The sequence below is a fragment of the Chiloscyllium plagiosum genome, unplaced genomic scaffold (assembly GCF_037043375.1).
Source record: "Chiloscyllium plagiosum isolate Xiang-an unplaced genomic scaffold, Cpla_swu_hap1 HiC_scaffold_7, whole genome shotgun sequence".
NCBI lineage: Eukaryota > Metazoa > Chordata > Chondrichthyes > Orectolobiformes > Hemiscylliidae > Chiloscyllium > Chiloscyllium plagiosum.
The window spans coordinates 20,490,159-20,738,770 of NW_028270145.1; the positions used below are offsets into that span (position 1 = coordinate 20,490,159).

At 42.3% G+C, this 248,612-nt stretch overlaps 3 protein-coding genes across 11 annotated transcripts; 2 read left to right on the forward strand and 1 right to left on the reverse strand.

Annotated features, from left to right (window-relative positions):
- The first annotated feature begins 29,327 nt into the window (after window positions 1-29,327).
- LOC122551365 (uncharacterized) lies at window positions 29,328-54,772 on the forward strand. Its single transcript, XM_043693123.2, has 5 exons — window positions 29,328-29,456; window positions 30,946-31,484; window positions 50,236-50,314; window positions 52,811-52,909; window positions 54,038-54,772. The coding sequence occupies exons 1-5, from the start codon at window positions 29,356-29,358 to the stop codon at window positions 54,633-54,635; spliced, it is 1,416 nt and encodes a 471-aa protein (XP_043549058.2). The 5' UTR covers window positions 29,328-29,355; the 3' UTR covers window positions 54,636-54,772.
- A 3,347-nt stretch (window positions 54,773-58,119) lies between these two features.
- LOC122551366 (eIF5-mimic protein 2) lies at window positions 58,120-88,622 on the reverse strand. 2 transcript variants are annotated; one of them, XM_043693126.2, is made up of 12 exons: window positions 88,485-88,622; window positions 80,096-80,169; window positions 79,357-79,533; window positions 78,181-78,275; window positions 75,902-75,967; window positions 75,538-75,673; window positions 75,092-75,201; window positions 73,242-73,412; window positions 68,364-68,510; window positions 66,677-66,815; window positions 61,495-61,617; window positions 58,120-59,317 (listed from the first exon to the last, which is right to left on the reverse strand). In XM_043693126.2, the coding sequence occupies exons 2-12, from the start codon at window positions 80,157-80,159 to the stop codon at window positions 59,289-59,291; spliced, it is 1,257 nt and encodes a 418-aa protein (XP_043549061.1). In that variant the 5' UTR covers window positions 80,160-80,169; window positions 88,485-88,622; the 3' UTR covers window positions 58,120-59,288. The 2 variants fall into 2 exon arrangements, with proteins under 2 accessions (XP_043549061.1, XP_043549060.1); XM_043693125.2 differs by lacking the exon at window positions 88,485-88,622 and adding an exon at window positions 88,213-88,232.
- Window positions 88,260-239,030, forward strand: als2b (alsin Rho guanine nucleotide exchange factor ALS2 b). 8 transcript variants are annotated; one of them, XM_087988788.1, is made up of 36 exons: window positions 88,260-88,392; window positions 92,578-92,768; window positions 128,851-128,936; window positions 131,352-131,518; window positions 133,597-134,907; window positions 140,519-140,687; window positions 149,006-149,102; window positions 155,103-155,180; window positions 168,504-168,689; window positions 180,732-180,903; window positions 181,996-182,185; window positions 186,833-186,898; window positions 187,214-187,376; window positions 189,860-189,991; window positions 194,233-194,259; window positions 202,216-202,344; window positions 204,277-204,347; window positions 206,192-206,258; window positions 207,680-207,879; window positions 208,793-208,858; window positions 210,130-210,228; window positions 211,844-212,008; window positions 215,206-215,319; window positions 220,717-220,828; window positions 222,313-222,390; window positions 225,327-225,460; window positions 226,737-226,901; window positions 229,621-229,738; window positions 230,478-230,635; window positions 230,751-230,849; window positions 231,446-231,625; window positions 233,169-233,214; window positions 235,257-235,318; window positions 236,442-236,591; window positions 238,262-238,358; window positions 238,745-239,030. In XM_087988788.1, the coding sequence occupies exons 3-36, from the start codon at window positions 128,917-128,919 to the stop codon at window positions 238,781-238,783; spliced, it is 5,127 nt and encodes a 1,708-aa protein (XP_087844914.1). In that variant the 5' UTR covers window positions 88,260-88,392; window positions 92,578-92,768; window positions 128,851-128,916; the 3' UTR covers window positions 238,784-239,030. The 8 variants fall into 8 exon arrangements, with proteins under 8 accessions (XP_087844914.1, XP_087844913.1, XP_087844916.1 ...); XM_087988787.1 differs by lacking the exon at window positions 88,260-88,392 and adding an exon at window positions 88,482-89,034; XM_087988790.1 differs by lacking the exon at window positions 88,260-88,392 and adding an exon at window positions 89,493-91,181.
- Window positions 239,031-248,612: the final 9,582 nt, after the last annotated feature.

The window sequence follows — 248,612 nt, forward strand, 5'->3', positions numbered from 1 at the left end:
CTGACTTCATCTGCCTTCCCTGTTAGGCCTCTTGCATTGAAATAAATGCAGTTTAATTTATTAGTCCTATCTTGTCCCTGACTGTTTGACTCACTTCTGTTCTCAGCTGTACCCATCTCAGATCGATCTCTTTCCTCATCATCTCCCTGGGTCCCACCCCCCCACCTTACTAGTTTAAATCATCTCAAGCAGTTCTAGCAAATTTCCCTGCCAATTTAGGTGCAATCCGTCCTTCTTGTACAGGTCACTTCTACCCCAAAAGAGATTCACCCTAAAAATGTGAATCCTTCTCCCATACACCAGCTCCTCAGCCATGCATTCATCTGCTCTATCCTCCTATTCCTGCCCTCACTAGCTTGTAGCACTGGGAGTAATGCAGATATTACTACCCTTGAGGACCTCCTTTTTAAATTTCTGCCTAACTCTCTGTAATCTCCCTTCAGAATCTCAACCTTTTCCTTTCCAATGTCGTTGGTTCCAATGTGGACAATGACCTCCTGCTGGCCCCTCTCCCCCATGAGAACATTCTGCACCCTCTCTGAGACATCCTTGATCCTGGCTCCAGGGAAACAACACACCATTCTGCTTTTTCTCTGCTGGCCACAGAAATGTCTGTCTGTACCTCGGACTACAGAATCCCCTAACACAATTGATCTCTTGGAAGCCGACGTACCCCTCGTTGCATTAGAGCCAGTCTCAATACCAGAAACTTGGCTGTTTGTGCTACGTTCCCCTGAGAATCCATCACCCCCTACATTTTCCAAAACAGCATACCTGTTTGAAATGGGTATATCCACAAAAGGCTCCTGCCCTAGGTGCCGACCTCTCTCACCCTTCCTGGAGTTAACCCATCTATGTGACTGTACCTGAGACTTTCCCCCCTTTCTATAGCTGCCATCCATCACATACTGTAGCTGTTGCAAATTCCTCATCGCTTCTATCTGTCTCTCCAACCGATCCACTTGATCCAATAAGATTCGCATCCAACAGCATTTATGGCAGATATAATCCGCAGTAACCCTTAAACTCTCTTTAAACTCCCATATCTGACAAGAAGTACACATCACTGCAAAGGCCATTTTTGCTCCTTCACAATCTACAGACCCAGAAAATAACACAGTCTTATTCCTCTACAAACACTGCCCCAGGTTAAATTAATAGCTATGGCTTATATTTTAAGTTTAATCAAGAGACTTATCTCCAAAAACATATAATCAAGAAAGAATCCATTATACTCACTACTGCAGCCTTTCTCTTGGACAGACTTAAAACAACAATTAACTTATCTGATTCTGTGCTGTGAACTTCGCCCAACAGTTCCTCCAAGATTAGTTGTGAATTTCACTGTTTGTTTATTTTCCCAGATGCACTCCGATGTCCAGCGATACACAAATTCAAACAGCAAAGGCGGTAACTGTGCAGGTTCTTTCTCTCTCTTCTGGTAATAAAATCTGAAAACAAGTATTAGGTCAATAGAAACAACATGTAGATTGAGATAAGAAATTATACTACCTGGCCATTTAGCTTGGGATCAATTGAAAGAATGATGGAATGAGCAATCAGACCATTAGCAGGCAATCATTTGACCAGATAAACTTCAGAGAAAGAAAACTCATAAACCCATCAAAATAAATGTTGACTAAACTTTATTACACTAAATAAAACACACAATAAATGGGCACTGGAAAAATTCAAAGGCTGTATCATGAATAACATTAACATGACAGGAACTGAATCACCAATTGGTATTTTAGAACTTTGTGCATTCTGCACTTTTGCCCTGTATGAAACATTTTCAAGGACCTTTATCTATTGTGGCAGAGCAATCCTCTCAAGTGTTATTAAACATTTAAATTATGTGTAAATACATTTCACAAAAAGGTTGTTTTAACTTTCTTCACTTTATAGGCTGTGTTGAAAAAATGTATGGCAATTGCAATAGTATAAATTAGTGCAAGAGAAATTAAATAACCAGAAAGGATGTTGATGTAAGGGAAAAGGAAATATCAACAAGACAAGTAAAGAAACAACAGATGGGTGTAGAGAAGGTGTAAATGGAAATAACAGATCTTTTTACTGTTCTTATAATTAATTGAATTTTACCATTTTGCAGTTGGTTTTCATTGTGTAGAGAGATTAGATGGTGAGGGTTGGGATAAGAAACATTGCACATGGGATTTAAATTTTATGTTAATGTAGTGAGTGGGAAGCAGTTATTGTTATGTTAAGCAACAGGTCGGAAGCAGCTAACAGTAACCAAGAATAGCAGATCACATCCAGGAGCAATGAGAAATAACGAGAAGCAACATGGTCAGAAGTGGCTGAAATTGCCTGAAGAGAAGAAACACACACAGTTGCAGAGAATCTGAACCATACAAATACAGGAATAAGTGAACCTGAAAAGCCTTCAGGGATATTCAGAAAGAAGCATAAATGCACACAAGAATTAGGCGCATGGTAACAACTGTAGATGTTGTTATGCCCAGTAAAGACATACCATATAACTCATCTTCATGGTACAAAATTTATTCAGTGCAAACTCTTTAATATTGGTCATTTTAAAAAAAGAAATGGTGTATACGTCCTGATCTCAGGTGTTAGGGCCCCACCAGTAAAAAAGGGCTGTCATGATCCATTGTGCAGACGCACTTGTAACACAGCTGCAACACAAAGGAACCCATACAGAAACAGATTTCCTCTTTGTTGAAACCTTTAGTTTGTTTTACTGTCATGATGGCCAACTGACATTTAAGATGAAAACAAACTTCCCTATGCTGGATAATGATGTCTTGAGTTCTTTCACGAATTACGTCAGATGATAAGAACATGGAATTAAGAGGAATTAAGTTTAACTTCAAAGAAATGTCACCAATCTTCAAGACCAGGGAATGTGAAAAGTCTTGGAGATGATTTTGTGATTTCACTACCTTACAACAAATTCCCAGTACTTACTATTCCTGTATATGGTGCTAGGCCTTTCGTTATTGTGTACAGTTCTTTTTAGTTTGAAACGAGAACAAATGAAATCAATTGACAGACATCACACTGCAAAAAAACATTTCTCTACGTTCATTTTTATTGCTCCACTGAATGGTGATGGCCATTAATGTACCCAAAAAAAAGCCAATGTGCTGCATAAATACCCAGGTAAGATGAATTGACTTTTGTATTCAAAAACGATGTCATTGTCCAATATGAATCAAAGGCACATCCCAGATGAAGAGGTGCTAGCTACTTGAATAGGAAGGTTCACACAACTAATTCCTGGGAGACAGAGTGTGGTTCTCTTATGAGGAAAGGTTGGACAGGCGAGGTCTGTCTCCACTGGAGTTTGGGAGAAACATACACAATCCTGAAAGTACTTCACAGGATGGATACTGAAAGGATGTTTCTCCCTTGTGGAGAAACTATAACTAGGGGATACTGTTCAAAAATAAGAGGTCTCCAATTTAACACAGAGATTGGAGAGTTTTATTTCTCTCAGATGGCTGTGACTCTTTGGAACTCTCTTCCCTGCAGAGTGATTGATGTAGGATCATTGAATTCTTTTAAGGCAGAGTTTGATATATTCTTGACCAACATGGGAGTCAAATGTTCTTGCAGGAAGTTAAAAATCACGCAACACCAGTTTATTGTCCAACACGTTTATTTGGAAACACTAGCTTTCGGAGCATTGCTCCTTCATCATGTGGTTGTGGAGTATAAGATTGTAAGACACAGAATTTATAGCAAACATTTACAATGTGGTGTAATTGAAATTATATATTGAAAAAGATGTGGATTGTTTGTTCAGTCTCTCATCTTTTAGAATGATCGTGTTGGTTTCAGTTCTTTCATATGTAAATCCTAAAACTTTGTGAACTTTAACAATTGATGTCATGTTGGTCCAGATAACACATTGAAGGTGTGAGCTGCCCTGTGTGAGACTGTCTGTGTCACAATGGTCAGACTGATTCTAATCTAAAGAACGGATTTACATAATCTTACATGGATTCATACAGTTTTTGAGCAAAGTAAAATGTAAGTCTGCAAGTACACATTAACCCCACAAACTTATATGTATATGTGTCATGTGGGTGTGTGTGGGAGGTGGGTGTGTGTTATGAGTGTCTGTGAGAGAGTGTGTGAGTGTGAGTGTAAAGGAGTATAAGTCTATGAGAGGATGCGTGTGTGAGTGTGGGACTGTATGTGTGAGTGTATGAGAGGATAGTCACCCGAAGGTCTGAGGTTGAATGTTCCGAACCGCTGAAGTGTTCTCCGACTGGGAGGGAACACTCCTGTCTGTTGATTGTTCTGTGGTGTCCATTCATCTATTACTGTAGCCTCTGCTTGGTCTCACCAATGTACCAAACCTCAGGGCTTACTTGCCTGCAGCGTATGAGATAGACAACGTCGCTGAGTCAGTTGGGTACCTGCCAAGTACATGGTGGGAGGTGTCCCCATGTGTAATGGTGGTATCCGTGTCCACACTCTGACACGCCTTGCAGTGTCTACCATGGCAAGATTGTATGGTGTTGTCCTGAAAGCCAGACAGTTTGCTATGAACAATGATCTGTTTGAGGTTTGGTGATTGTTTTAAGGCAAGAAGTGGAGGAAGGTCTTGGCGATGTGCTCATCCTCATTGATAATGTGTTGCAGGCTGCGAAGAACATGACATAGTTTTTCAGATCCTGGGAAGTACTGGACAACAAAGGGTACCCTGTCGTTTGCAGCTCATATCTGTCTCCTGAGGAAGGCATTACAAAACTCCACCATTGTAGCTTGTGGATTTTAAACTCAACTGATATATATGAAACTGAAAAAAGTTAATCTTAGTAATAGTGACCATTGTCAATTGTAGTAAAAACCATTGAACAGGAATAGTTTTCCAGCATTTGTTATGATTTTAAGTTTATCATCATGCTGTCTGCAATTAAGAAATCAAGTTGCATATGTCCAATGTATGTTCACAACAGTGTACAAAAAATACACCTTGTACGTCAACACAGTCAAGCATGAATCACAAGGAATGATTTAAATAGTCTACAGGGAGCGGTCAGACAATGGAGCAGCAGCAGCAGCACAGAGTGAGTATATACTCACTGAGCTTGGGGAGCATGGCCTAGTCTGTAGGGAGCCCTCAGAGGGAGGAGGAGTAGTAGTAATATGGGATGAATATAAACTCACTGAGCTCGGGGAGTGTGGCCTAGTTTACGGGGAGCGGTTGGAGGGAGGAGGAGCAGCAGTAACACAGAGTGAGTACAAACTCACTGAGCTTGGGGAGTGTGGCCTAGTCTGCGGGGAGTGGTTGGAGGGAGGAGGAGCTGCATTCCTGATGAAGGGCTTTTGCCCGAAACGCCAATTTTCCTGCTTCTCAGATGCTGCCTGACCCGCTGTGCTTTTTCAGCACCACTCTAATCTTGACCATGGTGCAGAATGCCATTCAAGAGGGGAGAGCAAAAAGATAAGTGGTAGTTATAGGGGATTCTATAATTAGGGGGTCAGATAGTATCATTTGCAAGCCGGATCGAGAGTCCCACATGGTGTGCTGCCTGCCCGGTGCCAGGGTGCAGGACATCTCTGACTGGCTATTAGAATGGGAAGGGGAGGACCCAGTTGTTGTGGTCCACACTGGGACAAACAGCATAGGCAAGGCTAGGAACGAAGACCTGTTTGGGGATCATCAAGCACTAGGAATGAAATTAAGGAACTCATCCTCGAGGATTATAATCTCTGGATTATTGCCTGAGCCACATGCAAATTGGTTTAGGGATAGGAAAATTAAAGAAGTAAACAGGTGGCTAAGGGGGTGGTGTGGGAAAGAGTTGTTCTATTTCATGGGGCATTGGCATAAGTTATAGAACAGGAGGGATCTGTACCAATAGGATGGTCTCCACCTGAACCGATCTGGAACCAGTGTTCTAACAAAAAGGATAAATAGGGAAAGGGAAAACGACAGGAAGTATGATGGTAAATGAAAAGATAAGCAGCAGGTTAGCATGTGTGCAGGAGGGTTTAAGTATAAGGCAGACTATGAAAGAAGTAAAAAAGACAGGATAATTCAGGAGATATTATTAGAGATGTTGGAAATCATGAGGGTATGAAAACTAGCATAAGGGCACTTTACCTGAATGCTCATAGCATTCATAACAAGCTCAATGAGTTAACAGCACCTATCATAATGAATAAGTAAGATTTAGTAGCCATTATGGAGACATGGTTACTGGATGGTCACAACTGGGAGTTAAATATCAAGGGATACCAGACTATTCAGAAGGACAGTCAGGAAAGTAAGGGAGGTAGTGTAGCTCTGATATTCGAGAACAACATCAGGGTAGTGCTGAGAGATTATATAGGTTCTATGGAAAATAAGGTTGAATCCATTTGGGTGGAAATTAGAAATTCTAAGAAAAAAATCACTGATCGGCGTAGTCTATAGGCCACCAAATAATAACATCACATTGAGGTAGGCAATAAACAAAGAAATGACTAATGCCTGTAAAAGTAGTATGGCAATTATCGTGGGGGATTTTAATCCACATGTTGATTGGTCGGACCAGCTCGGTCAAGGTAGCCTTGAGAAGGAGTTCGTTGAGTTAACCCGCAATAATTTTCTGGAACAGTACGTAATGGAACCGATGAGGGAGCAAGCTATCCTTAATCTGGTCCTGTGTAATGAGACAGGAAAAATTAATGACCTCATAGTTAGGGATCCTCTTGGAAGGTGCAATAACAGTATGGCTGAGTTTAGAATGCAGGTAGAGAGTGTGAAGCTAAAATCAAATAGCCAGAGTCCTGTTGATGAAGGTTGTGAATCCCGAAAAGTATAATGTTCTGTTTCACCGGCTTATCCTAGTACTTAGAGACAGTGGGAATTCAAGGGTTAAAGGTCCCCTATTGGAATGATTCTGTATGTATTTGACTATATGCCTGTCCAATGGCAGGCAGAGACCAGAGATCACAGCAGGGGACTGGCTGCCCCTGAACCACCAAAGCTGTCTGGAGCCATATGTATGTATTTCGCTCCCAGCCCTGCGCAAATATACTTGCTTTTTGAATATGATTGTCAGCCCTGATCAGACATCCCATTAATTACTTCCTGTTTCCATTCATATACTTCCTTGCTAGTTAACAAGAGTATGTGAAGACGAACCATACTAGAGTCATAGAGATGTACAGCATGGAAACAGACCCTTCAGTCCAACTCATCCATGCCGACCAAATATCCTAAACTAATTTGCCAGCACTTGGCCCATATCCCTCCAAATACTTTGTGCAATCACATACCTTTTAAGTGCTGCAATTGTACCAGCCTCCACCACTTCCTCTGGCAGCTTATTCCGTACACACACCACCCTCTGTATGAAGAAGTTGCCCCTTAGATCCCTTTTATATTTTTCCCCTCTCACCCTGAACCTATGCCCTTTAGTTCTGGACTCCCCCACCCCAGAGAAAAGACCTTGCCTATTTATCCTATCCATGCCCCTCATGATTTTATAAACCTCTATAAGGTCACCCCTTAGCCTCTAATACTCCACTAAAACCTATTATTTGTCCCTTTATCAGTTAGCATGAGATTGAGAACAGTACAGTCATAGGTTTCTGTGAACGGTTTAATATTATCACAGGAAGGCAGTGATCTCCAGTTATTGTGAGAGCGAAAAACATATTGTTAACAAGATTTGTATGTCAGAATTCTTTGTATCAATTATACTCGAACACAGCATAAAAAATGTTATTTACTTGTAATTCATCGGGGAGTGCCTCCACAAGAAGAGTGTTAGACTCCTTTGGTGGCACTCTGGATCTCTCCCGTGGTTTCGGGAATGAAGTGTCCAGGATCTGAAGCTGGTATCGTTTGAAATTTACTTTAACATTTGGTGCCGTGACTCATCCCTCAACATAGGGAACGTCTCACTGGGCTGGGTAAATGGCTTGAAAGTCTGCATTAGACAGACCAGCGTGAAAAGGGTGCCCCGGGGTATTTTATCCCAGGCCACTCCTTGTGTTCCGCCAGACGATCCGCCCCTCACCCAGTGGAACTGGTACCTTGAAGAGGCTCAAAGGACCACCCGGACCCAACGTGTAAGATAGGAACAGTTTGTCCCATTGCTGCGGGGTGACATTGTCTACCCTGTATTGTTCCTGAGGAAAAGGTCAGGACTGACGACCCCAATCAGGGAAGTGGTCGCCACTACCTGACGGATTCGGAAACAGGAGCTGCCTGTTGTGAATAGGTCACGGTGTAAATTAAAACAGGGAAAGGCAAGTGGTTAGGCTTGCTGGAAGTTCTCACCACCTCCATGTCACCCCTAAAACTATGCTCCCCATAAGACAGCTACTGAATTCTAAGGCACATGAGATGGATGAGCCACTAACTATTGGGGTCTATGTCCATTGGAAACCCCAAGAGATGATTATGATCATGAATCAGGCCCCAGATCGCAAAGATAAACCCACCCAATTCGCTCAGTACATTCAGCGCATGATTCAGATGTATAATGCGACACCCTCGGGATCTGTTTGCCCCTTGTTGTATGATCTTGTCACCCCACTAAGTGGGAGGAGCAGATGGGTGCGGGCAACGGCAAGGGGGTCTGTCCTCACATATGATGACTTGAGAAAGAGATTTAAGGAAGATACCCAAACAAACCAAATTGTTAGAGCGCGCCCTGAAATAGCCTACCAATATCAGTAAGGTCCTGGATTGCAGACCTAAGCCAGGTGAGTCCGGAGGAGACTTTTGGGACAGTTTGTGGCCTGTTACGGGACAAAATTTGTGAGAAGATTTGTAGCTCGGGTGCTCGTTGTTGTGGTTCTGTTCGCCGAGCTGGGAATTTGTTTTGCAGACGTTTCATCCCCTGTCTAGGTGACATCCTCAGTGCTTGGGAGCCTCCTGTGAAGCGCTTCTGTGATCTTTCCTCCGGCATTTGTAGTGGTTTGAATCTGCCGCTTCCGGTTGTCAGTTCCAGCTGTCCGTTGCAGTGGCCGGTATATTGGGTCCAGGTCGATGTGCTTATTGATTGAATCTGTGGATGAGTGCCATGCCTCTAGGAATTCCCTGGCTGCTCTCTGTTTGACTTGTCCTATAATAGTAGTGTTGTCCGAATCGAACTCATGTTGCTTGTCATCTGAGTGTGTGGCTACTAAGGATGGCTGGTCATGTCGTTTCGTGGCTAGTTGGTGTTCATGGAAGCGGCAGATACAAACCACTATAAATGCCAGAGGAAACATCACAGAAGCGCTTCACAGGAGGCTCCCAAGCACTGAGGATGGCACCTAGACAGGGGACGAATGTTACGGGACCTTTGCTGGGGACCATGTTTTTAATGACAGGAATTTAATTCCATGTTTTTGCAATGCGCCCCCTCGATTATTGCGGACTTGATTCGTACTAACAGCTTGATTCTGACAACACCAGGGCGCAGCTGAGAAGGGCTCTTCTTGACTAGCCAAAGCCACCCCAAGCCACGCTCTAGAACTCAGCCACATATGGAGTTTCTCCAGCCACCAATGGGGCAGCATGGTGGCTCAGTAGCTGGCACTGCTGCCTCACAGCGCTAGGGACCCGGGTTGGATTCTGTCTCGGGCAACTGTCTGTGTGGAGTTTGCACGTTCTCCCTGTGCTCCGGTTTCCTCCCACAGTCCCAAAATGTGCAGGTCAGGTGAATTGGCCATGCTAAATTGCCCATAGTGTTAGGTGGATTAGTCATGGATAAATGTAGGGGAATGGGTGGGAGGGTTGGTGTGGACTTGTTGGGCCGAAGGGCCTGTTCCCACACTGTAGGGAATCTAATCTAATCTAAAAATGGTCACAACACGTCTTCTGTAAGTACTGCTAATTCTCAGTGGGACCAGGACAAAATCTCCCACAGATGTTCACTCAGCGGCCCCCAAGGAGATCCTGGAGAGGTGAAACTGGGGGAGGAGGGGGTGGCAGGGCCAAAACATGAACCCGTTTAGACAGACAGGCCCGTGCTTCAACTGTGGCAAGACCGGTCACTGGAGCCGAATGTCCCTTTCGCACCGACTCTGACAACCTGCACCCAGGACCCCTTTCACCTTCAACAACCCCTTTGCCTGACCTTCTGGGCCAGAATTTCCCAGTGGTCAGTACATCTCCTGCAGGTGGCTGGAATCCTTATGATCGATACGGGGGCAACCAATTCCACCCTCAATCAGGAAACTGTGAGGGACAGGGCATTCCAGTTATTGGGTGAGACTGTAGTCCTTGCTAGTTTTGAGGGAACAAGCGGGATATATCAGAAGACCGTGCCACTGACGGCCGGGTTCTGCGGACGAGCCCGTGCTGTACCGTTCACGATAATAAGCAAAATTGGTTGGGATTTGGTAGGGAGGGATCTGCTCCGTCCCCTAGGAGTCGAGATTGTCTGTTCGATGGCATAACCTTGGGACTCCACAGCCTACCACAGTGCCACCAATTTCCGGTTCCCCGGTGGTGGGTTGTCAGCATTGATTGGTCCACCTTTACATCGCCGTTACCAAAATTGAACTCCCACGATGGTTTGCTACGACCCCACCGGCAAAACACAGCCAGTAGTATGCACCATTCGAAAGCATGGAATCCCCCATCTCAGTCGTCGGCACGGGGTGAAGGTAAGGAGGGGGCCGCGTACCTCGTTCGGGTCCCAGACTAACTTTGGCGACAAATGGGACTGTTGGTCCCCCATCTCGTCAGAGCTGTCAGCCCCGGGCACAAACCTAAGGATCTGGGTCACTTTACCTACACCCTGACCATACTCCCTGTGGACACAAAGGGACTGTGGCAGCAGCTTACAGGGGGCCGTCTAAAGCATTGGGAATTTCCACAGCAGAAATTTGGCATCCTGACCCACCACACATCCTCCGGAGACCCAACCAGAGAGATCAAGCCCCGGTTATGGGCAGCCTCTATGCATGAGGTCGGCTGTACCCCTTGTGCTCTGGTACAAATAAAGACAGGAGAAAGTGAGGTCTACAGATGCTGGAGATCAGAGCTGAAAATGTGTTGCTGGAAAAGCGCAGCAGGTCAGGCAGCATCCAAGGCACAGGAGAATCGACGTTTCGGGCATAAGCCCTCTTCAGAAAGGGCTTATGCTCGAAACATCGATTCTCCTGTTCCCTGGATGCTGCCTGACCTGCTGCGCTTTTTCAGCAACACATTTTCAGCTACAAATAAAGACAATCAGACTCTACCCTCAATCCCACAGTATTCCATCAAGCCAGAAATGGAGCAAGGAATCCAGACCTTTATTAACTCTTTCCTGGAACAAGGCATCCTGGTCCCATGTAGGTCGCCCTGCAATACCCTGATCTCCCCAGTCCCCAAACCAGGTTGGAAGGACTGGTGGTTAATACAAGACCTGAGAAGGGTTAACAACATTGTGGCGCCTTTACACCCCCTTGTCCCGAACCCGGCGACTATCTTAAGCTGTATACCGACTGATGCCTGCATTTTCACCAACATCGATTTATTGCATGCATTTTTCTCCGTTCCACTGGACCCTGATTCTCAGTATCGGTTCACTTTCACCGGCCTGGGCCAGCAGTACATGTGGACCCGCCTGTCCCAGGGATTTGTCCGCTTTCCCACTTTATTTTCGCAGCCCCTCCATGATCAGCTGCGGACCCTGGACCTCCCGCAGGGATCGACAGTTGGCCAGTACGTGGATGTCCTCTGCCTGTCTGATTGCGAGACCGACACCACGGTACTACTGAACTTCCTGCACCCTCTCGGGTACGTGCTTCCACCCCATAAGGTAAAGCGCTGCCGGAAAGAAGTTCTTGGGAGTTCTCCTCTCAGCTGGGGAACGAAAATTGACTGGGGACCGCGTACGCCCCATTGCTGGGATGCAGCCGCCTACAACCCTCAAGCAGTCCTTGGACTTCTGAATTCTTGCAGGCAATGGGTACCTACTAACCCCACTGGCATCAACCAATGGCCCTCCCACCTTTACACTTGCAACAGATCAGCTGACAGCGTTTATGGAGCTAAGAAACAGCCTTCTGCAAGCTCCGACCCTTGGTGGACTCCGGTACGACCGACCATTCCAGCTGTGTCGGCAGCCCCAAACATAACCGTACATCAGCCGGTGACCGTTTTCACCCCGCATTCCGTAGTCGACCTCCTCACCTCCCAACAGACGCAATATCTGACACAGGCAGCGCCAGAACAAGACAGCCCTAATTAAACAACCCACTACTGACTTTCTCCCATTGCACCACCCTGAACTTTGCTACATTTTTAACTGAACCCCCGCAGCAGCACCTCGCCTCTCCTGACCACGACTGCCTGTTACGGTACCACCATTTTAGCTCTGCCTGCACTGATCTAACAGACCGGCCACTCAACATTGCGGATTTCACCTTCTATGTGCACGGCGGGCTCCTTTGTTTCACCCGCAGGCCAGCGGTGTTCTGGTTATGTGACTGGCACGGACTCCGAGGTAGTTGAGCACGCAGGGTTTGAGACACCTCTCTCAGCACACAAGGCTGAGTTGTTTGCTCCAACCCGAGCTTGCATTTTGGCAGCCGGGAAATCGGCCAACATTTACACAGACTCTTGTTATGCATTTGGGGCCGCTCATGACTCCGGCGCTTTATGGGAGCTCAGGGGATTTTTAACTTCCACGGGACAACCCATCAGTAATGCTGTATTCGTACATAATCTCTTGCAGGCTTTGCAGCAACCGTCCAACCTCGCGGTAATCAAATGTTCAGCTCACACTGGTGCCGCTGACAGGGTCTCCAAGGGCAACGCGCAGGTAGACGCCGCCGCCAAGCAGGCAGCCTGACACCCTGCTTTCCTGGTCCCTTTGGGTTCACGGCAACACTTAGTTACAAAAAATATGCGAACGAGTATGGCAGACCTGGGTATAATATGTGATTTAAATGGGGCGCCCTTGCGGAGGAGCACAGACTATGATCGTAAATGGGGTGCTCCCTTAACGCTCATTCCAAACTGTGGATGACCCCTGCGGGAGAGGTCTATGTTCCTCCCTTACTTTTACCAATCCTGGTAGACTATGTACATAACTGTATACACCTAGGCAAGGAGGGAATGATGAATATTTTGCAACAGACCTGGTGGCACCCTGATTTCTGGAAAACAGCTGAGAAACGGACAAAAGCATGCCTAATCTGTGAAGAAACTAATGCTGGGAAGGGGATGCTTTGCAGGTCTGGAACTACCCCCTTGCCTGGTGAGCCTTTCAATTGTTTACGATTAGATTTCATAGAGCTACCTAAGGTACAGTGCTACAAGTATTGTTTGGTGACAATAGATGTCTTCAGCAGGTGGGTTGAGGCAATCCGGACGACAGACAATACAGCTACAACAGTAGTGAAAATATTACTGAAGGAAATAATACCTCGCTATGGACTCACCAAGAAAATAAGTTCCTTGGTTCGGAGGTTGAGAATGGAAGGATAACAATTGAAAAGAGCCCACTGGATCACGGCACGAAAACCAGGTGTGGATCACCGTCCATGCCCTGTCCTGGTAAGGTTCCATCATTATAAAAACAAGCAGAGGGTCATAGAAGCCTCTAGAAGCCAGGGAAGAGACCTGACTGTGTTAGTATGCGGCGGCTCTAGGGTCATGTTTTCTCAAGACTTCTCAGTGGCAGTGGTCCGGAAATGGAAGGCCTAAGAGGAGATTGAGGGAGCTTGGGATCCAGTATTCTTTAAGGAATCCAGCGGTGCTTCGGATCAATCATAATGGATCCATACATTTGTTCGACTCGCCAGAGAAAATGAAGAACCTTGTGGACACGCTGACTTAAGTTGAACAGCCAAATAGGCGTAGAGGACAGAGCTGTTTGGGTTTGCTTTTCTTTAAAAAGGATTTGGTGGAATCTCCTTTCTGGTAATAAGTTCCGTGAAATGATGTCTGGGATGGATAGAGTATTTACTTGTAATTTCTAAATTATGTTAAGGGATGGGTGACATATTTACCGAGTGGTCAGTGTATGTGGTGTGACCCTAGCTCATCAGTGTTGAGAGGGTGTTTGGGATGGTTAGTCAGGTTGTTGGATGTATAGGTATCCCCTTTGAATGGGGTGCAGGGTAAATTCCTCCAATCAATTTTTTTGTTTTTCTGTTTTTGCCGTAGATTGTTTTTATAAGTTTTGTAGATCTGTTGGGTATAATTATTTTAGTCTGTGTAATTTTGGGGTTTTCTTTTGCATTAAAGCTCAGTGATCTGTATTTTGGGTTCCTCCTCTCTGGAGTCTAGATGGTGCTATAGGAGGTTATGGCTAAGGATGTATTTAAGTGGTGCACCCGGAATATCACTCACCTGTCAAGAGGAAGAAGGTACTTTCCAGCCTGAAAAGGGAGAGGGTGGATGTTGCCTTATTACAAGAAACACACTTGGATGATGTAGGGCATTTGAAGCTGCAACAGAATGGGAATGACCAGGTTTATTTTTGACCTTTCAATACGAGGAGTAGAGGGGTGTACATTTCAGTGAGAAAGAATCTCTCATTTAAGTTGTTAGAGTGCATTAAAGACACACATGGGAGATTTGTAATCCTTAAAGCTTTGATACATGGGGAAGAATACTGGATCTTAAATGTTTACTGTCCCCAGGCCCACCCCCCTTAAATTCTTGACAGATGCACTTTCTAGACTGGTTAACCTTGCATCTCAACATATCATTATAGAAGGGGATTTCAATTGTCTCATAGACCCTATAGTAGACAGATTGCCCAAAGGCCCACCGATATCTTCTTTGCAATACGAACAATTAAGGGATCTGTGCTGAATTGGGGTTGATAGATGTTTGGAGGCACCTTCTCCCAACTGGCAGGGACTTCATGTTCTTCTCGAACCCACATAAATGCTATACCAGGATTGATCTTTTTCTACCCCCACAGCACATCTGAGCTCAGTGGCATCATGTACAATTAGCAATATCACTATTTCTGATCACGCCCCAGTGTATTTAATGCTTAAGAGTAAAGATATGGTGGTAGGCTCAAGGCACTGGCGACTGGACCCCTTCATCCTCAAGGATAGCAAGTTTATTGAATTCTTTTCTACTGAGTTCAGAGCTTTCTTAGATATTAATTCAGGCTCAGCCAGCAGCCCATCGATTCTTTGGGAAACAGCTAAAGCCTCTGCTAGGGGGTTGATTATCTCTTATTTAGCCAATAAGAAGCACTGAGCAGCAATGCTTGCTCGAGACGCATCTGAAAGTAGCTGAAAAGGCATACTTTTACAGGCCTTTGCTGGTTAAACTGCAGAGGATCACGGAGCTCCAGTCTACGCTGAACTCCTTCCTCACACAGACAGCAAAGAGGGAGCTTACATTTGCAAGTCAAAGGATGTTTGAGCACGGGGATAAACCAGGCAAGTACCTAGCGTACTTAGCTAGGAAAATGAATGTCCTCCAAGTCATTACCTCGATCAGAGGGGACACTGGAAGTTTGACCTACAATTCTAAAAGGATTAACGCAGCATTCCAGAAATTTTACTCTGAATTATACCATTCTGAAAGCTGTGAGAGTGGGCAGGTTAGGATGGAGTCCTTTAAGAATTTGGGCCTTCTGGCAGTGACCCCTGAACAAGAGTCTCTCCTCAATGCCCATTGTCAGAGTAAGAGGTGCAAGAGGCTGTGAGGCAGCTCCTGAACGGGAAGACGCTGGGTCCGGACAGGTTCCCCAGTGAGTCCTATAAGGAATTTGTAAGTATATTGTCAGAGGCGATGCTTAGCATGTTTAATGACTCACATAGTCGTGGCCTTCTCCCACCATCTCTAAGAGAGGCAAACATCTCTCTCATTCTTAAAAAAGGGAAGGCCCTGGAGGATTGTGTTTCCTGTAGACCTATTTTACTCCTGAATATTAGCTTCAAAATTCTATCCATGACTCTGGTATTATGGCTAGAAACTGTACTGACCTCCATCATTAAGGAGGACCAGACGGGGTTCATAAAAGGTTGCAGATCGATGGATAAGGTCAGGAGATAACTTAACATGATCCAGGTATGTCAGCAGCAATGATTACAGGGAATTGTGTGGAAAAGGCATTTGACACAGTTGAGTGGCTATATCGTTTTCATACTTTGAAGCGGTTTGGCCTGGAAACTTTCTTAAGGTGGATGGAGGTTTTGTACAGTGATCCTCTTGCCACAGTCCTCACCAATGGTGTATGGTCAAGCAATTTTAATATTTGTAGGGGCAGTCAACAGGCTGTCTCTTGTCACCATGCTTTTCACATTGGTGATCGACCTGCTGGCGGAGGCAATACACAGGGATCCCAGTATAACTGCTCCAGAAGTGGGGACGAAGTTACATAAGATCGCATTGTATGTGGGTGACGTTCTCGTTGTCTTATCAAACCCAACAGTCTTAGTGCCACACCTGATACAATACATCTATCTATTTGGTGATTTCTCGGGTTATAAGATCAATTTTGCAACGTCAGAGGCCATGCCCATGGGTGGTCTCCCGAGAGTGCTTGATCCTGAGGGCGGATATCAGTGCCCTTTTAGATGGTCCCATGAGGTCTTTCTCTACTTAGGTATATTTATTACTCCCATTTTTGATCAGCTATTTAAAGCCAATTTTGTCCATTTGACAGAATCAAGCAGGACCTTTGTAGATGGGAGGCGCTTACGACCTCTTGGTTCAGTCAGATAGCCCTCATTAAAATGAACATTCTGCCCCGCCCATTGTATCCTATGTGAATGCTACCTCTGCTTTTTACTAAGCAAATATTTAGAACGCTGAGCGGCTGGTTTAGTTCTTTTATCTGGTATCACAAGCGGCCCCTAATTAAATTGACTAAACTGCAGTTACCTTACAGACTGGGTGGAGTAGGCCTCCCAGATATCCAAAACTATCAGCTCAGCTCATTGCTATCTTATGTGAATGATTGGGCCCAGGGGACCCCTACTCACTTTGGTTGGACATCGAAGCATCTTAGGTCAGATGCCCCCTTATTAGCCTGCTGTTCTTAGACAAAATGAGAACAGTTAAGGAATATTGCCATGGTCCAGTAGACATCAATACTGTCAAGGCGTGGAGGGCAATGCATCAGGGTGAGGGAAATATTGCCAAAACATCATTTTTGATACCCGTAGTTGGTATGCTGGGCTTTCCAGGGATAATGGAATCTGAGTTTAAACTATGGGCAGCTAAGGCCATGTCTTGTCTGGGTGATTTATTCGAAGGGGTCATATTGATGTCCTTTTGCCAGATGGCTCGGAAATATGAATTGCCCAGTTGGGACCTCTTTCGTTTCTTTTAAATTAGAAATTTCATACAAACAAAGACCACACTTCTAACTGATCCTTATAGGTTTGACATGGAGAAGAGGGTGTTGAGTGCTGAGGATACATTATCTCTCAGCAACGCTTTTCATCTATTGGGAGAGGCTCCCTCGGACGAGACCGAATGACTTTGTAGGATATGGGAGAGGGAGTTGGACATTGAGCTCTCTTCTGAAATATGGGAGGATGTCTGGGAAAATGCAAGAAGGATCTCAATTTGCAACAGGACCCACGTCTTGCAATTGAGGATTCTCTACAGCGTCAATCTGACTTCAGATTGCCTCGCTAAATTTAAAACGGGTCTATCTCCAATGTGTCCTAAAGGTAAAGTGAGCGTGGACATGCTTACTCATTGTCTTTGGTCCTGCCACAGACTATGGGCATATTGGGGTGCTGTGGTAGGCGAAATAAAGAAGGCCTTGGGGATGGAGGTGGAGATGGATCCGATATCTCTTCTTCTCGGCTTTCTTAAATTCACTTTCATTAGATGCACACAAAAAAAGGCTTTTCAGTATCCTCACTTTTTGTGCTGGAAAGAACATTCTATTAGGGTGGGTGTCAGACCACCCCCGGGGTTGGTGTAAGCTAGTCATAGATGTATGGATGTAGTCATAGTGATACATGGAATGAGCTGCCAGAGGAAGTGGTGGAGACTGGTACAATTGCAACATTTAAGAGGCATTTGGATGGGTATATGAATAGGAAGGGTTTAGAGGGATATGGGCCGGGTGCTGGCAGGTGGGACTAGATTGGGTTGGGATATCTGGTCAGCATGGACGGGTTGGACCGAAAGGTCTGTTTCCATGCTGTACATCTCTATGACTCTATCTGAGGCTCTATGAGAGATTATTTTGCTGGAGGAGTTTAAAAACTCACTTCCAGAGATAGTAAGAATTCACATGGAGGAACAGAAAGTTCAGGAAGTGAGAAGGGCAGCAGAATTAGCAGATGAATACATGTTGGTGCACAAGGTGAAATGTAGCTTCTGGCAAGAATTTCATCCTATGAGGGATAGAAATTGGGACAAGGGGAGATCCTACACTACAAAACCAAGAGTAGAGAACACTGGTAAGAATTTACCATAGGATAAAAAAGAAGCTCAAGAGAGTGGAAAGGAGGTGAAAGGCCTCAGGTGTTTCCACTGTGGTAAAGTGGGACACATAAACTCACAGTGCTGGCCGTTAAAGAAAGGCGGGTGGGAAAAGATGTGGTTAAAAGAAGCTAAGCCAGTGGCATTAGTAAAGATAGTAAAGGAGGCCCCAAGAAGAGCTGAGGAGCTGCAAGAGAGTGCACAGCCTAGGCAGGGGCTGGGTATGGAGTTAGTACCTGATCTCTACAAAGAATTCGCCTTTGTGGTAAAGTTTACTCAGAAAGAATAGGGGGAGAAGGACAAGAAGTTATAATTTTGAGAGATACAAGATCTAACCAGTTGCTAATAGTAAGAGATGAGCGAATATTCACTCTTCTTGATCTGTCATCTGAGCAAGTGGTAATTTGTGGGATAGATGGACAGAAATTTAGTGTTCCCCTATGTAAGATCAGGCTGGAATGCCAACTGAAGACTGGGGAAGTTACAGTGGGAGTGATTGACAGAGTGTCAGTTCCAGGAATTCAGTTTGTTCTTGGGAATGATTTGGCAGGATCCAAGGTGGGAGTGACACTCCTTGTTGTGGAGAAGTCCAAGGAAGACCAAGAAACTGAGGAGTTATAACAGAAATATCCTGGTACTTTTCCAGACCGTGTGGTAACCAGATCCCACTATCATATGTCACAGCACAAAGTGAAAAATAAAGAGAAAGGTTCAGTTAGCAGATACCTTGTTTGACGTAATGGTGCAGGCTCCCCTTTGGGAGCTCCTGGGAAAAATTGGGGGCACATTGCTACACATTAACAGTCGACTTCATTGTAATTGCCTGCCTTTTGGGACTCCATTGCTTATGGCCACTACTGTCTGACTGCTGCTGGTATAGACTTTGGGAGGAGCGAAGACCTGATCAAGAGGACGGAATAATAAAGGTTGTGGACTCCGAAAAGTAAAATGTTCTGTTTTACTGGCTTAGGTAAAAACAATGACTGCAGATGCTGGAAACCAGATTCTGGATCAGTGGTGCTGAAAGAGCACAGCAGTTCAGGCAGCATCCAACGAGCAGCAAAATCGACGTTTCGGGCAAAAGCCCTTCATCAGGAATAAAGGCAGTGAGCCTGAGCGTGGAGAGATAAGCTAGGGGAGGGATGGGGGTGGGGAGAGAGTACCATAAAGTACAATGGGTGAGTGGGGGAGGAGATGAAGGTGATAGGTCAAGGAGGAGAGGGTGGAGTGGATAGGTGGAAAAGGAGCTAGGCAGGTCGGACAAGTCCAGACAAGTCATGGGGACAGTGCTGAGCTGGAAGTTTGAAACTAGGATGAGGTGGGGGAAGGGGAAATGAGGAAACTGTTGAAGTCTACATTGATGCCCTGGGGTTGAAGTGTTCCGAGGCGGAAGATGAGGCGTTCTTCCTCCAGGCGCCTGGTGGTGAGGGAGCGGCGGTGAAGGAGGCCTAGGACCTCCATGTCCTCGGCAGAGTGGGAGGGGGAGGTGAAATGTTGGGCCACGGGGCGGTGTAGTTGATTGGTGTGGGTGTCTCGGAGATGTTCCCTAAAGCGCTCCCCAATGTAGAGGAGACCGCATCGGGAGCAACGGATACAATAAATGATATTAGTGGATGTGCAGGTAAAACTTTGATGGATGTGGATGGCTCCTTTAGGGCCTTGGATAGAGGTGAGGGAGGAGGTGTGGGTACAGGTTTTACAGTTCCTGCGTTGGCAGGGGAAAGAGCCAGGATGGGAGGGTGGGTCGTAGGGGGGCGTGGACCTGACCAGGTAGTCACGGAGGAAACGGTCTTTGCGGAAGGCGGAAAGGGGTGGGGAGGGAAATATATCCCTGATGGTGGGGTCTTTTTGGAGGTGGCGGAAATGTCGGCGAATGATTTGGTTTATGCGAAGGTTGTTAGGGTGGAAGGTGAGCACCAGGGGCGTTCTGTCCTTGTTACGATTGGAGGGGTTGGGTCTGAGGGCGGAGGTGCGGGATGTGGACGAGATGCGTTGGAGGGCATCTTTAACCACGTGGGAAGGGAAATTGCGGTCTCTAAAGAAGGAGGCCATCTGGTGTGTTCTATGGTGGAACTGGTCCTCCTGGGAGCAGATACGGTGGAGGCGGAGGAATTGGGAATACGGGATGGCATTTTTGCAAGAGATAGGGTGGGAAGAGGTGTAATCCAGGTAGCTGTGGGAGTCGGTGGGTTTGTAAAAAATGTCAGTGTCAAGTCGGTCGTCACTAATGGAGATGGAGAGGTCCAGGAGGGGGAGAGAGGTGTCAGAGATGGTCCAGGTAAATTTAAGGTCAGTGTGGAATATGTTGGTGAAGTTGATGAATTTCTCAACCTCCTTGCGGGAGCACGAGGTGGCGCCAATGCAGTCATCAATGTAGCGGAGGAAGAGGTGGGGAGTGGTGCCGGTGTAATTACGGAAGATCAACTGTTCTACGTAGAACACTTCAACCCCAGGGCATCAATGTGGACTTCAACAGTTTCTTCATTTCCCCTTCCCCTACCTCACCCTAGTTTCAAACTTCCAGCATGTCTTCCAGCAAACTGTCCCCATGACTTGTCCTTCATCTCCTCCCCCACGCACCCATTGTACTCTATGCTACTCTCACCCCACCACCACCCTCCCCTAGCTTATCTCTCCACGCTTCAGGCTCACTGCCTTTATTCCTGATGAAGGGCTTTTGCCCGAAATGTCGATTTCGCTGCTCGTTGGATGCTGTTTTACTGGCTTATCCCAGTGCTTAGAGGCTGTGGGAATTCAAGGGTTAAAGGTCCCCTATTGGAATGATTCTTTATGTACTCGACTGTATGCCTGTCCAGTGGCAAGCAGAGACCAGAGATCACAGCAGGGGACTGGCTGCCCCTGAACCACCAAAGCTGTCTGGAGCCACACATGTGTATTTTACTCCCAGCCCTGCACGAAGATACTTGCTTTTTGAATAGGACTGTCAGCCCTGATCAGACATCCCATTAACTACCTCCCATTTCCAATCATATACTTCCTTGCTAGTTAACAAGAGTATGTGAAGACTAATCACACTACTAATACTAAAACTTATTATTTACCACTTTATCAATTAACATGAGATTGAGAACAGTACAGTCACAGGTTTCTGTGAACGGTTTAATATTTTCACAGGAAGGCAGCGATCTCCAGCTATTGTGAGAGTGAAAAACACATATTGTTAACAAGATTTGTATTCCACCCTGTGATGTCAGAATACTTTGTATCAATTATACTCGAACACGATATAAAAATATTATTTACTTGTAATTCAATGGGGTGTGCCTCCACAAGAAGACTGCCAGACTCCTTTGGTGGCACTCTGGATCCCTCCCGCGGTTCTCAGAAATAAAGTGTCCAGGATCTGAAGCTGGTGTCATCTGAAATTTACTTTAACACTTTGCTTCAACAAGGGAGACTACAATCAGATGAGGGAAGACTTGGCTAAAGTAGACTGGAAACAAAGATTTTATGGTGGGACAGTTGATGAGCAGTGGAGGACTTTCAAAGCAATTTTTCAGAGTTCTCAGCAAAAGTATATTCCAGTGAAAAGGAAGGACTGTAAGAAAAGGAGTAATCTGCCATGGATGTCCAAGGAAATAAGGGAAGCTGTCAAATTTAAAGAGAAGGCATACAAAATAGCCAAGATCAGCGGGAAATGGGAAGATTGGGAAAACTTTAATGGTCAACAGAAAGCCGCAAAAAGAGTTATAAAGAAAAGTAAGATAGAACTTGAGAAAGAAAACTAGCACAGAATATAAAGACAGATAGCAAAAGTTTCCATAAATATATAAAATGAAAAAGAGTGATTAAAGTAAACATTGGTCCTTTAGAGCATGAGAAGTTATGGGATATAGTGAAATAACTGAGGCATTGATTAAGTGTTTTGTGTCAGTCTTCACAGTGGAGGACACTAATAACATGCCGGTAGTTGACAAAGAGACGAAGGTAGGTGAGGAAACAATCATTATTACGGAAGAGGTGGTGTTGGGCATGCTAATGGAGCTAAGGATAGACAAGTCTCCTGACTCTGATGGAATGGATCCCAGGGTACTAAAAGAGATAGCGGGAGAAATAGCAAGTGCACTTGTGGTAATTTTCCAAAATTTGCTGGACTCTGGGGCAGATCCAGCAGATTGGAAAACATCAAAGGTGATGCCATTGTTTAAAAAGGGAGGTAGACATAAGATGGGGAATTATAGATCGGTTAGCTTAACTTCTGTAGTGGGGAAGATATTTAAATATATTATCAAGGAAGAAATAACTAGGCATCTATGTAGAAATTGTCACATTGGGCAGATACAGCATGGGTTTCATGAAAGGCAGGTCATGCTTAACTAATATTTTGGAACTAATAAAATGTAGGTGAGACAATTTGTTTAATTTTGGTTACTTGTGGTTGGTGAAATTAAAAGTAAGAGAAATGGCTCTTAAGATTGCTAAAGAGGTTCTGAGATTTGAAGATGCTTCCCAAATTTGCCAAGAAAGTTTAGGAAGAGAGAAGAAAGACATACTTGTGGAATTAGCAAATAGGTTAGAATTGGGTCTAACCAGGGTCAAAAGGAAAGCCGGAATTGTAAGGGAATTAATCAAGCACTTAGGTGTGTCAGAGAAACAGACAAGTGCAGTAGAGTTAGAAAAATTTAAATTACGATTGAGGCAAATGGAATTGGAAGATAAAGAAAGGGAGAGAAGGTTCTTAGCTGAGAGAGAGAAGAAAGAGACAGAGAAAGAGACAAGAAAGAGAAAGAGAGAAAAAATTTGAACTTCAGAAGTTGTGAATTAGTCAAGAAAGTCAAGTTAACAGGATGGAAATGAAGAGAGAAGGTAGCGATCTGTACAAATATGTTAAAACATTGCCACATTTTGATGAGAAAGATGTCAAAGCCTTCTTTATTTCATTTGAAAAATTGGCTAGGCAGATAGAGTGGTCCGAATATTTGTGTGTAAGGCTAGTTCAATCCAAGCTGTTGGGAAAGCTAGTGAGGTATTTGCCACGCTGTTAGGTAAGGGGTCAAGAGATTATGCAGATGTCAAACAGGCTATTTTAAGTGCTTATGAATTGGTACCAGAAGCATATAGACAGCAGTTCAGAAACATAAAGAAAGAACCAGGTCAGATTTATGTTGAGTTTGAAAGAATTAAACATAGTCATTTTGATAGATGGGTGCGGATCTTGAAAAATAGATAAGACCTATGAGGCTCTAAGAGAGATTATTCTGCTGGAGGAATTGAAAAACTCACTTCCAGAGAAGATAAGAATTCATGTGTACTGAACAAAAAAATCAAGAAGTGAAAAGAGCAGCAGAGATGGCAGATGAATATACACTGGTGCATAAGGTGAAATTTAGCTTCATCTTCATGCCCCTTATTGAGTTCTTTGAGGAGATGACGAGATAGGTTGATGAAGGTTGAGCAGTGGATGTGGTGTATATGGACTTCAGCAAGGCATTTGATAAGGTTCCCCATGGTAGGCTCATTCATAAAGTCAGGAGGTATGGAATACAGAGAGATTTGGCTATCTGGATTTAGAATTGGCTGGCTGACAGAAGGCAGAGAGTGGTTGTAGATGGAAAGTACCTGCCTGGAGGTCAGTGGTTAGTGGTGTCCCGCAGAGCTCTGTTCTTGGGCCTCTGCTCTTTATAGTTTTTATAAATGACTTGGATGAGGAGATTAAGGGGTAGGTTAGTAAATTTGCAGATGACACAAAGGTTGGAGGTGCCGTTGATATAGACAGCGTGACATATACAGGATGCAGAGCTGGGCTGAGAAATGGCAGATGGAGTTCAACCTGGATAAATACAAAGTGATGCATTTTGGAAGGTTGAACTTGAATGCTGAATATACGATTAAGACAGGATTCTTGGCAGTGTGGAAGAGCAGCAGGATCTTGGTGTTCAAGTACATAGATCCCTCAAAGTTGCCACCCAAGTGGATAGCATATGGTATTTTGGCTTTCATTAATAGGGGGATCGAGTTTAAGAGCCGTGAGGTTTTGACGCAGCTCTACAAGACCCTGGTGAGACGACACTTGGAATACTGTGTCCAGTTTTGGTCCCCTATTATAGGAAAGATACGGAGGCTTTGGAGAGGGTGCAAAGAAGGTTTACCAGGATTCTGCCTGGACTGGAGGACTTGTCTTATGAAGAGAGGTTGATTAAACTCTGGAGAGAAGGAGGAAGAGAGGTGACCTGATCGAGGTATACAAGGTAATGGGAGGCATGGATAGAGTCAACAGCCAGAGACATTTCCCCAGGGTAGGATTGACTGGCATGAGAGGTCATAGTTTTAAGATATTGAGGAGATGTCAGAGGTAAGTTCTTTACGCAGAGCATTATGAATGCATGGAATGCGTTATTGGCGGTGGTGGTGGAAGCAGAGTCATTAGGGACATTTAAACGACTGCTTAAATGAGGGGTGCATAGGTTAAGTTATTTTATTTTAGATTAGGAATAATCCTCGGCACACCATTGTGGGCCGAAGGGCCTGTTTTGTGCTGTACGTCTCTATGTTCTATGTTCTGATAAAACAATACCCCTTCAAACTTAATCCTTTCAAAGCCACACAGGTCCAGAAGGAAGTGGAGGCAATGTTCAACAAAGATATCATTGAACTGAGTGAGTGGAGTTCACTGACCGTGTTAGTTCCCAAACCTGACGGGACTATTGGAAGGTCAATGCCGTAACAAAATCGGGCTCACACCCAATACCAAGATTGAAGGACTATATGGAGAAATTATGTTGGGGAGCCCGGTGTTGGACTGGGGTGGACAAAGTTAAAAATCACACAACACCAGCTTATAGTTCAACAGGTTTATTTGGAAGCTCTAGCTTTCAGAGCACTCCTCCTAACCTGGTGATATGTGATTTTTAACTGTATAGAGAAAGTTGGACAAGCCTGTTACATCACAAAGTTGGACTTATTGCTTGGGTATTGGCAGGTACCTTTATCAGAGAAAGTGAAAGAAGTCTCCTTCCTATCAGAAGGATGTTGTGAAACTTGAAAGGGCTCAGGAAAGATTTACAAGGATGTTGCTAGGGTTGAAGGATTTGAGCTATGGAGAGAGGTTGAATAGGCTAAGGCTGTTTTCCCTGGAGCATCGGAGGCTGAGGGGTGACCTTATACAAGTTTATAAAATCATGAGGGGCATGGATAGGGTAAGTAGACAAGGTCTTTTCCCTGGAGTAGGGGAGTCCAGAACTAGAGGGCATAGGTTTAGGGTGAGAGGGGCAAGATATAAAAGAGACCTAAAGGGCAACTTTTTCACGTAGAGGGTGATGCATGTGTAGAATGGGCTGCCAGAGGAAGTGATGAAGGATAGTATAATTGCAGCACTTAAAAGGTATGTGGATGGGTGTAGAATATGCGATATGCTGGGTGCTGGCACATGGACAAGATTGGGTTGGCATGGACGAGTTGGACCGAAGGGTCTGTTTCCGTGATATACATCTCTATGACTCTATCTTACAGTGTTTGTAACCCCAAATGGGATGTATCAATTCAAAGTGATGCCTTTTGGAATGAAGAATGCACTCGAAACATTCCAAAGTCTCATGAACAGAATTGTGGCTGGATTAACGAACTGTGCAGTTTAACTCGATGATATAGTGATCTTTAGCAAGTCATTGAATGAACACATGGTACAGTTGGCAGGGCTGTTTGAATAATTATAAGAAGCAAAACTGATAATAAACTTAAAGAAAACAGAATTCGCAAAGGCAGAGGTCACATTCTTGGGACATAACATCGTTCATGACCTCAAGGAACGCCAAGACGAAAGCCATTGACCTCGAAGAAAGAGGTTCTTCAATTTTTGGGACTAAACGGATTCTACTGGAAGTTTGTTCCAAACTTCAGCAGTGTGGTGGCACTGCTAACATTTTTTACTAAAGAAAAACACAAAATTTCAGTGGACAGAACAATGCCAGGAGGCATTTGAGAATTTAAAAGCATATTAACCATTGCACCAATTTTAGCTACACCAAGTTTTTCGAAACCCTTTAAAGTTGCTAGTGATATAGGAGTTGGAGCCGTACTGCTACAGCAAGATGATGATGGAAGCGAATGGCCAATTGGCTACTTTTCAAAGAAACTCAACACCCAACAGACAAAATACACTCCCATCAAAATGGGATTATTTAGTTTGGTACTGGCCTTACAACATTTTAATGTTTATGTGATGAACAATGTGTTGGAGACAGTTATGTACACGTTTCACAGTCCTCTTACATTCTTGGAACAATTTAAAGACAAGAATATGAGACAATTTCATTGGAGTCTTACGTTACAGACTTTTAATTTACAAATTGTACATGTTGCAGGTCATATAAATGTGATAGCAGATGCATTATCAAGGATTAACAGGATATAGATAAGATTGTATAGATAGCATTTTATATATATATTATATGTGTGCAAAAATTAATATGAACTAAGATTAATGTTCTATGTATTTCATTGTAATGGGATTAAGAATTAGAAGAGAAAGAGGCACCTTTTCAGTATGATGGTTCATTTTTTCTTAAGGGAGGAGGTGTTATGAAGTTGAAGGCATGCACTGTAATTTTAAGAGAAATTGAATGCTGCTTTGCACTGAGAGCTTACAAGCATCTGATATATGACTAGCTAGCAATCTCAGAGTATACTGAAAATTGAAAATATAGAACATTTGATTTTGAAATGAATACCTGAGTTGGTTGCTATTTTGACAATAATTTGAATTTAACCAATCAGTTTAAATTATGCCTCAGGATACTAAAACCCAATCAAGTTTGCCAACATTGAACCAATCAGAAAGAGAGAGAGAGAGAGACCCAAAAGTTTGAAACACTCTATCAAAGGTACCTTTTCATATGAAACATCTTCATAATAAAAAGAAAGAAGATGAGCCAGGGAGATCTTCAGCTGAAAGAAGAAAGACACTGATGATAACAACTGCTGTATGATTTTGAAATTAAATTGATGCAATTTTAATAAGTGTTTTATTGGAACAGTATATTGTTGGAGTCAGGTAATAAGCAGTTAAGAGAAAGGGAGGCTTAGAGTTGTGAATAGTTGTCATTTAATGTTCACGTTAAGAGTTAAAGAATAAATTGATACTATTTTATTAAATAGTGGAATTTGGGAGTTCTCTGTCACTCATATATTTTAACAGATTATGAGGCCAGATAAGCTTTTCTGGGTGTGTAGCTTAATTAACAGAGGAATTCACTGCTGTGTTATAACAGCAGGTACAACAAGTAATTAAGAAGGCAAATGGAATTTTGTCCTTCATTGCTAAAGGGATTGAGGTTAAAAGCAGTGAGGTTATGTTGCAGCTGTACAGGGTGCTGGTGAGGCCACACCTGGAGTACTGTGTGCAGTTTTGATCTCCTTACTTGAGAAAGAAGGTACTGGCACTAGAAGGCGAGCAGAGGAGGATCACTAGATTGATTCTGGAGTTGAGCGTATTAGCTTATGAGGAGGGACTGAGTAGACTGGGATTATATTCATTGAAATTTAGAAGAATGGGGGGGATCTTTTCGAAACATATAAAATTATGAAGGGAAATAATAAGGTAGAAGTAGAGAGAATGTTTCCACTGACAGGTGAAACTTGGACAATAGCCTCAAAATTAGGTGGAGCAAATTTAGGACTGAATTGAGAAGGAGCTTCTTCACCCAGAGAGTTGTAAATCCATGGAATTCCCTGCCCAGTGAAGTAGTTGACACTACTTCAGTGAACATTTTAAAGCTAAGATTGATTTTTTTTTAACAATAAAGGAATTAAGGGATACAGTGAGAGGGTGGATAAATGGAGCTGAGTTCATGAAAAGATCAGCCATGATCTTATTGAATGGCAGAGCAGCCTCAAAGGGCCAGATGGCCTACTCCTGCTCCTAGTTCTTAGGTAACTGTACTCAAAATATTTCTTAACATCCAACACGAAATCAAATGCAACAGTACTGAAGAGAAATCAATGATTATTGGAGGAGGAGGAAAGTATGGATAATTATCTGATCTGTCATGATTTCTTTCAATGTCGACAAGCAGGAGGCTGGAAGCCAGGCAGAATCAGGAGGTGGAGAAGTCCATCAGTTGGGTGTAACCCTCCTGTTCTGAAGAAGGGCTACATCTGAAACGTTGTTCTTTCATCCTCCTGCTTGTCTACCTTGGATTGCAGCATCTGCAGTTATTTTTGTCTCTAACATGATTCATTTCAATGGTCGAGTAAACAAGATAGATTGAATCGCCTATTTCTGTTCTTTCCTCTCATGGTGTTGTGGAAATTTGCACAGGTGCCAGCAGACATAATTGCAGCAGCAAAACCATTGGGTTCCAGAAATCAAATGACTGCACTCACAACAGCAGCAGGCATATAGCTTTCAATATTTGAAAAGGACATAATTATTTCCTTCATGCCAGAGTTCCCTCTTTATTGAGGTTCCCACTGTTGAGAGGTTATATTGCCACTGACTTTCATATTTAAAAAAAGATTCTCATCTTCGCTGTTACCGGTAAGTTGTTATTGTATTAGCATCAACCCACTCTGACGGCTGAACCAGCCGCCCTCGATTCAAACCAATTACCCGCCCCCTTCTTCACCTCAATTGGATAGATGTGTGTGTGATTGACGGTGGTCTGGCCCAAACAGATTACCTATCGTGGGTGGGCTTTCAAAACGCGGTGCCGATGCTTCCTGTTTGATGTTTGTACATTATTGACAGAAAGCTAGCCCAACCAGAAGAGAGGACATGCCGGGACGTGTAATGGAACGAGCTGGGCGGGAACAAAGCCCGGCCCCGCTGTTATTGGACGGTTTTGCGAGGGACGGCTCATTAATCTGATTGAAAGTGCGACTTGGAAGGGGCTGGAACTGGGCGGTGCGCCGCTTGACGTCACCGTTATTGGACGGATGAAGGTGATCGACACCGGAGTGGACCAATCGTACGCGTCAGGGTGGGGCCGCCGTTCCGGGCGCGCTCGTTTGGTTTGAGGTCGGGTGCTGCTTCGCGCCGAGCGGTGCGGATAATGTGGACATCACGCGGGCGGTGCGCTGGCCGAACCGATTGCACTTCGCGGCAAAACAACTCTCTTAGTCAAGTGGAGGTGGAGAGCGCCTTCCGGCAATTGTAAGGGTTTCTTCGTACAATGCATTCGCTGGCTTCTCCGTTTTATCATATTGCATTTCGTTGAGCAGGTGAACTGCACAGACAGCAATCTGTGCTGACTGTGCGGCAAAACAAGGCGGCGAAACAAAAGTAGGCCATTCGGTCCATTGAGCCTTCTCTGCAATTCACTGACATCATGGCTGATCTGATTATCTTCAACTCTACTTTCAGCCTTTTCCCCTTTGTTCCCTTAATGATTAAAAACATGACTCTCTCAGCCTTGAATATACTCCAGTAAAATTTTCGCTGCTCCTCGGATGCTGCCTGAACTGCTGTGCTCTTCCAGCACCACTAATCCAGAATCTGCAGTCATTGTTTTTACCCCTTTTTATACTCCAGTAATTCAGCCTCTGTGGTAAAGAATTCAGTAACCTCTCAGAGTGGAATTTCCTTATCTCTGACTTGGGTATGTGACCCTTGTTTTGAGATTATGCCCTCTGATTCAATACTCTTCTACAAGGAGAAACCTACCCTGGCAAGTACCCAAAGATGTTTTCATAAGGTTGCCTCTCATTCTTAAGCTCTAATGAGTACAGGCCCAAACTCTTGTCATAAGATAGCCCCTCTGTGCCTTGTATCAGCTGAGTGAACCTTCTCTGGGTGGTCTCCAATGCCAATATATCTTTATAAAGATAAGGACTATAAAACTGTTCAGTATTTTATCTGAGGCCTTGTATGGTCTTAACTAAATTTTCAAATTTTATCTACTCCATCCCCTTAGAAATAAAGGCCAAAGTTCCATTGTTTTCCCCTAATATCTAATGAATTGTATGCTAACTTTTTGAGGTCTTGGAGAAGATTTGTAGTTCAGGTTCTGAATCAGGTTGTTGGTTTGTTCGCTGAGCTGGTACAATTGCAGCACTTAAAAAGTATGTGGATGGGTATATGATTAAGAATGGTTTAGGGGGATATGGGCCAAGTGCTGGCAAATGGGACTAGATGAGATCAGGATATCTGGTTGGCATGGATGAGTTGGACCGAAGTGTCTGTTTCCATGTTGTACATCTGACTCTATACAGAATTTCAGATTATCTGAAGATTTCAAATTTCCACAAAAATGTTACACAAGAGGTAAGCGTATTTGACTTTTACTGAAGAAATATGTGAAAATGCTGGCAAAAACCAAGAAACACAAGCTGCTTAAGCATCAGTGACTGGATATTTAAGTTAAGGGTTGTGAGTTCCTTCTTGAGGAAATGTACTGTGTTTGACAGTAGGTTCACAGTAAATCTTGGCTTTGTCTTGCTTTGGAAGTTGAATTTAATCTTTGCAAGTAGTTTCAAATTTCTAAACTAGAACCAAGCCAGCAAGAAAGATTTTAATTGTAAATGGTAACAGGACAATAATTGAGTTAAAACGTTTTAGTCCCTTTTTTCCTTTGTGTCCTATCCTGGGGGGGGGGAGGGGGTAACAAAGTTTCATTTACTGTTTTCTATTATATTTGCTACAGGTATAGTTCTTTGTGTGGCACCAAAGAAAAAGTTGAGAAAACAGCACTGGAGGATGACTGTTTTGCTCCTACCACGATAAGTGAAGATTTGGACAAACCCCTAGGATTAGAGAATTTAACAGCGTGTTCCATCCTATCTGAGCAAGTGGTGCTGAGGAATAGTGACCGTGGCAGAGCCACCACTAGTATTTGCAACAGTGAATCTCAAACTGCAAGACACTTTGCTAAAGAATCCAATCTAAAATTGAACACATTTCTGACAAAGGCAAAAGAGAACCAGATGTCAAATGGTGACACTCTGGTCTTTACTGTAAAGCAACCAGTTTCCCAAATAGAAGGTTCAACTCTTCAAAACCATGATGGGAATGAGGAAGAAAATTTTGAATTATCCAGGGAAGATTATGATTGCATCTCAACAAATTCTGGAGAGGATTACAGAGAAACGGTCACCTGTGAAGCTTGCTCAAATGTGTATTGGAAAGTGATGAATAGAAAGGGAACTAAGAAGAAACGTGCATCACACAAGAAACCACCATATGGTAGGATGGTGCATTTAACCTATTGTAACTTATGCAGACACTATACAGTGTATACAATTAGCAATATGTCCTTTTAAAGGCAACATATGTGCCACTGAATTTTACCCATGATGGATAGTTCATCCATTGTTTCAATTCTGTGAACCTGATGTCCCCTTGACTGTAAACAGTGCACAGAACTTTCTTAAATCGTACTTGAGGAATCTCTAGTCCTGAAGTTACTACTGACCCAGTCCATGTCATTATAGTCGCAGGGAACTAACATTTTAGGAACATAACTTAGGAGTAGTATATTCAGACAGTCTGATCTGCCATTCGATATGAACAGTGGTCTCCGTTCTGCCCTCTCATCTGTTGCCTATAACACTTGTCACTCATCTATCAAAACTCTTACTCCACTGGAAATAAATTCCAAGACTTGGAAACACTGCTTTCTCAAAGAGAATTCTGGAGAGACTCTTTAGTCCCGTGCATAACTCATTCCACATTCTTGAAATGGTGTGCAACTTGGTTTAGATTTAAATAAAATTCAATGTTTTACTCAAGATTTTAGAGTTGTTCCCATAGGGTGGGAAAATTTGCAGGATGATGGTTAGGTGAATTGTTTCTTTGGGGCTAACGCAAACATAACTGAACGAATGGCCACTTCCTATGCTGTAACCATTCTGATTATACTAATTCAGTTTGCTCGTTCGTGAGATTCAAGTAGGTGGTGGTGATGAAATAAGTGTGAAGGGTTGGGGGGGTAGCTGAGAAAGCAATAGGTAGATGAAGGTGATCAGTCAGGAGGGTAGAGTGGATGGGAAAGATGATGGACAGGTCAAGAGGGCGGTGCTGTGTTGGGGGCTTGGGACTGGGATAAGGTGGGAGGAGGGATAGGAGGAGATGAGCAATTTCCCCTCCCTCCAGTTTATCTTAGTCCCAACCTAGCACCGCCCTCTTGACCTGTCCATCGTCATTCCCATCCACTCTACCCTCCTCTCCGAATGATCACCTTCATTTACCTATTCCATTCTCAGCTACCCCCAGGCCTTCTCAGCTCCCCGGCCCACAAGCCTCCTTCCTAATGAAGGGCTTATGTCCTAAACGTCGATTCTCCTGTTCCTTAGATGCTGCCTGACCTTCTGTGCTTTTCCAGCACCACACTCTTGACATCTCCCTTAACTGCCAGCATTAATTTAATATGGTATCTATAGGTCATTCTCCAGCATAGCATTGAAGTGCCAGTATAGTTCATGTGCAGGTGTGCCAAAGTAGATCTTAAACCTACAACTTTCTGCTTCAGAATTAGAAATGGCACTTACTAAGACAAACAGACATTCAGATAACTTGGTGTAACAACATCAAGTCTTGCTGCAGTGGGAGGGTTGTTAATTAAATGTATCTTGAACATTAGAATGAAATATCAAACTAACATTGGTGCAAAGCATTCTCCAGTCCCTCAGAGCGAGTTGTGATTATAACATTTTTAATTGGATGAAAACTGCTTTAATGCAATTTATTACATGTAATTATGAGTAGGAAACTGGAAATGCTCAAATTTACTAGCTTTGCATCTTGCCATGAAAATAAAACAATTATTTGATCTATTGATATAGTGAAATATTGATGTCCATTTCTAATGCTTTTGAAAATGTGCTATTGATACATTTTTTCAATGTGATTTTGCAATAGCTGTCTTTAAAGGTGGCAACATATTTGCGTGACATACTAAATGTTAGAAATGCTAAGCAGATCTGGCAGCATCTGTGGAGAGTTGATGTCTGTTTTGATGGCCTTTTGTCAGAAAATCTCCAAAACAACATTAACTTGTGTTTCTCTCCCCAAATTGCTGAGTACTACTACATTTGCTACTTCAAATTTATGGCATCTACATTATTCTGCTATCATATTTACATGTGTTGAAGAATAATTCCAGTGCTATAAAAATCCCTGAACAATATCATAATGCATACTAGCATTAGAAGAAAGCTAAAGTCACTGGACTTTCGAAAATCAAGCATTTGAGGTATAAACTAAGGATTGCATTTGCAAAACATGCATTTATGACCAGATTATTTGAATGGTAAAACATTACAGCATGCTGCTGTGCATAGGGACCTGGGGTGTCCTTGTGCATGAATTGCACAAAGTCGTTTTGCAAGTGCAACAGTTAATTAGGGTGGCAAATAAAATTTTGTCTTTCATTGCAGAGGGACTGAGTTTAAAAGCCAAGAGGTTATGTTGCAGCTGTATGGAGTGTTGGTAAGGCCACACCTGGAGTACTGTGGGCAGTTTTGATCTCCTTACTTGAGAAAGGATGTACTGGCACAGGGGGTACAGAGGAGATTCACTAGGTTGATTCTGGAGTTGAAGGGGTTGGCTTACCATGGGAGACTGATTTAGATTGGGATTTAGAAAATTGTTAGGGGATTTTTATAGAAACATAAAATTTAGAAGCAGGGAGGCTTCCACTGGCAGGTGAAACTGCAACAAGAGGGCATAGTCTCAATATTGGGAGGAGCAGATTTAAGATTGAATTGAGGAGGAACTTCTTCACCTGAATCTGTGGAATTTCCAGCCCAGTGAAGTAGTTGAGGCTTCCTCGTTTAATAATTTTTAAAGCTGAGTTTCTTTCAATAAAGGAATTTTTAGGGTTATGGTGAGAGGATGGATAAGTGGAACTGAGGCCACAAAAAAATTCAGCCATGATCTTATCGAATGGTAGAGTGGGCTCAAAGGGCCAGATGGCCTACTGCTCCTGGTTCTTATGTTCTAGATTACTCAACTGAAGCTGAAATATTCTGGTGGCATTCATTGAAATAACTTACACCTCTTCCTAATGTAGAATGTATTTTCCTTAGACATGGGGAGAAAACCTAAAACGGTAAAATACTATGCAAGAATTTGAGACCGTTGTGTAACATATGGTGGGCTGAAGGGCCTATTTCTGTCAGTGCCAACTGACAAACACCAAAATATACATTCCTGATGAAGTGCTTATGCCCAAAGCAGCTCCTTGGATGCTGTCTGAACTGTGCTTTTCCAGCGCCACGCTGTTCAACACCAAACTATACTGGTCCCATTTCCCCCCCATCTTTGTTCATGGCTTACTTTTCCCTGCCAATTTAAGTGCTCGTTTATGTGCTGCTTAAATGTTGAGAATTCCAACATCCTTTCAGGCACTGCATTCTATACTTATGCTATCCTTTGTGTGGGGGAAAATAATTCTTCAGATCCCTACTAAACCATTTAGACACATTTGAAAAGCTTCCCTTGATCCACCCTTTCTGTGCCCCTCATAATTTCATATACCTCAATCAGATTCCCTCTCCTCAGCCACCTCTGCTCCAGGAAAAACAAATCCCAATTGATTTAGTCTCTCCTCATAACTGAGACTTGCCATTCTGGACGACATCTTGGTGAATCTCCCTGCACCCTTTCCTGTGCAATCATATCCTTCTCATAATGCAATGACTGATTTCCGCACAATATTCCATCTGTGGCTTAACCAATGCTCTATAAAGTTGCAATAAAACTTCTTCAGAAAGCTACTTTTATGTATGTTTACTAATGGCACCACCTCAATTAATTAAAACTTTGAATCAGGTTAGATTTGCTTCGCTTCCACCAGCTGCAAGCTAATTAAGGTTAGTAATCTGATAAAGTCAGTTTAAGAATATTCCCCAATACATGTAAATGTTGTGCAATGTCACTTTCCTTCTAACATCCAGATACTAGTACATTGATGAAAATTTTTATGTGCATGCAGAATCCACAGTGAGAATGGAGGGCTGGCACCCTGACAATGAGATGTTAGGAAAAGGTGAGAACTGTAGATGCTGGAGAGTCACAGATGAAAGTGTGGCGCTTGAAAAGTATAGCAGGTCAGGCAGCATCCGAGGAGCAGGAGAGTTGATGTTTCAGGCATATTCCCTTCATCAGCAATGTAGAATGAGATGTTAAATTTGATAAGTACAAGTTAGAATGTGGCTTAAAAGTTTAATCGTTCATGGGCCTTGGGCATCACCTGGTTTGGTCACTTATTGCATGTTCCTAACTGCCCTTGGAAAAAGGTGCTGGGGATTACCTTCTTGAACTGCTGCAGTCCATGTGAGGTACAACCACATTGCTGTTAAAAATGGCGTTCCAGGATTTCATCCCAGCAACTGTGAAGGTATAGTGTCAATATTCCAAGTTAGGGTAGTGTTTGGTTTGTAGGAAACTTGCAGGTGGTGGTGTTCACTTGTGTCTACTGCCCTTTCAAGCTCCTCCAAATCTTGCGTGTTTCAATAAAATCTCTCATTCTTAAGTATTGTTGTTTTTGATTTGCTGAAGTATTTTGGGCTAGCTATTCTATACATCGATGAACAGCGGTGGGAAGCTCAGAAAAATTCCAAACAATGTTTCATACAAACTGACTTGTCATTTCTTGTTTCAGCAGTTGCTGCTAAGCTGGGATCAGTTTAATTCCTCCTTCTGAACCTCCAGCTTGTCTGCTTTTTTTTTTTGCTTTTTTTAATCTGTTTTATTAATCTTATTTTGCCTCTTGTTGAAGAGCTTGATTGCACCAAAAGCATTGTCAGTCAGCGCGTAGGCCCAGTGTCAACTTGTGGTTGCCAAGTAGGCCCAGCATGGACTCGAGTTGGTCGGCGTTTTTGCAAGTTGGCGGCAGAATAGGTTAATCCACTGTTCCGTTTTTCTTTTTTTTGTTTGTCTGGTTAAATTTGGCAGTTGGCCAAATGTCCAGTGTGAGGCAGCAGCTGGGACCTGAAAAGAGACTGAGTTCCCGCTATGTGGGCCAAAGGTGAGGCAGAGACCCAGTGTATACAGTGCCTGGATCGGGGTCCAGTGTGTGGCAACAGCTGAAGGCCTGGTCAAGACTTTGGCAGCCTGAGATCCCAGGAGCGAGCCCAGTGCAGCATTGGAGGTTCCCTCTACATCTGCAATGATGAGAGCAGGGAAGATTGAGCCAGTATTGGGAAAACAAAGCGGAGGGGATCGAGCCCTTGTAGGAAGTTCGGTCACAGCATAGCTAAGCACTTAAAGATTGCAATGGTGAACTTTCAGCTCTTTCTTTATTTTTTTTAAATTTAATTCTAAGGACTGTAATGTTTAACTTTAACTTTTGTTTCTTATTTCTTGTTCTTTGAGTTTTTGTCCCTGCTTACTTAGTGGTGCTGTGTGGCAACACTGAACTTTCTTTTTCACTGTACTCCATAGTTTGTACTAGAGTACATGTGACCGTCTCTAAATCTAAAAAATCTCTACACCACCTCACACCCGGTCATGCATTGCCAACTCACACTTCAAGTGCCCAATGGAATCACTCAAATTGTGGAAAGTAAAGTGTTATAGAAACTGTCTGAAAGGGAAACTGACCGATTTCATGAAAATTGAAGCTGAAAGAACTTGTTGCAGACTTTGTTGTTTACCTAAACTGGTTCAGGGATTTCTAGTGGGTCAGAGTCCAAAAAGGTTTTAGAACACTACAACAAAAAGTTAACAGTTGATTTTAAACAAAGGTTGGTGTATGAGTGTGATTGTCTCAACCTGGACTTGCTAGTACTCCCCTTCACTTATATAAAATCCTAAAACCTATATAAAATCCAACTCCTCCATTTACCGTATTCCCACATGGGGACAGCAACTCCAAACTAATAATATATTCAAAATTCCTAAGTGTTCAATAGACAATAGGTGCAGGAGTAGGCCATTCCGCCCTTCGAGCCTGCACCACCATTCAATATGATCATGGCTGATCATCCTTAATCAGTATCCTGTTCCTGCCTTATCTCCATAGTCCTTGAGAGCTCTATCCAACTCTTTTTCTTAAATGAATCCAGAGACTGGGCCTCCACTGCCCTCTGGGGCAGAGCATTCCACACAGCCACCACTCTTGGTGAAGAAGTTTCTCCTCCTCTCTGTCCTAAATGGTCTACCCCGTATTTTTAAGCTGTGTCCTCTGGTTCGGCACTCACCCATCAGCGGAAACATGTTTCCTGCCTCCAGAGTGTCCAATCATTTAATAATCTTATACATCTCAATCAGATCCCCTCTCAGTCTTCTAAACTCAAGGGAAAACAAGCCCAGTCGCTCCAGTCTTTCAGTGGAAGGTAGTCCCGCCATTCCAGGAATTGATCTCGTGAACCTATGCTGCACTCCCTCAATAGCCAGAATGTCTTTCCTCAAATTTGGAGACCAGAACTGCACACAGTACTCCAGGTGTGGTCTCACCAGGGCCCTGTACAGCTGCAGAAGAACCTTTGCTTCTATACTCAATTCTTCTTGTTATGAAGGCCAGCATGCTATTAGCCTTCTTCACTACCTGCTGTACCTGCATGCTTGCCTTCATTGACTGGTGTACAAGAACACCCAGATCTCTCTGTACTGCCCCTTTACCTAAATTGATTCCATTTAGGTAGTAATCTGCCTTCCTGTTCTCGCCACAAGTGGATAACCATACATTTATCCACATTAAACTGCATCTGACCACTCACTTAACCTGTCCAGGTCACCCTGTAATCTCCTAACATCCTCCTCACATTTCACCCTGCCACCCAGCTTAGTAATAACATTAGCAAATTTGCTGATGATACTAATACCATCTTCTATATCATTAACATATATTGTAAAAAGCTGCAGTCCCAGCACTGATCCCTGCTGTACTCCACTGGTCACTGCCTGCCATTCCGAAATGTAGACGTTTATCACTACTTTGTTTCCTATCAGCCAACCAACTTTCAATCCAAGTTAGTACTTTGCCCCCAATACCATGTGCCCTAAATTTGCTCACTAACCTCCTATGTGGGACTTTATCAAAGCTTTCTGAAAGTCCAGGTACACTACATCTACTGGATCTCCCTTGTCCATCCTCATAGTTACATCCTCAAAAAATTCAAAAAGCTTAGTCAAGCATGATTTCCCTTTCATAAATCCATGCTGACTCTGATCTATCCTGTTACTACTATCCAGATGTGTCGTAATTTCATCCTTTATAATAGACTCCAGCATCTTTCCCACCACTGAGGTCAGACTAACTAGTCTATAATTTTCTGCTTTCTCTCTCCCACCTTTCTTAAAAAGTGATACAACATTAGCCACCCTCCAATCTGCAGGAACTGATCCCGAATCTATCGAACTCTGGAAAATAATCACCAATGCATCCACAATTTCTCGAGCCACCTCCTTCAGTACCCTGGGATGTAGACTATCAGGCCCTGGGGACTTATCAACCTTCAGACCTAACAGTCTCTCCAACACCAATTCCTGTCAAATATAAATTCCCTTCAGTTCAGGTCCTTCAGCCACTGTTACCTCAGGGAAATTGCTTGTGTCTTCCCCAGTGAACACAGATCTGAAGTACCAATTCAATTCCTCTGCCATTTCTTTGTTCCCCGTAATATATTCGAGGAGAAAGTGAGCACTGCAGATGCTGGAGATCAGAGCTGAAAATGTGTTGCTGGAAAAGCGCAGCAGGTCAGCAGATTCCTGAAGAAGGGCTCATGCCCGAAACATCGATTCTCTTGCTCCTTGGATGCTGCCTGACCTGCTGCGCTCTTCCAGCAACGCATTTTCAGCCCTGTAATATATTCCCCTGTTTCTGTCTTCAAGGGCCCAATTTTAGTCTTAACCATTTTTTTGCCTGTCACATAGCTTTTACTATCCTCCTTTATATTTTTGGCCAGTTTACCTTCATACCTTTTTTTTCTCTCTGCATATTTCCTTCTTAGTAATCCTCTGTTCTTTAAAAGCTTCCCAGTCCTTCGTTTTCCCACTTATCTTGGCTATGTTATACATTTTCTCTTTTAAATTTGTTTCTTAACTTCCCTTGTCAGCCACAGCCACCCATGCCTCCTCATAGGATCTATCTTCCTTTTTTTTTGGAATGAACTGATCCTGCAACTTCTGCATTATACACAGAAATATCTGCCATTGTTCCTCCACTGTCATCCCTGCTAAGGTATTGCACCATTGAACTTTGGCCAGTTCCTCCCTCATAGCTCCATAGTTCCCTTTATTCAACAGAAATATTGTCACTTCCGATTGTACCCTCTCCCTCTCAAATTGCAGATTGGAGCTTATTGTATTATGGTCACTACTTCCCAATGGCTCCTTGACTTCGAGGTCCCTGATTAATTCTGATTCGTTGCACAATACCAGATCCAGAATTGCCTTCTCCCTGCTAGGCTCCAGCACCAGCTGTTCTAAGAATCCATCTCTGAGGCACTCCACAAAGTCTCTTTCTTGAGGTCCAATACCATCCTGATTCTCCCAGTCTACCTGCATGTTGAAATCCCCCATAACAACTGTAGTAACTTGTATCCGACATCCAGACTATTGTTTGGGGGCCTGTAGATAACTCCCAATAGGGTCTTTTTACCCTTAGAATTTCTCAGCTCTATCCACACTGACTCTACATCCCTGATTCTATGTTCTTCCCCCCCCCCCCCCCCCCCCCACCCCTGCCAAGGACTGAATATCATCCCTTACCAACATGGCCACCCCACCCCCCTGCCTGTCAATCTGTCTTTACGATAGCACGTGTAGCCTTGAATATTCATTTCCCAGGCCCTATTCACTTTGAAGTCACGTCTGTTATCCCCACAATATCATATCATTCATTTCTTATTTATCCTTAACTTTTTTTTAACAATGGGGAGGTGGTGTTGAAGTGCTGGTGGAAGGAAGCATGTTGATTAGTTCCAATGCCGTGATCAGAATGTGAGAAAGAAAGCAATGGTCTAACTGCCAGACTGGGAGTGTTCCTTCCATTGGAGTGGGGGGAGGGGAGAGAGGACATGGTGACAGGGAATGTAACAAATAAAGCTAAAAGAAAGGGAAGGAATGGGAGTGGGTTCACCATTTGAAGGCGTTAAATTCAATATTGAAGTCCAGAAGGTTGTAAAATGCCTGGTCTGAAGATGAGGTGTTCTTCCAGTTTGCGCTGTGATTCACTGGAGCAGTGCAACATTGAAATACTCTGCTAATGTGTTGGATTTGATATCATAGCTGAATCTGTTGTCTTGGGGTAACTAATTGTGTTGTCCTTAGCGCAAGTCAAGTCATTCATGAGTTCTGGTGTCTTGTTTAGAAATGGCTGAGGTAGACATCTCATGTACTATTCCTTTTATGTTGGCTTGAACATCCATACAGTTAAAGGAGTGTCATAGAAATTATTTTGCTTTTATTGTGGTGATTTTTGAAACCAGTTGTTTTCATTGTATTCGATTTAATCGCTTTAAAATCCAACAAGAGTGTTTTAAGAATTAATAAGAGGACATTAAATTGTTTCTTACAAAAAAACAATCTCTCCCTACCCCTGGGATAACAAATAAAGATGCCTCACTATATTTAGTTTAAATCATATACTAGAATTTTCATTATTGCTAGGTGCCTCCTGTAAATATGATTATTCTGCAGACTTGTTATTTGTTGATAGTAAATCATTCTACCACAAATCTACACTTTCAAAAATTTGAAGTTTGCTCCGAGGAAAGGAAAATTGTAGGGAATTTTTTTTGGATGCCAAGAAATCTATTTTAAAAAGTCTATGTACAAGATGTTAACATTGTATAGCATCTTCTAGGGCCCTGAACAATATGGGCTATGGTGAGACATCCTGAGAATCATGTGCGAAGTCTGGTAAGACCATTCTTGTCACCTGGAGCGACTAACTGCATTTTCCAATAAAGTGCTGTGAGAATCTCCTCTTACTGCCCAGAAGTGAGACATGTATTAAAGAGGCAGATAACAAGCAATAATCCCCATTTAACTGCACGTGTTGCCTCATTATGCAGCTTCCTACCCTGCTACTGCTATGAATAAAAATGCAAAAAATCCCTCACCTGAAAGTCAAGGCAGGTACTTAGCAACTCTCTAATTTGGGGGGGTTGTCCTGAGTCCACGGAGATGGCAGCTTTCAGTCAATGGCTCTTGATGAAATCAGCCGAGGACTGTCCATTCATAGTCCAGGGTCTTGGCTCCAATCAGTTGTTTTGCTTGGGACAGTCATGGGATTCATCTGACTACATGCCAAGTGGGTTTTGATCAGTCCTATAGGGCCATCAGAAAGCTGTATGAAGAATGTTCAGGGGTCTGGTCAGTCATTATCTAGGACTGTCTGTCAGGATTGGTCATTGGGCTAGACAGCAGTCAATCTGAGAGGTCCGTATTTCAGTGCTGGATTTAAAGAGTGGTGTGGAAAAGAGCACTCTAATGATATTGAGTGGATGCATTGTGGGGTGAGGAATAAGAAATATAGATGGAGGCATGGATTGAAGTGGGGCTAAGGGTGGTGACAGAATAGTGGGGAAGCACATGATGAGGGGAGTGGAGTGTATTCCTGAATGAGCAGACTGGCCTATTGGAATGGGAAATGAAAAGTGATGCTATGGAAGCACTGACTATCCTGAATCTCTACCAGATGAGAACACCAGCAGGTGTTCTATGATAAATGGGATGGTGAAAGCTTAAGGTTCAATTTGTGTGACTGGTATTTTCTTGATCTCCCTGGAGCCTGAACTAGAAATGAATGTTTGTTTGTCCAGCTGTGAATTTAAATTCGTCAGTCTGGTAATGTAGAAAGAGGGTCTCCAACAGTGTGGAAGCAGGCTATTCGATGTATTGAGTCCATACCGACCCATCTGAAGAGCATCCAACTCTGACCCACCCCATCCCTGTAACCCCACATTTCCTATGGCTAATCCACCTAGCCTGCATATCCCCTAAGACACTAGACAACGGAGCATAGTCAATCCATCTAACTTGCACACCTGGGAGGAAACCACAGCACCCGAAGGAAAGCTGCACCGATACTGGGGAATGGGCAAATTCAACACAGTTGCCGAGAGTGGAATCTAACCCAGATCCCTGGCACTGAGGCAGCAGTGCTAACCACTGTACTACCATGCTGCCCATTGTGATCACATATGGGAAACTAAGGGAAATGCTGCACAACTGTGATTGTGACTACATTCCCCCCCATTGATAGTAGTTGAGACATTTATCCTGTTCTTGTTTTGAGCAATAATTCATTTGATTCATTTTATGTATTGTTATCATATAACTGGACCTGATCCGGTGTACCCTAGAACTCTGTGGGAAGCTAGAGAAGTGATTGCTGGGCCTCTTGAGGAGATATTTATATCATTGATAGTCACAGGTGAGGTGCCAGAAGACTGGAGGTTGGCTAATGTGGTGCCACTCTTTTTAAGAAAGGTGGTAAGCACGAGACAGGGAACTATCGACAAGTGAGCCTGATGTCAGTGGTGAGCAAGTTGGTGGAGGGAATCCTGAGGGACAGGATGTACATGTATTTGGAAAGACAAGGACTGATTAGGGGTAGTCAATGTGGTTTTATACATGGGAAATCATGTCTTTCAAACTTGATTGAGTTTTTTGAGGAAGTAACAAAAAGGACTGAGGGCAGAGCTGTAGATGTGATCTATATGGACTTCAGTAAGGCATTTGACACGGTTCCCCATGGGAGACTGACTAGCAAGGTTAGATCTCATGGAATACAGGGAGAACTAGCCATTTGGATACAGAACGAGCTCCAAGGTAGAAGACCGGGTGATGGTGGAGGGTTGTTTTTCAGACTGGAGGCCTGTGACCAGTGGAGTGCCTCAAGGATTGTTGCTGCGTCCACTACGTTTTGTTATTTACATAAATGATTTGGATGTGAGCAAGAGGTACAGTTAGTAAGTTTGTAGATGACACCAAAATTGGAGGTGTAGTGGACAGTGAAGAGGGTTACCTCGGATTACAAAAGGATCTTGATCAGATGGGCCAATGGGCTGAGAAGTGGCAGATGGAGTTTAATTCGGATAAATGCGAGGTGCTGCATTTTGGGAAAGCAAATCTTAGCAGGACTTATACACTTAATGGTAAGGTCCTAGGGAGTGTTGCTGAACAAAGAGACCTTGGAGTGCAGGTTCAAAGCTCCTTGAAAGTGGAGTTGTAGGTAGATAGGATAGTGAAGGCGTTTGGTCTGCTTTCCTTTATTGGTCAGAGTATTGAGTACAGGAGTTGGGAGGTCATGTTGCGGCTGTACAGGACATTGGTTAGGCCACTGTTGGAATATTGTGTGCAATTCTGGTCTCCATTTTTATTGGAAAGATGTTGTGAAACTTGAAAGGGTTCAGAAAAGATTTACAAGGATGTTGCCAGGGTTGGAGGATTTGAGCTGTAGGGAGAGGCTGAACAAGCTGGGGCTGTTTTCCCTGGACCGTCGGAGGCTGAGGGATGATCTTATCGAGGTTTACAAAATTTATGAAGGGCATGGATAGGGTAAATAGGCAAAGTCTTTTCCCTGGTGTCGGGGGGGTCCAGAACTAGAGGGCATACGTTTAGGGTAAGAGGGGAAAGATGTAAAAGAGACTGAAGGGGCAATGTTTTCACGCAGAGTGGTAAGTGTATGGAATGAGCTGCCAGAGGAAGTGGTGGAGGCTGGTACAATTGCAACATTTAAAAGGCATTTGGATGGGTATATGAATAGGAAGGGTTTGGAGGGATATGGGCCGGGCGCTGGCAGGTGGGACTAGATTGGGTTGGGATATCTGGTCAGGATGGACTGGTTTGACTGAAGGGTCTGTTTCCATGCTGTACATCTCTGACTCTATAACTGGGATTAAGTGATACTCTTGAAGGGTATAAGGGGAGTCGGGTATTCTTAACCAGGAAATCGGAAGGACAAAAAGGGGATGAGTGAGAGCCTTGGCAGAGAAAGTTGGGGATAATCCAGACAAATTCTACAAGTACATTTAAGATCAAAACAGCAACTAAGAAAAGAATAGGCCTCTTTAAAAGATAAGTGAGGTGGTCTGTGTGGAACCACAGATAATGGAAGAGATACAGTACTCAGTAGTTAGCACTGTTGTCTCACCACCAGGTCCCAGGTTTGATTCTAGCCTCTGGTGACTGTGTGTGGAGCTTGCACATTCTCACTGTCTGCGTGGGTTTCCTCTGGGTGCTCCAGTTTCCTCCCACAGTCCAAAGATGTGCAGGTCAGGTGAATTGGCCATACTAAATTGCCCATAGTGTTGGGTGCATTAGTCAGAGGGAAATGGGGTCTGGGTGAGTTACTCCTTCAAAGGTTCATGTAGACTGGTTGAGCCAAAGGACCTGGTTCCACACTGTCGGGCATCTAATCATACTAATGAATATGTTGTCTTTATTTACCTTTGGATAAAGACATGGAGGCTTAGGGAATTCTGAAATAAATATTTGTCTTGAAAACAGTCCACGTTACAGAAGAGGAGATACTGGAGGTCCTAGAAAACAAAAGGAGACAAATCTCTAGGACCTGATCAGGTGCATTGCAGGATATTGTAGGAGCCAAGGAAAATATTGTGGGGCCCGCAGCAGAGATTTGTATCATCTACAACCATGGGTAAGGTGCCACAGGGCTTGGAGGGTGGCTAATGTTATGCCTTTATTTTAAAAGCTGGAAGGAAAGACTGGAAACTAACATCAGTGGGGAAGTTGTTGGAGGGGGTTCTGAGAGAGGACTTGCATGCATTTGGAGAAGCAAGGACTGCTTCGGGTTAGTAAGCATAACTTTCTGTGACAAATGTCTCAAACATGATTTGAGTTTTGAGGATTTAACCAAAAAGATTGAGGGCAGAGCAGTAGTCAATGTCTATGTGGATTTTAGCAAAGCCTTTGAGAAAGTTCCACATGATAAACTGGTTAGTAGAGTTAGATCACGTGGGATTCAGGGAGAGCTTGCCAGTTGGATACAAAATGAGCTTTATGGTCGGAAACAGGGTGGTGGTGGAGGAAGATTGCTTTTCAGACTGGGGTTCTGTAACCAGTGGTGCTCTGCAGGGATAATGCTGGGTCTACTGTTCATCATGCATAAATTATTTGGATGAAAATTTTGGAAGCATGGTTAAGTTTGCAAATAAAAATTTGATATAGTTGACAGTGAAGAAGGTTCACTCTGATCTTGATCAGAGTGGCTCAGTGGTACAACACTGCCTCAGTGCCAAGGACCCAGGTTTGATTCTAGCTGTGGAGTTTGCATGTTCTCCCTGTACATGCATGGGTTTACTCCAAGTGTTCTGGATTCCTCCCACTGAGGATGTGCAGGTTAGGTGGATTGACAATACTGATTGTCCATAATGTTTAGGGATGTGTAGGCTAGGTGGGTTAGCCATGGCAAGTGTGTTATGGCGATTGGGGTCAGGGTGGGATGCAATTTAGAGGGTCGGTACAGACTCTCTGGGCCAAATGGACTACTTCCTCATTGGAGTTCATGATTCTAATTGGCAGATGGAGTTTCCTTTGGATAAAAGCTAGGTGTTGTATTTTGATAACATGAACAAGGGCAGGACCGATACAGTTAATGATATGGCCTCTGGATGGGGAGTGTTGTTGCACAGAGACCTAGAGGTTTAGGTACATATTTCTTTTGGAAGTTGCGTTCAAGGTAGATAGGCTGGTAAAGGTGGTGTTTGGTATGCTTTCCATCATTGCTCAGACCTTTTGAGTGTAGTTGGAATGTCTTGAGGTTGTACAGGTCGAACTATGTGGGAAGCTAAGGAAGTGATTGCTGGGCCTCTTGCTGAGATATTTCTATCATCGATAGTCACAGGTGAGGTGTTGGAAGACTGGAAGTTGGTTAACATGATGCCATTATTTAAGAAAGGAGGTAAGGACAAGCCAGGGAACTATATACCAGTGAGCCTGATGTCAGTGGTGGGCAAGTTGTTGGAGGAAATCTGAAGGGACAAGATTTACATGTATTTGGGATAGTCAACATGGCGGTGTGTGGGAAATCATGTCTCTCAAACTTGATTTGAGTTTTTTGAAGTAACAAAAAGGATTGAGGGTGCAGTGATAGACGTGATCTATAAGGACTTCAGTAAGACGTTTGACAAAGTTCCCCATGGGAGACTGGTTAGCAAGGTTAGATCTGAGGGAATACAGGGAGAACTAGCCATTTGGATACAGAACTGGCTCAAAGGTAGAAGGCAAAGGATGATGGTGGTGGAGGAGGGTTGTTTTTCAGACTGTAGGCCTGTGACTAGTGGAGTAACACACAAGGATTGGTGCTGTGTCCACTACTTTGTCACTTATATAAATGATTTGGATGTCAGCCTAAGACGTACAGTTAGTAAATTGGCAGATGACCCCAAAATTGGAGGTGTAGTGAACAGCAAAGAAGGATACCTCAGATTGCAACAGGATCTTGATCAGATGGGCCAATAGGCTGAGGAGTGGCAGATGGAGCTTTAGATAAAGCGAGGTGCTGCATTTTGGGAAAGCAAATCTTAGCAGAGCTTATACGCTTAATGGTAAGGTCCTGGTCGTGTTGCTGAACAAAGAGACCTTGTAGTGCAGGTTCATAGCTCCTTGAAAGTAGATTCGCAGGTAGATAGGATAGTGAAGAAGGCGTTTGGTATGCTCTCCTTTATTGGTCAGAGTATTGAGTACAGGAGTTGGGAGGTCATGTTGCAGCTGTACAGGACATTGGTTAGGCCACTGTTGGAATATTGCGTGCAGTTCTGGTCTCCTGTCGGAAGGATGTTGTGAAATTTGAAAGGGTTCAGAAAAGATTTAAAAGGATGTCGCCTGGGTTGGAGGATTTGAGCTATATGGAGAGGCTGGGGCTGTTTTCCCTGGAGCGTCAGAGGCCGACAGGTGCCCTTTTATAGAGGTTTATAAAATCATGACAGGCACGGATAGGGTAAATAGGCAAAGTCTTTTCCCTGGGGTGGGGGGGGAAGAGGAGTCGTCCAGAACTAGAGGGTATAGGTTTAAGGAGAGAGGGGAAAGATACCTTTTCACGCAGAGTGTGGTACATGTATGGCATAAGCTGCTAGAGGAAGTGATGGAGGCTAAAACAATTGTAACATTTTAAAAGGCATCTGGATGGGTATATGAATAGGAAGTGTTTGGAGGGATATGGGCCGGGTGCTAGCAGGTAGGACTAGATTGGGATGGGATATCTGGTCAGCATGGACAAGTTGGATCGAAGGGTCCATTTCCATGCTGACTTCCAACAGATAGTCAACCAAGTAATAGATCATCTAAATTGTAGGGTAGGGTAGTCCGTGATTCCTATATTCTAATGTTGGCTTAATGCACAACACTGGTTAATTGAAGTGCAACTGGACTCATTAACTTTGCTTGCACTCCATGATGCTATGATGTAGAGGAGCTGGTGTTGGAATGGGGTGGACAAAGTTTAAAAATCACACTGCCAGGTTATAGTCCAACAGGTTTAATTTGAAGTGCTTGCTTTCTTCTTTCTGCTCCTTCATCAGGTGCTCATGGAGTTTCGGATAATTCAACACAATTAATAGCAAAAGATTAGTGTCATGCAACTGAAATGATGTATTGAACAAACCTAGATTTGTTGCGATACAAGTCCAAGGTCCCAGTTGAGGCCATTCTCATGGGTATCGAACTTGGCTATCAGCCTCTGCTTGATCACTTTGCATTGTTGCCCCTCCCAAAGTCTGCTTTGGAGTATGGTCACCTGAAGATCAGAGGCTGAATGTCCCTCAACTGGGAGGGAACACCTTGTCTGGTCATCGATGAGGATGAGCACGTCTCAAAAGTCCTTACCTATGCCTTCACTTCTTGCCTTTAAACTACCGCCAAACTTTAAACAGACTATTGGTCACAGCAAACTGCCCAACCTTCATGGCAACATTGTCCACAACTGTACAATCCTGACATGGCAATCACTGCAAGATGTCATGTTGACACAGATACCACCATTAATGTATGGGAGACCACCTACAGGTATTCATGTGATTTGGCAAGTGTCGTCTATCTCGTGCTACAGACGAGGATGCCCTGACAATGGTACATTGGTGAGACCAAGCTGACGCCATGACAATAGATGAATGGACACTGCACAACAATCAACAGACAGGGGTGTTCCCTCTCGGTTGGAAATACTTCAGCGGTCAGGGAGATTTGGCCTTAAATCTTCGGATGACCATCCTCCATGTTTGACTTTGAGATAGGTAACAATGCAAAAGTGGCTGAGCAGAGGCTGATAGCCAAGTTCAGTACCTGTGAGGATGGCTCTAACAGGGACCTTAGGTTCATGTTACACTACAGGTGACCCCACTACACTATACAGAGGAACCTCTGTTATCCAAATGAGATGGGTGGGCACTATTTCATTTGGATAATCAATTTTATTGGGTTAGTCCAATATTTTTTAAAGACTTTTTTTTTCCTCTGGAGCTTGGAGTTTAAGTGCGCTCCCCATTCGAGGGTGGCTGCTGCAGCGAGCAAGACCCCCCCCCCCAACAAATCCCTGTCTCTCGCCATCCAACACCCTCTCTGCCCTCCAACGCCACCCCCTCCCTGGGGCAGCCAGATTGGACACAAACATCAAGACTGCTGCTGCAGCTACCTTTTGTGGGTTAAGTCTCCAAATTGTACACAAACCCCCACAACTTTTTGCTGCAACTTTGACAGGTTCCATGTTTGCCCTGTACAGAACAATGTTGGAGAGATTATCTGGGGAAGGGGGGTGGGTGTAGGGTACATCTAGGGGAACTGTGGGGAGAGAGAGGGCAGGTGGTCAGTCATTTGGAGACTGTCTGTCTGTTTAATCACTGTAAACAAAAGACGCGATGACTGGAAACCCGTCTTTGATATAATGTTTCTATCGGGACCTTTATCTCCTTTGGATAATCCGATTTTCGGATAACTGGTATTTGGATAATCAATATTCCTCTGTACATTCACTTACACTCTCATGCATTCCTCCCAAACTCCACCCCTATCCAGAGGCTTCTAATCCATCACAATTGAATTTTACCAAGCTTGCATACGTGCAAGCACTTGCTCATGTGTGCGCATATGCATGCTTGTGCACAAGTCTATGGGGTAAATTTGTACTTGCAGAATGTATCTGCAAATATAATTCTATTTTATGGATTTTTTTTTGAGCAATCAATCCATGGAATATTTTGTCAATTCCACTTTGGAAATAGAAGCAGTCTGACTCAAGATTGGTATACAGCCAGACTCTGTCCTTACACCTTTAAATGCATTGTTTGAGCTGCGATGTCACCTTTGTTATAAAACCTTAAGTTATCTCGAGAGGGTGACCTAAAGTTCTGGGATTTACATGTTAATGTACTGAAACCTGCAACCCATTCTAAAAGATGAAAAAGTTAACCAATCTAGGTTTGGTCAATACAGGGGCTATCATTGTATGATGCTAATCTTTTGCTATAAATTGTCTTATGATCTTTTACTCCACAATCGCCTGATGAAGGAGCAGTGCTCCAAAAGCTAGTGCTTCCAACTAAACTCATTGGACAATAACCTAGTATTGATTTTAACTTTATCCACAGATGTTGTCATACTGCTGTTTTTATTACTGATTTTTAGTCATTGGTCATGCCTTCGTCTGCGTGGGTCCTAAGTTTGGAATTCCTTCCATGTACCCCTCTGTCCATCTATTTTGAGTGGTCTCTCACCTGTCTTAATCTCGTCAAGTGGATTAGGAATTTTATACTATATAGAAGGTTCTGTATTTATGCAAGTTGCTGTTCATAATGGGCTTGAGATCCGAATAGTAAGATTAAAATACAACATTTTAACATGGTCAGAAATGGTTCTCCAGTATGTTGACGGTAGTCTATTAATTAGTTGCTGTTTTAACATGTCGGTTTCCTCTACATTTATGCAAAAATTTGTTTTCAAACAAATACACCAAGCAATACTGGGTAGTAAGTATATTTAAATCAGGTAAGGTTGATTTAACTGCTATAAATGTGACATTTTTCAGATCCCACTTCTTTATCATGTGACCAATGGATTTTGAAAAAGCCTTTGCTGCCTAGAAGTCCTGTACAGAGAAGTAAAAGGTAAGTAGTTCAGAGCATAATCACTTTTCAATGTACTTGACCACAAGTTAATGTTTCAGCCACAAAAGACATGTGTTCACAGTTGCAAATTTTCACTTCCAAAATGCATGTTTTACTTTGATCTCTTCTGCCTAGTACCAGACTAAACACATAGGGTATTTTACAAAGTTTTAGGCATCTCTAATCTTTGGATGCTGCTATGTGACCACGCATGCTGGTTGTTCACCTTTTATACTTTGCACATAAGGTGACTCCCATTTTTTTGGAAAGTTGTTTTGAGATTTTAGAGGTGAATGGTAAGTAATCTTCAAAGTGGTTCTGAATTATTGAAAGTGTTTGGCTTTGCTTCTAAATTTTTTTACAATTAAATGCACAGTAAGTTCCCATTTTAGAGGTGACTCAGTTAATGTTTTTCCGGTTTCTCTATGATAAACTGTCACTGTTTTATTAATATCTGCTATATCCTGGGCTCCCTAGTAGAGACCTTTCCATGTGCTTCCACTCCTGTAACACCATTCCTGCTAGCCTTCACCCAGTTTCTGTCCTCCCTCTTAGCCTCCCTACTTCCACTGACCCATCCCCAGCTTTTTTTGTTCTTTCAAGAGTCTCGTGTTCATTTCTGCTCTGGCTTCTAAATTTGTACTGAAGTTCTGGGCATCACCTGGTGGTGGAAGTTGAATAGTGCAGATAGTTCTGCCAGTTTTTCTTTTAGCAGGACTCAGACCAATTAAAACAGGTGCGTTTAGCTGCCAACTTAGTCGAAGGACACTTTTATGTAGTATTTGGTTTTTAAAACTAGTGTATACAAGTGGAGGTGTTTTGAATAATATAAGTTTCTATGTTTAAGTTTTGCATTGAGAAGTCCTGAAATGCTGACTGTACAGTGCTTTTGTGTTTTGATTTATTTTCCAAGTATTTCAGCAAGCAATACACAAAATACTCAACTGTATGAAGTAAGGTTGTACACTTTTTTCTTTAAGTCCACAGGAAGCCAAGTCTGGCTTTAACATTCATTCCTTTAACATGCACTCTTGAGAATCATTAGTTAAGTGAGAATTTGCTGTATGTTGCATCATAATCACCAGGCTGCTTAGACAAAAGTCTGTTTATATCAAATTTTTACAAAATAAACATCTTCCTGTTCTTAAATTTCATTTCACCTGTTTGGTTTTGTGACTGGGTTTCCATTCTAAATTTCTTTCAACAAATAGAAAGCCAAACTAAAGATATAGAAGAAATAACCAGAAGTGCACCTGATAACATTTTTAATTGACCTGGTTCCTGTTAATGAAAGTAGTTGAACATTTACTCACTTGGAAGCAGGAATTTGGATGTTTAAAAAGCTGAAATTAAAAACCCATTCCAAGAAAAGCTGAACTTGTTTTGTGCTTATATGCTATTAAATTTCTAGAATATTACTGTAGAAGGAGATTCTTATCTTACGCATGCTGAATTTTTTGGTAGGGCTAACTTAGTCCCAAAACCCTGCAAGTCTTTTGACTGATTCTAATGAATCAGTGTCCAGCTCTTTAGGCTGTAACTTCCATTTCAAAGCACAGTATTAAAATGTTGCTTGGTTTTTTTTGGCCAATGACCTTAACTTTGTCTTTTGGTTGCTGAATCTTCTGTTGCTGGGACAGTTTTTTCAAAATTTATTCTGCTTTTCTTTAGCAGTTTGAATGCAAGGAAACTGCACTACTATATCTATCCCAAAGTGAAATAGATTAGAACATTGCACTGTTGTCCCATGTTGCCAGCATCTAGTAACTTGTGTAAACACGTGATTTTGCATCCTTCCAGTGATGATCACAAAACACTTTTTTTTTATTTTGCAGCTCTCCGCCTCCACTGCAGAGAGATTTCTACTTCCTGGCATTGCTGTTTAATATAAAATCAAGTTTTAAAAAGAGAGAACTTTAGATAGCAATTATTCTCCCTTTGAATTCAGCACCAGGAGAAACTAATCTAATTATGCTTGGATCCTTCTGTACATCTCTTGAATTAATTTCTAAAAAGAAATATTTTGGCTGTTACTAAAATGTCTGGTTCCTCCTTGCATTTTGGTAAATAACTTTCTAAAATAGTTCTAATGATTTAAACTATTGAAGGGAGCATGTTACTACTTAGTCTGTTAAATTTCATCTAGTTGTGGCCTTGTCTAAAAATCTTCATTTATGCACCTGAGTGCTACATATACTGTGTAAACTTGAAAACTAAGCATATTTAATAATACTGTCAGTTGGATAGAAATGTTTATGTAATTGGAAACAATGTTGCAAAATAGTTCTTGTAGTTAACTTTTTTCATGGCACTTAACTAGCTGTAATGTTCTTTCTACTTTCTATAACACCATGAGACACCTACATAAAGTGCTATTCCGTAACATAATACAATGCAGATAAATAGTTCAGCTTCAAAACCAAAATTCCTACATGAGAAATTGTTTTCTCTTTATTCAAATGGAGTTTGATCACCTCAACTTATGACTAATTGCAGAGAAAGCTGGTATTTGAAATCTATTGGCACATCTGCTCAGAGTGAAGTTACAGGAAAATGGATTCCACAGTGTTCTCGACCTCATGTGTTTCTGCAGAGGTAAAAAAGTTTGTTTCTTGTAAGATGAGTTATTAGCAAACTTGGTCAGTCTTTCTCCTATCAGATTAAAGTCTCTCGTTCAATTAATCCACAACTTGTCATATTTTAATATAACCAGTAAGGTGCTTAAAAGGGTGTGATAATTGTGTAGTCAGCATGGATTTAAAATTTACTTTTGCAATTGAAATAGTCTTAGTTCATTTGTCATTCTATAAAATTGACATGCAATAAATAAAGACTAAAATAGCAACAGTAGTAGGCCAGTCAGCAGCAGCACCCGTGAAGTTTCACATCCACTTTTAAGCCATTTCCCATAACCCTCCATTCCTTTTCTGATAAAGGATCTCTCTTTCAGCCTTAAATATACAGAAGATCTGACCCCGCAGCTCTGACAAGCTGCCCCTCAAGTTGTGACCCTTCCTCAAAAGTTAATTGCCTGCTGAGCTCTTCCAGTAATTTTTAATTTACAGTATCTGCAGTTGTTTTTTTATGGACTTTACCTTTACCACTTGAAAGAGATTGAGAAAGCAGACTCTCCTGCTGTGGATCTCCTTACCCATCTCACTCAGTCACACCCTCCTGTTCCTGACTGAATCAAAAGACCATATCTTAAGTGGCGTGACTACCTCCTACTAAAGATCCATGTAACTTCCCCTCCCTGATGCTTAGTGGTTGCAGTTCAGCTACCAGCTCAAACTTATTGTAAATATGTTCATATCTGATCAAAATTGTTAACAAGCACCACATGCTGTACATTAAGCCAGCATGGCAGTGTGTTAATCAATCACCATTTCTAATTGATTCCAATGCGTCTAGCTGTTTTTGACTTTTCACTGGTGCCTTCACCTACAACTATAATGCTGACTACATGTCTTGGTTTGCACACTCACTAATTCCTCTTCTTACATGATTAGCTCTTATTGAAGAAGTGTTTTGCTGTGTTATAATTTAATTGTTTACTAGTATACTAAATCTAGAGCTGCAAGTCAAATGAGCAATGCTGTAAATGTTGCAGTTTGGTAAGTTAGTCAAATATCTGCCTATCAATTGGATAACCTTTTTTCTCAGTCATGGCTTGGTATTGCAGAGAGCTTTGTTTAATATGTAAACAATTATTTTTAACTGTAGGAATCTACGATCTTGTAAAAGAAAAGTAGATGAGTTTCTGGCTATGCATAGCAAAAAGCAGCCTCAAAAAAAGACAAAGAAAAGATCAAAGAAGAAACAGCTCTTCATTTTCAAGCTTCCTGAATCTCCACTGTCTTCTACAGTAATCTCAGATAATGAAATTTCTGAAATAGAGATTAGTACTGTTAAAAGGAAACTTACCTCAGCTGTCCTGACCAGAGATGACAGGACTAAAAGAGGCAGCTGTGATTTTTCTGACAATACACAAAGTGACACTCTCAGTTCTGACTACAAATCAGTGCAGTTGGAGAATAGCACCTGTGCAAATGTAGATATGTTTACATTTGATTTCAGGCCATTGAATTTTGTACCAGAAAGAATACCTGCATTTTCAACTACTTCTTCACTGTGTTCTGAAACTCCATTGCATCCTCTAAATGAAAAAGGGAGAAAGTGGGTAGAAGTACAAAGCAAATCAAATTCTAGGGCTTCTCCCTGTTCTTTTGGCTGGTTAAAACCAAGTGGTTTTACTTCTATGGTTGCAAAACTGAAGGCTAGACCTTTGACCTCATCAGGTAGTGTCATTAAAGAGAAATGACTTATTTGATCCTTCAATTCACTACAAAGTTCTTCTCTCAAACCTGGATATGCTCCTAATGTATAAAAATGTGTTTCTGTTGTACTTTGCTAAATTACTATTTTAAGTTTGCTGGTTTAATAAATATTTAAACTGTATATTGTCACTGACAGCTATTTTAATTCAAGTGACTATTACACCCACAAGGACAATACTGGTACAGCATAAAACAGAATTATGTGTCTCAACCCCTAGGTCTCTGATCTAGCTATTGCTATCAAGCCCTGCCTTTGTTTATTTCACAAAAATGCAATACTTTGCATTTATCCAAATTCAACTCTCTGCCACTTCAGTCTACTGATCTTTAATCTCAACCAATTTTGGTGGCACCAGTAAACTGAACAACTCTGCCTTCTATATTTAAATCACATGTCATTTACGTAAGAAATGGACCCAGCACTGATCCCTGTGGAACACTGGTAATAAGCTTCTGCCACTAAACCAATTTTGTATCCAGTTGGCAAGCTCAGCCTGCATCACTTGTGATCTAACTTTACTACTTAGTCTACCATAGAGAACCTTGTCAAATGTTTTACTAAAGTACAAGTAAACAAAGTCTACTGCTCTGCACTTTTATCTCCTTGGTTAGAGGAACCTTGATTTATCCAAACAACTTGAGCTATCAAGCTTCTGTACTTAGCAATAATTTTGTTCAAGGGATATCAGGTCTCAAATTTACTAACTATCCCTGATCATTCCTAGTCTCCAAATGCATATAAATCTTTAATGGGAGATTGGGCAAAAAAAAAGCAGGTGGTCAGTAAAGGAGGGAGATGGGTGGTGTGAAGGGTAGTTAGTGACTTGGGCATAGGGTCTATTGAACAAATCAGTTGGACTATGTATTTAATAGGTTTAATGTTTCATGAAATATTCTTGATTTCAAGAGATCACTATCTAAAATGTAGACTATTCCAGACAAAAGAATTCCCCTAATTTGGGGATTCTTGTGTGTAATCCCCATCTGCACTGGAATGACCAATGTTTTGGACAGCATAAAATCTCAATGTATCTATAAATCTCAGCTATTTAAATCACAAGCAATCATCTTTCTATGCTGGTGTGGCCAGCTGAAGCTCTTATGCTGCTAATAGTTGCAAAATAAGTCCAAGCATTAAGTCAACCTAACTTTGCTACTGGTTTGTAGGCTGTTCTTTGCATTCTCTTAACTCCATCCACAATTAATCCCTTACCCCTCCCCAGAGCTTGTCCAGAAAAAATAAAATAAATTTCTCTAATGAGTCAAATACAAAATAATAAATCCTGATTGGAAGATTCTGCACGATCACCCTGAGATAGCAATAACAGTCATTCAGCAAGGAAACAGACCTGTTGGTCCAACTCATCCACACTGAGCAAGTTTCTCCGAAGCTATGTACTTCCTAATGTATGGTGCCAAGAATTAGCCAAGATTGCATTAATGCAGTTGTGGCTTTTATAATCAAGCTCAGAGTCATTCTTGAACATAGCAGGACTGATCACTATACACAAACCATGAGATGTTAGTCTAATTCTGTTCCACCATTCAACTGGCTGATATGTTTCTCAAGGTCATGCTCTTGCCTTCTCTAAACAAAACTTGGGCTTCTGCCAAGCTAAACATGATCCCAGAGGAAACCTGTCAAATTAGTAGTGTATATCAAATGTTACCAAACTTGACAATTCTTAGATTGTGCCTTCCTCCAAGTTGAAAACAAACAATTTTACATAAAGGGTTATAAAACAATAGTGGTTGTTTTTGAGGGCCTGCTGCTCTTTATTCCCAATTTTGCTACAAACCAGATAATTGTTTGTTTTGAACAAAAGTATAAGATCTGGCAGCACCCATGGAGAGAAAGAGTTAACACTGAGTTTGTTATGACTTACGATGAGTGAAGCAAGAGAGACAGCGCTTATTATTAAGGCTGCATTTGGCAGAGTCTGGCAAAGACCCTTAGCAAAACAGGAACCAATGAGAATTGGGGCAACCTCTGATATTTGTACTCATACCTGGCACATAGGATGATGATTTTCTGGTTGGAGGTCAGTCATTTCAGCTCCAGGACACCTCTGCAGGAGCTCCTCAGTGTAGTGTCCAACCATCTTCAGCTGCTTCATCAATAACCTAACCTCCACAATAAAAGGTCAGAAATAGGGAAGTTTGCTGATGATTGCACAATGTTCATTTGTAACTCTTTAGATACTGAAATAGACCATGTTTAAGTGCAACAAGGCATGTTCCAGCAATAAAGTTTCAACTTAAGTGCAACAAGGCATGGGATAGCAAGTGCTAAGTAACATTCATGTCAGACAATTCTCCCTGAGAGAGAATCTAACCACCCATTCTTTGACATTCAATGTCATTGCCATCACTGAATCCCCATGGTCAACATTCCTGGGATTACCGTTAGCCAGAAATTCAACTGGACTCACTATACAAACAGTAGCTGCAAGGGTAGGTCAGAGGCTAGGAAAACTGAAGATGTCCACCATCCATGAGGCACAAGTCACAAGAGTGTTTGAATACTGCTCACCTGCCTGGATAAGTGCAGCTCCAACAACAGAAGAACCTTGACACCATCCAGGACACAGTAGCATCCATCTCCAATATACAGCACAGAAAATTTTAAAATCCTTAGGCAGCACCTTCCAAACCTACAACCACTTCTACTGAGAAAAAGGGCAGCAGATACATGGGAACATCAGCAGGTGTAAATTGTTCTCCAAGCAACTCATCACTCTGACTTAGAAATATATTGCTGTTCTTTTACTCTTGCTGGCCCAAAATCCTAGAACTCCCCATAGCATTGTAGGTATTGCTACAGCACATGAATTGCAATCGTTCAAGGCAGCTCACCACTACCTTCAAGGGTAACTAGGGATGGGCCATAAATACTAGCTTAGCCAGTAATACTCTCATCCCATGATTTTTTTTAAAAAAAAGTAAATCAACACATGAGTGTTTATCCATATTGCAGTCAACATTCTTTCAAGTTATTGGTTAAAACTCCCTCAATCCCTGCAGGGAACTGACAGACCTAGAACTAATTTAACCAATCATGTCATTTTATGGTAAGTAGAGTGTGCACTCTACATCAAGCATAATCCACAGATTTTAGTACTAACATGATAATGAAATGTCCTGTATTAAAGCCTTTAAATATTAAAGCCAATTTAGTTCTAATACTAGTTCTTAACTAGTGCTATATTCAGTAGAAAAAGTTTAATTGTACCATTATGAAAACTCTAACTGTAGTTTCAGGAGAAACAAGCAGCTTAAAAAGTTAACAACATTTGGGTAAAATAGCCTTAAAATAAGGCATTTGTGGCCATTTCACTGAGTAGGAAAAGAAACTTTCACTAATTTCTATCATGTAAAGCAGCCAAAGAACACCAAAGAAACTTCTATACATAATTTACAAAAGTAATATGCATTAACTGCAAGAAGCCAGTGTTCTAGGCAAGTTGATTGATTAAAAAGTAGTTTAATTTTTGGTACATATATAACCAAAGTTAACAATTCTTTTAATGGGAAGAATTCTCCATCATGTAACACAGTAACCCTGTGAAGAAAGGGTTTTCCAACCATGATTTCAGAAAACATCTTCTACCTCTCCTGCTGCATTCATTTAATCACCAAAAGAAATGCACTTAAGGCAGCAGAGCTGAACTGTTCTGAACCATCCCTCCTGTTTCGTGCATTACAAAAATGAGTTTTAAAAACTAAATGTATTCACAAGTTTCTCCAATCACAGGTCAAAAATCCATTGATCTGATAACCTGCAATCATTGCACACATTTGAAGACTGATGGACTGTGCTCCTTGGGGTAACATATTTTTGAAGAATACACAACAACAAAAGAACCAACTTGGTTTAAACCACTCGGCATACAGACAAAAGGGTTTGTATGACCACACAAATTAAGATGCACTTGAAATTCTCCATTTACATTGCAAGAAACCATTGAGTCACAACACCACTGCTTTTGTTGGGACTAAACATGTACTCAATTTTGATTTGGACAAAACACAACTGTGTAGCCAAAAAAAAGAGACTGAAATAAAATGGTCTTATTTTCTGGACTTCATCCTCCTGTAAATTCTTGGTAACTTTCAAAGAGTCTGAACAAGTTGTACTTGCGGTATAATATAATCCAGTAGTGGCATAACACATCCATAACCACCACAAAGCACTGGTCATTTAGCGGCAAGTGCTGAACCCTTCAAAGCTTAACTTAAGGTCATGTACAACTTGTGCCCTCTGATACAACCCGAAGATTCATCAAGAAAGCACTGATTTACCATTAAATCTGAAAATGAGAACTTCCCCAGAAAAATATAAAGCTTCATCATGATGAATTAAAAAAAACCCAACCGTTCAAAACTGTAACGGACTTTTATAGCTGATAATTTGAAGTCAGAACATGTCTGCAATAACTTTATTATATAGAAAACAGAATTAAAACAAACCAGTGTGATCACTGTAAAGCCCTTAATTTACATTTAGATATTACAGTAGAAAATACAGGAGGTAGAATGCCAAATCAAGACAATTTCTGAACTCTGAAATTCAATTCTACAACCCCTGTGGTTTATTAAAAATACAGAACATGATTTCAATTGACATTCGTCCAAATTCAGTCCTCTTCACTTTCAGACTCAGATTCTGCGGAGAGAAGATGATAACGTGTTACCAGGGAAGGCAAGCATTAGTTTTTCTTTTAAGTACACTAAATACAATGCAGCCATTAAAAAAAGTATACATTTGTGAATGAATTCAGTTTTGTTCTTGGAAGATGAACATATTGATGACAGACTGACCACCCGCTGAACATTCACAGCCACAAGTCTTATTCCACTTCCAAACAAGTACATTCATGACCACTACCAAACAGGTTATTCCAAAGTTATCACCATTGGTTTAAAAAAAAGTTTGTCACTGCAGTTCATCTATTAACTTTGGACTTCCTTGTTTTACTTGCTATGAAGCATAATCAAATCTGACTATTAAAATAAGGAGGATCGGCACAGGCCTGAAACATGCACACTAGTATTCTAACTGCACAGCTTATTAATAGACATTGGTTGTGGCTGGTGATTCTTTTTGAAATCTTTTGAGACCTATTGTATAGATCTGTTCCTTCCATAATAAAGCTATGGCACAATACCTATACTTGTCAGCAATAAGTTTTACTAATCCTTTGAATGCAATCTTACCATTTCAAATTTGGCGTGAAGTAATTTTTGAATTGTTCTTCAAAACATGTCCAGGTGAAAATCAGTAAATGTATTCTGAATGGTCGCTATTGCTGTGCTGTCACTGCATCAGCAACAGATGACAAAATAAGTGACTTCTCAGCCAGCTTGGGCTGTATTTGGTTAAAGGAAGGAGGTAAAAACAATAACTGCAGATGCTGGAAACCAGATTCTGGATTAGTGGTGCTGGAAGAGCACAGCAATTCAGGCAGCATCCAACGAGCAGCAAAATCGACGTTTCGGGCAGAAGCCCTTCATCAGGAATAAAGGAAGGCTGTCAGCATTTTCCTGCTCTTCCCTCCTTTTATAATCGAACCATGGATTTTATTATTCCAATGTAAGAGACAGAAAACGCCCTCAAATTTAGCAGGTCATCTGAAACAGCACCTCCAATTTAAACCTTAACTCCTAAAGCAAAACCTACAAGTTTATTTGTATTAGTATTACTATTGAGCAAATATAGAAAACAAAAATCTTAATGGAACGTAATTACCAAATATTTGGCAAGTCAGGGCCTGCCAATTACAATTTTAAAAAAAGGAACAAGCATGGCCTATTCAATCTTCTCAACTTGTTCTGCCATTCGAGATGATCAAGACTGGCAGCTAAAACTATGCTGAACACATTATGCCTTGATTACTAAACAACAAGTCTGTGCTATAAGTCATAGAGATGTACAGCATGGAAACAGACCCTTTGGTCCAACCTGTCCACGCCGGCCAGATATCCCAACCCAATCTAGTCCCACCTGCCAGCACCCGGCCCATATCCCTCCAAACCTTTCCTATTCATATACCCATCCAAATGCCTTTTAAACGTTGTAATTATACCAGCCTCCACCACATCCTCTGGCAGCTCATTCCATACATGTACCACCCTCTGTGACAAAGTTGCCCCGTAGGTCTCTTTTATATCTTGCCCCTCTCATCCTAAACCTATGCCCTCTAGTTCTGGACTCCCCGAGCCCAGGGAAAAGACTTTGCCTATTTACCCTATCCATGCCCCTCAATTTTGTAAACCTCGATAAGATCACCCCTCAGCTTCCGATGCTTCAGGGAAAACAGCCACAGCCTGTTCAGCCTCTCCCCATAGCTCAAATCCTCCAACTCTGGCAACATCCCTGTACACTGTAGGAAATCTAATCTAAATCTAAATCTTTTCTGAATCTTTGCAAGTTTCACAACATCTTTCCGATAGGAAGGAGACCAGAATTGCATGCAATATTCCAACAGTGGCTTAACCAATGTGCTGTACAGCTGCAACGTGACCTCCCAACTCCTGTACTCAATACTCTGACCAATAAAGGAAGGCATAACAACGAGACCAGAATTGCACGCAATATTCCAACAGTATTGTCAGAAGGCCTGGGTTCAAATCCCACTTGCTCCACAGATGCATCATAAATACAATACAAGCCTGCATAAAATACTGTACACTAGATCACACTTTATAACTAAACAATGTTTCTGTATCAATGCAACAGTACATGCATGACTAAATGTATGTTATACTAGTAAGCTGTTGTCTGTTCTTAGAAGCCATGCATTCCTACACCCACTGTGAATACATTAATCCATTAGATACTACCTTCTTCAGCATTCTTGAGCCACTCAACAAACTTCTTCATCTGCTCCAGAAAGATGCTCCTTCCCTTTGCCATATTTGGCTCTCGGTACCATTTCAGGATGGCTTCTTCACTCAGAACATCAGCTGTTAAAAGAAAGAAATGTAGATGGATGGAAATACCAATAAAAGCAGAGAGAGAGAGAGAGATCACATTAGATCAAAGAATAAAAGAACCTTCCTATCTTCCAAGAATTAATTTCTACAGAACAGCAATGTGCAGCTTCAGTTCCATGTCCAGTGATAATATAGTCTGTGCAACTCACGGAGTCACAAATTCCATGGGACTTAGTGGAATGGTTACCCCATTATGATATGTACTTCACAAGCGATCTTAACAAACTCTGCATTTTCATGCGGTAAATAAAATTTTGGATGGGTTGGTGTAGGAGATGCGAGGGACGAAAATGATTATTTAGTCCAGCAATAATTTCACATTTCAGTTATCCATTCTACCTGCTGTTGGGAATTGTAAATTGGCAACTGAAAACTCAGGATTAAGTGCAGCCTCCTCACAGAATATTACCTCAAATTCACTGCTGCAAGTGTAACAGTGTCACTATAACTTAATAGGATTGTTTTATTTGCATGACAGTTACGCAAGCACCATAATTAACCAAGTACAAATAACTTGCTGCTAGATGTTCTATGAAAGCTGGTTCCCCCGGTAACCATAACGCCTACTACTAAGCAAAACTTTTGTTAGAAATAGAAAATTATCTACAGTTGCAAATATCTTGCTCCTCGTAGAATAATTTGTGCATTCATTCTGGAAGTTTTTAAAAAATTACAAGCCAAACAAACAACATTTTGGTGCAAGCACCTCTGACAACTACTCAGCTTATTTCCCAGTTTCAGAAAGTCCACTTCTTGCTAGCACACAAGACCTGCATTGCATCTATCAGTGCTAAATTGCACCCACCCATGATACAAGACAGAAATCTTACTGAAGATGGCTCACTGCCAACAGTCCCTTGGGCGTAAGCAATTTTAAACAATTACATCTTGATATAAAATATTCCCAACTGTTACAAAGCTCAATTCCCAACCTGAATGTTGCAACCCTGAAGACAGCAAATTCTTTCCCAGTCTCTTTTGACAGTTCACCTCCTTCAAGCCTGTGTATAGCATTCAGTCTGTATATGGTTATACAGTCATAGATTCTTAGTTAGATACAGAACATTTGGTCCAACCAGTCCATGCCAAAAGTAACCCCAAACTATACTAGTCCCACTGCCTGCACTTGGTCCATATATCTCCAAGCAGTTCTTATTCATATACTCATCCAAATGTCTTTTAAATCTTTTAACTGTACCCTCATCCACCACTTCCTCTGGAAATTATAGACTAGGCAAGCAAGACTAGGAATTGGTAAGTAGGAATGTAGTTTCCTCCATGTATCTCAGACATTTAAATCTGCTTTCTGAATGAGTCCAAGATTTTGGCTGATTCACCTATCAATTACCAAATTATAAGCTAATAAGATCTATTAGAACAGATGTCAGTATCTTGGCAACAAAAAAAAACCAAACCACATACTAACAAAATGCTCTGGTGATACTTTCTCAGAAGAAAGTATTTTGAAAAATGGTAGAAAAAAAATCTTGGTCAAGACTGAATTTTTATATGGAGAATGCAACATGGAATGAAAATCAATTTCTATTTTCTAGGGGTCAAGATAAACTATTCTGTCTTTCAGGGGAGAGGATAGAGGGTTTCTGTGGCAAGTGCAAAGCATGTCATAGTCAACACAGATTAGTATGATTGGAAGAATAGACTACAATCTCTGGTATCTGACCAAGACATCAAACAAGATTCAAAAGACTATACTTTAGGTTAATGAATGTGAACAATTGTGTCCACAATTGTTGGGAGGGTTAGAAATATTTTTAAAACAACAATGCTACTGTAGTGAAATCATAAAACCCCTGGTCCAGGTGGAGCATTAACACACAGCAACATCAGAGGAGATCTAATTCAGGCAGTACAGTTTTTATTAAAAATATTCACACATGGGACTTGGATGACACCAAGTATCCAGCATTTATTGCCCTTGTGGTAATGGTCGTGGTAAGATACCTTTTTGAACCACTGCACTCCATGTGCTATAGCTACAACCAAAATGCCTTCAGGGAGGGAGTTCCAGGATAACAACTAAATGACAGTGAAGGATCAATTTATTTACAAGTAAGGATGGTGAACAACTTGGAAGAGAACTTGCAGGTGTGGTTGTTCCCACATGTCTGCTGCCCTTGTCCTGGATGGAAGTGGTCATGGGTTTGGAAGGTACTTCCGAAAAGACTTTTCATGAAATTCCATAGTGCACATTCTAGATTGAACACACCACTGCGACTGAGCATTGGTTGGAGGGAGTGAATGTTTGTAGATGTGGTGCCAATAAAGTAGACTGCTGTGACCTGGCGTCAAGCTTGTAGAGTGTTGTTATAGCTGCAATCATCCAGGAAAGTGGACAGAATTCCTTTGCACTCCTGACTTGTGCCTTGTTGATGCTGGACAAGCTTTGGGGAGTGAGATGGGGAGTTACTCAGCACAATATTCCTTGCCTCTGATCTACTCTCACAGCAACTATTTATACGGCAAGTTCAGTTGAGTTTCTGGACAATGGAAATCTCCATAAATGTTATTAGTGGGAGATTCAGTGATGGTAATACCATTGAATGCTAACGGACAGTACCTCGTTTTGGAGATAGTCATTGCCTGGCATTCATGTGACACAAATATTACTTTCCACTGGTCACCCCAAGCCTAGATATTGTCCTGGTCTTGTTGCATTTAAGCATGGATTGCTTCAATATCTGAGGAATGGCGAATGGTTAATATTTGATCAACGAATATCCTACATCTGACCTTATGATGGAGGGACACAGTCATTGATAAAGCAACTAAAGGTCGTTAGGCCAGTATCCTGACAAACTCCTGCAGAAATGTCCTAAAGCAGAGATGATTGACCTCCAATCACCATAACCATCTTCCTACGTTCCAGGAACGATTACAGCCAGCAGAACATGTGCCCTAGATTCTCAGGGATTCCAATGTTTCTAAGAGTCCTTGATGCCACACTCAGTTGAATGCAATCTTGATGTCAACGACAGTCACGGTCACCTCACCTCTGAAATTCAGCTCTTTTGACTATGGTTGAACTGAGTCTGTGACACAATCAGCTGACTCGCCCTGGTGGAACCCAAACTGGGTGTCAATGAGCAGGTTATTGCTGAGCAGGTGCCATCACTTTGGTGATGGCTGAGAATAGGCAACTGGTCAGGTTGGACTTCTCCTGCTTTATGTGCACAGGACATACCTGGACAAACTTCCACATTGTTGGGTAGATGCCAGTGTTGTAACTGTACTGGACTAGCTTGGCTCGGATCGCAACAAGTTCTGAAACACAAATTTTCAGTACCATTGACGTAATGTTGTCAAGGCATTTAACTTCAAGTGCCTCCAACTGTTTCTTAAAATCATGTGGAGTGAATCAAATTGGCAGAAGACTGGTATCTGATGCAGGGGAAACACTGGAGAGGAAGACAGATCATTGACTCAGCACTTCTGGCTAAAACTTGCTATGAATGCTTCAGCTTCATCTTTTGCACCGATGTGCTGGACCCTTCCATCATTGAGGATAAGGATATTTGTGGAGCCTCCTCTTCCAGTGAGTTGTTCAATTGTCTATTCACAACTGGATGAGGGAGGACTGCAGAGTTCAGATCTGATCTACTAGTTCTGTCAATACTAGTCAATACTTGACCAGCATTGACATCTTATTTGTCGGTATGCCCTCCTGCACTCTCCATTGAATCAGCATTGCTCCCCTGGCTAATAGTTCTGCTGTAGAATTCTGCTGCTGATGGCCTACAGTGCCTCATGGATGCTTAGTATGGACTGCTAGATCCATTTCTGTCCCTCTTGCATTGTAATATCACCACACATCATGATGGAGGGTATTCTCAATGTGAAGGTGGGACTTGGTCACTTTCACCAATACCATCATGGACAGATTGGTAAGGATGAGCTAGAGTATGCTTTTTCCCTCTTGTTGTGTTTCCTCACCACCTGCTGCAGACCCTGTCCAGCAGCTATATCCTTTAGAACCCATACAGCCTAATCATCAGTGCTACTGGCAATCTACTTTTGATGATGAAAAGTGAAATGTCCCACCAGAATACAATTTGCACCCTTGCCATCCTTAGTACTTCCCCCAAATATTATTCAACAAGAAGGAGTACAGATCCACCAGCCAAGAGAGGACAGTCTGTGGTAAACAGCAGGATCTTTCCTTGCCTGTGTTTAACCTGACGTCATGAGACTTGAGGTTCAGATGTTGAAAACTCTAGGGCAATTCCCTCCTAACTGTATACTACTGTGCCACTAGCTGCTGGGTAAGGAATGGTGAGGATAATGCCTGGAACATTGTCAGATTCTATGAATCATACTTTAGAGACAATGTCAGGCTATCACTTGACTAGACTGTGAGACAGGTCCCCAATTTTGGCATAGTTTTAGATGTTAGCAAGGACGACTTTGCAAGATCAACAACGCTATTTTTGTGTTCAGTGCCCCATTCAGTTTAATTTCTTTGTTGAGATTTTGTAGCAACTGTTACAACTGAGCAACTTGCTAGGCCACTTCAGAGGGTAGTTGTTGTGGGTCTGGAGATGCATAGTCCAGACCAGGTAGGAATGGCAGATTTCCTTCCACGAAGATCATTACAGAACCAGATGGGTTTTTCCTGACAATCGACAATGGTTTCACTGTCATCATTACATTCTTGATCCAGCTATTTTTAATGAATTCAAATTCCACCATGCTGGGTTGGATTCCACAAAGCATTAACTGAGTTTCTGGATTAATAGACTAGTGGTAAGACCACTAGGCCATCCTCTTCCCTTGTAATTTCATTATCAGAAATGGTATAAAACTCAAACATTGTTCCTTGACATTTCTCCTCTACCACCCTACCATCCTCCCAGCCTAACACTGGACGTAAGCATAATTCTTCATATACCAATAATGAAATTTAATGATCATTTTGTACACATTCATAAATTGTTAAAAACACTTTTATTCCCATGACACTGCTAGATATTGCCAATAGCCTTAACATTGGTCATCCATACCACACACTTACCTTTATAGAAAAGCACTACGATTTTCTGAAAGGCCTTCATGAATTGAATGTTGTCATAACAGTATTCCTGAATCTTCAGCAGCAAAGTCAGCTCAGACTGACCTTGGACAGTGAAGGCAGAAAGGAGAGGGCTGTATTGCTGAAAATCACCCAACACAAAGACATGAGATACATGCTCAATAAGACACAAGTTTCATATCGCAAATCACACAAAATATTTGCTCTCGGATTTGGTCGAATTCCTGGAAGAAAGTTATATTACAACAAATTTTGTTCTTACTGGCACCTTATGAACCATCACTCTTTCAAAACCATCAAAAATTATATACCTCCAACATCTGAGGTTTACTGCATTATCGCAATCTCTGCCATGTCTGAATAGTCAATTGAAAAGGCCCTTTGCCGGTAAGTTTTATTTAAGGCAAAGTTGATTATTTAAGTGATTTATGTTGCAAATAAAGTACATAACAATGATTTGTTTAACCCCAACATTACATTTCTATTACTGTGAATTCTCACATTGGTCATGTGGACTCATCAACCAGCACACTCCCAGTCCCATCGGTGCCAGTTAATAAAACATTTGCTGCATATCAACAGTAAATTCATGTTAAGTGTCAAAAAGTAACAGAAGCATGCTTTATCAAAGCTATATAATTTTTTGGATTGGTCAAAAGTTATGGTAATACCAAATGATTTTAAAAAAACTCACCAATACAGACAATCTTAAAGTACTTATCAGTTATAATTTAACTATAATTTGAAAAACAAAAACAAAAGTAGAAACATCCTAAATAGCTTCTGTATAATGTTCAATTCAGAGACAGCATCATTTCAGGGACCACCAAGGTAGTTATGTCCATCCTTTGGGCAGGCCAAAGTGAGAGAAATTGAAATACAAATTAAAGTTTTGAATGAATAAATAAATAGATTTGAGACATCAAGCTATCAAGGCTGTTCATAAAGGTCACAAGAATTAAAAAAGGGGAAAAAATTCATCAAGGAGCTTCATATTCCTTTTCATGTCAATTGCAGACTTTTTGTGCAATATCAATTTACCGAATGATAGTGACTAAAATGGGATTGTATGAAAAAATGAGCAACAATGCAAATTTTAGTGACCCGTGTCATATTTTGTCCAGATCTTCCATGCTTGCATGGTAAGACTCCAACAAAAAAATTATGCAGTTTATACTAAGGAAACCATCAATTTTATTAGTCGCATACTGATACAAGCAAAATTCTCAATAGCAAGATTTTACATAACGAACAAAGTATGAGGAAAACTAGATATTCGGCCCATACACAGAAACAGCAACTACTTTAATACTTTGGATAATTACCTAAGCGCACCCTCCAGCCTTCAAGTATTGGTGGGTCAACCATAGAATAAATATTGTTCTGTCCACTGGCACAGAGGCCTTCAGAGACCAGTGGTCTCTGCAGGGACAAGGTGACATATTAGTTTACTTTTGATGTTTCTGTTGACCTTTTGACTTTTTTTTTGTTACAGCGCCACACCATGGGTTATCTTATTTACCTTATTTAAAAGTTAATTTAAAACAAAAAAAGGAGAAAGAGATTCTCAACTGTGAAGTTATTGCACAAGTCATAAGATTAGACTTTTCAGAAGACACCGGAGCAGAAAAATGAAAGCTACCTTAAATCTAAAGTAATAGAGAATTACCTTTAAGTGCTTAATGGCTTGTTCTGTTAGCAATTCTTCTTTCTTGTTCCATTCCACTGCACCCATCACACAGCTCCAGACAATGCTTATCATGGTCTGCTCAGAGATACTATTTTTCTTCATCTCTTCTTTGGCATAACTTATGATCTGTCAAATTTATGACAATTTAATTAATATCCTCACCACTTCTCCCCTAAATACAAGCTTAATTCAATTTGAACTCATTTTGTACAACTCAACTAAATTTTATACAACTCAACCATAATTGATGTTGTAGCTCCTTCAAGACTGCACAGAACAACCTCGGTTATCAGAGCATCAATTTTCCAAATTTCGGATTACCCGAACAAGAGCTCAAGGTCCCTGTACATGCATTTCAACTGAAATAGGAAAATTCTATTCCTCATCCAGTTAATGCATCATTTTGTAAATCTAAAGAGGAATATAGATGCAAGTATGCTTTAATAAATAATTAAATTCAAATATATACTGGATATGTGATGTCAGTCAAGTCTTACATATTTTTATAAAAAGGCTCTCCGATATTTATTCTCCCAGAGGACAAAAGTTTGTGACTGTGAACACACAAGAACACCACATGCAAGCCAGAGATGTGCACTTGAACAAGATTCCCTCTCATCATTGGGTTTGCAAAACGGAGCAAGTCAATAATTTTTTTTTTCTTAGCTCACTCCACAGAGAGTGTTAAGTCAAAAAAATGCACTTGTACTTTTTGTTTTAATTGTTTTTTCCTAAAAAGTAGTTCAATATCTTTTTGCTGACAAGAAAATTTAATGGAAACTTTTTTGGTGGGGGACAGCAAATTGTAGTGAGTCAGCACATGTGAAAATAAACAGGACGAAATGAGGAAAACATTACCAATCTTAAAAAAAAAATTGAGGAGAGGGCATAAACTGAAGTCAGCAAAAAAAAAAACTTCCCTCTCTCGTCTTCCCCCTATACTTTGTGCCTCTCTCTCTCGCTCTCTCTCTCTAAAAGGGCTCAGCGGTCGCTGAGGAGCGAGGGACAACATTTGGTCAGTCTGGACAGCAGGACGACACCGAACAGAAGGACGCCAGATGTTGTCGAGGAGAAAGTGAGGACTGCAGATGCTGGAGATCAGAGCTGAAAATGTGTTGCTGGAAAAGCGCAGCAGGTCAGGCAGCATCCAAGGAGCAGGAGAATCGACGTTTCAGGGCATGAGCCCTTCTTCAGGAATGAAGAGAGTGTGCCAAGCAGGCTAAGATAAAAAGTAGGGAGGAGGGACTTGGGGGAGGGGCGTTGGAAATGCGATAGGTGAAAGGAGGTTAAGGTGAGGGTGATAGGCCGGAGTAGGGGTGGGGGGGGGGGGGGGGGGGGGGGGGCGGAGAGGTCGGGAAGAAGATTGCAGGTTAGGAAGGTGGTACTGAGTTCGAGGGTTGGGACTGAGACAAGGTGGGGGGTAGGGGAAATGAGGAAACTGGAGAAATCTGAGTTCATCCCTTTTTCTCCAGTTTCCTCATTTCCCCTCCCCCCAACCATAGCAACACGACGGCTGGAGGAAGAGCGCCTCATCTTCCGTCTAGGAACCCTCCAACCACAAGGGATGAACTCAGATTTCTCCAGTTTGCTCATTTCCCCTCCCCCCACCTTGTCTCAGTCCCAAACCTTGAACTCAGCACCACCTTCCTAACCTGCAATCTTCTTCCTGACCTCTCCGCCCCCACCCCACTCTGGCCTATCACCCTCACCTTAACCTCCTTCCACCTATCGCATTTCCAACGCCCCTCCCTCAAGTCCCTCCTCCCTACTTTTTATTTTCGCCTGCTTGGCACTCTTCCCGCCCATTCCTGAAGGGCTCATGCCCGAAACATCGATTCTCCTGCTCCTTGGATGCTGCCTGACCTGCTGCGCTTTTCCAGCAACACATTTTCAGATGCTGTCGAGGACCAGGATAAAACTGGAAAACGTCAGCAGAAATTTTCAGACTTCAGTCAAACTCTAGCCAAAAGTGATTTTATTTGTAAAATATCTAGAATTTATATCCAGTGTTTGTACACATTTTATCGATTGAATGAAATAAAAACTCTGTAAACATGTTTTACGTAATTATGTTTCTGAACAAAACCAGTTATCCGAACAAAATCCTCTCTGCCCTCTTGTTCAAATAATCGAGGTTGTTCTGTATATATTGGAACCAAGGTACATATCAGGAAAAAAAGTTTGGTATTTCCAAAAAAAAAGTCAAACTTATCATGGAAACATTTACTTGTTTCTACAAGTCTTGAAGTTGTCATTTTAAAGAGATATAATATACAATTTAAACTAAATCTTGCAGAGTTCCTCCCGTTATGCTAGAAACACTGCACTACAATGGCATCACTCCCCCTCAGCTGAGCTCCCAGAGCCAGTGATAATGAAACACGATTCAGTAAATTGAACAAGCCACACACAATTCCTGACTGGCTCCAGCTGGTCAGTGTCAATAATTTATACTTTTTCTGCCATGAAGTTCTCAGTGAGAGGGATAAGGCAAAGCTAAAAATTCTGTATAAGCACTTTCCAAGCAAAATACAAGAGCCCAGGAACCAGTGTTGTTCTCAGAAATTGTTCAACGTTTGAGGAAAGATATCATGGAAATTAGAATAACCACAGTCTCTGCTCAGGATCAGCTTCAATATTCAGAATATGCAGTTACTAAGTAATGTTATGAAGCCAAAATTAGAGGATTATAAATGGTTTAAAAAATGTTAAACTGAAACCGAACAATCTTGGAACACCATTTAATTTTCAAATGGGATACTGATACAACTAGAATGAAACTTTGGAATTCAGCATTTTCTGAGCCTACTGATAACTGGATACATGTTGCAATTGACAACTAATCAAACTTAGTCAAATTAAAAATCAATGTGCCAATCATGCTTTTCGCTGTGGAAAAACAAAGTGTTATGCATCTATTTTGCAGACACAAACAACATGCAGTAAAAATATGTTGGAAATAGGCCATGTCTTAGAATTTATACATACTTCAATCTTGATCAACATGCTGGCAGCTGTACATGTATCAGAGAATCATACAGTGCAGTAGAGGCTCTTCAGCCAGCGAGTCTGCACAAACAAAATTATTCAATCTACACTAGTTCCAGTTTCCAGCACTTGGCCAGTCTTGAATATTTCAAATGCTCATCCAAGTACTTTTAAAAAAGTCGGAGTTTCCTGCCTTAACTATCATCTCAGGTAAAAATAATGACTGCAGATGCTGGAAACCAGATTCTGGATTAGTGGTGCTGGAAGAGCACAGCAGTTCAGGCAGCATCCAAGGAGCAGTGAAATCAACGTTTCGGGCAAAAGCCCTTCATCAGGAATAAAGACAGAGAGCCTGAAGTGTGGAGAGATAAGCTAGAGGAGGGTGGGGGTGGGGAGAAAGTAGGCTAGAGGAGGGTATCAGCTCAGGCACTGTGTTTTACATTGCCACCATCTTCTGGGTGAAAATTGACACTAACCGTCCTGCTATCCACCTATGCCCTTTTATTATTGACCCTTCAACTGAGGGAAATATTTCTCAAGTTTAGATGATGGGAGGAATGATACAATCATGTAAAATAATGAACATTTTAGACACAGTTGACAGCAAAACAATGTCACTCAGTGTTTGTTGACATTATTCAGTTAGATTCATGCAATTTTCAGGACTCTGGAATATTATCAAACAGTTATACATATATTGCAATTTGGCTCAACAAGGGAATGGTGGTTGTGTAGCTGACCAACTTGGAGAGCATATACTGCATAGAATACGTTGTCCAGAGAAAACAAGGATTTCTCTGATCTCTAGTTGTTACTCTCAGGCTAAATTCACTGAGCTCTCTCAAAAGGAAGGTGTTCAAAATTAATCACCAGATGTATAAACGTCATATGCATTTATTACATCACAAACAAAAAATAAAACAGTTGCATGCATGTAAACATTTGTAATTGCTTTTAAGTTATCCCTTGTACGAAAAGCACATCCTTCAGATGAGGCCATAAACAGGGACATTAATCTGAGACAACATGGTCAAAAATCAAAGAGACCTAGAAATGAGGAATAGCAAATACAGGAACAATATAATTGATTTCCCTCAATTATCCTCCATGAGTTACACTAGACTTTAAAAGTTGCAAGTCATGAAAGCAAGAGAAAAAGCAAACCTCAAGCAACCATGACAATCACCTGAAATCCAAAGCAAACTCAACGATGAATTAACTCGTCTAGAAACTAAGGACCTTTATATTTTAAAACTCAAATCAACTTTCTATTACATAGGACCAAAGGAATATTATAGGAACAAGCAGATGCAATTTCTAATACAGTAGCGCCTCGACATACGAACGACCCCGTTCACAAACGGGATTGTACGTAAAATTTTGCTTCAACGTACGTACAAAATTCAAGGTACGAATGAAGGTATGAACGCAAAAAGCCCGTGTGCGACCACGTGGTTTCATTGTTCTGCTTTGCTACGCGCTTGTTGAACGCAAAAGCTCTCGGGCCCCGCGTGATCTCATTTGTTTTTGGCACGTGCGCTGTGAACAGCCATCCAAGCATTCTTACACTATCTGAATGACGGGAAAAATTGATTCAGTTCGCAAACTTTTCGGATCGCGAACCGGGTCCTGGAACGGATTAAGTTCCTAAGTCGAGGCGCTACTGTAATGGAATTTTTTTTGCATATTAAGTCAGTATCTGTTTGAATTCAAGTGCCACAAAGATTTGGACAAAAACTAAACTTAAACCACAAACCTAGAGTCAACACCAACAGCAGCAATTTCATTTAAACTAACATGCCTTCAAATTTCAGTTTCTGGTTCTTCAACAAAGCCCAAAGCAAGAGAAGGTTAACATCATTCGATTACCTCTTTGAGGGGATCACCACGGGCCATTTGGTCTTGGAGTTCCTTCTGCAGCTCCTTCCGTGCACCAAGAGATTGCTGGCTACGGACAAAGTCCGCAAGTTCCTTCAGCCCTGCATCAGTAAAGTACTTAACGAAATGATCATAACTCTGTTTATTAGCTGGGAACAATTCCTGAAAAAGATTTAGAAGGCTTACCACATGATTTATGATGAATATTCTTTCACAACATATTTAGAATAAATCTACATACTGTGAATGTTGGGAATTTGGCTAGGTTTATGCCAATGAATAGTTACAACAAAGAAGGAAGCTATTTAATCAATCTTATCTGTGCTTGTTTACAGAGAGGAATAATTCATTTACTGCCTTCTGTGCCCTTGCATGTTCTTCCTTTTTAGATAATAATCCAACTTGAATGCTTTAACTGAACCTGCCTCCCTTCAGTACATCCATTTCAGATCTTAACGACTCGCCTTAGAGAAAAGCTTTCCTAATTTCTCCATTGCTCCTTTGCAAATTCCTTTTAATATGTCCCTTCTGGTTGTAAATCCTTCCACCGACGAGAATTATTTCTTTCCATCTGCTCTGTCTAGACCCATTAGTTTGAATACCTCCAAATTTCCCCTCAGGAGAACAGTCCCAACTTCTACAATATATCCACATAACGGAAGGCACCCCCATCCCTGAAATGATTCCTGTGAATACAAATCAATAATGTTTAACTTAAAATATGAGAAACTGTGAGAACTCCAATCTCAAAAGGATAAGAAAAGTGAGGGAGAAAGCAAAATAATGTCAGAAGGGCCAGATACTATAAAGAGAATTATGAAAAAGAAGAGCTGCATTTTAAAGCAATAGGCAGTATCCCTTGAGGGTAACACCACACACAACCTAAACAATGAAGTCAACACAAGTGTGCTGAAACACCCTAGATGGTACAAATTTGGGTCTCTGAAGATAACAAAAGGACAAAGGAAAAACAAAAATTCTATCCCATGGAGACTGTACCAAGTCAAATAATGATTATGTAGTAGGAACGAAAATCAGAAGTTCAGAGCAATAGGCACTGACTGAAGCAATGTTGAAGTTTATCAACATTCAAAAACAAAATGCAGTGAAATTATTGAAAGCCAATGAAGTGGCAAATATCAACATTTTCCAATAATCTCAAAAAGGTAGAAAGTCTCACGCAGAAAATCACTGGAACATAGAAGAATATTTGGCCCTCGATGTTGCGCCGATCCAAGCCCACCTAACCTACACTAGCCCATTATCCTCCATATGCCTATCCAATGCCCACTTAAATGCCCATAAAGAGGGAGAGTCCACCACTGCCACTGGCAGGGCATTCCATGAATTCACGACTCGCTGAGTAAAGAACCTACCCCTAACATCTGTCCTATACCTACCACCCCTTAATTTAAAGCTATGCCCCCTCGTAATAGCTGACTCCATACGTGGAAAAAGGTTCTCACGGTCAACCCGATCTAAACCCCTAATCATCTTGTACACCTCTATCAAGTCACCCCTAAACCTTCTTTTCTCCAATGAAAACAACCCCAAGTGCCTCAGCCTTTCCTCATACGATCTTCCTACCATACCAGGCAACATCCTGGTAAACCTCCTCTGCACCCGTTCCAGTGCCTCCACATCCTTCCTATAATATGGCGACCAAAACTGCACACAATACTCCAGATGCGGCCGCACCAGAGTCTTATACAACATTCATCATTCCCAGTTGGAAAATCTGATCAGTCTATAATGGCATGTCATGCAATCCAAATTAAATATAAAAACATCCAAATTCTGAACAGTCCATTTTAAATGACTCAATTTTTAAAAATACTCACTAGTAATCTATTGTCCATGTTGACCTTTCGAAGACTCCCAGCCACTGCATTTATGTCCTTTTCAGATATCCAAGATTTAAATAGTTTGACAGCAAATGCTGCAGAAACACCTGAAATAAAAAATAGAGAAAAGCTGAGAATGATCCAGTTCATTTAGTATTAATGCAACTACATGTGCAATGGAACCATTCTCAACACAAACCATCCACAACCACCGTAGGAGTCAACCACATTACTGTTGATCTAGAGTCAGATGTACCCAAACCAAGAAAGGATGGCAGATTCTTTCATGAAAGGATGTTATCGGAAATGAATTGTTGCACAACAAACGTTGAAAATAAAAGAGACACCATGATTGACATGGGAATTAGTGGGTCATAGATCCAATGACTGCCTTATACCCCAAGGATTTACGAACAAAGCACATGAATCAATCTCAACTTTACCTTCTTTGACCAAGTTTTCATTGAAGAGGCTGCTCAGAATAGAGGATGATAAAGTTCCATTTCCTAACAAAATCCCAGTCAACATGGCTAGCTTGGTTCGTTCAGACTCCGTAAAACCCTTCAAGAACAGCAGCAGCTGAAACAAGTCAGTGGTTAAATGTTAATCTCTGATGAATACATTTGGAGAACGGATGCAATATCATAGTATAAATAGCATTTAAACTTGTCTAAAAAGGATATCAGATATTGCAGTCAGCTGGTTTAGTTTTTATTTCTAAGATTGAATAATTAAATGCAAAACTCCAATACAATAATAAGTTTTGAACTATTATAAAGTCTCTTACACCCTTTCATAGATTCAAACCTTTTTTATTTCCTCTTCAAATCCTCTCTCCAGGTATTTGTAACGCCTGATCAGCTTATTAAACACCTGAAATGCAAAATTTTAAGTCACTAAAGTTATTTAAGCAAGTGGCTGAAAGCTACAGCAAACATTACCAGAATACAGTAAGAAGAATTTGTAACAATTCATCCTTCGGTTGACATCATTATACATTATTCTAAAACCACAATGAAGATTCAGCCATTATGAAATATAAGTAGTCTCACACAGGATAAACAAGTTTACCAATTGAGGAATACACCCAATCAAGGCAATATTTCTGCAGGTCAAAGAACTGTTGTTTTCTCAAACTGTTGGCTTTAGAACTAAAAATATTGGTTTCAGAACTCAAACGATTCATGTTCATATTACCTATGTAAAACACCAGCTTAGCAATTTCAGAGTGGATGTCATATAACAGACCAAAATCACCCAGTTTTCCATAACTACCATCACAACCTCTAAAATCAATGCCCACCATTAAAAATAGATTACGAAGTGCCTTCTTATTACAAGAGTTACATACAATGAATGAGACTCTGACATTTGCTCCGATAGTGAAGTACACTAACCCTTCAATCTTGAGTGGTCCTACATTTTATAGAAAGGAATAAAAGCATTCTTTTCAATGATGCTTTACTTTAGAATGGCTCTAAGTTTTATGTTTGAAGTAATCTGAGAAAGTGCATCATTTGACGAAAAACCAATTATTGTCCAGATAAGAGGTCCAAGACTATAAAGAAATTTGCCTGTTGGTACTGCATGAACGTCCCTACTGCTGAACTCCCAACAGCCGTTAATATTGACATTACCAAAAATATAGCTATTGTACCCTGATAAGAATTTATTGGAAACAGTATTTTTGATATTCAGCTACCCAATTCAGACACAGTAATAAGATTAACTCTGTGGAGCTCAAATATGCAAGACAGATCATTTATAACATCAGCTGAAAATCTTTTCTGCACCTCCTTTCTAAGAGGAGATTGGCTGGAGTACTACATTTTGTACCATTAGAAATTGATACTTGAACTTTATTCCAACAAATATGCAAAATGCTGAAGTGATGCAAGATTGTGTGTGACTGAATGCAAGCCAAAAGGAATTTGTTATCTTAATATATGTAGCATGCAATCTGGTGGTACCAAGGGGGTAAGGAAAAAAAGTTTATTTTCATATTTAAAGTGGAACACACAAATGACCAAGTAACCGAATGAAGCAGAGAAATGGTACAACTCAAAGTAAGGTACCTTATATTCTTGGACAGTATAAATGCAAAACATTTAACTCACTTTCCAGGTCATTACTCGAGCATCAGGCCAATAAAATAACACAAAGCCTCAGTAACAATTTACAACTATGCTCTGACAAGTTTAAAAATTGGAGACTAAGAGAAAAAAATCTTGCAGATTTAATTTTCTACCTTCACGAAAAGAACAAACATATCATACAACTTTTATTAAGATAAGTCCATTAACATGTAAAATGTCTTAAGACACTTCACAACAACACTTCACAAATTTGACACCGAGCCACAAGAGGAGGGCAGATCAGAGGTTGGCGTTAAGGAACATCTTAAAAAGGAAGAGAAGAGGAGAGGTTTGGAAAAGAATTCCATAGTTTACAGTGTTGGCAACTGTATATGCATCTGGCAATGGTGGAGTGATTAAATTAGGATGCTCAAAAAGACAAATGTTGGAGGAGTGAGAGTTGTACAGGTGAATGTAGTTAGAGACAGGGAGGATGTGACCATGGAGCAGTTGTTTTTTCCAAAATAAATGGAGCACTAAGAATGGGAATTCAAAAATCAAGGTGCTAGAAGCCAACATGGACCTGTGAACATGGGTTAATGAGGTTTGCATTGACGCTTGGTTAGATTATTGGACCTCAAGTTTACAGAAGGTAGAATGTGGGAAGCCAGGCAGCTAACCCAGAGGACACTATAAAGTCCAGATGTAACAAATGCATGGATCAAAGTTTCAGCAGTAACAAAGTTGAGGCATGGACTGAGTGATGCGACATTATAAAGGTGATCTTAGTGATGTCACGATTATTCAGTTGGACATTCATCTGAGTATCAAACAAGTCATCGTAGCAGTTAAAAATCTGATTGTATGATAGTTCTAGAGAAGGCCAGAATCAGTGGCTAGAATAGAGACAATAGCTTCAAAGAAGCAAGCACTCCCAGCTAGTAAGATCCATAAATAGTGAACTTTGCATTTCTCCAACAGTAGGGGAAATGTAAAGGCAATAAAACTTGCCTGAGCATATGCACGTATGGTCTCTAGGTTTTCTTGAGCAGCAAACACACAGACATCGGTACGGGTCACGTTATCAGCAAGGGTACCACCTGGAGCTATAAAGTACAAGGAAATCAAGATTTAAAGGTGAATGGCAAAAGTACTAACAAGCATGAGGAAATTTAAGCCACAAGTGGTTAAGACCTGAATGCCTGACTCATGGAGGAGGCTCAATCTAAGTTTTGAACGGGAATAGGATGGTTTACAGGTGTTACATGTATAAGACCGGACAAGCCAAGTTGGTCACGTAAAGACTTGGCTTGGGCATTACTTTTCTATGCTTAAAGCCTACTATTCTATTGAATTAATTGACTATCATACAAGATGTCACAAACAAATTGGGAGTGTCCAACTGAGACCACAAAAATAGATTTCTTTGCTTTATACCAATCTGCAACCAGGCAAGTACACAGCAGGATTCAAGTAAGGGCAGTGAAAAGAGATAACAGGGCCCTTATAATAAAAGCCAAGTTAATCTACAAATAATTGGGGTGGGAGCAAGGAAAGTGCAGGCAGTGGAGAGGGAGGGCTGGGTGAATATAGGAAGCAAGGGGCAAAAGAGGAGAAAGAAAGAGCAAACAGAAATTCCCTCAATTTCTGTTTGGGAAAAAACAAGAGCAAGATATATAGAAAAGGACTCTTGACGTGTGGCTCGTGCGTCAAATCTGTCTCTTCTGATCCCTTTAATCTTTCAAGTAATGTTGTTCCACAAATTATTTGGCTTAAGTTCAGACAGCAGAGGTTTCACAGAATTAGCCATTATTAGTTCCAAATTCAAGGACATTGAAAAAGAGCGTGGTACCTAAATTTGAATAGATGGGAAAAACAACTTCATGCAAATGGAATCACTACGTATGCAATATATTTATGTAGAACAGAGTTGAAATATATGTCTTACACAAACTTGCATTCAAACTCCAGCCAATTAAACTATTAAGTTCAGAATCCAAGCTAAATAGTGTTCAACAAAAACATGGACCTCCTGCAGGCAAGGTTCTAACTCAGTTTACCACGACAGTACAGTTCCTTTTCCCAGCTGAAGCATCACTTTCCTAGAAGCATAGAAAGCCATCCTTCAACAGTTAAAAATGGGCAATGCAGATTCAAAGGCCTGTAACACTGAAATAGAGCTCTTACCCAGCATCCCACCGGCCACCAGGATATCAAATAAGGTTTCAGCATAGCGACGGTAATCGAGCTTTGCTCCCGAAGAGTCAAGAAACTTTGCTACAGCCTCCAGATCACTGCCATTTTCATTCAAACCTTGGATAATAGAATCTTGGAACTGAGTAGGCTCAAACTTCTCTTTTTCATCTACAGAGAAATTAATTGTCAGCATGGCAAATACAGGAACATACATTTATTAGTTATTTTCCAGAAGTCAAATTGCAGCTACTTGGCATTATTTACAGGCATACAATGTTACAGCAACAGTAAAAAGTGGCAGTAGAGAGGCAAGATGTGAGCCATGGCTTTTACAGTGCCTCAACTGGTGAACGCACTAAATTCAAATATAATTGTCACTTGTGCGATAGCATAAGAGACAATGCCACAAACAGAGTCCCACATTATTCAGAAATAAAAATTTAACATTGCAGCTGTTATTTTATTCTGAATACCATGTGACTGCATGTCACCATCTCTCAACACAAACTAAAACTTCAGCATAAAGGGAAGTAGAACAGGTTCATCTAAACTATATTTTCCCCAGCTGAAAATAGGTTTATAGTCTATGCCTTTCACTTAATGATAAAAGAATAAGCAATTAACACCAAAACACCACAGACATTCATTTAATGCTAAATTCATATACAGTTAAGCTGAGGACCCACAATTTTCAAATTAGTATTTGATACATGTTAGTTGAGTAACATACCTCTTTTCCTAGTTTTAAAACGCTGGCCAGTTAGCGTTGGCTTCTGCTGCTTTGGATTATTCATAAAAGACACTCTACCAAAAAAGTGAGAATAAAAGAATTAAGTCTTCATTACACAAAATTTAATTTTGCTCAGCAAAGAAGCAATACATGTTACAGCCTTAAACATGGAAACTCAACTAAAATCATATCAAAACCATTTCAGTAAAAGCTCAATAAAATATTGAGACAGAGAGTAACATAAAATAATTAATAAGAAGAAAATCTATGATAAAAGTACCAGTTGTGACTTTTCCCATGCTTTATTCGCAAAATATAATGATAGTGGATTATTTGACTAATTGATCTTTACCATTTAGCCTGCTAGAAATCCAAGAATGAAGAAAATACAAGTGATGAAGTTTTTTAAACCAGTCACATTTTCATGCTACATTTATCACATCATGTCTTAAATTGTCCTTGTACTTCATCCTAAAATGTCATTTCATTAAATTTATCTAATGTCTAGAATGGCAAATGCTTTAGAATTTGAACATTGTCTTCCAAAGACAAGTGTGGTTCACAAGACTGACAAAAATATTCATAAATATTACAAAAGTAAATGTTTAAAAACCTATGGGAAAACATCACTACCAATGGAGTGAGAAGTCACTCTTACTATAGCTGTTATAATGGTCTTTAAGGCCAAGTGCCAGGTATGGACCACAATGTCAGTAACAGGGCTCTGTTGAGGCCACACCTGAATCCACTACTTCTGGAATGTAAAAATGTAATGCAATTTGAGTGAAATAAGTTACATAAGTTCTGAATTTGAAACTTGGGGTTAATGTGCAGCAATAGGCCTGTGCAGAAATATTTTCAACAAATAGTTTTTTAAAAAGTGTGAAATTAAAAACTAAAGAAGATTAAACAATTTATGCAGAATCTGAAAGGGGAAATTATCAATCAAAGAGTAGGTAAATGATAAGACAATATTCAAATCAATAAAAAGTAGGAAATGGTAAATTAAATGGTAGACCAAAGAACAGATCCAAAGCAAGACGATCTTGGTATACAAGTTTATAGCCCCCAGAAGATGAAGTCCCAGGTAGACAGGATAGTGAAGGTGGCGCTGGTATGATTGTCTTTATTGGTCAATGGTTTGGCAGGTCATGTTGCAATTGTACAGGACATGGGTTAGGCCACTTTTGGAATACTGTATTCAATTCTTGTCTCCCTGCTATTGATGGATGTTGTGAAATTTGAACGGCTTCAGAAAAGATTTACGAGGATGTTGCCAGGGTTGGAGGTAGAGGGAGAGGCTGAATAGGCTGGGGCTAATTTCCCTGAGTGTCAGAGACTGAGGGATGACCTTATAGAGGTTTATAAAATCATGAAGGGCATGGATAGGATAAATAGACAAGGACTTTTCCCTGCGATGAGGGAGTCCAAAACTAGAGGACATAAGTTTAAAGTGAAATGGGAAAGATTTAAGGGAACCCAACGGGCAACTTTTTCACACAGAAGGTAATGCATGGATGGAATCGGCTGCCAGAGGAAGTGGTGGAGGCTAGTACTGAGATGTTAAAGGGTTAATTAGTTTTGCTGACAAGAATTTGGATGTCCCAAGGGTGTGCTTTACTGTTTTGCAGGTAGGATGTGACAATCTAATTATACTCTGTAAATGCTACTGCTTTAAGAAATAACCTAATCACATGGTTTTTGGGTGGCATGTGACTACAGGAGTGTGGCAGGGGGTTGTGTCTTGTGTGCATGACTGACTACGATGTAAAACTCTAAATAAAAGGAGGATGGCTTCGCAAGCCCCGCAAAGAGTGTTAAGGGTTCCTCCAAAAGCTTGTACTTGCTTAATGAATTTTGGCAGTTCACAGAAGTTGGCATATTGCAGTTGCATCAAGTGTGTAAGAATCTCAAGAAAAAGAACCTAACAGTAGTTACAACATTTAAAAGGCATCTGGATGGGTATACGAATACGAAAGATTTAAGACGGGTATGCACCAAATGGGACTAGATTGATTTAGGGTACCTGGTTGGCATGGACATGTTGGACCGAAGGGTCTGTTTCTATTCTGTACAGCTCTATGACTCTTAAGTGCGTTCCTGGGGAAAAAAAAATGCTACCTTGTCTGTGCTGTAAGAGCAACAGCTTTGGGGGCTGGTGTGCAGTTCTGGAATTATCATTGTGATGGGATTAATTTGCAATACATTTACTGTACTTAAACCCAAAATAGCCATTAGTTGATCAGGATGCTGACAATCTTCCAGCATATCTCTTTCAATAAAACTCATTCTAATTCTTCCCATTTCCATGAGAATATTTGCAAGTATTTATCCAATAATCTTGCGAAGACTACAGAGTTCATTTTATTTCAATAAAGCTGATTATTTAGTCATGATTTGGAGATGCCAGTGTTGGACTAGGGTGTACAAAGTTAAAAATCACAACACCAGGTTATAGTCCAACAGGTTTAATTGGAAGCACTAGCTTTTGGAGTGCCGTTCCTTCATCAGGTGGACAACCACCTGATGAAGGAGCGGTGCTCCGAAAGCTAGTGCTTCCAATTAAACCTGTTGGACTATAACCTGATGTTGGATTATTTTGTCAATATTGTCAATGTTAGTGGGTGTCTGTTATGAGTAATTGGCTTCCCCATTTTAAAGCAGTAACTACACTTGACAGATACCTCATTGGCTACAAAGTACTTTGGTATTTGCTGTGGTGGCACTCTCTCTTTCAACAATATGGAGAATAATTCCCATGCATTTCTTTTAGTTTATTCATTCACATTATGAATAAAATGCTGGCTAAGCCAGGATTTATTGCCCAAAGGGCACTCAAGAATCATACACATTTGTGGGTCTGGAGTAATGTGTATGCCAGACAAGGAAAGGATGGCAGTTTCCCTACATAAAAAAAAAGGTCATTAGTGAACCAGATGGAGTTTTCTGACAAGCAACAATGGATTCATGGTTATCATTAGACAAAATGCCACCAACTACCATGCTGGGATTTAAACCTAGAATACAACCTGCGTTTCTGGATTAACAGTCCAGCAAAAATACTACACTGCTTCCCCTAGCTGCCTTTTAAAAATTTAAACAACCCAATTTCCAAAACGTTTCTGGCCTATCAAAAGAGAATTTATTATAGGAGACTGCAAAATGCATTAAAATGTTTCTTACATCACATCTGGCTCTTTTGCCAATCACCCTAAATCGAGGCCCTCAATATCAAACCCTTCAGCCACTGGAAATAATTCCCTCATGCAATTCAAAATCTTGCCCATCTAGCTCTAAGGAGAGCATCCAGCTGTTGCTGTCCACATGACTTCAATCCCTCAGCCCCAAAGCATTCTAGCACATCTTTTCTATATTCTCTTCAAAGCCTTCAATTTTTTTTTAGAAAAATGTATGGTGTCCAGATGCGAACGGAAACCTCCAGCTGGGGCTAGTTAGCCTCTTTTTCAAAAATTTTAAAATTAATTTAGTATAAAAGCTTCCTCAATTTTGTACTTTTGAGCCACCATGTATTTAGTTTCCAGGATGCCATGTTTATTAACAGTTTTCTAAAGCTGTTCTGTTTAAGTTGACTGTCAACCTTTTTGGTACTTCCTTTGTATGCAATAGCCCTCTTATTTTCCACAATTTTGGCTAAGTCTGCTATCTTGGTCAATGCCAATGCAAACCATTCATCTGGTATCTCTGCCATGCCTCAAGCTTGCACCAACAAATCTTTAAATCAATCCCACTGCTCCTTCGATAACCCCTTCTCTTAATATTCATAGAAAATTTGAATTAACTATATTGGAAGTACTGTACTCAAGATGATCATTGCCTGTCATTTTGTCCTTCCCATCTTTCTCCAATTCAGTATTCAGATACAGTTTTGTCATACAAAGCTGATCTTGCACCCTCTTTTCTTGCTTGATCCAATTCTTAAATCCTTCAAGGCAAAAATATCAATATTGGATTTATGTAGCCTAATCAAATATCAATGACCTCAATCCATTTCATTAGAGTACTGTGGAATACAATGAAGAGTCACATAAGGATCTATTTGGTCAGATGAGCTAAAGTTCAGCCGTAGGAGGTAGGAGCAAAGCAAGATGAGAGAAAGGTTTAGGGAGCAAATTTGAAGGCATGATTGGCAATGAAGCAATCAAAAAAGGAAGTCTGCTATCTTGGTCAATGCCAATGCAAGCCCAGATATCCATAAGGGTGGTTAGAGGATGCAGCACAATGTTACTGAGGGATTTGAAAACCAGGATGCAAATTTAAAAACAGGAATTACTTGAACTGGAAGAATGCAGGTCAGCAAACATTTTAAAACATTTTCTTGATTCGACCAAGAGTAAACTGAGAATCTTGCACTTCCAGTTCGAGTGCAAACGTCAATGGAGCAATTTAACTCCAAGTAGTTTAACAAAGATTTCATGTAAATTGGCTGAAAATTACTACTCCCATTGATTTTGTATAGACAAACCTTCTTCAACACTGGAGCAAGATCCATCAATTCCCTACTTAGAGTAGACGGAGTACCTTCACCAAATGGACTGCAGAGACTCAATGCAACAACTCATCACCTTAACAAAAGTGACATGGAAAAGGCAATAATTGCTTGTAACACTCACTACAATAACAAATTGAGTTAAAACTAATCCCTGGGCAACTTTGCCAAAGTCTGATGCTAATTGACATAATTCTGCACACAAAAATCTCCAAAATTGTAGGTATTGGCAAAAACAAAATTTAGATTATAAACCCATTTCACTGGCACATCAGTGGCAAATGTAGCTCAAATTTTTATTTAAAAAAGACAGCTTTCCTTGTCTGCAGAGTCAGAATAAAATGAGTAGACCATTCAGTCCTTGAGCCTGTTTTGCATTTAACAAGATCATACCGGACCTGAAATCAAATTCAAATGACTACAGTTGATTCCATAGTTGCCATCTGTGACTAAGCAGAAGCATATCAGATTTATAATGCTAAACATCACACAACACTGGGTTTGGGCCAACAGGTTTATTTGGAAGCATTAGCTTTCTGAGCGGTGCTTCCAAATAAACCTATTGGACCATAACCTGGTGTTGTCTGATTTTTAACTTTGTCCACCCCAGTCCAACACCAGCACCTCCAAGTCAGATTTATAATGAAATCCTTGGTTACAATTATAAGGCTTAAGATTATATTTGGGGGGTTGTAGTTTCACAATACCTCTTCTAAAATCTGAACATGAAGTTTAGTTCTCTTAAAAGCTCCAGGTCTGCTTTTTCAGAGAAATTGCACTTCTCTTCTCTCCTGAATGACTTGGCTCCAATTCTAAAGCAAAGCCCTCTGTTCTTGACTCCCAGTGGTGCAGAGGGAAAAAAACATCCAAATTTCTGTTAAAGCCCCGAAAAACTCAAATCATTCTTTCACCTTGCATTTTGCATAAACTAAACAAATCCAACATTTGCAGTCTTGGTAGCACTCTGGTGAATCTACACTGTACTTCTTGCAGAAATATTTCCCAAGATTTAGCAAGAACTGTACACAGTACTCTCAGCCTGGGCTATACAGCCACAGCAAAATCTTGTATTTCAGCATCCCACTTACAAAAAGTTTGGTTGTTTACCTCAGCCGATATTTGGATGGAGAGACTGACTGCCAATAGCAATGGACCAAATAACTAGCTGAGGTTACCAAGGAGGTCCCAACTTCTCACCCACATCCATTACTCTCAGATTAAACTTACCACCAGTCATTTCTCTAGTGAGAAAGCAGCCCTATGGTCTTCTGGAATCTTACTTTATAAAGGCTAACATTAATGGCACTGTTGTGGTGAAGTGCTGGTGTCCCTACCCCATATCCACCTTGCTCCAGAGGTGAGCAATAACATCTGAACAAATTATTTAGAAAATAGGTAAATGTTTTAAAATTAAAAAACAGCTAACACTTCATGCTCTTTGATTTTTAATATATCTAACTATTGTATTTTAGTGAATTACTTACACAGACCTTCACTGGGTAGCATGCCAGAAATTAAACCCCACTACTCCCAAGGTCATCACAAAAGTTAAGTATTATATGAAACCATGCAACTCCCCATCCCACCACCATTTTAGATCTCAGCTGACAGAAAGGAAGAACAGGTTCTTATATTTAACACAAATAGATTCTAGCTACAAGTAATTAATTATGAACCATCAATACAACTCAATGAATTAAAACTAACTCCTCTGGCGAACAGACAAATCCATTGGGGTCATGGTCAGAGGCAAAAATACAGGGAAGGCAATTCAAGGGTCCCTGTCCACTAGCTGCACTGAAATTATGCCGTCCACCCTCAACCTTTTATTGACATCTATTGGTAATACCATCTTCCACCATCAACATCCTGGGAGCAACCCAACACTTAATCAAAGCAACTACATAAATACCGTGATTACAAGAGAAAGTCAGAAACTGGGAATTCTGCAGCAAGTAACTTTACTTCCAACTTCCAAAGTTTGACCAAAAACAAAGCAGTGATCAGTGGTATGAAGAAATATTCTCCACTTGTCTGAATGACTATCTCCAACAAACACTCAAGAAACTTAATACCAAAGACAAGTCTTCTTACTTCACAGAGCTAAAAACAATGACTGCAGATGCTGGAAACCAGATTCTGGATCAGTGGTGCTGGAAGAGCAAAGCAATTCAGGCAACATCTTTTTACTTCACACCCTGTTCTCTAAAATGTATTCACTCACTCAACTAAACAACAAACTGTGGATACTGGAGATCTGAAACATGCAAAACAAAAAGCTGGAGAAACCCTAATGGGCCATAGGACTTGAAACATTAACTGTTTTCGATCCACTGATCAGGCCAGACCTACTGACTTTTTTCCATCTCAATCTCTCCAAAACTGGCAGATTGTAACTGAATTGTTACTATCGACAAGATGCACTGCGATAAGAGAAATCGGATGCTTTGTTTTGAGGTTAAAGCAGATAGTGCTCGCAATAAAGAGCTTCAAAAAGTCGAAAATTAACTCAAGTACAAATGCAGCTGCTAAATTGATATTTTACATAATGCTAATATTCCCAAGGAGGTGGGTGTGTTGCATTATTATGATGACAATTGTGTACAGCTTAATATCAAAATGCTTCAAATCTAGATAACCATCTACAAATGAGAGGCATACTGTTCAGCCATAACCACATTGAATGGCAGAGCAGACTCGAGAGGTCAAGCGACTGACTCCTGCTCCTATTTCGTGTTTCTATCTTCCGATAGTCCAACAGATTAAAGTCAGAGATTTTCACAGCACGGTAATGACCCTTCCGCCAATCATATCCGCGCCAGTCACCAAACGTTTTACCATTCTAATCCCATTTCCATGACTTGGCCGTGCGATATAAAATAAGTGTATAAGATGCTCCAAGACAGTGCATTTCACAATTCCCGCTGACTTCTGCTCCAGCAAGTTCGAGATCCTCTCCCCTTCAATGCCCAGTAACCAGCCACCTCCACAAATTTGGAGATTTTTTGTAAAGAAAGCAAGTACTGTATTCAGACAGAAAATATGGTTGCAAACATAAGCGCGAGTACTGGTTTAACACTCCTCAGCGACCACTCCACCCTCTATCGACTGGAAATGAAACAGGAGCAGCCAGTGAATCATTTAAATGACACCGCACCAGCGCAATGCTGATCACACCCAACGAAATCAAGAAAACCTCCCTTGATTTAGTGCAATACCCGCCAGCAGTTGGGCGAAAAGGAGGCTTATAGGAATTAAATCAACAATAATGGGGTGAAAAGGAAGGACGAGCGCGTGAAATAAACAGGACCCAAGATCATCCTCGATGGTGTTGAGGACCTGGCCTAGGCCTGTTGAGAAGCACGTGGCCATCATTTATTTTCGGTCTATCTATATGCAAGTGAATAGTGTGGGGTGGGTGGGTGTACTGAAGGGACGGGAGCGGGAGGGAAAAAAAAGGGCCCGTCAGCCATTTTGTTCGAGTCGGCATGAAGAGGGTAGTGTCATATACAGACGGGGGTGGGGAACACTCGGCGGTCGCGGCCTTTCCGCAGGCTCGCCCGGAGGATTCTCCCCCTCCCCCAAGCCACGTCCCGTGCTCCTCTCTTACTCATCCATCCCTCACGCGCTCCGGCTCCATCGGAACAAAGCGACCGCCCATTCCGAGGCGCGAGGGTCTTCCAACCGCCGCCTGGCGCGAGGACCGAATGGGGCATCCATTCCCGTCCTATTTCCCCACTCCACCTCAAATCACGGGCGACAGAAGAGGGCGCGCATCAGACCAAAACCGGTAAACGGCGTGGCGGTTTTTGTTCTCTCCTTTCAGTTTCCACATAGAATGATTATTCAGATTCCATTTTCTATTTTTACCCAGAGACTTACCGAGATAATTACTGCTGTGAAAGTCAGTGACACGCAAAGAGATTTGATCTAACGTTCAAATGCTGTCCGGCAGGAAGAATCTAAACTGACTGCGCATGCACCGTGTTTGTATCCTTTCCCCTGCCGCCCACCACAAGTTAGGACTATTCCACTCGTCTTACTGCACAAGCGTGGAGGGCCGCCTTTCATGGTACAATCCAACCGGGTTGCGCACCCCTCTCACATTGAGAGGGAAGTCTTAGAAAATCTATCGTTCGTAACTGTGGCTTGACTGGACTTCAAACCACACTACTGATTATATTTTATTGACAAGTTAAAATTAAATAACCATAATGATCTCTCCCAGCGACTGTTGTGAAAATTCTCTTCTCCTTGCCTTACATCACCCTTCACTACTAACCCTCTTTTGTTCAGACCTTTAGCTCCGTCCACGGGTGGGCGACGTCGGTAAGCGTAATTTGACTGTTGACGTAAAACGTGAAAACCCCCGGCTGGCTTCATGTGTCATCGGGGGGGAGGGGAGTGTGATTGAACAATGTGCTGCAACATGGTGAGTGTCTTATGTGCATTGGTGGTTTTGCTCCGTAAACACCACAGGGTGGGTGAAACTGTTCAACAGGATTTGTCAAGGTTGGAAGGTTTGAGCTAAAGAGAGAGGCTGTTTTCCTTGGAGTGTTGGAGCTCTTATAGAGCTTTATAAAAGCATGAGGGGCATAGATAGGGTGAAAAGACAAGGTCTTTTCCCTGGGTTGGGGGCTCCAGAACTATAGGGTTTAGGGTGAAAGGGGAAAGATTTAAAAGGGACCTAAGGGGTAAATTTTTCGCAGCGGATGGTGTGTGTATGGTATGAGCTGCTAGAGGAAGTGGTGGAGGTTGGTACAATTACAACACTTTAAAAGGCATCTGGATGGGTATATGAATAGGAAGGGGTTAAGAGGGACATGGGTCAAGTGCTGTCAAATGAGACAAGGTTAATTTAGAATATCTGGTTGACATGGAAAATTGGACTGAAGGGTTTGTTTCTGTGCTGTGCGGCTCTACGACTCTGAGAGTGGATGATTTGGGCAGAAAGCCTATATAGCATGTTAATTGTGTAGATCAGTGTTTCTTTTTTTGTTTAATTGGGGAGGGAGGGGTGCATCCATCCTCAAGAAAAGTTGATGATTTGGAAATGTAGGTGTTGGACTGGGGTGTACTAAGTTAAAAATCATACAGCACCAGGTTATAGTCTGACAGGTTTAATTGGAAGCACTAGCTTTTGGAGTGCCACTCCTTCAAAACTTGGCAGACTGAATGTAACGAGGACAAGTGTGAGACTACATTTTGGTAGGAGGAATGGAGGAGCTGAATATTATTTAAATAGAGTAAGACTGCAGGAAGCTACAGAACAAATGGATTTAGGATTCTCCATCCATGAATTACAAAAGGTTCAGTGAGTAATTGGAACTGCAAATAGAATGTTGGCATTTTATTTAAAAGGAAATGAAGTATAAATGTGGGAGGTTTTGCTAAAACTATACAAGGCACTAATCAAATAACAGCTGGAATACTGATCAGTTTTCCATCCTCTTATCTAAGGCAACATGTGCTTGCATTGGACTTATTCTAAAAAAATGTAGTAACTTGACAAAAGGTGTGGAGGGACTGTCTAATGAAGTGATGTTGACTAGATTGTACTCTTTAGAATGTAGAACAATGAAAGGCAACCTTATTGAAACATACCAAGATTCTTAGAGGACTTGACAGGGTAGATGTGGAAAGGTTCTCTCTTGTGGGAGAATTTAGGGGCAGAGGGCATAATTTTAGAAAAAAGTGTTTCAAAATTAAGACCAAAATGAGGAATTTCTTCCAGGGTTGTGAATCTGTGGAATTCTTTGTCACAGGTCTGTTAAGGCAGGGTTATCGGCATATTCAGGGTTGTCCAAGACCCCAAACAATCGTTCCAAATCCAGCAGAGATTCACCTACACTTCTAACCTCGTCTACTGCATCTGGAGCTCCTGATGTGGTCTCCTCCACATTGGAGATACCGAGTGCAGACTCTGGGTCCAGTTCATGGAGCATCTCCACTTGATACACTCCAATCAACATCACCTTCTGGTTGCCAGTTATTTGAACTCCTCCCACTCTATTGGTGATATGTCGATTCTGGGTCTCCTCCAATGTTAAAATGAGGCCACATGCAAACTGGAAGAACAATACCTTATACTGAGTCTCAGATCTTACAGCCTAACAGCCTCAACATAGATTTTGAAGCTGGTGAACTCTCCCAACTCTCACTCGTCCATGTCCAGCCCTCCCTCCCTCTCCTCCCCACCTCCTTGACCTGACTTAATCTGTCCATCTTCCTTCTCACCTATCCACTCTACCCTTCCCACTGACTAGTCACAATAACCCCCTACCTGTATCCACCTATCACCATCCCACCTACCTCTCCTATATCCACCTATCACTATCCCATCTACCTTTTCCTCAACCCCCCCCCACTCTACTTCTGAGATCCCTTCCCTTATCCAGTCCTGATGAAGGGTCCTGACAGGAAAGGTTGCCTTTCCTGCTCCACGTTTTATCAACTCTGAGGTGGACAGATCCTTGGACCATGTGTAGCTGACTTCTCAAGTACCTGGAGACTTATAAAAACCAAAGAACTGCAGATGATGACAATCAAATGCAAAAAAAGGATTGCTGGAAAAGCTCAGTAAGTCTGGGAATATCTGTGGAGATAAATCATAGTTAACATTTTGGGTCCAGTGACCCTTCCTCAGAATTGATGGTAGCTAGGAAAATGTTTGTTTTTAATGCAGAAGATAGGATGGGGGCAGGGAGTAAGGAGTTTAGGGTGAGTGGAGTTAGGGCCTAAAAAGAGAGAGAGTCAATTGGTGAGACAAAGGAGTAGTTAATGATCCGACTGGGAGCATGCATAGCTATTAATGGGAACTGTTCGTGGCGAACAATGGGCTGTCTATAATAGTGGACTATGTGATAACAAGGCCTGGAGTATAGGGGTAGGAGTAAGGACATGCGAGAAGCCCAAGACCTCAAATTGTTGAACTTGCTTTTGAGTCCAAAAGGCTGTAGAGTTCCCAAGCAGAAGGTGAGGTGCTGTTCTTCCAGGTTGCACTGAGCTTTGCTGGAACACTGCAGCAAGCTTGAGACAGATGTTGGTCGGGGAACAAGGAGGTGTGTTGAAGTGGTAGGCAACTGGAAGCTTGGTCTTTTAAGCAGACAGAACAAGTGTTCTGCGAAGCAGTCACCCAGTCTGTGCTTCCTTTCTCCAATATGGAGGAGACCGCATTGGGAGCAGCGAATGTAGCGCTACTTCACCGAGAAGATATTTTTTTTAGATTAGATTAGATTACTTACAGTGTGGAAACAGGCCCTTCGGCCCAACAAGTCCACACCGACCCGCCGAAGCGTAACCCACCCATACCCCTACAATTACCCCTTTACCTAACACTACGGGCAATTTAGCATGGCCAATTCACCTGACTTGCACATCTTTGGACTGTGGGAGGAAACCGGAGCCCCCGGAGGAAACCCACGCAGACACGGGGAGAACGTGCAAACTCCACACAGTCAGTCGCCTGAGTCGGGAATTGAACCCGGGTCTCTGGCGCTGCGAGGCAGCAGTGCTAACCACTGTGCCACCGTGCCGCCCACATATGTTTTGGCCTGTGGATATTTAGGAAGGAGGAAGTAAGCAGACAGGTGTTATGCCATCTGTTGTCACCATGGGACTGTTTGGGGGTTGGTGGGCGGGTGGATGGATGTTGGAAGTGAAGGAGGAGTGGACCAGAGTGTCCTGGAGGGAACAGTACCTGTGGAAGACTGACAAGGGAGGGGAGGGGAATATGTGGCTGGAGGTGGTAGAAATGGTGATGAATGATCATTGGTACTCATACTCCCAGCCTGATCGTTATCTGCTCCTTTCTGTCTGACTGTTCTTCTCTTTGGGTTAAATCTGCACCTATTGTTTACTCTGTATCCCCTCCACCCAACCTATTTTCTGCATTTTAAAAACAAAACTCTAGCTACTATCTGTTCTGAGGAAGGGTTACTGGATCCAAAATGTTAACTCTGACTTCTCTCCACAGATGGTGCCAGACCTGGAGAGTTATCACCAGCACAGTGTTTGCAAAATTCTGCAAATTGTCTGGAGAGACATGCTAATATCATCAGCCTTTCCCAGGATGATATCCCCAGAATTGAGGCAGTTGCCACATATGACCAACTTGAATATGACACAGACTTGTGAAACAAGAGCTCTACTCCAAGCTACACAATGGTGAGCAATTGTTCGGATGGCAGAGAAAATGCTATGAGGACGCTTTGAAAGCCTCCCTGAACAAATTCATCATCCCCACTGATGTGGGAGTCATTTGCCATGGAATGTAAAAAGAGTGCGCAGATTCCAGAGCATCCGACACACCTGCCTCATAAGTTCATAAGAGATAAGAGCAGAATTAGGCCATTTGCCCCATTGAATCTGCTCTGCCATTCAATCATGGCTGATATGCTTCTCACCCCCAGCCACACCCTCCTGTTCCTGACCACTGGCTGAATTCAAGTTGGTAAGTCTAAATGGTGTGACTGGGGCTGAAAATGTGTTGCTGGAAAAGCGCAGCAGGTCAGGCAGCATCCAGGGAACAGGAGAATCGACGTTTTGGGCATAAGCCCTTCAGGAATCCAGCATCTGCAGACCTCACTTTCTCCCTAAATGGTGTGACTGTCTCCTGAAACACAGCATCCAAGTAACTCTCTCCCTCCCTGATGTGTTGCAACGTTCAAAACTCCAAATTCAGCTCATCAACTCTGAGCTGGAGTTCGACAAGCAACCAGCATTTTACTACAGGTGTGGTCACTGGGAACCACAGTAAGGTCCACCAGCTCCTACGTCATGCAGGACCAGCACATCACCTGACCTTTCATCCTTATTTAACTAGTTTTGAATTTAAAAAAAAAAATCAAACTTTTTATATCTCTGCTTATTATCTCAATGTGAATGAAAGTTATAACCAATAATTTAACAAAGATTCAATGTAAACACAGATTCAAAGTTAGCAGCTTTCCTATTACCCTTCCTATGACATCACTTTTCAGTTCCTCTTTAGTCAAAACACTCAATCAGAAACTCATATCTTCCCAGGCTGCCCTCCAGCTCGTTCCTGCTCAGCTCTGCTTCTGAAGTGAAGGCCGCAGATCCTTGAGATAAGTTCTGACGTCATTTACATTCCCAGGCCGCCCTCTGGCAAGCTCCTGCTCAGCTCTGCTCCTAAAGTCAAACCACCAAACATCACCTACTCCACCTGTGGTAGAGTCTGCAGGTTCAAAATTGCATTGTTACAGCCACTGCAGAACCCACCACCCTTTAGGGTGGAAGCAAGTCAATGAACCACCTTCTGTGTTTGTAATTTTTAAAAAAGTTTGCATCTCATGTGTGTCTTAAATCTTTCTCTTCTCCCGTTGAAAATGTGCACCTTAGTCTTGAAAACCCCTTTTCTAGGAAAAAGACAACTACCATAACTATCTGTCCCCCTTTATTATTTTATAAACTTCGATAAGGTCTCCTCTCAATCTCCTACACTCCAGTAGAAAAAAAAATCCCAGCCTTTCTTTATAATTCAAACCTTCTATATCTGGCAACATCCAAATCTCTTCTGAACCCTCTCTACCTTAATAATATCCTTTCGCTAACCGAGCAACCAGAATTGGACACAGTATTTTGAAGATGCCTCCCCAATGTCCCGTACAACCTCAACATAACTTCCCAGCTGCTATACTCAAAAAGACGGAGCAATGAATGCAAGTGTGCCAAATGCCCTTTTGGACCACCCTGTCTATGTGGTGGATGTGAGTACAATGTTTAAAAGACATTTAGGTAAGTACATGATTGGGAAAGGTTTGGTGGGATATGGGCCAAGAACAGGCAGGTGGGACTAGTCTAGTTTGAGATTATGTTTGGCATGGACTGGTTGGACTGAAGGGTCTGTTTGTGTTGTATAACTCTAAAACCTTGAGGGACTGCCAAAGAAGAAGAACATATTAAATCAGGATTAAGGCTTATGGGGGGCAAGGCAGGAAAATGGAATTGAGGATTATCAGATCACCCATGAGCTCATTGAGTGGTGAAGGAGACTCAATAGATTGAGTGGTCTACTTCTGCTCCTATGTCTTATGACCTGAAATCTCATCTCTCTTCAGGAAACTCCTGCTGTAGCCCTTTTTGCTTTGTCTCCTCCATCAAAAGAAGGCTACTGAGCTCTTCAAGCCTGTTCCACTGTTAAGTGCGATGGTGGCTGAACTATAACTCTTATCCCATCATCTTGTTGGTGAATAAAATATCAATCTGTTTTAAAATGAAAAGTCAATACAGCATCGATTTCCGAGCTTCTGTCACTTAATGTTTGAGCCATTGTATGATATGTAACTTCCCAGCTCCAGTCCAAAGTGTGTAGTGTTTGTTCAACTATTGAACATAGGTTGTGCCAGTGCTCTTTCCTGTTTCAAGTATTTATGCAATTTCCTTTTTTAAAAATATGCAAAATGGTCTCTACCCACTGCTTTTGGCTTTGAAGAGTCCTTTAGAATATAAAGGTTAGCTTGCTTTCTCTCCATGGAAGCTGCCTCACCTGTGATCTCCAGCTTTTTTTTTTGTTTTCTCTTCTGGTACAGTCTTCCTTGCATTAAAAAGCAAGTTTTACATTAGAATAGCACCCTTAAAGGTCACCAAACATCTTAAAGCATTTAGAACCAACATTTTTCTGAAGTGTATTCACTATTATACTGTACTATTAAAAAACATAGCAAACAGCAAATTTCCACAAATATCATCATGATAATGACCAGATAATCTGTTCTTGTGTTGTTGATTATGGATAAGTATTCTTCAGAGCACCAATTCATTGAAGTAATATTGTGAGAACTTTTGCATCTTCCTGAGAGATAGTGAAGCCTGGATTATCATTATGCCTGAGAACTTACAACTCTTAACAGTACAGCACTCCTGAGGAACTGCACTGAAGTGTCAACTTTAATGTTAATGTTCATGGATCGCAGCTTCAATACACACCCTTCTTCGTCAGAACAGAGTATGCTATTTACTGAGCCAAAGCTGGCATTTTAAACAAAATGCTGCATAAAACATTTTTCCTAATCTTGTCCCTATAGTAAATTGGTGACTTCTTCACTGAATTCCCTAACCAGAGGAAGTAGTGTTTCCCTATCAATATTTCAAAAAATTGATAGTTTGAAAAACTGAATCACCTGTTCTAGCAGGAATGTTTTTCTAATTGTAAAAGTTAATGTAATGAAATAACATTCAGGCATGACTGCTAAGTGGAAAGTATCATGTGCATCACACAAGGGACAAATGATCACCATCTCCAACAAGACGGAATGTGTCCATCTCCCCTTGACATTCAGTGGTAATAAAAAAAATTGAATCCTCCTTAACATTCTGCATGTTCCCTTTGACCAACAATTCAACTAGACAGCCTGCATAAATACTAAGGATTCTGGATTAGAGTGTGCTGGAAAAGTACAGCAGTTTAGGCAGCAACCGAGCTTGCTGCCTGAACGGCTGTACTTTTCCAGCACCGCTCTAATCCAGAATCTGGTTTCAGCATCTGCAGTCATTGTTTTTACCTATAAATACCAAGGATACTAGCACAGATAAGAGGCTGGGAATTTTGGGGCTGAGTGTTTCATGCTCTGCCTGCTCAAAGCCTGATCACCATCTACAAGGCACAAATCGGGCATAGATGGAAAACCTGTTTGGTTGTGTGCAGCTCCTCGCTCACGAAGCTCAACACCATCAAGACAAATCAGTAACTTAATACATCCCATTTACCAAATTAAATATCTACTCCCTCCAATGCTAACTTTAGTGTATCCTATTTACAGATACACTGGATGAGCTTGTCGAAACTTAATCACCAGCACCTCCCAGAAAATGAATTCAGAAGGGACATGGGAATGCTATTACCTTCAAATTATACACCATTTCAACTTTGATACATAATATTTCTTAACTGTTGTTGGGTCACAGTCTTGGAACGTCTGATTTATAGTAGTGTGGGAATTATCTATCACATGACACTGCAGTTCAGGGACTGTCATGCCTTTTGTGTAATGGGTGCACAAAATTACACACTGACCACCAATTTACATAAATTAACATTGCTTCTTTGCTTGTGAATGCCATGTGACTATTCATAATGACTCCAAAATGTGACTTGGTTGAAACTTGTATTTGAATCCCATGGTGTCTATGTTCTTTCATACCTTTAATGTCTTTTCCCATTAAGCATATTATCCTTTTGCATTTTGTCTCTCAAAATATTTCACACATTAAACTGCAGATGCCATTAGCCTACCCATCCTGCTAATCTGTTTGTGTGTCATGAAGTAATTTGTAGTCCCCTCACTGTTTGTCATACATCCTACTTTTGAATCATTGGCACATTTAAAATGTGTACCTTATGCCAATGTCTAAATTAAATATGTAAAAATGTTTAACATATACAAATAAATAAAGTGAAACTAAGAATGACTTCTCAGCTACATCACTTCCTACTCTTCCCCAATCGAAGTGACACTGCTTTACAACATTTCTCTGTTCTCTGTCTGTTAGTCAATATTCTATTAATGCTGCTATATTTCCTCTGACACCACCCATCTGAATTTTTAAAATATGTTTCTCCTGAACATATCAAGTCACACAGCCCTGGTTTGGGGACAGCAGAACCATCTCCTGTGCAATCCTTCAGAAATGAGGCTTGGCTGCCAGTCTTGACAATGTCAGGGCTAAGAACTTGTTTACCTTTGCTGGAGAGTTTATAAATAGAGGTTCTAGGATAATCGGTCAACCATTTATGCAAGAGGAAAAAGAAAAAATTCTTCACTTAGACATTTGTGAACCTTTGAAATTTTCAAGTCCTCAGAGCTGTGGATACTCAATTCTTCAATATGTTCAAGACAGGGATCGATGGAGTTTGCACATTAAGGGAATCAAGGGTTATGGAGATTAGACAGGAAATGGAATCTGTGTAGAATTTCATCCATGATCCTGTTAAGTGGCAGAACAGGCTTAAGGAACTCTATGGAGGAGATCCAAGATGGCGGCAGTCTGAGTGGTCTGCTGTGATGGGCTTTGTGACATACCCCCAGGCAAGGTGGACCTTTATCCCCTCTTATCAACCACACCCAGGAGAAAAAAGTATTGATTTAAAATTACTGACTATTTGGAGCTGCTGAAATCGTCTGGGACAGATTTAAGACCTGGATGAAGTCCAGTAAAGGAAAGGGGCCTAAAGGAGCACAGCAGACAGGCATTCCCCTACTGCATGGATGCTTGCAGCCAGTGCTTAGTCTCCCAGGACTGCCCCTTTGGATCCAGCAGAACAGCAGCACTTAGTTAAACTCAGAGAGTGGATTGAAGTAGCAGTTGAGCTACTGTCTGCAATGCTAAAAAAAGCATGAGCAGGAAATCCAGCTGCTGGACTGAAGACTGGAGGCAGTGGAGGAGAGAACTGCAGCATCGGAGACTTTAGCAGAGGTCTCGGGAGGAAGAATCTGAACGCTGGAAGACCTGGTTTGGATCCTTCAGGATCAAGTCGATGACCTGGAAAACAAAGGGAAAACTTACAGATAGTGGGTCTTCCGGAAGCTTTCTGCAGGGGTGGCTCCCGAAGTTCCTGGGGTTGGAGTTGGAGCTGGGCCTGGTGAACATGGAGCGGGCACACCCAATTGCAATTCGCAGGTCCGGGCCGGACCCGAGCCCTTGTATGATCCTAGTGCAACTCCTATACTATTGAGAAAAACAGTTAATAGTTGAAACAGCAAGAAGATTGGGAAGGAATTCACAAGCTTTAATGTATAATGGCTCAAATATAATGTTTATTTCAGGACTTTTCAGGAGCCCTGATGAAGAAAAGGACATTTGGTGATGTTAAAAGAGAATTAAGGGACCTGAACATTCAATATTCCTTGAGGTACCCGGACATGTTGCGTTTTGCCCATAGGGCAACTTTGACTCTGCAGAAGAGGCGAAGGACTTTGTGAAGTCTTTGAAATGAAGGACTTGAGGTGGGAGGGCAGTTGCAGGGGAGGGGACATCATTGTGGACAATGGTTTGGGTTTTGTTTTATTACTCCCTTTCTACTTCCCTCTCCCCCTTTTTTGTGGTTATTGGTTTGATATGTACAGTTTTGTTGTAAAATTGGAATAATTTTATATATCGGTCGGTTGGGTATTATCTAAGGTTCTTTTTGTAACTGCTGTCCTCTTGGTTTTATATTGGGGGTGGCGCTATCTGTGGCGAAGATGAGTGGAGGGGGGTTGGATATCCATTGTTAACTTTCAGAATGTAAATAACAAGTTTTCTTCATTTGTGAATTGCCTGGGGCTAGGACACAGCTTCAGCTAGAGGTGTTAAGATGGTAGGAAGGAGTGGGAGGGGTGCCCCCTATGGGTAAGGGGGAAGATCTTGAGCGAATTGGGTGTTATTTGGGTGTTTGTTTCTGTTAAATGTAGTGTTTTCTTTTAGTTGTAGTTGTTTTTATAGGAATAGTTCTTAGACCTCATAGAGTTAATATCTTTGTAACTTGTCACACTTCAGATAAGTTCCCTCCTCCTGGGAAACCACGGGCTGCCCTGGATGACCATGGCTAGTGATTTGTTCAGGTGGTGCACCTGGAATATAAAAGGGAGCCATTCTCCTATTAAAATAAAGAAGGTCTTACCAAGCCTCAGGAAGGAAAGGGTGGACATTGTCCTGCTGCAGGACATGCATCTAACTGATAAGGAACATCTGAAACTGCAGCAGGGGCATTATGACAGGGTATGTTTCTCATCCTTCAGCTCTAAGAGTAGAGGAGTGGCTATACTTATAGGAAGGAACCTCCCTTTCCAGGTAACAGAGCAGACTAAGGATGAACATGGGCAGTTTATCATTCTTAAAGCTCTAATACATGGAGAAGAATACAGTATTTTGAATGTATATTGTCCCCCGGTGCACCCACTTAAATTTCTAATTGATGCAATGGCTAAATTAATGAATCTTGGGGTTTGCCGTATGATTATAGGAGGGAATTTTAATTGCCTAATAGATCCACAGATTGACAGGGTGCCAAAAGGCCTGGCAGGTACACCTGCGCAGTCTAAGTAGTTGGTGAGCATGTGTGATGAGTTGGGACTAGTGGATGTCTGGAGGTGTCTCCATCTTAATGGAAGAGACTTCACGTTCTATTCTAACCCACACAAGTGCCATACGCGAATTGACATTTTTTTATGCCAGCTGACGGTTTGGACAGAACATTGGCATTCAAAATTGGGAATATACCTGTTTCGGATCATGCACCAATGTATTAAATGTTAAAATCAAGGGTAGTGGAATGGATGCACGTCAATAGCGCATGAATCCATTTTTGTCAGGGGATAGTAAATTTATTGAATACATTACAAGAGAGTTCAGAGCCTTTTGGGATATTAATTCAGGTACGGCTAGTAATCCAGCAATGCTTTGGGAGGCCACTGAGGCATATTTACAAGGTCTGATCATTTCATATTCGACAAGAAGATAGAGGTAGAGGGAGGAGCAGCAACGGATGCTGGAGGCCTGGCTGAAGGTAGCTGAGAAAACATAATAGACCGTCATTGGTTAAGCCTCAGTGGGTCACAGCTCTCCCGGCTGCTCCAGACTCCATGCACACACAAGTGGCTAAAAGGTCTTCTTTGCCAAACAGAGACTGTTTGAATTCGGAAATAAGCCTGGTAGATATCTGGCTTATATGACTAGAGGAATAAGACTTCCCAATCTATTATCTCTGTTAGGGAGAAGGCTGGTGCAAATACTTGCGAATTGAAGAAGATCAATGTTAGGTTTAGGGAATACTTTGCAGAGCTGTATTGGTCTGAGGGGGATGAACACAGTACAATGGGAATGCAGTCCTTTTTGAAAATCTGGACCTCCCCAAAATAAGTACAGAGCAGGTTTCCCTTTTGAATGCGTCTTTAACGGTACAGGAAGTGCAGGAAGTAATAAGGCATCTCCAGGGTGGAAAACACTGGGGCAAGATGGATTCCCAACTGAATTCTATAAGGAATTCATAAACATGTTAGTGGAGCCACTTCTGGGGATGTACAAATATTCTTATACACAGGATTGTCTTCCGCCTACTCTTAGGGAGGCTAATATCTCCCTCATTTTAAAGAAAGGAAGGACCCCAAAGAAGGTACTTATTATAGACCAATTTCGCTGTTGAATGTAGATTTCAAAATTCTATCCAAGGTGGCTCAGGTTGGAGAAGGTCCTGCCCCATGTTATGAAAGAAGACCAGTCAGGTTTTGTTAAGGGTCTTAACTCCTCCAACAAAAGTAGGAGAGTACTGAATACAGTACAGGTATGCCAGCAAAGATTGATTCCGGGTTTTGTGGTCTCCTTAGATGCAGAAAAAGGCGTTTGGTCAGATTGAATGACCGTATCTATTTGATGTTCTCGAGCATTTTGATTTGGGGGAATCCTTTGCCAGATGGTTGGCAGTCTTGTATAATTGTAAGGCGGCAGTCATTACAAACGGTATTATGTCAAATAACTTTAATATTAGAAGAGATAGTCGATATGGGTGTCCTTTATCACTGGTGTTATTTACCTTGGCAATTGAACCATTAACCAAAACTATCAGGAGGGATCCTGAAATAGTAGCGCCAAAGATGGGAATGGGGGAGCATAAGATCACCCTATATGCTGACGACGTCCTTTTACTTTTAGCCAATCCAGAGAAGTCTGTTCCTCATATGGTGGTTTCTCGGGTTACAAGATCAATTTTACAAAATCGGAAGCCATGCCGGTAGGGGGATTAGTGGAGGTGCCTAACCTGAATAGCCCTGATTAAGATGAATGTTCTTCCTCGAATGCTGTACTCCATGAGAATGCTCCCATTGTTGTTACCTAGACAAGTGTTACAGAGGCTCAGTGGTTGGCTAGGGTCCTTTATTTGGTGCCGCAAGCATCCTCTGACTAAATTCACTAAATTGCAGCTTTCGCAGGCTGAGGGAGGGGTTGATTTTCTGGATTTGAAGAAATACCAAATTAGTGCTCTGTTAACATATGTTGGTGACTGGGTATGGGGGGATTCGGAGTCGATTTGGCTTGATATTGAAGCCTCACAGTCGAGATGCCCCCTAATTAATTTATTATTTATGGACAAAATGAAATCTGTGACCCAGCAATGCAATAGTCCAATTATCTTAAATATGGTAAAAGCCTGGAGGATAATGAGGCAAGACGAGGGCAATTGGGTCTAAGAGTTTGCCATTTACCCTGTTGGTGGGTGTCCAAGGATTTAAACCTGCGACAATGGACTCTGGCTTTAGGCATGGGAGAATAAGGGAATCTTCTGTCTGGGAGACATATTTGAGGGGGAGGTCATGATGTCATTTAGTCAGTTAAGTCAGAAATATGGATTGTCTAATAGGGACCTTTTCCGATATTTCCAGATAAGGACTAGATACAGAGGAAGACCATGCTCCTGATTTAATGTTACAAATCAAACGTGGAGAAAAGAATACTACGGTGTACAGGTGCTCTTTCACTCAGTACTTTATATCGTTTACAGAAAAATTGCGCCCTGCGGGATATAGAAGGACACTGTAGGTTGAGAGTTAGGAGAGGATATTTTATTGGAGGTATGGGAAGACATCTGGGGAAATGTAAGGAAAATCTCAGTATGTAATAGAGCGCAAACCATGGTTTTACACAGGGCTCATGGCACCAGAGAGGCTAGCTAAGTTCAAGAGAGGAGTATCATCAGGGTATCCCAAATGTAAAATTAGTAAAGGCACTCTTACACACTGTTACTGGTCCTGTTGTAAGATCCAGAAATACTGGAATGCTATAGTAAGGGAGCTAAAGGTTATCCTGGGGATTGAAAATTAATGTGGATCCGGTATTTCTCCTTTTGGGGTTGCCAAATTTACCCTGTCTGGAGGAATGCAGATTGTGTAATATTCTGACCTACTGTGCGAGGAGGAACATTCTGGTGAACTGGACGTCAGAAAAACCACTAGGTCTTATTTTTTTAAAGATTAGAATGGATTAGATTACTTACAGTGTGGAAACAGGTCCTTCCGCCCAACAAGTCCACACTGACCCACTGAAGCGCAACCCACCCATACCCCTACATTTACCCCTTACCTAACGCTACAGGCAATTTAGCATGGCCAATTCACCTGACCTGCACATTTTTGGACTGTGGGAGGAAACCGGAGCACCCGGAGGAAACCCACGCAGACACGGGGAGAACGTGCAAACTCCACACAGTTAGTCGCCTGAATTGAACCCGGGTCTCCGGCGCTGTGAGGCAGCAGTGCTAACCACTGTGCCACCGTGCCGCCCACTTATGGGGTGGCATAGGTTAGTGATGGAGCATCTCCCCCAAGACTACCTCACAAATATGGTGCACCATAAATGGAGCAGTTTTACAAGACGTGGCGGCCCTTTTTAAATTATATTGATGCTGACTTATCTGCAATATTAATCAGGGCTGTGATATAGCAGTGGGAATCAGTATGGGTGCCTGTAGGGCTCTGGGAGGAGAAGACTGGAGGAAAAAGAATACGGAGCCTCAGTGAAAGTGTGATGAATGAGATAGAATAAAGTAGTGAGATATTATTTACATTATTTGAATTTAGTTTAAGTTAGTATTTATTTAATATGTTTGCAGTTTAAGTAGATATATTTGCTCTGGTAAAATAGTAAGTCGTTTATTAACAATGGTACTGTTATGACCTTTTTGTACTGCCTTTTTGTTTCTGTTTTGATATTATTCTTTTTCTTTGTACATAAATGTTTTGTATCAGGTTTTCAATAAAAATATTTATTTTTAAAAAAAGGAACCCTATGATCTATTCCTGTTTCTATATTTATTTTCTTAGGTTAGGCTCTCTAGTTTGCACTCAGCCTGCTGCAACATGATGTGGAAGTACCACTGTTGGACTGGGGTGGAAAAAAGTTAGAAGTCACACAACATCAGGTTGTAGTCAAACAAGTTTATTTGAAATCACAAGCTTTTGGGTGCTGCACCTTCTTTTCACCTGATGAAGGAACAGCATTGTGATGCAGGCCTTCACCTGCATTGTCATTACTTTGATGGATAGGCTTACAGAAGAGATTGTTCAAACTTGGAGATACATAGCTGTCATTTTTCTGTCCTGTACAAACACTGAACAACTCAAAACTGGTTGACTGTATGTACAAAACACTGTTGTTAGAAAGGGAAGAAGGGGGAAATAAAGTGAATGACTATGTAACAAATGCATTGTTTATCGGCTTTCGTGTGATCAAAAGTTTTTTTTTTGTAGCAGATTGAATAATAATGATCAGGGCTGTTTTCCCTGGAGCGTCAGAGGCTGAGGGGTGACCTTACAGAGGGTTATAAAATCATGAGGGGCATGGATGGGATAAATAGACAAGGTCTTTTCCCTGGGGTGGGGGAATCTAGAACTAGAGGGCATAGGTTTAGAGTGAGAGGGGAAAAATGTAAAAGAGACCTAAGGGCAATATTTTCATGCAAAGAGTGGTGTGTGTATGGAATGAGCCACCATCAGACTTGTTGGAGGCTGGTACAATTATAACATTTAAAGCATCTGGATGGGTATGAGTAGGAAGGATTTAGAGGGATATGGGCCAAGTGCTGGAAAATGGGACTGCATTAAATTAGGATATCTGGTCAGCAATGTCGATTTAGACCAAAGGGCCTGTTCTATGCTGTCCACCTCTCTGACTCTTAAGTCAATCTATATGTAGTGCAACCAGAAAAATGGTGAACTGGGAAATCTATTGCCTCCTGAACACCAGGCCAGTGGCGTTCAAGTGAGACTTTTACAGGAAATCAGATATGACCTCCACAAGGCCATTAGAGATGTCAAGAAGCAATACTGGACTAGACTAGAGTCCCACGCGGACGCCTGCTGCCCCTTGTGGCAAGGCCTACACGACATGCCAAGATGCAAAATGAAGCAGAACAGAATAACGGATAAAAACACATCCCTCCCTGATGTGTTCATTGCTTTTTATGTTCAGTTCAAGCGAATGCCAGTGAAATGGTGTAACCTGTCCCAACAGCATCAGATGCAACTGTTCCCTCAGTCACTGCTGTTGACGTCAGATTGGCCTTCTTGAGAGTGAAGCCAAGGAAAGTGACTGGCCCCGTTGGAGTCCCCAGCTGTGCACTCAGATCCTGTGCGGACCAGCTGGCAGGAGTTTTTGCTGATATATTTAACTTATCCTTGCTACAATCTGAAGTCCCACCCCAGAAGTCCACCATCATCCTGTTACCAAAGGAAACACATGCAACGTGCCTCAATGACAATGCCCAGTGATTCTGACCTCCATAATTATGAAGTGCTTCAAGAGGTTAGTCTTGATTCACATCAACTCTAGCCTGTCTTAATCCCTTGTCATTTGCTGACGGTGCAACAGCAGATGCCATTTCCCTGGCTCAACACTTATCCCTGGAACATCTGGATATAAGGATACCTATGTCAGGCTTCTATTTATCGACTACAGCTCCGTCTTCAACACTATAATCCCAATCAAACTAATCTTCTCCGTTCTCTACAACTGGATTCTCAACCTCCAGGCCCATAGACCTCAATCAGTGAAGATAGACAATAGCACTTCCTCCACAGTAATCCTCAATACCAGTGCCCCGCAAGGATGCATACTCAGCCCCCTACTATACTGCCTGTACAATCATGATTATGTGGCCAAATTTCATCCGAACTCCATCTATAAGTTCACTGACAATACCACCATTGTAGGTTGGATATCAAACAATGACGAGACAGAATGCTTGATGACCTGGTGCAAAAATAACTATCTCTCCCTCAATGCCAGCAAAACTAAAGAGCTGATCATTGACTTCAGGAAGCAAAGAGGAGGACATGCCCCTATCTACATCAATGGAGCTGAGGTGGAGGTGGTCGAGATCGTCAGTTCCTAGAAATGACGATAACCGAGAACCTGTCCTGGTCCACCCACTTCAATGCGAAAGTCAAGAATGCATAACAACGCTTCTTCTTATTCAGGAGGCTAAGGAAAGTCAGTACGTCCATGATGACCCTGACAAACTTTTATGTGTGCAACATATCACAGCTTGGTGCAGCAACTGCTTTGCCCAAGACCATAAGAAATCTCAAAGTTGTGAAAACAGCCCTGACCAGCACACAAGCCAACCTTCCATCTCTTGACCCCACATCTACACTTATTGTTGCCACGGAAAGGCAGCTGAAAAATGTGTTGCTGGAAAAGCGCAGCAGGTCAGGCATCATCCAAGGAGCAGGAGAATTGACGTTTCGGGCATGAGCCCTTCTTCAGGAATGCCAAACAGGCTAAGATAAAAGGTAGGGAGGAGGGACTTGGGGGAGGGGCGTTGGAAATGCGATAGATGGAAGGAGGTTAAGGTGAGGGTGATAGGCTGGAGTGGGGGTGGGGGCGGAGAGGTCAGGAAGAAGATTGCAAGTTAGGAAGGTGGTGTTGAGTTCGAGGGTTGGGACTGAGACAAGGTGGGGGGAGGGGAAATGAGCAAACTGGAGAAATCTGAGTTCATCCCTTGTGGTTGGAGGGTTCCTAGACGGAAGATGAGGCGCTCTTCCTCCAGCCGTCGTGTTGCTATGGTCTGGCGATGGCGATGGCAACACGAAGGCTGGAGGAAGAGCGCCTCATCTTCCGCCTAGGAACCTTCCAACCACAAGGGATGAACTTAGATTTCTCCAGTTTCCTCATTTCCCATCCCCCCACTCTGTCTCAGTCCCAACCCTCGAACTCAACACCACCTTCCTAACCTGCAATCTTCTTCCTGACCTCTCCGCTCCCAACCCCACTTCGGCCTATCACCCTTACCTTAACCTCCTTGCACCTATCGCATTTCCAACACCCCTCTCCCAAGTCCCTCCTCCCTACCTTTTATCTTAGCCTGCTTGGCACACTCTCTCATTCCTGAAGAAGGGCTCATGCCCGAAACGTCGATTCTCCTGCTTCTTGGATGCTGCCTGACCTGCTGCACTTTTCCAGCAACACATTTTCAGCTCTGATCTCCAGCATCTGCAGTCCTCACTTTCGCCACGGAAAGGCAGCCAATATCAACAAAGATCCCGCCCAACCTCTTGGCAGAAGATACAAAAGCCTAAACACATGTACCAACAGGTTCAAGAATAGCTTCTTCCCTGTTGTTATTAGACTGCTGAATGGACCTCTCAAATTTCAAATCTAATGTTGATCTTGCTTGTTGTACACCTTCTGTGCAGCCATAACTTTGAATGTCTTGCTCTGTTCAAACATCCTATGATCTGTATGTCCCTGTATGTTATGATCTGCCTACACTGCACACAAACAAAATTTTTCACTGTATTTAAGTACATGTGATAATAACAAATCAAATCAATAAGATCATGGCTGATCTGATGTGGCCATAACTCCACTTTCCTATCTACCACCCATAACTTGTGCCTCAATTTTAGATCAAAAATCTATCTTACTCGGTCTTGAAAATATTCAATGACCGAGAAGAAAATTCCAAAGACTAGTGAGAATAAATTCCTCATCACCTGCATCTTAATTCAGAGACCCTTTATTTTAAAACTGTGTTCTTGCCAATGAGACCCAACCTTTCCTCAGAAGATAACCCTTTGAACAGAGGAATCAGCCTAGTGAACCTCAGCTGATCTGGTCTCAAAGCAAGTATATCCTTCCTTAAGAAAGAAGAGCAAAACATATGCACTGTTCCAAATGTGGTCTCACCAATATCATGTGTACTTATAACAAGACATCCCTACTTTTATATATAATTCCCCTTGCAATAAAATCGAACATTCACAGAGTCAGGTGATTATAACACTGACAGACAGCCTTCATTCCATTATGTCCACATCAGTCATCAGACAGTTCCCATCTAATCCCATTTCCCAGCACAAGCCTGTTACCCAGTCAACTATGCTGTTTCAAATGTTTGTCTTAATACTCTTAAATGTTAGTGATTTTTGAGAAGATGTGTAGCTCAGGTTGATGATAAGTATGTAAGTTAGCTCGCTGAGTTTGAAGCTTTGTTTTCTGACGTTTCATCACCATACTAGATAAAATCATTAGTGAGAGTCTCCAGTGAAGCGCTGGTGGTACACCCTGCCTCTCTATTTATAAGGTCTTGGTTTCTTAAAGTGGGTGACGCATTTCCGGATTTTTTTTTCAAGGGAAGGTAGATAGGATCTAAATTGGTGTTTAATGATGGAGTTCTGGTTAGAATGCCATGCCTCGAAGATTTCTCGTGTATGTCTTTGTTTCACCTGTCTGAGGATGTGTGTGTTGTCCCAGTCAAAGTGGTGTTCTTCTTCGTCTGTGTATAGAAACTAGTGATAGTGGGTCTTGTCTTTTGGTGGCCAGTTGGTGTTCATGTATCCTGTTGACAATCTCCCAGTCATTCTACTACAAGGAAAGGCAATGGCCTAATGGTATTATCGCTAGGCTGTTGACTCAGAGACCCAGGTTCAAATCCCACCTTTGTCATCACAAAATGGAATAAGTGACAAGTTTTCTGTTAGTTTGTCTGATGTAGTGTTTTTTACAGTTCTTGCCCGGTATCTTGTAAATGACGTTAGTTTTGCTGGTAATATCTAATTGATCCTTTAGGTTCATTAGTCATTGTTTAAGTGTGTTGGTAGGTTTGTGGGCTACCATGATGCCAAGGGTCTGAGTAGTCTGGAAGTCATTTCTGATATGTCTTTGATGTAAGGTAATGTGGCTATAGTTTTTGGTTGCATTGTGCCTGATTGTTTGGGTTTGTTTCTGAGGAATCAGCGGATTGTGTTTATTGGGTATCCATTTTTCTTGAAAACATTGTATAGATATTTTTCTTCTGTTTTTTGTAGTTCTTGGGTGCTGCAGTGTGATGTAGCTCGTCAAAATAATGTCTTGGTGTTGGGATGATTGCTTCTGAAGTTAGGTATTTGGTCTGTGTTTGTTGTTTCTCTGTAGATGCTGGTTTGAAACTCTCCAATAACTGGACGTTCAACAGTCACATCCAGGAATGGGAATCTGCTGTCATTCTCCTCCTCTTTTGTGAATTTTATGCCTGTCAGGATATTGTTGATGGTGTTGTATGTTTCCTCTAACTTATTCCATTTTGTGATGACAAAGGTGTCATCTATGTCAAATCCTACTATGGTGGGATTTGAACCTGGGTCTCTGAGTCAACAGATTCCTGATGAAGGGCTTATGCCCGAAACGTCGATTCTCCTGTTCCTTGGATGCTGCCTGACCTGCTGCGCTTTTCCAGCAACACCTTTTCAGCTCGGATCTCCAACATCTGCAGTGCTCACTTTCTCTGAGTCAACAGCCTAGTGATAATACCATTAGGCCATTGCCAAACCTTGTTGTAGTAGAATGACTGGGAGATTGGTCCTCAGATGAACTTCAAGTTGGATCTCTGTAAGTATCTCCCAGATTCTAGGTATTGCTGTTAATTACCTTGACTGCTTGATATCTTGCAGCTAGTTCATGTTCTGGATTTCTGACCAAATAACAACTAATGACCAACTGCAACCAGCACTTAGCTGACTTTTAAAATAGACAAAGAAAACATGTGGCTTTCCAAAAGTTCAAGGGAATTTTCAAAAAAGCAGCTTTTTCCACATTCAAGGTATTTTCCAAATAAAGTGTGGTGTTGACGCCACATACAGGTTGTCTGCTAGAATGCATGTTTCATCAACGTGAATTTGCTGTAATGCGATTGACACATTGGGAATGGTGTTTCTAAAGTGCAAACTTTCAAAACGTGTTTTGGTTGTAATGCGATTGACACATTGGGAATGGTGTTTCTAAAGTGCAAACTTTCAAAACGTGTTTTGGTTGTAATGCGATTATGTCATCAACATATTAAGCGCTGTTTCTAAAGTGCTATTTTTCTATAACATGGGGTTGCATAAGAATCCAACCATGGTGTTATAGAAGAACTGACTGTACTGTGTTGTAGATCAACTGTTGCAGCCCACTCAGTCTGATGTGGACAGAAAGGCATTTGTGATGCAATGGGAAGTCACTGGTGACCTTTGAGTTTCCATCTTCCCTTTTGCCAAGTATGAATCACAGAGAGGAGATAGTCTGTTTTTGTGTTGGGCCCACCAAGAGATATGTGAATTTCTTGGATATCTATGAATGTCCATATTTAATTAGCTATTCACTGGAGACCTGGTACTGTCTATAGTTCAAATGCCAATAGCCAAATGATTTGCATCAACCATTTGTTTTTGTCCAATTTTTAAAAGTATTAGCTGAAAGTTCATAGCATGACACACCTGTGCTGGGTTTGACATACACACTCTGAATGCTTGAAGGGCAGTGAACAAAACACCCATGTGGGATGGACTGGTTGACCTGCAGGCCTATTTGTTAATGTAAGAGTGACAATGTGGAGTAATGTAGACAAACTTGTTTGGAGACACTTGAGAGCCTTGTTTGTCTATCTATCTGTATCTATTTATATAGAAAGAACATCTCCATTATATGGGAGCTTGATCTTCCTCATCACACTATTTGCTGCAGGAAACAATCAATGTGTCAATCCTGTCTCAAAATAAACACAAAAGTGGAATTAACTTCCATTTTAACACTTGGAATCACCATCCATCTGAGAGAGGGTGGGTAATTCCAAGATGTCAGATTTATTCTGAAAAAGGACAATTAATGAATACTCTGGTCCTCAGTCAGTTAAACTATGATTTCCTAGATCACCATAGGGTAGGATGGAAAGGCTGTAGGAAGAAGCAATAATTTGTGAACTCCTCTCTGAATCTGCGTCACTGTTTCCTCTTGTTTTACAGATCTTGATCTCTCCTAAGGGGAAGGCTTATAAAACAACTGATATTGTGATTTTTAAAGACATTTCTGCTGCTTTAATGGCTTTCTCGTCAGAGGCTGGAGTTGGGGGTAGTTTGAGTTGGGTGGGGGTGGAATTTAGTGGAAGTTGTGACCAGGCAATGGTGGACTCACTTAGCAGCAGAAATTACTCTTGAAACCAGTCATACATACAGCATGAATGGGGTCAGAGGGATATTGGAGGTCTCTTTACCTTGGAACAGCATTACTCAGGAAGCTGTTGGATTTAAAATTATAACATGCTGAAATGCAAGAAGGGAGATTTTTTAAAAGGGGAGCTTGTTGAGTTGTGGTATATAATGAGAAAAAAACTGTATGCTTCTGGCAGCAGCAAACACAATGGGAGGATGAATCATGGGTTGAGCAATTGGTCATAAACAATGTCAATGAAAGTAAACAAAGGATTCAGAAATAGGAGTTCACCATTTAGCCCTTTGGGCCTGCTCTGTCACTCAGTAAGATCATGGTTGATCTGATGCATTTTCAACTCCACTTTTCTATCTGCATCCATAACCATTGATTCACTTGTATGTTGAAAATATACATTATAAAATTATTATAAAACTATTATAAAATTATAGAATTTTATGAATGGAAAGAGTACTACACAAATGTATATTTCCTTAATATGAACAGGCAGTTAACCTTTAGATCTGCCTTTAGAATTCAATTTTTTTTGTGCTGGAATCTGGTTGATTATGCCTAAGCTCTGGTATTTATTATCTAAACTTCTCAGTCTCTCTCTCACTATCTCTTTTCTTCTTTAAACATACTCCTTAGACCTATTTGACCAGGCTTTTGAATCTGCCCAAATAATTCCTTATGTGGCTTGATGTTAATTTTGTTTTGTTGATGTTTTAGTCCAAATGCTAGATAAACAGAAATTGTTAATATTATTGGAAGAAACTTGAACTCTATTCTCAGCTTTATATACTTCCTAAACTTGAGAATATTTATAACTCAAATAGGTAAAAGCTGCAACAGAGCTGTAATCAGTTAAGTTCTTCCGATTCTCACTCTCACCAAATAGTATTTAATTTTGTGAACCTTGCATGATAGCATATTTGCCTCTCTAGAAGGTTGTTTTTAAGTTGCTATTTAGGACTTAAGCATATAATCAACGCTCACCCTCCAACTTGGGGAATGCAGCAATGTGGTAATCATGATTTTTGGATGAGATATTATGGATTACTGTGCAGACAGACATTATTGCTTCCATGGAAAGGAAGCCCAGGGTGCTTTCCTTGTTACCTCCCTTAATAGTTACAGTTCCAGCAAAATATATATTAATTGGTCTTCATCACTGGCACAAAATGGTTGGTGCATTTATTTGCGAAAAACAGTTAATTTGGTTCCCTTGTGCTTAAATCATAATTCATTGTCTAAAGGTGACTGAGATGTTTTCATCAGATGCTACATAAAAATACCTAACAATAGTTTTTTTGGCTTTTGGGAGTTTTCACAGCATGCTGTTTTGACAATAAAACTGCAATGTTGGCATTAATGCATTGTCCAGAAACTGATTTTCTACATGGAGAACAATAATTCAGAAATGTTTCTGTCTCTCAAAAGTTATTTACCACTGAGTAGATGGAAGAATTATTGGAGAGAAAAACAAAATTACTTTGGTGCTAGAAATCTGAAAACCAGAAAGTGTAGTAGACACTGAGGTCAGGCAACATCTGTGGAGAGAGAAAGTTAATTTTTCAGGTTGATCAGAATTAGAAGTTAAAGATTTAAGAGCTTTCAAGCAACTGTAAATTCAATGGAAAGAAGGGTTGACAGAAGCACTAAATTGTTACAATGCACAAGGTACCCATCCACTTCATTATATCCAAACCTGCTCTCTGAATCATTTAGTTCCATTGTCCTGTTTTCTCTCCATTACCCTGCCCCTTCTCCCATTTCAAATATTGCTGTAATTCCCTTTAAAAGCATCATTGAAACTGTCATCATTCACAGGCAGTTTTTTTTTCCAGATCCTCACCATTTTCTGTAGGAAAATTTATTTTTCATATGTTGCTTTTTCTTCTTGTGGATTGCACGGTGGCACAGCACTGCTGCCTCACAGTGCCAGAGACCCGGGTTCAATTCCCGCCTCAGGCAACAGACTGTGTGGAGTTTGCACATTCTCCCCGTGTCTTCGTGGGTTTCCTCCAGGTGCTCTGGTTTCCTCCCACGCTCCAAAAATGTGCAGGTCAGGTGAATTGACCACGCTAAATTGCCCATAGTGTTAGGGGCAGGGGTAAATGTAGGGGAATGGGTCTGGGTGGGTTGCGATTCGGTGGGTCGGTGTGGACTTGTTGGGCCGAAGGGCCTGTTTCCACACTGTAAGTAATCTAAAAAAAAAGACTTTAAACTACACCTCCTTTTTCTTGACTTTTCACCGGTGGAACCAGTATCTCCCAATCCACTATATCCAGACCCTGGTAATTTTAAATACAGTAGCGCCTCGACTTACGAACTTAATCCGTTCCGGGACACGGTTCGCGAACCGAAAAGTTTGCGAACTGAATCAATTTTTCCCATTGTTCAGATAGCATTCACAGCACATGCTCCAAAGACAAACTGCGCACGCGCCAAAGACGAACTGAATGAGATCACAAGGGGCCCGAGAGCTTTTGCGTTCAACAAGTGCATAGAAAAGCAGAACAATGAAACCACATCGTTGCACACAGGCTTTTTGCGCTCGTACCTTCGTTCGTACCTTGAATTTTGTACATATGCTGAAGCAAACTTTTATGTACAATCCTGTTCATAAACTGATTTGTTCGTGAACGGGGTCGTTCGTATGTCGAGGCGCTACTGTACATCTATAATTGACTGATACAGTGAAAAGTGTTGTTTTGCATGCTATACAGGCAGATTGTACTGTACGGTCCATTCAAAAGTCTGATAACAGCGGGGAAGAAGCTGTTCATGTATTCAAACTTTTATATCTTAAGCCTGATGGAAGAGTGTGGAAGAGAGTATAACTGGGCTGGGAGGACTCCATGCACAAATAGCGCTGTGGGCCTTTCTCTAATTATCCTGTTACTACGAATGTATTCATAAAATAACTTAGGATTTTCCTTTATTTTATCTGCCATAGTTCTTTCATACCCACTTTCTGTTCTCCTAATTTCCATTTTTAAGCTTACCCTTGCGCATTCTGTGCTCCTCTAAGGCTTCTGCTGTTTTTAGCCGTCAGGATATGTCATAAGCCTACCTTGTTTTTATCTTCCTCCAATCCTGTATATGTCCCTTGGTATCCAGGACACACTGGATTCACTGGTCCCACAATTACAGCATTGTGTGAATTCTAAAATCTACATTATAAGAAAGATGTGATTTTGCTGGAAAGGTGTAGAGATTTACCAGGACATTGCCAAGGACAGATAGTTTAAGTTAAGAGACTGAGCAGACTGGAGTTGTTTTCCTTGGAGCAGAGGGGGGTCATGATTGGGATGAAAAGAAATTATAAGCAACATTGATAAGGTAGACAGGAAGGAACCTTTCTCCTGGATGGAAGGATCAGTGACCAGAGGCATAAATTTAAGCTAAGGGAGAGAAGATTTAAAGAGATGTGAGGGTGGTGGGAATCTGAAACACAATGCCTGCCAGGGTGGTAGAGACAGAATCCTCATTACACTCAAGAAGTATTTAGATATAAACTTTCAATGTCAAGACATACAAGGCAGTGGGCCAAATGTTGGAAAATGGAATTAAAATAGTTTGAGTTGTTTTTGATTGGAATAGACGCAATGGGCTGAAGGGTTGTGCCTTAGGCCTCTATGACTTTGACTCTACGACGGTGGCCATAAGCCTGGCATTGAGTCTGCCATAACCACAATTATATATAGAAACACATCAGAAGTGTCAGTCTTAAATTGTTGCTGTTATATGGTGGTGGCAATGATTTCAAAGAAAGTGCAGGGGAGTTGTCTTTCCTGTCTGTCCAATATTTATCTCTCAATCAACATTACAAAATCAGATCACCTTGACATTTTCACATTATTGTTTGCAGGAGCTTGCCATGTGAAAAGGAACTAAGGGCATTGTTGCAAAGTTTGCAGATGACACAGAGAGGTGGAGGGACAGGTAGTATGGAGGAAGTGAGGAGCTGCAGAAGGACTTGGACAGGCTAGGACAGTGGGCAAAGAACTGGCAGATGAAATACATTGTGGGAAAGTGTGAGGTTACACACTTTGGTTGGACGAATAGAGGTAGAGAGTATTTTCTAAATGGGGAAAGGCTTGGAAATCTGAGGCACAAAGGAGCCTGGGAGTTGTAGTTCAGGATTCTCTTAAGATTAACAGTTGGCAGTTTGGAAGGAAAATGCATTTTAAAAAAGATAGTATATAAGAGTAGGGATGTACTGCTGAGACTGTATAAGGCTCTGGTCAAACCAAACTGGGAATATCATGAGCAACTTTGGACCCTGTATGTAAGGAATGATGTGCTAGTGTTGGAGGGGGTCCAGAGTAGGTTTATAAGAATGACCACAATAATGAATGACTTGTCATATGAGAAGAAGTTCAGGACTCTAGGTCTGTACTCAGTAGAGTTTAAAAGGATGAGGGGGAAATCGCATTGAAACTTGCAGAAAATTAAGAGGTCTGGATAGAGTAGATGTTTCCACAAGAAAAGGAGACTGGGACCCAACGGCACAGCCTCAGAGTGAAAGGATGACCCTTTAAAACTGAGATGAGGATGAATTTCTTCACTCAGAGTGGTGCATCTGTGAAACTCATTGCTTCAGAAGGCTGTGGAGGCCAAGTGATTGAGTGCCTTTATGGCAGAGACGCTGTGTAGATAGATTTTTGATTTGTAAAGGGAATCAAGGGTTATGGGGAGAGGGCAGGAGATTGGGATTGAGAAACATATCAGCTATGATTTAATGGCAGAGCAGACTTGATGACCAAATGGCTTAATTCAGCACATATACCTTACTTACTTAACAGCAAATTTGCGACCAGCCTTTCTACATTCTAAAAAGTACTGCGAAGTACTTAATTGATTGTAAAACACAATGAGAAATCTGGTAGTCATGATGACTGCTAGAGAAATGTAAGTTGCTTTCAACCACCCACAATGATTGAGATTATCTGAGGACTAAAGTTGTTGCAAATATTAAAGGAAGCTTCAAAGGGAATCCAGTACCTGTAACCGCGGGAACACAAAATAACACGTCGACACCACGTAATCCGGACACATCATGTAACCTCAGGAACACAAACTAACCCTGTGACCTATCACAACTGAATTGAGGAACACAATATATCCCCACTGACACAGGAACATAACGTAACCCCAATAACACCATGTAATCCCAGAACAAAATGCAAAGGTCGAACACGATGCAATCCAGGAACACAAAACAGTAAATTGAAACAAAGAACTGCGGATTCTGAACTTCAGAAACAGAAACTAAAATTCCTGGGGAAAAAATGAGCAGGTCTGGTAGTGTCTGTGGAAAGAAAACGTTTCGATTCCAGTGACTCTACATTAGAACTGAAAGTACACCTTCCAGTAATCTCATACTCTCGCTTCTTCACTGTGACACTCCATATTTCGAAACGCGAGAGCTGGTTTGTTCGGTGTATTCTGGTCTGCCTCGGCTACGGTGCAGGCCGCGCCGGGATCTCAGCGAGGGGGGACAAGGCTTGATCTCCGTGTTCGGCGGTTCCTGGAGCGGGAAAATACATGTCCCGAGCATGGGGGAGAACCAGGTGAGACTGCAGCCCGGCGGATGGCCGGGGGCGGGGACCACGAGAGAACCGGGTTAACAGGGTGTGAGTTACCGACTATAACTGAAAGAGATCTGACCCCTCCAGTATAGTACCCCAATACCAAACAGTGACAGACCTGTCTCCTCCATTACTGTACCCCAATATCATACAGACAGACCTGTCTCCTCCATTACTGTACCCCAATATCATACAGACAGACCTGTCTCCTCCATTACTGTACCCCAATATCATACAGTGACAGACCTGTCTCCTCCAATACTGTACCCCAATATCATACAATGATAGACCTGTCTCCTCCACTATGAAACAGTGACAGACCTGTCTCCTCCATTACCGTACCCCAATATTATACAGTAACAGAACTGTCTCCTCCATTACTGTACCCCAATATTATACAGTGACAGATCTGTCTCCTCCAGTACTGTACCCCAATGTTAAACATTGATAGACCTGTCTACTGCATTTTTGTAATCCAGTTATACAATGACAGTCCCGTCTCCTCCATTACAGTACCCCAATGTTATACATTGACAGACTTGTCTCTTTCAGTGCTCTCTCCCAGTGTTTGACAGTGACAGATCTGTCTCCTTTACTGTACCTCAATATTAAACAGTGACAGATCTGTCTCTTCCATTATTGTACCCCAGTGTACTTTAGTGACAGAGCTGTTACTGTACCTCAACGTTATACAGTGGCAGATCTGTCTCCTCCAATACTGTAACCCAATATACTCCTGTGACAGATCTGCATCCTCCATTACTGTACCCCAATGTATTACAATGACAAACCTGTCTCTTGCATTACTGTATCCCAAGGATATACAGTGACAGACCTGTCTCCTCCATTACAAAACACTACATTGGACAAACAGGCAGAGAGGAAAAAACTAGCCACCAGGATACATGAACATCAACTAGCCACAAAATGACACGATCCTCTCTCACTAGTATCCTTACATACAGATAAGGAAGGACACCACTTTGACTGGGACAACACATCCACCCTAGGACAAACCAAACAGAGATGCATGAAAATTCCTAGAAGCATGGCATTCCAACAGGAACTCTATCAACAAACACATCGAGTTAGACCCTATCTACCAGGAAATGACATCACTACAGGAAATGACATCACAAACCCAACATATGAACCTTCCAGCTCAGTGAGGAAACCTACATCCAGAACCTCAAGCTGAGCTACAAATCTTCTCAAAACTTGTTAACTCTACCCCAGTGTTATACAGTGACAGACCTGTGTCATCCATTACTGTACCCCAATGTTATACATTGACAGACCTGTCTACTGCATTACTGTAACCCAGTGTTATACAGTGGCAGACCTATCTCCATTACTGCATCCCAGTGTTATGCAGTGATAGACTTGTCTCTTCCAGTGTTATACCGTGGCAGACCTGTCTCCTCCATTACTGTATCACAATGTTATACATTGACAGATCTGTTTCTTCCAGTACTGTACCCCAATGTTATATACAGTGACAGACCTGTTTCCTCCATTACTGTACCCCATTGTCGTATAGTGACAGATCTGTACCTTCCATTACTGTACCCCAATTTTATACAGTGACAGATCTGTTTCTTCCAGTACTGTACCCCAATGTTAAGCAATGACAGACTTGTCTTCTCCATTACTGTGCCCCAATACTATACAATGACAGACCTGTCTTCTCCATTACTGTCCCTCAGTGTTGTACAGACCTGTCTCTTCCAGTACAGTACTCCAATGTTATACAGTGACAGACCTGTCTCCTCCATTACTGTACCCCATTGTCATACAGTAACAGACCTGTATCCGCTATTACTGTACCCCAATGTTATACAGTGACAGATCTGTATCCTCCATTACTGTACCCCAGTGTTACAAAGTGACAGGCCTCTCTCCTTCATTAGTGTCCCTCAGTGTTATATAATGACAGACCTGTCTCCTCCAGTACTGTAGCCCAATGTTATATAGTGACAGACTATTCTCCTTACTGCACTCCAATGTTATACCATGACAGAGCTGACCCCTCCATTACTGTACCCCAGTGTTATATAGTGACAGACCTGTCACCTCCATTACTATACCCCAATGTTATATAGTGACAGACCTGTCACCTCCATTACTGTACACCAGTGTTATACAGTGGCAGTTCTGGCTCCTCCATATCTGTACCCCAAAGGTATACAGTGACAGATCTGTCTTCTCCATTTCTGTACCCTAATGTTATGCATTGACAGATCTATCTCCTCCAGTACTGTATCACAGTGTTAAACCTGTCTCTTCCATTATTGCACTCCCATGTTATACAGTAACAGACCTATCTCTTTCATCACTGTACCCCAATGTTATACAGTGACTGGCCTGTCTTCTCTAGTACCGTACCCCAATGTTATACAGTGACGGACTGTTCTCTTCCACTACTGTAGCCCAATGTTATGCATTGACAAGACCTGCCCCCTCCATTACTGTCCTCCAATGTTATACAGTGATAGACTTGTCCTCTCCAGTACTGTACCCCAGTGTCATACAGTGACACACTGTCTCCTCCATTACTGTACCCCAATGTTATACAGTGACAGAATTGTCTCCTCCATCACTGTATCTCAGTGTTAGTCATTGACATACCTGTCTCTTCCTGTACTGTACCCGAATGTTATACAGTGACAGACATGCCTCCTCCTGTACTGTACCCCAATGTTATACAGCAACAGATGTGTCTCCTCCAGTATTGTACCCGAATGTTATATAGTAACTAGGAGAAAGTGAGGTCAGGTTACTGCCAGACCTGCTGTGCTTTTCCAGCACCACACTTCTCGACAATGTTATACAGTAACCGACTTCCCCCCACCTATGCTGTAGCCCTGAAGATCTCAACCCCCGGGAGGGGTCTCTTGGTTCCACAATCGGTCAAATAAACAACAGGAGTATGGTCTGCATCAGCAACATTTCACAATTTATTAAGATGCCGGGCACACGTTTGTCCAGCAACATAGAGCTTAAAAGCTTCTGTGTTCCTTGGAGAGTCTGCGCAATTTCACTTGGAACAAAGGCAATTTTTATATGTTTCTTAAGAAATAGTATAGCCTTAATTGCAGAGTAAATCCAATAAAGTGTAATAAAATGACATAATGGATAGCAGGTTAACCCAATGATATTTCCTAACAAACAAAGTTGTTTACCACCCATTATCTCTTCCCACCTGCATTTCAAGGTTAGCTAAGGTGGTTAGTAATGTTCTATCTAGCTTAGTTAATTCCATACTGTGAAGGGTCCTGTGTTCTGCTTTATCTTTGATTCAGTTAGCTCAGCAAGGCAGGAATGCAGCTTTTAGCACGGTGAGAGGCCATTTTAAACATAGTGTTAATTTGCAGCCTGATGCCATTTTATTATGTTACTTTATGTTACTTGCATTTCGAAACCATTTTGTAATTAGTAAAAGCAAGCATTAAATGGTTGCTCCTGACATCAGCCTAAATCCAGATTTTAGATCCTCAGCTCAGTGCTATACAATGACAGAGCAGTACTGTGTGCCAGTATTCTACAGTAACAGTCCTCATTCCTGATGAAGCGCTTTTGCCTGAAACGTCGACTCTCCTCCTCCTCGGATGCTGCCTGACCTGCTGTGTACCACATTTTCAACTCTAATCTCCAGCATCTGCAGTCCTCACTTTTGCTTAATAACAGTCCTATCTCCAACAGTACTTACCTCAGTGTTATACAGTGACAGACCTGTCTCCACCAGATTTGTATCCCAGTGTTATCCAGTTATACATCTGTTCCCAGCAGTACTGTAACCTAGTATTCTACAATGCCAGGCCTGTCTCCATCAATATTGTACACCAGTGTTATACAGTGACAAACTTATATCCACCCATACTCTACCCTAGTTTAATCCAGTGACAGACTATTCCCATGAATACTCTACACCAGTGTTATACACAGACCTGCACTCACCAATACTGCACCCCAGTGTTATACAGTGACAGTCCTGTTCCCACCTGTAATGTACTCCAGTGTTATCCAGTGGCAGACCTGGCTCACCATTGCTGTGGAGAAAGTGAGGACTGCAGATGCTGGAGATCAGAGCTGAAAAATGTGTTGCTGGAAAAGCGCAGCAGGTCAGGCAGCAGCCAAGGAGCAGGAGAATCGACGTTTCGGGCATAAGCCCTTGGAGGCTGCCTGACCTGCTGCGCTTTTCCAGCAACACATTTTTCAGCTCACCATTGCTGTAGCAACATGATATACGTAGTGAAAGCCCTGACCCCACCCAGTGTTGCACATGAACAGACCAGTCCCACAAGTACTGTTCCCATCTTATACAGTGATAGATCTATACTTACCAGTGCTGTTTCATGTTGCATGGGACTGACTTGTACCTGCTAATACAATATCCCAATGCTATACAGTGATAGACTTAGAGTCATGGAACTGTATAACATGGAAACAAACCCAACTTGTCCATGCTGAGCAGATATCCTAAATTAGTATAGTCCCATTTGCCAGCATTTGGCCCATATCCATCTAAACACTTCCTAATCATATACCCTTCCAGATCCCTTTTAAATGTTGTAATTGTTTCAGCCTCCACCACTTCCTTGGGCAGCTCATTCCATACATGCACCACCCTCTATGTGAAAAGTTGCCTCTTAGGTCTCTTTTAAAATTTTCCCCCCTCAATTTAAACCTATACCCTCCAGGTTTGGACTCCCCTACCCTGGGGAAAAGACCTTGTCTATTTACCCTATCCATGCCCCTCATGATTTTATACACCTCTATAAGGTCACACCTCAGCCTCCGATGCTCCAGAGAAAACAGCCCCAGCTTATTCAGCCTCTCCCTGTAGCTTAAAACCCCCAATCCTGGCAACATCCTTGTAAATCTTTTCTGGGTCCTTTCAAGTTTCACAACATCCTTCCTAAAGCAGAGAGACTAGAATTGCACACAATATTCCAAAAGTGACTTGGCTTCATGATTGCAGTGATGTCCAGTTAGAATGTCCAGCTAGAAAATTGCCATGACCATTGCAGTACCCCAGATTATACTGTGACAAACCTATCCTCAATGGAACTGTACCCCAGTGGTATACATTGACTGATCTGCCTCCACCATTGCCGTGTTCCAGTGTTATAAAAAGACACATGTCCTGACCTGTGCTGTACCCCAGTGCTATACAGTGACAGACCTATCCTGTCCAGCATTGTATCCTACTGTTATACATTGATAAGATTCCACCAATACTGTACCTGTCTCATACGTTGTCAGTGTCAAAAAGTGTGGTGCTCGAAAAGCACAGCCAGTCAGGCAGCATCCAGGGAGCAGGAGAGTCGACGTTTCGGGCATAAGCTCTGAACAGCTTATCCCTGAAACATCGACTCTCCATTGGATGCTGCCTGACCGGCTGTGCTTTTCAAGCGCCATACTTTTCGTATCTGATCTCCAGCATTTGCAGTCCTCACTTTGTCCTTCTCATACGTTGATATGTTCTCATACAGACCTATCACCACAAATACTATGCTCCAGTATTATACAATAGCTTAACTACTCCTTAACCTGTATCTATAGGCTTGTTCGCTTAACATCTGTTATTGGGAAAATGTTAAAGTCTCTATTATAAATTATGTAATAGCAGAGCATTTAGAAATGCATGATATGATCATGCCTGACAAATCCATTAGAATTCTTTGAGGCATTTTCAAGCAGCATGGAGAAAGAGAAAGCAGTGGATCTCACATATTGATAAGCTGTAACACATTAGGCCACTTAATAAATTAAGTGCCAATGGAGGTAGTATATTAGTATGAACAGAGGCTTGGCGAACAAATAGTTCACAGGGAGCTGGAGCAAGGGTGACATTTTCAGACTGGTAACCTTTGACTAATGGAATGCCAGAAGGATCAGTCCTAGAGCCACAATTATTTACAATATTGTGAATGACTAGAATGAAAAAAGTGAAATGTACTGGACCCAGGTTTGCAGAAGACACAATAATCTGTTGGAAAGCAAATGAGAGGATGACACAGAGTCTGCAGAGGTATGTGGACCAAGTATGTGGTCAAAAACTTGTCATATGGAATATAATGTGAAAAAATGTGAGGTATGGATTTTGCAAGGAAGAATAGAAGAACTGCTGATTATTTAAATGGAGAAAGACTGCAGAAAGCAGTCCCCATAGAGTAATTTGGGGCCCTTATGCATAAACCTCAAAAAGCTAACAAAAAAGTTCAGCAGGTAAAAGGAAATACAAATTAAATGTTGGCTTATATTATATAAAAATAGGAAAGTATTGCTAAAACTATATTAGTTAGACCATACCTGGAAAATTGGAAACAACTTTGGTCCCCCTTTTCTAAAGGAACAATATACTGGCATTGTACGCAGTGCACAGGAGTTCATAAGGTTGATCCCACACATGGAGGGATTTTCTGATGAGAGAGGTTAAGTAATTTCGACATAATCTCAGAATAAGAGTTTAAGACTGAAACTAGGAGGAATTTCTTCTGTTGGTAGTCTCTCTATGGAATTCTTTACTACAGAAGGCCTGTCAATGTTGGGTCTTTTTTTTAATATCCAGAAAGGCTGTTACACACAACTGAACATTTCTTTTCCCATCACCAAATCATTTGTGGTAGTTTTGCACCTATTAATGACTCATGCTCTCCAATTGATTAACTTACATGCAGAGCAGACCATCAAAGGTAATGCTGGGTCGTTAAGTATATTTAAGATTGAGATGGAAAGATTTTTAATTAAAGGAATGACAGGTGATGAGGAAATTGGAGTTGAGGATTATCCGAGCAACTGAGATCTTACTGAATGGTGGAGCAGATTCAATGTTCTGAATGGTCTACTCCTCCTAGGTCTTAGGGTCACACATTCCTTATTTTCTTCACTCTCTGTGTAAACAAGTTTTTTTTTCTCTCAACTTCCTTTAGAAGTTCTAACTGATTTTCAAAGGTCTATGGCCTGAAATTAGTTTTGCCCCCCCCCATGAAAAATTGTTTTCCATCTCTACTCTGTTAAAACCTCTTTTATCTGAAAGACTTCAACAGGTTAGCCCTCCGCCTTCTCTTTTACAGAGATAATAGGGACAGACTGTTCAGTTTTTCCACAGTAATAAGCTCCCAGTTCTGTGGTCATCATTGTGCATCATTTTCTATTTTCAGTTTGTAATATGGAGTCCAAAACCATTCACAGTGTTCCAAAGTTTGATCTACCAATTTTTAAACAAGTTTAATGTGATTTTGCTGCTGTATTAATCCAGCTGTGCTGGAAGAAACCCAATGCATGGTTTGCTTCTCTTTAACTTACCCAATTAACCTGCAGCAGTACATTTAATAACTTGTTTATTTATCATCCTACATTCCTTTTTCTCCTGAGTCAAACTTCGCATTTCAAGCAGTAGACAGTCTCTATATCCTTCCTACAAAATGCACCACCTCTTACATAACGTGTTGACATTAATTTCACAATTATGCACCCATTTAACAAGTTTATTCATGTCATCTTCCATTTGGACACATTCCTTCCTTGTGTTAACGGCACGCCCTAATTTGGTGTTGTCACCTAGTCCTGGGTTTAAGGTATTAACTAAAGTTTTGAACAGCAATGAATCTTTGTGGAACATTCTTTCTATCTTTTTGCCAATCTGAGGAGTTCATTTTAACTCTCATTTCTGTTTATAACCATCATGCTAACATGATTATTAGCTGCCTGTCCCCTGACTCCACATAAACTGACCTTGGAATTGAGTGCACTTTACAATAACTTGTAAAAGACCTTTTGAAAATCTAAATATGTTATGTCTGCATCTTCTCTGTTTGTGTTTGACTAATTGAACTTCTAATTGTCTTGCTGCGGTTTTGTTGATAATAATAATCTCCTGGGACTAGAAGCTTAGCCTGAAACGTTCCTGCAATGCAGCATTCTTCATTGTGCTTGTAGCAGGCAGCTTTTGAGCTCCCTTATGTTTATATAGCTCAAGTGATTCAAATAACCTGTCGGGCGTTAGCACATAGAATGTGAATGATCCAAGGAACACGTTGGCTGATCAAAAAAACAGTGGGAAACTGGAGTTCTGTATTCCTTGCAGATGTTTTTGGGTTCTAAAATTTTCGCTCACCCCGAGGGAAAAGAATTTGTGTACATTTGTTTTTGAAAATTCATTCTTCAGCAATTACTGGCAAAGCCAACATCTATAGCCCATCCCTTAACTCTCCTCAACTTGAGCCTTCTTGTTGCATCGTATTGAAAGTACTCCTCTGTACTGTTAGCCCAGCTTTATTATTCTTAACCTTTGTTGCAGTAGTTTTATACATTTGATTTGTTTGCAAGGCCATTTCAGAAGGTAGTTAAGATGATGTACTCACGCTGGTGCGGGAATAAAGGCATATTTGGGCTGAACTGGCTGATGAGTGAGTATTCTTTCCCAAGTAACATGCAGGAATCAGTTTTGTGATTTTGATGATGATGTGTTGATCTGATGATGTTGGGACTGTTTCCACTTAAACCAGCTCTGACTTCCAGTTTTACTTCTTTTTTGAAATTCTGAAACTGCCAGAATCTAGACCATAATTTTTAGATCATTAACCACAATATTGAGTGTGCACATGTGCATTATGATTGTTCTGTATTTTTCTTTTATGTCTTCCTACTTTCCTGAAGGATGTCACTCTTGCTGGGACAAAAAGGTAATATTTAAACTCGAATCCAAACAGCTGCATTCACCTATGGAGAAAGCACAGTTGACACCTGATCCTGTTTTCATTTAGCCCCTGTTCATGCAGTTGGTGATTAAGAGCAGAATCCAGGCTAATTTAACCCTCTGCTGAAAATGTGTTGCTGGAAAAGCGCAGCAGGTCAGGCAGCATCCAAGGAACAGGAGAATCGACGGTTCGGGCATAAGCCCTTCTTCAGGAATGAAGAAGGGCTTATGCCCGAAACGTCGATTCTCCTATTCCTTGGATGCTGCTTGACCTGCTGCGCTTTTCCAGCAACACATTTTCAGCTCTGATCTCCAGCATCTGCAGCCCTCACTTTCTCTCAATAATTTAACCCTCTCCCAATCAGGGAGTAGGAGATGGTACTGTACCTTTCCTTCCTGCTACATTGCTGAGGCCAGTAACCTCCCATTGTCACTTAGACCCTGATTTATGCTGCACAAGTTACCAGGGCTGGAGGTGGCAGGAGGTGCAGATGTTGTTGAAGAACTCTAGCAAATTTATATGTTAAGTACAAAGAGTAATTAAGCGATGTCCTTTGTGACCACAGTCTCCTGAAATTGATGATAGTGACGAGGGAAAATAAGCACGCATCAGTTTTGTGACTGACCGAGAATACATGGGATGAGTGTCTGGGATACTTTCCAAACCCAGCAAGGTCTTGTCATTGATAGCAGCAGGAATCCCAGACTATAAAGTAAGGGTGTGGCACTCTTCATAGATGGCGCAGGTTTTTGAACTGACCACAGTGCAGCCATAAGCATACAGTGCTGGGAACAAGCAGAGAGGAAGAGTATGTAAATTGGGTCAATGGGTCCATGGAGGAATAAGATATCAGTAAAATAAAGAGGCAATTTTAAGATGGTGACAGAATTTGGAGGTTTGTGTTGAGGGAAGATGAGACATTCATTGAATCCACCCCAGGTTCACTGTCTGGTCTGTGCTGATTAAAGGCTCACGTTTGGCCTCAGCACCTCTGAGCCAGCCTGAGGGAACAGTCAGCTGAAATTCCAGCTGTTGGACTGTATCTAATGCATGTTTAGGGACAGCAAGCGAGGGCAGGCTTGGAGCTTTGGTTGTGATGTATTCCTTGTGGAACTATCATCGAATCTGACTTGTGAAGAATAAGTGAAGTGGGCAATGTTCTTGGTAAAACATTATCTGCAGGAAAGGATCTAAGTAGTGTGAAAGGACAGGAAATAAAGAGATGATTAAATTAATTTGACATATTAAACAATGGCCAGGAGTGTATGGAAAGACTTGAAGCTGTAAAATGTTGTTGCTAACAATTTTCACTTATTATAGGACTTTAAAAGTAGTAAAACACAAGACATTTGACAAGAGTATCATCGGACAAAAAAAACTACCCTAATTAGGACACGTGACTCAAGATAGTTATTATATACCTGCTTAAATCAGGACTGAGAGGTGGAGAGTTAAGGGAGGGAATTCCACAGCCTCAGACCCAGATAGCTATAAACACTGCTGCTAGTGATGATATGAAGGGAATGTTATGCAACAAACCACAGTTGGAGGAATATAAATTCAAGGACAGGGCAGCATGGGTGACTCAGTGGTTAGCACTGCTGCCTCACAGCAAGAGTGCCCCGGATTCAGTTCCACCCTCAGGTAACTGTCTATGTGGAGATTGCATGTTGTCCGTGTGTCTGTGTGGGTTTTTCTTAGCTTTTGGATGTAGGTTTGCTTGCTGAGCTAGAAGGTTCATTTCCAGATGTTTCGTCACCCTACTAAGTAAAATCGTCTGTGGGCCTCAGGTGAAGCACTGCTGATAATTCTTGCTTTCTATTTATATGTTTGTGTTTCTTTGGGTTGATGATGTCATTTCCTGTGGTGATGTTATTTCCTGTGGTGAAGTCACTTCCTGTCCCTTTTCTCAGGGGGTGGTAGATGTGGTCTAACTCGATGTGTTTGTTGATAGAGTTCCGGTTGGAATGCCATGTTTCTAGGAATTCTCGTGCTTACCTCTGTTTGGCTTGTCCTAGGATGAATGTGTTGTCCCAGTCGAAGTGGTGTCCTTCCTCATCCGAATGTAAGGATACTAGTGAGAGAGGGTCATATCTTTTTGAAACACTGTGCAAGGACTGTAACAAGCACTACATTGGACAAACAGGCAGAAAACTAGCCACCAGGATACATGAACATCAACTAGCCACAAAAAGACATGACTCTCTCTCATTAGTATCCTTACATATGGATGTGGAAGGACACCACTTTGACGAGGACAACACATTCATCCTAGGACAAGCCAAACAAAGACACGCACGAGAATTCCTAGAAGCTTGGCAATCCAACCGGAACTCTATCAACAAACACATCAAGTTAGATCCCATCTATCATCCCTGAGAAAAGGACCAGGAAGTGACATCACCACAGGAAATGACATCACCACAGGAAATGACATCACCAATCCAAATAAACCCAAACATGCAAATAGAAAGCAGGAATTATCAGCATGGCTTCGCCTGAGGCCCACTGAAGATTGACGAAATGTCTGGAAATGAACTTTCCAGATCGCTTCGCCTGAGGCCCATTGAAGATTGACGAAATGTCTGGAAATGAACTTTCCAGTTCAGCGAGCAAACCTACATCCAAAACCTCAACATGAGCTACAAATCTTCTCAAACGTTGCTCAGGTTTCCTCCCACAGTCCACAGATATGCAAGTTAGGTCATTTGGCCATGCTAAATTGCCCATAGTGTCCAGCGATATGCAGGCTAGGTGGTCAATGCAGAGTAACAGGGATAGGGTGGGGAATTGGTTCTGGGTGGGATGCTCGTCAGAGGTTCAGTGAGGGCTGAATGTACTGAATGGTCTGCTTCCACACTGTAGAGATTCTATGAGTATTGTTGGAATGAAAGAGGTTCCACAGATAGTGAGATTTTAAAAATATGTCAGTTCTCAGTCCTAACTACATTATTTGGACATAGAGCTGAGGGATGAACGTAACTTCCTGTGGGTTTGGAAACTTACAGCAAAGCTTTGGTAGACCTCTCCAGAGGGTGGATAATAGGATGCTCCCAGGATTGCTCTATTATAATCGAGAGATCACAAATGCATAGTGTTTGAGGGTTTCAGCAGCAGAAGAGCTAAGAGAAGGGCAGAATTGGATGAGATTATTGAGGTTGCAAGAGGCAATCTTAGTAACTGGCTTTCCTCTTCATTCTGAAACTGCAAGCAATCCCTGAAATGGGTGGCTGTGACATACTTCTCCAATATTTTCCTCAATCATTCATTGAGTGGGTCTGCCCTTGCCTGGTGTCCATCCCCATTCTCCTCCAGCCCTGCAGCCCCAGAGATACCTACATTTGTCTAATTCTGGCTCATGTGCATACAGTGGCCATGTCTTCAGTCACCAATGGCCAAAGCTCTGTAATTTTACTCACAAAATGACTCTACATCTCTATCCTTCTTTCAAGGTGCTGCTTGAAACCTACTTCTTGGTTTATAGTTTTGGCCTTCTGCAGTAGTATCTCCTCACATGCTCCAGTGTCTTATTTCGTTTTATAATATTTCACCCAATACACTCTTGATATATTTTGTTGTGCTGATGGCAAAGTATTAATGGAAGCTGTTGTTGAGCTATGACCACAAGAGGACATCATCTGTCATTTCAAAAAAGTCTGCTGCCAAGTCTGAGACAAGGCAGAAATCTAATTATGGAGATTAAAACTTGGCAGTGGGAAAAAGATACACATAGATTTGAGAAGTGACAACACATTCAATAACTTGAGCGAGGAAAAGATTTTTGAGATGGCAGTAGGAAGTGTTGGATCTTTGAAGATACGTCTTGGAAGAGATGGTGCCACATTAGCTAGTTTGAGAGAGAAGAGTACATGAAGAAACAGACTTATCAGTTGGGAGCCAGGAAATGAAATTGAGAGGTAAACAATTTGGTGGGAATAGGGTTGAGAGAACTGGAGGTGGGTCTCGTGACTTGATGCTCCATTCACATTAATGCTTTCTTCTCTCTAGGTTCATTCGCATGGAACTTTATGGAGAACTAAACTGTACAGACTGTGTTGAGGGAAGGAGTTACTAATGGCTGGCCAGGACACAAGGTAACACTTGCATCTGAATGGGTTCATTGGTTCTGGGTCTGAGAACATGGCAGAGACGAGCAACAGGAAAGATCACAGTTCATCCAATTAGAAATTCTCTAAGTTACCCAAAAATCCTCAAATACCGTCTAAAATGCCATGCCCCATCCACACACCATTTGAAAGACACACATACCACACTGTATAAGCTAAACTGTCCATGTCCCTATCATCAAAGGAGCAGGAGAATCGACGTTTCGGGCTCATGCCCGAAACGTCGATTCTCCTGCTCCTTGGATGCTGCCTGACCTGCTGCGCTTTTCCAGCAACACATTTTCAGCTCTGATCTCCAGCATCTGCAGTCCTCACTTTCTCCATGTCTCTATCATCCTTTATAACTGATTTTGTCTCCCAGTTCTGGATTTTTGTTCCTCTTCAACATAGAACAAAGTGGTAACAAGCACAAATGGAGGCCATTCATCCAACTGAAATCGTGCAGTCTGTGCCGTGCCTTATCACAAAGCTCTGCAAATTTTCTCTCATCAGGTGCTTATTTGATTCCCATATGGATGCCACAAATGTAACCGCCTCGCCAAATTCTCAGGGAGAGCATTCTAAAGTCGAACCATTCACTGCATAAAATGTTTTCTCTAAGGGTTACTTTGGTATCTTAGCCAATCACCTTCAGCTGGTAATTTTTGGTTCTTGACTAATCAGATAATGGGAATAGTTTAACTTGATTTATTCAGTTCAAATCCCACAAGGTTTTTAAACACCTCCATCAAGTCTCTTCTCCACCTTCTCGTCACTAAAGTTTTATTAAGATTCAGTTCACAGGTGGCAAATCCTTCAATAATCTCTCCCACAATAGCCAATTGATGCGACAGTTATAGGAATAGAAGTATGTCATTCGCCTATCAGGTCTCTCGTACATTTTAACATGACCTTAGCTGAATTAAATAGGTTATTACTGTCCGCTTACTTAGGTCTGTAACTTGTAGTATTCTGAGCAAAATCTTTAAAAATTCCAGAATTGGAATTTTCAATCAATCATTCAGACAAAGCAGCCACTTGATTGGCACCCCTTTTCCTACCTTAAATCATTCAGTCCCTCCATCACTGGCACACAATGACAGCGATGTGTGCCATCTCCATAATACAGAGCAGCAACTCACCAAATCTTCACAATTTGTCATTTAGATAAACAATTTTGATGAGGAATTTGGGAGGAATGCTTAGTGAGTTTGTGGATGATACCAAAATTGATGGTATAACTCTTTTCATTCTTCACCCACTCCACAGTAACCAATCTCAGGCTCTCCACACTCTCTAGAATAACCAATCACTAGATACATGCCCTCTCCACAGTAATCACAAGCTCTTAGCTTTTTCCAACCTTGGCCATGCTTGTTCCCAGAATTATATTGAGCATTTTAGGTGTTGGCTATCAGGACACAGGTTTCTCTGAAACCCAGCAGCACTGATCCAACTATAAACCAACTACTGCTGGTGTCGTTCATTCTGCGTAATTCACACAATTCAGTAATGATGAATGGAATTCTTTCCAAGTCCTGGGTCTGAACTGAAGCAGGAAGGCCAGGGAAAAGGTTCCAAAGTACTGGGCTGGGAATAACAAGGATTATCATTGACCAGTAAAAGTGGAGACAGCATTCAGTGTGCTGGTGTGAACCTGACCAAGCTTGACACTTCTCTATCCAGTTTTCAACCCAAACTGCTTTGAAGAGTTGTCAGAGTATCTTGATTATCCCCAGAGGTGGCAGATGGATGAAGATCTTATATAGCAGGAGGAGAAAGTGAGGACTGCAGATGCTGGAGATCAGAACTGAAAATGTGTTGCTGGAAAAGCGCAGCAGGTCAGGCAGCATCCAAGGAGCAGGAGAATCGACGTTTCGGGCATGAGCACTTCTTCAGGAATGAGGAAAGTGTGTCCAGCAGGCTAAGATAAAAGGTAGGGAGGAGGGACTTGTGGGAGGGGCGTTGGAAATGCGATAGGTGGAAGGAGGTCATGGTGGGGGTGATAGGCCGGAGTGGGGGTGGGGACGGAGAGGTCAGGAAGAAGATTGCAGGTTAGGAAGGCGGTGCTGAGTTCGAGGGATTTGACTGAGACAAGGTGGGGGGAGGGGAAATTTCTGAAGAAGGGCTCATGCCCGAAACGTCGATTCTCCTGCTCCTTGGATGCTGCCTGAGCTGCTGCGCTTTTCCAGCAACACATTTTCAGATCTTATATAGCAGCCAACATGATCATGGTTTGTAAGGTAGAAAAAAAATAAGCTGCAGGAATAAGAAAGGAAACCAGCAATGACCACACACCTTAAGAGTAAAGAAAATTCTAAAAGAATTGACCAAAACAAAACAACAAGTGAAGTGGTTCCAATTTTATTGTGATGGTCTTTACCTGTTGTTTCTGCTTTACAGCCCGCAAGAGGAGGACAGCCCGCAGGAGAGCCCTCAAGAGAGAGGCATTGTGCAGGTCTGGATGGCATGTGGTCTCTCTGGGATCCCCAAGCAGCTGCCTGGTCTTGGTGGCAAGGTGGTGTTACAGGCTTCTCTGGGAGCAGAACATGGCGTACTCTTGACAGAAGGTGAGGGACTTGAGCAAAGTGAAGCCTGACAACAGGAAAGCCCTTTGAATGTGGCGACCTAGCCATTTACATCAGACGGATTTGTTTGAGGCAAGAGAGGGGTCATCAGGTGGGGACAGTTCTTGGGCAAACGCTGGACATAATCCAGTTGGAAGAGTAATTGCTGGGAACCACAGTGTCAGGGGACTCCAAGTAAGCTGCTGCAGTGATTCCTGATTTCACTCCTGAATAGCCTGGTTCTGATTGTAAGATTATGTTCCCAAGTTCTGTCCATCAATAACAAGGCATAAATTGACAGTTTGATTGAAAACACTACTCTTGCCTGTGTGGGTGCAGCTCCAGTGCCACAAAACACTTCACGCTATCCAGGTCAAAACAACCACTTGATTAGCCTTCCATCCACCAGTGATTATGGGGTCGGGAGTGTATACACATACAAGATACACAGTACGCTAACCCACCAAAGCTCCTCTGACAGCACATTTCAAAACCATGATCATAATCATAAGAAAGGCAAGGGCAGCAACTGCATGGGAACACCATCGCCCACAAAGTTTCCCTCCAAGTCATGCACTGTACTGACTTGGGAATATAATCACTGTTCCTTGACTGGTGCTGGTAAAAAATCATGGAACTCCCTTAACAGCACTGTGGACTGCAGCACTTCAAGAAGGCAGCTCAGCACCAATTGCTCCAGAGCCTTTAGGGACAGGCTAACAAATGCTGGCTAGCCAACAGTTCCCATGTCCCATGAATTTAAAAAATACAAACTAAATTTATAGTTTAGATTAATTAAAATGAATTTGAATTCCATCAGTTGTCCTGTGATTGGAAGAGATTTCCCTGGGATAATGGACTACTGGTCCAGTGACATTACTTTTACATTACTTTCTCTCAGGTTTAGATAGAATGATGGAAGGGGAGTAAGTGGAGTTTAGATACAGATCAGAGTGTTCTTATTGAATAGTGGAACAGGTGAGGAGCTGAAGTTCCTATTGCTGTCTTCTCTAGAGAGAGTTATCCACAATATTTGCCTCTCTAATTCCTGCCCCTGGTGTCTAGCTCATTGGGACTCAAATCTGGTTGCACTTTCAATTCTTGTCAGAGCGTCTCAACCTTTTCTACTTATCTTACTACCACTGCCATTCCCCAAGGAACATTACTCCATCCTTCCCCTTATGCCCACAGATGCTGCATGCCCACAATGTTTACAACTCCTAGTTCTGCTTGAAAGGAAAATATCTCAGATGCTGGAAATCTGAAACAGAGAAGGCTGGACAAACTCAGCAGGTCTGGCAACATCTGTGGAGAGAGAAACAGTGTTAACACTGAGTGTGATGCAAATCTTCTTCAGAAATCATACTGGACTTGAAATGTCAGTTTCTCTCTCCACAGATGCTGCCAGACCTGCTGAGTTTCTCCAGCATTCTCTTTCGGATTTCCATCATCAGCAATATTTTGCTTTCAAGTAGAACTAGGAGTTGTAAATATCGTACCGGACTTGAAATGTCAGTTTCTCTCTTCATCTCTGCTGCCAGATCTACTGACTTTTGTCAGCATTTTCTGAGTTTGACCCATTTCTGCTTTTCTTTTTGCCATTTGCCAACCTTTTCACTGCTTGGCTTGCCTGACGTACAGTCTTGGAGGAGGCAAAATTGCTTTGTTTCACATTCAGGATTAGTTTTGTCCTCTGCCATTAACAATGTCCTCACGACCAATGCTGTCCTTCATCCTGATTCATGGCTTGGTCCAAAACAAACTGACTCCAATCATGGGGATCTATTCAAATCTGCATCAAGATTCCTGCTCCATATACACTATCCCACTCCAACCGATCTGCTTCCAAAATCCTCCGACATAGCTTGGTCACCTCCACACTTTATTATCTAAATGCCCTCTCATAAACTTATACTTATTCAAAATAGAAATCTTAAACCAGGTTTCATTCTCAGCCCCTCCTCTGGCTCCCTTGTTTCCATCTCTTTAACCTCTTACAGCACTACAGCACTTTGGGCCTAATTTTCAGAATGCAAACTCTCCTGGTGAACTAATGCCTGAAATTCTTTTCTTTTTGTCAGATGGCAATATCTACAGCTTTGGACGCCTTCCACGGGGACTGGATTGTGAGGCTAGTCAGTCAACAGGCCCAATGCTGGAGCAGGCCTTGGCTGGTTTGCACGTGGTTAGTGTGGCAGCTGGTAGCTATCACAGCGGGGCAGTAACCGAGGATGGAGCCGTATACATGTGGGGAGAGAACTCATCCTGCCAGTGTGCAGTCCAGGGTCAAAGCCAGATCCCGACACCCACCCTGGTCACGATATCAGACTCTGAAACCAGCCCCCCAGAGCTGGTCAAGACAGTGCAGCTGGCCTGTGGAGAACAGCACACCTTGGCTCTGTCATCACGGCGGGAGATCTGGGCCTGGGGCAGCGGCTGCCAACTCGGACTCGTCACAGCCACTTTACCCGTGGCAAAGCCTCAGAAGCTGGAGCACCTGGCTGGCCGAGCAGTGATGCAAATTGCTTGTGGTGCCCACCACAGCCTGGCACTGGTTCAAAGGCCTTCGCCCCATGAGAAGAAGCAGAACTCGGAAAAATGCCACCACTGCCACCAGCTGCTGCTGACCATGATGGACAAGGAAGATCACGTGATCATCTCAGATAGTCACTACTGTCCACTGGGCATGGCACTGTCCAACTCAGAACGCAAGAACTCTGCCCAAACTCCTAATCACCACTGCTCCCCATCTGAGCAACTCCCTTACAATCATGGAGCAGACACGGACAGCTCTGAACTGCCCCAGCCAGTGCATCCTGAGCACTTCCCAAGTGATACTGACAAAGCAGAGCCAGAAAAATGTCCTGATAGCTCTGAAGCAGGTGAACCTTCCAGCTTGCAGCAGGAGCCCGATGGAGTACTAAACCACACAAAACCCAGGAGTTCACAGTACCCCGATGAGGAGGCAGTAAAGGCATACCTCAGAAAACTGTCTGACATCTCCCAGTCGGACCCCTCCACAAAAAGCATGCACCCTCCCAACCTGCCGCCTTTATCCACATCTGAGGACACCCCACCCAGCAGTCCTTCCTCTGCAGCACCTTCAACGCTCAATAACCTGGTTGTCTCCTGCGCCTCGGTTGTTGGCGAGAGAGTAGCTGCCACCTATGAGGCCCTTTCACTCAGAAAAGTAGTGAACTACTATTACCCATCTCAGGGTACTGTTGGCAGCCCAGCCAGTGGTGGAATCCAGCACAAGGAGACCAGGAAGGAACTGGTGAAAATGGAAGAGACCATGCCCGACAAAAAGAGCTTCAGCCTGGGGGATATACGGGAGGAAGACTCGGAGGGCTTTTGTCGTCGGCTCTCTCTGCCAGATCTTCTATCCCAAGGTACTGCCCAACTACAGGCACAACATGGTGTTCAGTCAGGTAGAGGTCACAGGCCACAAGGAATCACAGACCAGCTGAAGCAAGAGTAGCTTTGCCATTTTCTCTGCAATGATAGATGAACGATTTGTGTAAATAGCCTCTGACACCACTTAAATCATTCACTAATCTTTGCAGACTTGCCCTAACACTCTTGTTTTTCTCTGTTCAACAATGGATTGTTATTTGTATAATGGGTAGTAATTACTGAAAGTCGTTTAAGCTGGGGTTTCAGATGTGTTGTGTTCTCACTAAACCTTTCCTGAACATTCTTTGTTCAAGCCAGTTGCTTTTTAGAATGACCCAGGAGCTTGGAAAGCCTATTTGTCCCCCTTAGTTTCTCCTTTACAGTGCTTCAGCAAGAGTCTTCTTTGCCAATTACTCAGCATCATTTTGTCTGGCAGTATATATTGTTTTGATTGTTTTAAATTTGACATTATTGTATTTGTCTTCATGAACACAAGACGAAACAACTTCAGCAACATGTCCTTTTTAGCAATATTGAATCATTCTTGCTTGATTTGAATATCCGATCCCTGGCATGTTTAGGGATTTTTATTTGTTGCGATCCTTGTATATTACTTCGCTCACAATTACCTGATTATATTGCACCCCAATCATAACCCTCAGAGCTTAAAGTATGCATTCTTCCTTGTGCTTCTGTGCTCTGATCTGAGTTCTAGATGTAATGTCGTACGTAATCACTGAAGGGCTTTTCCTTCATTCAAATGTACAGTCTGATCCAAGAAAGTATATGGGGTTGGGTGTCCTCCGCTTCCAATGATACCCCATTAAATTAATTTAGAAATCCGTTCAGGTTTTTGCCTCCACTGGGCTGTCTGGATGTCTGACTCCTGAAACAAACAGAATGAATCCTGGAGAAACTCAGCAGGTCTAGCAACATTTGTATAGAGCGAAACCGAGACCAGTAGCACTCTTCTTCTGAAGAGCAAACCACTTCTAAAGAATGATTCTGGATTTGAAACATTATCTCTGTTTCTCTCTGCACAGATAAAACCAGACCTGCTACTGAGTTTCTCTGGTAATCTCTGGTGTTTGTTTCAGACTTCCAACATCTGTAGTAATTTATCTTTACTGGACCCTTGAGTTGACCAGTCTTCATGCAAAAAACAAACTGATGTTAGAAGTAAGTTTTTCCTTTATTGTTTTAAATATTGACCTCAATTGTGCTGCACACTCTATTTAAAGATTTTTCTTTCCAGATTTACCTTTTTCATTCCTGAGCTGCCTTGAGATTATTGTTAGACCACTTCCACACCACCTTTTCTCTAGTATAGAGATTCATGGTTACTCCAGTCTTTTTCAATATAGCTGAGTTGCCTCTGCAGTCAGATTCTACTTTGTGCCCCTTCTCTATACTGACTCCAAGCTTTGACAGTGTTTCATGGTTATCCAGAAGTGGATTTAGTACTCAAGTTGTGGTTTGATCTCAGCATTGTGCACTTTGATCAGGATATTTTCTGATTGGTAATATAGCTTAACATTTTGGTTCGTTTGTTGTTTGACGCTCAGCATTGAATAGATTTGTCGACATCTACAAAGACTACTTGTTCTCTTTTAACTTGTTTTCTAAGTGTCACCTTTTTTCCGCATTTGTACAGAATTTTACAATTTCTTTGCATCTAATTTGATTACCCACTCTCCTTTTGTCTGATTCATTGTGATTTTAAAAATAGCCCTCTTAATTTGACTAGTTTGCACTATTTCTGAATCCTATATTAATGATGGTGTAAGTATCAGAGAGAATGCCACTCATTACGGCTACCCCATTAGACAGGATTTCCTCAAATTAGTAAAATACACTTTATTTCTATCCACTTGCTAATTTCTTACTCATTAAATTTTAATAAATATCTCCATGTGTAGAACATGGGTGGTACGGTGGCTCAGTGGTTAGCAATGCTGCCTCAGAGCACCAGTGAACTTTGGCGACTGTCAGTGGAGGTTGCACATTCTCCCCATGTCTGTGTGGGTTTCCTCCAAATGCTCTGGTTTCCTCCCACAGTCCAAAAATGTGCAGGTTAGGTGGATTGGCCATGGGAAATGCAAGGTTAAAGGGTGGGTCTGGATGGGATGCTCTTCAGAGGGTCAGAGTGAACTCAATGGGCTGCTTCCAACTATAGGAATCTAACTGTCAAATACCTCCAGGATAAGATCAGTCTGCCTGAGGTTCCACCATTGGTTTTGGTACAGGGCAGATTGTGGATGTAGGATTGAAGGAACAACACGTATACTGTAATTTTCATGGACTTAAATTCTTGGAAAGGAATAAAAACACAAATCTCCCTAACACATGCCAGGGAGAGTAAAATGAGGGACTTTTGATATGAAATTTAATCATTTGATTTGATTTGTTCTTGTCACATAAACTGAGATGCAGTGAAAAGTATTGTTTGCATGCGAACCAGACAAATCACAGCTTACATAAGTAATAGAACAGAATGCAGAGTATAGTGTTACAGAAGACGCAGAGAAAGATCAACTGCAAAAGTGAAAGACCTGTCTATAAGCCTGATAACAGCAGGGAAGATGGTGTTTGTACATGAAGATCTGTTGGTACATGTATTCAAACTTTTGGATCTCCTGCCTGAGGAAAGAGGGTGGAATGTTAAATGGGGTGGGAGGGGTCTTTGATTATGTTGGCTGCTTTCCTGAGCAGCAAGAGATGTAGATGGAGTCAACAGAAGGAAGACTGGACTGCGTCAACAAATCCCTAGTTTCTGGCAGTCCTGGGCAGAGCATCCAGACAGGATGTTTTCAATGGTGCATCAATAAAAATTGGTAAAAGTCATTATGGACATGTCGAATTTCCTTAGCCTTCTGAGGAAGTAGAGGTGTTGGTGTGCTTTCTTGACTGTAGCGTCAATGTGGATGGACTAGGATTGTTCGTTAGTGATGTTTACTCCTAGGAACTTGAAGCTGTTGGCCACCTCCACCTCAGCACCGTTGATATAGACATGGTGTGTCCTCCACCCTGCTTCCTGAAGTCAATGACCAGCTCCTTTGTTTTGCTGACATTGAGAGAGAAATTGTTGTCTTTACACCATGCCACCAAGCTGAGTATTTCTTTACTGTACTCTGTGCATTATGTGAGATCTGACCCACTATGGTGATGTTATCAGCAAATTTGTCAAAAGAGTTAACGCTGAATTTGGCCACACAGCCATAAGTATGAGAGAAGCATAGTAAGGGCTGATTACACGGCCTTGAGGGGGAATTAATGTTGAGGATTATTGTGGAGGAGGTGTTGTTGTCAATCTTTACTGATTGCAGTCTGCAGGTCAGGAAGTCACTTGCAGAGGGTGGGGAGCAGAGTCCTAGGTCTCCGAGCTTGGAGGTCTGTTTTGTTAGGAATCTTATGTGGATAACCTTGTTATCCAGATGTTCCAGAGACAGGTATAGGGCCAGGGAGCTGGCATCTGTTGCTAACCTACTGTGACGATAGGTGAATTGTAGCAGATCAAGGCCATCTGGGAGGCTGGAGTCAATGTGTGCCATTAATAACCCCTCGAAGCACTTCATAATGATGGATGTCAGAGCCACTAGGCTGACATTTCAATGCAGTACAGAGGAACTGCTGTACTGTGGTTGGTGCAATTCTTTATTAAAATTAGGCCCCTTCAGCTCTGCGTTCCACTTTTCACTAACCTGAACCCATCTGGCATGCTTGCTTGGATTCAATTTAGTACCAATGGGAGAAGAATTTGCAGGGCTACGAAGAATTCACAGGGCTATGGGACTAGCCAAATTGTTCTTGCAAAGAAATGGAGCAGACATAACAGCCACCTATCGGTTCTGTAATGACTGAAGTCATATCAGCCATATTCATTGTCCTTGCTAACTGACAATGGCTGTTGGGGACCCGGTGTCTTGCATTTAAAGTTCTGTAACTGGGTCCACCCAGTAACTGCTGCTAAACCCTTCCAATTCCCTTTTAAAAATTATGCTATTGATTTATGTTACCACATTCCTATTTGCAAAATGTGTCACCTCACACTTCACTGCATTAATGTTTATCTATTGTGTGAGACCATGCCATCAGTCTCTGTCTTCCTGAATCAGCTTGATGGGGAGCTTAGAGGGTGCTTTATCTGTATCTTATCCCATACCGCAGGACTAAACCAAGAATATTAATAATGTGTCCAAAATCTAACACTTGCCTGTCTACTTTGGATTCCAGCATCTGCAGTTTTTTTGTCTCTAACCAAGATTATTCTGACTGTGACAGAGCCACTTAATTGTAATGGGCTTAACATCCGATCATTTCTGTGCTCTACGCCCTTAGTTATATAAAATAAAAAAGCTTGAACCTTCATAAAAACAATAATGCCTAACAAAAATATTTCAATTTAGAGGTAAGTGCTCTGTGAATACATCAAAATTTTCACTCCAGCCTGGAAAATTAGGATTTTTACAGTGTTATCTATTTCCTCTCTCAATGTCTGAAACCATGTTTCTGTGAGACCAATGCTTTTATATTTTTACTAATTAATATACAGTTCTCTGCAGTTTTATCCTCCTCTAATGCTTCACTTAACATTTCTCTGGATTAAATTTCCTGATCATTATCCTGTAGATTTAAATATGTTTGATAAGCAGCAGTATTGGTGAAGATACATATGAATTTTAAATCATGTGAATGCCTGACACAGATTATGTATTTTTAATGTTCTGTGTTCCAACATGTAATCAAAGGACTGTTCTATTCAAATCTGATTTTTTGCCAATGTTAAGGCAGCAGGCTGGTACCACTGAGACTTTTTTGTTTTTTGTGTTTTGAAATTCAATTTGTTAGAAAGTGCAAGAAGGTGCCTTGCTTGTGATACTTAGAATAGTAAAGTTTTACATGGTTTACAAATCATTGTCTTAAATATGGTTTAAAGAAAAATATTTACTGGAGAATATTAAGCAGATTCAAGGATCCGTGAATGAGTGATGAAGATATTTACAGATATTGGACAATGTATTAAGTCTAATTCTTTAAGGAAGTAACAAGAAAGTTAGACAAAGGAGAGTCATGGACGTGATTTCTTTGGATTTCCAGAGGCTTTTGACAAGATGCCATACAGAAGGCTGCTAACTAAATTAAGAGCCTATGATGTTAGGTGCAAGGTACTGGCAGATGGATGAGAGTGGGGATGAAGGGATCTTTTTCAGGCCTGAAGTCTGTGACTAGTGGAGTTCTGCACAGGCCCCACTTGGGACCACAACTATGCACGTTATACGTTAATGATCTAATCGAAGGAACTGAGGGTATTGTTGCAAAGTTTGCAGATGACAAAGATAGATGGAGGGACAGGTAGTATCGAGGTGGCAGGAAGCTGCAGAAGGGCTTTGACAGGCTAGGAAAGTGGGCAAAGAAGTAACAGATGGAATACCATGTGGAAAAGTGTGAGGTTATTTACTTTGATAAGAAGAATAGAAGTATCTTTCAAACAGAAACTAAATAATATTTGGCTTAAAATTGCAATTGTCTGTGATAGGATAGTGTCAGGGCAGCAAGAGCTCCCGTCGTCACCTGACATCTACAAGTGATTGTGTCTTTTTCTTTCAGTTTCCCCAAGACTTCTCAGAAGAGCAGGACGTGCAAGAATTCGATCAGTGAGCCTGACCCCAACGCCTGGGAGTGAGGTAGCTGCACACCTTCCTTCCTTACAGACGGAGTTATGGAGCTGGGGACGAGGCAAAGAGGGTCAACTGGGTCATGGAGATGTCCTTCCCAGGTAACAGGAGTTCAATCACCGATAGATAAACAGTATCCTTGAAATAATATTATTTTGCTTCCTGCCTTATGATGTCTTCAAAACAAAGTTGTATTTCAAACCACCTCAGTTCAATCAAAGGTGACTAAGTGCCATATAATCCTGAGTGTGATGATGGCACTGAATTAGGTGGTACAATAAATGCTTCAGGTTGGGCAGTAAGTTACAAAAGTACAATGGCCATCAAGAAATTAAATGATTGGGGAAAATTGTGGCACATTTGTTTAGTGTTGGGAAATAACGTCATTGACTTTAAACCCAAGATCGTTCACGAATATTGCTGAAGGAAGACATGTAGTTGAAGCTTTTCATTCTTGCACTCAGAACAAACTCCAAAAATGTCCAATTTGAAAAGATTACAAACAACGATATGACAGTTTAAAAAAACGAAGGAGACGAATTGGTTGGCAAACCGACTAAAATTTGTCAAGGTATTACCACAGAGAAAGCAACAGGAAAACTATAGGTTTCCCCCAGCTCCTGGGCGATTCAGAAAAGATAAGGTTTGGACTTATTCTATTTGTTTGCAGAAAACTTGTCCTGGCATATGAATATCAGTTTGAGCCAGCATAAATGTGCCCATTAAAAGCTTGACTGTCTTAATTTTGATTTTAGTGTCATAAATATTACACTCAGGATTGTTGAAGTGCTGCTCAAACTCACAATCACCACCAACAATATGCATTTTTGTTTTGGTTTTGTAAAGTCTGGTTGAATGTAGTGTTCCCTATTTTTATGCTCCATTTTCTTTGAAATATAGGTCATCATTGATTTGCCTTCCTTATTAACTGAATTTGTATGCTAGCTTTTTGTGATTCATGCACAAGGAACCCCAAATCCCTCAATGCTGTGGCATTCTTCACTTAAATAACATTTTTAATGTTCCATTTTTAAAATCTTCTCCCCATTCCTGTGTGTTCTTCCCTCTGTTATTTCTGATCTCCACCATCTAGTACTAAAAAAGGTACTTAACTGTCTTTTTGAACAATCACAGACCCTTGAATATTTAGTTATCATTTTTGTAAACATGTCTTATAATACCTATATGACCATTTTCATTGATCTATATTTGTACTGTTAACTCATTTATTTTATTCTGAATACTGAGTGTACTCAAGCAAAGAACCATCGATTTTACCTCTTGCAATTTTTCCCTCCTTTGATCTTATTGGCTGCTTTTTTTTGTATGTTTTGTACATGCTATTTAGTTTACAGGCCTTTGTACAAGCCTTGTTGTCCGATTTGCCAGGACACTGTCCCAAGATGGTTTAAGTGTAGCCCGTCACACTGGAACAGCTCCCTTCTACCCCAGTAGTGGTATCAGTGCTCATGATCTGAAAATTATTCACCCACACCAAGTTTAGAGCCACACATTTATCTCCTTGTCTTTATTTGCCTAACACCAGTTTGTGCAAAAACTGAATGAATGACTGCCAACTTCTGCAAATCAAAACCAACAAGTGAAATCTAAGAACCTCCCTAAGCTCCACAACTTATCTCCCTAGCATTGTGACATGATGTGCCAATTAGAAATGCCAGATAACCATGTTGCTTTTTAAACAACCATACCTTTTGATTTAATTTTGGGATCCACGTGAATAATTCCTATCTCTAACGGAATTAATGAACTACTACTCCTGACTTAATGATTCCACCATTAATTTCCCTTAAATCAAAGAAGGTAAAAACATCTTTTCAAATAAGAAATAAGAACAACTTAAATCTTTTACTGATTAAGCTGCAGCTCACCAGGCTCAATCAAAAACTCATTGCGTTTTCTCCATTCAAATGCTGACCTTATTCAATTAGCACTTTGAGCTATAATTACCCTGGGTCTATATGAGTTACATCTACGTTGAGAGTTAATTGTACGATAATTAGGAACATCTGATTCCCAAGTTATACCTCTGAGAACATATTCATTATGGAATACGATATCTTAAACAATTGAGACAACTATGTCCTGTGGTGGGAGAGACCACAGTAAGGGTACTAATCTTAAAATTAAGGCTAGGCCATTTCAGGATGATGTTTGGACACAATTCTCACAAATCAAGTATAAGTCTGGAACTCTCAGAAAACAGTTGAGACTGGTCAATTGAAACTGTTTGAAAAAAAAAGAGATGGGTGTTTTTGTTGGGAAGGGTTTCAAGGGTTTTGGAACCAAGGCAGATACAGATGCAGATCAGAAACATGTAACTGTGTGATTGAATAGGCTTAGAGGGCTGAATGGTCTCCTCCTGTTCTCACTAGCAGTGCAGTTTTGATCTTATTTAAAGGCATTAGAAACTATTCAGAGAAGGATTATTGGACTGATCTGGAATGGGAGCGTTGGGAGGAAAGGTTATAAATGCGAGGCCTGTTTCCATTAAAGTTCTGAATGAAAGCCTTACTGAGATATACAAAAGATCCTGAGGGGATTTGACAGGGTGGATGCTCAAAGGGCATTTCACTTGTGGGAGAGGACGAGGGGACTCTGTTTTAAGCTAAGGGGTCTTCCATTGAAGATGGAGATTAGTCTCATTTTCTCTCAGGAAAGTCAAGTCTTTGGAACCCTTCTCCAGAGTGTGCGAAGGCAGAATCACTAAATATTTTTACAGCGGAGGTAGATAGATTCTTGACGAGCAAGGGAGCCAAAATGTTACATAAGCAGGAATGTTGAGTCAAGACTACAATCTGATTAGCCACAATTGCTTTGGACAGCAGAACAAATTCAAGGGGCTGAATGGCATTCTGTTCCTAATTTGTATATTCCGGGGTTCAACTGTCTGCAGTTTGGATCTAAAAGGGGCTGGCCTCAGACCCCTGTCTGAAACTAATGGACTATGGCCGACATTTACCAAGGCTGCTGATTACTTTGCAGGTTGTGCTGTCAGAAAATGCCATATAGATATTCAGTAAGGAGAGGATCAGCCTCAGCAGTGAGGCAGTCTACATTTAAATACTCTGCTGACGTTCATTGTGCTTCTTTGGTGAACGAAGTTAAAGATGACACCACACCAGGTTGTAGTCCAACATGTTTATTTGAAAGTACAAGCTTTCAGAGCACTTCGCCTTTATCAGGTAGCTATTGGAACAGGATACATAGGGCACAGAATTTATAAGTAAAAGATCAAAGTGTCATACAACTGATGTGATGTGTCAGACAAATCTAGATGGCTGTTAAGTCTTTAACCATTTAGAATGGGGATGCAAGTTTCGATTGATTAATATGTAAATCCCAAAGCATAGGATGACTAGGATCTGTCGGACTATACCCCAGCTGTTCCCTAAAGTTTCAAAAACTTTTGCATTTGTGTTTGAGGAACTAACTCATATGCACCCAGAATAGCCTTTCTTTTTATTGTATTGTAATCCATCAAAACAGTTTCTGACAGTGATGCACAACTCTCAAATACTGTATCCGCCCAGCTGACTCATGGACAGTTTCCAGTTTTCCTTCAGTCGCTCCATTTATTTTGTTACTTTTTCAAATAACATAAAGGATGTCTGCACATCCTTTTCCTCAAATTTTAACAGGATCTATAGGAATTCACACATTTCCTACTGGACTTCAGGTTATGACTAGGCTTTGCTCATCAGAACCTTCCTCTGCATCCTCTTTTTATAACTGTAGCTTTCAAAAAAGATACGGTCACTACAACTCCTTCACTTTATTCCTTTCTCTCCCCTGAACTCCAGTTCCAGGCTCTTAAATTACCTCTTCTACTGTCTCTATTCTTTCTTTTGTTCAAGTTCCAAATGCCTTTCATGCTTTTTAAATTTCCTTTTTCATTTAAGCTGGTTTAACTGTAAATTTGATTCTTGTGAACTCAAGTGATTCACCACTTGGTTTACCTTATTCTTCTTATTTCCGCAATCCCAGACACTCTGCCAAGTGTGTTAATTATGTCTGCCTTATGTCTACCTCTTAACTCCTTTGTCAATTCTATGAGATTGCATAGAACATAGAATAGTATAGTACAGTACATAGAATCATAGAATCTCTACATTGTGGTAACAGACCCTTTGGCCTCACCCTCAGAAGAATAACCCACTCAGACTCATTCTCCTACCTTATATTTACACCTGACTAATGCACCTAACCTGCCCATCCCTGAACACTGTAGGCAATTTCGCATGACCAAGGTCGAGAGTGGGGTGCTGGAAAAGCACAGCAGGTCAGTCAGCATCTGAGAAGCAAGAGAATCGACATTTCAGGCAAGAGCCCTTCATCAGGAATGAGGCTTGTGAGCCAATGGGGTGGAGAGATAAATGGGAGGGGGGGGTTGGGGCTGGGAGGAAGGTAGCTCAGAGTGCGATAGGTAGATGGAGGCAGAGGTAATGGTGATAGGTCGGAGAAGAAGGTGGAGCAGATAGGTGGGAAGGAAGATGGACAGGTAGGACAGTTCATGAGGGTGGTGCCGAGTTGGAACTGGGATAAGGTGAGGGGAGGGGAAGTGAGGAAACTGGTGAAATCCACATTGATGCCGTGGGGTTGGAGGGTCCCAAGCCGGAAGATGCTGCGTTCTTCCTCCAGGTGTCGGGTGGTGAGGGTGTGGGGATGGAGGAAGCCCAGGATCTGCATGCATGTCCTTGGTAGAGTGGGAGAGGGAGTTGAAGTGTTCGGCCATGGGGCGGTGGGGTTGGTTGGTGCGGGTGTCCCGGAGATGTTCTCTGAAGTGCTGTGCAAATAGGCATCCTGTCTCCCCAACGTAGAGGAGACCACATCGGGAGCAATGGATGGCGTGTGGAAGTGCAGGTGAAACTCTGATGGATGTGGAAGGCTCATTTGGGGCCTTGGACAGAGGTGAGGGGGGAGGTGTGGGCACAGGTTTTGCAATTCCTGCGGTGGCAGGGGAAGGTGCTGGGGACGGGAGGGTGGGTTTGTGGGGAGCGTGGGCCTGACAAGAGTGTCGCAGAGGGAATGGTCTCTATGGAAAGCAGATAGGGGAGGGGAGGGAAATATATCTCTAGTGGTGGGGTCCGTTTATAGGTGGCGGAAATGGTGGAGGATGATGCGATGTATGCAGAGGTCGGTGGGGTGGAAGGCGAGGACTGGGGGGTTCTGTCCTTGTTGCGATTGGAAGCGTGGGGTTGAGGGCAGAGGTGCAGGAAGTGGATGAGATGTGCTGGGGGGTATCATCGACCACGTGGGATGGGAAATTGCGGTCTTTGAAGAAGGAGGCCATCTGGTGTGTTCTGTGGTGGAACTTGTCCTCCTGGGATCAGATGCGCTGGAGGCAGAGGAATTGGGAATAAGGGATAGCATTTTTACAGGAGGCACAGTGGGAGGAGGTGTAGTCCGGATAGCTGTGGGAGTCGCTGGGTTTGTAGAAGATGTCTGTGTTGCATTGGTCACTGTTGATGGAGATGGAGAGGTCCAGGAAAAGGAGGGAGATGGCTGAGATGGTCCAAGTGAACTCAAGGTGGAATTTGTTGGTGAAGTTGGTGAACTGTTCTCCCTCCTCGTGGGAGCACGAGGTGGCATCGATACAATCATCAATGTAGTGGAGAAATAGGTGGGGAATGGTGCCGGTAAAGAAGATGGACTGTTCTACGTAACCGACAAAGAGACAGGCATAGCTGGGGCCCATGCGGGTGCCCATGGCGACCCCTTTCATTTGGAGGAAGTGGGAGGTTTCAAAGGGGAAATTATTGAGATTGAAGACCAATTCAGCCAGACGAACAAAAGTGTCAGTGGAGGGCTGCTGGTGGGGACGCCAAGAGAGGAAGAAACTGAGGCCTTGGAGGCCCTCGTCATTGTAGATGGAGGTGTACAAGGACTGGATATCCATGGTGAAGATGAGACGTTGGGGGCCCGGGATACTAAAGTCTTGGAGGAGGTGGAGGGCGTGGGTGGTGCCCCGAATGAATGTGGCAAGTTCCTGGACCGGGGTGTTAGGACAGTATCAAGATATCTGAAGATGAGTTTGGTGGGGCATGAGCAGGCCAAGATGATGGGTCGACCAGGGTAGTCAGGCTTGTGAATCTTGGGTAGGAGGTAGAACCGGGCGGTGTGGGGTTCCCGAACAATGAGGTTGGAAGCTGTGGATGAGAGATCCCTTGAGGGTGGTTAACAGACCGGCATGGGGTGTCCAGGTGGATGGGGTGTGTTGGAGGTGGGAGAAGGGGTCCTTGGAAGTGGGCGGGCACCATCTGGCACCCATCATCTCCCAGACCGTACACAACCTCATCACCTCAAGTGATCTCCCATCCACAGCTTCCAAACTCACAGCCCAGGAACCTGCACCTCCTGGTTTTACCTCCTACCCAAGATCCACAAGCCTGACTACCCCAGCTGACCCATCATGTCAGCCTGCTCATGCCCCATAGAATTCATCTCCACATACCTCGATACTGTACTTTCCCACCGGTTAGGGACACATACGTTTGAGACACCACCCACACCCTCCAACTCCTCCAATTCTTTCGTTTCCCGGGTCCCCAACGCCTCATCTTCACCATGGATATCCAGTCCCTGTACACCTCCATCTGCAATGACGAGGGCCTCCAAGGCCTCTCTTTCTTCCTCTCCTGGCGTCCCCACCAGTAGCCCTCCACTGACACTCTCATTCGTTTGGCTGAACTGATCCTCCATCTCAGTAATTCCACCTTTGAATTCTCCCACTTCTTCCAGCTGAAATGGGTAGCCATGGGCACCTCCGTCTACCTATTGCACTCTGAGCTACCTTCCTCCCAGCACTGCCCCCTCCCATTTATCTCTCCACCCCCTTGGCTCACAAGCCTCATTCCTGATGAGGGGCTCTTGCCCGAAATGTCGATTTTCCTGTTCCTCGGATGCTGCCTGACCTGCTGTGCTTTTCCAGCACCACACTGTTGACTCTGATCTCCAGCATCTGCAGTCCTCACTTTCTCCTAAGAGAAGGTATAGACAAATGGGCTTCGTTCATTTATTTGCTCAATGTGCTCCTGACCTCACTCCCAGGAGGTTACCTATCACTGCTCAGCAGCCTGATTCTAATAGTTCACTATGGGTGACTCTGCATTCAGCAGCCTCGGCCAGAGTTCTCAACTTTCCTCACAAAACCTCTCTGCCTCATTACATCCTTTCAATGCCCCTTGAAACCTACCTCTCCAGCCTAAAATGGCATGAATTAAACATTTTTTTTGATTATTCTCTAGTGAACCACCTTGATTAAAAACAACTATAAGTTGCTATTGTAATTTTATTTTAAAACCCTGCACTTTCTAATGTATAACAATACCAACCACTTGTAAAATCTCAAACAACAACCGCATCTGAGTCAATCTGACCAGCAATGGGACCATCTGGCCTGGCACTTCATTGAGCAGACCTTGCCTCCATCACAAACACAGATGTGGGGATGTTTATCGATGATTGCACTATTCACGACTCTTCAGACACTGAAGCAGTCCATGTTCAAATGCAACAAGTTCTGGACAATATCCAGGCTTGGGTTGACAAGTGGCAAGTAAAAATTCGCACCACACAAATGGCAGGAAATGACCATCTCCAACAAGAGACAATCGAACCACCGCCCCTTGACATTCAGTGGTGTTACCATTACTAATTCCCCCGCTAACAATATCCTGGAGGTGACCATTGATCAGGAACTCAGCTGGATTTGCTACATAAACACAAGAACGGGTCAGAGGTTAAGAATACTGCAGCGAATTACACACCTCCTGACTCCCCAAAGTGTGTCAACCACCTACAAAAGTCGGGTGCAGCTCCGACAAAACCCAAAAAAGCTTGACACCATCCAGGAAATGCAGCCCATTTAATTGGCACCTCATCTGCAAGCATCCACCCCCTCCACCATCAACACTCAGTTGTAGAACCTACAATATACACTGCAGGAATTCATTAAAGATCCTTAGACAACACCTTCCAAATCTATGACTACTTCCTTCCAGAGGACAATGGCAGCCGACACCTGGGAACATCACCAGGTGCAAGTTCCCTTCCAAGCCACTCACCACCCTGACTTGAAAATATATCGCTGTTCCTTTGCTGGGCCAGATTCCTGGATTCTCTCCCTCATGGCATAGTAGGTTAACTTACAGCACGTGGACTGCAGCAGTTTCAGAGGGTGGCTCGCCACCACCTTCTCAGGGACAGTTTGGGCAGACAATGAATGCTGGCCAGCCAGTGATGCACACATTCCATGAGTGAATTTTTTAAAAAGTCATTCGTTCTTCATAGCACCATTGTGAATACTGAGCACGATGTTTGCTGATGGATTTGGTTATCAGTTACAGCAGTGAGCAGTGCTTACTCTCATGCAATAACAAAATTCTTGTCCTGTCTCTAGACTTCAACCCCTGTGCATCAAGAGCCTGAGCAATAAAGAAGTGGTCCAGGTGGTGGCTGGTGCATATCACTCATTGGCTTTAACTGCTAGGTCACAGGTAAGATTCATACCATTTGCTCCATTTTTCTTAAGTGTCTAAGCTGAGAGATCTAGGAAGTACCTTGATTAAGCAAACAGGACATTCTGGAATACTGTGATGAGTTCTGGTTTCCCAGTTATAGCAAGGATACTATTAAGCTGGAGAGGATTCAGAAGAGATTTACCAGGATGTTGCTGTGTATGGAAGATTGAGTTATAAAGAAAGGCTGGGTCTTTTTCACTGGAGCGTAGGAGATTGAGAGGTGACCTTATAGAAGTTTGTAAAATAATGAGGGGCATAGATAGAGTTAATAGTTGTTGTCTTTTCCCGAGTGTGGGGGATTTCTAGATGAGGGGGCGCACTTTTAAGATGAGAGGAGAAAGATTTTAAAAAGACATGAGGGGCAAATGTTTTACACAGAGGGTGGTTGGCGACTGGAATGAACTTCCTGTGGAAGTGGTGGGTATGGTTACAACATTTAAAAAACATTTGGATAATTACATGAATAGGAAAGGTTTGGAGGGCTATGGGCCAGGAGCAGGCAGGTGGGGCTAGTTTAGTTTGGCATAGACCTGTCTATTTCTGTGCTGTTTGACTCTATGACAGTCATGGTTTGACCAGAGAATGATGGGACAGATGTTCATAAATAAGGGCAGATAGGCAGTATAACGAGTTTTAATGCAATAATCATGGATTACTTCAATCTTCATATAAATTGGATAGGACAGATTAGCCTGAAAGATGAGTTCATGCACTATTTTTGGGCAGTTTCTTCGAACAGTACATTCCCATGCAAGGGAACAGGCTCTGAGACCTGGTAAGGTGCAATGAAACAGGATTAGTTAACGACCCCACAGGAAAGGAGTCTCTAGGTGGCAGCTACATGATGATAGATTTTCACATTCATTCATTTCATGGTTAAGAAGTATGAATCTAAGTCCAGTGTGTTAATTTGTTTAAAAAAGAAGTACTTGAAGGCAAAGAGTTAGCTAAGGTGAACTGGGAATATTGATTATAGGTGTGACAGAGGAACAAAAGACAGAAGAAAATTTGCCATTCTTACCCGAAATGGCCTAAGTGTAACTACAGGGAGAAAGCATTCATCATTTCTCAGTCCTGACGAAGGGCTTATGCCCGAAACATTGATTCTCCTGCTCCTCGGATGCTGCCTGACCTGCTGTGCTTTTCCAGCACCACACACTTGATCAAGTGTAACTACAGACAGACTACAAGGCAGTGGAATCTTTACTGCCATTGAAATAGCTGAGCAATCCACTCAGTTGTATCAAGCCACTGTGAAGTCTAAACATAAAATGAGATTAGACCTGGGCACTGGAAAATTAAATGGTGCATGTAGCCTTGTTGAGCCGACAGTGTCTTCCTTACTAACATCAAGGGGCTTATGTCAAACCTGGGAGTACAGTCCCAACAGACAAGTTAAATGTCAGCTTGACAGTCATGTTCAATAAATTACATTTTTAAACACCCCTTGCAGCGTCCAACACCAGGACGCTGACAGTGCAGACCAACAGAGGTAACAGCGTAGTGATTCAACAGTCAGAAGATGTTGCCCTGGGATTCTTCGCCGATTTACTCCAGACCCCATGAAATTGTATGGCACCATGCCAACTGTGAGCTTGCTTGGGGTGATTGTTTAAAAATAAGGCATCACCTGCTTAAGACATTGATAAGGAAAAAATAATTTTCTCAGCAAATTGACTGTCTTTGCAACTCTCTTCCTACAAAACACAGTGATCAGAGAGCTTGAATATTTTTAAGGCAGAAGTATAGATTCTTGATTAGGAAGGGGATCAAACATACTTTCAGTGTTATGTAGCAATGCGGATTTGAGTTTACAGTCAGATCAACCAAGACTTTATCAAATAACAGTATGCTCAAGGGGTTAAATGGCCCATTCAGTTCCTAATTTGTAAGTTTGCAAATGTGGCCAAGAAAATGTCTTGATGGTTATGATGTACTGAATCCAATCAGCCATTAGATCAGAACCAGTTCATGTTGAGCACAAATTGGAAGCAACACAGGTGCCATTGACACAGGATACACTCTGAGTGGGAGATTCTAATGTCCAGCACCAAGAGTACTTGGTAGCACCAATGATGACCATGCTCATCGAGTCCTAAAGGACAAGGGCTGCTGGACAGATCTATGGCAGGTGGTGGGCAACCAACAAGATGGAGAAACATCCTTGAGCTTGTCCCCACTAATCTACCTCAGGCACATGCTTCTGTCCAATGCAGTAATGGTAGGAGTGGCCACTGCACAGCTCTTCTGGAGATGAAACCCTCATATTCATATTGAGGATGCTCTTCATCATGTTGTATGGCACGACCACTAAGCTAAATGGGATAGACTGGGAATATACCGAGCACTCCAGACCGGGCTACCATGAGGTACCTTGAGCTATCAGGAGCAGAATTGTATTCAACCAAAATCTGTAACCTTGTGAATTAGCCTATCCTGACGGTCAGCGTTACCATCAAGCTGATCAAATTCCTGTCTGAGTGAAGAGTGTAAGGGGATGCCAGGAGCAGCACCAAGTATATCTAAAAGATATACAAGACTACTTGATAGCAAGTAGTATGCAGTAGACAGAACTAAGCAATCCCACAACCAATGGATCAGATCTAAGCTCTGCTGTCCAACCATATCCAGTTGTGAATGGAGGTAGACAATGAAATAATTCACCGGAGGTGTGTCTCCACAAATATTCATTTCAGTGATGGGGGAGCCCAGTGCATCAGTGCAAATCACCAGGCTGAAGTATTTACATTCACCTTCGGCCAGAAGTGTTAGGTGGATGATCCTCCTCCTGACCTCCCCAGCATCACAATGCCATTCTTTAGCCAATTTGATTCACTCTACATGATATAGAGAAAACTATCTGGACTTCCAGGAGGCGTTTGATAAAATGCCACACAAAAGGTTAATTCTGAAGGTTGGATCATATGGGATCGGGGTAATTTATTAGCTTGGAAAGATGATTGGCTGATGGACAGAAGACAGAGAGTCAGGATAAATTGTTTGTTTTCTGAATGGCAAGACGTAACTAGTGGGGTGCCGCAGGATTCGGTCTTTGGGCCCCAGCTATTTACAATCTAAATTAATTAATTGGATACAGGGATAGAAGGCTCTATGGCCACATTTGCAGACTACACAAAAATAGACAGGAGGATAAATTGCAATGAGAAAATAAGAACCTTACATATGGGATATAGATGGGTTAGGAGAGTGGGCCAAAATTTGGAAAATGCAGTTTAACATGGATAAATGCTAAGTCATCCATTTGGGTCAAAAAAACGGGAAGGCGACCTCTTATCTTAATGAGGAGAGACTTTGTGGTGCTTCTGTGCAGAGGGATCTGATATGCTTGTTCATGAGTTGCAGAAAACTGCAGGTCCAGCAAATAATAAAGAAAGCAGATGGAATGTTGGCTTTTATAGCTAAACAATTAGAATATAAAAAGGTAAGGAAGTATTATTGCAGCTATACAAGGCATTGGTGAGACTGCACCTGGAGTATTGTGCACCGTTTTGGACCCCTTATTTGAGGAAAGATATAGTGGCATTGGAGGCAGTTCAGACAAAGTTCACGAATTTGATCCCAAAGAGAGGGGTTTGTTGTAGGAAGAGAGATTGAATGGTTTAGGCCTATACTGTCTGGAATTTAGAAGAATGAGGGGAAATCAAATTGAGGTATCCAAGATGACAAAAGGTCTGGATAAAATAGACATGGAGCAGACGCTTCCTTGTGTGGAGCATTCTAAGACGAGAGGTCATAGTCTTAAGATAAAGGGTAGCAAATTTAAAACAGAGTTGAGGAGAAAATACTTCTCCCAAGGGTTGTGTATCTGTGGAATAGGCTACCTCAAAGTGCAGTAGATGCTGGGGCAGTAAGTAAATTTAAGGAGAAATTTGACAGATTTTTAATTAGTAATGGGTTGAAGGGTTATGCGGAGAAGGCAGGAAAATGGAGTTGAGTAGCATATCAGCCATGATTGAATGGTGGCGTACTCGGTAGACAGAATGCCCTAATTCTGCCCCCAAATCTTATAAACATATGAACTTATAAAAGCTGAATACTGTACAGGCTATGAACCCTGAAAATATTCCAGACATGGTAGCTCCAGAAGACTTGTGCTCTAGAACTTGCTGTTCCCCTAGCCAAGCTAATCCAGTACAGCTACAATACTAGCATTTACCTCGTATGTGGAAAATAGCCCAGATAAAAAAATAGCAGTTCAAATCTGACTCTGCCAATAACCACATCATCAGCCTACTCTGTACAATGCTGTTGCTGCCGCTGATAGCCCATAGTGCCTTGCGGATGCCCAGTCATGTTCCTGGGTCGGTTGAAACCCTACATTATTAAGCCATACATCACAATGTAAAGGTATTCGCACTGTGAAGATGGCATTACTGTGGAGCTCACTTCTATCGATACTGCCATGGACAGATGCATCTGTAGCAGACAGATTGGTCAAACTGAGGACAAGTATATTTTTATCTCTTGTTAAGTCCCTCACCACCTGCTGCAGACCCAATTTGATGAGAAGAATTATTATAATCCCTACAGTGTGGAAACAGGCCCTTCGGCCCAACAAGTAGAGTAACCCATCCAGACCCATTCCCCTTGACTAATGCACCTAACACTATAGGCAATTTAGCATGGCCAATCCACCAAACTGCACATCTTTGGACTGTGGGAGGAAACCGGAACACCCAGAGGAAACCCACGCAGACACGGGGAGAACGTGCAAACCCCACACAGACAGTCACCAGAGGCTGGAATTGAACCTGGGTCCTTGAACCTGTGAGGCAGCAGTGCTAACCACTGAGCCACCATGCCACCCCTAACAGCTGTGGTCTAGCAGCTATATCATTTAGGACTTGGCCATCAAGATCAATATCAGTGCTAACAAGCTACTCTTAGTGGTCATTTCAAATTCCTTACCAGAATACAGTCTGCATCTTTATCACCCTCAGTATGAGAGTACTTTCAACAAGTTGAAGTACTGATACATCAGCCGAGGGGGTGTGGGACCTGGTAATGAGTAGAAGGACTCTTTGCTCAAGTTTGACTTCATGTTGAGGACAGCTACCTCCTGACTGCACAGCACTGTGCCCGTCCTGCCAGCAGAACAGGACATTACCAGGGTGGTGTTGTCTGGGTCACTATGCCTGAGATATGATTCCTTGAATATGACTATATAAGGCTTTTTTTTGACTGGTGAAACAGCTCTCCCAGTTCTGGCACTAGCACCTCAGATGTTAGTCAAGAGGACTTTGCAGGATAGATAGACTATGTTTGTTGTTGTTAAGTGTGATGGAACATTCTCCACTATTCTGGATGAGTCCAGGTCATTAAGCTCAATATCATCCAGAACCACCTTCAACATTCACTGTCTCGCCGACTGATCCTTCCCACTCCCAATAATTAACAAACATATGTTCTGTAAGGTTTTGAACTAATAATTCCTCCATATACGTTGGCCAGGGATGGCAAAAAACACCAGTATGCCTTGGCTATTAGGCAGAGCTATCCACAGCAGTTCTACAGAATCGCCGCCATCTTGCCGAGTCTGTCTCGCTGACTATTGCACATTGGCAGCAGTATGTACCATCTACTAGATGCATTGCAGCAAATCACAATGGATCCTTCATAAATAACCTCCAAACCCATGACCTGCATTATCTCGAGGGACAAGGACTGCATGGGAATCACACCTCCTTCAAGTTCCCCTCCAAGCCACACACCATCCTGAGTTGGAGGTATTTCCGTGTTCCTTCACTGTTGTCAAGTCAAAATCCTGGAACACTGAAGTACAATTTTGGGTTTTATGAGCACATGCATGAGATTCATGAGGTGGAGCAACACATAAAACCTCTTGAGTATCTAGAAATTGTTCTGTAGTGTTTCAGGCTTGGTTCGTATTCCACAGAAATGTAAGCATATAAAGGCTAAAGTTGATTTCTCTTATCCACAATTTTCTTCCTACAGGTATATTCATGGGGCAGCAACACCCATGGACAACTTGGCCACACAGAGTCACCCACCATCATGCCTCGCCTAGTCAAGGTACAGTTCAGCTGCTGAACAAGTTCAAAAATATGAACCTATGTTTAAAATCTGTTACAGAAGCATACTCCGAAGCAGTTAACATAGATAAACCAGATAAAGCATCCATTTTGAAGATTACTAGCCCAATACGTGGTCAGTGCTAGGTTCGGTGACTTCAGCTGAGCCTCAATGAACCTGAAGAATGGAGATGAAGATCTGTCAGGGCTCCCTTTGCTTATCACTGTAGAGTTACATTATGTAGTTGTTGGGTCAGAAAAGGAGCAGGCTTTGTTGCTGCACAGAATTCATCAAGCTATCAACACTGATGGTCTTGCTTACAAAACAAGTGAGGGTAGCAGTAGCATCAGTTGGCACCCATGGAAACTCTATGCTTTTGAGAGTTGACTTCTACAGGAAAAACTTAACCTGTTCAATGATGCCCAGTTTAGGTTCTGCCAGGGCCACTCAGCTCTTGACCTCATTACAGCCTTGGTTCAAACATGGACAAAAGAGCTGAATTCCAGAGGTAAAGTGAGGGAAGAGTGATAACCTTTGACTTCAAGGTTGCATTTGACTGAGTGTGGCATCAAGGAACTCTAGCAAAAATTAGTATCTGGGGGAAAATTCTCTGCTGGTTGGATCATACCTGATACATAGAAATATAGTTGTGGTTGTTGGAGTTCAGGCATTTCAGCTGCAGAACATCTCTGCAGGAGTTTCTCAGGGTAGTGTCATAGGCACAATCATCTTCAGCTGCTTCAATGACCTGTCCATCAGGAGTGTGATGTTCACCAATGATTGCACCATGTTCAGCACCTTCCGTGACTCCTCGGACACTGAAGAAGTCAGTGTTCAAATGTAACAAAATCTTGACAATATCCAGGCTTGGGCTGACGAGCGGCAAGTAACATTTGCACCACACGGATGCCAGGAAATGACCATGTCCAATAAGAGATAATCTAACTACCATTCAATGGTGTTACCATCACTGAATCTCTCACTATTAACATCCTGGGGGTTACCATTGACCAGAAACTCAACTGGACTCACCACAAACACAGTGGCTACAAGAGCAGGTTAGAGACTTGGAATACTGAAGTGAGTAACTCACCTCCTAACTCCTCAAAGCCTGACCATAATTTACAAGGCACAAATCAGGAATATGATGTAACTCCGTAATTGTCTGGCTGGCTGCAGCTCCAATAACACCCAAGAAACTTGACACTATCCAGAACACAGCAGTCTGCTTGATTGGTGGCAGACTAAAAAAAAAAAGGACCAGGGGCACGACATGTACCGGGAAATAGAGAAGGCATGTCAGAAAGGCAAGGTCACGGTGATCATGGGAGACTTCAATATGCAGGTGGATTGGGTAAATAATGTTGCCAGTGGATCCAAAGAAAGGAACTTCATGGAATGCTTACAGGATGGCTTTTTGGAACAGCTTGTCATGGAGCCCACAAGGGAGCAGGCTATTCTGGACCTAGTGCTATGTAATGAACCAGACTTTATAAAAAATCTTAAAGTAAGGGAACACTTAGGAAGCAGCGATCATAATATGGTAGAGTTCAGTCTGCAGTTTGAAAGAGAGAAGGCAAAATCGGATGTAATGGTGTTACAGTTAAATAAAGGTAATTATGAGGGCATGAGAGGAACTGACGAAAATAGACTGGAAGCAGAGCCTAGCAGGGAAGACAGTAGAACAAAAATGGCAGGAGTTTGTGAGTATAATTGAGGACACTGTACAGAGGTTCATCCCCAAGAAAAAAAAGATTATCCGGGGAGGGATTAGACAGCCATGGCTGACAAAGGAAGTCAGGAAATGTATTAAAGAAAAAGAGAGATCCTATAAAGTGGCCAAGAGCAGTGGGAAATCAGAAGATTAGGAAGGCTACAAAAACAAACACAGGATAACAAAGAGAGAAATAAGGAAGGAGAGGATCAAATATGAAGGTAGGCTAGCCAGTAATATTAGAAATGATAGTAAAAGTTTCTTTCAATACATAAGAAACAAACGACAGGCAAGAGTAGACATTGGGCCACTTCAAACTGATGCTGGAAGCCTAGTGATGGGAGATAAGGAAATAGCTGGAGAACTTAATTAGTACTTTGCGTCAGTCTTCACAGTGGAAGACCTGAGTAATATCCCAACAATTAAAGGGAGTCGGGGCTGAATTGAGTATGGTTGCCATTGCAAAAGAGAAAGTGCTAGAAAAGCTAAAAAGTCTTAAAATTGATAAATCTCCTGGCCACGATGGGCTACATCCTAGAGTTCTGATGGAGGTGGGTGAGGAAATAGCGGAGGCGTTGGTTGAGATCTTTCAAAAGTCACTGGAGTCAGGGAAAGTCCCGGATGATTGGAAGATCGTTGTTGTAACCCCCTTGTTCAAGAAAGGATCAAGACAAAAGATGGAAAATTATAGGCCAATTAGCCTAACCTCGGTTGTTGGTAAAATTCTAGAATCCATCATTAAGGATGAGGTTTCTAAATTCTTGGAAGAGCAGGGTCGGATTAGAACAAGTCAACATGGATTTAGTAAGGGGAGGACGTGCCTGACAAACCTGTTGGAATTCTTTGAAGAGGTGACAAGTAGATTAGACCAGGGAAACCCAGTGGATGTGGTCTATCGAGACTTCCAAAAGGCCTTTGAAAAGGTGCCACACGGGAGGCTGCTGAGCAAGGTGAGGGCCCATGGTGTTCGAGGTGAGCTACTGATATGGATTGACGATTGGCTGTCTGACAGAAGGCAGAGAGTTGGGATAAAAGGTTCCTTTTCGGAATGGCAGCCGGTGACAAGCGGTGTCCTGCAGGGTTCAGTGTTGGGGCCGCAGCTGTTCACGTTATATATTAATGATCTGGATGAAGGGACTGGGGGCATTCGAGCAAAGTTTGCCGATGATATGAAGTTAGGTGGACAGGCAGGTAGTACTGAGGAAATGGGGAGGCTGCAGAAGGATCTAGACAGTTTGGGAGAGTGGTCCATGAAATGGCTGATGGAATTCAATGTGAGCAAATGCGAGGCCTTGCACTTTGGAAAAAAGAATACAAGCATGGACTACTTTCTAAACGGTGAGAAAATTCATAAAGCCAAAGTACAGAGGGATCTGGGAGTGCTAGTCGAGGATTCTCTAAAGGTAAACATGCAGGTTGAGTCCGTGATTAAGAAAGCGAATGCAATGTTGTCATTTATAGAACATAGAACAATACAGCACAGAACAGGCCCTTCGGCCCACAATGTTGTGCCGAACATTTGTCCTAGCTTAAGCACCCATCCATGTACCTATCCAATTGCCGCTTAAAGGTCACCAAAGATTCTGACTCTACCACTCCCACAGGCAGCGCATTCCATGCCCCCACCACTCTCTTGGTAAAGAACCCACCCCTGACATCTCCCCTATACCTTCCACCCTTCACATTAAATTTATGTCCCCTTGTAACACTCTGTTGCACCCAGGGAAAAAGGTTTCTGACTGTCTACTCTATCTATTCCTCTGATCATCTTATAAACCTCTATCAAGTCACCCCTCATCCTTCGCCGTTCCAACGAGAAAAGGCCTAGCACTCTCAACCGATCCTCGGACGACCTATTCTCCATTCCAGGCAACATCCTGGGAAATCTTCTCTGCACCCTCTCCAAAGCTTCCACATCTTTCCTAAAGTGAGGCGACCAGAACTGCACACAGTACTCCAAATGTGGCCTAACCAAAGTTACAGTTGCAACATCACTTCACGATTCTTGAATTCAATCCCTCTGCTAATGAACACTAATACACCATAGGCCTTCTTATAAGCTCTATCCACCTGAGTGGCAACTTTCAAAGATCTATGAACATAGACCCCAAGATCCCTCTGTTCCTCCACCTTACTAAGAACCCTACCGTTAACCCTGTATTCCGCATTCTTATTTGTCCTTCCAAAATGGACAACCTCACACTTGGCAGGGTTGAACTCCAACTGCCACTCCTCAGCCCAGCTCTGCATCATATCTAAGTCTCTTTGCAGCCGACAACAGCCCTCCTCACTATCCACAACTCCACCAATCTTCGTATCATCTGCAAATTTACTGACCCACCCTTCGACTCCCTCATCCAAGTCATTAATAAAAATTACAAACAGCAGAGAACCCAGAACTGATCCCTGCGGAACTCCACTTGTAACTGGGCTCTACCACCACTCTCTGACTTTGACCGGTTAGCCAGTTTTCTATCCAATTGGCCAAATTTCCCTCTATCCCATGCCTCCTGACTTTCCACTTTCCCTGACTTTCCACATAAGCCTACCATGGGGAACCTTATCAAATGCCTTACTAAAATCCATGTATACTACATCCACTGCTCTACCCTCATCCACATGCTTGGTCACCTCCTCAAAGAATTCAATAAGACTTGTAAGGCAAGACCTACCCTTCACAAATCCGTGCTGGCTGTCCCTAATCAAGCAGTGTCTTTCCAGATATTCATAAATCCTATCCCTCAGTACCCTTTCCATTACTTTGCCTACCACCGAAGTAAGACTAACTGGCCTGTAATTCCCGGGGTTATCCCTATTCCCTTTTTTGAATAGGGGCACAACATTCGTCACTCTCCAGTCCCCTGGTACCACCCCCGTTGACAGTGAAGACGAAAAGATCATTGCCAACGGTACTGCAATTTCCTCTCTTGCTTCCCACATAATCCTAGGATATATCCCGTCAGGCCCGGGGGACTTATCTATCCTCAAATTGTTCAAAATGTCCAACACATCTTCCTTCCTAACAAATATCTCCTCTAGCTTACCAGTCCGTTTCACACTCTCCTCTTCAACAATACGGTCCCTCTCGTTCGTAAATACTGAAGAAAAGTACTCATTCAAGACCTCTCCTATCTCTTCCGACTCAATACACAGTCTCCCACTACTGTCCTTGATTGGACCTCCCCTCGTTCTCGTCATTCTCATGTTTCTCACATACGCATAAAATGCCTTTGGGTTATCCTTGATCCTATCCGCCAAAGATTTTTCATGCCCTCTCTTAGCTCTCCTAATCCCTTTCTTCAGGTCCCTTCTGGCTATCCTGTATCCCTCCACTGCTCTGTCTGAACCCTATTTCCTCAACCTTATGTAAGCCTCCTTCTTCCTCTTTACAAGACATTCAACCTCCCTCGTCAACCAAGGTTCCCACACACGACCATTTCTTTCCTGCCTGACAGGTACATACATATCAAGGACCCGTCGTATCTGTTCCTTGAAAAAGTTCCACATTTCCACGACATCCTTCCCTGACAGGCTATGCTCCCAACTTATGCTCCTCAGATCCTGTCTTACAGCATCGTAATTACCCTTCCCCCAATTGTAAAACCTACCCTGTTGCACACACCTATCTCTCTCCATAACCAAGGTGAAAGTCACAGAATTGTGGTCACCATCACCAAAATGTTCGCCCACTAACAAGCCCATCACTTGTCCCGGTTCATTACCGAGTACCAAATCCAATATGGCCTCCCCTCTGGTCGGACAATCTACATACTGAGTTAGAAAAGCTTCCTGGACACACTGCGCAAACACCGCCCCATCCAATCTACTTGATCTAAAGAGCTTCCAATCAATATTTGGGAAGTTGAAATCGCCCATGACTACTACCCTGTGGCTTCTGCACCTTTCCAAAATCTGTTTCCCAATCTGTTTCTCCACATCTCCGCTGCTATTGGGGGTTCTATAGTAAACTCCCAACAAGGTGACTGCACCTTTCCTATTTCTGACTTCAGCCCATACTACCTCCAAAGGCAGATCCCCCTCGAACTGCCTTTCTGCAGCCGTTATACCATTTCTAATTAGCAACGCCACCCCTCCTGCTTTTTTATCACCCTCCCTAATCTTACTGAAACATCTGTAACCAGGAACCTCCAACAACCATTCCTGTCCCTCTTCTATCCACGTTTCCGTGATGGCCACAACATCGTAGTCCCAGGTACCGATCCATGCCTTAAGTTCACCCACTTTATTTCTGATACTCCTTGCATTGAAGTATACGCACTTGAACCCATCTCTGTGTCCGCAAGTATTCCCTGTCTGTGCTACCTTCTTCACAGCCTCCCTACATTCTTGGACATCCTGACAAACAGCTAGCCTACTTGCTGGACTACAAGTCCGGATCCCATCCCCCTGCCAAATTAGTTTAAACCCCCCCGAAGAGTACTAGCAATATCTCAAGAGGGTTGGAATATAAAAGCACCGTTGTGCTACTGAGACTTTATAAAGTTCTGGTTAGGCCCCATTTGGACTACTGTGTCCAGTTTTAGTCCCCACACCTCAGGAAAGACATACTGGCACTGGAGCGTGTCCAGCGGAGATTCACATGGATGATCCCTGGAATGGTAGGTCTAACATACGAGGAATGGCTGAGGATCCTGGGATTGTATTCATTGGAGTTTAGAAGATTAAGGGGAGATCTAATAGAAACTTACAAGATAATGCATGGCTTGGAAAGGGTGGACGCTAGGAAATTGTTTCTGTTAGGCGAGGAAACTAGGACCCATGGACACAGCCTTAGAATTAGAGGGGATAAATTCAGAACAGAAATGCGGAGACATTTCTTCAGCCAGAGAGTGGTGGGCCTGTGGAATTCATTGCCACGGAGTGCAGTGGAGGCCGAGACGCTAAATGTCTTCAAGGCAGAGATTAATAAATTCTTGATGTCACAAGGAATTAAGGGCTACGGGGAGAATGCGGGTAAGTGGAGTTGAAATGCCCATCAGCCATGATTGAATGGCGGAGTGGACTCAATGAGCTGAATGGCCTTACTTCCATTCCTATGTCTTATGGTCTTATGGTCTTAAGCATCCACTCCCTCCACACTGAAATTCAGTAGCAACAGCAGCAGCAGCAATGTGTACAATCTACAAGATGCATTGCAGTAGTTCACCAAAGATCCTTAAACAGAAACTACCAAATCCATGACCACTTCCATTTAGAAGGGCAAGGGCACCAGATTCATGGGACACCACCACATTCGAGTTTCCCTTCAACTATTCCCTACCCTGACTTGAAATATATTGCCGTTCCTTTGCTGTAGCTGGGTCAAAATCCTAGAATTCCTCCCTAATGGCATTGTAGATCAACTAACAGCATATGGACTGCAGCAGTTCAAGAAGGCAGCTCACCACCACCTTCTCAAACACAACTAGGGACGGGCAAAAATCATGGCCTGCCAGCAATGCCCACGTCCCATGTGTGAATAAAAAAAAGGGGACATGGACATTAGAAAGTGGCATATTTTTTGATGCTGTAGGTTGGTCTAGGAAGTGATAGGCTCACACCAATAAATATCCAGGGATACTATTTATCCCATCAGACTGCAGGTAGTCAGTCAGTACTGTTGACCCATTTGCTATCAAATCCACCTGTCTGAGTGACAATCTGAGGGGATTGTGGACTAGCTGCAAGGTTTTTTCAGTCTTTACTGCTTTGTTTTCAATAATGCACCTTACATCAGTTGATCTATTGCTAAAACTCCATTTCAGAGGTCTTGACATAGCTCTGGAGTCATGCATAAGCCATACTGGGTAAGGTTGGTACATTTTCTCCACTAAAAAGAATGTTTGGGAAGCAGATGGGTTTTATAAAAATGTCAGTACTGGTCACTTACCAATGTTGTGTATTATAGTTAGAGTATGTTATGTTGGAACAGTGTTCCTTTAAGGGTGAGTCATCAGTCAGTTGGATAGGCTTGCTCAGATTTGTTTCAGGTTCTTACAGAGTGCACACTTTCAGAATAAAGATTCCTTTTTGGGCTGCAGCGAATGACAAGTTAATATGTTCTTTATTTCTTACTGGAGGCTAGTAACTGCCCAGCACAGAATAATGTTGTTATGACACGGGGTAAATCCCTCTGCTAATTTAAAACGGCGCGGTGAATTGGCTATGCTAAATTGCCTGTAGTGTAAGGTACATTAGTCAGAGGGCAATGGGTCTGTGTGGGTTGCTCTTCAGAGGGTCGGTGTGGACTTGTTGGGCTGAAGGGCCTGTTTCCACACTGCAGGGAATCTAATCTAAATCTAATTTGAAACAGCCACACAGAAAATATTCACATAGTGTTGTAATCTGTTAAAATTTGAGAGGCAAAGACTTATCCCAGAAGTCACTATTTAAAGTAAAAATTAACAACGTTATTCTTGAAGTCCAACAGAATATTAAAACCAACAACTATTTATAACTCCTTTCTGTTAAACCAATCTTTTACCTCCCACTCTACAATACTAGTCTGATAAAAAAACTCAACTTTCAAAACCAGTCAGCTGTTGAATCTTCTCTTTGTATCTTCCTCTGTAGATTTTCCTCATCGTCTTTTTGATGTTCTGCTGCGCAAACTTCTTATAGCTCAGAGAGCTGTTCTGTTGGCAGTCAGTACTTGTTGGTGGCTTGGCAGTTCTCCCTCAACTGTTCAAAAATGTCTGACTCTATACCCCAAAACATCGGATCGTTTCATTGGTTTTAATATTATCAAAATACTAAATTCAAACTCGATTGGATTTTGCTAACTTGGGGCATAATTTAAACTGATTGGCCAAATTTTAATTTGCTTTTGTCTCATGGTAACACAGCTGTTTCGACCAAATGTTATATTGTTACCTTGTTCAGAACCTGCTGTGTCAGGTAGGCCTTGCTAACTTTTCAACTCTCTTAAAGGTACAGGACCTCTATACCTTCATAACAATAACCAGTACATCTGATTTCCAGATATTTTTAAAATCACAAATTAAATTTGATTTCATACTTTCTGAATTATGAGCTACATGATAAATCATGATTGATGGTTAAATACTGGCCAGGACAAGAGGAAGCCTTCCCTACTTTTCTTCAACATCATGGTATGGGAAGTTTTACATTTACCCACACTGGGCATCAGGTTAATATTGCATCTGAAAGATGGCATCTGTGAAAGTACAGCAGCGAAGTGTCATCCAAGAACATGGACTAAAGTCTCTATAAAAGAGCCTGTACCTACAACTTTTAGACTCAGTGGTGAAAGAGTTCCCGAGTCAGATGGAATTAACGTGAATGAAGGAATGAAGCATACTCCTAGTGTTGCGATGCTGTGGAAGTGGGTTCAAGTCTCATCTGCACCAGAGGTGTCTTGGCATCATAGAGATAGAAACAGACCCTTTGATCCAACTTGTCCATGCCAACCAGATATCCTAACTAAACAAGTCCCATTTGCCAGCACTTGGCCCATACTCTCTAAACCCTTCCTATTCAAATATCCATCCAGGCGCCTTTTAAATGCTGTAATTGTACCAGTCTCCGCCACTTCTTCTGGCAGCTCATTCCATACATGCATCACCCTCTGTGCGAAAAAGTTGACCCTTAGGTCCCTTGTATATCTTTCCACTCTCACCTCAACCTATGCCCTCGAGTTCTGGACTCCCCCACATCAGGGAAAAGACCTTGTCTATTTATCCTATCCATGCCCCTCATCATTTTATAAACCTCAATAAGGTCACCCCTTAACCTCCGACACTCCAGGGAAAACAGCCCCATCCTATTCAGCCTCTCCTTATAGCTCAAATCTTCCAACCTTAGCAACATCGTCGTAAACCTTTTCTGAACCCTTTCAAGTTTCACAACATCCTTGCGATAGGAAGGAGACCAGAATTGCACACAATATTCCAAAAGTGGCCTAACCAATGTCCTGTGCAGCTGCAACATGACCTCTCAACTCTTATACTCAATACTCTGACCAATAAAGGAAAGCATACCAAATGCCTTCTTCACTATTCTACCTACCTGCGACTCCACTATCAAGGAACTATGAACCTGCACTTCAAGGTCTCTTTGTTCAGCAACACTCCTCGGGACCTTACGATTAAGTGTATAAGTCCTGCTCTTATTTGCTTTTCCAAAATGCAGCACCTCACATTTAGAATAGGATGATCAAAAATATCCAGTCCTATTGTCAACTGACAAAATCTGAAATAAGCATTCCATGGTTTTAACCACCCATAAATGCTGAATGATGGAGACCAATGCAGTCCCTCACTTACTCCCAGTTGTCCATCACCTTCACCCTTGTTGATTTGCACTGGTTTCCTGTCTCCAGACAGATGGTATTAAAAATATTTGTGCTAATCCACTAATTTTGATGGCCTTACTCACCTGAACACTGAATCTTTTCTAGCAGTTTCAGATTCTTTTTTCTGTATCCCTTACTTCTACACTCTCCCTTCATTGATGGGACATTCAATTATCTTGATCCTACAATCAGCAACTCCCCTACCCCAGTCACTCGACTTCTGCATCTCCCACCTCAACTTTCTACTTGTCACTCCCCAAACTTTTGGTCACTTTTCCCAAAACAGGCATGTAGGTTTGGCACTTGACCTCGTTCTGTGAGCAGTTGTCACTACTGACCAGCACGTTATTGAAGGTTGCTCCTCTTGAGTTTGGTTTGCTGCTGCTGACTTCTGTTAGTGTGGGATCTACAGGCGGACCTTGATCTGGTATATGTTCCAACCTCAACTGATCATAATCCAGGACAAGCCAAATCCCAAAATGAAGCCTATTTTGATTGAAAAAGATAGAACTAAAAAAAATGAATTCAAAAATAAACACAAAATCGATTTTAAAAAATGACAACCATGATAGTCACTGAATAAGAAGCTGCTAATGTACGTTTTACTAAAGAATAAAACATATTTTACACAAAAGAAAAATAAGCTATTTCACACCATAGAAGAGCTATTTGAAACAATCATAGAGTCAGAGTATCATACAACACAGAAGAGGTGCTTCTGCCCATCAAGTTTGTGCTGACCGATCTACACTAACCTCACTATCCAACATTCAGCCCCGATCCTTGAACGCTATGAAATTCAAGTGCTCATCCATGTACTTTAAAGATTGTGAAGTTTCCCATCTTTACAGCCCTCCCAAGTTTCCAGATTCCCATTGCCCTCTGGATGAAAAAAATTCCCTCAATTCCCTCTAAACCTCCTCCCTTCCACCCTAAAATTATGTGTCTTCATGCTTGATCTTTCAACTAAGGGGAACAGCTACTTCCTATCTACCTTGTCCATGCCCTTCAATCAGGTCACCCTCAGCCTTCTCTGCTTTAAAGAAGACAACCCAAAGTTATCCAGCCTTCCTTTAGTCTGAAATACTCCAACTCAGGCAATCTCCTGGTGCATCCCTCCTGTTCAATCACATCTTTTCATTAACCAAAACTGCTCACAGTACTGGGACCTCTTCCCTTCTCACTCCAGGAATTTCTTCCCTTGTCCCCTCTCTGCCTGCCTCCACCATCCCCTCACCCCACCACTGAACCCTGTTCAAAATCACAGTGCATGCACAGTACTGCACTTGTGCATTTAGAGTCATAGATTCACACAGCATAGAAACAGACCTTTCGGTCCAACTAGTACAAGCCAACCATGTTCCCAAATTAAACTAGTCCCTCTTGCCTGTGTTTAGTCCATTTCTGTCCAAACCTTTCCTTTTTATCTACTTATCCAAATATCTTTTAAACATTGAAACTGTATCTGTATCACCATGTCCTCTACAGTTCATTCCACACACTAACTACTCCCTGTGTAAAAAGGTTGCCCCTCCTGTCCTTTTTAAAATCTTTCTCCTCTCACCTTAAAAAATATGCCCTCAATTTTAAACTCGCCCACCTTCAGGAAAAGACCTTAGCTATTCACCTTATTTGGGCCTTTCATGATATAATAGACTTTTATAAGGTTACCCTTCAACCTCCTGCACTCCAATGAAAGAAGTCCCATTCTATCGGTATAACTCAAAGCCTCCTTTCCTAGCGACTTCCTGGTAAATCTTTTCTGAGCCCTCTCCAGTTTAATAATATCCTTCCTACAACTTCTGGTCAAGACGGTGGCAGAGTAGGACACTCCAATCAAAGTTCATTCGGTCTCCTCTTTTGTTCCTTCCCCGCCCCCTCCAACTTAGTCCCTCAGTGGGTCTCAGCTGGTGTTCCCGCACAGTGTGGTAGGTCCCAGCCTGGTCTCTTGGCAGCTTATGGCATCTCTCAGCCTGGTCTCTTCACAATTTGTGCTGCATGACACAATATGTAAAGTTTACGTGGTGACGTATTGTGTGTGGGACTGTGCACATGCGTGTTCCTGAATGAGCACGCAGTCAGCAAACAGTCCATGTCAGAAGTAAAGATTCAACCTTTTTACCCTCAACAACAACCTCACAGATACTCAAACCTCAGTGAAGCGTCATCCTGTGTCCACTTCACATTTCCTTGTTCAGTTGACATACCTGTTATAAGTTTCTCGCTTCTAAATACTTCCAGAGCAAACTTGGATTTTCTATACCCTCAACTTCCAACAATTTTCTAATTCTGGATATTTTTCTCTGAAGCCACTTGGCATTCCTTCTCCTTTGTTCTCCCTCTAAACACTGAACTGTTCACCTCAAGCTGTACTCCAAGGTTATAAAACCCCTCATTCAAAATGCCTGCATCAATAAACTTGAAGCAGGACAGCACCAATCTCAAATCTAAAATGAAACTAACACCAGACCTCCCTTCTTAATGTACACAACATAGAAATACAAATCAAATTTCAGGCTTTGCATTATAATCCAAATTTCCAAGTAGTTGTAACAAGATATTCATGAAACTTCATCTCTTTGACGAGATGCCTCATGCTGTGAGGCAGCAGTGCTAACCACTGTGCCACCGTGGGTCTGCATGGGTTTCCTCCGGGTGCTCCGGTTTCCTCCCACAGTCCAAAGATGTGCAGGTCAGGTGAATTGGCCATGCTAAATTGCCCCTAGTGTTAGTAAGGGGTACATGTAGGGGTATGGGTGGGTTGCGCTTCGGCGGGGCGGTGTGGACTTGTTGGGCCGAAGGGCCTGTTTCCACACTGTAAGTAATCTAATCTAATCTAAAATACTTGATAGTTAACGAGAAGCTGCTTTCCTAATGATATAGTTTATTGTGAGTTAGGTACAAGTTATATTGATATGATAGATATTACAAAAACTTATGAGGAGGAACTGGACAGTAGGTCTTACTCTTCAGAGATTCTCAGCTATTCTCCCAACAAGCCTGTATAACATCATAATGGGTGGTGCTTAAAGCCCTCCAGTATTAATCCTTTCAGACTTTTACACAAAAGCTGGTTTTCTCTACTATCTTTCATCTTGAGATGTCTTCCTAGGTTAAAGTGCTTTATATTAGGAGCAGTTGTCCATGTAACTACACACCTGTAAGTATCAGTGCTTAGAGGAGAGGAGAAAAACATTGAATTACATTTAAAGAGACTAGGCTACTGTTGAACATTGATGTAGAATTTAGCCATTATGAAAACAAATAAACTGACTCAAATATTTTCCTCATGCAGTTTCCAGAGGGTGTCCGTGTGTGGGATATAGCAGCAGGACAAGAACATTCCCTTTTTTTGACCGATGGTGAATCCTTCCAGTCCAATGTCTATTACAGTGGACAACAAGTGTCGCAAGAGACCAGGACCACTGAATGTGGTCACTCATGCACCCAGAAACCAATGCTTCTAGCAGACTGTAGTAAGGCAAGTGAAATTTAACATTTGTTATTATTCAATTGGGTATATATGATGAACCTGGACAATTACAGTTGGTTCTGCTATAATGTTTGTTTCTTCAGTGTGAATTGGCTATAACATGATTGAAGAATGTAGACCATGATTTGTAGAATGTGAACTTTCCTTACTTGTATTGGCTATAATGCAATCCGGTCCCATTGGTTTAAATGGTATTAGCCGATTTTCTTATAACACGGGATCGTATGGGAACTGAACTATCGCGTTATATCAGAACAGACTGTACTCAAGGGAAATCACACCACTAGAACATTTAAAATGGATTTTTAATGGATTGTAATGATCTGCCAAGAAAAGTGATAACGCAAGAATAGGAAAAATACAAAATACAATTGGCTCTTAGCCAGGATGTTGTGTTGATTTGGACAAGAGGGTGGTTAGCTTGTGGAACGAGCTTCCTTAATACGTAATGAATGCAGGCATAGTTACAATGTTTAAAAGACACTTAGGTACATGCATGAATAAGAAAGGTATGGAGAGATATGGGCCAGGAACAGGCAGGTGGGACTAGTTTCATTTGGGATTTTGTTTGGCATGGATTGGTTGGACTGAAGGGTCTGTTTCTGTGCTGTGTGACTCAGTGATTTATAAATTAAGAATAATTGGATTGGATGGTTATCTAGGATAGAGGAAGATATCAGAAAGGAGTGAGCTGCAGGGCAAACTAAGGCTCACTTACAGCGCATGTGCATAAATGCAAACAAATGGGGGATCCAAGATGGCGGCGACCCAGCAAGTCTGAGTCTACAGTGCTCCTCCCAAGACTTGGGCAAAGTGGGCCACCCACCCCCACCACACTCACCAAATCATTTAAAATAGCTGTTTAATTTAATTAGTTGCTTAGTATTAAATTTAAACAATCTAATTTTTAGTAAAAATGACTAAAGGGAAGGGAGCCCGTAGCTCTCAGCAAGCAGGAACCCCTCCCCCACCCTCTCCAGCTGCAGCAGAGGCGGCCACAGCCGCCCCGGGGGACTTATCTACGGTGGCGAGCCTCGTGGAAATCATCTCCAAACTGGATGCAAAGATCGACGCTTTTATTGAAGAATCCCGAAGTCGATGGGACTCACTCTCGGCCGCGCTGCAAAAGCACGACCGAGACATTAAAGAAATCGGGTGCCGAGTCGGAGAGGCGGAGCTAAAGGCCGTGACCTCCGAAACCACAGCGCAATCGGCCGTGGATCAGGTCCGGACTCTCGAACAGCGAGTCTGGACCTTAGAGAATCACATTGATGACCTCGATAATCGAGGTTGCCGAAAAAATATTCGTTTGCTGGGCCTTCCTGAACGGGAAGAGGAAGGCCAGCTTACAGCGTTTCTCGAGCAGTGGCTGCCACAGCTTTTAAATCTGGAGGCTGGATCAGGCCAGGTAAGGGTGGAATGTGCCTACCGGGTAGCAATACGCGGGCCCGGCTCGAACCAGCGCCCCCGCCCGGTCCTGTTCCGGCTGCAGAGCTATAGGGAGAGGCAGATACTCCTAGAAGCCTCTAGAAATCTTGGAAAAGATTCCCAAGCCATGATCTATAAAGGATCCAAGATCATGTTATTCCAGGACTTTTCCCCAGCTCTGGTCTGAAAGAGGAAGGCATTAGATGAGGCGAAGAAGTGTTTAAGGGACTTAAATATTCAGTACTCCTTACGCTACCCAGTGACGCTACACTTTAACCATGAAGGATCCGTGTATAACTTCGGATCGCCAGAAAAGGCGAAGGAATTTTTGGACTCTCTTAGATAAATTGTAAGAGACAATGGATGTTGGTTTGCCATTCCCCCACTCCGGTTTATATCCCCCCCCCTTTTTCTTTTTTCTTACCTTACTGTTTAATATTATCTTGGAGGGTGGGGAGAGGGATTTATTTATTTGTTCACTATTTAACAATTTTCTCCCCCCCTTGGGGTTGGTATATATATATATATATATATAAGCCGGGGGGTTTATTTAATGTTGATGGGGGAAGGTGGTTACCTTATTCTATTTTACCTCTGTCTCTAGGAGCGGGGTTGTTTTCCCTTGCTATTTTGTATTATTATATTTAATTATTATTTGTTGAGGTTGTAATTTTATAGTTATATATGTTTATACATAGTATTAACATTACCAAATATATCCAGGAGAGGGGAGGGGGTGGGGGTAGGGTGCTCACTGTTAACTCTAGCTTTGTATTATATCTGAATTCTCCTCATCCAATTGAGGAGCGCCTGGGTCAAGGATGGGGCATTGGTTGGGAGAGGATACGATGGACCTTTGGAAAGGAAGTGATACCCTCTGGGAACAAGGGGGAAAATCTCCATTTAAATATGTTTTTTTTTATTATTTAGAAATAGTTTTTTATTATACTGTTGTGAGTGTATTAGAGAGCCTTTATTTTTGTGAATTTTATATGCTCTATGCTCGGGATGTTTTGGATAGGGTTTCCCCTCCCGAGGGGTCTCGGATTTGCCGGATGGTTATGGTTGATCAGTCGGTTAAGTGGTGCACCTGGAATGTCAAGGGGAGTAATTCGCCAGTCAAAAGGAAGAAAATATTATCAAACCTTAAGAAAGAAAGAGTTGATATAGCTCTCCTACAGGAGACACATCTGTTGGATAAAGAACACTTGAAGTTACGACAGGGTGGATTTGATCAGGCCTTTTTTTCTTCTTTTAGCTCAAAAAGTAGGGGAGTTGTTATTCTTGTTCAGAAGAATTTCCCTTTCAAAATCCTAAATCAGATAAAAGACAAATCTGGACGATATATTCTGATTAAAGCCCTTATAAATGGAAAGGAATATGGGATTTTAAATTTGTACTGCCCCCCAGCACACCCCTTTAAATTTGTCACGGAAGCCTTCTCAAAATTGATGACTCTTGGTGCCTGTCATACAATTATAGGGGGAGACTTTAATTGTATTATGGATCCGGAAATAGATAGGATTCCCAAGACTACTGCAGGAGTATCTCCCAGATCTAGACAATTGGTGGATCTGAATAAAGAATTAGGATTAGTAGATGTATAGAGATGTCTTCATCCACAGGGCAGAGATTTTTCTTTTTACTCCAATCCACATAAATGCCATACCAGAATTGATATGTTTTTTGCCCCCTCGATGTTTTTAAATTCCATATCATCCTGTAAAATAGGTAGTATAGCAATTTCCGACCACGCTGCTGTATATATGGAAACCATGGTGAGGAACAATGGGACATCCCCTCGGCATTGACGTATGGACCCCTTCCTAATGAAAGACAGTAAATTTGTAAAGTACTTCTCTCAAGAATTTCAAACTTTTTTTAGAAATTAATTTAGGTACGGCTAGCAACCCATCAATGATGTGGGAGTCCATCAAAGCTTACGCGCGAGGTTTGATCATCTCCTACTCAGCGACCCAGAAAAAATTAAAGGGAGAACAACAGCGTCTGCTCGAAGCACGCTTAAAAGCAGCTGAAACTGCATACGCTGATAGACCTTCTATTATTAAATTGCAAAGGATTACGGCCCTTAGGACAGCTCTATACACTACACTTACCCAAACGGCTAAGAGGGAAATATTATTTGCAAAACAAAGGTTATATGAATTTGGCGACAAACCGGGTAGATACTTAGTATTTCTTGCAAAGAAAAAAAAGGCCCCTCAAACTATCACGTCTATCAAGGAAAGTACGGGTATTTTGACTCATGATCATAAAAAGATTAATGCAATTTTTAGAAAATTTTATTCTGATTTATATAAATCGCTGGATTATGAAGACAGGACTAGGAGGATGCAATCATTTTTTAAAAATTTGACCTTTCCGGGCCTAACTCCGGAACAGGTATCGGTCTTAAATGCTCCCCTAACAGTCCAAGAAATACTTGACGCAATCAGGCAACTTCAGAGCGGTAAGGCACCTGGCCCAGATGGTTTTCAAGCTGAATTCTATAAAGAATTTACAGAAATATTGGCTGGTCCACTTATGGACATGTATAACTATGCATATAGTCAGGGCTGTCTCCCGCCTTCGCTGAAAGAGGCAAATATCTCTCTTATCCTTAAAAAAGGAAAGGATCCAGAAGATTATACATCATACAGACCAATATCCTTGCTAAATGTAGATTTTAAAATCCTTTCTAAAACGTTAGCATTGAGACTAGAAAGGGTACTGCCACATATCATAAAGGAGGATCAGACGGGGTTTATTAAGGGCCGTAGATCATCCAATAATATTAGAAGGGTTTTGAATATGATTCAAGCCTGCCATCAGGGAAAGATACCAGGAGTAGTAGTTTCATTTGACGCGGAAAAGGCATTTGATAGGGTTGAATGGTCATGTTTGTTTTACACATTGGAAAGGTTTGGCATTGGAAAGGTGTTTACCAAATGGGTCTCAACATTGTATAGTGATCCCAAAGCAGTTGTGGTTACCAATGGATTAGGTTCGGATAGCTTCAGTGTGGGTAGGGGCTGCCGTCAGGGATGTCCTCTCTCGCCATTGTTATTTACGCTAATAATTGAACCACTAGCAGAAGCTATACGGGCTGATCCTAATATAACGGCCCCGAGGATTGGTACAGGTAAACATAAAATTACCCTTTATGCAGATGATGTTCTTCTATTCCTCAGTAATCCTCTGATGTCCGTACCTCGCTTAATCCAAGTTATTAATACATTTAGCGCATTCTCAGGCTATAAAATTAATTTCTCAAAATCGGAGACTATGCCAATGGGTGGCCTTGCTATGATACCCCACTTAGTGGATGGATCCCATTTTCCCTTTCGTTGGTCCCTGGAGGGTTTCTTATATTTAGGCATTTTTATTACCCCAGTATTTGGTCAGGTTTACAAGGCTAACTTTGTGCATTTACTGGAAAGGATAAGGCAGGACCTCCAGCGATGGGGAGACCTTCCAATTTCCTGGCTGGGTAGAATAGCACTAATTAAAATGAATGTCCTGCCCCGTCTCCTATATCCTATGAGAATGCTTCCGGTGATGCTGCCAAGGCTGGCACTACGTAAATTATATGGCTGGTTGGGTTCCTTTATCTGGAATCATAGACGGCCCCTCATTAAGCTGAAGAAGCTACAGCTTCCACAGGCAAGGGGAGGATTGGACTTCCCAGATTTTAGGAAATATCAGTTAAGTTCCTTATTAAGTTACATAGCTGATTGGGTCTTGTTTGATCCACAATCAATCTGGCTGGACATCGAAGCTTCTCAAGTAAAATGTCCACTTATTAACCTTTTATTTTCAGACAAGAAGAAAATTATTACAGATCACTGTAAAAACCCTATAATACTAAATACAATTAAAGCTTGGAATATAATGCGGCAAAATGAGGGCAACTCACATTAAACATCCCCCTATGCGCCAATAGTGGGAGCATGGGGATTCCAACCGGGGTTTACTGATGCCACTTTTAAACTCTGGAGATCCAGGGGTATCTCATGACTAGGGGACCTATTTGAAGATGGGGTCCTGATGTCTTTTGAACAGCTGTGTCAGAAATTCGGATTACCTAATGGAGACCTCTATCGATACTTCCAAATTTGAGACTATATACAGAAGAAGACTACGTTATTAGATAGTCTTTATAAATCAAATAGAGAATGTAGAGTACTACGACCAATGGGGGTATCCTCCATCAGTGCTATTTATCATTTACTACATGATGAAGTATCGGGAGATATGGACAATCTGCTTAAAACATGGGATCAGGAATTGGGACTAGAATTCTCTATAGAAACATGGAATGACATTTGGAAAAACGCTAGAAGAATCACCATCTGTAACAGAACTCAGGCTATCCAGCTGAAGATACTTCATAGGTCCTATATAGCACCGGATCGATTGGCAAAATTTAAGGCAGGGGCATCCCCAAAGTGTCCCAAATGTAAAATAGAGGTGGGCACTCTTGTACATTGTCTATGGACCTGTCATAAGATCCGTAGATACTGGACTAAAGTAGCAAGTGCCCTGACAGAAATTTTAGGAAAGGAAATTAAAGTGGACCCTGTATCTCTCCTCTTGGGCTTTTCGAACTTATCCTCCCCTGGACACGTACGGGAAGAGACTATTTTCTATTCTCTTTCTGTGCAAGGAAAAATATTGTGGTAAACTGGGTGGCTGAGAGCCCCCCTGGACTTTCAAATTGGCACAGATTAATTATGGAATGTATTCCCCTTGACTTCTTTACAAATATGGTGTACCGAAAGACCGAATTATTTTTAAAATATGGCAGCCCTTCTTGAATTATATGAATACAGATATTTCGGCTATCCTAACAAGGGCTTTTATTGAATTGAGATTACGAACCTGGCTGGTCCGGGGCCCCTTGGGAGAGGAATCCCGCACGAATACAGATTTTGTTACATTTGATGTATCTCACTACCCAATTTCTATGTTATCTGCTGTTTTTTTTTTCTCTTTCTTTTATTTGAATAATGTAAGAGACTTAAATATACACTCTGGTTAGTTGTAGGTTAGATTAGTAGTTAGTTGAGTTTTGTTTTTTTTCCTCGGTATTTTTCTTTTGTTATATTTTGGTTATTATATATTTAAGATTTAATTGTATATCAATGTTTGTACTTGAGAGTTTTGTTTATTTTTGTAAACTTGTTAAAATGTTAAATTTCTAATAAAAATATTTATTAAAAAAAATGCAAACAAATGCTCAGTAGATAATGTTGATAACCTGCAGGTACAGTTAGCTCCTGGGATTGCAATATAGTGGCAGTATTGCAACAAAGAGCTGGTCCACACAAGGGGATAGTTGGAAGCACCTTAGCTTTTGGAGCGACGCTCCTTCATCAGGTGATTCATCAGATGAAGAAGCGTCGCTCCGAAAGCTAATGTGTTTCCAATTAAACCTGTTGGACTATAACCTGGTGTTGTGTGATTTTTAACTTTGTACACCCCAGTCCAACACCGGCATCTCCGAATCACAGAAGGGGAGAAATTGACACTTCATATTCTGGGCTATAGTGTGTTCAAGAAAGATTCACAAAGGAATAATAGGTGTTCATGTTGATAACAGATCTCATTACAGCTTTGAAGAGGGAATGATCTATTTGAGAAATTCAAAGATTCTATCTGGTTAGAAATAAACAACAGTAGAGAATCTCAAACTGCAAGGTAAATGTTATAGGCCTCCAAATAGCTGAAAGGGACTGTTGAACACATTTCCAGGAAAATTATAGAAAAGTGCAAGGAATTTAGAGTTGTGATCATGGGGTATTCAATAGACTTGAAAACAACAATTAAAAGGAAAAAAAAGGGAGGAATTTCCTTTATCAATGCACTTTCAATCCAGTGAAGAAAAGAAGTAATGTGTAATTTAGTTTGAAGAACAAATTGTGATGTATCTCTGGTGTAGCATTTGTGGAACAGTGATCACCATCAAGTTTAGAGAAGTTATGAAAATAACGTGGATCAAAGATTGAGGCACTTGAGTGAATAAAGCATTAGTTTCAATTTGGAAAAGGATTTGTTCAAGATGAATTGGAATAAGAGATAGAGGTCAGTAGGTAAACGAGCATGGATTACCTTCAAAGAAGCAAGAGTTTAGATACGGACTAGATACATTCCCACATGGAGGAAAAGGCAAGGCACCTGAGCTTCTTGAATAACTAATGAAACAAATTGGAGGCTTTTGATAATTATCAGTTCTCTGCTAAGTTATAAACCCAAGTTGGATTTAAAAAGCATAGGAGAAAAACAAAAGAGGAAATAAAGGTAAAGTAAATGTATGGGAACATTTTAGCAAGTGACAAAGGAGAACCAAACTGTCTAAATCATCTGCATAATCAAAATAATTAGGGAGCAAAAGGGAGTTTTCTTTTGGAGGTGGAAATTAAAATTCAAATACTAAGTAATTTATATCTATCTTCACTAAGGAATGGATGCTGTCGTAAATATAGGAAGAAAGAATATTATCAAGGAAAAAATTGAAAATACTTAATGTTATAACTTCTGTGGAACCAACTAGAACTAGCTAATGGTTGGAGTGGAGTGTTGCCACCAACCCAACGAGATTGAATCTGAGAAACTATTTGGTTAAGAGGGACAGAGATAACCATTTGTGAATCTTAATAAGAAGCCCTTGATTTTAATAAGATATAGTTTATTGCATGATTGCAATCAGTACAAGTTACATATCCTTAATATGTTGTTAAATTAGCCAATCAAGAAACAATGATGGCTCATCTACCTCCATAAAAATTCAAGCTCAACTCCCCTTTTCCTCCAAACATTGATGACATCAGATTGGGTGGAGCCTAATACAGACTCCAACATTAACCCTTTCAAAACCCTGACCTTATACAATATTATCTTACAAGATTGGAAGCTGTCAAGGAAGCAAAGTCATATGGTCTTAGTGGGGTAATACAAACTTTCCAAGAGAAGAAATTATGACTTTGACCATGACCTGCCAATCTTTCTTGGGGAAGTTGTTTAAGAACTAGCAAGTATGGCAGACTTCTTTAAGAAGACTGGCTAATCAATCTGATGGCAGCTATGAGCAGTGTGAATAATCTGGGACAAAATTGATTTTGCCATTTGGAAGGTTCCAAATCAATGAATGAAAGTTCCAGATTTTGATAAACATTTGGGGGCAAGAAAACTAATCACAGGCATGGAGCAAGGGGTGATTTGGGGAGTTTGGAGGAGGGGAAATAAACAGCATAGACATTAGCTGTATGATTCAATGAAGTATGTCAGGGGGAAAAAATGGATATCAAAGAGATAAATAGTCTTTGTATGCTGCACTTTATGCATTAAAAGGTGAGTCACCATATTCTCAAGGATCAGTTAGCTGTGGATTTCTGGTCTTTGTATATCACTACTACTTCCTGGAGCCATATGTCTATCACTACTACTTCCTGGAGCCGTTTGTTCTATCTTTAACTACTTAAATACCACTTATACCATAATTATGTGACTTGCTTCTTCATCCTGGCTTTCAGTAAAAAGGTCATTGTCTTTGCAGTCAGTTTTGAAAAGTTGTAAACTGTTAGTTTGATGTTTTTATGGAAGACATGTTTAAAAAAAAACCTCAGCAGGATTACTCTTGAGCTTTTAACTGAATACTCTCTCTGAAGATTGACACTCCATTCTAAGTATTAAGGGTGGTGATACATACAGCTGTCCAAGCTAAGTAGACACTATTTATTGTGCACTAGTAGACCAGGCCACAGCTGCAACCTGTAGAGATGAGGTGGAATTCCTTCAGTGTATAGATTGTATTAATCTTGTTCCAAGTAATTATCATCTGAGAACACACTAGTTTTATGAGTTAAATGGAGACTAGGCATGTAACTCAATTGATCACTATTCTTGAGTGAGTTTTAAGCTGATCAGTTGCTGTTATGTTGTGAGAAACTCATGTTGGATGTATTGCAGTGTACCATTGCCCCCCCCCCCCCCCAAAATGTTTCACTTGAGCTAGAACTTTTACCCAGTTTCTACTGCTGTTGTATCTCCCTTTTGAGGTTATTTGTCTGTTGCTCATTAGGTCACATTTTGTTCTATGACATATTGAGTGAATAAGAGTGTTCCTTGAAAGCATTTTGGAGATGTGAGTATAATGATGTATTCCATCTTTTAGGCAAAATTGACCTGAACCTGAAAAGATTGAAAACCAGCAAATAGGAAACCGCACTGTTACCTACTGATCTTTTTTATTTAATATAGGCATGTCCAACCTGTCGGTTTTGCTATGCTTTGAACAGAGAGGGAAAATTTTTTTCAACAGAAAAAAATAAATATTTATTTTAACTTGTGAACATATTTTAAACACTTGTCTGTAATTTTGGCCATTACATGAGCTTCAAAACCATCTTTGCTTCAATAATGAATTGAGAATTGCAGCACAGCAATGACTTGAATTTATGTAGCTGCCTTTTAATGTCATGAATTGTCATAAGTCACTTCACATGAGTACCAGAAAACAAGTTGTGATAACCTAGTCATCTTAAATGATATTAAGGCAGATGGCCACAAGGTTGATCAAAGAGGCAGGTTTTTTTTAAGTGTTTTAAAGGGAGGAATGCAAGGAAGGGAATTCTAAAGATTTGAGTCCAGGCAGCTAAAAGCAGTGGTAATGTAATTAAAATCAGAGTTGCATGTGATGCCAGAATTGGTGGATTGTGGCTATTTTGGAGGGTTGTGGGACTTGTGGAGATTGGAGATAGGAAAAAGTGAGGACACTGGAGGTATTTGCAAAGAAGAACAAGAATTTTAAAGTTGAGGTACTGCTTGAACAGGAGTCGATGCATATCAGCAAGTACATTGTTAATGAGTGAACAGACTTTTGTGTGAGTAAAGACTTTGGCAGCAGAGCTTTTAATGATGCCATTTTAATGGAGCATGGAATGTGGGATACCAGCAAGGATTATGTTGGAATAGTAAAGTCAAGAGGTCATGAGGTGAGTGAGGACTTTAGCAGTAGGTGAGCTGAGACAGGGTGCAGTCAGGCAATGCATGGGAATAGGTGATCTTGGAAATGGTGTTGATGTGTGATTTGCAGTACACCCCTAAGTGGGTCACTGATGATGCCAAAGTTGCAAACAGTCTCATTCAGTCAGGGTGAGGGATAGAGTCAGTAACTAGGTAAAAGAGTTTGAACTAGGGATTGAAGGCAATGGTTTGAAGGCATGAGGGAATATACCTGAGGGAAGAGAACTGCTAACATGATGGGCTTGGAGGAGAGCAAATGGTTACAAGTTTTTTGAGAATATGAGCAAGGAGAAGGAAGAAATTAAGGTTGCCAGCTCTGCTCGAACTGAAATTTCACTTTGGGTTCAGGAGATCTGAGTGCTGAATGATCAAAGGACACATCATCCTGATGAAATGTGTGCTTTCTCTAGCAAATGTAAACGTTGTCTGAGCATTTGAAAGAACAGCTGGTATATCTCCCCCCATGTCTTGGACAGCACTTATTCCAGCTTTTTTTTTGAAAAAGATTTATTTTGTTCTTTGTGCAGCTTTGTCTGTAAATTGGCTGCTATGTTTGTCCACTTGAGTTTGTGGGCTTTTTGTTATGGCAGACAATATGAAGCCTCATAAGCATTGATTCAGTAAGTGGGGTGACTAAACGTTCTGGATTTTTAAAAATTTATTCTCAGGACGTGGGTGTTGCCTGCCATTTATTTCTCATGTTTAATTCCCCTCATGAGGATGGTGGTGAGCTGCTTTCCTGAATGCCTGCAGTTCATATCGTCCAGGCACATCAACTGTGCTGTGAAGAAGGAGTTTCAGGATTTTGACCAAGAAATACTGATAGGACTGTATCGCTGTCCCAAGTCAGAATGGCATGTGACTTGGAGAGGGACTTGCAGGTGTTCTTGTGGATTTGTTACCCTTGTTCTATTTGGTGGTAATGATTGTGGGTTGGAATGTCATGTCAAAGGAGGTTTGATGAGTTGATACAGTGCATCTTGTAGAATACTGTTAACACTGTACATCAGTGGTGAAGGGAGTGAATGTTGGAGGTCATAGTTCAGATGCCAGTCAAGTGGGCTGCTTTGTCCTGGATGGTGTCACGCTTCCTGTGTTGTTGGACCTACACTTATCCAGGCAAGTGGGGAGCATTCCAACACACTACTGACTTGTACCTTGTAGATGATGGACAGGAGAGAGGGTTACTCAGTGCAGGATTCCTAGTCTCTGACCTGGAGCAATAGTGTTTAATTTGGCAAAATCAAAATGCTGCGGATGATGGAATTGTGAATCAAACAGAAAATGCTGGAGATAGTCATCAGATCTGGAAGCATCTGTGGTATAAGAAGCAGAGTGTGGATGTATTAAGTTTCACGTTGAGTATTTGAATGTTTCTGGTGTATTGTTTTTATAACTTTTTTTGTTTCTGAAGGAATGAATTCTTGGGGGTGTTCAGTTGAATCCTTTTACCAGCTTTCTAGAACTGAAAGTCATACTTCTCCTGTGTTCGCAGTGTCTGGTGTGGATAGAAGGAACGTGGACTTGTTGACCAGTTCTTGTCATCTTTCTTTAATGTTACTCTGTGTTTGGTTTCAGATTGGATACATAAACAGCCTGGTTGCAGGGGGACAGATGTGCCTGGAGCTCTCAGACAGGAACGTAATGGGCTACATTGCTAGCTTACATGAACTGGCATCATCAGAGAGGCGATTCCATTGCAAGCTGAGTGACGTGAAAAATCAGATACTCAAACCCCTGCTGGGTTTAGGTATGGAAAATTATCTTTCTGACCCCCGCTTACTGCTCCTCTCCAGAATATCTCACAATGTTTTCAGCATGCTGAGAATGAATGACAAAACAAGAATAAAATTGAATCAGAAAGTAGAATGTTTGCACAACTTCCCCTCATTAGTACAATTACAGGTTGTCTTGCCAAAGTTGGACAGTTCTGAATAACTATTCTGAGCGAAATAACCCTATGCAGATTTGGAGGAACAGACAGCTGCCCCCACTACTGCACCTAAGTGTTATGTAGACAGACCTGTCCCCACTAGTTTAAGAAAAATTGAAAAAACTGGGGATGCTTTAAATCAGAAATGAAAACGGAGATTACTGGAAACGCTGAGCAGATCTGGCACTGTCTGTAGAGAGTATCAGAATTAGTGTTTTTGGTCAAATGACCCTTCCTCAGAACTCCTGCTGTACCCCAGTGTTATAGATTGAAGTACAGTACTGTTGAGGACAGGTTTGTCAATGTTCTGCAGCAAAATACTGAGGTGTTCTTAAGCCCTGAGGTGAGCATTAACCAAGGGTATGAATTGACATTGTGATGGAGGCTGCACACAACAGCAGAAACTTCGAAGCAAGTCTTGAATATAGAGAAACTGTTGCGGTGCTGAAAGAAAGTCCAAAGCAGTGGAGTGGGCTTGGGGTTAGCCTTTGAACTATTAGCTGCCTTCCGGAGCTATAAAATAATCTGGCTTTTTAAGGATTGGAGTGCCATCTAATGGCCAAGTTGGAACATGCAGCTATGACAAGAATGGTGAAGCAGGCGAAAGAGAGGACTGCAGATGCTGGAGATTAGAGTCAAGATTAGAGTGGTGCTGGAAATGCACAGTAGGTCAGTAGGCATTCGAGGAGCAGGAAAATCGACGTTTTGGTTCCTGATAAAGGGCTCCTGCCCAAAATGTTGATTTTCCTGCTCCTCGGATACTGCCTGACCTGCTGTGCATTTCCAGCACCGCTATAATCTTGACCTGAATGGTAAAGCATCAAGAGAACAATCTAATGTTCAAAATAGGTAGAATGTTTGAAAGATTGTACAGGTTACTTATAAATTTTGCTGTATGTTGTTTTATAGATAACCTATCTTCCACTTTGGGTTCGACTTTGAGCCAGTTACTACAGGACACAGCCAGCAAATATAGCAAACTGTGCTACCTGATTGGACAGCACACAGTCACCTTAAATAAGTTCCTTCACACCTCAAAGGATGTCAAAACACTCGCCATGTTGGAGCACACAAACATCTTCCTGGACACGTTCAAAGAGCAAGTACACAACCCTGCTACTGTTTCTGAGGTGGTGCGAGTGTTCACAATGAGCCAATGCGAGTAGAGCTGTTTAATATTGCATACAGGGAAAGGATAATGAATTTCTAGCAGTGAGAATACAAAGGTTTAATTCTCCAACTAGGAGATGCTGCAGGCATCCATCAATTGAAGGTGATCCAAAAACTGTGCCTCTGTCCTAACTCTCAATAATTTCCGTTCGTCCCGTCCATCATCCCTATGCTCACGACATATATTGCTTTCTGACCAATTCTGGTCTCTTGAATGATTTCGTAATCACCGCATCATGGGTGACAGTGCCTTCAGCTGCTCACACCTGAAGTTTTGAATATTTCTGCTCTAAACAACTTTTCTTCTGAATATCCCTGCTCTAAATAACTTTTCTTCTGTTAAGATGCTCCTTTATATTCTATTTCTTTGACAGAACTGTTGGCTATCAGCCTCAGTGTTAACTCTGTTTTTCTCTCCATAGATGCTGCCAAATCTGTTGAGTTTCTCCAGCATTCTGTTTGTTTCAGACTTCCAGCAACTGCAGTATTTTGCCTTAACCCACAATTTGCTGCTTGTCCCACTTCTGAAATCAATACCAACGTATTGGGTCATCATCCGGCACCGTTATTTTTAAATCAATTCATGGAATGTGGATGTCACTGACTGGGCCATGGTTTATTGCCCGTAGGTGCCTTTGAGAAGTTGGTGGTGAGCTGCCTTACTTGAACTGCTGCAGCCCGTTTGATGTAGGTACATCCACAATGCTGTTAGGGAGGGAGTTCCTTGTGAATATCATGTCAGTGAGGGTCATTGGGAAGGCAGGAAGGACTGGGTTGAGCTCAATATGAAGTTGGTGCCATTTTCCCCTTTCTTGGATTCAATGGTTCTGGGCTAGTTGCTGTGCCCCAACTATTGTCTTGGCTGAGGTAAGGCTAGTTATCTCAGCATTGACCTGTGCTTCAATTTCCTAGTGTTTGTGTGTGTCACTCAGTCCTTCAAGAAATGTCATGTTTCACACCATAAATTAGCAATGCTTTCACTAACTGTATGATTATACATTAGTTAAAAATGCTATGCAGCACGTTCTGGAGATAATTCAACCTTTCTAGCCACTGTGTTCTAGTTTGTTTTCCATAATGTGACATATGTTTGAGAAAGCTTGCTGGTACTTGAGCCTCACTACTCCTGGGGTTGTCACAAAAGTTATATTTAATTATAAGTACTCAAAGTTCTCCAGTTTACCTGTCTGGTGGACTTAGGTTACCAGAAAACACTGGCCACGTTCCTGTATTTGACAAGAAACTATAAATGAATCAGTTCAAAAGACAGACAATAAAATAAATGACCAGCATTGCTCATTAGTTGAAGTTCTAATAACTTCCTTTTTAAAATTCTAAAAAGACACAGACAAACAAACCTGAGTGTTATGGATGCAGAGGGAAATAAACTGACTATCTTCCAGCCTGAGATGCTTTTACCTACAGACCTCTTTCTCTTTCAGATGCCCCACCCTTTTACCCGAACATTCACACCCCTAAGTTGTTCGGTTATCTAGGAGCTAATCACGTAGTTATTGGCAGGCAGGAGCCCTTTGTCATCATTGGTCTGTGGACTAGTGACCAGGTAATCCGTTACTTGGGTTGCTGGCCAAATCTCCATGCATATCATGCCTCCTGTGGCCAGCTAATCTGTAACTAAGCTTCCCCCAACAGCTACGTAAACAGTGCTTGCAGCAAGTGTCATGTAACATTTATAAAGTGTAGCAATCACTTAACAATCCTTGGCTTTTAAGCCAGTCCTTTTCCCATATCCATCCACAATCAATGGAAAATGTTAGAAATACAACAGGTTTTAACAAATGGTGGGATAAAGTTAAAGGAAAGGTCTGTGATAGGTGGGGTGTTCAGAGAGATTGAATGTTCCTGGAAGATTAATGCTGGTCAATGAGATAGATGATGGGGCAAGAAATAGAACAAAAGAATCAAATGTGCTGCTGTGCAAATGAAAATAAGAAACATTGAAACATTCAAAGAGAAGGAAGCAGAATAGGAGACAGAACTTTGGCCTGAAATTGTCGAATTAAATGTTGTGGCCATAGCAGCAAGGTGCGTAATCAAAGTGTTCCTTAAGCTTCTACTGCAGCAGGCTCAGTACAGAGATGTCAGTGAGAGATTCCATCTTTTGGTACTTCTGCTGAGCACGTCAGGCTTTATGTTCACTGTTTTATATACAGTTTTCACTGCATTCACCCTTGACCCAGGTCTCCTTGGAAATGACTCCCTCATCAATACTGTAAAAGCAAAGTACAGATACGCAAGATACAAAATAAAAACAAAATGAAATATTGCAGATCTGGCAGTACTTGTAGAGAGTAAAACAGAATTAACATGTCAAGTCCAGCTTGTCTCAGTGTTTCTCCAGCACTTTCAGCTCCCCATTCCTAATTCATTTCAGTTCTCAAGATCCGAGAATATGATGTCACCTCCCAGCCCAGTGACCAGAACTCTGTTTGATCTCACATCTAAACAAATTTCTTCCCTGCTCCAAAACTGAAAATGGCCCATCTCAATATAACAAATTACAACTTTGTAGGATTATCATAAAGTATCCTCTAAACTCTTTTCAACTTTATGCAGCATTTGTAAACAGTCTCTCACACATCCTTCCACTCCCCTCTTCTATTATCCAGCACATTCGGACTGACTTGACTTGGTTTTACTCTTGTCCATTGGGTTCTTTCCAGACAAATCTCCTGCCGTAGCCTAAGTTAACGCTCCTAGGCTGTCACCCCAGTGTCACCATGGGATCAATCCTTGGCCTCCTTCGGTTTCTCATCCGTGCTGTTGAATTCAATGACATCATCCAAAATACAACATTGGGTTCCACATCTTCAATGTGGGTTTTCTCCTTTTAGTTTGAAATTTGTTTTGTATATGTAGTTTCACTAGATTAGTCTTCAAATTTTCTTTTAATATTTCTTCAAGTTGCATTCAGGTACCTGATAAATAGCCATAACCTCACTTGGACATCACCTTTTGTTTCTTGACTACATCCACTACTATTCTTGTTGGTTGTTCCTCCATGAATGCTTTTGTTATTTAACCTCCCCTATCAAAAGCTTCCCTTTCAATCTCTGTTCAGGTTTGTTCTAACTTGAAGTGTTAACTCTATTTCTCTCTGCCTGAAATGTTTCTAGCATTTCTCTTTGCTTTTATTTCAGATTTCCAGCATCTACAGTATTTTACTTTTGTATCAGATTCCACCCACTTGCTGGTGATACCCTGACTCTATCTCACCGCCACATACGCATTATCTAGTTTATCATATTGTTTATCGTACTGGTTATCTGACCACACCATTAGATATGCAGAAATTGTATTCTCTGGCATTGACTCCTGCCCTTTACCTGACCACTGCCTGAGGCTGATCCAGACGGTTCTCAATCTCTGTGTCCTACCTAACCCCAGGCTCAGCCTCTGATCCAACATTGTTTTCACCATCAAGCCTGTCCACTTCCAGCTCTAACTTTTCCTGTCATGTGCCCTGTATCTTCCCATCTGTTGCTGAAACCCATAGCTATGCTTCTGTCTGCTTGTGGCCAATCACCTTTTAACAGTTCTTGTGTGGAATAGCAATCTGAACACGACTATTCCACTTAGATTAGTGAGAAGTAGTTTCTTGTGTGCTTTACCTTTACACCTTTAGCTTCCTTATTATTCCTACCAAAGTGCACCACCTTGCACTTATCGATATTGAATTTTATTTCCTGTTTAGGTAGCCATTCTACAAGCCTATGATTGGATGCCTTGTATTTTATAGTGTACCTTCTCTGTGTTTTACTGTATTCCCAATTAGATTACAAGTCAGATCTGCCTCCATCATGCTGCATACAAGCCAGTTTGACTCCACTCTGTTTCTGTCCACCAAACATCCCTAAATGCAGCTTAGCTTAGGTTATACATATTGCCTGACAGAAAAAGTCAGTTTTGGATCCAATCAATAAAGGTCTCTATAGTTAGCATAATCTGCACAAGGTTAGTAAGGGTTCTTGTAGCGCAGTGGTAGTGTTTTTAGATTAGATTAAATTAGATTAGATTACTTACAGTGTGGAAACAGGCCCTTCGGCCCAACAAGTCCACACTGACCCGCCGAAGCGCAACCCACCCATATCCAGACATTTACTCCTTACCTAACACTACGGGCAATCTAGCATGGCCAATTCACCTGACCTGCACATCTTTGGACTGTGGGAGGAAACCGGAGCACCCGGAGGAAACCCACGCAGACACGGGGAGAATGTGCAAACTCCACACAGTCAGTCGCCTGAGTCGGGAATTGAACCCGGGTCTCTGGCGCTGTGAGGCAGCAGTGCTAACCACTGTGCCACCGTGCTTGCCCGTCATAACCTGTCCGAGCAAGTTGATTAAAGTGACAACGCTGGTTTGGTAGAGTAGATCTCAGACTGAAGCGAAATTACATTGACCTCAGGTGTTCATGCTTCTTTTGACTCCTGTTCCTGCAGAGTAAGAGGAATTCCCTTCTAATGGGACCTGCCTGTACTGCTTTTGTCCTGGACATTCATGTCCATGAAATTGCAGGTGGTTTTGTTGACTGTGCTGTTCGGTCTGGTTTCAGGTACTCAAACTCGGTCGGGAATCTTTTGGTGGTTGGTGGTTTTCAAGCACTGGCCAAGCCAACAGTGTAAGTAGAGTAAGGCATGTCGTGATGGATTGGATGGGTCAAGGAGAGGGATGGGATGGGGAAGGGTGGCTGACGTGATGAGGGTTGGAGGGCATAATAAGTCATGAGAACAGAGGGTATATTGAGGAGAGGGATGGTAGGGGGTGGATTGAAGGGAGGGATGGAGTGGAAGGGTCACGGGAAGATGGGGAGATTATGGGACGTGGAAGGTGACCTCATCTCTGAGAGATTGGGTCACTAAGTTTGAATGGTCTGTATGGTGAGTGAACTGTCCTGTGCTATAAATATGCTTCTTTTTGGTTGTATCCTTCACAGTGAGCTCTTCAACAAAAGCCTGCAAACCCTCCTGCAGTTAGCTGAAGTGACGGATGAGAGTGTCCATGCTGCTGACCTCTTGCACACCCTCTTTTACATGCCCACAAGGCACCTGCATGAATATGCCTGTCTGCTGCTCAAACTTGCAACTTGTTTTGAGGTGGTAAGTGAAATCCTTGCTGGCCATGTCCAGAATTCTTTCTTGCATTGAGATGTGTGTGATCAAAGTGTGACCACCTTCCAGGGGAAAAAGAAACTGGAGAATCATCTCACCGACTGCCAGGAAAGGTATTCATTGATCGAGTGCAATCAGTACAGTGATGGAGAGCTGTAGGGTTTGTTGAGGAAAGGAAGAAGTACTGGCACTGGTCTGGAAGCTGGCAAAGATCCCTCCCACCACTTTGTTTGGGTAAATGGCAGTAAAGGCATTTGCAGTCTTGCACACCCGGGTGATTTTCTTAGTATTTCAAAGATTCAGTTGCACACGCAGGAGGCAAGAGCATTGGTCACCTCTTACTGATGGATCAGAATAACCGCGAACCAGAAATCTGCATTAATGTTGAACGACCATCAATGGTTGTATCTGTACAACCAGTTGGGCATCTCTGGACAACTGTCAAGTCCTCACTTTGTGGAGAGGAATGAAAGATAACTTGCATTTATATAGTGGCTAGACCCAAACCTTTGACAATTACATACGTAATTTTGAAATCGCTGATGCCATGTGAGCAGTCAACTGCACAGCAAGATCCCACAAAACAATACGTTTAATGCCTGGGGTGTATCTTTTGCCCCTAATTTGGGTTATGGATTCAATGGCTTCTCTTTCCTGGATCAATTATTGTCTTAATGCTGCTCTTCCGTGAAATGGTTGTGACCCTGTCCCATGCTGTTGAGAGTGCAGTCGGATTTTGTCCTGGGCAATGTGGGATGGCTGGTAATTTTGGTGGTGGAGATGTGAAACTTGTTCTTTGGCTTCTGTCTTTTCAGAAACCAGCTCTTCAGTCTGTTAAAGGTAGAGAGACACTTGTACTTTTGACACACTCACTGTGGGTTCAATTTAATTTTTTTCGGGATGCAGTTGGGGATAAAAGATGTTCACAGGTAGAGAGAAAGTTGTATGAACAGAAGAGTAGAGGTTTTACTTTGGAAGGAAATTCTCAGGTTATCCTGACCTACTGGGGTAATATGTAGAAATCAAGCCCCAGTATTTGCATAGTCCCACAGAGTTGAAAATGAGTGCACAGAATTCCTCAACCTAGCTGATTGTCAGAGCCCAGGTTAATAGAAGGCACCGGTCTGGTTTCTGTACTTAAGAATTGCTGTTTATTGTAAATAATTAGACTCTAGCTACAGGTAAATGTTTATAAATGTCAGCATATAACACTAATTAAAATTTTACTCCCCTTATCAATTTTACATGCAACACACACACACCACGCATCCCCCCCATGCAGCATCCCCCCACACACATCCCCACCCACCACACATAATCATCCCCCTAGCTCCCACACATCACGCTCCCACTTCGCACAACCACCCCCCTTCGCACACCTACGCTCCCATGCCCCCCCACGACACACTGCACACGTGCACCCACCCATGCGCACACACCTCCCCTACATACACATACACAATCCCCCCACACCCACATGCATGTATTTTGTAAGTTTCTATTGAATTGATTCTTGCTAATCAGAAGGTTTCTTTTCAACCTTCCTTTTCTGAATGCTTCCACAATTTTCAGAGGCACAGGGTGGCTGGTTCGCCTATATAATTTCCCTGATACCTAAATTTAACAAGTCAAAATTTAGCCACTGCTGAAGGGAAGATGAACTGGTTTTCTTCCAGTTTAAAGTTGCTTTTAACTGCAAAGAGCAGAGAGACGACTCCTGAGCCGGTGGATAATTGATCACTTTGTTTGATTCTTGTTCCCAGCTCAAACTGTTCAGCTATCTGAGAATCAATTAAGTGTTTGTTGGCAGGCAAAAGGCCTTTGTCATTGATGAGAGGTCACTAGTCCATAGACCAATCAACTTCTCGTTGTGAACCAGAGCTCCATGTGAATACAGAACCCATCATCTCCAGTTCATCTGTGACCATTTAATTTACTGTTTGTTCAAATGATATTTGCCATGAGTTTCAGCTAACCTGCTTCAAAACATATGACAATCTTTGCAAAACATTGGTTTTAAAACAGTTCTTTCTCACTTCAGTCCATAAATTTTAAAAAACATAAAGATAAAAAGGCATGGTCTTTACAAAAATAATCTGAAGATGTTGGTCCATGTGTAAGTAAAAGAGAGCATGAGGTGGACAGTGCAGGGCAGTGTGGGAATGGATTAGAATGGGACATGGGGATGGGTTTGAGGCAAGTTATTCTGTATCCTCAGCTTTGAGAGGCTTAGAAATCGCGTCTCTACTAGAACTTAGAGGGGGAGATCAACCTGGCTTTTTCTCCTCTTCTCCCCTAACCTGACGTCTTTATTCAGATTACTCTCTGTCTGCACTTGAACAATGGCTACTCGGGTGAACCACTACAAGAGTTGCTGGTGTATACTGCATCTCTCTTTAAAACCATTACATTGGATGGGTAGCTATGGAATTGAATGAGTTAACACTATCCTGCTTTGTATCCTGTTGCAGGTCTCCAAAGAATACTACAAGCTGCAGGAAGTCAGCTGTCAGTGTGAAGCCCTTGGCCTGTACTTAAAGAAAAAGCGCAAAGAAGCAGAATACACCTACAATTTCTGGAAAACATTTCCAGGGAAAATGACGGTACAAATTCTACTGATTCCTTCAATAGTACAGACCTTAACCCTTGTAGATTGTCTGTTTGATGCGATCTCATTGGTTATGTTAATCCTTTGGGGTCTCACCCAGACAAGCACATGTTTGCACACTATTTACCTATCTCTGCCTTGTTGCCTATTTCTGCTGCTCCTGTACTTGCTCTCTCATTTGCTGTTTTCTGCTTACCCCCTCACTGACTGGCTCACTATCTGCATGTGTGTCTCACTCGCTTTTGCATGCATCTGCTGCTGTGAATCGTGTTTTACTGCTGGACTTGGGTTGGGATGGAGAGTGGGATCCATAAGGTTTGGGAGCAGAGTTAGGCATTTGGCCCATTGACTCAGCTTCACTGTTTGATCTTGGCTGATATATTTCTATAAGTTCCTGTTGTCTTCCTGTAAACCTTCATTCCCTTACTCATCAAGAACTTATCTCTGACTTAAATACACTCAATAACTTGGCTTCCACAGGCCTCTGTGGCAATGGGTTCTACAGAGTTCTTCTACCTTATGGCTGAAGAAATTCCTCCTCGTTTCAGTTCTAAAGGGTCGTCACTTCATTCTGAAATTATGCCCTTGCGTCCTAGTCTCTCCTCCTAGTGGAAACATCTCCATGTCCGTTCTATCCAGTACTCTCAGTATTCTGTAAGTTTCAATGAGAACCCCCACCCCCCGCCGATCCTTCTCAACTCAGAATGCAAACCCAGAGTCCAGAACCTCATGTGGCAAGCCCTTCATCTTGTAAACCTCCTCTGGACCCTCTCAAATGCCAGCACATCTGTCATTAGATACACGGCCCAAAACTGCTCACAGTATTACAACGTGCTCTGGTCAGAACCTTGTACAGCATCAGCAGTACATTCCTGCCTTCTAGAAATGCTAACATTGCATTTGCCTTCCTAACTACAAATTGAATCTGTGTTAACGTTAAGAGAATCCTGAACTAGGACTCCCAAGTTCTTTTTGTGCTACAGATTTTCGAAGCTATTCCCAGATTAGAAAATAGTCTATGCTTCTATTGTTTTTACCAAAATGCATAATCTTTTCCACATTGTATTCCATTTGCCACTTCTTTGCCTACTCTCGCAGCCTGTCCAAGTCCTTCTGCAGCCTCCCTGTTGCCTCAATACTACCTCCTTCCACCCATCTTTGTGTCATCTGCAAACTTAACAACAATGCCCTTATTTCCTTTGTCCAGATCGTTAATGTATAATGTGAATAGTTGTAGTCCCAACACCAACCCCTGCAGAACTCCACTAGTCACTGGCTGAAAAAGACATCTTTATCTCTACAGTCTGCTTCTGCCAGTCAGTCAATCCTCTTTTCCTACAAGAACCATGCCCCTAACACGGGGAGCTGTAATCGTATTCAGCAGCCTCCTGTGCGGTACCTTGTCAAAGGTCTTCTGGAAATCCAAATAGATCACATTCACTAGCTGTCCTTTGTTTCCGTTGAAAATAACGGAACGTTGCTGGGAACTAGCCTGATATTGAATTTAAAAATGCCTTTAGTTGACATCACATCAGTAAGTATTCAATCCCTCCACCACAAAGTTTTGCGTCTTCTGTAAGTTTGGAGATATTGCATTTAATCATCATTATATATCATGAATAGATCAAGTCCAAGCACTGATCCCTGCTGTACCCCACTGGTCACTATCTATCTCTTGGGGGGGGGGGGGGGGGGACCATTTATTCCTAGTCTTTGTTTTCTTTCTGCTGATCAGTTTTCTGTCCATCTCAATACACTACCCCCAATCCCATGCACTTTAATTTTACACATTAATCTCTTATGTGAGACTTTCTTAAAAGCCTTCTGAAAGTCCAGGTAAACCATTTCCATTGGTTCCAGCTCATCAACTGAGTTACATTCTCAAAGGAATTCCAGTCGATTTGTTGAGCAGGATTTCCCTTTCAGAAATCTATGATGAATGTGTGCGATCCTGCCATTTTATACCAGAACACTTGTAAAACAATATTTTTAAATGGACTCTCACATTTTCCCCACTATCCACTCTGTTTTTAAATATAGGTATTACATAAGCTACTCTCCAATCTGTAAGAATTGTTCCTGAGTCTAGAGAATCTTGAAAAATGACCAGCAATACATCTATTGTTTCTTCCTTAAGTCCTCAGGGATGTAGATTATCGGATCCTGGGGATTTATTAGGCTTCAATCCCATCAGAAAGCCTACTCTTGTACTCTGTATTTTCCCTTTGTCCTCCTTTGCTGAATTCTAAATGGCTCCCACTTCAGATCTGTCTATTTTTCTCGTCAACTTGTATGCCTCTTGCTAGGATCAGATATTATCTCAAATTTCCCTTGTTAGCCACAGTTTGGGCACCTTAACTGTTTTACTTTTGCACCAGACAGGAATGAACAATTGTTGCAGTTCACTATGTGCTGTTTCAATATTTTCCATTGTTCTTCCACCATCATCCCTTTTGAGTAACATTCCCATAATCCACCATAGCCAGTTCATAACAATCATAGTTTTCTCTATTTAGACTCCGGACCCTAGTCTCAGAATTAACTACAACATTCTCTGTTATGATGAAGCATTTGATCATGTTATAGTTGTTCATTACTAAGGGGACTTACACAATTGGATTACCATTATTCCTTTCTCATTGCACAATACCCAGTCTATGATGGCCTGTTCTCTAGTTGGTTCCTCAATGCATGAGTCCAGTAAACCATCCCATAAACTCTCCAAGAATTTCTTTTCTATTGTATTGTTACGATTTAATTTGCCCAATCTACATGCAGATTAAAGGCACCCATAATTAGCCACGTTCTTCTCTTGCATGCATATCTAATTTCCTGTTTAATGCCATTTCCAACATCACCACCACCCCATTTTCCAACAATGTTTTACAGCTCTACCCTTGAAGATTTCACATTCTTGGAGTTAATATCCTTCCTTATTTCCTCTTAAATCAGCAATGAGACTCCACTGCTTTTTTTCTTTTTGTCTGACCTTCCTAAATACTGTATACCCCTGGATATTCATTTCCCATCTATGCTGACCTTGCAGTAGGAATGTTTATGTGTGCTGACTATATCATTTTCATCTATCTGTGCAATTAATACATCCACATTATTGCATATGTTCTGTGGAATAAGGCACGAAGCCTCGAGTTTTGTCTTTTTAACATTACTTGTCCCGTTGTCATTATTTTACACTGTGGTCTTGTTTGATCCGAGCATTTGATTCCTCTGCCTATCACTTTTCTCATTCCCCTTTTTGTCTTTTGTTCTTGTCCTTGAGTCCCTTTCCTATGTCTTCTTGCAGAGATTCCCATGACTCGGCTGTTGGGGACCAGCAACATTTAATGCCTCCAGAGTCCAAGAGCTAAATTGTGAGGAGAGATCATACAAAGTGTATTCAGAATTTTGACAAAATTAAGGCAAGCTAATGATAGACAGAGATAAACAACTTCTGGCCGGCCTAGGACCGGGGGGCTAGTCTAGAAATTAAAACCAGACCTTTCAGAAGTAAAATTAGGACGCAATTCTACACATACAGGATGTTAGAAGTTTAGCACATGCAAATGGCAACTGATGTTGGGCCAATTATCGATTTTAACTTTGAGAGTAATGGGTTACTGTTCATAAACACTTTTTAGGAAATGGACAAATGTCAATGTATGGAATGCTCACAAATCAACTGTGCTCTCACTGAATAGCAGAACAGACTAAAGGAGTTGAAACCCTTTATCTATGTTACCAGGTGTAAGAGGGCATCCGCTGTTGGAGCATTCCCAGCATTGAGCCTTGGTCATTTGTATCTTGTTTTGGACTTTAAAATGTGTTATATCTGCTTCCAGCTTAAATTCAATGTTTTATTCAAATGCCTGCCTAACTTAAAGCACAGACTGAGAAAAATCAGTGTGTGACATGCATCACGTTTAGTTTCTTTATCTGTGGGTTATTTGAAGTGTGTAATTATACATTAAAGGTAAGATTGAGAAACTTGTACTGGCTCCTACATCAGGGCACCACGGCAGAGGATTCTCCTGTTTACTTGGTGCATGCCATGTTTTCTGGCACCGAGCACCTAGCAGCACATGACCATGAATTTTCAATCTTTCCACTTGCTATGAATTGAGCCCACACTGTAAAGGCAGCATTTGCCCTTCAAGTTTTGCCTTTGTTGTTGTCTGTGAAACATATGTATTTCCTTGTTTAATAATGCAAGGGTTAATATGAGTTTAACTTTTTTAGGCTTTTCTGACGAGACATTTTTCCACTGTGAGTATAAATATGTATGGAAACATCTCATGTGTGGCCTATGATGAAAGATGCACTTATTGAGAATGCAGCATTCCCTCTCTAGAATTAGTTTCTTGTGTTAATATTTCCATGGAGGAGATCCTACGTGTACTGATTCCAACCAGATAAGTTACATTCCATTCCTGTCCCTTTCCATCCCTTGTGTTTGACAGCTTCTTAACATTTTGACGTGTGCTTTCAGGTTGTCTCAGCCTGCTTTTGCTGTGATTTAATATTGAACACAATGCTCTGTTGAAGCTGCTATTAAATAGCCTGCCTTCCCGCTGACTTCCATTAAATGTTACTGCATGGAAACAAGGTTATAATGTCACAACAGAGGTGGAAATGGGAGAAGGGGCTGAAGCAGGAGTTACTTTGATTTCTGGACTCATGTCAAGCTCAGTTAAGTGTGTTAGGTTAAATTCTTCTTTCCCTATTGGCCACAGAACTTATTGGTCAGACTGTTTCTCAAGTACCTCAGCATGACCTAGTGTCAGTCAGCCTCTGAAAATTACTAACTATTAAAACAGGAAGCAAGATAATGATTGGCGATCTTGAGAGTGAGTGTTCAACAGGAATTATGCATGAAATTTCATTGATTGCTAGCAATTTAGGTTGTGTATAATGGAGTGCTGATACTGTGCAACAGGTGGAAAAAATCTGATTCTCTGGTACTGACCTCTCTGAAAGCCTGGGGAATAGTCTGATGTACAGGAATAGGTAGGCAACCTAGAATCACTCACCAGGGATGAGCATCGTACTCTGAGGAGCGCAGTGTGGAATAGACATTGGTGTTGAATTGCACAACTTCTGCAATAGAGAGTGGATGCTCGAAAGGATTCTGAAATAAAGAAGATCACCTGTGGTTGAATGACTTCCTGACTTGTTCAGGGTTCTTTTAATGACAGTTTTTCATGTACCAGTGGCTGATGTGTATCTGATTATAAGCTTTCAGTAAGGGAAGGAAAGAGAGAATTACAAACACCCCTGCATGTTTCTATTGATTAATAGTGTCAGTGTTTGACCATTACAGAGGAACCTCAATTATCTGAACGAGATGGGTGGGCACTATTTCATTCGGATAATCGATTATTCGAAGAATCGATTTTACCTTGAACAAGAGAAGCCATACTGATCTAACGCTGTGCTCTACCAGAGAATTTGTTTAAATCTATAATTTTAATGAGTCTGCCATTTAAGCAATCTAATTCTTGCTGTCTGAAAATTACAGGTTAAAATGATGTTAAAAATTGCACAACACCAGGTTATAGTCCAACAGGTTTATTTGGAAGCACTAGCTTTCGGAATGCTGCTCCTCATCAGATGGTTGTGGACTATAAGATTGTAAGACACAGAATTTATAGCAACAGTTTACAGTGTGATGTAACTGTCAGTTGGACTATAACCTGGTGTTGTGATTTTAAACTTTGTACACCCCGTCCAACACTGGCACTTCCACATCAAGGTTAAAATGAGAAGGGCTTACCACCACACACATGTTGTACATCAAACCCCAGCATTAAGCAAGGTCCCGAACAGCTTCTACGATTGCAAGAGTATTTGTCAGATTCCGGGAAACCAGTCTCATGATAGAAAGACAGAAGCACTGCCTCGCACGTGCGTTTACGTTCTCGGCCAGTTTTTTTTTTAATGAACAGCCTGGTAAAATCACAGGGATACTGTAAGACACTTACTTTTGTAAAGGGCTGTGTAACAACCCTTACAAAAAAAATCCAGTCGCTGATGCTTGAGCTGCTTGTGTTTCTCTGTTTTTGCCAGAGTTTTCACATGTTCTTCTGTACAGGTAGATCAAATACACTTACCTCTTTGATGTAACATTTTTGTGGAACCTTAAAATCATCTTCAGATTATCTGAAATTTTGGATAATCAAGGTTCCTCTGTATTTTGAAAACTATTGAATAATAAAAGTTGGGCTACCCCCTGCCATCCACACAGTGTATTGAACTTGAATCTGTGCTCACTTTAAAGGACTTTTCTTGCAAATATGTGTGGCCTCCTGTACATCAAAACTTAATTTTGTTAGGCAGCCATGAATGGCATAGCATTAACATTCCTTAAGACCGCAATTGTGCGCCACTCACTCAAAAAGCAGGTGGTCATAAAACAGATCAATTTGTAATTAATTTAAGGATGCAGCAGGACCAGTAGTTAATACTTGACTTGCAGAATACATAAATTCTTCTAACCCTTAGTTATTTCCAGAAGTTTTTTTGAAGTTGTCCTTCTGATGTGTCATGGACAGTTACTCCACAAAATGCCTCCGTTGTCTCTGGCAGAGAAGTCAGAGCACAGGATAAAAGGAACTACTGTACCTTTATACATTTTTCTTTGCTTAGACATTTTGAAGATTAGTTCTTCATCTTGAAAGAGCATTCGTTGTTTCTCAATCTCAGCTAGTCTGCAGCTCCCCCATTTTTCTATCGTTCAGCAATTACACATTTCTCACAATGTTTACCTGTGCTGTTCCCTACTTGCCACTGCGTAGCCATCCCCACCTCAATCACTCTTGATCTTGCTGGGTTCCAGAGAATTTCATGCTTGGGATACAAAAGAATGCTATTTGGCCTGTCATTTCCATCCCAGCTCTCCAAAAGAATAGTACACCTTATTGCCATTCCCTTGCCTTCTCCCCATAACCCTGCACATTATTACATTCCAAAAGGTCCAATTCCCTCTCTTGAATGCCTTGGTTGAACCTGCTTCCAGTTCACACTCAGGAAGTGCATTTCAGACCCAACCTACTCACTCTTTGAAAATGGTTCTCTTTCTGTTGCCATTGCTGCTGTTTGCTAATTAGTCTAAATCTGTGTCCTCTCGTTCTTGATTCTTTCACAAGTTTGGTTTCTCCCTATCTATTTTGTCCAGACCCCTTGTGATTTTTGAATACCTCAGTCAAATATCCTTTCAACCTTCTCTTCAAAAAAAAGTCCCAAATTCTCCAAACTATCCATGTAATTGAAGTTCCTCACATCTGTGACCATTTCATGAATCCATTCTGTACTGTCTTCAATTCTTTCATGTTTTTAATATTGTGCTCAGAGCTGAATACAATATTCCTGTTGGAAACCAAGCTGGTGTTTTATGCAAGTTAATGTTAGCTTGTTGGTTCTGTAATTTATTATTAAACCTAGGATACTGCAGGCTTTATTAACTGCACTCACAAATTGAATCAGAGTTTCATACCTCCTTTTCATAATATTTCATGGACTTGCCCCTTCTCTCTGCGATCTCTCCAAGACTTGTATCCCTATTCATAGGAAATACTATTTCCCTTTCTTACTCCCTCCTCTCTGCCATCAGACACCTGACAATTGTATTTATGCCGTTAGCACACCATTCTGTCTGCCCACGTCATAGCTTGTCTTCCCAAACTCCTCTATTTTAAATTATGCTCTCATTTCTCTCTCCACTAGTATACTGCCAAACTCCCTTTATGGTCCTAGTCCACCCTACCTCCTCCAAATCTAATACCCAACAATCCCATGTCACCCTCTAGAATGTTCCTCTGTCCAGAATGGAGTGATGCAGAAATAGCATTAGACTCCAGGGCAACTATGGTTAAGTCTGCTGAGTTCTATCAGCTGACAATTCTTTAGAAGTCTAAAAGACATAGCTCACCAAAATGTTTAATTTTAATGATGTGTAGTTATATACTTTTATTTCCTAATTGCAGTAATGATTTCAATCAGATGCAGAGCTAAATTGCCAGCCAAGTTTTAAACCACAGCAGAACACTGTGGAAAGGAAAGCCTTCTGTGGCATTTGTGATACTTATCTTTCTGCATTTCCTCTTATAGATTAGACTGCAGTATTGCAGGCTTGGGAAAGATAGTATAAGCATCTTTATGTACGTGCGAGAGTGTACATTGTGTCAATATGTGCAAACACTGTCTGTACAAGTGAGTTAGTATGCATGCAGAGTGAATTCTCCAGTCAGGTAGTGTCCATGCAGGTAGTGTTAGAACAGGCATGAAAGTTTAAATTAATCAGCTAGATCATAGTTTGCAAAGTTTCAGTGCAGGAGTTGTAATTTATTATGAGTATCCATAGTTTACTCAGCAATAACAACTAAATAGTTAATTTTCTGTTCTAGTTGTGAATTTGTAAACCACAAATAGATTAATATATGTCAGAAATCTTCTGTGTTGAAGGTTTTTTTTGACAGGAGAGAATCAGTTTTATTCTGAATTGAGAGATAAGGGTTAACTGTACACTACTGCTGCCATTGTGTTTGGAAAATGCAAGTGAAAGGATTTTTGTGAAATCAAAGTTTTTATTTAAACAATTATTGAGTAAAAGATGAACTGGGGTTTGCATTTCTGAACGAATTTGTGAAATTTACCATGTAGTGTATGCTGGGTTTGCTGTTTAAGTTTATAATTATGCGTTTCTGATTGTTGAACATGAGTTATTGGATGAAAAAAGGCTATGGGCTGCTTTCCACTATCTGGGTAGCGTGATAACTAATCAATCTTGATCATTTATCTTGATCTGTTGATCCAGATACACTGGTTAGGAGCTGATCCTCTCAAATACACACCAGGATGAGAGTCAACTTTCTCGGTAGCTGTTTAGTAAAATGAAACCGGTGTAATTCATTGGTCCCATCACCTATCGCGTGAATGAGTTTAAAGATGTTTTTGTTAAAAAGGGATACATGTTGCTAAAACCTTGTTTGTCTTACTGTTAGTAGGACAATGCAGAATGCCCATTTTTTTCAAAGGTTCACAACAATATACAAGAGAAAAGAGGTGCTGAATTGTTGGAAAGTTGACTGAGGAATTGCCATGGAGGAAAAGGCATGGAATTGTAAATTCACCAAGGGACAGTTACTGAACAATCCCGAACACTCTTTCTACCCCACTCCCCCTCCCCCCATAACATGCACCCCCTCAACTCCATTAGTGTTAGGTTCCTAGAATTCAGATCCAGGTAGAATCTTTTCGGATAGGAACATAGTGACTGTAACTTCTCCCTTTGGGAAAGGAGGGTGATGGAACGCACAAAGCTACAGGCCAATGTGTGTAACATCTGTCATCAGGAAAATGCTGGAATCTCTTAAGTTACTTATAATAATGCTTTGAGATTTTCTAAATGCCATCCGGCAGAGTCATTGTGGTTTTGTGATACAGAAGTAATGTTTGATTAATTTAAGTTCTTTAAGGAAGTATCAAATAATGTAGATAGAGGGAATCTGTAGATGTTGTTGTTGTTGTTGTTATGTGTCAGTGAGGTGGCACTGAAAATCAAGCACTGCTATTTCTGGAGTTATTGTGGAATTCAAAGAGTTTTAAAGTAGGATGCTCGCATTTATTTTTATTTTTATTTTACATCCAGGACCACAGAAGGCCAGGTTTTTGTACTTAACATGAAGCATTATTTGGATTATAAATAAAGATAAACAATCATTGATCGATCTCCCCGCTAGTTCAAACTGTTAGCCAATTATAAACTCCCCTTCTACATTCTCTTACTCACGCACGTTGTAGACAGAGCGACATTGGGAAGGCAGTTCCTGGTCCCAATCCACAGGGTTTGCTGACCTGATCCTTTAGCTGATCAGAACACTACTACTTGACCTTCCTTCTCCACGTACTTCAATTTTTTTTCCAAGACGTTCCAGTGACTGGTTCACACTTATAAGGGTCTCTAGCTTTTTAAATAAAAAGCCACAGCTTAGAGTAATTGATGAGGGGAAGTAAACTGGCTGTGTTCGGGCTTGAGATGCTTTTAATGCAGAGCAAACAAGCTCCTTTCATTCCAGAGTTACAATGGCTTTTACCCGAAACATTCACACTCTGGGCTGTTCAGCTACTTGGAAACTAATCATATAGTTATTGGCAGGCATGGGGCTTTTGTCATCAGAACTGGTCACTTGTCCACAGACCAATCAGTTACTTGCTTCTAGTCGAAGTTCCATTCATTTACAGCCCCTGGGGGCAGCTCACCCCAGTGTTTGAACCAACAGCTGTGAAAAGAACGCTTACACTGTCAATAACTTTCTTTAAAGAAAATGTAGTAATCCTTACTCTTAAAACAATCCTTTTCCCATTTCAGTGCGTAATAAAAAATAAAGAGACATTAAAACGTTATAGTCTTTACAATGTAGTGTACATGGATTTTCAGAAGGCATTTGATAAGGTCTAGGGACGAGTGTGAGCAAGGATGGAAAATTGATTAGATAAATAGAGGAAAAAAGGCATAAATTGGTCATTTTCAGGTTGACAAGATGTGAAGAGTGGACTGCTATGGGAATTGGGGCTGGGCCCTCAACTACTTACAAACTATCAGTGGCTTGAATGAAGAGACTAAACATTATGATTTTGCTAATCATGATGGTAGATGGGGAATGTAAGCTATGGAGCATCTATAAAGAAATCTTGATAGGTTAAGCAAGTGGTCAAATGTTTGGCAAAGTATAATATAATAGAATATGAACTTGTCTACTTTGACAGTAAGAATGAAAAAGAAGCATATATAATTTAAATGGAGAATGATTGCATTCCCCCTGTAGTAAAGGGTGTCCTGGTTTGTGGATTACAAAAGTTTAATCTGCAGGTACAGTAGGTGATTAAGAAGGGAAATGGATACTGGGGTGTTTGTTGTAAAGGGAATGTAAAGTAGAAGGAGAGAAGTTGTGCTAGTTGTATTGGGTATTGGTCTGACCGCATTGTGAGAACTATGTACAATTTTGGGCTCCGTATTTAAGAAATAATTGTATTAGAAGCAGTTCAGAAAAGATGGTCTCAGCTGATTCGTAGGTTGAAAGAGTTATCTTATGAGAAAAGGTTGGGCCTTTACCCATTGGCGTTTAAAGAATGAGAGGTGATCTTACTGAAAAATATAAGATTTTGGTGACTTGATACATCTCCTTGTGAGAGAAGCTAGTCCTGGGGACAGTTTACAAATTAGGGGCTTCCCATTTAAGAAAAAGATGAGGATTTTTGTTTCCTCCTGGAATGCAGATGAGAAATAGTTTTCTGAGGGTCCGGAGTCTGTAGAATTCCCTTTCCAAATGGAGGCAGAGTTAGGTTCTTGACTAACAAGGGAGTCAGTGGGATTTGGGTAAAGACTGTAGAGTTGAAGCTATAATCAGAGCACATGATCTTATGAGATGAAGGGGAATGTTTGACAAGCCACAGGGCCTACTCCTCCCATTTTGAATATTAATAGTCTATTTTCACATGTGATGCTACTATAAATTTACAATCAATTGTTGAGCTTGTAATCTGGCTCTCATGCTTGCTCAAAGTGACACATTCATATGCAAGCACCTGTTCCTTAAAAACAGGAGTATGTTCAAGCCTTTTGCCCCATTTGAATTAACCAGAGGCTGGAAGAGTCTGTGGTTCCCCACTGTTTTCTGTATGGCAATGCCTCTGCCAGGCAAAGTCTGCCTGCCAACCAATCAGTAGCCTTTTTCACTTGTATTGTCTATGGTTGTGACTGATTTAAATTTGGCCGCCTTGCATTTGTTCTGATGACAATGAAAAGCTTTGGCAGCATGTCTTTTTTAACTAGATTCACATTCTGAATTACCAACTCTAACCAAGACAGTGTGCTTATGGAGACACTCGATTTCATTTGATCCTGGTGCTTGGGAGCAAGATGGATAATAACACTAAATGATGTTGGGATGGCTTGAAGGTAGATTTATGACCACTGATATAGTTCAGTTTCGTTGGGAAGTCACAGGAGACAGTGTTGATCTGTATTGGTGAGTGATGGTTCTGGATTAGTGGTGCTGGAAGAGCACAGCAGTTCAGGCAGCATCCAAGGAGCTTCGAAATCGACATTTCGGGCAAAAGCACCTTGGTGAGTGATGGTGTCAGTCCATCTCTGGGGCAGGGCTAGGTTTACTGCTGGTGTTAACCCTGATTGCAGTTACATCAGTTTGTTCTCTTTCCACCAAGGATTCACTGAGGAAGCCAGAGCGACGCCTCATATGTGAGAGCAGCAACAGGGCACTCACACTGCAACATGCTGGCAGATTCTCCATTAATTGGTTTATCCTCTTCAATGATGCACTAGTCCACGCTCAGGTGAGTCCAAATGATGGGATACGGAAGAGGGCAGATTGGTCACTAACCCCGTTAGGTTTTAGGGATTTGTGACAATAGTTACCAAAAATAGAGAGTTGACCATACATAAGGAGTTTTCAGACAGTTTATTAAGTTTAAGAAACAAAAATTTTAAATATGATCAGGCAGAAATGTATATGAGCCATAATGGATTGAAGTAGAAACAGCATCCTTTTCTTTAGTTCAAAGACTGCTTGGGTCATCTTCCTCTTCTCCTCACTCACCTTCAAACTGAGGGAGGCAGTTGAATGGCGAGCACTGTATCTCTAAACAGGACTGCCCTGTCACACCCTGCATTGATTGTATTGTCTGATTATTGGGGCTTGCAATCAACAGTGTACCAATCACTTGCTGAATCCTTTTAACCGAGTTCCAGAAAGCTATTCATGACTTCAGAGTAACAACTGTCCTCTTACCTACCTTCATCAGAAGGTTATTTTCGTCTCTTGTTTGTGAAAACAAAACTTTTATTTTCCTGAACACTTTTATTTTCCTGAACATAATGCCTGATAATTCTTTGTCAATTTATGAAACATAATGACCTCAGTGATATTTAGTGTCACCTACTTTTGTCTATTAGAAATTGTTTATGCTTGGGGGAAGGCAAGTATTCACTACAACAGGAGTTGCAGAAGATCACATGATACGCAGGAAATGCTGCTTTAAAGGGACCCCAATTTCTAGCTTGATCACCATCAAATTCTGTTCTAATGGTTTTCTTTGGTTCCTTTTTACTCCAAGGAATATTATGTACTTTTTCTGTTTGTGGCTTCTTGCTATTTTAGAACTAAATAATTAATTCCTACCTCCCCAGTTTCACTCTGTCATTAATCAAAGTGTGGAATGTGTATTTGTACTGGCCTGCAGTACTCCCCATGATTGGGTGAGCTTTGGATGGATATTCTCTTGGCTCACCCCTGTAAGGATCACGAACACCAATATGTCAAGGGCAATTAGGGATCAGCAACAAACACCAGCCTTGCTAGAGACACCCACATCCTGTGAAAGATTATAATAATCTTAGCCTTGGTCTCAACAGGCAAACCGGTGCAGAGACCAATCAACCTTTTCATTTTTATTCTCTAAATTCATATTCACTTTTTGAGATATCGTGATGATTTGTAAATAAAATGTTCATAACTATGCAGTTTGATTGTTCATATTTTATTTTGTTGGAATATAAATGAATAATTCATGACATGCTTGTATTTGCTTGGTTTCTTTGTATCTTTGTCACAATTGTGCACCTGCGATCATAATGATTTTTCAATAAAGCAATACTGTATCCAACTATTTCAGGTTGAGCTGTAAGTACTGGCCTTGCCAGTGACGTCAGCTTCCTGTGAATGAATCCTAAAAATAAAAGCACTTTCTTGAATCTGTAACAGTGCCTCTGCGCAAACTGAGAATGCAAGTTTCAATCTCTGGCTCATTTATTAATGAATTTACCGCTCTTCAACTCAATGCCTCACAGACAGTTTGGAATCTGTGAGCACTCTCAAATTTAAAATATATCGACAAAGATTTTACAGAAAGATCCTCCACTAAAAATGTCACCTGCAAAGCTGTTTGTTCCGGTGACCTTTTTGCCAATTGGGTGAATTAGATTATTTTTATTTTAACAGGCAATGTTGCATTCCAATATTTAACCTAAGTGATGGACTGGCAGTAAGACCAGCTGAGTACATTAAACTAAGCAACCCTCCCACAAAGTCTTTCAAGTGAAACTATTGCTCTGTTGCATTGTACCTGGACATGCTCGTCCATTATTCCCTCCACAGCTACTAGCTGTTTTCTGCTACTAACTTATCAGTGTGTTCGAAGTTGAAGATTCCTGTGTGAAATCATTCATTTCTTGTCCAAATTTTCATTTCTCCCATTCTCTTTCTCCAGTTTTCGACGCACCACATATTTCCTCTCGTGACACTTTGGGTAGAGCCTCACATTGAAGAAGGCAGCAACCCGTGAGTATCAGAAGTGATTTGTTCACCACGAGTGGAAGGTTAGTTATAATGCTGACCACCTTGGGGAGAAGTGCTGTTTCTCTTGCTGATCTCTTGAAGCACTCATCTCCTATTTTGCAGCACAAGGACTGAGGGAAGGGTAGACTTTTACTGTTGGCACATCTTTCACCTGCTCCAAAATTGATTGGGTTGGAAGGACTGAAATATTTGAAACTCACTTGTGAAAAAAAAAATAGAAATTGAATTCTAACCCTTTTTTTGAAAATCTGAAGCTAGTTCTGGATACAGTGCTGCATTTCACTTGGGTGTTTGGGCTCCTGTGGCAACAAACATGCTACAGTCTGGATCCATGAATAGTGATGGTAGAGAATTGAACCTTTTACATGTCACATAACTGACCAGGAATCTCTCTCTCACTGCCTGCCTTTGACATGTGAGGGATTCCCAGGTTGCTCATCAACTTGTTTGGACACATTACAAGCAAACCCTCCTTGGGCGTGAAGTCCTTGATGATGATCAAGCCCAAAGCTGCCGGCGCGGAGGTTGAGACCTATCCACTGTATTACAAGACTTCTGGTCACACTGTAGCCCCTCTAATGCTAGAGAGACTGAGAGAGAGACTGAGAGAGAGACTGAGAGAGAGACTGAGAGAGAGACTGAGAGAGAGACTGAGAGAGAGAGAGACTCCAGTCCCTTGGCCTCCATCAAGACCAGGAAATGGAGAAGTGGACTATCACTTCAGTAACTACTTTACATCCTGTTATTTTGGGAAAACTACTGGTCCTGCTCATCAGTGGTACAGCACTTTGATGCGCTAGAGAGTGACTAGGTGCAGGTGATCACTCTTAGAATGGCTGCTGGTGTAGCCTGTGAGATACTTTGTTTTCTTTCACTGGTGCCTCTGATCTTTTTATTTCTCTCTGTTTTCCATGCCTGGTCTATCTCATAGAGTCATAGAGATGTATAGCACAGAAACAGACCCTTCAGTTTAACTCATCCATGCCGAACGGATATCCCAACCCAATCTCGTTCCAATTGCCAGCACCTGGCCTATATCCTTCTAAAACCTTCCTATTGATATACCCATTCAGATGGTTTTTAAATGTTGCAATTGTACCAGCCTCCTTCACTTTCTCTGGTTGCTCATTCCATACATACACCACCCTCTGCATGGGAAAAGTTGCCCCTTAGGCCCCTTTTATATCTTTTCCCTCTCACTCTAAATCTATGTCCTCTAGTTGTAGACTCCCCCACTCCAGGGAAAAGACTTTGTCTATTTATCCTATCCATGCTCTTCGTAATTTTACAAACATTTGTAAGGTCACCCCTCAGCCTCCGACACTGCAAGGAAAACAGCCCCAGCCTGTTCAACCTCCCCCTATAGCTCCAATCTCCCAATCCTAGCAACGTCCTTGTAAATCTTTTCTGAACCCTTTCAAGTTTTGCAACATCTTTCCGATGGGAAGATAACCAGAACTGCACGCAATATTCCAAATGTCGCCTACCAATGTCCTGTACAGCTGCAACATGACCTTCCAACTCCTATACTCAGTACTCTGACCAATAAAGGAAAGCATACCAAACACCACCTTCATTATCCTATCGACCTGCGACTCTACTTTCAAGGAGCTATGAACCTGCGCTCCAAGGTCTCTTTGTTTAATAACATTTTGTTTAGTAACTATCTGCCTGTGCCTTTTTCAGTTCCTCTGTCTGTCTGTCTCTGCCTCCATTGTGTGATTGTATTCCATTTCTGACCTTACTCTTGCCTCTCTGCAGTTGTCACACACCTGTGTGCCCCCTGCCCCTCCCTCTCTCACATGTCTACTCTCTGTCTCCTGCAGGAATTCCCTGAAAATAACCACAGCTGAAGAACAGTTCATCCTCACTGCGGTGTCACCTCAGGAGAAGGTAGGGTCAGTGGCTGGCAAATACATTGGAGCTCATTGTTGTTCAAGGGAGGCAGATGTTGTAGTCAGGGCCGTGGTGACTTTGGGCAGCAGTTAGCTGACTCCACTTTTTCTGCCCATGATTCTGAGAGTGAACAGTCTGTTGGCTCTGAGACAACACTGATAGTCAACCTTGATGTGCATTTGAGTCATAGAACAACAGTGGACAAACCAGCTTTTTGCTCCAAATGTGGAGACCAGCTGGGAGGGAAGGGTAAACTTGCTGGAAACATAAGTGCAGGAGTAGGCCACTCAATCCTTCGAGCCTACGCCACCATTCAGTATGATCATGGTCCAACATGCAATTTCATGTTTCCCATTACCACTTTCTCTCCAATACCTCTTGATCCCTTAGCTGCAAGGGCTATGTGCAGCTCCCTCTTGAATATATCCAACAAACTGGCCCAACAGCTTCCTGTGGGACAGAATTCCACAGGTTCACAACTGAGTGAAGAAATCCCTCCTCATCTCAGTCCTGAATGGCTTACCCCCTATTCTTAGACTGTGACTTCTAGTTTCTAGACTTCCCCAACATTGGGAACATTATTCCTGCATCCAGCCTGTCCAGTCCTATCAGGATTTTATGTTTTTGAGATCCCCTTCCCTCATTCTTCTAAATTCCAACAAATACAAGCACCGTCCATCCAGTCCTGCCTCATATCAGTCCTGCCATCCCAGGAATCAACGTGGGGAACCTTTGCTGGATTCCCTCGGTAGCAAGAATGTTGTTCCTCCGACTAGGAGACCAAAACTGCACACAATACACAGGGTGTGGCCTCACCAAGGCCCTGTATAACTGCAGCAAGACATCCTTACTCTGATACTCAAATCCTCTTGATTTCTGTAATGCTGTCCTTTCAATTTAAAACACAAATTAAGTTTTGAGCCCTTCATTCTGAGCTTGATTTAATGCCAGTATGTTCGTTAAAGAATGGCAGTCAAATCTAGTGTCATAGCTGTCCTTCTGTCAATGCCACTGTTCTAAGAACTGCTTAGTCCCCGTCACAGGAGCAGCGCTGCCTCTCAACCGCTGTATTTCAAGTAGGATACAGCTGCACCCATTTGTGGCAGAGAGCAATAGGTGATCGGTATATCTCATATCTTCATGGGCAGGAGTTATAAAGTACATAGGCATCATTTGTTGATGTTTAAAACTCAGTGATTGAAATGATTCTTTCTTCAGACAATGAGTCTTATTGCTGTCCCGCAGTTAATCTGTACAATGCATTTTGCAATATCTCTGAATCCCTTCCTCTATATTATAGGTCTGACCAAATGATTGCTAGGGTCCAGCAGTGACGTCCTACAGACCTGCTAGACAAGGTCTCCTCTAGTCCTCGTGCATTATGAAGTGCTGACTGTCTCGCTGTGATCCCATTTCAGACCAAATGGTTAAGAGCAATTAACCAAGCTGTGGACCAGGCACTGAGTGGTGCTGAGGACTACCTGCCCCCTGGACCAGGGAATGCCACACGATCAGAACCCCCAGTCTCGCGTACGGCCAGTTACACCTTCTACAAGGACCCACGACTGAAGGAGGCAATTTACGAGGGTCGCTGGTTGGCTGGAAAACCACACGGCAAGTGAGTGTTTATTTTGTACAAACAGTGAAGGTTGAACACACTGAGAGGATGAGGATTTCACATGCGCGCACACGTGACCAGTTGGCAGGGATCGGCATTACACACACGACCAGTTGGCTGAAGTTGGACATGTGTACACAGAGTCATGAAGGCATCAGTGTTTAATCAGCAGAAATAAAAGGCAGGTTTTGAGTATGGTCACTCCTGTTTCCATGGTGACTCCTCCTTCAACATTTTTGAAATCTCTGTATCATGCCAACAATGTACCCCTCTAAGCTCCACACATCCAAGAGTAATGCTGATGCTGCAGGCATGCCCTGCCAGAAACCCCGTGGGAGGAAATCACTTTTGTGATGCTTCTTAAACCTGGAATACTCTTATCAATTGACAAGGAGCTGGAAGGTGAAAGTGTCAATGGACACAATGCTCAAAGATTTAGCACCCTCTGGAAAGGAGGTTAGCCAATGGTTGGGGCCCAGGAACTGTCAGACGGACTGATTGTTCGAAATCAAATGAAGGCCAATGGGGAAACCTGCAAGTACGATGTGCCCCTGGGGAGTAGAGGCAAGAGAGGGTTTTTATTGGGGGGTGCAGCGTGTGGTAAGGGAAAGAGCGGGTTATGGGGGGGTGGTGGTATGTAGAAGGGGTGTAGAGTGATGATCACTGTATGATTTGGCAGGATGGATTGATGGGTGTGGGCAAAATGAGACCGATGAACACTGGTTAGGATGTGGGTGAGTACACACAGACCTGCATAGAAATGTGGAAAGGTGTGAACACATTGGGTATGGTAAGGTGGACATAGCAGTTGTTTGGATGAGGGTAGGAATTGTAACATCTGTTGTGAAGATGGTGGGTCTCATACTTTCAACTTGATTCTCAGTATCTTCTGACCTGTGTTTCCCAATCCTAGGGGTGTGCTGCAGTGGCCTGATGGGAGAATGTACACTGGTGACTTCAGAAATGGGTTAGAGGATGGGTAAGTATCGAAGTTGAGTCAAAATAGAAATCTCTGATCTGAGCTCCACTGGGTTGGTTGACTTTCCCTAGGATGAGAAATATGGCTGAGAGGTGGAAGGAGGTGAAAATCGGCTGGAGCTGCTTTTGCTGACTATCTCTAGCGCCTCCTGTGGGAAAAGCATACCCCTGTGGATAATGGGTCAGAACAGACTTGTCTGCACTTAAATATCCTGTCAATACCCTGGTTCTTCTTTTATCCATGACAAGTGGCCATACGGGTATCAGTTCTGACCAGTGGCAGCATGTTCCAGTGACTCAAGTCTGTAACCCAGGTTTGCGATTTCAGTCCAGTTCTGAGGGAACACGCCACTAAAGGGGGTGTCATCTTTGGATAAAACCTTCTACTGTAACAGGAAGATGCTACGGGTCTCATGGTGAAATTTTAAGAGCAACAAGGGACCTTCCTTGATATCCTTGCCGATAACTACCATTCAATCAACGTAACTGGAACGTATCTGGTGGCTCTTCTCATTGCTGTCTATTTGACCTTGTTTTGGGTAGATTGACAACTGGTGTTGCCTACATTGCATCTGTGACAATAGTTTATTGGCCAGGAAGAGCTCTGGAAGTCTCCATGGATGCAAAAGGCACTATAGCAATTCAAGTCCTACCTCCTTTTGCTTTGGGTGAGGGAACACAAGGGGCTGGAACCCGTGGAGCCTCACATGTCTTTGTGAGAAGACAGCAGTGTCCAATCGGCTGGTGCAATTCAGGGTATCTTGTTTCACAGGTAACGTGGATTTGTTCCAAGTGACCACTGTCACTGGGTAATGATACTGTAGACCTGAGCCTTGTGTTCCCTTGAACGTAAGAAATAAGAGCAGAGTAGGCCACACAGCCCCTCAAGCCTGCTCCGACATTCAGTAAGATCACGTCTGAAATTATTTGTATTCCCTATTAACCCTCAACTCCCTTGTAGTTTGGGCAAAATGTTATGGATATGTCTTGAATATAAGCTGGGTTCAAGCCTGATAATTCAGATATGATTGCCCAAAATATTTTAAAATATCAATTTGGCAAACATCAAATACCAGGAAAGCAGAGCTTAGCCCCACAGAAGAAAGAAGACACTGTTACTTTGCTGTCATGAGTCAGCCCTTGTGAATGGAACAGTTTTTATCTGTGTTCTGATTACTTCATCGAGTTGTGGTTTATTTCTTCTTTGGAGGACAAACACCTTCTGGTAGACGTGTATGTGGGCTGTTAAAGATTTTAATTTCTCCTTCACAGGTATGGAGAGTACATCTTACCCAACAAAGCGATGAAGAAAAACGATCACTATCAAGGCCACTGGAGAGAAGGCAAGATGCAAGGCCATGGAATCTACAAGTACGGTCAGGTCTCACTTCAGCTATCTGTTGCCTTTTGGAATCTCAAAATTTGCTGATTTTGAGAAGGTGGTTTGCTGTCCTGATGTGGTCTGCTTGTTGCTTTTGTGAGGCTCTGTGCTCCTGATTTATGCCCATTAGCTGATTTCATGGTAGAGCCATTCTGATGGACAGCTTTTTTGTGGAGAAAGTGAGGTCTGCAGATGCTGGAGATCAAAGTTGAAACTTTATTGCTGGAACAGCACAGCAGGTCAGGCAGCATCCAGGGAACAGGAGATTCGACGTTTCGGGCACAGGCCCTTCTTCAGGAATGAGCAGAGAGTGTTCAGCAGGAGAAGATAAAAGGTAGGGAGGAGGGACTTGGAGGAGGGGCGTTGGAAATGTGATAGGTGGAAAGAGGTCAAGGTGAGGGTGATAGGTCGGAGTAGGATGGAGGCGGAGAGGTCAAGAAGAAGACTGCAACTTGTTTTAGTTAGATATGTGTGCCGCCTCTCCCCCCCCCCCCCCCCCCCACCCTCCCAATTATACAGTTGCATCTCACTTCAACACCACCACTGACCATAGTTTGTGAGTATGTTCGACAATAATGGATTGTCCCTGATTCAGGAGATGGCGCGGTGATCAAAGCAAGGTGGTAAAGGAATTTAATGGAGTACATATCAAGAAACTATTTCCACTCGTAGGAGAACCCAGAACAAAGAGTTTGAATTCTACAATTATACTTTGTTTCAGAACATTAGGAAGTGATTTCTTATATGTAGAATATGTGAAATTTGGAACTCTCTTCCCCAGAGGCTATGGATGCTGGGTTATTGAAACGTTAAGACTTGAGTTTGATCGCTTTAATGGGTATCTGAGAACATAGGACAAAGGTCGGTAAATGAAGTTGCGTTAAATATCAGTCATGATCTAATTGAATAGCAGAATAAACCGGAGGGGCTGAATAACCACCTCCTGCTTCTGCGTTCCCGGGTTGTCTAGGGTTTATATCACACTTTTCACAACCACCAGCCAGTGAAGTACTTTTGAAGTGTAACCATTGTTGTAGTGTGCTCCCCACAGCAATGTCCTACTGGCAGTGTCATAATGGTCAGAGAATGTTGTCCTAGTGTTGATTAAGGAATCAATATTGATCAGTACATTAAGGATAGCTCCCCAGCTCTTCCTCAAGTAGTGGCAGATGGGAACTTTTTTATAAATCCCATCTGCCTCTTAGATTAAGCATCTCATCCAAAGAACAGCACCTCTGGTGGTGCAGCTGTCCCTCAGTATTGCATTGGAGTATCAGTCTTGACTTTTGTACTGAAGCCCCAGAGTGCGACTGGTACCCAGAACTAAGAGTCTGAGGTGACAGTGGTGCTAACTGAGCCACAGTGAAGAGTATTTCCTACTCTGGTTAGCTTGATGCACAAAAATTAGGAACACACTTTATAATAAACTTTAAAAATGTCAGAGCTGCAAACCAATAGCTTGGTGTCCATTAAATTCTGTAATAATCCTTTATACTCAATGAAGAGTACAACAGGGGCCTAAAGCCACCTTCTGATCAACTGGCTACATGTTATATGATACAATAAGACTGACTAATCTCCTTTTCTGTCTCCCCTCCTCGACAGATATGCCACAGGAGAGGTGTATGAAGGCTGTTTCCAAGACAACATGCGCCATGGTCACGGCTTACTCCGCAGTGGCAAATTGACATCGTCTTCCCCCAGCATGTTCATCGGACAATGGGCACAGGACAAAAAAATGGGCTATGGTGTGTTTGATGACATCACTAGGTAATACAATGTTATTTGGAACATAAGTGCCTTCTGTAAGACAGTAATGTGAATGATAATATATTTATGGGCTTCCATGTTCATGGTTCATTCGCTGTGATCTACAATGTGCAGTTGAAATTCTGACCTGTAACATTTCCTCTGTTGCGAAGTATGGTTTGGAACTAAAGGATTTGTAGCCCCTTAGCATTAAAGATCCAACTGGCTGTGGTTCTAAAAAGTCTAAGTTGTATTTGGTCATGGCAATATAATCTAAAGCATGGGTCATATAGTACCATGAAACCAAGTATGAAGAATCTTGCTTCAGTAGGTCAGTCCATCTCGGTTGATGGTGAGAATGTTAAATTTATGGTGTTAAGGAAATGAGGCATCTGTAAGGACAGGACTGATAGGACTTGGTTAGCATAATGACAGCAGATGTTTGGATGAAATTATGGAAGCTGGTCCTGGGGAGCTTTGCGTTTCTTGAGTCTGGAGGTGACAAGCAAAGATGAGGGCTTTGTTAGCAGATGGATTTTATTGGAAGTGGAGAGGTAATTGATATTATAAAAGTGGTTGTAGTGTAATCATGATTGAGTGTACATTCCTGGAAAAACAATTTGATAACAACCAGTTAATCTGATTTGGTGCTGACAGTAGGAAGATAAATATTACTCCATACACAGGAGAATTCCCCTGCTCTTTTTATGGATCCATTGGATCATTTATACCAGGTTAAAGAGGCCGACAAGACCTCAGATTAACACGTCGGCTGAAAAGCAGTGGGCACGTTTTAATGATCATGGCCGCAATGCTGTTCACCAGCTGGAGAGCTGGTAACCTCACTGCTGCCACTTCTGGGGCTCGGTGGGATTAAGTCTCACATAGGAGTCTTGCTGGCTGCCCCAGACTTTCCTGGTAAAACGACTGCCAGTCAGTCAGAGGCAGGCAGCTTTGCAGTGCCAACATTACCAGTTGAAGCGGTAGCCTCTGCCACTGCTTCTGTGGGGCCGTCATGAGGGATAGTTGCAGGAGCCCTTGGACCAAAGCAAGGATGGCAGTCAGGGTTACCCCAATGAAGGGTGGGATTTCAAGGGGACAGTGGGAGTGGAGTTGGTACTAGTGTCATGTCAAGGATGGGGGTTGATTTTCCATGGGTCACTGAGTGGATTTGAGGCAGAGATAGATAAGTTCTTTATTAGTAAGTGGACCAAGGGTTACAGGGAAAAGGCAGGAGAATGAGGTTGAGAATCATAATAGCCACGATCAAATAGTGGAGCATATCTGATGGACTGAATGGCCTAATTCTTCTTCTATATCTTATGGGTCCCTCTGTTGGATACTCCCCTAACTGGACCCATAGACATACACACCAGGATAAAGTATCAGCAGAGGTGGGATGAGGTCTTTCAGGACTTCAGTTGTCCTTTGAGTAGGATGACTGTCCTTAACCCTTCCTGTCCTGGGTTGAATTGAAATGGGAGACAAGGAAGGAGGTGATAGTTTCTCCACTTCCTACCACCTTACCTCCATAAGTGCATGCACTAAATTCTTGAGGAAAGGAAACTGCCGTACTTAGCTGCTCTGGTCTACATGTAACTCCAGTCCCACAGCAACGTGGTCGACTCGAAACTGCCCTCTGGATAATTAGGGATGGGCAATAAATGCTGTCCAGCTAGCAACATCCTCATCCAATGAATGAATTAAAAAAAAACCTCTTGACAGTGCAGCACTTCCTCAGTACTCTGCTGAATGATCAAATATGAATGTGTCATCAATTCCTTGAAGCAGGACTTGAATCCTTAATGCTCTGACTTTGACATGAGACTGTAACTGATACAAGGCTTAGAGACTTGTCTGATAAATGCGTAATCAGATGCGATGAGTGTATTGCAGTTGGTATCTCATTTTCTATGTTTATATTGTCAATTTTTGGGAAATGTCTTTGGACCTGTAATCTGCCTTAAGTCTCCAAGGTGGAGAAAACTCATCAGTTTCAGCAACTTTGGAGAGCTTTGGAGTGTGCAGAGGTGCTTACACCTGGAAGCTTCCCTGCGTCTAGTAGCTCATGAGGCAGACAAAGCATGCACTTTTATCTGTTTCCAATCCTGGAGTGGGACTCGAAACTGAAGCTTCTGTTGAAAGGCCAGGGATTGTCTACTGCACCACGAGACCTGTGACTGGTGCAGCTGTTCACTGTGTGAAGAACACACTGGCCTAACCATGTGATGTGCAAGGAATAAGACACTGAACAAGTTGTGAATTGGTTTTGTGGAACCCATTTCCTCAACAAATCATTCCACTGGACCTCCCACTCTGGGGTCTCAGATTGGTGAAAGAAACTACAGAAAGAAGTGTCACATGGTGAGCATTCAAATTCAATCGTAATTCTGATTTCTGCTTCCCCCCCCACACAACACTCTTTAAAGTTATCCATCAAAGTCTGCAGCCAATGGTACAACCAGACTGACCATTGCTTCCTAGCCCCCATAGATCCATCATAACTACCAGGGCAGATCTACTGCATTGTATCCAACCCCTCCTTCCTTAAACTTGAGCCCTTGCCAAAGTGCTGGCTGTTGATCCAGCAATCAGCAGCTCTGTCGCCTTGTCATGATTTATTTTGTGATCATGGGTTTTCTGTACATCATTGTTGTGCTTTATGATCATTGTTCTCTTTATGTGCTCCTAGTTTCACTCCCACCATGCTCCTTCTGACTGGTTTGCCTGTAATATTTCCAACTGCACTTTTGTTTCCTGCCCCTCACTCTTTCTATAATTCTGGCATCTGCTTCCACATGGATTCAAATCCCACTATGAACCTGACCTCAGAACATTGTCAGGGACCGCGTGATTACTAGTCCAGTTACATTGCTCCTATCACTGTGCTACCATCTCCCTATTGTCATGGGTCCTGCTACATCAGCTGTAGATAGATTCTGGGCTCACCCATGATGCTTCTTGAAGTGGAATAGTTTTCTATGATCCACTTCCAGGCATGCTCATATGCGCACAGTCACTTGGGCAAAGTACTGAGGAGTTGATGCAGGGAAGGGGCACAAGGAGAGGTGGAGAGGTATACAGGCAGCTGATGCCACTGATTCTGGACCCCAGAGGGGACATGACACTGAGTGAGGGAAGTGGGAGGTGAGCAAAATCCACTCCTTGTGTTTTATTTCCTCTCCATTTTATTTCTGACTGTTCTTGTCCCCTTGCAGAACGCCCGCCATCAAACGTCCTCCCCCCGCCAGGAGGGTGGGATGGTCCTGGCCGTGGACGTCCCAGGCGCCATCTTCAGCGCACCTCAGTGACCAGCCAGCTGGAGGCACAGGGTGAGCCCAGGCACCATCCATTTTTACCCTTTTCCTTCTCCTCCCTCCATCCCATGCATGGACCACTTCACCCCTGCATGGCACCCTGTCCAATAGCCTGACCTCACTGAAAGGTAATGAAACCTGCCCAGTAGTGTGGCCCACACAAGACTGAGCACATGCAACAAATAGGAGAGTGTCCTGGCTCAATGGCCGGAACAGTCTACTCTTGTTCCCAATTTGTATTTTCCAAACTTGCTGCAGGGGAATAAATTATTCAGTTTTACCTACTGGCATTGAAATACATGTGTGAGCTGAATCAAGTTGGCAGGTCATCAAAAACTCAATGCTCCCAGGCAATTCAACTCATTTCCACATCTTGTCTGCAACTCACCCTGGACTTTGTTTGCTAGAGTGGCCATTGTACTTGTCATGAGTCACGATGGTGAGTGTGAATTCACCATTTGATTTATGTGCCATCACAGCCTGGATTATAAGCTTAGCATCAGTGGCTAGTTTACCCGTCTCTCTGAGTGCACAATACCATCTTGATGTCCTGGAAATGGCAACTTTTTGGGATCAGCTGACTTGTTGGGATCTTCCTTTTCTGTCTAGTCTAGTTCAGCTGCCTGCAGGGCCTTGAATTTGGATATCTAACTTGTGTGTTTGCTCGGGTGGTAAATTTTGGACTCTCAGACAATTGTTATTTCGTGTCTGGTGATGCAACAAGGAATGGTGTTTGTTGTCTAAACATCCCCAAATCCCCACTGACATGGATCATTAAACAAATTGATAACTTGTTGCAGCTCCATAACAAGTACCTGAAATTCCCCTCCCTAAATATATCCCTAAATTAGGGTTGATGCACTCCCACTAGAAGCCAGTGGGAAGGCCTGATCTTCATTAGCCCATTCTTCGAATCACCTTGCCATATGTGGAACATAACAACTAGTTGAGGTTAATTATTGCTGTTCCCTGGTATCAGAATTATTGGGCTTTAGCCCATAGGGGTGCAGGCCATTCTCTTACCCACTGCTCGGAGATTTTAATAATTCACTGGTTTTGGAGCCTGATCAGTCAATGTATGCCAATTGGGATCCTGACCCACATATGACATTGTGGGACATGACTGAACAGGTCACTCCCCAATGCAACCCAGCCACATCCAGTGATCTCCTGCCATAGCCTCCCATCTCCTCAGTGTCAGGGTCATTATATTATTATAATTGCTGAATGTGCCACTCTATTCTGCCCAATCGTCCTTCTATATCCCAGTGAGTTAGCACCTTCATGAGAAGAAGATTATAGTTTTGTGTTTGACAGAGGGCCTGGCAGTTTATTTTAACAGCTAATACCCCATAGGCAAATATGTTCCTTCTGCTGTACCTGTGGGTATTGTTGGAAGCCTTGAGAATACACATGGAAAGCAGGCTTGGCTTGAGCCAGGAATATCATCGGATGTATCTGTTGGATTGGGGATCGTCTAGATTCTGGAGTTGATCTCTGCCTAGTTCTGTATTGTTTTCCAAGATAGAGCATACAGCAAATCAGTACAACTGATGTGTTGTACCTGAGCCACTCCTGCCTTATCTCTGCCCCAAACCATCTCTATCTTCTCATGGTTCCATCCTTATCTGTCTGAGAGTAACCAATATGTCTCTCACAAAGGCCTCTCCTCCCGCCAATGTGGTGAATTTTCTTTTTGAGCCTTTCAGAGAAAGGTAGAAATTCTTTCATTTCTATAATGCCTTTCACATCTACGGAGCTTCCTGTACTGTTCTATATTCATTATTTTTTTTAAAATTGCTTAGTCCATAACTTGACTCTTTTCAGAAAGAGTATTGCCGATGTTTCTCATCTTGCACTCATCAGGACAAATACAATGACACCAAATTTCACATGTGCACAATTATTTATAAAGCAGGAGACCAGGATGTTGATGAGTTGGCAAGTTAATTTTGATGGGCTGTGCTGTTGCCATGGGAAAAGGAAGTCCCAGGGTAATTTGGAAAACTTGCAAGGCTTGAATATAGTCCTTTTGATGGCAGAGAACAGGTCCCTGCGTCAAGACACTTCACTTCTAGCAAGTGTAAGAGAGCCAAACTTGGAGCTTGACCATAGAGGTTTGGCAATGTGCCTCCCTCTTCAACAGTATTTTTTGAATCAGGATCAGCATTGTAATGTCAGAAATGCAGCCAATCTATGCACAGTCGGCTCCCATAGAAAGAGAAGTCATGTGCAGAGAAAGGAGTGAACTGCAAGGAGAGTGAAGATTTTAAAACAGGAATTTGGATATGTGTGGCATTTTACAGGTAAGTTGTGGTTAAGTATTGTGTTTTTATCAAATTGTAATTTAACTGAGTTCTCCAGATTTTAAAAGAGCTGCAAATCATTGGAGGCTTCAGTGTCATACAGTTGTAAGTAGGTATTGATCATTGGGTGAATGGGGGAGGGGTTGACTGGCCTGTGGAAACTGGTGAATGAATTACAAATATTAAGTGGTTATACCTGCAAGAGCACAGAGTGTGAATTGTGTACTGTATAGAGTAGAAGCTTTTAAAATGATGAGTGGGAATTAGGTGTGAGAAGGAAGCAGATGCTAATTAATATGCATCAAGAGAATGCAGGGAAGCAAATGGAAAATCTGGAGCAAGCTAAGTGAAAAGCACTTTAAATAGACAGTTAATTTCAGTGTAATGGCAAGACAGCTCAGACCTGAAGCCAGCACATTCTGCCCTATGTGGAAATTACAACATGTGTTGTTTATCCCAGACAGTGGTGTGTAGGAAGTGCCTCTAGTACCAGCACTTAAGAATTTTTTTAACTTGTTATACCTCACTGGGATAGCGTGCTGACAATCGAGCCCCACTATTCCTGCAGTCATCACACAAACATGAAACATTTTTAAAGGTACGCAGGATTCTCTAATTTACTTGACAAAAACATGGACCAAGTTTCTGTAACAAGAATTATTATTTATTTTCAATAAACAACTCTAGCTACAGAGAAACAATTTTCTTTATTCATTCACGTGATGTGGAGATCACTGGCCAGGCCAGCATTTGTTGTCCATCTCTAATTGTCTACTGAGCAGGTAAGCGTCAACAACATTACTGTTGGTCTGGAGTCACATGTAGGCCAGACCAGGTAAGAATGGCAGTTTCCTTCCCTGAAGGACATTAGTGAATCCAGATGGGTTTTCCTGGCAGTCAGAAATGGTTTCATGTCATCATTAGATTCTTAATTCCAGATTATAAGCTATGAAAGTATAAATTCCACAAGTTAAAACATTCATCCTCACTTGATAAACTTTCCCATGCAGACACAGGCACAGACAGGGGAAAAACATGGGTGTTTAGAGTGGAGAGAAAGATCGGAAAGGTATTTCAATGGTCTCTGTTCACAGGGTTCACTGAGATGGTACTTTTGGGTTTTTCAAGCTTTGCTGCTCTTTGATTCTCCCTCCCCAGATACCGTCACTTGTTTGCAGGTTGACTGGTTCCCACTTTTATAAAGATCTTTGACAAATCATTTAAAAGTCTTCGTTTACAACAGCTAGAAAGACACAAAAAGTATTATCAGCTTTGAGATGCTTTTCACTGCAGAGCTAAACTAGCTGCTCTTCTCCTCTTCCATTGGAAGCCATTGTCATCAATAACTGGTCCCTCCACAAACCAATTAGTGACTTGTTGCTGGATGAATTGTCCTTACAATGAGTGTCAGGTTACTTGTTTTGAAAAAGGTGAGGTGATCCTTCATCAATCCTTGGTTTTTTTTTATAGTAGTTACTTTCTTAATTCAGTTTGCAATCAAAAATACAGAATAATAAAAAGCTATTATCTTTACAAACTTGAGTCATTGATGTTATAAAGCATGTGGACTTTCTAAGATGATGCATTCCAGGTGGTGATCATTCTAAAGCCCAGACTTTAAGCGATTTAGGTGAGGAAGGTTAGGTCATCAAGTTGAGAAGAGTCTGGGATTGTGATGTTTGCTAAGTTGGTTTTGAGTTTTGAAAGTGAAAGTCATCGTATTCCCAGAGGACCATAGCTTGCTTTCATGAGAGAGCAGCAACTTACTTTCATGAGAGAGCTTGGGGATTGTCATGCCTCAAGAAAGAGGCAAGGCCTTCATAACTTCAGCCAGTATGGGAACTGAACCCATGCAGTTGGCATTGTTCTACATTGCAGACCAGCCATCCAGCCATCTCTGGTCACTGGTGAGTCTCAACAATTTGGAGTGTAGTCTAAATGATATCTGTGACACAATAGGACAAATGACACATGGGGTATGATTACAGGTGAAGGTACACAGCAGAGAATAGAAATGTCTAGTGGATATGATAGTTGAAGATGGAACCAAATCTCTGTGTCCATTTTTTTTTAGATTAGATTACATTACAGTGTGGAAACAGGCCCTTCGGCCCAACAAGTCCACACCGACCCGCCGAAGCGAAACCCACCCATACCCCTACATTTACCCCTTACCTAACACTACGGGCAATTTAGCATGGCCAATTCACCTGACCCTGCACATCTTTGGACTGTGGGAGGAAACCGGAGCACCCGGAGGAAACCCACGCAGACACGGGGAGAACGTGCAAACTCCACACAGTCAGTCGCCTGAGGCGGGAATTGAACCCGGGTCTCAGGTGCTGTGAGGCAGCAGTGCTAACCACTGTGCCACCGTGCCACCCACGGTGTCAGGGTAAAGGATATCACTGAGGTGGTGAAGGACATTTTGCAAGGGTCAGAGTATAACCAAAGGTTATGGTCCATATTTGAACTAATTATATAGAAAGAAGCTCTTACTGATAGGTTTCAGTAGTTATAGAATTGAGAGAGTGCTGATTGTTATCATCTGGAATGTACCATTTATGTGGGGGAATCAAATTTCGCTGTAATTTTCAAAAAGCAATTGGACATTGATTTAAAGGTTAATTTTGAGTTACTGCTACATTAAGATCCTGGGATTAAGCAGCTATATCCGTAGAGTGACAAGTCAGCACAGTTCTTGATGTTCGCTCTCTTTCTCACAGAAGATGTTTCTGCAGTGTTGTTGGGTTTGTTTAGCACTGTCCAATGAGTCATACCTGTGTCTGCTTCCACTTTTTCTTTCTCTCTTTACTTCATTCTCTCTCCCTCACACTCTCATCCTCTATCCCTGTCACCTCTCTTTTTTCTTTTGTTCACTCTAGATCCGTTAAAACGTCCTAACCCAAATGTGAACCTACCTATCTTCCACAAGTACTGACAGATCTGAACACAGTATTTTAAATACTGTAAAGCTGTACGTTTTTGCCTTCTATGTTAATTGTTTCTTTTTGGGAAATTGCCTGATTACATCCAATTAGAACCCTGGTTGTTAAATGAAGTCTGTGCTTTCCACTTACAAATGCAGCTGTCCTCCTTGTTTCAGAGGTGAGAAGTACATGGGCATGTGGTTGGATGATATCCGCCATGGCAATGGAGTTGTGGTCACTCAGTTTGGCCTGTACTACGAGGGTGCGTTCAGCAACAATAAAATGATGGTGAGTCTTTGTTCAGGTCATTTGGGTAGATGCAAATTTATATACTCTTAATGAGCAAACTGTCCCTGCTTGAGATGAAATCCACATCAGTTTCTGGAACTGGCCGTATGTTTGACTTTTTCTAACCTTTAATCGAATACCTGCAACTCAAAGAAACTCTCATTTGTGAATCATTAATCTCAGTGCAGACTATATATGATGTAGCATATGTAACATATGATGTATGGGGCTCCCAGCAATCTCTCATTGCCACTTTTTGAGGGTTGCGAACCCCAGTGGAGTTGGACCAAAGGGTCTGTTTCCGTGCTGTACATCTCTGACTAAGTTTGTGAGACATGATTTCCCATGCACAAAGCCATGTTGACTGTCCCTAATCAGTCCTTACCTTTCCAAATATATACAAATCCTGTCCCTCAGGATTCTCTCCAACAGCTGGCTCACCACTGATGTCAAGCTCACTGGTCTATAGTTCCCTGACTTTTCCTTACCACCATTTTTCAGTAGTGGCACCACGTTAGCCAATCTCCAGTCTTCCAGCACCTCACCTGTGGCTAATAATGATACAAATATCTCGGCAAAGGTCCCAGCAATTACTTTCCTAGCTTGTCACAGTTCTAGGGCACACCTGATTAGGTCCTGGGATATATCCACCATTATGCATTTTAAGCAACACCACCTCTATAATGTGGACATTTTTCAAGGTGTCGCAATCTATTTCCCCACATTCTATATCTTCCATGTCCTTCTCAGTAAACACTGATACAAAATACTCATTTAGTATCTCCCACAGTTCCACACATAGGCTGCTTTGTTGATCTTTGAGGGTCCTATTCTCTCCCTCGTTACACTTTTGTCCTTAATGTATTTATGAAATCCCTTTGGATTTTCCTTAACCCTATTTGCCAAAGCTATGTCATGTCCCCTTGTTGCCGTTCTGATTTTCTTTGTTAAGTATACTCGTACTGCCTCTATGCTCTTATACGGATTCACTCGATCTCTATTGTCTATACCTGACATATGCTTCCTTATTTTTCTTGACCAAAACCTCAGTTTCTCTAGTCATCCAGCATTCCCTATACGTACCAGCCCTGCCTTTCACCCTAACAGGAACAATTCTTCGCATACTTGGGATTATTCAGCAAGCACTGTCCAATCACAATCATGTTTAACATTAGTCATGACATCTGAATTGCAAGAATTTGAGTCTGGTCAATACTCTGCCTGTCACGAACAGCCAAACGGATTGGCTGTGATATGATCCAGGGTTGTTGAAGTTGTGCTGATATGCACAAGACAACGAACTTTGACACAATGTCTTTTTTTTTAACGAGACTGACTGTTGAAATAGGAGTGTATGCTTATTATGTGAAGTTCTTGACATAAATATGAAATGGTATAAAAGTTGGGTTCTGGGTCCCTGTGATGGAGGGGATCCCAACCAACATATTCTGAGCAGTAATCAAGAGTCTGGTTCATTTGTCCAGGGCTCTGGTATCCTGCTTTCCGAGGATGACACCAGCTTTGAAGGAGAGTTCTCAGATGACTGGATCTTAAATGGAAAGGTAAATTGATGAGAAAATTGAAACAACAACAGACATTGCTGACAAAACTCTTAAGAAGGTCACTGGACCTGAAATGTTGACTCTGCTTTCCCTCCACAGATGCTACCATACCGACTGCGTTTCTCCAGCAATTCTCTGGTGTTGTTTCAGATTTCCAGCACCCACAATTCTTTGTTGTTGCTTTAAATGAAAATGTTGATCCAGATTTAAACAGCTCGAGCTGTTGAACAGCAATCTTCCAATAAACCTCTATCAACGATGTTGCCAGGGTTGGAGGGGTTGAGCTGAAGGGAGAGACTGAATAACCAGCGGCTATTTTCCCTGGAGTATCGGAGGTTGAGGGGTCACCTTACAGAAGTTGATAAAATCATGAGGGGGCAAGGATACTGTGAACAGCCAAGGTCTTTTCCCAAGGGCAGGGGAGTCCAGAACTACAGGATATAGGTTTAATGTGAGAAGGGAGAGATTTAGAAGGGACCTGAAGGGCAACTTTTTCACAGAGTGTTGAGTGTATTGAACAAGCTGCCAGAGGTGGTGTCGGAGGCTGGTAATTACCACATTTAAAAGGCATCTGTATGGGTACATGAATAGGAAGGGTTTAGAGGGATATGGGCCAAATGCTGGCAAATGAGATTAATTTAGGATATCGAGTCAGTGTGAAGGAGTTGGACCGAAGAGTGTGTTTCCATGCTGTTCATCTCTATGATCTTGCATTATTTTCATGGCTCGGAGATTGTTCAAGCAGTAGAAGACAAAGAGCAAGGATAATGAGCTAAGCATTACACTAGTTGTTCTTTCCAATTGATATTGCACCAAATGGAAGGAAGATAGTAATGTAATATTTAGCCCATAATCTTTACTTTTTGGAGGCATCTGTACTGAGGCTTTAATAAGCATAAATTTACAAGTCATCAGTGGATTAAGTTATTAAACAAAACTCGGAGCAGATTTCAACACAGCTAATCCACCATTCACCCAAAAAAAGGCTTGTGTGGATCGTTTCTACTGATGAAAAGTTATCAACAGTGCAGGTCCAAGGAGATGTTGAAATCCATGTCTGTTGATCAGTAAACTGTAGAGGTCAAGTCCAAAGCAAAATCAAAAAGGCTAATGTCAGTATGTGCGCTAGATTCCAGGACAAGGGAACATACCTTAAAGCCAAAGCAGTAGATACTAAAACCAAAAGAGAAAATGCTAGAAAATCTCAGCAGGTCTGGCAGCATCTGTAAGGAGAGAAAAGAGCTGACGTTTCAAGTCTAACTGACCCTTTGTCGTAGCTAAAAAAAGGGGAGAAATAGGGAGGTATTTATACTCGGCTGAGAGAAGGTGAGTCATGGCTCCAGAAGCAAAGGTAGCAATAAAGAGGTGATACTGACAGTGCATATAGAGAGATTATAGGGAGATTAGGAGCTGTGAATGACCAAGGCTGAAGCCAGTGCTATGTGACAAGATATGTGGGGGATGGGTGAAGCAGAGGCAAAATGGAAAACAGGGGAGAAGGGTAGCAAAGGGGGAAGAGGAGAGAAAAAAGGTGATGAGAGAGGGGAGCGAGAGAAAGAGACGATCAAGAAATAAGAGGTATAGAACAGTGAAAAAAATATTTAAAAAGGCAATAAAATAAATGAAATAAAATTACGGAACAGAATGAAAACCAAGGGATCGAGATGGGATAATCATCTGAAGTTGTTGAATTCAATGTTGAGACCGGCAGGCTGTAACGTGCCTAGTCGGAAGATGAGATGCTGTTCCTCCAATTTGCATTGACCTTCACTGGAACATTGCAGCAGGCCAAGGACAGACATGTGGGCTTGGGAGCAGGATTGTGTGTTGAAGTGGCAAGCCACGGGAAGGTCCGAGACCCGATTGCGTACAGACCGAAGGCGCTCAACAAAGCGATCACCCAGTCGGCGTTTTGTCTGTACGCAATCAGGTCCCGGACCTTCCTGTGGCTTGCCAGCTCTTTTCTCTCCTTACAGATGCTGCCCGACCTGCTGAGATTTTCCAACATTTCTCTTTTGGTTTCAGATTCCAGCATCCGCAGTAATTTGCTTTTATCCAGTAGATACTAACTGCATTAACAATGTATAAAATAAGATGGATTTACTTTTACTATCCAAGAGTATGAAGGCATATATTAATTTGATTTATTGTCACGTGTATTTATTACAAATAGTGAAAAATCTTGTTTAGTGTTGCCACTCTTGGTACCATCTTCAAACACAGAAAATAAATCAAAAGAAAACATGAAGCCAGAAAAATCAAACAATCTTACAGTCTTGTCTCAGTAAAGCTAGGTGGTCTTTGGAACAGCTCCTGCTTCTAGCTCAGCCATGGGCCTGGATCCGGGCTCAAGGCAGGTATACAGAACATATTTAGGTACAGGCCAACAGTGTCCTCTTTGAATGATGGAAACTTACCTTTCCCAGTTCTGATCGAGTACGTTTTGTGGCCAATCGTGGCAGGTTCCTTTGGTGGAATGCAGGTATACTCGACTGAGTGGAAAGGGGACAGTAACAGGGAAAGGAAAGACTTGCATTAATATAGAATCTTTCACAGCCTCTGGTCACCCCAAAACATTTTTCAGCCAATGTAGCGCCTGTAAAACGTAATTTTAAAGGAAATGTTTGTGCTAATCTGTGCACAGCAATCTCCCACAAACAGCATGTATAATGACCAGATCATCTGTTTTAGTGATATAAATTGAGGGGTTCTGCACAGCCCTGTTTCCGGGGTTACTGTGTCATTGGTGTTTAAATTCTATCTTTAAGCACCAAGATCTGATGGTATCGGAGGTGAATGAACATTTTTGGGCATGTAGTTGGAGGTTTTACATGAGCTCTGAGACACCATAATACCACTGAGGATGCTGTGCTTCATTTCTGCAATTCTGAATCATTGCAAATAAATATGACTTATCCAGGTCTTTGTATCTGCAGGGAATCCTGACCATGCAAAATGGTGACTACTTTGAAGGAACTTTCAATGGAGAGTGGGGTGCAGGGATTAAAGTTGCGGGGACATACTTCAAACCTAACTTATATGAGTCCGACAGTGAGAAATCGCGTGTGCTGTAAGTTGTATTGGTCTTGATCAAAGTTGTGTCTCATCCAAACAACAGCTCTCTCTGCAGACTGTCTGTCAATTATATCTATCTGAGAAATACTAGAACAGATCTGTAATACATGCACAGTTTTTAATGAGTGAGCAGTTTTACAGTAGAAGTCTTGTTTAGTGGCTGGCAATTGTGACTATATTTCAGAACATATGAAATAGAAGCAGACATAGGCCATTCAGCCCCTCAGCTGCTCTACTATTCATCTAGATCATGGCTGATCTTCGACTTCAAGGTCATTTTATCTGCACCATTCCCATTTTCCTGTTAATTTTAACATTGCAAAATATGGTCACTAAATGTCCTTTGATGATAGGAATTGCCACAATACCTGCAGTCGATAGCTATAAAGATTCTCCACTCTGAGAGAAAAGGTTTCTCTTCCCAAATTCTGAGACTAATTTCACAATTTCTAGATCTCCCCACACCCACCAACTGTCGCCCAGTAAACATCCCACCTACATCTACATTTCCAAGTCTTTGTATATTTGCTTGAGAGAGTTCTTCATCATTCTTCTGGACCTAAGAATACAAGCCCAGTTTTTTTTTCTGTTTCTCCTCACATGACAGCCCCACCAATCAGTCTGGTGAACCTTTGTTGTGTTCTTTCTATGACAAATACATCCAACCCTTGGGTAAGGATTGCACTTAGTTGCAGCGCAATGAGGTTTCTGTTGCACTGCACTATAAACTCCATTTCGTTCATCTTTTCCATTGATTCATTTTCTCCCCACTCCAAGCAGAATGTACACGTTTTGGTTGACTGTAGCGATGTGTGCATGTGCCACTTGCTGAAGAAGCTCTCCTCTCATGAAAAGAGGGAAGAAAGTGGTGTTTGGCAGTATGAAGCACTAAGCAGAGCTGGATTCAGTTATCTGATGTGCTTGATACTTGCAGAGAGAACTCAACATTAGAGAACCAAGTTGTGTCCCTTCTTTGCAAGTGGGACATTGAAGTCATTGAGGCATCACTGCCCTGACAGAGATGCACAGGCTTGACACAGATCAGTGTTTAAACCTGGGAATTTCCTCCTCTGTTTATAAAAGCCATATAATTGTGTCTCCTTCTGACTTTTAGATGTTAAGCTTTCATAGTTTCATAAACATCTGGAGTGCGTGAGCAAGACCGAGTGTAGTGAACAGCAAATTTCCCTGTTGATTGCTGCTCCTGGCAGTCTCACAGTTGGTCCCAGTTCTGATTTTCAGAGTCACTGTACATTTTAATGTGTTCACAGGAAGTTGGGTAAACTTGCAGTGCACCCTGATGAGAAATGGAAGGCCGTGTTTGATGAGTGTTGGAGTCAGCTTGGCTGTGAAGCTGCTGGGCAGGGTGATGTCCTGAAGGCTTGGGATAACATTGCAGTTTGTCTCACCACAAGCAGACGGCAGCACAAGGACAGGTGAGTGTCAGTCAGCCGGTAGGTCAGTAGAATTGTCCCAACCTTTGGATCTGATGGACACTTGTTACAGCATGGTTAGCATTCAAAGCCAGAGCAGAACCATCACTCCACCACCACCACCCTTCACCATCCCACCTCACCAAATGCTATTAAATGAGGGCATGGCATTGCTGTTCCTGCCACTAAGGTCTTTGGAGAAATGTGCAGCTTCTGTTGGTACTTACGCCTCCTCCCCAGTGCTTAGTCCTGCCCTTTTTCCTTTTTATCTAGCTAGTTAATTTTTGGTAAAATCCATTGTGTCATTGTTCCAATCCATCCTACTAGCCTCAGGAAGTATCTTTCTCACCTGCAGCAACTGTTTGTAGGCTCATGCCTCATTCAGGCTGACAGTTCAGTGCAGCCTTGAAGAGTTATTTTAACCCAAGACTTTCAAAGACTAAGAATCATTTACACAACAGAAAATGGCCATTCAGTCCATATGTCTGTGCTGCTGTCCAGATGAACAGTTCACTTATCTGCTATTCCACATCATCTCCCTATATCCTGGACGTTCTTTATTTTTCAATAATACTTCAATTCTTTCTTCAATCATAAAATTCCCATTGTGTGGAAGCAGGCCAACCGCTCCATCAAGTCCACAGCGATCCGCTGAAGAACATCCCATCCAGACCCAACTCCCTCACCTTATCCCTGTAACCCTGCATTTCAAATGGCTAATTCACTCGTCTTCACATCCCTAGACACTATGGGCAATTGAGCATGAATCTGCCTACACCCCACACTCGGGCAGTGCATTCCTGATCCTGACCACTCACTGAGTGAAAGGTTTCTCCTTACATTGCCATTACTTCTCTTGCCTTAAAACTGTCCGCCAAGTTCTTGATCCTTTCCAAAATAGGAACAGTTTCATCCTATTTATTCTGTCCAAATGCCACTTGATTTTGAATATCTTCTTCAGTCTTCCCTTATTAGAAAAACAGTTCCCTGATGTTAAATCTGACATTACAGTGGTGGATAACCACACTTCAAAATATTCCACTTCCAGTGAATTACATTTGATGTGCCCTGTGGTCAGGAAGGAGAGCGAAGCAGGCTTGAAAGGCCAAATATATATCCAAGTCCTCCTTCCGGTATAGATCCAAGTTTGTTATTTTACTACTTTGTTAGACAAAGTTTATTTCCACCCTCCACCATTACATCTCCAATTTGGAAACCCAAATAGCCTTCCCATTGTCCTTAAACTGTACAGTCTAGTGCAGTCTGGAGAGTCTCTGCCCCTTCTCGTCACCTTTTCCTTTATTCAAAAAGGTTCTGCAGTTTTGTCCATACTTGGCTCGGTCATTTTATCTGATTTACGTTTCCAGATCAGAGAGATTCCTTCTGATTGATCCCTGAATATTCCAAGTTAACATTTTATGACCACATGCAAAATGAAATGGTACAGGAACCAGATGATGATCAACAGGTGAAGGAAGGAGGGGATGGATTTGACCAGGAAAGTATGGCATACCACCATTGTCTCCTGGTTAAGGTGCACGAGAGCATCATCTGATTAGCAGTAATATTCATGGCTACATCCTGTGTGCTTCTGTTTTCTTCCTCTCTCTCATTCTTCTCTCTCGCGCTCGCTCTCTCTCTCTCTCTCTCTTTCTCTTTCCCCCCTTCTTTCTCTTTTATTTGTCTTTGTTTCTTTCCTCTTTTGCTCTTTCCTCTTTACCTCCATTCCTCCCATTTCCATTCTCACACCAAGCATTTTCTTTCTTGCTCATATTTCGAATGTTTTAACCATGACCGTATCTCCACAGTATTTCAAGATTGTTAAATGCTTTGATGCAGTCCAAGCTCATGATGGCTGCTGTGTAAATGCAAGTCCATTCATCTGAGCTTCGTGGCTGTCATCATATGTGAGAACCCAAAGATCGAGAATTCAAATCCTTCCATTGTAGAGTTTCGTAATTCTGTTAACTGATAAGATGGCAGCAAGGAAAGTTAGTCATGTAAACTGCTGAATTATTATAAAGCCTCACTAGTTCACTAATCTCCGTTGTGAAATGGAACCTACCCTTTGCTGGTCTGGCCTACATGTGACTACATTTCCAGTTAAGCAATGCATTGATTTTGAAGTTCTCACTTTATACATAGAAATCCCATCAAAACCTTGCCCCTCCCTATCTCTATAAATCTCCTCCAGTCCTACCACTCTTCAAAACATCACTGCTCCTCTAACTCTGGCCTCTTGAGAATCACCGATTTTTATCACTCCAGCATTGGTGGCCATGTCTTCAGCTGCACAGGTGCTAAACTATGGAATTTTTTTTCTCTGAATCTCCAATTCTATCTCCTTTTTTATTCACCTTTCATACACTCCTCAACTTACTACTGTACTTTAATCGATCCTGTGGCCATCCACCCTAATGTCTCCTTTTGCAGCCCACCATCAAATATTGCATAGTAACCCTTCTATAAAGTGCCTTGGAATGATTTACTACATTGAAGACACTAAATGCAAGTAGTTGTTGTTATTGTTGTCATCCTCTTCCTCTTCCTCATCCTCCTCATGTGATTGGTTCTTGATACCACAGACCTGCCAGGGATTGATATTAACTGCACTTTGCCAAGGTCAAACAGTTTTTCTCCAACCTCTTGATTGTGTTTGTTCTCAACATCTGACCCACCAGTGGAGAGCTTTCCAACTGAGTTTCTTTCTTTTTTGACTCAGCCCCGATTTCAGGAGTCGATCCCACACACAAACGTTGGAGAGTTTGGAAGTTATCCCTCAGATTGTTGGCCCCATCACGATGGATAAATACGAGACCATCCGGAAATATTTAATAAAGGTATTTGAGTCCTGATCATCCGTCTTGATGTTGTGTGGTTCTAGGATACATATAATCTAAGTAGCTGTGTGGGAAACAGATGCATCTCTCCACTTTGTCTCCTGCAGAGCTCAGTGTATTACTGTTTGCTTTCCGATGTAAGTCTTACAAACTAGAAGCTAACCCCTGCCCTTTATTTAAGTAGTCACTTGGCGATACAGAACCTGTATTGCTGGAAAAAGAGAGATGCAGTTGAAGCTTTTTGTTTTGCACTCAGAACAGATGCAGGAATGTCAATTTTCAAAGAGTATGTACAAACCATTTGAAAAAAGGTGCTAATTAGTTGGCGAGTGAACTCCGGTTGAGGCATTGATGTGGACCGTGCAGTAGGGACAACTATCCTTAATGATATTGCCTGGGCATGTTCCTTTCCCATGCACAAGTCCCTGTGTATGAATTATATAGACCTTCAAACAAGTGAAAGGAATCGCATTGCAATCCCTACGAATAATTTTAAGTTTGTTTTTAATGTAAGTCCTAGCCTGCACAGGACTGTTCAGAAAGTGTTGTACATTTGTGAAATCACATTTAAAATCTTTTGTGTGTCGCTCGCAAACTACAGAACTTATTCATACCCATTGACATGCCCTCTGCAAGATACAGGATCATGTCCAGGTGTTGCGTCATTATTTAAATGTTATAAAACAAAATATAGGTTGCTTGTGACTGACCTGTGGCCTATTCTTCACACCTTGGACAGGCATGTGACACCCCTCTACACCCACTGGGGAAACTGCTGGAGACACTGGTGGCAGTGTACAGGATGACCTACGTGGGAGTGGGTGCAAATCGCCGATTACTGCAGCAAGCAGTCAACGAAATCAAATCTTACCTAACTCGCATCTTCCAACTGGTCAGGTAATGAGAGCTGAGAGCCAGGACGACTGTCAGCAATTAGTTTAACCATTGCTGAAGTGGTGGATGAGTGCCACTTGAAGCTGCAAACTTGATTTGGCCCTCTGTTTTCTTTCAGATTTCTCTTCCCATTCCTCCCAGATGGAGACAGTCTAACCCCAGGAGCACACGATGATGAAGAGGTTGACAGCGAGGAAGGGGATTTACTTATCCAAGGGTAAAAGATTGCTACTTGCTCAACCAGCCATGAGTGGGATTGGGCTGTGCCTGTTTTAGTCTTGGCTGAAAAGCTAGGACTGAGTCCATCGTGATGTTGGAAATCGATTATCCTAAAAACCAATGCAGAGATGCCCAATCACGGGGAAAGTACCACGTGGGTACAATGAACAGCATGGTTCTCCTAATGACCTGAGATTTGCCCCTGGCTATCTGAACAACTTTACCTTTTTTTATACTGATACTGTGTTGAGTGGTGCAGTACACCTGGGCAAAGACCGGGCATCTTTCTATTCCACCAATAGTTCTGCTTGCTGGTTGCATCCCTGGCACAGTGCCAAGTGGAAACTTAATTCTTCTCACTCCAAGGAGAGAGGGAGTGGGTGACCCTGAAGCATTTCGCATACCCTCCCAGTTTATCCATCAGCTCTCAGTTGCAAGGCAGCATCAGTAGCAGGGCTGTCAAGGTCTTGCTGGATTGGGCTTATGCTGTTGGTCCCCTGTCTTTTCCCATTATCATCACTTCAATACATTAGAATCGGGTTGGTTTGGAGATGCTGAATGTGTGAAGGTTAACCTCGTTCTTTGTTCCAGTAGGGTCCCAGTGGTTACGAGCTGTGGCTTGCTCCTTCCAGTCCTGTTACCCCGGCTCTATCCACCTCTCTTTACACTCTACGCTCTGGACAATGAGAGGGAGGAAGATGTTTACTGGGAGTGTGTGCTCCGACTCAACAAGCAACCAGATCTGTCCCTACTTGGTTTCCTGGGAGTACAGAAGTGAGTGTTGTTTTAAAGGAACTCTAAGCCACTGTTAAAGATGACAAAGGTGTTTGGCGCAGTGTGACGGGACGGAATGCATAGCTGATTGTGACTAGCCAGTGTGCCAAACCTGAATCTTCTGTGAGATGCTGAATGCCAGTGCAGTAAGTGAGTCTGTGGTGCATGGGCCTCACCTTGTCCTCATTGTTTTGAACCTTGCCTTGGCTAATTGTTTCTCCTACTGTGTCCGAAGTCATAGCATCAGGGATTCCAAATTCCTCTTGCCAAGACTAGCATATGACTTGTATAATTTCAAACAAGTCCATAATGGGTTAGAGAAATCAGGTTAGAATTGATGCCAAACTGTACAACTCTGAGCATGTTTGATGAGGACAGCAGAGAGGGAGCTTCACTCTGTATCAAACCTAAGCCTAAGGTCATGGCTTACTGGACATCAGTGCTCCTGGATACTTCAGAGATTTGTATAACTTACCATGGAGACCTGAAGGTTCTGAAGGAGTACCACTAGTGATGTTTTCTTGAGATCCTTCAAATTGAGCGGCAAGAATAGCAGTCCATTGTCCTTTTCCCAAACCAGCGTGGTCAGTGTGGAGGTGTTCATCACTTCAAACCAGCTCCACGTTATTCATGTGTCGGACATCACCCACCTGAAACAGCTGCTGTACTGGGAATTCAGTCACGAAAGGTGACTGTTATGAGGACCATGGAAGTGCTTGAGCAATACTCTCAAAGTATCCCTACCAATTCTTGGGAGTCCTTGGCTTGTGACAAACTGGTGAAGTCATTTAAGAAAACATTGAAGACATGGAAAGATAGTTTTGATAATGTGCAGGATTGGAGTTGAGGCATTAGACAGAGTACAGGAACCTCCAAAAACCACCTGCACCTGATCCTCCAAACAGCACCTGCCTACCCCACATGTGGCAGAATCTGCAGATCATGCATTGGACTATCAGCCATCTCAAAAGGCAATGGAGTGAAAGAAAATCATCTTTTTTCTGAAGAAGTAACTAGTTCTGTCACTGCCCTGGGAGTGTTCAGTTGTATATTATAGAGAGAACCCTGCCCTGTATTTACCTAGCTGTGTCCTTTTTAAGGATTTACACCATAATACCTCCGAGTTGAAGGATGCTGTGTCTAGTGACCAATGTATGGAGAAAGTGAGGACTGCAGATATTGGAAATCAGAGTCAAAAAGTGTGGCACTGGAAAAGCACAGCTGGTCAGGCAACATCGGAGGAGCAGGAGAGTCAATGTTTCAGGCTTAACCCATTCCTGATGAAGGGCTTATGCCCAAAACATCGACTTCCCTGACCTACTGTGCTTTTCCAGACCCACACTCTTTTGACAGTGGCTAGTGTATGCTGACTGACAGAGGACTGGATTGTAATAGTCTCTTCCTTGAATTATCACTGGCTCAAGTGTGCAAATATGCTGTTCATGTTTATAGTCATGTGGTCTACTATGGTTTACCTTGCATTGATGATGCTTTACCACATCTAGTGAGTTTTAACCAGTTTTCTTCTGGTTTTAATTTTCAGGAAGTTTTGGCCTGTCACTGTCTGTCTACTTGGAGAGAAGATGGAGGTATAGACACTACATTTCTTCATATTATTGCTCAATTCTCCCTTCCACTTTTATTATCTTCTCCCTTTCCCCTTCCCCTTTTTCCTCGTTTTATTGGTCTCCTCTACCCTCTCGGGCAGTGATTTAATAATGAGGTTTACAATAACGTGTCAAAGTGAGCTTCACAGAAATGCAGACATGAGTGACAGACTGTCTGACTGCCGTTCTCCATTCCCCATTCTTGGTTAGGGAGGCCTCCTGTAACTAGTGAAAGAACTACACTGACATCGGCAAACTGAATTCCAAGAATCAAACCTTGACACCCTTTGTTGATCTATTCAACAGTGATCCCCCCAGGCTCAAATAACCTTCCATCTGTAGGTGTATTCTACTGAAATACTATATGGTAGACATCAACGACCTGTTCTATTTTACAACTTGAAAGTGGTATAGGTGCATTTTTTGGAGGGATATGATTGCATTGGAAAGGGTGTAGAGGAGATTTTCCTGGATATGTTCTGGACTGGAGCATTTCAGTTATGAAGAGGGATTAGACAGACTGGGGTTGTCTTGATTAGATTCGATTCCCTACAGTGTGGAAACAGGCTGTTCGGCCCAACAAGTCCACACCGACCCTCCGAAGAATAACCCACCCAGACCCATTTCCCTCTGACTAATGCACCTAACGCTATGGACAATTTAGCATGGCCAATCCACCTGACCTGCACATCTTTGGACTGTGGAAGGAAACCAGAGCACCCGGAGGAAACCCATGCAGACACAGGGAGAATGTGCAAACTTCACACAGTCACCCAAGGCGAGAATCGAATCTGGGACCATAGTGCTGTGAGGCAGCAGTGCTAGCCACTGAGCCACCATGCCTCTTCTTTGGAGTAGAGGAAGTTGACAGGGTGGACATAACTAAGTTGCAAAATTATGTGGGGTATAGGCAGGGTAGACAAGAAGAAACTTCTCCCTAGATGGAGGGATCAGTGAATGGGACATACCTTTAAGGTAAGGGGCTGAAGGGTTAGAGGAGATGGAAGGAAAAAAATTGGATTCAGAGGGTGGTGGGAATCTGAAACTCATTGACTTTAAGCTGCAGTCAAAAACACTCATAATATTTAAGAAATATTTGAGATGTGTACTTGCAATGACAAGCATACGTGGCTATGGGCCAAGTGCTGGCTAGCTGAGATTAGAATAGTTAAGTAGTGGTTTTTGACAGGCATGGGTGTGATGGGCTGAAGGGCTTTTTTCTGTGCTGTTGATCTCTATGACTGTACAAACACAGATTCTGTCTGCAAATGCCTTTCAGTCCAATGTAACGGATCCTTTTGTTGACTCCAGTCTGTGCATTGCCAGTTGTAGTCAAAATTAGATTCTTTCTTTGGAGACAACAGTCAGATCTTCAGTCAGATTCTACAGGTAACCTGCTCCCTGATGTTCAGTCACAGCTAAATGTAAAAGAGGAGGTTGAATTCATATTGGAAATAAAACTTTAATTCTATACCAGAAATCTGAACCTAGAGAGTGTAATCTTTCTTTTGAATGTTAGCCAGAAGGAGATTGAACTCATTAATATGGATCTTTCACAACCGGACCCTCTGGGAAAGATAGCACGACAGACCTGATTAACATGCAGTTTAGCGATGTTAGCTCACAGGGTCAGTCTGTGAAAGGAATGTGAAACTGTCACTTTCCCAGTTCTGACATCTTATCCCTTGTAAGTCTCCAATCCATTTGCTTCCCAGCTGTGAATTTGCTATTAATCCTGATACAATCACCAAAGCTTGTGCCCACCATGCCCTTCACTCCAGCCTTGACTCCTCTATGTCCAGTCTTCAGCAAAAGCTATTTGACCAGAGCATTGACTAGTTGTAGCATGAGGTGTGGGAAGATACTCTGCACTGACCCAGTAGTTGAGCATAGAGAGGATGTTAGCTATGCCAAGTGACCTTCACCAACCAGTCTTTCCTCCCATCTAACCATTCTCTGAGATTTATACAGCTGGCAGAGTTTCTCCCTTTTCCTTGTAATGATGTCTGGTTCATCCTTCCCAGGTACAATCCATCACAAAGGATGTTTGCTACGCTTCTGCTATTGAAAGTTTACAGCAGATCAGGTAAATCAAGTGCATACTTCGCTGCCCAAATATCCCGAGGGTTTGTGAGTTGTTGTATAAAGAGGCACAAGACTGATGGACTTCAGTAGATTAAATGCAGTTCACTGTGTCTAACATCTCTTAAAGTCTAGCTGTGTCAACTAACTTATCACCTCACCGGATGAGAAAACTGTGTTAAGTAACAGTGGGAGTTTAAGTAACGTGTAATCTTTAGCTCTTGTGTCAGTATCTGCTGCCTGAATCTGAATGTACAGTTAACAAGGTTAGATGTGTTATGAAGGCAGAAAATTAAGTGTTTTTTATTTGTTCGGAGGTTACTACTCATTGAGTTGAGGCTGAAATTTTGACTGTTCCACGTGTGTGCACATGACCCCACCACAACTTCCTCAGTACAGTTCAACACATACACAGCCAGAGGACTAATTCAAAGTAACTCAAATTCATAGAGCAAGAGAGAGACCTTTTTTCTTCTATGTAAAAAAAAAATCCATGTTCTCTTAAAGCCACATTGACAGCCTCATGTGAGCACTTCTGATTTTGCACTTTGGGCACCATGGTTCACAATCAGTCAGGTTTCGGTCTTTAATATGGCTTCTCTGGTCTTATCAGCCGAGATCATAACATTATGTCCTCCGAGCAATAGCTCGGTCTTTTGGTTACTAACCCTGTGGTATCATCATTACACTATCGTCATGAAACAGTTAAACAGCAAAGTTTGAGGCTTTGTGAAAGACTGGCATTATATTAGAATGGAACCAAGGTTGAAAGAGTTCAGTTACATGGAGAGATTAGAGAAGCAGAGATTGCTCTCCTTGATGCAGTAAGTAGGAGTTTTAGTCGAGATCTTCAATGTGAGAAAAATGTAGAGAAATGATTTCCACTGACAGGAAGGTCATAGCTAGACAATTTAAAATATTTGTTGAATTGGAGAGGGGGTTGTGGAATTTCAAATGTTTCTTTTAGGAAGCGAGTTGTGAGCTAAAATGGGCCAAGAGGCTTCCTCCGGTCATGTACCAACATGGTCTCCTTCTGGACTGGTTTCCATTGCAAAATGTCATGAATCATGGCAGAGTTACATTCCCAGGACCTCCTGGTTATGAAAAACTGTCTTTTCTCCCAACAGCACAACCTTCACACCAGCTGACAAGCTGAATGTTATCCAGCAGACCTTTGAGGAGATCACACAGGAGGTCCTGACAATGCTGCAAGAAGACTTTCTTTGGTCCATGGATGATCTCTTCCCTGTCTTCCTGTACGTGGTGCTTCGAGCAAGGTGAGAGTGCTTTTCAATACTCTTAAGTAGCCCCTTTCTGTACAAATCACACTTAGACCCACATCGTAGTCTTCTCTCATCTCTCAGAAATCTGTTTTGTCTGCAGTTAGTTGTCAACTCGAAGACCAAGCCTCCTTGCAAAATATCAAATGATTGATGGTACAACACAACACTATATCCCACACTATTTTGTACCCAATGACAGTACAGGAGCTTCTGGTGTCTCCCTTCATGTAAAGTGCTGCTGTGCGATTCTGAGCTGGGGTAGGAAAAAAAAACTAGGTTTGTTCAGCTGTTTTTACCGACTTGTCCTCGAATCCCTGGAAAGTGATTGGTTTGTGTTCGCCCCCACCCTAATTCCCACCCAATAAATTCTTGATCTTTATCAGGTATGTGCACTTGGTCTGGGAGGAGTGTGAGAAGTGCTTAGGCTGGTGGAGATTGTACTCATTTCCTCTCCTCGATGTAAAAATGGCAGCACTATTCTTCAAGAAACTGTCCCATCCCTACCCAACTGCTCAAACCTTGTGTGCCCTGGGTGTAAATATGGGCAGGACAGTGGGACATCACTACGTTGTACGATCCTGTTCACAAGCCTCTGGCAGGACCCACATCCATTGAGCAGGCATCCTCCCAGTTCTTCAAACTCTTCCTTACCTGACACCGTCACACAGCAGTGATTAACTGCAGAAAGCCCGACTGATGTACTTTGTACCCCTTGGCCACTCTAGCAGTCAGTCACCCTTTCAACACTGAGCAAAAGAAAGACTTGCATTCTTGTTGCACCTTTGGCAATCTCAGGATATCTCAAAGTACTCAAATGCCAATAAAGTACTTCTGAAATGAAATCACTGTTGTTATGTAATAAATGCAGAGGCCAATTTATTCGTGGTAAACTCCCACAAATATCATTGTGATATTGATCAGGAATCTGTTTTTGTAATGTTGTGCAAGGGATAAATATTGGCCAGGGCACCAGGAAAAACACCCCTCTTCCTCTTCAAATAATACCACAGGATCCCTTTTACATCCAGCTAAAAAGCACACTTGGGTCTTGGTTCAATGGTCATCTGTAGGATGCCATCTTCAGTGCAGCATGCCCCCGGTACTACATTATAGCTTCAGCCAGGATTGTGTGGTTGAATATCTGGAATGGGACTTGAACTTATAACCATCTCATTCAGGGATTGAGGTGCTTGCTGCTCACTGAATCAAACTTGGTCAGAGACAAAAAAACTGCAGATGCTGGAACCCAAGGTAGATAAGCAGGAGGCTGGAAGAACACAGGAAGCCAGACAGCATCAGGAGGCAGATAAGTCTCAAAAGGGTTACACTTGAAATGTTGACTTCTCCACCTCCTGATGCTGCCTGGCTTGATGTGTCGTTACAGCCTCCTGCTTGTCTATTCACTGAATCAAGACCGAAACTTCGGCTGTTCTACATGTGCAAGCACACGCCCTCACCACAGCTCCCTCAGGACAATTCCATACGCACAGCCAGACAACTAACTCCAAATGACTCACCAGCCATGATATATCCTTCTGAAACTTTAGTTGCCTAGTTCAACTTGGGTATTGAAACCTTCCCTTCTGGTCGGACATCACTCGTGCATCATTTTGGGAAAGGCTAAAAATTGCTTTCTAACATAAAGTTGCATTCTTTTACCATAGGATCAGGAATTTGGGCTCAGAGGTTCATCTGATTGAAGATCTGATGGATCCTTCAGTACAGCACGGAGAACAGGGGATCATGTTCACCACCCTGAAGGTTAGTATGGGACAAATATAGTACTTAGGGATGAGGGAGGAAAAGAGGGATTGTCACTGGGAGAGGGAGGGAAGGATGGGAGCATGTTGCTAGGGGAGGGAGAGAAAGAGGGAATAGGTTGCTGGGCTCAGGGAAGGAGGAACAGAACACTGGGAGGAAGGGGACAGGTTGCTGAGAAGAAACGCAGGAATGGATTGCTGGTAGAGGGAGAACTTGGGTCACACTGAGTGTGCTGCCTGGATTCATGCACTGCTAGAAAGCTGTGTTAAGAAGCGACCCATGCAAGCTCTGTGCAAACCATTGGAACAAGGGACAAGGCAGTATTTGCAATAATGCGTAAAATGCTTTTCACTAACAATTTAATATTGTTTTGTATTGATCTGCAGGCCTGCTATTATCAAATTCAACATGAGAAGCTAACATAGGAGAACACAGACCTTTCCTCTCCATTCCCTTCCTCTGACTCAAATGAACTGTGCAACATTTGGATGGCTGGCCTGTGGATGCAGATGTGGTGCATTCGAGCACCCAGTTAGAGACAAGCCCGTTTTGGTCTTGACCGTGTTCTGTCACTCCCACTCACTCCCAAGATCTCTCACTGAGTTGTTCTCATTCAGATGCTCATTCTGCTCATCTCTCTTCCCTGCCTTGCAAACTCATTCACCCACCTTCCTTGCACACACATTTGCTCAGCCTCCCTCATTTGCTTCCAACCTCCCGTGCACCTGAATACTTTTGCCTGGGTGTACACTCCCACAGTGACGGAATTTGACCTGAAAAGTTTTAAATCTGAACAACTGAGGTTAACTTTACAGCTTATTTCACATGAAATGTATTTATATGGTGTTTCATTGGATAACAAAAGAAAATTGGTTAGGACTTATCCTAGAGTAACAATGCACCAGAATCAAGAAATGAAATGACTGACAATGTATTTGTGTTGTTACAGAATAGACTAATTGGAAAGTGAGTACAGAGAACTGTTCCAGTATTTGGGGACATAATTCTGTCTGCTATTACACTGAATATTAGGGATATGTGGCACTGCTATTTCTCAGTCTCCTGGAACCCCCTCATTTCACCTGTTGAGTAGGGACAGAGACGGGGGGACATTACGCCTGCACACTTTAGGAGTTCAGGGAAGACAACAATGTAATGGCAAGTCAATATCAAACGTTAATGAGACCACAATTGGAGAAGTGTGTACAGTTTCTGAGCTCCACACTACAGGAAGGATGTTGAGACATTTGTGAATTAGCTTCATTAGGAAGCTGTGTGGTTTGGTGAATTGACAAAACTTGAAAAATCAGAACTATTTTCATTAGAACAGAAGATGGGCGAGGTTAGAGACTGTATCCAATAGTTGCTCTGGTATGGAATGATGTGGGCAGTGGGGGAGACTGTCACAGAGGAATCATGGTAAGTACATGGTTCAGCATCAAAAAAGGTGTAGGATTATATAAGATATTTTGGAAAAGTAACAAGCAGTCTTAGAAGATTGTGAGGCTGTGAAATTCACCTAATAAATTAATGGGGAGCCTTGTTATTTCCATTAGTTTCTACAAATTCCAGTTGTTTTTATTTGTAGTTGTGACTGGTTGGTTGAGTTGGGACCTCCTTCTGCCCATGGTTTCTGATCTTCATTATTCTTCCCCTTCATTGCTTTGAGCACATATAGGGAATCATGGGTAATAATTGTAAAAGAGATTTGAAACCCTGTCCCACTTGGATTCACCTCAAACCCTCTTTGTTTTGCCCACTAAACAAAGCTGTGGCACTTTTGGGGGCTTCGTTGTTCAAAGGGCGTTTTGATTAATTCCAGATGTCAGTTGCCACTTTTTCATTGTGTTGACACCAGCTGAGGTTCGATTTCTTTTCATATTCCTGCTTTTTCTTTAGCCATTTTCAGAATCATCAAACGTGTGTCTTCCTGAGTCATCTGTACAAATTCACTTGATAATTCTGAAATTCCTCTATCTGCTCTAAAATTCCAGTTTTGCCTCATTTTTAGATTTCCCCCTCAGTGTCTGTGTCAGTGTCTGAAAACCAGTGATCTCTTTCCTGTGACTGGCCATCTGACCTCCACACACTACTCCAAATGTGATTGATCAGTGTCTAATGCAGTCACTTGACACGTAAATGTGGAATATAGATCTAAAGTAAAAGGTGCAGTACTGGAAATGTATTGCTCTGTCCCTCGTACTCTCTGAGGTATCCGATTTCCCTGAGATGGATGGGGATAGCGCTGACCCCCTCAAGGTCACAGCTCTTCTTGAGGTACCTCTGCACTGCAAACCCGTGTACATTTTGTGATTGTCCAGGAATCATGTGATTTCAGCCTCCGCTAGGGGAACAGGGTATCTGCTGTGTGCAGATGGAGATAGGAACGTGAGAAGGTTAAATTCCCCTCTGGGATGACAGGCTGCCTAAAGTGTTTCAATATAAACTGGCTTCCCATTGAGAGTAGGTTGTGTTCTCTTGTGATCTGCGTGCATGTTGAGTTGTGATAGGGAACACCAAATGATTCTCCCACTCTTTATTTAAGTGCCCTGTCAGTGAGAGACATGGGATGTGGAATCTTTGCTTAAGGATAGGCTCGAAGGGCAGTGTGGGTGACTTATACATAATATAAGGCCATTTTGCCTGTTTAAACTTCCTGCACAGATTGCTTCCCACCTGCTGTCTGCATTTCTGATGGCCAGTCATTGCTTGAGGTCTGTAGGACATTTTAATGATTAATTCCTGTAATATTTTGCTCCTCTCCACTTCTGCCTCCCAAGCTGTATTTTCTATAATCCTGTTAACCCTTTGATAAATGGGCCAGAGCACTGAAGAATCATTGTTGTAACTCTTTCACTGGCTGTGGGGTTCAGTGGGTAGCTTATTCACCTCAGAGCCTTAAGTTTAAGGGTCACACCCCGCACCGGAGTCCATGAGCCAGGTTGACACTCTGGTTCTGAGGGAGTGTTGCACTCCTGGAAGTGCCATCTTTCAGTTGAGACATAATGAGAAGATGGTCCCAAAGACTGAGTCAGATAATTAAAAGAAAGTCCCTCAATAATTTGATCAGGACATGCAAGTAATTCTGAAGCACATGAAGAATCTCAGGGTCATGAACCCTGCCTTTGATACTGCTGCATTGAGAGTGCTTTACAGATTCTGTCCTGTCAAATATTGTCACACTCGTATTGCAGTATTCTATTTATTAATAAAAGGTTTAATATTTTGTAGTCTTGTGAAAACATTGAAGAGATTGAATATAAGTCTAAAATGTGTACAGAGAATTGTTTTAAAACTGACATTGTATATTGTGTTTCACAGTATATTGGATTATTGTGATCCACAATGGCTGCAATAAAGTGGAACTCGCGCCTCCTCAGGCACCTTTATTGTTTTGTACCTGCAATTCATTTTGTCTCCTTCATGTACAGCTAATGTGACATAGTCATTACATAAAAGTTATGTGTGTCCTGATAGTTGTGAGCAGTTTTCACCTTCACAGTTAAATGTTCCTTAATAAGAGGGAAAAACAGAATAATTTGCATTTTCAACAGATAATTTTGAAAATTTCTTTAACAATTCACTTTATCCTCTCCACTTCCACATGAAAGCATTCCCCCTATCCCTCAGGTCATGCAAACTGGAATTTGCCTTCTTCCACTTTCCATTTTTAGTTCAAACCAGATTCCACGCAAATACCAACCCCACCCTCTCATTTCAGTTGATTCCATAGTCTCTACCATCTTTGACACTTCAGCCTGACATTTGCCTTCCTCCTCTCTTTTTCACATCTGGCCCTTACAATCCCTCAACTGTTCAGAGCAGGTCCAAGGCTGAGAATTCTATCTTGAGTGACTCATTTTCTCACTCCCCTTCTACAAGGCACAAACAGCAAGAGTGTGATGGTATACTCGTTACTCACTTGAATGACTACAGCTCCAACAGCACCCAGAAACTTGATTCCATCAGTGCAAAGCTGCCCACTTTATTTGGCAAGCTATCCATCACCACCTACATTCATTTCCTCCGTCACCGATGGCAGTGTGTCTTGTACCATCTACAAGATGCACTGCAGCAATATGTCTTGCCTCCCTGGACTTTGTCTTCCAACCCTGCAAACCCTCAGAATGAAGACAACAGATTGTTCTTGAAAACACATGAATATTGTTGGCTAGGCCAGCCTTTATTGTCCATCCCTGATCACCTTCGAGAAGGCGGTAATCAACAACTACCTTGAATTTAGTTGAATAGGTTTCTGGACCATTTTATGCCAGACTCTAAGGATGGTAGGTAAGTTAATTGAGAAGATTATTAGAGATGAGATATACATGCATTTGGAAAGACAATATTTGATTAGGAATAATGATGTGGAGGTGCTGGTTTTGGACTGGGGTGGACAAAGTTAAAAATCACAACGCCAGGTTACATTCCAACAGTTTATTTGGAAGTATAAGCTTTCAAAGCTCCTTCATCAGGTAGCTAGTGGGGTAGGATCATAGGACACAGAATTTATAGTAAAAGATCAAAGTGTTATACAATTGATGCAGTGTTGAACAAACCTAGATTGGTGTTAGGTCTTTAATCACTTAGAATGGTGATCCTGCCCCACTAGCTACCTGACGAAGGAGCAGTGCTCCAAAAGCTTGTACTTTCAAATAAACCTGTTGGACTATAACCTGGTGTTGTGTGATTATTAACTTTATAGTTTCCAGGTTTTTCTTTGCAGCCCTTCTTGAATTAGGGCACTACATTCGCCATCTTCCAGGAGCTCATCTGTGCCCAATGATGATGCAAAAATATCAGCCAGGCACACCCCTTATGCTAGGTACTTAAGATTTAATCTGTTGTTGGGACATGAAACTGTGACTATAAAAGTGAGGTAGATTTTGAGGATCCAGAATGTAGCACTGCAATTGATACAAGGTTTGAGATTCTTGCAATTTTGTATGAAGAGGAGCAGGGCTTCAGTGAGGATAAGCAAACTGAGCATTATCATGTACTGGCTGTTCAAGTGTAGGGAGTTTGAAAGTAATGTAACTGTGTTAAGGATAGCCTAGAGGGGGATAGATACCAGTCTGAGTGGGAGTGCTTAAGGCTGTGTTGGCTGCTTTGAACCATGGTTAAAGGCAGCTTGGGCTCCAGGAATTTGGGATAGGAGGAGAAGGATCCAGCTGTCATTGTCCACATAAGTACTGACCACATACGTAGAATTAAAAGGAAGATTTTGTTGAGTGGTATTAACAACTGGGGGTAAAATTAAAAAGCAGAACCACAAATAGTAATCATTTTGAGGTTATTTCCTGAGCCGTGAGCCAATTCAAGAGTTCAGTGCTTGTCTCAAAAACTGGTGTTGTAGAAAGGGGGTTTGATTCTGGGGGCTTTGAAAACAGTACGGAGAATTCAGAAGGCTGTACCCTTGGGACCCTGCTGAGATCATCTTGTTGAATCATATAACACAGGCTATAGAGAGCTCTGAAAATGAGACAGTATGGAAGCGAAGTGTAATTTGGAACATTAAAGAAAAAGGATAAGGGAGGTGGTGGTCTTGTAGTAACTGTACCAGTCCAGTAATCCAGACACTTGGTGAATATTCTCCAGCCACGAGGTCGAATTCCACTATGGAGGAAGGTAAAATTTGAATTTGGTAAATATCTAGAATTAAAAGCTATGCCTGATGATAAACATCAGTCAATTGTTGAAACCTTGTTGGTTCATTGATGACCTTGAGGGGAAAGAAATCTGCCATCCTTATTTGATTTGGGATATTGACTTTAGTACTGGTAATTCTCAAATGCTGTTGGAATTGCCCGAGCAAGACAATGCGCTGGCACCTAACCTCTCTACAGTCATCCCTGCCTCAGCTGAGGGCCACACTCTCTCAGAATTGCAAAGGACCCACTCTGTACTACATCCTCAGGAGAATTCATACTCTCAACAAACAGTATTTCAATTCCATCTCAAACATCAAAAACTGTAAGTACAACAAACTTTTATCTACCCACCTCCATAACCAGCACTCCTCAAACATTCCAGAAGATTCCCCTGGCCTCGGAATCTACTCAGATGCCATGAGCCATGCAGCTGTGTTTTAAAAAATTCTCAAGGTCAGGTTCGTAGGAGAGTAGTCTGACACAGAACAAACGACCAAGAGGCGAGTCTGCTAGAATATGAGCATTTTATTCCCCGCAGCGTCGCCACAACCAGGTCTCATACTTACAACGGGTCTGGCTTATACTCACTCTACATGTTACCGGAACTGGGAGCCGTCAGTTCTCGTAGAGCGGTTGCCAACAACCCACGCTCGGCGGTTAAACGTAACCCCGGAGCAGACTCCCGGGTCTGGCTTATACTCACTCTACATGTTACCGGAACTGGGAGCCGTCAGTTCTCGTAGAGCGGTTGCCAACAACCCACGCTCGGCGGTTAAACGTAACCCCGGAGCAGACTCACCGAACTGGAGACTTTTCCAGCTGATATACTCTTTTCCAGATATAAACATTCATGTGAACAGCAGAGCAAGGCTAAAAAACACATTCCATTCTGGTTACATACAGATAAGAAGATTCACACGGGGAGGTGTGTAATAAGATTCACACGGGACTAAGCAACACCTCCATTCCGGTTAGATTCACACATGTATTGGGACATAATTTTTAACCGTTTCACCACAAGCTGCCACCCCCACGCTGATTGATGATGTCACTTCCACCCCCATCATGGCCACTCCCACAAACACTTCCACCCCTCTCAATTCCTCATGCATCACACGTGACATCACTTCCGCCCCTCACATCATCGCTGATGCCACATTCTCAGTGACTTCTGCCACCCCTACTGCCATGGTCACCACCACTTCCGCCCCCACCAGCGCCACTCACCTGCATTCTGCTGACATGCCCCCCACAGACACCACTGTCACTATCCCCACCCCTTGAGGGGAACACTACCCCTGCTCATGACTCCACCCCCATTCCCCCACCATCACACCCACTCAAGTTACAGGTTCCGCCCCCACTCCGAGCTCTACACCCACATCAGATCCCAGCTCCCAGCCCTGCCGAGTTTTCACCATTCCCCCCAGATCTCCCCCTCACTGAGGACGAACGATCAGTCCTCAGCAAAGGACTCACCTTCATCCCCCTCCGTCCACGCATCAATGAATTTAATACACGCCGTGACGTTGAACAATTCTTTCGTCGCCTCCACCTCCGAGCTTACTTTCACAATCAGGATTCCTGCTCACCTTCCGAGGACCCCTTTGTCCACCTCCAACACACTGCATCCACCTGGACACCCCGCGCTGGCCTATTACCTGCCCTCGACCTCTTCATTTCCAACTGCCGCCGGGACATTAACCACCTCAACCTATCTACCCCCCTCCCCCACTCCAATCTCTCACCCTCACAACGCGCAGCCCTCCAATCCCTTTGCTCCAATCCCAACCTCACCATCAAGCCAGCGGATAAAGGGGGTGCAGTGGTAGTCTGGCGCACTGATCTCTACACCACTGAAGCCAAACGCCAACTCGAGGACACCTCTTCCTACTGACCCCCCCTTCCCCCCCCCCCCATCACCAAACCATCATCTCCCAGACCATACAGAACCTCATCACCTCAGGAGATCTCCCACCCACAGCTTCCAACCTCATAGTCCGGAAACCCCGCACTGCCTGGTTCTACCTCCTTCCTAAGCCTGACCACTCTGGCTGACCCATTGTCTCAGCATGCTCCTGCCCCACTGAACTCATCTCTACCTATCTCGACACTGTCCTGTCCCCCCTAGTCCAGGAACTCCCACATACGTTCGAGACACCACCCACGCCCTCCAACTCCTCCAAGACTTCACCATAGATATCCAATCCCTCTACACCTCCATCCGCCATGACCAGGGCCTCCAAGCCCTCCGTTTTTTACTCTCCAGATGTCCCCAACAGTACCCTTCCACCAACACTCTCATTCGTTTGGCCGAACTGGTCCCAACCCTTAACAATTTCTCCTTTGAATCCTCCCACTTCCTCCAGACCAAAGGGGTAGCCATGGGCACACGTATGGGCCCCAGCTATGCCTGTCTCTTTGTTGGCTACGTAGAGCAGTTGATCTTCCGTAATTACACCAGCACCACTCCCCACCTCTTCCTCTGCTACATTGATGACTGCATTGGTGCCACCTCGTGCTCCCGCGAGGAGGTTGAGCAATTCATCAACTTCACCAACACATTCCACCCTGACCTTAAATTTACCTGGACCATCTCTGACAGCTCCCTCCCCTTCCTGGACCTCTCCATCTCCATTAATGATGACCGATTTGACATGGACATTTTTTACAAACCCACTGACTCCCACAGCTACCTGGATTACACTTCTTCCCACCCTACCTCTTGCAAAAATGCCATCCCATCTTCCCAATTCCTCCGCCTCTGCCGTATCTGCTCCCAGGAGGACCAGTTCCACCACAGAACACACCAGATGGCCTCCTTCTTTAGAGACCGCAATTTCCCTTCCCACGTGGTTAAAGATGCCCTCCAACATCCCGCACCTCCGCCCTCAGACCCCACCCCCCCAACCGTAACAAGGACAGAACGCCCCTGGTGCTCACCTTCCACCCTTCGCATAAACCAAATCATCCGCCGACATTTCCGCCACCTCCAAAAAGACCCCACCACCAGGAATATATTTCCCTCCCCACCCCTTTCCGCCTTCCGCAAAGACCGTTCCCTCTGTGACTACCTAGTCAGGTCCACGCCCCCCTACAACCCACCTTCCCATCCTGGCACTTTCCCCTGCCATCGCAGGAACTGTAAAACCTGTGCCCACACCACCTCCCTCACCTCTATCCAAGGCCCTAAAGGAGCCTTCCACATCCATCAAAGTTTTACTTGCACATCCACTAATATCATTTATTGTATCCGTTGCTCCTGATGCAGTCTCCTCTACATTGGGGAGACTGGGCGCCTCCTAGCAGAGCGCTTTAGGGAACATCTCCGGGACACCCACACCAATCAACCACACCGCCCCGTGGCCCAACATTTCAACTCCCCCTCCCACTCTGCTGAGGACATGGAGGTCCTGGGGCTCCTTCACCACCGCTCCCTCACCACCAGACGCCTGGAGGAAGAACGCCTCATCTTCCGCCTCGGAACACTTCAACCCTGGGCATCAATGTGGACTTCAACTATTTCCTCATTTCCCCTTCCCCCACCTCACCCTAGTTCCAAACTTGCAGCTCAGCACTGTCCCCATGACTTGTCCGGACTTGTCCTACCTGCCTATCTCCTTTTCCACCTATCCACTCCACCCTCTCCTCCCTGACCTATCACCTTCATCCCCTCCCCCACTCACCCATTGTACTTTATGCTACTTTCTCCCCACCCCCACCCTCCTCTAGCTTGTCTCTCCACGCTTCAGGCTCACCGCCTTTATTCCTGATGAAGGACTTTTGCCCAAAACGTCGATTTCCCTGCTCTTTGGATGTTGCCTGAACTGCTGTGCTCTTCCAGCATCACTAATCCAGAATCCTCAATCGTGTCAGTCAGCCGAGAAGCCAAAATGAACGGAACAAAACTGGACAGATACTGGCCATTTAGATAAGCACCAGAAACAATGACTAGAAATTCAACCCCTCAAAACCCTCCTTATTAACATAAGGGGCTTAAGCCAAAAGTGGGAGACCGGGCCTGTTCTGTTGTGCTCATGGATTCAAGCTATCACAATCCCTTTCCACCAGAACAGACCCACTAGAGTTGGCAATACTGTGATAAGAAGTCAGGAACAAGTTACCCTGAAAATCCAATATAATCACTGAGGTCAATATGCAGCAGCAATTTCTGGAACTGGAAATCAATGAATTGGCATGCCCAGTGGTGAAAGTGGAGCTGCACAGCTTAGTCAGAACATTGATCACCAAAACCTGCATGTTGTCCCACTCCAAGTCTCATGCTAGGTTGACTTGGTACTTGGCCGTCACAAATTCAAAATCTTGCAACTCACTTGCAAAAACAGCACCGTTTGTGTCTCCGCTCCCTAATAACCACAGTGGTTCAAGAAGGCAGCTCATCAACCCTGTATCCAGCGCAGTTTCAGTTGGGCGGTAAATGCTGGCCCAGCTAGTGATACCCACATCCCTTTAATCAAAAAATGTGTAGGGTAGTGTTGCAGGTAATGTGAACCATGGTGTGGAGGGAAGAGACAAAGTGCACAAATATAAGAATGCACCAGCAAGTAAGGTCAGAATAGAGAAAAATTTGATCAAGACAGAA

Bases quoted from the DNA above. Each gene is read 5' to 3' on its own strand.
- LOC122551366 (XM_043693125.2), bottom strand. The intron at 75,674-75,901 runs GTTTGAATCTAT...GACTTGTTTCAG, and splicing joins TTGAAGAGGAAATAAAAAAG to CTGCTGCTGTTCTTGAAGGG. The intron at 61,618-66,676 runs GTAAGTGTGTGG...TTCTTTTAACAG, and splicing joins CGTAGTGCTTTTCTATAAAG to CTGATGTTCTGAGTGAAGAA.
- als2b (XM_087988788.1), top strand. From the start codon at position 128,917: ATGGCTGGCCAGGACACAAG. The intron at 140,688-149,005 runs GTAACAGGAGTT...TCCTGTCTCTAG, and splicing joins CATGGAGATGTCCTTCCCAG to ACTTCAACCCCTGTGCATCA. The intron at 233,215-235,256 runs GTATAGACACTA...CATCCTTCCCAG, and splicing joins TACTTGGAGAGAAGATGGAG to GTACAATCCATCACAAAGGA.
- LOC122551365 (XM_043693123.2), top strand. From the start codon at position 29,356: ATGTGGACATCACGCGGGCGGTGCGCTGGCCGAACCGATTGCACTTCG. The intron at 50,315-52,810 runs GTAAGTAGTTCA...GACTAATTGCAG, and splicing joins CCTGTACAGAGAAGTAAAAG to AGAAAGCTGGTATTTGAAAT. The intron at 52,910-54,037 runs GTAAAAAAGTTT...TTTTAACTGTAG, and splicing joins CCTCATGTGTTTCTGCAGAG to GAATCTACGATCTTGTAAAA.